The sequence below is a fragment of the Poecile atricapillus genome, chromosome 1 (assembly GCF_030490865.1).
Source record: "Poecile atricapillus isolate bPoeAtr1 chromosome 1, bPoeAtr1.hap1, whole genome shotgun sequence".
NCBI classification, from domain to species: domain Eukaryota; kingdom Metazoa; phylum Chordata; class Aves; order Passeriformes; family Paridae; genus Poecile; species Poecile atricapillus.
This window is the reverse complement of record NC_081249.1, coordinates 111,200,539-111,448,949: the sequence shown is the minus strand read 5'-3', so window position 1 is coordinate 111,448,949 and position 248,411 is coordinate 111,200,539. Positions and strand designations below refer to the sequence as shown.

The following is a 248,411-nucleotide window of genomic DNA, read 5'->3' as shown; positions in this document are numbered from 1 at the left end:
GTCCTTAGAGGAAGGGACACTGACCCAAAGCTCAAAAAACCCCCACCCAGCTTTTCCTCTTACCCGCTCTGAGAACAGCAGAGCTGACAACTTATCAGTGCCTTTGGTTCCCTACGAGGCCACCGGGAATTCTCCCTCCCCAGTGGAGTCGAGCTCCTTTAGAAACCCAGCTCTCGCTCCCCGCACGCAGCCGGTGCCGGCTGGCGCTCACACGCACTCGCACACACACCCACCCACGCACACCCTGCCCTCTTCCCCCGCTCCAGCAGCCTCAGGGGAAACGGGAAGGGAGCCTTGGAGCCCACACGGAGCTGGCTGCAACACCCTCCCAGGGCAAGAACCACTCGCTCTTCTGCTACTCCCACCGCAACACCGAGACATCGGCCAGGAGAACGACCTGGTCCCTCGCCAACAACGCCTCAAAGCTCCTCTCCCACAACCGTCTCACAGTATTTCAACCCTTTCAGGCAGACTAGCCAGGTGTTAGGAGTAGGTTAGCTTTCACCTCTCTCAGTTTGGTTTTTTCTTTCATAGTTTTTGGTCTAGACAGGATTAGCATTGCTATTAGAAAAGGAAGTGTTTAAAAAGTTTTCCACCTATTATCAAGCACTACAAGCCCTACATTCAGTAACAAGACAAGGGGGATAAAAGGAACCTGTTTCACTTTTGCTCTCCCAGATAGATTAAGATGCGACAACCATTCTTGTCCCTCCCTGGAGTTAAACACAGCGGACCCAGTTCAGCTCTGGAGCAACTCAACTCAACTGAAACGGATTTACAGCCCCGAGGTCGATCCTAGCCCAGTACAGCCATCTCTCCCCCGAGCCTCCCCGATATTTGTTGCCTCATCTTCAGATCCCAGCGAGGGGCAAGGAAAGGCCAAGAGGGAGGGAAGTGTGCGCACACTCGAAAGGACCCTGAACAGCAACCCCATCAGTAACCTGCATGCCACCACGTGCTGTGCTGCAGATTAGACCACAGATAAACCAACCAAACAACAATCCCAAACCCAGGAGCGACAAAATGTTTCCTTTGGCAAGACAGATACAAGGAAAAAAATTTATGAGCAAACATTTTCCTTCTAACACAGTCAAACCCCCTTTCTCTGCCCCCAACATCCACCCACCCCCACCCGACCCTATAAAGTTGTAGCCTATAAACAGGATCTCAAATACATACAGCATAATCATGTTTATCAATCATAATAAACCATCAGTTCAACTAAACTCTACAGCTAGAATTATCTCCACTATTTATAAAGTTTGCTTTTCTCTTCTGATTTTTTCAGTTTAAAACCAGTTCTGCGACAATGCTAAGCTATGCTGAGGTATTTTATGAAGGTGCCAGAAGCCAGCTGCTACCCACAAGTATTGTTCTCAGAGCTGTATGGTGCTACCTTTCGCTGAGGGAAGACGGGGAAGGAGCAAAGAGGGAAAGAGGCAGAGGGACGGAGACAGGGAGGGAGAAAGGGGGCCCAGATTATTCCAGTTATGGACGGTTCTTAGCAGGGCATCACTGATGGACCCAAAAGCAGCCCCAAGTCAAAGCTCAGAAGCTGCTTCATGTTTAGGAATTTGGTCAGAAAATAAGTACCTGATACGTTCTACATGCTGACCTTATTTGTCTACTTGAGTAAAAGATGTTTTTTCTCCCACACTTAAACTGTTTGTAACTTCAGTGCAATCTCCCTAACGCCTTCCTAACAGCATCCCAAGGGGGGTGAAAATTCAGAGCATGTCCCCACTCGGAGCGTCCTGGGAGAAGTGGCAGACAGATCAAATGCAGATAGATAAGTTGAAAAGATCGAGTCTTTTTTCCATGCATTACTGTGTCCATGTGTGAAGATATGCAAATAGAAGAATTGCTTTTCATCGTTCCAAAAGCACAGCAACTACTTGCACTGATACAGAGGGAACAGGTACCACTCACGTTGTGGAGACAAAGATATGAACATCTTAAGAAACTGTGAATTGTGAGCCAACAACTTTTTGACAAAATCTCCCCTGTCAAATATCTTCAAAGAATTTTAGGGGACTCCGCTCTGGAAAGAAGAGAGAAACTCACAAGCAGCTACAAGAGATTTAATGAGTGAGAAGGGCAGAACTTGTGCAAGGTAAGTATCTTGAATTCTCTATTGCTACAGTACTTTGGGAGGGAGAGGGCAGGTGTACTGGTTGCAAAAATAGAAAGGGATTTGAGTTGGCTGTGTGAGAGCTGACAACCATAAATACACTGGGGAGGGCAGCAGGCCAGCTTATTCCTTTGGTAATACTCCACCCTAGGCAACATCCAGCAGGGTCAGACAGGCCCTGCTGGGGTACAAGGTATGGAGAAACAGCATTTAACTATTTCAGGCAGAACAGGAATAGGGAATAGTGACTCTTCATAAAGTTAATGTGGCAATAAAAACATCTATATTTTAAACTTCCAGTTTAAAACCAAGTATCATTGAAAGTTTGGACCACGCATTACTTTATCTGTCCTAAAACACTCTAATGACCATGAGAAGCTACCTGTCTCTTTAAGATCCTTTTGTATCTTTATATATTTCTTTATCTAAGAAAATATGAATTGATATTTAAGGTAAATTAGATGTTGCTTTGGTTTAGTATCTGTGGTATGGCTCCAGCTGTATTGGTTGTGCTGCTCCATTTGCAACAACAACAGAAAAAGGGGGAATCCCTGTTTTAAGGAACTTTTGCTTTGCAGGAATGCACACAGAGTTAAGGAATTAACCCTCCCATGTCTTTCACTAACTCAGCTGCAGAAATGTGTCAAAGCACCCCATGTGAGGCTTACAGAGGTGGCATTTGAGCATTAGGTCATAGTTCCAAGAGATGTCTACGTGCACATCCACATCACCTCACAGTGAATGATAAAAATGTACTTCAACTAACACAGTACAGTAACTCAGAAACGAAATAAAGCCTCTGTAGGAAATCTAAGCAGATGTAACTATTGCAAGCAGCCACGCCTGTGCGCACTTTCTTTGGGCTGTTCATGAATCCTTCCACGGTGACTGTGGAGAATGGGTTCTAAGGAGACCAAGTGTGCTAAAGCCAAAGTGTGCTAAAGCAAAATGTGTTTTTCTTAAGATCAGAAAATAATGTCATCACCAAGCTACAAGACCAATTCCTGAAGCCATTGTCTAAATTAATTTTGATCTTCCGGGTATATCTGTGTTTGTGTCCCTGGAAATCTCTTGCTTTTTGAACTGTCCCTGTCTGCAGGGAGAGTTTTTCACTTTCTCTTTTCTTGCCTGGGTATTGTGACATGCTTGCAACTATGAAAAGCAACCCTCTCACCTTTAAATAGAGAGACATGAAACTCTGAAAAAGAGATGCTATTATCCTTTTCCAACACACCACCAAACTTCTTGTAATCATATTTACTGCGTCTGTACACAAATATTATTGTTTCTTTTCAGAAGCATCAATTTCTGCTGCCAGCGTGATGGTGATTTAAGAAAGAAACTTCTGCTAAATTCTGGTACATGATCTCACATTCTTCTCATTCTTTGAAGGAGCACATGTGCTCTTAACTTGGCAGATGTACACCCACTGCCAGCCTGATTTCTGTCTTTTACCTAACACTGGAGGTATCCAGCATCCATGAGGAAAAACACCGATAGGGATGACAAGTAGGCTCCAGGAATAACAGTCCTTCAGTCACAAGGATGTTTCAGGGGACAATGAATCAGAACACACTGGCAATGGATGCCATGGGATATGTGCTGTTTGGGAATTTATGCCAGCTTCTGCCAACAAAACCAAGCTTTCTTGGATATGTGACTACTCTGAGTTTCCAGTTTCTCTCAGAAAAAAACTTGCTAAGAAATTCCCTGGAATCTGGGCCCCAGATAGGGAGATGGGGTAGAGAAGAGGAGGGTAAAGGGGAATAAGGTGCTCACACCAAAGCCATGTGACCAATGCAAAGGTAGTCAGGAAAAAAAGCAGATTTTTATAATAAATAAACCATCCAAGCTGCATTAGTGTTCCAGATATGTACTCAACAAGACCCTCTCCCAACCACAAACCAGCAAGAATGGGACATGAAAACTCATTCAGACAGCTAATGGCACAGTCTCCTGGAACTGTGGAGAGAGGATTTTCCACTGATTTAAGGCCCACCTTTCTTTGTGTTTCCTAGATATCTGCAAGGACCACGCCCCCCACCCCACCACAAAACCATTGGGGAGGAGGGGATCCATCGGAGACAAGCCCGGTGGTCTCCCCCTCTAACAAAAAAAGCTTCCTGATAAATTGTACTTTTGCACAGGCGTGAAAGTAAGCAGGGACTTTCAGAGTCAGGAACAAACGCTACAGCTGCGGTTTTCCCCATCCTCTTACTTCACTCAAAACAAGTCCAAGGACTTGCATTCCTTTGGTAGAAACTATAGACTGTGCTTGGCCTCCAGACCAGCACACTGGGTACCAGCATCTTCTCTCCTACTTCTCCCTACCTCCCTGAAGCTCACCCAGCTGTACCTGTTGCTGCTCTGAAGCTTTTACTGTGGGCCATTTTTACAGAATTATTCATAGCCCTAAAAGTCTCCTGCACAGCCTGAAGACGTAGAGACACATCAAAAATACTGAGATTCATCCATACGGGGGGGATAAAGATGGGACCTCTTGGATTAACAATCCTCTGACATTGCCATTCTATTTACACATCAAATAAAAGAAAACAAATTAAAATCAAGTTAAGAGTCTGCCCCAAGGATAACACAAATTACCAATCAAAAAAAAAAAAAAGATTAAAAACAAGCAGCAACTTTTATATAAAATTAATAAAAACAAAAGACAAATGAAAAAGAAATTGTCAGTAGCATCTATCGCCTCTCTGCATCTGAACTGCACTTACACAAACTAGTCCATTAGTACAGCAGCTTGCTAGAAATTGACTTTGGTTCAAGCTTAGTTTTAAAAAAATAAAACATAAAAAAATCAAAAACACATAAGAAACGGTGGACGGACATTTGTTAGTTTCCCTGCTTGCAGTTCACTAGTTTTGAAGTTTTAGGGGTAATTGGTTTAAATATCAGTAAAACAGGAAGGTGGAGAGTTAGAGATGAACAGAGCAAAACCATGGTGGTGGGGGGAGAGATAAGGGGTTCTGCCACTTGAGTGCAAACACAAATCCCACATGCTCAGGCACAAACCAAAGCATGTGTAGAGTTTAAAGTTGCTGCCTTCCGGATCTTGGATGAGAAGCTCCAGGATCCCCCTGAATCATCAACAAAATGAACAAAGCTGCATGAGCTCATTATTTTAGGACACTCTGGTGACAAAAGAAAAGGGGGTGGGTGGGAAAGGGACTCTTCTAATACCCTCACTAGCTAAAAGTAATTTAGTTTTATAGACATGGCAGAAACCTTTAAATCCATCAGGAATGGAAAGTTCAACGTGAACTGCATTGCAGTGATCCAGTCTTCTCTCTTTAAAAATCTTTTTTTTTTTTTTGGTTCAGATACTAGATTGTATATTTAAGAATATACAGATCTAACTTCTGTACAGTTCATTACTTCTTCCTCATCCACAAAAATATCCTTTGCTCCACGGATCAGAATCAACCTTAAAAAGTGAGTTCCAGTGGCAGGCCAGCCCCGGGCACTGGCCAGAGGCGCCGACTGCCGTCCTCACCCCGAGAGCAGCCCCGCAGCTCAGAGACCACACCACATCAGCCCAGGGTGTGCAAAGCCCCAGAGTGCCTCTGTTGTGTTGGCATTAACAATGGCACCTTCTGTTCCCATACTCCTGGCTTCTGTCTTTTGCAGCCAGAAGTGCTTTTTTTTTTACTAGGAAGTTCTTCTAAATAGTGTTGGAAGCATCAGAAAAGGAATATTGCTATGAACGGGGAGAATGTGACCTTCTGAAATCTGGTACCAACTCACCTAGAGGGGATTTAGGACTGTAAATGCTGCTTTACATGCTGCCAATTAGCCCGGGTCACCATGGTTTTTAAATATTTCTGTGTGCTCTTGCACAGCAGAACGAAATCACTGGAACAGAAGAGCCATCAGTATTGTCACACAATCCACACATGGGAGGTCACATCCCGCTCTCTGAAGTAAAAGGAACCAAGCAGACGAAGCTACGAGCAGAATTTGGCTGTTCTGTCTAAATATTTGAGAGAAGGAGAATGGCAGTTTGGAGCTAATTCTTACCTCTGCTTAAAAAGCAGAGACCAGCCTGGAAGTTTGCACACAGTGATCTCTTCTGCTGCACTCAGCTTCCTGCACAAATGATGGACATAAATTCTTCTGACCCTTACAAGTAGGCATTAGACAAATTCAAGGATGAGGAAACTGTTCAGAACATTTCCAGAAGATTAGGACAGAAAGTCTATTTGTGCTCCATTCTTCCTCTCCACCCCCCCGCCCTCCCCCCATGGTGTGGGAGCTCGCTGAAAATAATCCAGGAGCAAAAGACAAACGCGTCCAAACTATATATATAAAAATAATAATAATAATAATCATAATAATAATAATAGAGATACACCAGTAATACAGGCCTGCCTAAATTGTACCAGTTAAGAAAGGAACCCCCAACATGATTGATACGATTATAAACACCTTGTATGACATAATGGCCTGTACAACAGACCTATAAAATGATAATTAAAAAAGAAAGATATTTAGACCAATAAAACCAAGAAATCCCCTTCCTATGTTTGAACTGATAACCCACCTTAACTTGTCATTGTGACTGCTGGAAATGATAAGTAGTCCTTTCACTTTTTTTGTGTTTTTGTGGTTTTTAGTTTTTTTGTGGTTTTTTTTTTTTTTTTTTTTTTTACATTTTTGGTTAGAAAGTTCTCCGATCCATGAAGCGATCCTGAAAAGACAGTGTTTATTATAAAATTAGGCAAATGTCTGTCCCAGCTTTAAATCCTTCCTGTTTTGCTTTCGGTTTTTTTTTCTCCTTTTTTTTTTTGTGTTTTTTTGGTTTTTTGTTTTTTTAAATATTTTTCCTTCTCTTTCTCTCTCTCTCTCTCTCTCTTTCTTGTCCCCAGCAACACGGTGAGAGGATGCCCATGGCATTTTCAGTTCATCAACCGGGCTGGCAGCCGATCCCAGCGCACAGTGACCCAGGCTGCTGGAGCACAGCCCAGCCCGGCTCACTGTGCCTTGGAGGCAGTAGTGGTGGTGGACGAGGCCCCGCTGGCAGAGGCCACGGTGAGGAGAGAGTTCTGGATGGACTCGGCTGAGGTGGAGGTGGCGTGAAGGCTGGCGACTGGTCCAGAGGCCCCTGCGGAGGCTGCAGCTGCAGAGACCAAGCTAACTGGGTTGCTGGTGAGCAGAGAAAGGTTCTGAGGGTTCAGGAACAGAGGGGCAGTGACGATGTTAGGGGTACCTCCAGCATTGGCAAACACCAAGTTTCCAGTTGCATCCAGTGATGTTATTGGAAGAGAGCCACCAGATGCAAGAGCTAAAAAAAGGGAAAGTTGAGCAGGGAGGAGATAACATTAGCAGCAAGCAACAATGCAAAATGTGTCTAAAAGCAAGGGGTCTCTGCATTTGCCTCTCTCTGATACGTGTGCTCTCTAAATCACTGAGGGCAGTTGTCTCATCATAGGCTGTTTTGGTATTTTTTTTTTTTTCAAAATTACCATCAGACAAGATCTTGCAGATACTAAAAAGCGTCTTTCATTTGCTGCTAAACTAATTCCACTGTGCCTTTCTTCAGCTCTTTTAGCACAATACTGCTCTATGTTTCCTGCCACAGAGAGCCTGCACATCCAGGCAACTTGCACTGGGAAGGGTTGAGATGAGGGTTCATGTGAAATGACAGCTATCACAAGATGGAGAAGGTCATGTAACCTTGAGCGTAACATTTTAAATGTTGACATATAACCAACCACTGTTACAACTTACTCTCACGGGTCTACAGCGTTCAGTGTTCAGTCTGCCTTAGATTATGATCTCCTAAATTTATCTGTGACACTTTATGAAATGGTTCTTTCTTGCAACCTAGAAACAAGATTTGTTCAGCTAGTTTAAAGGATATTTGAACACACAGGTTACCTAGCTCTTTAGACACTTGTACCACCCAGTTTTTACAGGTGGCAAACTATGAACTCAGAACAACTCTTGCTTGAAGCCAGTGGTAACTTCTGGCTTTGTGCTATTTCCAAAACAAATAAATATTTACTCTTCTGAATGTGGAATTATGTATTACAATTTCTATGTAAGGATTTTAGGAGGTAGGATGTTTGCTGTAGGTTCTTCTCAAATACATGTGAAGACAAGAATTCAAGATCAAGACTTGCTCAGAACTGCCCTCCCAAGAGACCTCAGAATGGTGCAAGTCTGCTCAAGTAGACTATAAAAAAGCTATAAAAAGCAAATCTCTAACATGCTAGAGATACAGGCCAATGAGGCAAGGACAATAAATTCCAGATTATATTCAGTATCTTAAATGCCTCCTTTAAATCACTATAAGATCATACACAGTTCTGACTCCCTATCTGAAGTTGTACCTGCTCTTATCTCTTTGATCCACAAAACATATTTGCACATTTAATTTTTGTAAAACCTTTACTCCTACACAATTTATGCCCAGTGCAGAGGAGTCAGTGTTCTCTGGTAGACAAAATCAGAGGGCATAAACCGAAGCTGTGTGACAGAGATGCATTAGAAGGAACACTACTGACCTTGAATAGTTGCCAGTGTACTGTTGCTCATCAGGGCCGGGCTGAGAGCACCACCTAATGTCCCTGGATTGAGACTAAGTAAGGCACCTCTGCAGCAAACAAGGTCATGGAAGAAGTGGAAAAGAGAAAGAGTGTTACTTTTAAGAAAAGGTTGTCACTGTTCAAAAGTACACCAACATATTTTTTAAAAAGGGGGAAGAGGGGAGGGCGGGCAACGAAGGAGGAAAGACCAAAGATTAAGGGCTATTTTTCGATTATTTTGCTTTTAACTCCATGAGGGGTTCATAACATGCCTGAAGTACAAGCACTGTAAATACATGACTTGCACTGATCATTGGTGTAAAATGTTCTTGTAAAGTATTTTGGGAAAACTGTTAATTGTTAGAGAACTATCATCCTCTCCCAAATGCCGATAAGAAATATGCAAATCAAGAGGAATTAAAGAAACATCTGTCCGGGCAACATTTCTAAAGCTACAACTTCAGCAATACATCATCTTGCATCTTTAAGAACTTGCTCATGATGGAGAAATGAATACAGAGGAGTGAAGTGTGTCTAGACTACCTCTCCATTTTACAATTAATAGGACAGTTTCTATGATTCAGTGGTAAATTGCAGGCCTTAAGTCAAGCTCTGCAGTGGAGTGAATGATTTATCAAACAACATCATTGTAACACAGCTTTTTCACCTTTAAAATGAACACAGCATTTGTGTATTGTGATGGGAATGGTCAATTGCCATCTATGAGTAAACCCTCAGAATCTGAGATAAATGACAGTGATGCATAAAAGCAATTTATCCCAAGAATTCTCCTTCACTCTTCTGTCACCTCACCTAAAAGGGAGTGCAAAATTGATCCTTACCCAGCTGCAAACTGTGAGGATGCCATCAAGCCTGGGTTTAGTCCTGCTGCAGCAGCCATGGCAGCAAGACTTGCATTTGCAGGCAACTGTGCAGCTCCTTGTAACGCGGCCGCTGCCGCCGTTTGCAACCCTGATGCCGTTACCATCACCTGGCTGGTCCCGAGAGGGGAGGACAAGGGAGTGGAGGTTGTCTGTGTTGTGCTGGTCTCACTGGCACTGGATGCCTCTGAAGTGGAGGCTGAGGCAGAAGGGGAAGGACTCAGGGAGGGTGATGTCACTGCTGAAGAAGCTGGAGGTGCTGTTGAAATCACTGTTGCCGTGTTGTTGGAGGTGGTTTCTGTTGTGCCTGGAAGATTGGTTCTGGTCAGATCAAGACAAAACACAGACACCAGAAACCCCTGCCCACCCAATCTCAACTGCATGTCCAGCTGAAAGGGGCACAACACACACATTTCTGTAGTACCAAGAAGCCCCAAGAGTTCAAATGAAAAAATGAAATTACACTTCCCAATGGGAGGCTGAGGAGCTCTAGAAGCCAGCAATGAAAAACAGTGTATCTTGTTTCAGCACCACCTGTGATTTTATTCCTGGAAAAGCCAACTCAGTGGTGACAAAAACTGAAACTTCCTAGTGCAGCAACAAGGAACAATGACAATAATGTCCTAGGATAACCAGTGACCAGCAGTGAATGACTCTTTTAAGAATTCAAAAGGGAAAACCGGTAGGGGTTGATGTGGTGGCAGCCCTTACCTGTGACTGACAGACTGGTGACAGCAGGACTGGCCAGAGGGAGCACGGGGTTGACAGTCAGGGTTGTAGCTGCACTGCTAGTCACAAGGCTTGGCGTGGTTGCCACCTGGAGGTCAAAAACGAATAAAACTGCTCAGCTGCTCAAAGACAGAGTCAAACGCTACACCTGGGTTTCTTTCTTTCCACCCTCAGCTGAGGAAGTTATCAGGGAGAACACTGCATATAAACTAATCTTTTTTGTAACTTGGTTACTTTATCATCCAATGAAACAACCATAGCAACATCTCTAATTACCAGCAATATCTTTATTCCTAATAATTCGGTATTTGAAAGGAGATACACGTCTCAAGACTGCAAGCTAGCCCTCTCTCTGCCACCCCACAAAGACAGCATCTTGTTTTAATAGAGACACTCTTACAGAAAGAGTTACAAAATATATTATCTCTACTTTTTTCTTTTTTGTTTAAACATCTTTTCAGCTCCAAATCTCTTTCTCTGATAAAATTATGTAAATGCCCCAGCATTAACAAAGATATTTAGGGTAATGTGTTTATATGGAGCAGCAGAGTAACATTTCACTTTTATTCAACCAGACTATAAGCTTTACTTTGGTAAGTTTCCTTGTGCCAGAGGAAGTACCTCTGAATTTTAAAACATACAAATGGAGTTTTCAATTGTAGATGGCTTATTACAAGAAAGCTAAAATAAACTGAACACATTACAGATAAACACCAAAGATTTAAGGCTGGAGAAACTAGCTTATGAGGAAAAATGAAATATAAGGAAAGGACTTTTTATGGACAAGAAATGGTGTCCAACAGTAATATCTGAAGGCTGTTATACATCAATGAGAGAAATGAATCCTTTAGAATTGCCCAAGAGAACATAGCCAAGGATATAGGCTAAAAATTCCTCCTTTCCACTCTCTTACCTTAAGTCTATTATCAGAGAAATATCTCTCATGCTACACATCCTCTTAGAGGGAGTCAAATGCTTCACGCATTTTAAACAAGACTGGGGCAACTGGGACAGATCTGAAAGCTTTCTGCCCATCTCAAATAGTGTATGAAATTAAGAGGAGCTGGATACACAGTACACCTCCCACTAATGCAGCCCAGCCACCACATCTGTCATCTGCCCAGCAAGCAGTTAAGGCCAAGGTCACAATCCCTATTCCAGGGCAGAGAATGACCTGGAATTAATACAGCTCACCCCCGTGGTTACAGTGAGTGACTCCAGCCAATGCAAAAGGAGGCTGCCCCCAAAAGGAGCTTTCCCCTCCAATCCTGCTGCAGAGCCCTCACCCTCGTGCAGCCAGGCTGCAAGTCACAATGGTTATCTAACCATACTGAAAATTCATCATTGTTCCTCACATGGCTAATTTGCAGTCCAACTACTAAACTAAGCCCAAGCATCCTATGTGGCCACAATCTCCAGAGCTGACACAAGGAATCAACAAAGCACACGGGCAGTGAAGGCTGGGGGCAGCAGGGCTGGAACATCCATTTGAGTAGTAGCAGCACAGTTTTAAGAGAAGCTTAGAATGAGTGAAAACACTAGTGAAACTTCACTGATGAAAGGGAGACTGTGGTTAACACCTCAATTTCTTACATACAATGGTAGATTATAGCAACAGGAAAATTTCTGTAGGAAAGCTCCTTTAAGTTGCAGTCTGAGGGAACTTGCACAGTTACTAAAACACACTATCATAAATTTCACTATATTCTGCTTTGGTAGCAAGGCATGCAACCTTGCTTTGCAACTGGGCAAAAAAAACCTCCCACCAAAACAACAACAGTCATAAAAAGACTAAGTACACTTAACACGGCCCTTCCCCTGAAACAAAAGGTTGCATGCACACACCCTGAGACAAGGATGAGGGGAGAGAATAACACGTCACCAAAATTAATGGTTTAATGAAGTACTGGAAGATATTAGCTACTACGGTGATGAGGGTGGAATAAATACTACAAAAGGACAGCTACAGGCTACATAAATTCCACCACATTCCTATTAGCATAGCTACTATGAAATCTAATAGCTACTGTTTCTATTTATGAAAACAGACCTCCATGGACATTGGTAGCAAAGGTGCTGAAGGAACCTTGATGCATGTGTTTTGTTACTCTTATTTTCATGAAGTTTGTGTTTACCTGAGGTAAATACAAGTGTGGGAAATTAATTACAAGAGTATTAGCTAAACTGTTCTTTTGTTCCATGTCTTTCTTTTATATAAATCATTTCTGACTAGAAGTAACAACAATGGTATCACTGGATTTGTGTGACCTAAGTCTCCAAATGATACAGAATCAAAGGATGGGTAAGACTGGAAGGGACCACAGTGGGTCCTTTGGTCCAACTTCCCTGCAGGATCAGTCCTAGAGCACATGGCACAGAATTGAGTCCAAATGGTTCTTGAGTATCTCCAGTAAGGGAGACTCCACAGCCTCCCTGGGCAACCTGTTCCAGTGCATGATACATTTTACTGCTGCTCATTTACTGACCAGAGATGCTAATATAAGAAGGATGGGGAGAGCTATTAAGGACTTTGCAAAAATTACTATTATTTTATATAAAAAAAAATGGGATAAAAGAAGAAAAGTCCAGATATAAACTGGAGTTATTATCTGAAGTAAGGTCAAAGCAACAATCCCAAGTGCAAATTTCGTAGTCAGAATATTTCTTCATGAACTGGCTAAATAAAACACCCTCAATGAAGGCCTGACTAGTGCCTGATTTGTAAGCATTATCTCTCTTAGACAGTATCCAGGTGGAACACTCAGAATGCCAGTAAAATATAAATATGTGAGAACAAGTCTGCTGTACAAAGAAGGTGCAGCACGTGTAGCTTCCACAGTGAGCACAGCAGAACTACCTCTGCCAGTGATCTTTGTTAACACAGTTCCTGACTCTTACCAGTGAGGTTGGACAAGGGAAAATTGCTTTGATGGGCGAGCTGCTGGTTCCACCACTGCTGGGTGGGTTGATCCTTTTCTCCTTCTGGCGCCGGTTACAGAACCAAACGCGGATCACCTCCTTCTCCATGTTTAGCTGGTCAGCTATCATGGCGATCTCATCCGAGGTAGGCTTTTGGTTCTGACAAAAAAAAAAGGTATCTGAAAAGCTCTGAAATGACCTCCTGAAGTTTTGCATCATAGCCTCTTCTCCAGTAGGCAGAAATCTGAATTGGTGACTTAGATCCAGAATCTGGTCAGTGGTACAGTAGAGACAAACCACAGTAGATGTTTGTGCCCTCCAGCTAAAAACCTCAAATTATGTGTGCTTAGACTATTTCCCCATTTATCTATCCTCATGAAGGGCAGTGTTTAAACCTATGTTTGAGTATACTGGAATGCAGAATCACAAAGTCAGTGAACTGCAAGAACCAGTGAGTTTTTCTGAGGGGGTTTGTGTTTGTTTTTACAGCGAAGCAGATGTTGATGGATGTTTCTTGGCATGGCTTTTGTGTTCCCACTGTTCCCACTTTCCTAAATAGCACAGTGATGGCTTTACTCTGACACATAGAATTGTTAAGTGAAGCTCCTCCATTTGTTCATAGGCTGAGCACAGCACCAGGACCACTGACCTCCAGGAAACTCTTCTCTAAGGCCACACGTATGTTGGTCTCTATGCTGGTGCGTTTCTTCCTCCTACGGTTCAAGCCTTCGATCCCTTGCCCTGGAGAATTCAGGGCACTTGGGCTGGAGAGAGTTGAATCAGATGAGAGGTTTTCTGAAAAAGAAGGAAGTAATACAAATCAGGAGATTTCATCTGAATGCAATGCTGTCTAATGCAAGTGTTCTTCATCTGTGCAAAGTACGTTAAGACCTGCTCTGTATCTATGCCAAATACATAGAGGTTCATGCAGATCACATGCATTAATCACTATACTTACAAATGACATCATACACCTGAAACCACAAAGCTACAAGTAAGCCCAGAGGATGCCTTCTGCTCCTGTATGCTACCACAGTATCCCTTCTATAATACCTATACAGAGCTTGTCTCCCATATCTCGTTCTACTCCCCACTCACTGCGAGCCCCAGTTTAAAGGAAAAAGGAGTACTTGATATCCATGAGCCATAGCTGAAAGTCACATGCAGCTGTGAAAAAATCTGAGCAGCCTGACATTTCTTTTACCCACTCTACAAAACACTCAAGGAAGAGAAGTTCATAAATGGCTTCACAGTGTTCAGTCTCTTCTCTCAGGACATCTTAGCAGATACTCAGTGCTACCAACCACTCTACACAGCGAGCAGCTCCCCCTCAACTTCACCAGGGCTCTTAACCCCTAATCCTGTCTTTCTGGCCTCACAGAGGAGAAAAGAGAGAACGTTTAACCCCACTGTGCAGCAGGAAGAGCAATCTAACCAAAAGACAAGCTCCAGCAGGGAATTTAAACAAAGTGATTAACGGTGGCTGGAGTTTGTGGGTGATAAGCAGGTGTCAAAGTTCACAATGCTCACCATTATTCTGATAGATAATATAGATAGATAATGGGCAAGTATTTTCTAGATTTTTTTTTAATAGTAATGGCACCTGTAAACATATGGAAACCCTTCCTCAGCCTGAAAACTCCACTGAGAACCAGGTGATTTCCACGGCAATAAATTCTGGAATCACTGGTATGCTTCTCCCGCCTGCTTTTAACTAAAAGTAAAACAGTAGCCTCTAAAGTTGCCTGAATCTTCCAAAGATTTTCATGAAACTGAGTCAGAGACAATGGTTTCCCACTTGCAGGATGTGAAGAACCCTGACACTGCTCATAGTCCTTAACTTTACAGACACAAGCATTTCTTCAGGCTAGCAGGAAAAAATCCCCTATGACACTCCTTGCAGCACTGGATCCATCCAATGTTGCTGAAAGGCTTGGGGACCGCTGTCCTGTGGACTTAAGCACTCAGTGTGGAGGTATTTATGTTTTCTATCACAGACCTACAACACCTAATGATAACCCCTGCCAGCACGACAGAATGACACTTCTTTTTCTCAACAAAGGACAAATTTTCAACACCGCATGAAATTACTTTCAAAATTTCAGAGACTGCTGTAGGCGCCAGCATAAAGCTCTCTCCATTTTGGTAAAAATAGGAAGGCACACACCATCCCTGCCATCTGTTTAACAAATCCATCAGTTTTATACTATGTACAGTTGCACACTTGGAAGAAAAAACTGGCTGACAGCACTCTCAAAACACTTCCTATCCTAACACCTAGCACCACCACACAAGCTCCTTTTGCTGGTGGGAGATAAAAAAAAGAGAACACTACCAGCACTGGCATAGTGAATAACTTGTAACCCAGGAAAAAAATTCATATGGGAGGGAAAAAGCAAAACCTAACCCACGATAAACTTCCTACAGGGAAAAAGTTTATTTATCTGAACCCTTGGAGAGAGATAAAAGGAATGCACACAGGGGTATGGAAGGAGATGGATGCAATAAGCTCTGCCTACTGAAACAACAAATCATGCAACCCTCTACTACACATCTGAAAAAGAAAGCTAGAAGAGGATTAGAAGTTATATGCATTAACATACACGAAGGAAGAAAACCATGACACATATTGTACCTCATCCCATGCAATTGTTCAGCTATCTAGAGAACACATTTCTGAAAGTTCATACTGCAACTATTTTGGATGCATACAGGCACATGGAAAGGAGCTATAGACCCTTATTTCTACACCCTCATTTGTCCCATGGGCAGCTACAAAGGCTGATAGCTTCATAAAACCATAAGGGCACAAACGAAGCAGCTTTTCAGAATGCTACTGATTTTGGTGGGCTGGTGAAGAAATACACAGACTCATTCACCTGCATCATTGAGCCACTTTTCCAGAAGTGGCTTTAACTTGCACATGTTCTTAAAGCTGAGGTTCAAGGCTTCAAAGCGAGAGATGGTAGTTTGGCTGAAGTCATTTCCATAGAGTTTGCCCATAGCGAGCCCAACATCACCCTGGACAAAGAAAGAGAAAAAAGGGATTCACTGACATAGGCACTTCCAAAGCAAGGAATCCTGTCACATTCTGGTGTTCTCTTAGAGACTCCACTGCTGTGTGGGATTTCAGTTTCACAGAGGCTTTCTTAGCACTACCAAGATTCATGCTAAAGCAATAATCATAAAGAAATGTCAAACCTCAGTCAGTTTAACCATGTAACTCTTTCCAGGAAATCCCTGATGCTTTGTCTTCTTAGCATTATCACTGAGCGGCACATTCCACTGAATATTAACTTGTAATTTTTTCTTAGTTCTTTAAAATAAGTAAAGGCCAAGCTCTCTTTATGAGCAGATTTAAGTTTTTCTGCATATTTCACACCAAAGAAGGAAAGTTCAAATAAGCAGAAATGCAATGAAGTCACATTCTCAAATTTGCAGAAAATACTCTAGAAAAGATGTCTGAGAAAATACATCATATTTAAATAGATGCAGAAATATCCTTATCTGAACTGTTAGTTCTTTTGAGGTTCAAATCAAATTTCTCCCCAATAGATACAAATTTCAGAGCAGACAAGAACTTGAACCATTTCAAATAATGATTAACTGCAGTCTTGACTATCATTACCCATCTGCCACAAACCTATCCAGGAGATTTACAGGCAGATGATCATCTCCTTACATCTGTTATTACTTTTTAAACTCACTTTCAGCTAGCTATTCTGCTAGCAGACATTCTGCTTATTCTAATATTTATGTATATATTATATAGCTATGTAGTATACACTTGGAAAGTGGTGTTTAAAAAAAAAAAAAATCAATCCATTCTTAACTGTGACCATTAGAAACACCATAATATGTACATGCTTTGTCTTAAAGCTGGAAGGTCCTACCCTTTGAAAAAAATAAAAAACCACTTATATTTCAAGTATAACTATTTGGTCTAAAGTAGCTTTATTTAGATTTTTAAGCACAAAACAAAGCATGAGAAGTCTGGAAGAAGAGGCTGAAAAGCTGGAGCACAGTTAGTGGAGTTTAATTGCAAATGGGTTAGTTGGTTTGGGCATAAAGCTCATTTTTCTCTGAGGTCAGCTCCACAACCACAGCTGGGTATGAGTACACTGACAGCATGCAGAGTGGCCACACACAAGCCAGGAAGAAAACAACCTTCAGGAAGCTTAGTAAATTGTGCAGGGTGAGCAAAGAAAACAATTTCTTTCCTAGAAGAGGACCAGAACAATTGGTTTGTGTGCCCTTCAATCAGAGGAAACACGTGGGAACTCACATTTATGCCTCTACTCATATGCCAGGATTCTGTGCATTTTAAAACTCATAAATCATTCCAAGAGGAGTAACGTGGATGCTCTTCTGGGTTTATGAAGAAGAAAACCTGGCTATGTAAACCATTTTAGAGATAAGTTGATTTATGTCTTGGCAGGAAAGAGTTATGAAATTTGCTCCAGTCCCCCAACTAAATTTAATTCTGGATTTATGTTGTTCTTACAAACATTTGCCATCTGATTTAAAATGAATAGTTAACCATTTCTTTGTCAATGCCAAAAGGTGGCAGCATTTCAGCTGCAGGCAAAGGGATTTACATACTGGGATAAGAATTTTATATATTGGGATGAGAATTTTATATATTGGAATGGCCCACGCATAAGATGGAACAGAGTATAAAGGCACTGTATACACATCTGATCTACTCTGTAGGTTGACTGAAGCTCTGGTAATGAACTGAAACTGATTATAAGGTACATCATTGTTGTGTGTACTGGTCTGTTAAGAAGCTCAGATGGTCTAGCAGAGGCAATACTTTTCACAGAATAAAAATAACACTGTCTAAAATGTTCACTCACGTCTCTTGAATCTGTACTGAGCAATTAGTCCCAGGCCTGCAATGATGCTAAGGTGCAGTTTGCTCATTGTGTCCCTGTATGTCAAACATGGAGGTATTTTTAAGGAAAATAAACAAAAGGATTTAAATGCATCACCCACATTTCAGGGTGGGAGAAGAGGCAGAACTGCTGAAATTCAAAACCTGTTTTATTGTTCACACGACAGAATGCAGTAAGTGATTAGTTTGCAATGCAAACTAAATCTCACAATTATTTTTGAAAGGCAGGGGTGGCATGAGTCTGAAAAAGCTTACAGTACTGCTGGAAATAAATTTCTTTTATCCTCTGAAAGGCACTCTATTTATCCAACTATAGGAAACCAAAGTAATCAGGGTCTCTAATTATCATCCAATTATGCAATTAGGTTGAAGTTATTAGAACAGCCTAATTACACACATACAAACTCAGAGTAGGATAGGAATGACCAGATGTAATTTTATCACATTCTCAAGATTCCTCTTTTTTAATCTGAAAAGCAAATACTGAAATGTAAGCCTGAGCAGTTGTGTTCATTTTTCCTCACCATGAAAATTCATAACAGGGTCAATAAAGAAAGGTTAACACGTAACTTAAAAAGTCTAGTTGAGCCTTTATAATCATCTCACAGCAGGGCAGATTAAACATAATAATGAGAGATCTACACGAACCTCCTCTGTCAAGCTATAGGGAACCTATTGTATTTTACCCTATTCTGTGCTGCTCTATTCGAGCTTTTGTGTGTGTCCATCACTTGTATTTCTGTGCCTCCCTCTAGTGGAAAGAAGGGAGGGAAGGAGGCACAAATGCCAGCAAAATGCACTTCATTTGACTAAGAACATTCTGTTCTTGACTTATAATTAAGATGCTGCCAGGAACTTTCATTATGAACTTTGATTTTTCAATTTAGGACTTTGCCAGAAAAATAAATCTGACTTCAGCAGATACTTTCAGCTAGAGTAGATTTACGTATTCTGCTCCATCACATATGTTGGACTGACTGCTCTGAGCTCAGACTTTGAAATACTTTGATTTTTGCATGCTCTTTCTTCTAGTAAAAACATGCTTATGCTTAACCACAGACTCCTGCCAAAACTAATTGTTTACCTGGTGAGATATTTTAATTTTGCAGACGAAAAAAATAATTTTGATATTAATAAGAAAGGACTCTTGGAACCAAGTTCCTTTCAACAGGATAATGGAACATATAAATGCACTTTGTACTTTTAATTGTGGTCTTCATTCAACCACCCTCACTACGTTCAAGATTACTTTTCTTCTGCTCTACAGGTATTTCTGAGCTTTTAAACAAACCAAAACAAACCACAACTCCAGTTCACCCTTGTAAGGAGAAAACTTCAAAGGTGACAGTCCTTTCAGGTTTTGTTTAGGAACCTTAGCAAAAGCATTAAATACAGAAATCATTGATGTTTAATAGGAAAATACGCTTGAGAGATAAAAACCTTTTGACATCCAAAGCAACTGCACAGATGTGATACACTTTTTAAACACACGGAGCAGTTAATTGTACTGTATGATTTTTGGAACTTTGTACTTCTGAAGGCAGCTTTAAAGTGCTTTGTCCCATTCATGTCACATCCCATAGAATGAATAGTGCACATGCAATGACATCTGGAGCTGGTAAATGCACGTTTTCCCCTGCTGGGAAAATGGCTATGCTTTAAAACCAACAGGGAAGTAAAAGTAAGATGGATGTATGGCTTTTTCTGTTATTTCTTAGAAATCCCCCACATAAAGGCCAGAGCATAACCCTATTTAAGCAGGTTCTCCTAGAAAATGATGGAATTGTAGTCTCCCCCCAGACTTGAAAGATGAGACCTCAGGTTCCACACTGGCAGGCACTAAGGTACGCAGTCTCACCTGAGTGAATCCAAGTTTGATCCGTCTTTGTTTGAAAGTCTTGGCAAACTGCTCAAGCTCCTCAAGGTCACTGGGCTCCTCCAAGCTGGGAGTGTCGATTCGCTTTGGTGTTGACTGGCTCTGTGGAAGTGGCTGAATGGGGGTCGCTGCTATTGTGCGTGTTGGGGTTGCTGGCTATTGAGACAGCAAGGAAAAGATGAAAATCAGACTTAGGAAGATAATCAACAGAAATTAAATTCCTAAAAGGTATGTGATGGTTTTGTGAGAGAGGTCAGTAAACTGGACATTTCCTACAATCTGGAAGTTCCTCCAATTTATTAACATTCCTCTCCAGAACAAGCAAATGTAATCCAGAAAACTACAATAGTATGACTGGCTTATAAAGGTTCTGTCATAACCAGTTAAAGAGAAGTAAGAGATGTTCAATGGTAACCAACAATTTTCACTTGCTGCAGAAGCTGCTCAAAGAAAGGCTGAACACACTCTACTTGATATACTTCTATCACTTACAGACTACTTGGCATTCATCCCTTTTAAAAAAATTAAAACTGAATTGGTCTTGTGAGGTGGCAGATTTTCATCAACCCAAAAGATTCAAATCTCCTATTTAATCCTGGAAGAGTGACCACATACAGATGCAGAAAACATGACAAGTTTCCTCCAATGCCATCTCTTGTGACGGACTCAACTCTTCAGGAAGAAAAAACTAGATTTACCTCTAACCCTTCTGTTGATAGTTGTAACAATAAAATTAATGTACTGGTGATACAAGAAATTAAGCAAAGGCAATCTGCAGAAAATGATTCCTTTTTAGGTCTCACTTTTTTCCTATATGAAGGGTAACTTTCTAGGAAGTCCATGGAAGGTTCACTATTCCTGAACACTGGCATACTAAGGCATTTTGCGATGCAACTACAACAAATATCTGAAAAAAATTAGCAACTTGGAAAATGTTAACAGTATTGCACAATTCAGGCTTCATGTGCAATAAGAACACTGGAAACATGTTTTGAATGCATAGCTCTACCTCCTTGCATGCCATGATCAGCTGAGATGCAGAGACAAATCATTTACTCCAGTTAAATTCTAGTCAGCTTAGCTATGGTTCTTCCTTAAAGGAGATTTCATGCCCCTGTGTCCTACACCCAGTTCTGAAACTCTGGACTCCTTCAGGGCAAATATGAACAGCCTCAAGTCCAGGCAGCACCAGAGTATTATGCAAAGTCTATGCAAAGGTTCAGAAAAGGCTCTTCTAAAAGAAATGGCCTACATATAGCTCAGTCTTTACATAACTCCTTATGTTGCTTTCCTCCTGGGTTAGTGCAGTGTTTTGCAGTGCACAGCAGATGGTAGAGGGAGGTCAAGATCTATAATTCCATTACTTGATAAATAATATAATCATATATGATCTTTCTAGGACTGCAGATACATGTGTCACACTTACAGGTTTTTAATATTTTTTAATTTACATTAATCATAGTGGGTAATTACTGCAATATGTCTTCACTTACTTCACTCACTTTACCTAATTTATTCTTTCTTAGTAGTTTTAATTTTTTATTTTTTATTTTTTAATCCAAGAATAGTGGAAAAGTGGAGAATCATGCTGCTACCTAAGGTATGAACTAGAGGTGAGACAAATTCCATTTTCCACATGGTGCATGAAAAATACTAGAGGTGGTATAATAGAAAATGTAGTTTTCTAAGACTGATAGACTCAGGCACCTTATTGCAGACTAGAAAATTCTTATATGTAACCGAGGTGGCAGGAAGATACTGTGTGATATTACATGGTATTTGAGAAACAGCATGCAGCCATGAAACTAAACTGCACAGAGGTAAAACCCAGAGCCAAGCACAACTAAATTTACAGGCAGATGCAACCTTAAAATTGCTTTTCTTATAGTCTGAAAACTTAATCACAGAGTTATAATATTTTAATACACATCTATCAGAATATTCGAATATTTCATTTCTAACAATCTCTTCAGCTTTACAGATGGTAACTGGTAAGACTGGCAATGACTTAGCAGTGATTGCAAAGTAACTACACTAAAATAAAAATAGATTACCACTGCAATCCTCAGAAAGAGACTTGTCAGTAATCCCCTTTCGGAGCTTTTGAAGGAGCTCACACCTTGCTCCTTTGAATTTCCAAGAGAACCTTGCAGGAAATCAAACGATGCTCTAGTGCCATTAACTCAAGATATCAATCATGAAAATTTCCAGCTAAAAACCCACTTTAGAACGTTAAAGCCTGGAAAGAGACACATTGGGGTGGGAGCTACAAACCTGAACTATCTAGAAAGACAAATTCCCTATTATAGCTACAACATCTATTCAGGTAACTAATACAAAAGGTCCATTCACTTGCCATGGTTTAAATCCCCTCAAAGCAAGTCATGAAGTGTAGGAAAAAGCCTGACCTGCGAGGCAAGGGTGATGCTTGGCTGAGACTGCAGGAGGTTGGCTTGGCTTTGCTGAGGTAGTTGCGTTAAGAGATTCTGCGCTTGCAGGAGACCTGGAGAGAGAAAAGTGTGTGTTTGGTTTATCATTCAAAAACACTAAAACATGAATAGAGGGAAAACAAGGCTCTTGCCAAATGATGGACAGTTAGAAAAAAAAAAATTGAGATGTGAGCTTTTGTTTCATCCTTGCACAGAAATCTTCAGACCGGATTTTTCAGCCCCTTGCATTTCCCTAAAGTGTAAGTGGTGACAGAAGAGTAAGAGGGAGAAGTGTGTGTAAGTCTCCTCTCCAGAAAGAGTTGGTAATGATCTAGGTCATCCCAGTTCTGTGTGCAGGAACCATTTACTGCCCCTTTCAGCATGCAGAGTTTGGATACACCTCTTCTGGTAACCAAGAGCTGACCAAGAATTGCAGAACCCTGTAAAAATACTGAGCACTAATGAGATCAAATTCAACAACTGAATACTTATCAAACCCACAAATTTGGCTTCTTGATCACCCTCCTTCCTCTCCAAACCACCCTATGCCAGCTGCCTAACAAGAAGGAAGCTTTCTGGCAGACTTAAAGACCACAGCACAAGACAGAATAAGCCTAAATAACACCCTCCTGGGTCAAATAAAGTAGCAGTCTTTTGGAAAAGTAATTGGAATTAAAGTTTAGGTAAGATACTGAACACTGCTCAATTTTAACAAATAGAATAAACACTACACTGAATATAGAAAAACTCTGCTACTATGAAAAGGTGACAACATCAAAGAACAGTTGCAACTGATAGAACCAATATGTATAATATGCTGTCAATCTACAAATATATTCCCTTACAGTCCACTATTTGTACAGTTTATTAAATCTCTGAGGAACTTGAGATACATGCCTGCATCTAAATATTTTAACTAGAAGCTAACAATTCTTTTTTTTTTTTTCATTTCTAATGCAAAAATGCATCTATTTTTAAGGGACAGAATCTTGACAAAAATATACCTACAAATAGTCAAATGCCTTGATTTTACTGTGAAAAACGTTTAACTGTTATTTTTTAGGTACCTCCTGGCTACATCAATTTCCACTACAACAATTTAAGAACCTGACTAATTAAACTTACACTTCAATATACCTAGTCCCTAAAACCAGGGGGGAACAACAAATGGATGGACTGCTATGCCACCATCAACTGTGTACCACTTAAATTCAACATCATCAGCTGCCTGATCTACTACCCCTTAGCAGAATTAAGGCAGGGGAAACAGAATTTAGGACTTGATAAATACTGAGTGCGGAAATGGATGTTTCATGCGAGGTTAAGGCCATAAAAGATATGGAAAGAAGGATTACCATGGTTAAAAAGGAGAAAACATTCCTCAGTAAGGGATACACAAGCACAGAAGAACTATCATCTGACAGTGATACTTGATTTTTGTTTAACAAAGAGCTGAATATGTATTTCAAACAGAATGTGTTTCTATCAAGATGCTCAGGACCTACAGAATACAGCCAGCTGCTTATGTAACATAATAGCACAGCACAGACAACGATGTAAATTTGCTTTGCACCACATAATCAACACGTTCCAGCTGTGTTTTTGAAAAGCCAGTGATGGAACAGAGCTGCTCCAGGAACTTCCAAGACAGCCACCTACTAGAGCTACACATTGCTTTTTACAATGCAAGTATTTGTTCACTCAATAGAGGATTTTAGCTGCCGAAATCTAAGTACTAATTAGTGAACAGTCACCTCTAAGTGCAGAGTTTTTGACCTTAATTCAGTAATAGTGAATTTTAAACTGACAGCTGGAAAGAGAAAGGGACAAACCCATCATACCATCACTACAGAGTGGCTGACCAACAATGAAACAAAAACCAGGCAGCTGACAGTGATGACATTTGAGTTCTAGTCTATTGGTAACACCATCGATTACAAGTTACTGACTTGTCTTATGACTGCAATCAGAGTAATTAGGACTGGCCTTTTGTGACTTTTTGTCCCCAGAGACATCCCAGAGGATGTTTTTCTGGCATTAACAATTTTGCTGAAGAGCACAAGATGACTACACTCTTCCTAATTTTATTCTCACTCACATGGTCTGAAGAAATTATCATGGAATTATCAGTATAAAATAATCTGCAGATGCTTAATCTACTCTGTTTTCACATAATTTTATCCTGTGTAAGAAGTGCTAACCAAGGTGTCACAGGCAGAAATTGGAGACAGAACAAGTCAGTTCAACCTGCAGCTGACTGAAGCAATGATCAGGGGATGGGGAAAGCAGCTAGACTGTTTTGGCAACGTGTCTCTCCCCCTAATCACAGCTTTTTCAGGCAGTTGCCATGAACACACTTTGGGCACTCCTTGGCTCTCACAGGTGAGCAGCTGCTGTTGTGTTCTTTTAAGACATGACTTGAACCAGTCTAAGCTTCTCCTTCATTCCTTTTCTGACAAGAAATCACTGAGGTCCAATATAACTTCAGTGACTTAACTTGCAGAGCACATAGCACTGCCTTTTCTAAGTAAACCCACATCTGTTAGGCACCCACTGAGATCCTGGCATTTCAAACACTGCTGTTTCCTTAGGTACTGCTGTAGTAGTGCTGGCACCACTACTGCTTAACATCTTTATTACCAAGAAAGCTGATGGGACAAAATATATTTTCAGCAGGCCTGTGGACAATACCAAAGACGGGGAAGTGGTCAACAGGCCAGAAGCCAGGGTCTAGACTAGCTGGACAAATTAAACCTCATGAAGATTGATGCAGGAAAATACAATGTTCTGTGTGGGGGCTGGAATAACCCTGTGCAACAATACAGGGTAGGAACTGCTGGCTGGAATGCAGTTCCACAGGAAAAAGTCCTGGGGGTCTTGGAAGACAGTCTGATGAACATGAACTGGCAGTGTGCCCTTTCAAGACAGCCAACCACATCCTGGGTTGTACTCACAGGAGTGTAGCCAGCAGGTCAAGGGTTGTGCTTCTCCCCCTTCATTTGGCACCTGTGACACCACAGCTGGAGTCCTGCTGCCAGCCTTGGGTTTCCCACTGCAAGGCACATGGCCATCCTGGATTTTGTACATCCAAGGTTCACCAGGGTGGCTAACAGGCTGGAACAGGTAAGTGAGCTGGTTTTTTCAGCCTAATGAGAAGACTAAGGTGATATCCTACTGCTTTCTTCTAAGACAGAAAAGGACTCTGCTCAAGGGTACACTGTAATGAGATGCAATGGATGTCAGAACATGGAAAACTCCAGCTAGACATAGAAAAAAATTTATTTTTTTTACATGACAGCAGTCATGGGGCAGGTACTTGAAAATGTTGCAGAAACTCCATTCTTGGACACGTTCAATTCAACTGGCTGAGGCGCTGAATAGCTGCTGTAATTGGACCTGCTTTGAACAATTTTACCTGGTCTCAAGAGGTCCCTTCCAACCCACATGATTTTTCTGAACCTGTAAAAGCTGCTATTGTACTTGTATACTTTACAGATGTTGTATTCCCAACCCCCTGCCCCGGTTTTAAGAGCTCGGTGGTATTATTGCATTAAATATGGCACACAAATCACCTATGTGGCACTCAAAAAGAATGACTGCAAGGAGGCAGATAAGGATCTATGCAGAAGTTTAGATAGTTTAGAGGTTTTTAATATTTTTTTTTAATAGATATAATAAACATATCTATCATCATTCAGGATTTTTCCTGTAATGTCTAAGAGTAGCATGAATAATGCTCCAAGCCAAAAAACTCTTCCTGCAAGCCAAGAGTCCCCTAGGACTGATCTGGGGTTCAGTTCTATCTAAAATTAAACAAAAGATAAAACAAACATTCAAGCACAGACTTTTTTAGCATAATTTTTAAAAAGTTGGCCCAGAAGCATAATACATAATTCATCCCAAACTGATCTCCCAAAAGACTGAATTTTTTCATGTAAGAACTTGACTGCTTTATCTCTGCCAAAGCTGCTCACTGGAAGTTAGCATGCAAGACAAAGCCAACAACTGCCACATGAGTGAGGTCTCAAAGTCTGCATAACATGTATGAAAGAAGAAAATAGGACTGGATTTGGCCCAGCCAACTTTACAATAATAAAAAAAAAAATCATAAAGGCAGTCTTTAATTATAAATAACAATAGCTTGAGATAGGTAGACACAGTTTCAATGTTTATAGCTAATAAGTAGCTTGTCTTCCACATTCGCCTTTCTGGATATTTTCTTTGGAAGTACTATTTCTAAATCTCACTGTGATACAGTCTTTGCTTAGATCTTAACAACTCCTGTTTGCAAGATTTATTTATATTAAATGCAGCATGATTTCCCCCTCCATTCAGATTTTTACTGATACGATTTGTATTAGCAATATCCCACGAGTAAAAAGGTGAACAGTCACCTGATGAGGGTAATATTTTTAAGAAGCAGCTCTAATTGTTGTAAGGGATGTTAAATTGATTATTTTAGAGACAGCTCTATTAGATACAAGAACAGATACAAGAGGTATAAAGACATTACAAGGAGCTACATTCCTGCTAGTGACTTCAACAATAATATGAACAACGGTTGTGCTGAATAAGAAAACATTCCAAATTTCTATTTCTATTCAATCTCCTGCATATCTACTGAAGCTTGAAACAATTCTTTCAGTTATGATGCTATCAATTACCAGCCATGAAAAATGGGAACTTTAAAATTTGTTTCATATAAGCCCCTAAATAGCCAGAAATCGTGTGGAAAAGAAAGGTGACTACATTAGATATATGGCAGTGGATTTATGGGGAAAATTTCCTATCTGATGCTGGGAGCTATAATGTGTGTGTTGAAGAAAGATAGTAGAATAATATCCTGATTATTGATTAATATTTTAGGTATTGAATTTCCTATATTTTTTCCAGAAGTTGGATCTCAGCTCACAATGTTCAACCCCTTAAAGAATCTAAATAGAATTACTGATAACTGCATTTCTCTGTACTCCTTCACCTCTTCAAGCAAAACATTTTTCTTGAAATGTAAAAATTGTAAATAAAAAAATTTAAATAAAAATTTTAAATAAATGTAAACAAAATGCTTACATCTTCTACAATCTTGTTTAGGTACACTATTCTTCGCTTATTTCCCTCAAAACTCTTTTCGTTTAAAAACAGTGTTTCTCATTTACATGACTACATGGCATACACAAAATATGTAGCATAGTCTGCAAAGCAAGAAATTTCTTCCAGAATACATAATCTATACACAAATCTGAATTTTTATGTTCATTATTAAATGTGTACATATAAAAAGCTCTGTACAGTACCAATGAAGCATCAAAGAAAAATATGAATGCCATTGGTTTTGAAGAAAACTCTATGCCAGTTTCTTCAGAATATTTACTATTTTATGAAGCTGACTAATGGAGCAATAGGACAAGAACACCATGGAAAAGTCAGCTGCAACAGCAAATAACAAAATAAAAATACACACTTTCTCAATCTTTCTCATAAATAATAATGTGCTGTTTGAGATCTTCTAACAATAACCATGAAATACTGCAAAAAAAACATATCAAAAAGTGATATAAGGGGTATTATGACATACATGTTGCTTTATCATTGAGTGCTCATGAAGAAAATGAGATCTATTCAAGCATTTCAGTTTGAAAGGTTGTCACACACTAATGGCCTATGGTCAGAATTCAGCATATATATCTTCCTACATTTTTGAGCTATTCAGTTGTCCAGGCTGCACATTACAGTAAAACATGATGTCTCTACCTACACTGCGTCACTGATGACAGCAATATGCAGGTCTCAAATTGTAGTGAAGAAATAATTTTGCAGAGATGGCCTCTGGAAAAGGTACTACGAAAATCTCATCTAGTACTTATTCTACTTCAGATTTTAAACAAACAAGAAAGCCTTGCTTCCCCTTCTATAATGCAAACTCATTTTGGAGGATGAATACAATTTGCTTCTCTTGGTTTTCCCTCTTGTAAAGCATCTTCAGGGGTATTTTAGAAAACCAGCAGAATTTAGCTGAAAAATGTAGGCAGACATCAATACCAATGAGTTTTTTCAAAACAATGCTTTTGTGCTTGTTGTTTTCTTAAAATAATTTATTAAAAAATAAAACAAGCACCTATTTGGAAGAATTCCTGAACTAAATTTTAGTGGTTTGGTTTCTTCTAGTACAATATTTTAAGTTTACAAGTTCTGCTTAATTTTAAGAAAGCAGTACATCACTAAATGCTGCCATGAATAGCCTTTCAGCCATTTTCTACCAGTGCTAGTATAAAATCTCTCCTAAATCAAGTCCTATTAAAAGGAAGGTAATTTTGACTAACCCTTTATTCAAATGTGAGAGCATTCAGACAGTAAGAGCCCTTCAGTGTAATGGAAAGCCAGTTCTATCCAAGTCATAGTATGTAAGAAGGAATGATGCATGAAAAAATTGAAAGGAACAGAAGAAAATGAGGTGCAAAGAGCTGCTTTATAGGACAGCCAGGCTCTGCAGGACTCTTCAAGCATAACAGGATTTGCCTTCTGAGCAAGAATCTTTGGATTACCAGACCTGAACAACTGAGTAGAGTTCATGTAGAAGAGAAAAGGGGGAAAAAAGGCCACTGGAGTATATCAGCATAAGAAGCCATGGCTAAATGCAGTTTTCCGTGGGCATCAACAAATGGGGTGCAATCAGCACCGTGATGCATTGCAGCCTGAACACATCAGTCCTCAGAACAAAGCTGCTGTACAGCTTCACTGCTCTGACACAGCACCACCTACCACTGCCTTGTCTGTCTTTGGCATATAAGTCGTACCCAGTGCATTGCCAAAATATTATTATAAGAGCTGTTACACAAATCCAGCATTCTAGTTCTTTTCCCAAGGTATTAAGAATTATTTCAGTTTATGACAAAATTCATTGTACCCTCTTTAGGCTTAAGTACTTCTCCAGACTCCCAAAAGGACTTTTGATTTTGCAATCTATTTCCAGTTTGTCCTGCTTTTGACTGAGATAGAGTTAAATCTTCTTCTTAATAGCTGGTACGGTGTTGTGATTTGAATTTTGGATGAGAACAGTGTTGATAACACACTGATGTTTTAGTTATTGCCAAGCAGTATTTAGAGTCAAGGAGTTTTCAGCTTCTCACACATCCAACCAACAAGCAGGCTGGGAGGCACAAGAAGCTGGGGTGGGACAGAGCCATGACAGCTGACCCAAACTGGCCAAAGGGATATTCCACACCACGTAGTCTCATGCTCAGGATATAAACCTAGAAGGGAAAAGCTGGCTGGGAGCCATCTGCCTGGGAGAAGGCTGGGCACTGCTATGAACCACCTGAGTTTCACTTTCTCCCCTAAAAAAAGCTATGTATGGTTGGCTTTTGTGGCAAGGAGCACTTACCCTGCTGCCCCTGCGGCGTTTGTGAGATGATGAACTGTGCTGGCTGCAAGTTGGTTGTTGGATGCACCAACACAAACTGTTGCAGGTTGAGATTCTGCTGCTGAAGCTGCTGCAAGTGCTGCAAATCCTTAAGGAAACGGGAAGGGGGGAAAAAAAAAACAACAAAGAAGACAAAAAATGAAAAAAAATTTTAAAAAATGAAAAAAAAAAGAGGAAACAAAAAAAAAAAGAAAGGAAAAGAAAAAGAAAAAAGAAAAGAAAGAGCTGTGTGTTAGACATTTAAGTCAGCAATGATTCCCAATATAAGATTTCCTATCAGCCAGCTACACTCTAACATTTAGAGATAAAAATGGATGTCAAACACAGCAGAAGTCTTGCTACTGAATATCCTTTAGAATGGCAATTTGAATTTCATTCTCATTCATAAAGCCAAACTTACTTACTAAATAACCCGGCAAAGCATATCCAAACTATTCTGCTTTAAAATCAAAACAAAACAAACAAACAAATCAATCTCCCTTACCCCAAATTCAGGAGTTTTTAAATACATTAGACTTATCAGCACAAAGATCTCTCAAACTTATTTTTGAGGATGGAACTCTGCTACAGATCAAGCATATTAGCTGGGAGCTTTTTTTTTTTGTAACAACAGTCCCAATTACCATTTGAATCAAGAACAGGAAAGCAAAATAGTCCTTGTTTGTACTCTGGTTGTTCAGTTCAAATTTCAGAAAGTAGCTAACTCAATTAGTATATATATTTGATTTGTTCTGAAATAAATTACAATAAGCTTAATAGATATGACTATAATGAAAGATTAAAAGGAATAATCCAAAACACTGCATTATTGTAAAACCCTACTTTTATGTATTTAAACCATTTAGGACTATTAATATTCCATAATTAAATGACAGGTCTCAATGTAAAATGTTAATCTCTGAGAAACTCAGTTTTCAAGAAAAAATGCTTCAAGTTGACATTTAGCTTGAGAGTGAAAACATAGAGAACTGCTTTAAAATACTGTTCCCCCTAACTAGCCTATTTCTTTTCATCTCCAAAAGAGGACAATAACAAGAGCAACTGAAATTTAAAAAACACACTGTGAAGTCAGCCAACACAACAGTGGTAATCCATGAAAACTATCTAAACACACTTATCGGATTTTTCCATCTTTCCAGGAAGAATCTGTTTCAAGATACTCACCAAACAGGTGGGAAAAAGCCTGAATGAAAGAAATACTTCCCACACTTACAACCTGTCATTACACAAACCAAACCAAGCAGACAAGAAGATTCCCCCAAAGCTCTGTTTGCAGAGTGTTCAGGTGCAGTGGTGCCAGAAACAGTGCCCGCTGTGGCTGCTAGGAGCTGCTCATCTTCACACAGCCCCAAACACACCCGAGTTCAAGTGAACCAGAGTAACAAAGAGCTGCTTCTTAAGATGCTCCTTGCACTGATGCAGGTTACTCAGCACTCCCACAATGTGCTCAGCCAGAGGATGGGACAGGCCATTAACTGCCAGCAGTGGATTTGGAGATGAGAAGTCGAAACAGACTGACAAGGAGAACTTCTTTCTTACACAATGCTGATATCTGTGACCTTATACTGTTTTAAATCCGTTAAAATTGTAACCTGGGAGTTGCAGCAATCTCCTTCTGGAGATGAGGGGTGAGGAATGTCAGAAAGGAAGACGAGGCAGGGGAAAAAATAGGGAGTCCACTGATTTATGAGACCACAGACAGGCATTATAAGAAAACCACTACTTAACCTGCATTACACAGACACTGGCCATCAATCACTTGGGCTACTTAGCCCTGTTAAGTCAAAAGCATGCAGTGTAATAATATGGTAGACAGACACCAGATGGATTGACCAAGCAATGCTCTTTAAGAAACCGAAACTTTCATTTTATAAAAGAATGGTGAAATTTTAAAAAGTGCCCATGAGCAAAAGAGTCAATAGTATTGTTTGCTTTCAGAAAATTGCAGAAATAATGCAATCATTCCTATGAAAACAAGGCAAATTTCCTTCTTGAGAAAGAGAAATAACTGCTCCAGTTCTATCATGGAAATCGTGTTTCTTATGACTTCATATCCTAATATCACATTGGTCAGAACAGCTACCAAAACCTCTTACTCAACATGACATGGATCTCCACTCATTTATTCACTGATTTTCAATGCTCAGCTGGTTACCACTGCAGATTGTGCAGACCCTCCAGCTCAGAGGGGGCTCATGCTGGAATGGATGGGAGGACTGGATGCAGTTGAAAACAGAAATGGAAAGAGATGGGCAAGCTGACTCAGGCTGTGAACATTGGGAAAAGGAAATGGAAATAAAGAGAGGCTTCAGGATGAAAATAGAGGTAGATAAGAGAAAAAAAACAGAAACACAAAAAGAACAGTTGGGAAGCCACTGTAGAAGAAAAAAGTATCCATGGAAAAACAGATAGGTTAAGGACCTCTCCCAATCAAAAGCAAACAAATGAAATCACCCCAAATGACCAAGTAGATCTCAGATAATTTGAAGCACCCCCACAGGAGATGGACTTACATGCAAGAAAGAATACAAAGGAATGGTGGCAGAGTATCTGTAATATCAAAGGAAGAGAGCTTTTTGTTTAAGACTATAGTATTCATAACACTGGCTACCCAGCTAAGACATGACAGCTCTTATCATCAGGCTCTTACACTTTAATATGAGAAAACTGTTTTTAAATTGAGGCCTCAGGGATAACTGATATAAGCAATCTTATTCTGTGCATCTGCCTTGGTAAATGGTATGTTGGCTAAGTCTTGTTTAAATACAGAAATATAATTCTGCAACACAAAATGAAAATGACACCTCCAAGGCTAATCACTCCTAAATAGACCTACCAGCCCCTCAAATGCATTTGAAATCCAACTTTATTTCCACCTTGGGAAAGTTTTATTATTTAGTTAATTATACCATTACAATAAATCTCCCAATAGCAACCACATGAACAAAGCTGACACTGTTTTCTTATACTGATCTTTTTTCCCTCAGTGTTAAAAAATCTGTATGCTAGCACAAGCACATAGAAAGAGATGGAAAGACTTTCAGGGAGACATGCATGTCTTCTGGTGCTGCCTAGCAATTTAGAAAGATCAAAACAATCCAAATCCTATCCCAGCAAAATAATCTGTCAAGTGCTATGTCTTGCTGTGAGGAAGATTTTTTTTGTTTAAAAAAAAAAAAAATTAAATAAATTTCTAAATTCAATGCCATTATTTCCAATTACAGCTTCAGCACAAACTTAAGCATCTGTGTCACTCTGAGATTTACATCATGTAAATGATGAGAGCATAGATCCTGAAAACAAGGAAGTTTATGAAGAACCCCAAAAGTTGATACACAATTATTTAGTGTCAATTCAGGAGCAGCACAAGCTCCTCACCAGGCTGCTGCAGCAGATACCTTATGTGAACTGCAGTGCATATTAAAGAAGTCATGCTTTTGCAATTAGTTAATTAAAATAAATATGGTAATCCCCCTGCTGCAGAGACCTGTCAGTTAATCAATTATTCAAAAATCATCAATTAAAACAAACATTCAGCTATTTGTATAATCAGCTATATGTTTACAATAGCAACACAAACAAAGCTGAGCACTGCTTACAAATCCTTGCCAAGAGGGATCAAAAAGCATGGTGCTATCTACCTATGAACCTAGATGGTAGATGTTTTCCATAAGTACCTCAAGCTATATCCAACACCTGCACAATTTATGCCCTGCATTTTCATCATAAGGAGCAGTTAACAAGATTCAACCAAGCTCCTTTATGAATCAAAATAACCTATCCTAAAAGACATTAGCTGCAAAGTCAAATATTTAAGTAATTTGAAACGTTAGAAAGTACAACTTTAATTTTTTTTGCATGTGGCCACTACATGATCACATGCTATTTTTCAGAGAGCCTTTAGCTCACTCATGTGCACAAATTAGACAATGCTGCCTTCAGAAACTCTTATTTGACAGCACATGCCTGATCTTTTCAACTCCTCTCAAACACTTCTCTGAAGATTTCCTAAGTTCTGGAGAAAAAGCCGGTACAAAACTAATAATTGCAAATGCTTTACACATTTTCAGAGCTTTGCACTGAGGTGGGAGAGCAGGATTAGAAACATCTCACACACACATCACATTGGTATCCACTGCTTTGGTGGCCTATTTGACAAACCTAAGGCCAGAAAGTTCAAGGTACAGATTGTGTTATAACCAACAACTTCCTTGACAAGGACATTCCCCATTCTCTTCTTGAAATCTGTTTGTATTATTGCCTACAGGCAGCCTTAACAAAATTAAGGTATGATCTTGAGAGTTACAAGTTTCCTTGAATGCCACATCCTTCAGTCATCGCCACACCACACCAGTGAAGTGGAATCCTTTGCTAAAAAAGGTGTTATTTGGTGATATGACTTCTCACAGTGCAACAAGAGCTTCAGTGGTAGGAATTTCATCAACACAGCAACATCAGCACTGGCCTTTTAAAAACAGGATGGCACCACTCTGGCCTCTCTAAGGACAGTCAGAGAGGTCAGAACTTCTAGACCAACACCACAAAAGTTTGTCACTTCAGCTAATGAAAACCTGATAGCACAGCTAGGCTGCTATTCAACTAGTGTAAGAGCACAGCAAAGGATTGAACATTTATCACTGGACTTCACAGACAATTGCAACATTTCCATTCTTGTCCTTAATCAGACCTCATGTTCACTTTTTCGACGCTTCATCCCGATGGAATGCAAGAGAAAACAGCCTGAACAGAAAGCATCAGACAGTCTTGAAGAAGTTGCTCACTCTATGAAGCAGCAACTTTGAAGATTATATACCCCCACGCACTTTGCACAGCTAGACTAATAAAACTGGTATTATGTACCAAGAACTTTAATCTCTGGAAAGATGGACCTCAGCATGAGCAAGACAATCACCTACTCGTAGAACTCAAGATATCTAAGCTGCACATTTGATTATCCTTGTCCACAAGTCTAAGGATTTTCCACACTACATACACGAAGCACAGTTAGTGCCACTGCAGTCTCCACACTGAATTATGCCAGTCCTGGAAGACACAGGAGATTCCTTACTGCTTCTAGTAAGCAGAACATCCACAGCAAGCAGTTCTTCAGAACTGACAAGTCTTTAGTACCAGACCATGAGACTGGACAGATTCCAGCACCAAACTCATTCTCCAGGTTTTTCTCCAGACACACAGAAGTGTCCATTCTTTGCCAATGAACTCGCAGCACTAAACACCAATCCAAAAAAAGCACACAAATGAGTCAAGTCAAACTGCCATTCCTCAGCTCTACCATTTAGCTTCTAACAAGCACCATTTGGGTCTGAAAGAAACATCCTTTTTGACACACAGGCATCACTTCCCATCCATACAGGTATGCAACTGCACGGAAGTGCAATTTCTGTGGGCATCTTTCCATAATCTATTTTGTCCTTTCTCACGCTAACTACAAGGAGAAAAATTCAGAAAACAAAGCATCTACTCAGATGCTGGTACAAGCTCAGAAGCCCAGTGGAACAGCTGGCACACATTCCTTGCTAAGACTATCAAACTTCAGCCTCATCATCCAAAGATGCAGGAGGAAAGACTAACAATACTCAAGGACTCTACAAACTCACTGAGCGAGGAATGACAAATTTTATTCGAATGGTGCAATCAGTCAAAACACCTCTTTTGTTTTCCACCCTCTCAAGCCTCAAGGCTCACCTGTGCAATCTGTATTGGCTGAGATAGAGGGATCTGCGTCATCGGCGTCGCAGCAGAGGCCGAGATGGTGGCACCAGCAGCGCTGTGCTGCTGACTGGCTGAGTGCTGCACTGCAGCCGCCAGCAACTGGGCCTGCGCCTGTTGGAGCAATAACTGTTGCTGGGCTGGCGTCAACGTGAGCTATAAACAATTAGAAAACACAGCCATTAATAATGGGAAGAGCCACTTCAGCTACAAAGTCATTAGATAGCTCAGTACTAGTTATGTTAACCAGGCAATCCTAGGGCTATTCCACTAACTGGCCAAGGGCTCTGGCCTTAAGGAAGGACAGCTGGCTACTCAACACAGTGTGGGAACCAACCTACCACAGGCCTGACACAAACCAAATTGCACCACCACCAACATTTGCACTTACTGGAACCTGACAGAACCTAACTCTGCTCCTAAGTTTTCCTCACAACTCTACCAGGAGTTTCAGGGAAAAAGCAATTAAGTAGCAAGCAAAAGAAAAGAATCGGTATTGCCAGGTTTTGAAAGGAAATTTACACCCAGCAGAACAGCAAGTGATTAGCCAGATGAATGTGAAGCAGGAATGCTGGCTATGGCTACTGAACAAACTGATAACGCCCCAGCTGCTTCACATTAGCATGAATCCCTGCCATATTCCATCATTTCCATTATGCCCTAAGATATAAGTAAAGAACATGAGCTCCATTTGTTTCTCTCCAAGTCTCCCCATCTGCCTTTTTTTTTTTTTTTTTTTTTAATAGAATGGAGTTGGCAACTTTACATCCCTTCCCTTTCCCAAACACACATTATCTCTGTGGAACAGGTGGCAGCAGTCTCTCCTTTACATGTAAATGAATCCTGATGCCCATATTTACTACAACCCCTATCTGCACAGGCCTGGAGTTTTGAATGTTTCACTACAACAGACAATAACGAATTAAAACAAACCAGTATTTTCTGAGAATATAAAAAATAATAAAATATGCCAGGTTTTAACAACGTATCGAAACAGTCTTGCTTTTAAAACTTTCAATGCTTAACTGAAAACTATATAGGATGTTTATTTACATACTAACATAGGAGAAGATTTAAAAATTGAACCTGAGATTAAGAAGTCACTTCATGTAAGTGTAGGGATGATCTAACCTAACACTTCAAATCATAAATATATTGTTGGAGCAACTGCCCTAAGCTTATTAACACACAAACTCTTATACTGCAAAGCTGATTATGTGGAAGCAAATTCTTTAACCAGCCCATTCACAAAACTTGCTCTTGTTTGAAATGACTGAAAGCCTTTACAACAATTCAGAAACGCAAGAAAGTCTAACAACAAATAACAACAATTATCCCTTATTTACTCCCAAAGCTTTGCAATTAAAAACCCCTCAAAATCAGGAGGTTAAAACAAAAGGTTCAGTAAGCTTAAGGAAAGTACTAATAGAGTTACTTAAAAAGAAATGTTTTTGAGAAGACAAAAAATTAACAATTCCCATAATTTTTGTTTTTCACCCAGCTAGAAGATTCAGTCTTGTTCTCCCATGACTCGTTTTAATCTTGGAAAAAAAAAATAAAAATTACTGTCTCATTTGTAACTGTTGCAAAACAACAGGTTTTAATTTCATTGGAGAGTCAAAAGGGATACTGAGAGCACAGAGGAAGAATTCTTTGCTGCTGTTGTTCGGAAGCAAATCCTTAGTGACAAACCCCAAATATTGCAGTCTGCTTATTTTTCTAAGAGAGTATTTTCTGCTGCCTCTTCCACTCAAGCTCCTGCCTAGGTGAAAGGAAGTTGCAGTGCCCCTGAGTGAGAGCTGCATGGGACTGCAGCATCCCTGGGTAACTCTTACCCCGGTGATCTGTCCTCCGGCCAGCATGAGCTGGGTCTGGGGTATGGCCGCCTGCACTGAAGGCTGCTGGGAAGGCTGGCTTGGCTGCTGAGAGTCCCCAGATTCTTCATTAGATTTAGACTAGTCAAAAAAAAATACAACTCTTTATAGTGTAAAACAGATGTAAATGTATTAACACTGCTATCTCAACACTGCACAATAAAAATCTTTCATCTGCATACAAAAAGCCCTTGGGTTTATTTTAAGAGTGTGTTTAAGCAATGGCTCTGTGTGCCCACCATCTCAGCTATGATTGCTCAAACACGTCTGTAGGTAATGCAGTTTAAACAAAACAAAGAGACTCTCTGGTCGCCTGCAACTCTCTGACATTATTTCCAGGTCTCACTTCATTTTACACCATGCAACTGAAGCTGATGCTACCTTTCACCATGAAGAAAGAGAAGGTTGTTAAAATTATTCATTGCCTAAAATCCTGAACAATGGAATGAGGGAGAGGAGATTGTGTTTCCATTTTCTCTTTCTCCATCCTGTACCCTAAGTCACCAAACTGTTGGCTTATACAGAGCCTTTCTGAAAAATCCTCACAAGTTTCTCTAGCTACAGCAAAATATGTAATATATACGGTGCTTTTAAATACTCAAAGCATTTATTTAATTGAATACTGTTTTATTTTAAAAGATTCAAGCTTATTTTGATTTATTTTTGTGGTTTGATTGTTTGTTTTTTTAAACAGAAGAAATTGTGAAGACATGAGGGAGGAAATGCAAGTGCATGAAGTGGGGGAGAGAGTTTTATGATAATTAAAACTGGTTATGCAGAACACTACAATTCTGCATAGATTTGCATATTTTTCACCACCTGTTTTGGGGACTGCAGAGCGGGCTAATTAACATAAAGGCTCTGATTAATTCTGCCAGTCATTGAGCGATAATTACAGCGCAGGACTGTAAACATTCTGCACTGGAGATACAGCCTGTTTGCCAACATCTCTCTCAGGGATGGAAGTTTACCATGGCAACCAAGGCAATTTTCTGCCTCCTTCCTCTTAGAAAGGAAGGTCACTATACCTCCTCTTCTTTCCAAATTGTTATTATGTATAAGTGGGTCCACATTCTATTGCATTTCATGTAATGCACTACCTACATTCTTTAATAACAAGCAATACTGAAACCAGTTTTCAATAAAACTGCATCCCTTGCCCCTTAATATAGTACAGAGAGGAAGCAGAATGTTAACAGATAAACTGAAGTGTTCAGCATCACAGGAAAGTTTGAAAGCTTTGTTGTCTCACGTACATTATTAAACAACAATTACTCTGACTTTGAAATCACTGTGTGTTATTTACACAAGCAGTCTAAACTAGCCACATTACACAACTAATGCTACATTATATTCCTATATTCAGTTACCAGAAGTAAGGACAAATTGCAAAGTAATACTCACTACGTGTTTAAAGCAAGTTAATAAACAGAAAAACATGAAATATTCCTGGAGTTTTCATGATACCACACCAGACTAAAATTCAGCATTAAGTTATGGTTTTAAACTCCATGGTTTAAACAACTCCAAAGCCTGAATGCTTACAAATCCTGAACCTGATTTACACTTGTAAAAGTGTTATTCCTTCATACCTGTCACTTGCAAAACTAGTCTGACAAAACTGAGTAATGTATCATAGGTTAAGAACTATCTCTACTGATGCTGTTTGGGATGAGAGAAGGATGAGCAGCAGAAGGTAACTGTCTTTACCTGTACATTTAAGGACTGAGCAGCAGCCTGTAAACTTGTTCCAGCGAGCTGGACCTACAACAGTGCAAAAATGGAAATGAAATAATGTAGAATCCACAGAAAACTAATAATGTCAAAAGAACAATCTCCCCACCCGCGTCCCAACAAAAACTCCCCAAGAACAGTGCATGCCCCTCTAACACCTGAATCAGTGGAATGGGGGTTGTACTCCAGGCTGAAACAGATCTGTAAGACTCTTTCACGATGTTTATCTACCGCTGACTGATGGTATCCCTGCCTAAGGATGTAGATATTGCCATGGATGGAGTTGAAACGGAGCATATTGGGGTGGACAGGCCAACTAGTCCTATTCCTGTTGGAAAAATCCAGACCACAAGGCAGGGCATTAAGCTCTACTCATCATCATCCTACCCCCATTTCAGAATGGGTCTTACCCCAACACTGCACTCACCAGCTTTCTGCTATGAGCAAGCACGTGCATAGCACAGAACCCAGAACATAACCACTCTCCCCCAGATTAACCCATTCAAGTATTTGCAGCCTTCAGCCACTGAAAAGAAGATCTCAACACAGAGGACCGGAGACAATTCACAAAGCCTGTATTGATTTGGGTATGCTTAAAACTTGAATTCGATGTTTGCAATTAGCATGGCCAAAGAAGGTCTTGTGGGTGAGCAGCAATGAAAACACAGATGCTTCAGAAAGTGAGATTTTCTGAGTGCTTTTTTATCTCTAATAAGGATTTCCATTTATATTTTTATTTACTGAAACCCATTTGAATCAGTCTCGCCTTGTTTCTACCCGCACGCCTAGTTATAAAGAAGGAATGCTCTGTAATTAATTACCAACACTTTCAAAGGTCAGAGTAACAGCCTGTAGAGAATTCCATCTCTGGCCATGTTTGAAAACCACTGCTCTTTTGAAAACCAGGTGATATGTAAGGACATGATAAAGCAAAGCAAAATGTAGCACTCTTGCCTCTAGATGGAGGACTTCTATATGGTCCCCATATAAAAAGTCCACATATTTTCAAGCACAGGAAAAACTGCAGTACATGAAATTAATAAGTGAGTATTTTGAACAGGCCAACCTTGGAAGAGTCACCTTGGAAATATTTCCTACTGCTTTAGATGAAGGTACAGACATACTAAGCATCATCTATATGTAAGCAAACACACCCAGAAAAGCCCCTCCTAATCAGAAGCAAAATACAGTTTGGACACAGTTGATGTAATCTGTGCTTTTACCATGGATTAACAGCAGAGAATAGCCTAAGTAACACCACCCTGCCATCCAAACGATACACTCAAAATAATACTTTAGAATTATACAAACACCACGCAAAAGACTGCAAATGTATTTTGCTCAGGTACAGCCAGCATATTCCTGAAAATCTCTGTGAATGCAATTTGGACATCCCTTTCACCGCACAGCCAACCTCTCCAAATTAGAAATTAAACTGTACCTGAATGCTGCCTACAGCCCAGTATTTTGCATTAGTCTAGAGCAAAGCACTGTGTTAAGGTTGAATAATAATACCCCACTAAAAGCAGCCTCACTAGCAGAGGACAGTTCGACAATAGATTCCCACACACCTGCAGGTGAATAAAAGAATACCCGAGATTTTCCTTTGAACCAGTTTCAAGAAACGAATCACACTTTATCAAACATGAAGTTATAAAGATCCTGACAACTGTTTAAATAAATACATTTCCAAAGCAGGATAAAGCACTGCGCAAAACCCAATTACTGTCCTGGGTCAATCTATATAACAAAACGAAGACTAAAACAAACACACAGGATTCTGCAGAACAGCTGTATCTGTCTCCATGTTAAACACACACTGGCAAGCCATAAAAACTAGTCAGCTTCTCTCCACATAAAGGCAGCTTACAACAGCCTATTGGTTCAGCAAATTCAAACAGTGGCACTCCCTAGGCCCTATATAAACCAATCTGCTAGGAAAATTGCAATTATGTGACAAGACGTGTGGAATGTTCCATACAATAAAACTGCAGTTCAGAGCTCTTAAAAGAGGGCATAAAAGCGTCAGTACTTCAATTATACCACAATAACTGTGCAACCTCAGACCTCAAACATTCAAGGTCATCCAATTAGGTACAGTATTTTAAAGTTTAACTTGGTGCAGAGGAAGGGAAAGAAATTAGGACATTTGTTTTCATACATCAAGTGTGAACAGATAAAAAAACTACAAAAAAATGCCCCTTATACTTCTCTTCACCTAGGGATGCCCCATTTTGCTTCAGCCTGCATCTGAAGTTCAGCTTTGATTCCCTAAACACAGCGGCAGCAGAACAGAGGGATAGTATTAGAAGTCTGAATATCATCTGACAAACAGGTCACTGAAATAACTTTTTTGTAAAAAAAGAAAACCTCACAAGCTATATATGCTTAGTAAGTACAATCAACTTTCCTTCTAGTTAATCTGTAAGAGTGAAGTATTTTTAAGTAGATAGTGACAGTTTTGGAACCTTGGCAGCCATTGTGCCAACGCAATCCTTTCTTAAAAGATTTAAATTTTGTCTTGCTTTTCAACATGGTATCTCTATTAAGGTTATAACAACAACAACACAAACAAAAAAAAACACCCTACTCAAAATCACACCACAATATTTAGGCATTCTCAAGTCCCCAAAAATGTGATCTGTAGTTCTCCCAAAGAGGTCTCAACTTATCTTGACACGTTCTGCAGCCTAATGCAATAAGGTGAGTGCCACAATTAGGACTTTTTCCCATCCACGCTCTTTAACCAGGTGGTGTACCCATATTTATGTTGTAATAAATGACTCCCCATCATTCACAGAAAGAGAGAACATGGAACACACCAGGGCAGCTGCATTCACAGCTGCCTGAGTCTCCTGTTTGAAATGTCTCTTCTCTTACCTGATGAAGGTGCCCAAGGAAGGCCTGGGCCTGGGCTGTAGAGATTGCTCCTCCGACAGGCACAGGCTGCTTTTGAAAGTCCAGGCCATTTGTTTGCGTGCCTGGAGAAAGAGATATTGAAAACTATTAATTACTACTTTTAGTAAGTGGAATAAGAATTAACACTCCAACTTTCCTGCTATTCTCTCAACATTAGGGACATGGTTTAATGGGGTTTAACTTGGCAGTACTAACAGTTGGGCTTGATCATCTTAAAGGTCTTCTCCAACCTAAATAATTCCATGACCTGTGTTTCTTTGTATACTATTATCCCATCTCTCTCTACACAGTTTGAGAACCAAATGGGTGCTTGCTGCTATGGTTAAACTGTGTTTCCACTCTCCATGCACTCTCTTTCCAGTAACTGAAGACTAACTTCAAGTTCAGAAAGTGCCAACAGCAAGGTTCATATAAAAGCCACCTTTCCTTAAAGATAGGTAAAATAACATTTGATGAAAACTTGATGAAGTCCCATATATACACAGCAGTTATGGGCCACAGTTTTCCAGAAATGACTCCTCTACATTTCTGTTAAAAGTTTGTTCAGAGGTCTCTTTAGATAAGATAACTGCCTGGGCTTGCTTCTGCTTTCACTTACTCTCATATAACTAAAACCTAGTTATTTTCCTACATTTTTGCAGTCCTTTCCTAAACTGCTCAGAAAACATGAAAACCCTCCCATTATCCCAAAATAATCTGGGCGTGAGAAGAAAAAGGAAAAGAAAAAAAACAATTTTTTTTTCTTTCCTTTTTTTTTGGGTTTCAGTGGCTAATAACAAGAAGGGAGACTCCAAGTGTGTTGGGCTGCAGGGAATTTCTAGAACAGATGATGCAATCTTTAAAATTGCGTGACTGAAATGAAGCAAAACCAAGCTGTAGACTAGCATGTTTACTCATCATGACAATCAGATTTTGTTCAGTGCCTATGGGCAGGTGTGCATAGTAACTCCTACTTCAAAATTCCTTCCATCACCTACATTCGTTGTCACAAAAACCTAGGCTATCTACTGAGCAAAAGAGTCACAGATGTTGAACAACAACAGGTGGTTGCTATTCCTTGGAAACATCTGCAGAAGCAAGCAGGCATAAAATGTGACTAGTAAAATAGACTGTCCAATATCTTACACTGCTATTTTGACCTACAAACAGCTTACACAGGTAACATTTCCAAAGTCTGAGCCATTGCTCAATTAAATACAGACATAATATCAAGCTTTCTACCATCCATGTAAAGTATACCTAAGGTGGCCCTTTGATGCATCTTTGGTGGGGGTTCTGTGTGGGAAGATTTCGTTGACTCCCAAGGTTTCAATTCTATGCTTTGGGCCAAGGTTTACAAACTTAAGAGATGTACATGCAACCAAAGATCCACAGATGCATTAAAAATATTCAAATTTTAAACTGCATCAGATTTTTTTGCTTAATTTGACTAAAATTCCAATTAAAAATGAATGTAGGAACTCTCACTGGTCTGAATTGCTCTTGAAGGAATGCAATTCGGTTGCCTTTCTCCAAAGAATGGTATGTAAGATAGACTGTTGGAAAGAACCAGAAGAATCTCATCTATCTTCATTCTTTCCAGTAAACTTCAGAATTCTCTCCATGCAGAAATACAAAAGGAATGAAAAAGTGGTTGGGTAAATATATAAAAGTAATTCCTGACAAATAGCTACTGTAAGTCAAAGGAAACAATCTCCCACCTCCTCATTTAAGCAAAGGTTTTGAATGAGTTTTCAATGGTCAGGGAGTGAAAAAAATACAGATAAGAAAACCTACTGGAGGGCAAATACTCCTCATTCCAATAGGAAACTTGTGGGGGATTAAAAAAAAATTATCTATTTCTGAGACAACCAGCTGCAGGCCTCACCTTAGGTAAATAGGTGAAGCTGTTCTAGTTAACTGTCTTCCAAAAAGAGCCTCAAAAAATCATACCATATTAAAAGAGCACTACTGTGCAGGTGTGCAGAAGAAATGCTCCACTTAGCACTTCTGCTGATTCTTAATATGGAAATCTGAAACAAGCCTCTTTGGTGATAGTTTAGAAGAAAGCAAGCTCCAAGACTGATGTTAAAAATCTTCACGGCTCCCAGTAAACTTAGGCACTGTGAGAAAACATTTTCTTTAAATACAGTCTTGAAAGACATCAACTCCCTCTCCCCAGGCCTCACAAAACCAAAACACAGGGCGAAAAAATCCACATCACCCCTGTTTACTCTCTGTTCTACTACCTGCATCTTAAACTTTGATGTTTGGAAACACAATGTCTCTCCCACTCTGGATGCAGCCTTAACTTTGGAAGGAATGCTACCCTGGCTGCTTGCATTTATCACAGGATGCCTATGACTTTTGAAGAAGAGCAAGAAAAATGAAGTGAGTCCAGCATATGAGAGGCCTTGCTTTTAAGGTGCTCAGAAGGATGACTCCCAAGGAATCCAAGAAATCTGATAAGGTGTTGGAAAATGGAGCTGTCAGAAGCAGAAGGTTGGCCCATTGTAAGGACACAAAAGGACTAGGATGCCAGTCCTGCTCAAGGTAAAAGTTAAATACAAAACCAATGATTGATTGATGATTAACAGACTTGGAAGATACAATCACGTGTATCCTGATTTTAACAGTCCAGGGTATTAATGTGTTTTCCATCTTCATCCCAACTTTCCTAACTGCTAGAGCTTGCCAGTACCCAAAACAGCCCAAAAAGAGTGGGAACTCTCCACGTCCCATCTCTCCTTTCTTCTTGGTTCCATCTCCATCCTCCCTGTCCTGCCCTTGCTGGTGGTTCACCAGTAGTTTGTTCTGGTTTGGGTGCTCCACCCCCAGCAAGTCACAGGATGAAATTTCACCGTTACAGCCGAGGTTCAATGTAACCCAAGCGTGTTTAAATTTTGGCATAAATTCAGCCATGTGCTCAGCTACTGCACGGAGTTGGTCTGGATGAAAAATAATACAGTGCTACTCTAAGGAAAGGAACAGAACAGTAGGTTCTGAACATGGATTATTTTATGGCATTTTGGAATTGCACCTGCAGTGGGTAGAGGCATGACAAAGCAGAGCAGGCAAGGTAATATTGCACCTGCAGTCAGGAAAACTTACTCTCAAAATTCCAAATTACAATCATCAGACTTCAGCCCAAGTTTGCAAAGTGCATTAGAAAAGGAGTGAGGAACTCCAGATCAGGGGAGATGTGGAATAAGGTACAGTAAAGAACTCGGGAAGGGAAGGCAGTCAAGGAGAAGGAAGATTTCAAAGCCAGCTAGGGTGGGTACCTGCACTGTGCTCTGGGAGACATCTCACAGTACCACCACCGTATTTTCCCAGATCACTGCCTCTCTCCCCTGCTGCTGAAAGACAGAGAGATACCCCTGATACTCAGAAATTGTTGTTTCCCTATCCACACTTCCTAATAACAAGTTCAGCACTGATAATTGCCCAATTTTAGCAGTTGAAGAATAGCTCATGGTCTCTCTCCTACAGACCTTCTTCTTATGGAAACTGGAAAATCAATCTTTGGAAATGAAGTAATGCAAACAAGTATCCTTAGAATCCTTCCAAATACTACACTTAGAATTCTAACTATTATTTTGCTGCTATGTCAACAAATGCCATAATAGTACAGTTTCCATAGTCATTATAACCTTGGTTTTCACAGCTCTGCATTCACACAGCTCTTACAAGAGAAGATGCATGAAACAAACAAAAAGGTTGAGATGTTTTTGAAAATTTTACGCTGCCTATAAAAAGGAGATGAAACAGGCTATCCATTTACTGTAAGATATTTTTCTTACTTCACCTTTCTCCAGCAGATACTATGTAAACTGTCTGCACACAACTGAAGCCTAGAAAAGATTTCTCTAATTCTCCCATACTGGTGACCAGCTGGTTAATACATGTTCTTAAGAAAACAGCCATCCAACAGCCCCTGTACTCATATCTTTTGGATGTTGTTTTTTAATTGGTCTAAAATACGGGTTGGCTTTTCAGATGCTTAAATGGGAAGTCCAGTTAGCACAAAAAATTTAAAGTCAAAACTATTTCAGGCACTGTATTGTGACCAATATATTTAGGGGACTTTACGATGTTTCCTAAATAGTCAGAGTCAAAATAAAAAAATCCAAGTTTGTTAACATCCATGAAACTTAGCTGATAGCTCTGAGAACTACTGATGTCATCTTTAACCAGTGATAACTATTGTTTTTTTCCTGAGAACACCACCTCTGCCAAATGTAAATTCATGCTCCACTCTGTAATTTCTCTTAACATTTTCAAGTCGCATTATCTCACTACAGTTTAAAACAGGAATGACCCAAACAAGCATCCACTGAAGTTTAAACGATAGACTATTAGTGTTTACACAGCAGACTCAAGTGATTTACAAATGTCACTGAAAAGCAGACAGTTAGAGAAAGTTACAAAAATAAGAACTCTGAGTGTTTATAAAAATCATCATCACGCATTATCTGGGGAGCACAGGCACTGACAGAAAATCAATGGCACTTCCAGTTCCTCAGCATCCGAGCTGAAAGCTGACTTCTTTTCACTCAAGTATGCACTGAGCCCAGAACCATAATCTAAGTACCCCGATCACAAGCTTAAAATTACATTCTGTGAGTATTCCTTTCAGAGCCTAACATCTGCCAAGTTGACTAATACAACTGATGCTTGAGCTCCCAAAGAACATCACAAATGCCATCAATCACTATCTCCAGTGGTTTGGGAGCACTACATTTTAAAACAAAGCAATGACTGCAAAACAGAGAGTCCTCAAAAATTCTAGATTACTTTAGCTCATGTAATTTAAAAATCAGGATAAAAAACAGGAAGGAAAGATGGGAAACATTTAAACTAAAGAAGAAATACTCCGAAAGTTTTAAGCACCAGTCAAACTTCTGTAATAACAAGCTTTTATGTTAGAGTACTAAAAAAAAAAGCAGTAATAATTGTATCCCCTTTAAACATGAAAGAACCTACATGCAGCTTTATAATCCATCCATTTTATGTCATGACCCCCACCTTCACAATGATGGTATATTCGCCTAAGAGAGCTGAGCTCTGCTGAAATCCTCCTCCTTACCAGCTCAGCTGAGGTGAAACTGCTAAAGTTGCACTGAGAGAAGTGTGTTGGGAATGTGCTCTGGAGAAAACACATGCAGAGAACTGTGGTCACACAGGAGAGGAAATCTGAATTTTCTCAGAACTTTGCATACATTCTCCAGCTACAAGGAGTCCAGAGGGATATCTAAAGCCATTGTTCCCTTGATGCTGTTTATGATCATGAAATATTTACAGCCCATATGTTTTTGAAATAATGTTTTGTATAATCTTACACCATTAAATACATAATGAAACACTTCTGTGCATAAAAATAATTGATACCTCTCCCATTAAAAATACAATGACAATTTTAAAACCTGAGGTGTCAGCAGCACACATTAATAAAAGGCAGAATTAATAAGCAGGCAGAATTCCTTTTGACTGAACCCATATATTGGCAGAAAAAATCCAGTCTCTCAGATAAAGAAAATTAAATAGTGTTAATTTCATCACAACTCCAGAGTATAAAATAAAACTCTTATTATCGAATCATGAAGAAGAAAACTTGATTTCCTCATACAAGGTAACCAGGCTTCTCTCGAAGCAACAAGTTCCCTCTCATCAGAATTTTCTCTTCCCAAATGCTATTCTGAGCTGAGAAAAGATTCTGAGCTAGGTTAAACTACTCAATTTCCATTCAGAACTGTCATATCTCTTGCTTTCAGAATGAGCATTATATTACCTCCAGAAAGGAATTAAAGCATGAGATAACATGATTAAGTTATAGTGGCTCAACAAGCTTCTTCAATGGCTTAGAATTTGGTCACATCTTAAGAGTGTGCCAAAAGGCAAACTGGCCCTGACACAAAATCTGCTCTTCCCCACCAAATTTCAGGGTTCCGTTCTAACACACTAAGAAATTACAGAAAAGCTGGCTAACATTTTTTTTAAATTTTGATTTTGATATATTATGCTTTCCATTTGACTTTTTCTTGAGCACTGTTGTGACAGCTTGAATGAAATCTAAAACGGAAACAAGATCAGGCAGTGGCCCACATCTGCCAGGGAAAATTTCAACCCAAAAATAAACTATGAAGTTAGAAGTGCCAAAGGTATGCTCTGCCAGGAAAAAATGAGACTATTTATGGAGAGCTAGTACCACCAGAGCTTCAGTAGTATCAGAAACATTACAGATAAGAAAAGTGGGGAAGGGAAATCTTATATAAAAAAGTACAGATGGTGCTCCAATAAAGTAGGTATGAATAATGCCCTGTATGCAGCAGGGTTAATGACAGAAGTATTCCCAGGTCTCTAAAATCAAAGGGTGTAGGTTTTGATTCGTTTGGTTTTGTGGGTTTTTAAAATCCCGCTAAATGGGTAAATAAATTTTGCTTTTAATATCCATTCAATTCCACCAGAAAATATCTGTGCACCAATTGATCATTTCTTACCTGTGCTCCCGTCCCCACTCTCCATTGATGGTTTACTGGTTTCTGACGGATTGTTCATTCTTGAGTCTGCAATAAACCAGAAAGAAAAATAAAACAAAACAGCAAAAAAATCCCCAAATCTATTCATACCTTTTTGTTCAAGGGAAGTACAGAACAGCAGAAATTTGCTATGTACTTTACCCTAATTCAGATTATAACACACAAAAAAAGAACAACCAAAACCAGAACACAATACTGAATCTTCCAGATAAATATTATTTCAAAATTTTCTATGACATTATTCCCATATGTGATAACGTGGTATTAAGGGAATAAAAGACAGCATGCTGGAGGGCAATGATAGGTAGGAACTTAATTTTCAATACAATGAGAGTCATAGAAGAAAAAAAAGGAGGGGGGAAGAAGGAACAATGATTACACTAAGATTCAAAAACATTAAGTCTGGCCATCATGGCCTACATTATTCTTGTGTTTGTTCCCCCTGCCCCACCCCAACAAAAGGAAGGAAATTCAGTCATTAAAATTAAATGGATGCCATTTTCCTAATACTGCATTTCTATTTTACTGGAATGTCACTGATATTAAGTTATTTTATATTTCCTATATATTCATGCAAAACTATACAAATATAAAATAATTCCTCTTTTTTCTCCCTCTGGATGAATTGAAAAGTCTGTTCCTGGTTTCAAAGCCTGTCAGCTGAATACAGTGCAATGCAGAGGGCCTCTCCAGATGGCAGACAGAGAATATAGTTTCCTTATATAGGAATCTATACAGATGTTCTGTGTACAGCATCAGCTTTCCAGCTTATTACCTCCTCATTCCTTGCCACCGACCCCAGTGTGCCACATTATCACAAACCAAAATTACAAAAAGAATCTCAAGACAGAACAGCTCATAAAATGAAGTGTAAGCAAATCCTTGAGCACACTCTTCCATTCCCATAATGAGCTAAAAGCAAGTTCAATGAGCCTAAAATGAACCCTTTACTCCAGGATATTCTCTTCCTAGGTGCTTAAAAGGTTACCTCTGTCATGTACTTTTCATCAAAGCAGTGATTTCCAAAACACCAATAGGCTGAAGAAGAATACAGGAGCAGCATTAACTGTGCTGCATCTTTCCCCCAGACAATTCCAAGACTGCCCAGACACCTCAGTGCTTGGCAGACCATGAAAGGTGGAAATGAGAAGATGGACTATTGCCATGTACCATCACCTCCTACCACAGGAATGCAGGAAAGTGCACAGGAAAGACTGGGACCTGTTGGAGTGAGTTCAGAGGCCACCAAGATGATCAGAGGGCTGCAGTGCCTCAGCCATGGGGAAAGGCTGGGAGAGTTGGGGTTGTAGAGCCTGGAGAAGGCTCCATGAAGGCTTTACAGCAGCCTCCCAGCACCTAAAGAAGCCTGCAAGAGAGCTGGAGAGGAAATTTTTAAGAAGGGCATATAGTGACATGGGAGAATGGCTTTAAACAGAAAAGAGGGCAAGTTTGGACTTAGATATTAAGACTTAGATATTTGGACTTTGGATATTAGAAGGAAATTCTTACTGTGAGGGTGGTGAGACGTTGGAACAGGTTGCCCAGTGATGTCGTGGATGCCCTAGCCTGGAAGTTTTTAAGGCCAGTTTGGACGGGGTTCTGAGCAACCTGTTCTAGAGCAACGTGTCCCTGCCCACGGCAGGGGGGTTGCAGGGTTGAAACTGGATAATCTTTAAGGTCCCTTCCAAACCAAATCATTTTGTCATTCTGTGATCAATATTTTTTAAATTAATATAATTTTCCACACAAACAACTGTGGCAGTTGAACCCAATAGAGCCTTGAAAATCCAGAGGACTCTAACAACCACAAAACTTCCCCTGACAAGTTAACACAACCTCTCCAGAGCCTCAACTCTTCTCAGAAAGTTCCTATGCCTATTCTTAAATCTTTCAAATGTTCAGCCACGTGTAAAAGAGATCTGGACTATCAATGTTACCCTTGGTATAAAGGCAGACATGTTAAACTGCTTTCTGAAAGGGGGAGGGAATGAAGAGAAACTTTGCAGCTGAGTGCTGTTGGCCCACACTTCAGCAAGTTTCGCCCTCTTTTTCACAACCTCTGCTTAGCACATTCAAGCTACAAATTCAGCCTTGAAAAACAGATCTCTGCTAAGGTTGTAGGTACAGAACCTATTGCTTCTAGGCTCCTTATTTTGTCATTTTCCACATTTGGATAGCATGAATCACACTCTAGAAACAGAACATGGGTTCCAAGGACTATACAGAAATGTCTGATCTTGACTTGGCCCTCTCTGCGGAGAGGTCTGTGTTTCTATCTAGACATTGCATGTATCTTAAATTGAGTTTATTGTTGTGGCAACAGCACACTTGTTTAGAGTGCATTTGATAAGCAGCATTAGTTCATTCCTTTACACACAGATGGCTACTGAAATTTCACTTTAGAGAACAGCAAATGGGAGTCCTTTGCTTTGGACACAAACATGAAAAGTCCTCATCCAACAGGAAAATGAGCAAAGCATGCTTACAAATCAAATGCATTTGGTTGTGGAAACCAGGCTAACTCATGGGGCTAGTGGACACAGGATGCAATTCTGAAGCCCAGAGCAGAAGAATAGCTTGAATTCAAGATACAACTGACTGCAAAAGGGAAGAGCACAGGTTGAGAAGGCTGTCTCTCAGAAACATGGAATCCATTTGATGAACCACTTCAGGAAATTCATACCACAAAAACAACAGAGGGCCTCCTGTTGGTAGTTTGTTGCAGGAATTGAAGTATTAGAGCCAAGGGGTAGGATACTAATGATAGAATAAGCAAAGCAAACTCAGAGGGGGGTCACAGCTGTCCTGTGCACAGAACTCGAGCAGGGTAGTCACTGCTCCATCCCATGAGGAAGTTCACACAAGAAGCCTCCCTACGTGATGAGCAACTTTTCTCAGCCACACAAAGTTATAACTGTACAGACATCTTTCCAAAAAGGAAGCCAGGATGTATTTTTCTGTTGGGCTATGCTGCAAAATAAATCCTTCTATAACAGGTTTTTAATACTAGACATACACGAAGTTTACTTAACTACCAAAAGCTTGTCTAAATGAAGAATATTTTATTGTAAAGATTCATCCTTAACAAAGACCTCAAACATTGCTATTGAAAAAAGGAGTAAGTTGGAAGAAGAAACATCCTCCTGGTAGTGCTCAGGTTCAAGCGAAGGATAGCATCCATTATTTCACCAGCTGACTATTTCTTGTTCAATCTCTGGGCCTTCTGCATGTAAAGCATCAAGAACAATGCCGCTATTTCCATTGCAAATGGTATGACATCCATTTGAAGCACAAAACTGCTACCAGCAAAACAGGCTCATATCCGCGGGATACCCAACCTACCGATTCATTCTATGTCAAATAAAAAGGCTGCTTGGTTTATATGTGCTCGTACAGTTTCTGCTTCAAACTTAAAAGAATAAACAAATGAAGTGGGCTGAAAAACCCCAAACCTTAATGCCTTCACCTTTTTTTCTTCCTTTAGATCTTCCTTGAGTTTTAAATAAAGGCCCTGGGCTACAACTTCTGCCAACATTATCTAAAAACAAACTCCCCAGAAGGAAGGATCGAAAGCAGCAGGTGCATGATTGAAATCAAACTCTCAGGAGTGAATACATTCCACGCTGCTACTCTGCTAGCAGGGCTGAGGTGTCGCCAGGCAGTGCTGTGCCAGCCTTTCACACACCCTCAGGAACATTTCCAAAGGCATTCAGGAGAAAGAAGCAGTGGACACCAGACCAACCTGAAGCGTTACAAGGATTGTACACAGCTGGCAAAGCAAAGAAAATCTTAACATGGTATATATACCATTAACTGTTTCCTTTCACCCAATAAAGTGGAACTGCCTAATACTTCATTTGCACCAGCAAAAATGATTTATTTGTGTGCATGGAATAAACAAAGTTTAACGAGAGTGAAAACATGACAAGAATTATTTAGAAATTAATTTTCAAAACCCACATCATATTTAGAAACAAACATACTCAAACATCTGCTTTAAAATTTACCATCCAAAAATATATTCTTTTTCTTAGAGATGTAAGTTCTTACATCAACATACATGACAGAAAAAAAACAATAATTAAAAAAAACCCAAGAAAATTATATATATATATGCATTGAGCTACGGGGGAAAAGCCTTGAAAATAAATAAACGCTATTGTAAAATTGAGATGATCCATTACTATAAATAACTTTAAAAGACACGAAGAAGGAATTATGGCATGTCTGTTCTGCAGTCCTGATGGAATCTCAGCGCAGGAAATATATTATCCCAGTAACCTTAAGCACAGCTTGCAACGGTATCAATGGCAACCACTGTGCACTCCCCCTTATTTTCTATTACACACGAAGAACCTTGCTATATTAAAAATACACAGACATAACATACATTCTGTTGTGGAATGGTTCAATACAGCTACTAAATTCCTTCAACACTTAGCCTCCCTCTCATTCATTTTAATGCTTTAAAATTCATAACACACAGATATGCAAGTCAAGTCCAGTGTTTGTTAGAAGGCAAATACTTCTCAGACTGAAATCCTAAAAGCAAAAGGTCTGTATTAATATCACCCAAGTCTGTGCAGAGGAAACAAATTCTCCTGGAGCGAGGGAAAAGAGGAAAACAAACAAACAAACAAACCAAAGCATGTATTTCCCTGGTACAGATCGAGCTATCCATCTAGCAGGCAGCTACTTGCTGCCGATTCACTGGTGAGCTTCAGCCCCACAAATACCTTCTGCATATGTGATTAAGCCACTATGCATAGTCAATCTCCCAGCCTCAGTGTCCGTAAGAAAGAGCTGAGCTGGTACCCACCTAGAACGTAGTCGCTGCAGTCCAGCATTGCTGTGGTATCCTCTACAGGCTCAGATAGTCCAAGGAACGGGAGAATGGCAATTTCTATCAAATCTACACTACTGCTCTGACTGAACGTGAAAGGGAGTGGGGAGGTGGGGGGAGAAATACAACTTCAGTTACACCATAGCAATCTTCAACTGAACAGGGAAACTTCAGTTGCTGTGTGGAGTTTTAGTCTCTCCTACTAGCTGTGTCTGACATTGTCAAGGCGACTGAAGCGTGAAAAGTTCCCCTTTTTGTAATAAAATAGAAACAAAGATTGCAGCTGGCAGTTTCCATAATGAAGCTTAATCAGTATGCGCCTGATTAGGGCCTTATGCAAATCTCCTCTCGTTAGCACAGCAGCCAGCACTTTGAAGTCCATGAACAATTCATTTGCAGAGTACACTGAAAGCGCTCCCTGCATAATTTAAATCACGGTATAAATATTTATCAGCTCATTTGCATATTAATTGGCAGTGCATGAAGGGAAAAATTATCTCCCGAGTGCCAGCATAATAATTAGGGAACAAAATGAATTTTCTTCCAATAGCTTGGCTTCTCAGCCCTAACTCAAGCACAGTACCACAGGGGATCAGGGAGGGGAAGAGACAGAGTTCTGTTCAAATGCCACTGAAATGACACGTACAAATTAGAAACAACTCTACAGACTTAAGCACCTTTAATCTTATTCCTGCTGGCAACAATAACATCAGTAATAAAGGGGATTTGGAAAAAGCTTTCCACACAATCCAAATAATCCCACGAAAACAATTAGCAAGGTAGAAGCTGAACACAAAGCTGTCAAACCGGTGCCTGCACATCTGCGTGGAGTTTTCCACATCCCAACACGCACTGTCTCAGGAAGGTCCCGGGCAGGGAAGAGTGTCCTACCAGGGCAAGGAAGTGGCACGATTCCCCTTAAACGGCTAAAGAGCTTGGTGATTCATTATCGGGTAATCCCTTTGCCACGGCCAACTTAACAGCAGTGGATATGTCAAGTATTGTGTAACATTTGACACCCATTAATCTATCCCGAGTGAAATCAAAATAGATTTAGTCTTTTGCTTTCCAATGACTTCCAAGAAAAAAAACAAAAATCTATTACTAATCCCTTCAAACACGTACACAATATGGCTAAAGAAAGCTTATTGTAGAGCTATGGTTTTTGAAAGGGGCACGTCACACCCACATTGCATCTTTGAACCACTCACATAACCAGAACACGCTTGCTGCTATGACCACAAAGTATGCTGGAGCACTGGAGAACTGAGAAGATGCTTTGATCTATGGAGAAATCAATCTTCTTATCCAGAAGTGGTCCAGAGAAGTAAGTGGACTAACTAGGAGGCTCTATTAAACTACTTCAAATTGTTTGTTTGCCACTCAAACAACTCGTGTCCTAAACAAGAACATTTATATAAAAATTCAAGCATGATGTGGACATCACAAAATTTATTACTCCATATTCTGATCAGGAAAAGGTAATATGATGATGCAAATGATTACAGGGTTGAGCCACCCACTTCCAGGTGCTAATGTGAATTTAAAGAATGAGGTTTTTTTCTCTTTTTTTTTTTGCTTTAAAAATACCCTAGCTGTACTTTTCTTCTCCTCATTTCTGAAGTGAATTCAAGCACCACCTCTCCAAACAAGAGGGAGTGAGAGAAAAGGGACTTCTCAATCATCCAGTACTGACTGGAATTTATTTCCACGCTTGACCTCTTCTTCTGTTCAGGTTCATATCTCTACTTAACACAAGATGTTCCCAGCTATATATTTAACATGAGTGATCTACACTTGAAAAAGATTGCAAGAAGAGAGGGAGAAGGTGATCCCTACTACAGGGAAACAACTGCATGTGCTGAATAAGTTTTGCTAATACCTTGTAAAACTTGGTTTTCTACTCATTCACATGTCCCACCGAGACCTCCGAGGCACACCTTCATGGTTCACAGACCTTCAGTAAACTTCACTCCTGCACACATGCTTTTGGAGTACCCTGGGAGATAACCTGTTTGCTTTATCGGAAGAGCCTGGACACCAATGGTGTAACACACCAAGCACTTTGCAAAGGGAGTGGCTGAGCCGAGGCAGCAGCAGAGCAGGCCAGCAGTGCTCTCCTCAAAGCAGAGTGTGTTGGGCTGGTGGAAGGCAGGTGCAGCCCCGAGAGCGCAGGAAGTGACCGTTGGAATCGGGCACGCGTGCGGCCATGGCTGATCTGCCGCACAAACAGCAACCCCCACACAAATCTTCACTGGAGCTCCAACATCCACTACCAGCCTAATTGAAATAAAAAATTACATGTTGCCCTGTCAAACTAACATCTGGCCAAAAAAAGAGAAGACAAACAAAAACCTACCCCAAACCAACTGGTCAACCAAAACCAAACACCACAAAAAACCCAAACCAAATGGGTCTTTCTGTGACTACATCATTCTTTAACTACTATTTCATTCTTTAACAATTTTATTATCTTACCTTTTCTCTAAGCTCATAGAATCATAGAACAGTTTGGGTTGGAAGGGGTCTCAATGATCACGCAGCTCCAACTCCCTGCCTTGGGCAGGGACACCTTTCCTTAGACCAGGTTGCTCAAAGCCCCATCCAGCCTGGCCATGAACACTTCCAGGGATGGGGCATCCACTTTTTGTTTTGCTCTGGGTTTTTTGGTATTTGTTTGTTTAAATTTATCATTGACAGCCTTTTAATCTCTGCTGTAGTAGAGAAAGAAAATGTCTGGGCAGGAATGGTGCCTACCACCGCTCCAAAAACCAGTGGTGGAATACATTAGTTTAATGTTCTCTTTAGGTTCTGCCACAATACTGCCCATTCTTTTCTTTAAAAGTTACTTAACACCCTGAACCAAGGACATACTTCTGGTACTCATGTTTAAGTAAAACAGTGCTCTGGGCTTTGCTCACATTTTCATTTTTTCCTCCAAAGGCACCTCTCAAAAGAGAAAATGCCGCACCTTGTGATAAGTAAAAACCTCTCCACATCCCATGAAACTTCAGATATCTCAAAAAATATGTCTCTCCTCTTTAGCCAATTCTACAGTTTTTTACATTTATGATTTCCCCCCATAATCCTATTCAAACTCTTCCTTAAAACCAAAGGAACTAACACAGAGCCAGGTATGACACAGGCGGATTTTCTTCAGCAAAACACTTTGGAACCTGCAGATAACATTTCAGGAGACTCTTTCTACCCCATTCACTTCTTTTTGTCACTTTCTATGTATTTTCCACACCATACCACTTCAAATGAATGTCTTCCTTTTGCAGTCTGTCCCACAAATATGTCACTTTCTTTATTCAATTCTAATGACAATGCCTGATTCCTTAACAACTCTGTTTTGGAAAGGTAACATTTTTACCTGTAGACTCTGCACCTCTTGATTTCTTTTATATGTTTCCATATATTATTAAAATGTCATTTACTGCATGCCCTCGATGACAGGTAAGAAATTTCTGCCCCACCCAGCTCAGTGACAAGCATGACCTCTGCAAACTTCAGGGCTGCACTTTCTGATGAGATTACCCAATCTGCAAACTCATTATTTCCCTTTGAAACAGTGTACTTAGATTGAAGTGCAAAGGAATACATACAAATGGAATACAAAACACAAGGAAAGGAAATACAGTATTAACTGCAACATTAGCATTCTGCCTTCATTAGTGTAACAATGCCCAGGACATTTTACCTTGAAGGTACCACATTTTAACTCAAGACATTCCCAAGTCTCCATCCCACAAGCCAAACAAAACGTAACAAAAATTTCAACAAATGGAATTCCAATGTGCTATTAAAAACAATTGTACAAAATCACATTCTTCAACAAAATAAACTGTTACCAAAGTTGGCACAATCCTCTCAGAGTAATTACAGACAGACAGCAGCCTGTTCATAGCTAGGGTTGCAAGCTAACTCTAATTTTAGCCACCACCTTTGACTGTGGCTAACAGAACTGATTTTATCTGAAAATTGGTAAGTTTGCTCTGAAAGCCAAAAAGAGCAGTTGTATGGAAAAGTCAAATAAAATTGGCCTGGTTTAGAATTACCAGTCATTAGGCAATTGCTATGAATTGGAATTTTAGTCTACATCTAATTTTACTTTTCACAAACTCAAATCAGAACTATCCTTTAAAACTTTCAACCACACAAAATGCCGTTCAAAATTCCTTTGTGTACATTTTTAAAGAAATTAAGCATGTGGAGAGCTAAACAGGAATGTTAATTTATCTTAGCGCAGGACAGTGGATACTTGTAGGCACCTGATATATTAATACAAAAGGGTTTGTTTGTGGGTTTGGTTTTTTATGCCTCAGCTTATTTTTGTCCACAGAAAGTAGCAACTACAATGGATTAAGTCTTTTTTTTTTTTTTTTTTTATAGAAAGAAAACAGTGTCCATGACAAATTTACAATACCACTACACAAGGAGGGAAGAAAAAAGGGGGCAGTGGTAAGATGAGAGAAAGTAAAATAAATACTTACTCAAAAACACAGAATTATAACTTCCACAAGCAAACAGCCTTATTTGAAACTCACAGCTAATTCTGTCATTCAGGTGAATCATCTGTACACTTTTGCCCTACCCTTACTGTCTACAAGCCATGGCATGTAAGGAAGCATCCAAATTATATTTACAGAAAAGATTTTTTTTCATCCTGTTGAATGTTTTCATTTCAGTAGCAAAGGATACAAATTCAGTGCATTCAATCCTTGTCTAAGTAAATGTTGTTGTCATTACATTTACTTAGAAATGATGGAATATTTTGAAGAGCAGCAAGCATTAGGTCTTTACATCTCCTGAATTAAGCTCTCATGTTCCACTCATTATGTTTTCACGGTTTTGATGACTATTTCATAATGGCTTGAGACTTTCTCTTTTGTGTTGTTTTGAGTGTTTTTTGTTTATTTATATGCATCATAAGCACTGACTCCAGGAACTTAATTCAAAAACCAACCTGAAGTGTCACACCTTTGAAAACCAATTTGTGTTGTTTAACTACCATGTTCCACTTGCCACAGAGCTATTGCACATTAGCACGTTTTACTGTCTTCAGGGCATTCATTTCCTTCCAATTTAACTTGATGTTAGCATAGAAAATGAACGAATCATGCTGATTCCACCACACTTCAGGTATGGTTTAATACCATTACATATTCATTGTTCTAGTAAACTTGTATATGAAAAGTAATATACAAACTTTAGCAGGATTTTTTTTTAAAACACGCAAGAATTTCTTAAAATGTGACTATTGTATGGGAAACACCTGTTTTGAATTTTTGTCACTTCTGTGGGTCTCATTCTCCTTTAAAATTATTGTTTTGTCCAATCTAAAATACTTCACATTGACACATACTGAACACCTTGGGTAGATGTATATTGCCTATCAGTTAACACCTCTTGTATTTTACTACTTTTACAGGATTTGCATGCCTCACCTTGCTTTTCAAAAAAGAGCTGCAGGACAAAACTAAGTCTGAAAAGAAGACTGATGTGAAGTTACATGAACAAAACACAAGGGAGGGCTGGAGAACAAGATCAGTAAAATTTCAACATTTATCAGAATTAGGAAAAAAGAGAATTTAAGAATGCAGGTCTATGATATAGTAGTACTGAGGGAAAAAAAAAAGGCCATGTTACTTTCCCCTCTCTCCACCTGCTCCAAACAAACAAACAAAACCCAGAACAACCTCATGAAAAGCTTGCAAGTTTTTATGGATGCTGCATCTTGAGGTAGCTGAAGAACCTGGAGCACCATGAAGGACCAGCCCTGTGAGGAATGGGGTGACCTGAAATTTCCCCTGGCAGGGAACACCAGCCAATCCTCATGTACCTCCTGGACCTAAAGTGGGGTTATTTGTTCCCACAAATGACATTTATGGGAATGTGTCTTCCCCACATGCTACTGAAATTGTTCACTCATTTGAATGGGGAAGGTAAATGCAATTCATACTACCAAAACACCAAGCAATGAAGGTGGCATAAATACGGGTAGTTTCAAATTAATACTGCAATACACACTAAAAACATCAAATATTTCAGAAAAATAAATACTATCTAAAATGCAAATCACAACACAATTGACTTGCCTTGACATATGAAGAGCACTTATGCCAAGCTCAAATACTGAACAGAAATATTTGGTTTAGGAGCTGTATGAACTATTACATTCTGGAAGCATCACTGTTTGTGCATTCCAAAAGCATTAATTTTGCCACCCTGTGCCCAGTCACATAACAGGGACAGGCCCTCAAAGCTTAAAAACGTTATTTTCAAACTCACCTGTAAATCAAAACACAATGCCTTATGCCAACACGTTGTTTTCCCTGTTCTCCACTTTGCCAAAGTAGCAATTACTAGTCCAGTTTGATAAACAGGGGCTTTACAAAGAAGAGACGAATTCAGTGTATGACTTAACCATACAGCACTGCTCAAATCCCAGAGTCCCTACACCCCTTGTCATTAACTACACTACAGGTCACTCTAAAAAAACATAAATCAAAGTCATGGGTTTAAGCTTACAATGAGTCCTGCTGGAGCCAACTTGATTCATCAATATCAGCAGCCCTGATCGTATTTAGCTCTAGTTAGTTAATTAGAGTGTTTGACAAACAAATTAATAGCAAAAAGCACATGTGAAATCTCTGCAGTTCAACCTATGAACTGAAGTTGCATGGCTGTTGTGCCCACGCTTTGCAGGAACTGCTTTTGCTCTCTCTTCCTTAATAACTATCTCAAATCCAAGGAAGGATATTGCTTTAATGCCCTCAGCACACTGATCCAGACACTATTAACACCTGTAGGAACCACAAGACATGTCATGAGAATGCTTCTTTCTGAAGCTTAAATTATTTGATCTCAAAAGAGGAAAAGGCCAAATTCCAGACAAGCTGCTTTGTATGTTACAAATTGAACAAAAAATTGCCAGATGCAAGATCTGAAGAAAGAAACAGAGTTATTCACACTGCAGACACTGATTCCATCCATCAGTATAGGTATCCAAGTACCTATCATTTTGGCTGCTCAGAGCTAACATAAGACTGTATTTGCTATCAGCCAGGAAAAAAAAAAAATGCAGTTCTTGGGCACCTGGGTCTTTAATTTATAATAATTTAAGGACAACAGAAAGTGAAAACCACAGCATAACTACACATATGAAGTATGAGCAACGTGAGCTTTTCCAGGAAATGTTCACAAGCCCAGTTTTGTCCATTTTAGCACCTATGCCGTGCTAAAGCAGAAAAAGCATTGATCAGCTTTTCCAGGAAATAACCACAAGAAGGGGTTTACTAGAAGCAGTGTTGAGGGACAGGCAGCATGACTGACACCTGTGGCTGTGTTTGCAGAGGATTTGCTGGGAAGACATGTACTTTCTTTGCACGCCCATGGACACACCACTGAAGACGGGAATGTCTTGTTTATTTCTCTGGTAAATCAGAGAGGAGGTAAACTTTTCTGCACTGCCTCACTTTTTATAACTTATTTTGATTAGAACTGTTAGCTTGACAGGTGCAGAATGCTCTCCAAAAAAACAACCTCATGATCTACTTAGAATAAAAGAAGGCAATTCAAAAAATAAGATCAAAAGGCCTAACTAAAATTTTTGAAAAGTGATGACCAGAATACTTCAATTCTTAGTTGCCCATTCCTCAATAAAACATAAGCCTCATATATGCATATTTCTTTTTTTTTTTTTTCCACAGAGAAATCAAAAATTAAAACCAGGACATTTAATTTGGGGCCCTGTCAGTACCACAAGTATAAGCCATGAATGCTGAGGCAGCAAAAAGCAGCATTGCTGCCCTGCTGCATCTCACACAACTACACAAGAGAATTGGTCTGTCTTAAAACTACTCCAGGTACAAGGAGAAATACTAACCCAAATCTGGTTTTTAATGCAAGAGGAGAAATGTTCACCCTGGTGAAACACAAAGGCAGCAAGGACACAGAAACAAACAAATGGGAAAGATGGTTTCAGCAGGAATATTGACTTAAAACTTTTTGTCTACAGCTTCAGGGCACTCCTGTGCTACACATCCATCTTATGAATTCTGTCAAGCAAATTTTGCGGCAAACAGAAGAAATTAAAATCTCACAACAACTTTTTATTTCCTCTTTGGGACACTGAATCTCAGGCCTAATGCTGACAACTTGTATCAATTAAGTACACTTAGTTATGCACACACCCTTCCAATGCCACTCTGGAGAATACTCTGATTGCTGGTCTCACACGGGCCATTGCCATGCTCAGAAATGGAAATGTGAATCCTGCACCATAAAACTTAACTATAGAATCACTTATTTTCATCACATGCATTGAAGAAGGCATTAGAATTGCAAGGTTTTGAAAGTAAAAAACAAGGAGTTGTTGACTGACAGAAGCAGCAGCAGAGTAACAGCTACAATTGTGCCAGTAAGCAGTCTAGCACAGACCCTGTTTAGAGCACCAAACCCCAAATTCAAGGAACTGTTCACATAAGAATTTAAAAATAACTACTAATAACCCTAAGATGTCATAGTAGACCAATCTACAGAAATTAAAGAAGTCTACCTCATAAATGTCTGAGACCTCTATATAAAAGCACTGTAGGCTGATCCAGAGCATCAAGCCAGGCTGAAAACTGGAATTCTCAAGGGACACCACAGTTCTGGTGACATTAACAACAGATCAGAACTGAAGCTGTTTACAAGCAACCACACATGAACCCTCAGAGTTCTTCATATTGATATATAAACATACAGTTTTTATTTATACATATTTTGTGCCTTATATAGCACATACATACTGTATTATATACAGTATATATAACATGTTTATATTAATTTTTTTAATAAGGTAGTGGATCTCAGATTACTCAAAGTTTCTAAGCCTACTGTTCTGAAAGTAGTTTACATGTTCTGTTTTCCTGCAGAAAGGTGCCACAACAGTGCCAACCTAGTGGAAGAAGCAGCATAAAGAGCAAGTCAGTATACAGTGCTGTTTCCATCACTTTTGTCCAGTCTTTGTCAAAAGGCAAGCTGCTGTAGTGAGAAAGAACAAGCAAGAAAAAGAGTTAAGTCCTTTAGTGGCTGGATACCATCATCCCCAAAAATCCAGCCAGAAACAGCTCAAGAGCTACCAACTGACCACCACTGCTGACTTGAATGAAAATCATTCCCCAGCCTTCTTAGGAAGTCAGTCACCACTGAAAGAAGAGCAATTCAGTATTCAGGAAAAAAACCCCCAAGCTAAGCTCTCCAGCAACACTCAATATTGCACTGACATTTTAATACTGCACTGAGGTGATCTAACATGCCATTTTAAAAGAAGGACCTGTATTCCACATTGCTTTCACAATCCCTCACCATCACAGAGAGATTACTCATTAAAAATGCAGAGAAAGTTAGCAAATTCTATGGGATTTAACTAAGTCAGAGGGAATAAAAAAAAAAAATCCTCTGTGACATTCCATTTCCATCAAGCCTCATAACACTGGTGAAATGCATGTAAAAAGGCTACAAAATTCAGAACCCCACATGAGCCTGCAAGAAGCATGAATACAAGCATCTTTTCCATCCAATCTGACAGTCTCAAAATGACAAGCCCTTTTTTGCCTGCCTACCAGCGAGTCTACACTCCTCTTTTCTTCTTTTGAATTTTCCCCAACTTAAATTGAATGCAAATAAGCCAGGTGTGGTCCCTAGAGCAGTAATCTGCAGATAGTCCCCACCGAGTTCCCATAGCAACTTGCACAGCTGGCCACGAGAAAGAGGCTGTATCTGCTTCATATTGGCTACAGAGTTTAAACACTCAGCAAGTGAAACACCAATTACCGCATCTTGTAAAGGAAACATCTACTAAAAAGCACATGCATTTTTCCTTGATTAACACAGGAAAATAAACCTCTGGATATGCTCCTAGTCCAGCAATTGCTCAGCATGTAAAGTGAATATCTGTTATTTATAAGAGATGATGCCTGCAAAGGAAATGGCTTCTCTTTTCTGCTGCAAGGAACTGAAGTTTAAGAATCACTACAGCATTTGGAAAATGCCTGTCATTCTGTGCCTTACCATCAAGAAAAAACAGCTGGAAGAGAAAAGTCAGAAACTCAAATCCTTCTGGACAAGTTATAAGACTTCCACAAGACAATACCTCTCTGACAAGTGCTTTGTAATATTTCAAATATTCGCTCTACTCTTTCTGGATCAGCTTTCTAAGTCTCAGTGTAAAAGTCTAAAGTTACTCTGACTGACAAACAGCTGTTCATTCCATGCAAAACCTGCCCTTTGCCCCTTACCTACAAACACGGATCCCTCCCCTCCTTCTCTTAATTCCACACCTTTCTGCATCCTGCATGCAGAGCTCACTGCTTTTGCCTGCAGCTCTTCACGCCAGTCATCTCACAGTGTCCATTCCATACCAGCTGGCTAAACAACCCTGGAGAAGGCACTGGGGCTGATTTTGGAACCTGGGGAGGACTGACTGGCCACAGATATGTACTGGATGGTCAGCCCATCAGAAAAGCCATACAGATAAGGACCAGGCTTTCTCTGCTTTTCCTCTGGCACAGCTACAAGCAAGAAATCCCTCCTCTCCTCAGACTGCAGTTTCAGGTAAGAACAGCCCCTACAGGCTAAGGGGAAAAGATGGGCCCAAGTATCCCTGCTAGTATCCTATGGCTCTTGGGAACCACGGAGCACAAATGGTATCTAAGACACTGCCCACCCTCTCCCACCACCGATTATAAATCAAAGAGGTTTTGGGGCAGAGGGTGTTGCTAAACATGAAGTAACCTTAACAGATTTTTCTCTGTCATGAATCTGCACTAACATCCCATTGAAGTTCTGCAAACTTTGAGGAACCAGCCTACAGCAAGGAGTCCTACAGTCTAAGCACACAATTAAGAACATTCTTTTCTATTTTGCTTTGAATCTATCTTCTTCTGTAGCACTAATGTCCCCTACTTCTTGCACAAGAAGAATCCATTAACTGTAAGTTTCTATTCCCCCTCCACAACATTTCATTGACTTCTGCCATATCCCCCCCAGCTCTATCTTCTAGGATGATCATCTCACATCTACATAGTTGTCCATTAAAAGTGTGAATAGGTTCAGTAAAATAATTCCTAATGTCGCTTTTCTACATATTTTTTATTAATGTCTGAGGAGAAGAACTGCACAGTCTAATGCCTAAGAGAAAGAAGCACTAACGGATTGTGACCCAATGCTATTTTTTCTTATATTGCTTTGCACTCTGATCTTTTCTTGGTAAGTCCTAGCATTTGATTGGCTTTTTGACTACTTGTTGAGCATGAAAATACAGCAGTTATTTCCATGAAAAAATGTAACACGAAAGATCTCATAACCTGAAGCATTAGGAATCCCTATATTAACAGCACATAAACTCAGGATCTTATCTCTTTTTCACCAGGAACTTAATATCATTAAAACATCAGAATCTGTTTGATTTGGTTAAAATTGGACAACTGTTTTTGAGGGACAGTGGAAACGAAAAGACAGAAAGACATAACACAAGATTATCTTTCCTTTGGAAACCTGGTTAAGTAAAAATAACAACATGATGCTGATCAGCCCCCAAAAGAGCAGGAGGTTGATAAGAAACAGACTCAGTATCAGTCACTCCTGTTTGTGCTGACTTTACAAAATGTCTGTCCTTGTACCTGGCATAACCATCTCTCAGTGATCCCTATTCTTCAAGGAGGGCATGACAAGCTTACCCAGGAAACATTCAGCCTGTAACTTTACAAGAGGCCACCATTATGCCAGTTGTCTCTTATGAGAATGTACATCTGTCTAGTAGAGGGGAGATATAAACAAACAGGAGCAGTTCAATGTGCATACTGGACATTGGCTATAAATTTTATCCCTCCATAACATATATAAGACACTGTACACGTGTGAGCTCTTCCCATTATCCCACCTGTGGGAACTAGCCTTAATCCATCACTAACTTGAAAGCTGCTCATTTGCTTAAGTACTTTTGGTTTTCTTCTCTTTCTGCCTTCCAGATTTCTTTTCTTTTTTCTAATCAGCAGCACTTCAAAGAAACAGCTGAGCTGGTGGCATTAAAATGACCAGGGAAACACACAAAGCTTTAGCAGAGCACAACCACTGAGCAAGAGAAACATGTCATTAATGTTAAAAATGATGACTGTAAGCCCACTCAATTGGGGGGGGGGGGGGGGGGAACCACAATTCATTAGAAGAAAATAAAAAATAGTATTCCTCTGTACACCTGGCATAATTTGCACTTTAAGAAGCACACCATATTAACATTGACTGTCCACTGCATATTAATAAAAGCCAAAGACCTAAAAATTGAAGGCACTCAATCTGTATTGCAAGCCAGTAAAAAAGTTTGCACATTTTACAGGAAGAAACAAAAGGGGCATACAACTGGCAAAATCTGGAACCAGAGAGGCTCAAAAATGAAGAGATTTTACAGTGGAAGTGAACATGCAATTTTGAAAGAATTAGCAGTAATACCAGCTAATACTGGTATAACAAATAAATATTTAATGTCAGGTGTTAAGGAGGAGACACTCTAAATGCAAATTTACTCATGCACACACACACACATGCTCTCTGTTCTCTCTCATATGTATCCCTTACACCAACAAAGAGGCAAGTTTTGTACATCTCAAAAATATAGAAGATTTAAATATATATTGATTCTGTCCTCTACAGCTGTTACTCTGCTGTGGTTCCTTTCACGATATTTGTTGCATGCCGAGGACAAACTTGCACAGAAATTGCTCATGTGCAATTCAAATGTCATTTGACCAACTCTAACCCTACACAGGGCACTTGCTTATGAACAGCTTAAATAGGGAATGGAGGGGAAGGGAGAAGGTAACAGGGAAGAGTGAAGGTTTTGCCTTATGATGAGACCTGGAGACAAACACAACATTTTTGTAATAAAAAGAGGCCACTGAGCACCTCCTGTGTGACTTCAGCCTCAACTTCCAGGTGATGGATTAGATTAAGAACAGTCTCATTAATACACTGTACTAGACAGAGCTGTAAACCATTTTCTTAGCTTCAGCCGTTAACTGGCAGTTCATTTTTTATAAGGCATGCCCTAAGACTAAAATCACCAGCATCAGTTTCCAGCAACTGGATCTTACTGTGGACCTTGGGCTGGTTAAAGAGGCTCCCTTAACCATAAGACCCCTTGTACTCACTGAGCAAGTCACTATTCACTAGGTCAAACTTGGTGTAATCAAAGATTCTGAATTTTAAATTCAGTTTGACAGGCTTTTCACATTCTGAATCCATCACATCTCTGGCTTTGTTAGCAGCTCTACTGATGTTACAAATTTCCTAGCAGCACCATAAGGTTAGACTCAACCATTTTTGTAACTCAAGTATTGTGTTATCATAGGTATTGCCTCACTCCAAAAGGCATTTCCTGACTGTAATTCACCACAATTCAACTCATTTTTAGAGTGTACGTGTTCCAGAGCACAAGCTCCTCTATCAGAAGTGAAACCTACATCTCTTTTTTGCTAGGTGTTTAGCAGATACTCTATTTAGCTGAATTAAAATACATGGGTAAGTCCCCAGAAAAAAAATTGGTGACTTAGACCCCATTGCAGTAATGGACCTGATAGCAGCAACTCCACCAATATTTGCATCCAATGAAAACTTCACCACTGAAGTTTCTATACTCCTTCCTGATCACTGGCAGATACGGAAAGCACTTGCTGAAGAAAAAGACACAGCCAGTAGATTTTGACTTTCCATTAACAACTGTATTGAGATTTTTCAGTTATCCTGTCCTTAATCCTTTTAGTATGTGTTACTATTGATTTTGTATCACTTTAATTTGGTAATCAATGAAGTAAGCCATTCTAAATCACATACATTATAAAAGAGTGCATTTTATCAATACAATTACAAAACAGAGCTTTAATCTTAACAAGAACTGAAAAGGCTTACAGCAAATTCATCTGAAAATACTTTCTCTCCTACCCCAGAAAATTATATGAATTGACATTAGATTATTTTTATTGACCAAAAATTGTCTATCAGCAAATAAAATTATCTAGTTACTCAAGTGAGTGCAACTGACCTCTAGCTTTTAAAATAAAACTGCCCCATTTTTTGACATTATTGACTCACTCATTTTTCCACCCCCTCCCTGCAGCTTCCTTGGTCACTTAAGATTTACTGACATCAACAAATAGATAACATCAACAAATTAGAGAGGTTTCTTTCCAGTCAGTATAAATTACTAAATGCGAGCTGCCTTGTCTCGTGGATTTTAGAAATCTACCTCATGCAGTCTCTCAAGCACTCCTCCTCTTCCCCACTCCCGTTTATTTTGAGAATTTCTCCCCATTTTTAGGGAACACTTAAGGCCACTCAAAAGCAGGCAAGCAGGTGGTGATCAGTGTTAAGAACAGAGGTCCTCATCCCTCTGCACATTTCAGAAAGTGCCCAGGGACTACAACTTCATAGGCTGGTCAGTCAACCTAACAAAGGTCTTTCACTGAAGAGGGGAGTGGAAATTCCGTAATTTCCTCTATTTTGGGGGCTTGGTGTGGCTTTTTGGCACTACTTTTTCAGGCCAGAGAGGTGTCTAACTAGTGCAAAAGTTGATAAACAGGGAGCAGGGGGAGAGGTGCTGCTGTGGTGGCTCACTTTGGCTCATGAATTCCTATTTGCAGAGACATTCATCCTACATCATGCAATCATAGCAAGTGTTGTACGCGAATTTTGAAATAAAGGCATTCAATAGTATTACTTGAGCTTTATCAGCTTGATAAACACCTTCAGGAAAACTAGATCAGGGCATTCCAAACCATTCCTTGTGTACTTGTATTTCATCAGCTTGAGAAAGGTAATTCCACATGACTACATCAGACAGTGCTTCCCAAGCCATGCCACTGCCTCTCCTCCTTATTTGTTAACCAGGACATGACCACTGTGGAGAGAAAAAAACACAGACTGCTATTTCAGAAGGAGAGTACAGACAGCAAACTGACAAAGCTGGAGCTGGAATCCTTCTAAGCCAGCAGAAAGACATTGAAGACCAGACCTCTGGATTCCTCTTTGCCTTATCAGAAGGAGGGAAGCCATGTAAGGTATTTATTATGTTTATTCTTCAATAAACTTTTTTTTTAGAATCTTAAAATCTATAGCATCCTTCTAAATAGCAGAGTATGGACAGCTACTTGTCTGTCAAGCAGTTTTTGCTGATGGATAGTAGTTACCAAGTAGCAGAGGTACAATTTTAAATAAGTCATGTGAGTCCATTCTTTCATCTTCCTCATTTTTGTATTAAAATATCAGCCATGAATACTTGTGCATTCACCATGAGCTGTTCTCTCAGAGATTATTTGGCTGCAAGAGCTAACAGGTAGACTGCAACATCAGGAAGTCTCTTCAGACAGCATTCCTCACAATTTCTCTTTCACATTTTACTTCACTATGCAAGTTCAAAATCCTACAGTATTACTTCGGTTGAAAACTAATCTACCCTATGTGTGCAAGGAATCATCAGTTTGCCTATTAAATTAACAATCAAATTAATGAATAATTTACTATGGGTTTTGTCCTGCTAATTACAGAAACATATGTATCATACTATAAAGACCCTTTTTATTGTTGCTGAGATCACCTTATTTGATTTTAATACCAATTTTTACTACTAAGTTGTTTTTTTTTATTATCACACTTGAAATCAGACATATATTCAGTTCTTAATCATGTGCCCACTATTTTAGCTGAATTTTTAAACCTCCCCAGCACCAATTTGATGTTCCACATGCTCCTCACTTACAAATTTCACCACACACCCCTACTGCAAATAATCACCCCTGCTATTTCTTTGTCAGGTTTCTGGTTACACTATGATGGTGGCAGACCCTGGCCTTTCTCCAGAGGCTCTCTCTTCTGGAAAGAGATCTTGTGCACAACTAAATTTAAACTTTGCTTCCCTAAGCAGTCTTTCCAGATATACATTTCTACTTGAATCAACAGACAGCATCTGTTTAAATGGTCATAAGAATTGTTGCAAAGAGATGAACTGCTGAACCTAAAACTTGCCTGACTATGATTAATATGAAGTACAAGAAACCTCACAGCGGACACCCATGGAATAGCCCACTTACCAGAGAAGTTTCTTCCTAATCCCCTTTGGTTAGCACTTTATTTGTTCCCTGTTGTATAATGGTTTTTCAATTCTTTACAAAGGCTTTACAAAGCTTTCATTTAACCTAGCATAATGTACTGTAAATGAATAATCCCTTTTCTTTCCTGATCCTGTTAATCTTTTGGCCTCAGTTACATCTCACAGCAGTGAGATGCAAATGTTAATTATGCAAGAAGTATAAGATCTGTATTTTGATTTCCATCTGTCCAATACAAGTCCAGAACAAGACACAGATAACTGAGTGCTTTCCTATCACCATGGGAACATGATTGCCAGGAACATACCAAGAACGTCTCATATTGACTCCCAGAAGCCACAGTCAAGTACCTTCTATCTATCAGAGCCCCCTTTATCTCCTTTGTTGATTCATATTTTTAACAAAACACTGATTATTCTCACTGTAACTCAATCTTCCTCAGGGCTGCAGAAACTTTGTCTTACAGAACATCTCCCTCTTGCTTGCATCATGTATATCAATTATCTCATCTACAAAACATATGTAGGTGTAGAAGTAGTTGAAACATTTTATTATTTTGATAGTGAAAACAACCAAAGTTGACAAAGTTGTAGGGTAATAAACCCCTTTTTTCCCCCTGGCCATCCCTCCCATGGGGTCGCACCAACATTCAACTCACCCCATGGCTGGCATGACTAGCCCACAGAACTGAAATGAGCAAATTAACCCTTCAGAAAAACAATTCTGGCAGCTCAGCTCCCAACCTGGACACCTGCAAAATCAGACAAGCCCAGCAGAGCAAATGCCACCGAGGGTAAGACCAAGCAGAATCAATCTAGTTTGGTTTGAATTGTTTAAACCACAGCCTCACAATACTTTCAGATTTTATAACAAAGCAAATCCTATGACTGTCCAGCACTGAAAAACAAAAGCTTCATTTTCTTTCTATCCCCCAATCACAGCAAGTTGGCTCTACCTCTTTCCTCACACTGCCTTCCATGGTGCTCACCTAACCAGAGGGGGAGACAATTTTACTTGGCAGTCCAGAAGAAAACTAACTTCATAAAAATCTACAAGAAAATTATTTCCCTTTCAAAATAAATAAGCTAAGTGTGGTAGCCAAAGACTGAAAACAGATACAAGGGCAGAGTCTCAGAATCATGAAGGAGTGGGAAAGAAAGCAGAACTGCCCTGTCCTTCCAGTGACAGGAAACTTAAAAAGGTTTGTCACAGCTTCGGCATGAGGGTGCAGAGCCACGGTACAGCAACATGGTGGCTTAGGGCTGTTGAAAGGAAGCCACGCTCCACACTTGGATTTCCCACCATTTTTGACTACACTGTGCTGGCTTTGTCACTACACCCTTCCAGAAGAGTATATAACTTGTTAGAACAGCAGAAGACTTTCCAAAGGAAGAAGAGCAAAGACAAGATAATCAAGCTGAAGGTAAGGAGCAAGAAAAGTCCCATTTCAGCTTCAGAGAGCTGTTAAATTGGCTTAGCCAAGCTTGGAACCAAAACTTAAGTACAGATACTTCTGTTTCAGAGAGAGATGTACTGTTATACTGTAAAGTGCCTAAAAAATGAGTTGTAATCAGGTATACATACAGAGGAGTCACTCAAGTCACCATCACTGCTGCTCTTCTCCAGTACATTAGTTATTGTAACATATTCGCTTTCCCCTTAAATTAAGCAATCAACTGTGACCACCCAAAAGTCTTACGCTGCAAAATACACTTGCACCTTTATGTTCTCAGCTTCCTTCAAACACAAAGCAATGTGCAAAATGCAATGCATCAGGCAATGCCAAGAGAAACCTACTGAAGCTGCAGCCACAGAACTGGGACATGTTTTTGTCAACACTGACTCAAGACATCCAATGCAATTCTCATCTCTTAGAATTACTAGTTAGATTTTGAACAACAAGTTGAAAGTTAAGTATGTTAAAAATTAGTTGATAGATTGCTCTGACTGAAAAATAACAAGGCTGAGTTCTTTCAACTCTCTTACCAGCAACAGAGAATGGAAAGATACCCATAATCCCTTCACTTTTTCCAGGTGCTTCTAATACTTGCCGTGGTAATGAAGAACAAGACCCACCATACCATAAACATATTTATTTTGGATTGAATTAGTATCTGATATGTGTAATACTCCAATAGAGGAAGTTCACACAAAAAAAGCTGGCATAGGACTGCTCAATTTCAGTTTTCCTTAATATCTCAATTTATTTAGACACTACCTCCTTTATCAGAAGAGAAACTTTTGAAAAAACATGGTTAATTGATACTGTTTTCATATTTCAGCTAAAAGTTAGACAAAACTTTTTTTTCCCTTGAAGCAACACAAGATATAAATGTTATTAGAACACAACTAGTGGCAATGTAATTCACTGGGCAGTGAAGCTACTAAAGGTTCTTTCCTGAATTGTTTGCATCTTGCAATTGTTATATTCTGGAGATTTTTTTTAACCAGATTATGATTCAAGCAAGAATTTTCCCCCTTAGGTACTTCAGAGACTCAACCTACAAAAAGCTGTTCTGCACAGTCATTTCCAGAAAAACTAAAAGACTGTATTACCTCAGAACAAGAATTCATGTGGCAGAATATCCACCTTTTTTGGCAAGCACTTCTCTCTGGCAACCCAGTTCTGTGTCTGCACTGTTCCAGCCCTACTCTACTCCCTCAGTTTCACCAGTATGATCATTTCTACAGTGTTCCACAAACAGAGTCAAAGAATTGATAGAGATTAAAACTGTACAGTTCACCGTACAAAAGACTTGTTTACCTTAAAGGCATTATATATATATATATATATATATATATATATATGCACATAGCATAGATTAAAGATGGGTTTCTCTGATTTACTGAACTTCTGCAATAAGCATGTTTATAAATGTCTCTTCTCTGCATTAATTTTCCAACAGTTGACGCATCTCATGTTGCTACTGAATTCTTTCCTTTCAAGTGATTGGCAGCAGTTTCTTCTACCTGCCCATTTACTGGGGAATCCCTAAGAAACCAATCTCCTTGAGACTTCCATGCCCCTGAAAAATGTCACCAACTGGACAGTGGATGCAAAATAAAGACAAGAAATGGGATTAACAGCCAGCATAACCTAATAATCTCAATGTTCTTTGAAAAAAAGGATTAAACATCTCCTGCCCAAAAACTCCTGCCACCCTTTGAGGTTTAATAAAGCTCAGAGACTTTTTCTATAAAAAAATAATTTAAAGCTTGTAAACAGGTTAACAAACAACAAAAATACATTACTAAAGAAAGAAAAATATGACCTTTTGTCAGTACATCATCTTCTTCCCTGCCACCTAGAAGGTATGTAAAGGTGTATTAAATCTCCTCTTAAATACCTCTTTCTGTTCTATTCTGTAGCACGCTGTGTGTTTATTTCCTAGCCTCTCACCCCTAACTTGAGGGACAGGCTATTCTCTTAAATCCACCTTATTAGCTTCACAAATGCACGGTACACCAAGGTCAAGGTATAAGGCAAAAAATCCTAAGGCTCAAAGCAGGTACAAAGAGTGGAAATGCTTGAAATAAGGACTGAAACAGTACATGCTCTAGGAGGGCATGCCTCAAAGAGCTAGATTCACACAAAGGGGAAAAGAAAATGTTGCGCTCCAATTTAATCAAAATCCACTGGACACAACAGCTGACTCTGCAGCCCTGGTGACCTGAAGAGTAATTTTATTAGTTATACGGAAATATCCATTTTCAAGTTCCAACTGCTGCTCGTCTCTACTTCTCCACCTTGCCCATGAAGAGGAGAAAATTCACACAAGCAGCATTTTTACAGGTTCCTCCTCAAGGAACACTCTGAAACAGAATAAGAGAGCTCCCTCCCTTTATTTGAAACTACACTCTTTTAAAATAGCACATACTGAAAAGCGAAAGATTTGTTTTAACTTTAAAGCAGCACTGGCAGTAGGAACTTCTATGCACATAAGATAAGCTCAAAACATCTGAAAAAACAATACTGGAAACTTCAGCACACATATTTTCTTAAAATCCAGATTTTGGTACAGTTTACATAAATTTATAGTAGGCGTACAAGTAGGCAAAGCTGTCCCAGTAATGCCTTAAGTATCTGCTGAACAACAGTTCATTGTGTTCCATTTTCACCATAAAAAAATACAATTGTTATCTCTGAGAGCAGACATTACACTGTATATTTTACGCACTGATAAACGTTAAAAAACGTTTTTGTTATTTTAATAGTATTTTGCAATTTCCATACTTTTAACTTGTGCCTTTAGTCATGGCTTCCCTAGGAAGAAAAACAAGGACATGAACATGCTTTCTTGTTTAACACCTAAACAGGTTCTGCTACCTGCAAGTCCTATTAACTTTACTCAGCCACTGACCAGTGAAGCTGCTGAGCAGCAAAGGCACCTCACAGGTAACTGTAGGAAAAGCAATAAAAGCAGTGTATAATACACATTTGTTTTGTAGTTGGAAAACTGTTTGCCATTACACGAGTTTGATTCTTGTGTTACAAAGAACTTCAGTTTTACAGCTATGAATGGCATAAATCACTATGCCAGCCAAAAATTGATTTCTTATAAATTAAACATGGGGAAAAAAAAAGTGAACATTTAAAGCCCTCCCCTTCTTAATGAAAATATTGCAACAGAAAACAGTTTAATAACTCATACAGCAAAAACACAGCCCCATTCGCTCCATGAAACAAAAGAGAACTGGGTACCCCAGCCTTCACTAGATTAATTATTTCTCTACACTTGCCTTGTGCAAACTCCAGCTTGCTTTGAACCCAAGACCTTTATGGCTCAAGTCCCAGGAGATGCTGAGAAGGTGTTCTCAGTGGAGCAAACTTTTCCAGAGAAATCACATTCTGATTTGAGAGAATTCATTTCTTTTGGCCTTTGGGGGAACACTGCAGGTCCCATGTATTTGTTCAAGTCTTTACCTAGCAAGAGCAGAATCCCTTCTAGGCTTTTGTCAGGTTCATGCTGATCTTGCAACATCTGGCTGTGTACAGCCACACTGTTCACATATTTTTAATTATCTACAAGTAATTTTAACCCAATCTTTTAAAGAACACTGTTTTCCAGATCTTTAAAACAGGCATTTAAGAGAAACCTTTGAGTAATACTGTGTCACTAACACACATTATATTAAAATACAGTAAGTTGAACAACAAAGAAACAGTTGATTAGTATTAAACAAGCATTTACAACTAGAAAGTTACAGTAAGATAAAGCTTAGGAGATGGGAGTGAAATGCTGTGTAGGCATATGAACCACTTACAATATTAAGAATAAAATCACAGGATAGGAGAGGCATTCTAAGTGGCACAAATCCAACTTTTATACATATGAAATAAGAACTATTATTTTACAGGATTTAAAAAAAAATAAGTAAAACCAACACAAAAAAAGGCTCCAGAGGATGACAAAGAAATTAATTTAAGAGCAGCTCCTCTATTCTGAACAGCCACAAACATTTCCAGCACCTACACCGTAACTGCTAACATAATTAATTCAATGCAGCAGTCAGAAACAGTGGCGCTGAGACAGCCACAGTTCAGCAGCCCACACTTGGCTGTAAGGAAATTTTTCCTGAAGACAGATGCCACCCGGAGGAACCAAACCAGAAAAACAACCGGCTGCCTGACCAGAGGCAAGGCAAGGAGAGATTACAACTGCGAGTCTCCCTCCTCCCGAGACTCCCAGCCTGTGTCCGCAGAACAAACCCGCACAGCCAACAGCAGCAGCAGTTTTCCCGAGGAAGACAAAGCAAAGCCACGCTCTGGCTATGAGGCAAGCAAAAGGAAAAGCTGACTGGGCTCAGAAAGGGCTTCTGTGCTTGTCCTAATGCCAAGCACAGCCACGGACACTTTTCAGCCCTGAGGATCACACTCAGCGTACACTCCTAAAACAGACTCAACAGCTGATAAGCAGCCACACACATGACAGTTTCATTTCCTTTCTACTTTCTTAAACTCCATGTTAATTTGCATCAGGACATGTAGATCTATCTGGAACGGTAATTAGTTCTGTTAATTAAGCTCTCCAAGTGTGGATATGGAAGACATCCACGAGACTTTAATGTAAAACTGAGTATTGCAGGGCTGCTCTCCTCCAGTGTGGGTACTCTGCCCAGAAACAGAATCTGGGATCAAAGTGCTTAATCCCAGATGGTGAATTTCATACAACAGCTCCAAAGTGAAAAAGCCATTTACACAACTCTCTAGACCTTACCAAGAATACTGACAGCTGCTTCTCACAATATTACAATATATGCTCATATAAATTTGTAGGTAGCTCAGAAAGAAATCAGGGGGGTGGTCCCTAAATCTAAACCATGGAGAACGGGTAAGTGTAGATACCTCACATCTCTCTAAGTGACATCTCAGGGCTACATTTTATGAAGTCCTCCATATTTAAATTCTTCACCTGAGAACAGATCTTCCCAAACTTGAACGCTACACACATACCCAAAAATCAATGCAACAGACTCCTTATCCAAAAATGATATGCAAAATAAAAAGGCTAAGTCTCCAGCAGCACAAGTTACAGTGTGTCAGTAACCTGTGCTGTGTGCTTGCAGCTGTACAAAATAATTCAGAATAATTTAGATTAGCTTCACCCTTAATAAGAGCAAATTATAGTCAAAAAGGTGTTGACTTTACTATACATGGACAGTTCCTGTATGTCCTTCAGAGCAAGTGGTTACTGTAAGGTCACTTGTTTTATGTAAATTCCTGTCTCCTCTTTTCTAATGGCCAGTCAGGGTAGACAGCACCATCATGGCAAAACTATCATCATTTCCTAAAGCACTACAGCCTGAAAAATTCACCCACCAGAGAAGACTCTTTACTGACTGTGATTGAATGGATTTTGCTACTCAAATTTCTCATTTATTTAACATTTTGTTTAGCCCCTAGAGAAGAAAACATCAAGTGTCAGTATGCAAAATCTCCTCTTGCAGAAGAATGGTAACAAACGAATGAAAGTTCTACTCCGTGTTCAAAATTCAACATGCAACACATTGGGTTTTTGCACAAGTTTCCATTTTATGTTTCTGCCTGAAAAAAATGCTAAATACAAGACTCAAACAAGGTAAACATAAAAAAAATAATCTCTGTATTATAACCTAAAGCAAGCTAGTGAAAAAGAGCACATTCCAGTGGCAGAGAACTCAGAATGCAAGCTACAACCCGAAGTACAAGGAGTCTTGCTTACTGTTGTCTGCAAATGAAAGAATGAAAGAGCAGAAAATTTTATTTACCTCAAGAGATTTTACATTTTGTGTGATGAAGATGAGAGTAGTTACACAGCTTCAAGGCTCTGCTAAGAATCTGATGAGAAATATTAGCCCTTTGGGAAGAAACAGATGATGTACTGAACCCCTTATCCTGAAGCAACACTGTGAATATGACTATTCAATGACTACAATAACCAACCTCACATTTCAGAGCTCTGCTAAGCCTTTACTCAATGTCTAGGAGTTCAAAATTAAGACAAACCTGAGTAAATTTCAGCAGCATCAGTGCCAGAGAAATAAAACCATTCTGAAGACATCATCATTTCTTTAAAATGTTCAAGTTATTTCAAGAGTAGCAATCTAAGTGCTTTTCATTGTGCAGTGTTTCCAAGGCACTAGGTACTATTCTTACAAATCTGCAGTTCCTATGTAAGGAATGAACAGTTTTGAATAATTAAAACTAAGCCTCTTGCTAAAACATTCTTTCACTACTTATTTCAACAAGTCTTCAGTGGAAGCCACCAAATCTTTATATCTACTATGTCACTGGTATTTATAGAGAAATTGTCAAGTAAAATTCAAAATTCAGGCTGTGAGTCTGTTTTGTGCAGACATACAATTGAAAATTTCCAGTGTTCTCTTCCAGGTGTATATTACATATTCTTCAAGAAAAAGTGTAAGGAAGAATAATCTGATGGAATTTTAAAAAAGTTACCTACAACACATGCCCAAGAAAATCCTTTTACTGTTGCTGAAAGGAATACTCAGAAGCTGACGCTCACTTTTTACTGTGCTGGTCAAGTTGATTTATATTTTAGTTCCTATTTATCCTCATAGAAATTTCAAGTTGTATTAAAATCATGTTACTTAATTGCATGACATTGTTCTCCTCTCCCAGAAAACCAGCGGGCAGACTAAGGGACACAGCCTTGAGCTGCAGCAGGGAGAGTTTAGGCCGGACATAAGGAAGAAGCTCCTCACCAAAAGAGGGACTGGGCATTGGAATGGGCTGCCCAGGGAGGTGTTGGAATCACCATCCCTGGAGGTGTTTAAGAAAAGACTAGATGTGACACTCAGTGCCATGGGGGTGTTAGGCCATAGGTGGGACTCAATGATCTCAAAGGTTTTGCCAACCTCATTAATCCTGTGATTCTGTGTGACACAGCCCCACCTCCCTCAGAAAGTCTTCCTCTTACTCTGCCCAACCTGGAGCCTTTGAATCCAGTGCTTCCCAGGCTTGTCCCAGTTCCCCAGAAAAGCATTCCAGTGTTCTTGGTCGGTAGGTAATGCAAACCAAGCGATGCTGTGGCTGAACTGTGGATGTGGCAGCTGCGCCTCCTCTCCCTCAGTTCAACTTCCAGCCGCAGCCGCCACCATCCTGGCACAGCCTGGTCCTGCACTTGCTGCTCAGCACCAGGGTGAGCATCTGCTCTGACCTGTGAACGGAACCATGCCCGCAGGCACAGGGGAAGGGAAGGTCTGGCACAGATTTGTGAGGCCGGGGAAGATGAGTGCAGGTACAGCTCCATGGAGCAAGGGGACATAGGTTAAACGACAACAGGAGAGGCTACATGACAAATGGGGCATGGCAAGAGGGAGGGGGAAGGTAGAACAAAGGTTCATCTTCCATACTCAGGCAGCTGTAGCCACTACCATTAATCACAGCATCCACATCCACCACAAGCAGAGGCACCACTGCTACCCACGGGGCATTCTACAGGAACACCTGAAGGTGCAGATGCCACTTTAGACGACCCATCCTTGCATGAAATATGAATCAAAATATGCCAATTACACACTGAAAGTTCAGTAAGTGCCAGCATCGCCTCCCTCCCCCGTCCCCCCCACAGCAGGAAGCTAAGTAGGCCAATTACAAGGGGATGGGGAAGCAAATTTAATTCCTTTGCAGAGATGTGTGTGTAAAACCTTGCACATACAGAGAGAGGAAATATTCAACTGATTACAATCAATAATTTATTTTAAAATTTATTATGCAATATGAGGAACATGGAGGGGGAAAAAAGCAGCGTAAAAAAAAAATCAAACTTGCCATGAAAAGTCAGATTTCAGGGTGGATTTTCCTTGCCTTGTAATCTACAGAAGAGACTGATAAGAGTCATTGTTATTTCTTTGAGTAGCCTTGTTGACACTTTCTCTGAAATTACTATATTCATAACACTAGATGCTCATAAAAGCATATACTCCAGGAGGTGAAGTGGTAGCAGTAAGAAGCAGTGCCAAAAATAAAAACAGTTACATGTTCTGTTAATCATTACATATTAAATTGTGTTACACAATCTAATGAAACTACTTCATGTCACTGAAAATGCAGAACCAGAAAATGAAAACAAGTACAAATATCAAAACAAATAGATATCTCTGAAAACAATTTATTTGGGAAGAACATAATTTCAAATTCCAAGAAATACTCAAATACTTCATGATTTCCAGAAAACTTCACCATGGATTATGCTATCTCACATCAATTATTTTCACCTTTCAGGATTCTGCCATACAAATTAACTCACCAAAAGATGCCTTATGAAGCTATTAGCAAATTTTGTCATTCAAGTATTAAAAAGTTCCGTTAAAACTTCAGATTTAAGATAGCGTTTTACACTGGTTCCAGTTTTTTATATGCATGCATACATTTCAGTGCTATTTTTAAACTTCTCTTCAGTAGGAAGGGCCTGACTGATTTATTTTTAAAAGGCATACACTGCACAGTCCGCATTTTGAAATCCACCTCAGTCTTAACTGATACTTTTCACCAGAGCTCTGAAACAGAGAGCTGTCCAAATGAAAGAAAAATAAATAATCAAGAAGGTTTAAGAGAAGGTTCCTATCACTTTAAAGTCTTGTGGCTTGCATTTTCTCATATTTCTGACTTAGCCCTATTTCCTTGTTTGTTTTTGAAACAAACAGGAAGAAATTATGGACTTCCCTGGGAAATATAAGCGTAGCTGGGGCAAAGAGGCAACATGTTGAAAAGAAAACATCTGTATTTCCTTCCCATTCTCTTCCACCTGAAATAAATTCTTTGGCTGCAGTTTGTCTTCTTTTCTGGAAGCATTTACACAGTATCTAATGCCATCCACCACCATGACTACCCCTGGGGCTTTTATGAGGGTGGGAACAATCAGTATAAGAATTACTAGGGACATCAAAGAGACAAAACATTTATTGAAGGGGGAAGAGGAAGAGAGAGTGTGAGGTAACGAGGGTCCTACTGTATTTACCTTATGTGCCAAGCATGTGGACAGCAATAAAAACCATGTAGGGAGCAATTTTGGTCAGAGAAAGAACATGGCAGCCTAATGGGAGGCCTTTGTTCTTCAAAAGGGTCTCCTTTTCCCCTTTTGTGCTTCACTTAATTCATGGCATCTGAGCTGCTCTTGAACTTGACAGACAGAGAGAAGGAGGGGGGAGAGATGGAGAAAGGGGGAGACAGAGACACAAAGAAAGAAAAAAGAAAAAAGGACTTCAAAGAGTTTTCCTTTGAAAATTCAGTTGTGATGTATGCATTGCTGAAGGTTTTAGATTCAAAAAAAAGGGCAAAAAACATTTCATATAATTTCATCGTGGGGATAAATTGTCCAACGCTCTTATTAAGAAGGCTAGAAGAAAGGAACGGAACAAAAATTTTAAAAAATAAATCTATCCGTGCTAAGGAATATAAATAAAATAGAATTACTCCCCTGGGTGCTTTTTATTTATTTTCATGTTAAATCTTATTCTCAGCGGACCCCAATACATTTATCAAAATCTTATCAAAAACATCTGGTTTCCAGCAGTCACCTGAAAGGCACGCGTTGTGCACGGAGCCCATCAGCATTGCCGGCACAGCGATTCCTGCCGGGGCCAGCGCCATCTGCGGGGCTGCGCCCGAGCCGTGCCCGCAGCGATCCCGCACCGCCGGGAACCCGCACGCTCCCCTTCCTCACCGGAGCCAGCCCTGCGCCTTTGCTTAGCACAAGACAAAACATCCGCGTGTATCTGCGGCTCCCAAGTTGGGTCCCTGCTCTCGGAATCGCTCCCACAGCTCGCCCACAGCAGTTGATATGAGCTGCCTGTAATATATTCGGCTTTTCGCCCCCTTTAAATATCCATGCCATAGGCAATATTTATATGAAATAATTCATAACTGCAGACTGTGCTTCTCTCAAGCATTTTTTTGTCCTCTAGACCACTTCGTCCCCTTGGTACTGTGCATCAACTACTTACACGTAATTTATATATTCCTTTGTGGGTTTTTAGCTATGATGTATATGCTGAAAATGTTTGCCAATAGTATTTGTAATAAAGTATGAGATTGGAAAATGTACAGATTTGTGTCAATACCACGATAAATTATTAATAGTGAATAGTTTTAACTTAATTCAAGAATAGATTTTTAATGCATAATGATCTTAAGTTGTCCCTTATCAACAATTAAGCCATCTCCATCTTGATTTACATCTTCCTACAACCATAAGCGTCTACCTAGAGCACGCTATTTCCAGAACATTAAAGGAACATAGAGAGGAACCACAGAAAGGAACATTAAATCAATAATCTAACTTTGCTACTCAATAATGCTCTCTTGACTATTCTGAGGACAGATCTTTCCTTCATTTGAACAAAAACAGTATCCAAAATCAAAAGTTTTACGTTAATTCTGCAACTTAATTTCTTTTTCTTTTCCAAATAAGGATATAAAGTACACCCTGTTTTAAGGATATGAATCTTAATTAGCCTGCACAAGGTTAATTTTATTTAAAAATCCAATGCACAATTAGACTATGAAAATTCTACCAAAAAATGCAAGGTCATAAACTGACAGACAAATACATCTCCAGCAGATTGCCACTGACACAGCAGATTTCAGTTGTTGTATTTTTTAGGGAGGTTTCTGTCTCACGTTGGCAACATATTTATATTCTATTACACCACCTGTAAGGTAACCTGGGAAACACCGTGAAAAAAAAATGGTAAAAACCTTTCTTTTCCATGGGCTTGTTTACCATGATTAAAAACTCTGTTTCTGAAGTATATGGGTTTTGTTCAGGTTTTTTAGTAATAATAAACTGGGGGAATTCCACTAGAGAGAATTACAGAACCTGCAACTATTATGTCAGTTTTACAAACCAGACTGAACGTATTTCACATTACAGATACTGAGTAGAAGAAAAATAAAGATGGAAGCAAAGAACTTACAGAGCAATTTAAGTAACTGAAAAAAAAACCTCCATCTGTTTTGTGTACCAGGAGTGTCTTTGAGTATTAATTAAATTTATAAAATACTTTGAATACTGCCAGTGTTACAGCCATATGAAGCAGCCAGCAGTGGAATATTTCTGAGGTACTAATTGTAGAAATGTAAAATACTTGAGACAACCACTAACATAACTTTGCATAAAATAGTTGAATCCAAAGATTCTACTGTCTTCTCCTGGAACACCTACCTGAACAGAAATGCAGACACAAGTCCCTGGTGGTACTGGACAGCGCCTAATCTCCTAGAGCTGGCAAAGCAAATACATGAATGACTAGAGAGGTTTACTGCTGCTAAGGAGAATTCTCATTTAGGTTTAAAAAATACCCAGAGAAATCTGTTAAAATTACTTTTATTTTGCCAAAACCCAGAGTTTTGACCACCTCAAAATCTCATTCTGAGAATGCTGGCTGGAATGCTAGATTTACATACATTATATTTGACCACAGCTTATCTTTGGGACATTTTTAAAGACATTTATTGATGTTAACTCTTCCATGCCAGTAACATGAGTCCATCTCGCTGTCTTCTCTGAGCATTCCTAAGATCTCTGTCCTGCCCCAGCTCAGTTTCATGGAACTTACAGAAAAAGTACATCTGCGTTTTAGAAAAATTGCTCAAAATCAACCAAAATTAGAAAGTCAATCAGGGAACTAGAAACACACCACTACTAATTTTCTAAACTAGAAAATTAATTTTTTCCTGTAAAGAGATTCAATTTGTACAAAACCTTTCCTCTGGCTTAAGCCTAATAGTTCCAACAGCTGACTTCTGACAATTCTCAACCAAAAGAAAGATGGAAAAACTAGTTTTAGGCAGCAGATGATTTCAAGTACATGGAACAAAAATATCAAATACTTGGCAAGCAACAATACCATCACGATGGTATTGACTGACATAAGAGTCACCACTCCTTCAGTGTCCTGAATAATTTTATCACGTGCACACAGGAGAACAAGGTGTTAAGCACAGCTTCTTAAGAGAAGACTTCTAAAGTACAGTTATTCCTCAATATTTGGGGTACCAAGCAGAGTACAGTCATATTGAAGCACTTGAACCAGTCATCAAGAAACAGTTCAGAAAGCAACCCAAATAAGATAAACTGCATTAGTCCAGCATACAGATCACAAAAGAGAAAGTCATTCATCCTCACACTGACTGGAGGCAGCAGCTGTATTATTTTAAAGTTAAAAAGAAATCTCATCTGTTTATTTTGTTATTGCAGCTCCCAGGCATAGGCTCGCTTAGCTTTCAGACAGGGAATATGTATATTGCATAAATAGCTTTCATACAGTCCTCCTTCTCCTGTGATGCACTCAGTAATCACCTGTCTACTTAGAGGCTTTCTATTTTAGAAGTCACTATGTAAGACTATATATTCTATCCCAGACTACTTACTTCCCTTAATTGTGCATGTCCACTGGGAATACTTCAGGGAATCTCTCCATAAATGTTGCCATGCTACCAAAAACAAGTAATTGCTCTCACTTTTTTATTTTACTTTAAGACACATCCGATTTCAGGGCTGTACTAGACCCACAGCAAAAAGCAAAAATAAACTTAGTAATAGTCATAACAATAATCATCATCATCCCTCCACATTCTCATCCCATTTTTACTTTTCTGGCACTCTTCCCTAATCAAAGCACAGTCCCACTTCCTACAGGTGTCTGTAGAAAAAGCACGACTACAAAATCAAACCAGAATTGAAAGCAATCAGGCAAAAGCATTTCTTTGTGGTAGAGACTTTACTTGTATCAGATTGCTTCTTTAAAGAGAACCTCACTCAGGCCAGAAACAGCACCATTCTAAACTGAAGTACAAATGGGTTATTACACAGAGTTCCTGACTTTCCACCCTCCCTTGGTCTCTGCACACTTGACCCCAGCACTGCACTTGCCTCCAAGTGGCAGCAGGAATTTGCCTAGCAGAAGCCTGGTGGTGGGCGTGTGGCAATACAAATAACAGGAATGCTGGAAGGGTATGGAGACATGAGATCCCTTCTGCCCAGCAGCAACCCACTCTCCTGTCAGTATTACAAAGAAAAAGAAAAAGCAAAACACACCACACAGAGCTGGCCATCACACCGGTGAACTGATGAACACCAGTTCCCCAAAACAGGTAAGCCAGGGTGTGAGTTGGCTGTATCAAAGTGAAGGGATAAGATTATCCAAAAGAGCAAATGCTACCACTGCTTCCCTCTGTCAGACAGCTGCTATGTGGCACCACCAGAATTGGTTCCCCCACCTGATACAGCGATAAATCAACCCTGAAATGAGGGACAGATTTTCACTTAATTAACAAATTAAACAGCTAGATCTTTATTATTCAGTTACAAAATAAAACATTCAGGGCAGAAAGGTATAAAAACTATCACTCAAAGAGGCAAGAGGATCTGCTTTGTCAAGGGCCAGATATCAGATAAACTAACATGAAACTGCACTAGAGGTAACTTTTATTCAGGATTTAAAGCCAATGTGACTACAGAAATATCAAGAGGAAAAAAAGGCAACATTGTCATCAAATTCCAAAATACAAACCCCTCAATTTGGTTGGTACAAGACCCTTTCACATGACAAATTCTGACCCTGACACTGTGAATTAGCAAGTCCTGAATGATCATGAGGTTCTGCAGCAATATTAAACCAGTTTAGTTATTTTAGTTCAAACGTCAACACAAAGGCAATATGGTCAAATATGTGCCCAAAAGCTATTCCCACTGTTGCAAGAATGTTTCTTAAAGAAGGAAACACTGTCCAGCAGCTCAGCTTTTCTTTTATGAAGACTCTTACCCTGGGACAGACTTGCTTCTGACACCAAGGAGGTGGAAAAACAAAAAGGAATTGCTGCATGATTTTTCCCTAAGCCAACACTGCCACACATCCTCAGATTAGTAAGAGCTGTAAGCCTGCCCTTTTATTTGGCCTCTACATCCTTCTCTCAACAGCAGCTGTGGCTGCTGGCAAAAGAGAAGCTATTGTTTGAATGATGAAGTGGACACACTACTGCTTACACATATATAGAAATGGATAGAGCTCAATCCCCAAATAAGTAAGGTTTGGTCCATACAAAGTACAACTTGTGAAGTAGTCTCATGCTCTGACAAGGAGTTTGTGCAAGTGATAAATAACAAAAAGAATAGACATTTGCAGTTCCTCTGGGGCTGCTAGATAGATTTTAAAGACTTAAGTAGCAAAAAAAAAAAAAAAAAAAAAAAAAAAATCAAGAGAAAAGAAGGTAAAAGTATGCACACAGGATGATAAACATAGCTGGAACTAGTGGATAAACAGATAACGAGAATATAGTGGAGGTTTTGGCAAGTTTTGTAACAAGAAACAACAGCATAAGCCCAAAGAAGAAGCTCAAAGAAAGGTCACCTTTAATATTGAAGAGCTCAGTGAGTACAAGCACCAGAGATCCTTTACATGCACCAGATGACCCTCTAGGACCATAAAAGGACTTCCCATGGAGGCAGATGCATGGAAATCAGTGCTAGGAGAAAATTATGTCTTATTTATTAGCTAGGAGGTATGTTGTGATGAGTGTTTGATCAGGGTGGAATAAACACCCTGTTGTAAAACCTCACTGTACACATCTGATTAAAAGAGACATCCTCTGAGTGTGTCCATAATAAAGAATGCCTGCTTTCTAATACTTCAGATTGTGTTAGAAAGTTTATTTCCTGGCCAATTTTGGTATCACAAGCTTCCCAAATCTGGTAGGGTGGAAAAACAAGTAACCACATCCTTACCACAAACAGCCAAATGAAGCTTATAAAAGCAGTAGTTCTGAGACCTACGGCTTCAGTGTAATTCAAAGGCTTCAGTTAAGTTAAATGGTGCTCTAAAAACTCTGTGTTGGTTTACTATGTCTTGGTAACACCACAGTCTGTTTTGCACCAGAAGAACGTTATCTTCCTCGTATCTTGACTAAAATTGCTCTGTCAGAAGAGTTCTACCTTTTGCATTGGTACAAGACGACTTCCATGGCAACTAAAAAACACACATCATGCTTCTTTTAGAGAAGCTGGGAGATTCATAAAGGAAACCAGAGTACAGGAAACAACTTCCCTCATCAAAAGGCTTTGTGCACCACACACTCAAGAGTTTTAAGCAAAGATTGGGTCATTTCCTCTCAATTTATTCAACCTTCTTTTACTATACTAAAATACCAACAGCAAACATTTGACATCACTTTCATTTTAACAGCAACTAGTTAAGATATCACAGGTACAAGGTTACTGCTTCACCACAGCAGCAGCTCATACCGCGCCACTTAAGAAGAGCATTCCTTAGCTCCTTCCTACAATTACTCACCTTCTTCAGTGCAGTGTTGGTGACTCCTCACTCAGCTGTCCCTGTCTATTAGTAACTGATTTGGGTTAATAATGAAAGCTGCTTTTAGAAGCGCATTCACTACTAATTCAATCAGAAAAGCTGCCACAATAGCTTTTCTATCTGTATGGCTTTTCCTTTTCAGAATCTAATGTAACAGAGCCAAAGCTTCCTTGGAAACCATGCTTTTCTGTTCTCACAAATTCTTATTTTTGAGAATTCAAATAATTTTTTTAAGTATAAGTAAGCTCTAAAAAATCTAAGAGAGCTATCTCAAAGCTAACCAAATAACACAATGCAGATATTTGACAGCAATCAGAAGACTAAAACCTGAACAGACACTGCAAAACAAGCCAACTGCTGCAAAGGGTTGTAGCTTGAATAACACTCTGTGAAAACTACATAAAGCAGACAGGATTTCAAGGAAAAAGACCCCGAATCTGAAAATTGTAATCATGCCACTTGCCATTTCTTGGGCAGGAAAAGTAAAAGAACATGCCTTTGTCTGTGGCTCCCTACCTGGTCTGAAATATCTTTTATCAGTGGGGCAACATTAAGGATTAATTACTCCAGCAATGCTTAAATGAAAGTGGGAAGAAGGGAATGTATATTTTACCCAATGGTCACAAAATACATCCCAAATGTTAAAACCTCAAACACCCAGCAAGGCAGGTTACTTATGATATTGGTTTGTGGGTGGTTTTTTGTTTGATTTCTATTTGTTTGACATTTTGTTTGTTTGTTTGTTTTTTAACTTGAAGAAACAAATGTAAATCAAAAACACTGCAACTTGAGAAACTGAGGAACATGTAAACATGGAAACTTGCTTAAGATATCATTTGGAGGCAGTATAAACCAATGAAAATCTCTCAAGTCCTATCCTCAGTTGTCTGAATTTACTCACAGTAGCATATTGAAAAAGCAGCATCCTGATATTTGGCTTGGCAATCAACCCTTATTTTAAGGATTTCATTTCATTTTATGTTTTGCTTTGCGGTAGAACCTAGTACCTCAAAGTTCCCCTGTCAAGATACAAGTTCATTGCCAAAACAATATTGCAAACCATTTCCTTTACTAGATATTCTGTATCTGATTTCTTCACGCCTCAGTTAACAACATGGTAGTTGTTATTTCCTAGGTAGTCCTACTTCCTATCTCACAACATTCAAAACCTTAAATAGGAACTACATTATGGATATGAAGTACCTTGAGCTGAATATGTTCAAAGTAAATGCACACGACCTTAATGTAGGGAAGAAACAGCAACACCTCAGGGCAGCACTGTGTTCAAGGGAAACAGGGAAGATGTGCTAATACTTATGAAACAACACCTCAAGGAATTGAAGCTAAGACAAAAGAATCCCTAACCAACAATAAAATTAAAATTTGGTGGTGGTGCCAAGAGTTGCAATGATCCTGCAATGGGCAGCGCCTCTTACTGCTGGCTCCAACATCAAAGCTCAGAGACCTGGAAGACTCTGACTTGAAAAGCAGAAAGACAATGCTGAGACCTTTGGTTTATTATGTCCCTTTGAAAGGCTGAACTTTTCAACAAATTTCCACAAGCACACCAAATTCCTTGTTTGAAGAAGATAACATCCAACCTATTTTCCTGGCTAGAACTGCTGTACAGTGCAACAAAGGAATTTCTAAATATCCCTATTCATCCCTCCACCAGCTCTTATTCTTTCATCCTTACAGATCTTCAAGTTTTACCAGAATCCTGATGAATGGACATGCTGTGCCCCAAGATCTACATGCTAAAATGAGTTTTTAACTATGACTGAATTATAATAGCATGAATTATATGACTGAATTATAATAGCATTCCTAGACCCTCTGTTACTGTCACGATGTCATTAAATTAATTAGAGCTACTACAGCTGGAAATACTTTCTCCTTTTACATGAAGAGCAAGTGTGTACTCCACATTTCTGCAGGATTAGACATATTCATAGCATGGTGCTGAAGGAAGCCATGGCTAACCCTAAATTTTATAGTGACAAGATCCTTATTCTAAAATGAAACAAAGTAATTGAAACTATTGCTACTTCACAAAAGGACCAGTCTTCACTCCATCATATAATTTCCCCTCAGTTGTTGTTAAATAGTACAGTTAGTAAGATATTTGTTGTATAAGAGCAAGCAGTCTTTCCATGAAACAGCTAAAGCTCCAGCAAATGAGAGAGGGGTTCAGAGAGAGTCCTCATTTCTTCTCTGCATGTGAGGAACATGGATTATGGTAGCCTTGGGACAGAATAGCAGGCTGGCTTCTCAGGAAGAAAGCTCGCATGTGTCATATAATTCCTGAGTATTTGTCCATTCACTTTTACCTTGAATTAAAGCCCAGCCTACTGATAAGACTCTTCTAACAAGCAGAGCACATTCCTGCAGCATTAACTTCTCATTCAGGAATGCCTTCAAATTGCTACTCAATTGAAAAGTGATCCAACTGCTATCCTCTGAAAACCCAGGGAAGGCATTTCCAAGTAACAGCTTTAAATATCAGAACACATCATTTTGCAGCAAAGGCCTATGAAAATCTGTTTCTACTACAAATGCAAGTTCTGGCATTCAACTGCAGCTTTGCACTGTGCTGCCAGTTTACAGACACAACTTGTAATGCATTTACAGACTCTCTAGTCCTACAGGGACTTTCTAAAAGGCAAAAAAACTTCCTTGCTAGAACACTATAAATATAAAATAGGCTTTTATTACTGTAAACTTGGACTATCTTTCGAAATCTAACAGTCATAGGAGTTCGTATGCCAAACATTTGTTTCTGCTCAGTGGAAGCATCAATGCTACAAAGCAACCTGAATAACACTTTTTCTCCCACACTTGAGTCTTTAACAGTACCAAATACCTCATCTGACCAATCTGTGTCTACAGAACTCATGCATCTGTCTAGAAATCGTACCAAATTATTATGCAGCTTCCTGTCCCAATTCCCACTTCAAAATACTTCTTACTCAGTTATAGGTAAAAACACTCATCAGTGCTGCTGCTCAAAGTCATCAAAACCACTGGAACTTCTTTAGGAAGAAGAAAGTTAAATGAAAGACATCGTGTGCCTCAACCACTCAACAGCATAAAAATCAGAGCTGCCTAGCAGAAGTGTTATATCCCAGCGTTGTCCAAGTAGACCCCAATAAAGCCTAGGAAGTCATTCCAAACAGGATACAAGTACCCTGTATCAAGGTAAAAAAAGCTCTTATGACCACTGAGCAAGGTCAGAAGCCAGTCACTTCAGGTAGCACAATATTGCATGTGTGATCTGGCAAGCCTGGAGGTGAAGGACTTCCTCATTTCTGTCTTGTGGGTTTGGGGACGGGGAAAGGAAGAAAAAAAATTATTTACTCTCCTTATAGAAATACCTTCACACACATACACACACAAAAAAAAAAAGGAGTCCAGCCCAAAATATTCAAAATATTATTTAAATATGGTTAATCTCGCCTCCATTGCCAAGAGAAAACAGAAACTGGAGCCTAGAAATACATGTCTCACTCAAGTTCTTAATTCACAAGATGGGGTGGAGTGCCCTTGTGCAGAAACTACTCTGTCCTAAGCACCCTGAAACCTTGGAATGGCTTTATTTTTGCTTTCAATTTACTTGGGCTTCAGAAAAAACCCAAAACAACCCTGAAATAAAAGAAAGAATTTCTCTAAAAAGATCATTAAAATTAATTGACCAAAAGTAAGGTGAAACATGATGAAAAAAAAAAGCACAGAACTGAACAGAATCAGAGATTGTGTCTACTGAACTAAGTCTGCGTCACAGAGGACAAACCTCAGAGGAAAGACATCAGAAGAGGAATTACATTTCTAGGATAAAGATGAGGGGTGAACATGAGAGAAAAATGAGAGGAAAACTGTGTAAGGTTGCACTTATACAAGCCAAAAAAAAAAAAATCCACCTCTATTCTTTCCCTTCTGAAAGGCCATAAAGAATAATACTCCAGCTGTTAATTTTAAGATAGCTTTGCTTTCTTTTTTCTTTTTGGGCTTGAAAAGTGATTTCAAACCAGTTCTTACTGTTTCCTCCCCTCATTAGAAAATTCTGATCACACAGCTAAAAGCACTGACACCTGGATGAACTGAACTGTTTGCCAGTGTTACAGAAGGAAAAAAAGAGGAGGAGAATTCATCAATTGCACTACTGAATATGAGTTCATTTATACAGAAAAAATGCGCATCTTATTGAATGAAAGAAATATGAAAGTAAAACGCCTCTGCAGTGGCACATCACACCAGTATTTAAACAGCTGAGTGTTCAGGATAGCTTTTATAAATCTAAAAGGGAAATAAATCCAATGCAGTTTTCAAGCAAAGGTTCTGGAACAGGAAATATCAAACATCCACGTTCTTCCTAAGAAGTCTGTTTGTCTTTTCCCCATCATAGACACTGCCCAAATTAAAATACAAACCCACAAACAGAGCACAATCAGTTGAGTTGTATAGTCTCTAGATTTTAATTTAATTCTGGGTCAAAGAGCAGAACTATTATCATGTATGTGTGTTTAGTAAAACATGATGATAATTTTCTTTATCTTGGAAGGGATATGTGCCACATATAATGCCCTACATGCTCTCAAAACTGAAATCATCCCTAGAAATCCTACCTGGAACCTTGTGATCCCCTCAGAGCCCAAAGAATACTGCCCTCTTTGCTTTAAGAGCTGTGGACAACTGCTTTTATAAAAATAACATCTCAATGAAACTCTTCAGTCTGACTAAGATACCAACCTTATTCATCATCAACTTTGTTTATTATCCTCATCCTATAATTAATTGTGCTTACAATTAATGACAGTGCACACAATCCCTATATGAAAGATAGTGTTTATTGTAAACATCTGTATTTTTTTTTCTGCTGAATCAATGCTATCTGAGAAGCAGAAGCCAATGCAAACACACAAATCTGGGGAGCCAGATGAAATGCCAATCTCTGCCTAAAATCTTGAGGTTCCATGACTTGAACACTGCTCTTACTCCAACTGCTCTTTTTTAATTACAGGTGCTAATAGATAACTGAATGACAAAATAAAAAGTTCACTGATCCTAAGACTTCTTCACAGTTTGTGACTTTTCTCTCATTTACTGCAATACTTGGCATTTACAGCCAGGCAAGTATCTCTATTTGCTACACCACAGATGCAGACATGAAGCTCACCCACATGATGCATTATTTATAAAGAATATGCAGAGTATTCTTTTCCTACAGAGCTGTTCTCTTCTTCTTGTATCCTTCTCCAAACCATTTCCAAAGGCTTATTCCTCTGCCTTTGTGTTTCTTCTCCCTTTCCCCCAAATCTTTCCTCCATGGCTGCACTACAGCAAAAGCAAGAATGTGTGTATTTGGTAAGCAAGGAGAGAATATTAAGCGAGACATCAAAAAGAAAAGTGTCTAAACAGTATCATCTTTCCTGAGTCCCCAGTAATCAAAATTATCTAAAAGAACCTAAACGAGAAACCAGACCAGAACCAGCAGCTAGGCTAATCTTTGAAAGTTCATGAATACTTATTATGATGGGTGATTTGGATACACAAGGAGCACTGCTTCAAGGCTATTTGGAAATAAAGACCAACTTCATCATCTGAATCATCAGCTACACTGACTGCAGAGGGAGCTTCAGTAGGCAAGACCCAGTAGGTTCAAATGAGATATTCACACATTCATGGAGCTCTCTAAAAAAAAAAAGATACACAATTAACTTGCCTTTTTTTTTTTTCTTATGTATACAGTCAACTTTGTCAAACTTTTTCTTGTTAACCATGCATATATTTTACATTTAAAATGTAATTTGTCTGTTAAAAGTTATTTCCCAAAATCTACATTTGTTTTAAGGAGAAAGTCAGGGCTTAAACGTGTTTATCCTGACACCATTTATATTTGAGTTGATGTCTGTAATTTAATGATTACCATCGAGACATAATTCAATTTGTTATGGATTCCTCTAACACCAGTACAGCAAGCAAGAAGAAACAATAGTTGAGGTCACCATGAAGAAACCAAATGTAGCACAGATACTGGCAGTTAATAGAGCACTGAAAAGTTTTGTGCTTAAGTACAACCAGGGTATCACATCTGATGATTAAACTCAAAGAATGTCAGAGAACGCTCTGGCAGTAATACATGAAACGAGGAAGCGTCAGTCAATTTTTCTGCTTTCACAACAAGAGGAAAAAAAAAAAGGCATTTTTATTGTCAGAGCACTTCCAGCAAGTTGATTTTAAAAAGGAGATTTCATGCCAAAGTCGGCTGTTTAATCAGATAAAGAAGGCTTTCCTATTTCCTATTGTATAGATCAAGTTGGCTACAGGAGCCACACAGAGCTTTGAGTAGCACATTTTTCCGTGAGGGCTGTATCGTTTGATCATAGCAAAGCACGGGGACTGCTGGGTAATCTGAATCAGAGCTGCAGCAAAAGGGAACCAGGCAGCCTGCTGAGGCCAAGATAACCATGTCACCCCCATCCCACTGCACTCCCAGTCAGACCTGGCTGTGGGGGAAAAGCACCCATCTCCATTTACAAATTTTTCATGGAGGTTTTCACATGGCTCCCAATTAACGCAAATTTTTAATTCAAAGCTCACCTCTAGTGATTTTAACAAATGCATGCTAAGACCAGCCCTGTTGTATTGATAAGATTCTCCCAAATGCTTTCAAAACAGTAAATTTCAAACCTGCTTTGAATGTGCCGTGTAGAATTTTCTATATAAGTCTTTGCAAGAGATGTAGCAATTTATGAACTCAATAAAACACTGTTCTCTAAAGAGGACCGAGTTTTTGTTGAAGACAGGACATATCTACCTCTGATGCTGCTCAGAGCCTTACCCAGGAGACTGCAAGCAGCAAAGGATTGCTGGATTAGGTCACCTGATACCCAGAAAGATGACAGATGAAGCCATGTACAGGTGAATAGGTCACAAGGGACCCCTGAGCAGGACAAAGTTTAGAAGCTCAGCTTTTCCCCAGATACTACCCTTGAAACACCTCTCTGGCACTTCCAGCCTCCTAACTTACCTACAGTATCAAGCAGCCCTTCAAGTCTCCACCTTCTTCTGTTGACTCATCTTTCACATTCCAATTCTGAACCAAATTTGGTTCTGAACTGCAAAGAAGGCATTGCAAGAGGATCTATCCAAGCATTTTAACGCTTTTCACTGAAATCCTCTTGAAACCACTCACCTGGAAGAAAAGTCTTCAAAGCCGCAACCAAAAAAGTGCCAAACTAAAAACATTAGAGACTGATTAAACACAGTCTCAAGCCACTATCTGTCCCTGTATCCTGAAATGCAAGACAAATACTTCCCCATGTTTTCACAAATATTGCCATTTTTCCATGCACTATCAGTACTGGTAATAACTTAAAAGGTCGGTTTCAGCATCCCTGTATAAACAGAACTTGTAAAACCCTGTTATGTGAAATTGGAGCCAATGCTCTACATTGGGTTTATGTTGTATGTTTAGGTAGAAGCAGAGCACTAACTGAGGCAAATTCCAATTTGCTTATTTATTTTCAAAGTCCCAGTGGGCAAGAATATAACTGGTTCTCATAGAAGCATTTGGAGTGGAATAAAAGAGAGCGCTGAAGTTTACATTGTTATTTTTAATAATTCTAAAAGAAAATGGGGGGGTGGGTGTTTCCTTGTTGTCATTCCCCATCACATCATCATCCCAGTCTCTTGAATGTTGAGTTTGAGAAAATGCAGCAGGCTCCTTTCTGTTCTATCTGGTACAGACAGGCCATGTGCCCATTCATTCACAAAACTGAACAAGGGATTCACTCAGTAAACCTTGGATTTGCTTTTTCCATTTCAAGTTTCCTTTCATTTTCACATACCATCGCACTGTAAATCTGATCACTTTTCTCAAGTATTCCAAATAACTATTACACTTCCCTTGCCCTTACACTTCCCTTCAGAGAAATTGCCATTATCAACAGTCCAGAGCTTTAAATTCCATATATACTCAGTCTGGTATTAACTGCCATACTACTATTTCTAAATGCAACATTCATTCATGCAAATGCTGCCAATATCTAAATGATCTCATCTCCATCTCATGACTAAAAAGTTTGTTTTGAGTTAGCAATTTTTTCACACACAGTTATATCAGTTTGCCGTTAAGAAAGCTGCTCTTCCTTCCAACAGTTCAATCCTAGAATCCTAGACTAACCCAGCTTAAAAGAAACCTCAAGAAATCAGCTGGTCCAACCTTTTGTGGGAGGGAAAGCCTAGGCAAGATTCTTTAGTTTCATGTCCAATCACATCTTGAAAACGTACATGTTTAGAAAAGAAATCAACAGAAAGAAACACATGGAAAAAAAACAACAAACCAATACCTAAATGACAAAAGGTTAGACTAAGGAATCTAAAGACCAAAAACTTCAACAAATCAAATCATGGCACATTCTTTAAGTAAATAAACCCCCTCCATGTGCACAGACATTATAACAAGATAATAATTTTGAAAAAGCATTTAGAGAATTTAACACAAGTTACCCTATCAGCAGCACATTTATGCTGATTAAATAAAAGCTACTAAGCACAGCTGCTAGCAAGAAAAACCAGCAAATCTTCAAGTACAAGACCTCTGCATTCAGGTGATGGGAACAACAGTACCTGTGACACTACATTGCAGTTTGTTCTGTCAGTAGCTCGTTAACACAAACATCTCAATCACATACTCTTAACTGCAGTTGCAGCATGTCACAACTCAACTCCGGTGATATGTTTATCACAAATGACAGGCTACGCAGGGTACTGTTTCTCTTCTGCAGGAAAACAACTGCAACTTTGTTTTTCCCATTATGTTTTTCATCTTCCTTATGCGCTGTCTGTGACACTGTCCCAGTGGAAGTGTCCTTCCTTTTGGGTGCTTTTCAAATCTCCATCTTTCTTCAGAGGAAGTAAAATGTGAAGAGGCCTTTTAATTCTAACCTTGCCTAAACAGCTTTATGCTCAATATAATTAATGCAAATCAGCACTACAGTAACAAGCCATGGGAAGAAATCAGCACACCCTACATTTTCTCCTGTTACTAGAAAGGTTTTCCAGGACACTTACGACATAGTTAAGCCTCATCTATATGAAGAAACTATCTTTGTCAAACTAAGCCAAAGGTGAAGATCCTTTTACATACCAAGGGTGAAAAAAATCCCATACAAAAAAATACCTGGCATACCACTTTAACACACACTGCATTATTCACTAATAATGTAAAGTCAGATGGCCCAGAAGTCTCAGGCAACCTTTGAGTTAAGCCAGTAAGCCAGCTCTAAACAGACACACAGTTATGTCAACAAAAGAAATGCAGGCTAGTCAAACTCAGTGTTTTTACTGGCATTTTGACTGGGACTAAATTTGGAAATAGTATAATTTTCAGAAATAGGAAAAAATGCTAAATACTTCTCTTTGGCTATCAGAAAGCGTATGAACTGAACAGTTAGCTCTGCTACCTGTGAAATGGAGGTACACAACCTGGTGATAAATGCAAGCGCTCAGAAGCACTGAAAGCAGCTGACCATTTCCAAAGGCTGATGGGCAGGAACTTTCCAGCAACAATCTGCTGGTCAACAAACCCATGAAAAGAGCCTAAGAAAACATTTCACCTGTTTCTATAGAATACAGGAATAAGAAAGGCAAGCCGGGATTGAACAAGTAGTCCTGGTAGAAGAGACATAACTGGACACTGCTACTCTCACGCTTTCAGTTTTAAAAATACTTTTCTCTCAGACAAAAACCACCACATTTGAGTGATTAAAAAATGTATTCTCCTCTTCCTGCCTATCAGCAAACTTTTTGGGCTGAATCACATTATAAACAAGTCACACTATGACATGTAGGTGCTTTTTGGTTTGCTAGAAAGATCTGAAGAAAACTGAGAATAGAGATAAAATACACTGCAGTGAAGTCACTGTACTGAATTCATGACATCATAATTGTTGCCATGGCAACTAGCTAGTATCAAGCACAGAATACTGCCTTCACTGCAGAATCAAGGAGCACCCGTGCTGCCACAAAATAAATGTTCTTATTTGAAAAAAAACCCAGTCAACAACACAGGAAAGAAGATATTACTGCAAGTGGACTGCTTTTTCCATACCTCTTGTTTTGTTCACCTGGTGTGAGACTTTTTTTAACAAGGTGGCACATGTAAAGAAGTCTGATATACATGATAGAAAGAGTTTAATTGAAAAAAAACTATGGTTTTCTTCCAGCATTCCTCATTTTTTCCAGGACAGTAGCTCCTCTTGTGTTTTTCTCTCCTCTGCATATGACTGCAGACATACACAACAACATTCAATTTAGATATGAAACACAGGGAAAAAGAATCAAAAATCCTCCAGTAAACAACATTTTCCATTTCTTATTTCAACAAGCCAGAGATAGTCAAACTGGAACTGTCACACAGCAGCAGAACTAACTGATAAAGAACATATTCCACATTTGGAGCCATGGTTCCTTTTGTTTAAGGAGTGCACCAGCAGCAGCGCCTTCGAATCCCAGTCGCTGTTTTTTACACACTGACTAAATACAGAGCTTCAAATCTGCAGGGCTCCCACAACAGTCTCCTTGTAAATAAAAACCTCAACAACCCTTTTCCTCTGAACAGTCCTATTTCACATGAGGCGATCTGCTATTTCCAGCTCCTCCCGATTCACAAATATAAAAGCTTAAAAAAATACAAAGAAGCAGTTGCCAATTTATCAGGTCACAATTATGTTTGTGAGTAGCACTTACATATAAAATGCACAAGTGCCCCATCTGATGTTGCAAGCTGAAATATCTGTGGGAATAAATCAGTATTAAAAAGGCACATGAAGGAAAGCACATCTGAAAATTAACTTCTTCAAATTAACTTGCTGAATACAAAAGTCAAGAGCTGCAGGTCAGTAATAGCAGATAGTGTTTCACAGTTCAACCTTATGGTTGATTAACCCCAAAGAAATTGTTTCAAAACAAATTTTAACAAACAGACCACGCTATATAGTAAAGTATACTTATTTGCTACCTCAATGGTTCTTAAAGAGCAATCTATAAATTATTGCTGGACCAAAGAACACTTACACATAACTACATGTAATTAGTCAGTGTGCCTGAACAGTTTCAGTACAAGATGATGGGGTTTTCTCAGCTTCTAAGAAAACAAAACTGCCCTAGTTAGCAATTAACTGCACATTTCCACATTGGCTTGGTGCCATTCTAGGACACTTTCTCTACTGGTATCAAGCACACTGATGACACCAAAACAAAAGGCCAGAAGTACTGCAGTAACCTGCTCTCTCCAGCCTCTTTATGAAGACTGTCTCAACAAGTAAGCAATGGAAAAGAATACAAACAATAAAATCAGGAGTTCCAGATACTGAGGATTAGTAGACAGTTGTATCCCATACGCCTCTGTCCTCAGCATTCTCTTAATTTTACTTCACACAACCAAGAATGACGACTACTATTTGAATGATGACACCATAAAAATCCCAAGTTTAACGCATGTTCCATAATATGAAGTATACTTGGGAAATTACTACAGTTGACAACACATTTTAGGAAAATCATAGAGTGTGCCAATGTACTCCCTCCCACAGAAATGCAAGGAAGTGAACAGTCTTTCATAAGTTTTTAACAGACCTAGGAACAGATGATGCCTTTGGTGAATACAACTGTGATTCCAACCATAAATCCTAATACACCAAATACAGTTAAAACAACTGCCACAAATGTAGAAAACTAAGGAAGTTGATAAAACCTCTAGCAAGGTACATTAGATATGAAGAATCCTCTTCTCTGCAACTGAGTATAAATTTAAGTGTCCACATGATACAATTCACAAACCTATCTGTGATATAAACACAGGACAGATAGCAATGACATTCCCTTCCTCATTAGTACACACTGCATTTCCAGCTCTCACACAATATGAAATCACTGCTTAATAAGTATTAAAAAAACCCACCATGTCTGCAGCTGATTTTGCTGTTTGAAAGATTGACAGATTAATTGATCCCTTAAGCAACTAATGTGTCTTCTCTGAGTGCACACAGAAAATTATGGATTATCTCAAGACTTTACAAAGCTTTTTACATGACTTTAAAATGAACCTGTTAAATTAGGTCTTCCCCAACAGTCCTTCTGTTAAGTCTAACTTTTATGTTAATTCTAGACTGGGGAATGCAAAGATGTAGGTGCTGTCCCACCTCTGCACATGATATTTTTTCTTGTATTATTCATGTATCACTATTGTAACAGAAGCAACAATTAAAAATGTTCTGCTAGGATCTGTAGAGATGCCCAAACCACTTGCAAACCTAACTAGAGACACCACAACACAAAGAAACACCACCTGTCCCTCCTCTCTCCCCCGGCAAATCAAGTTGAGAAAGGCTAGGGGATTTAAGATGCCAAACAACCATTATAACTCCTTTGTTCAAACTTCCATATAGCAAATTCTTTCCACTGTTGGGAGTCCATCATCCACAATTAAAGGAAACTTGAGTGTAAAAGCACTTAAATACAATGCTATATCCACTGAATTTAACTGTTAGTTTAGAAATAGTTATATTTACTCAGGATACCATTAGAATGTGTTAGAACATGCGCCTGGATCCATTTTCAATTTTAACTGTGCTGAGAATGATATCAATGAAATAGTTTTTTTCTGAAACAGGCATGGCTAAAGCATGATCCCAGCAAGTTTTGAGGCACTGGCCTTTATTCACACCTTAGTATATTCAAAACCATTCCCTTATGCATCACTGAACTGAACCATGTAAGATGCTCCCATATTGCAACTGGGTTCCAAACCAAACTGAATCACAAAATGATAAAACACAGCATTTTAATTTCTCAGAACTTAGAAGAGATATTCTTTAAAATGTCACTATCTCCCAGTGTAATGAGTAAAGGAATAGCCTGGAAATAAAAATAACTCAAAATCTACAGACTTCTACCCTGTCTGTAGGATAATTCTCATACTCAAGACTCTCAACTTGTCTTAAGGAGTTGAGAATCTGCTCAATTGTGGATCTCTTATATGAAGTAGTAACAGAGGCACTGAATTTTTAACACCCACCCTCTTATATGCACAGACTTTGAGAGCAAAAGAAGCTGCCAGTTCTCCAACTCCCTGGTAGGGAATCAAAAATTATTAGGAAAGCCCTTGGAGCGATCTCACCCTTGTTCCCCTGAGCTGGAAATGCGCAGAGCAGACAAGGAACATCATCTTGCTTAAACTCTTTTATGGGTGCCCCTGAACACTTTAGGAAAGGAGTCAGGTAAAAAACTTAGGATACACTGGGAAATAAATGGGAAGGTATTTTCTTTTTATTTGGAAGAGAACTAACATCACCATCCTGGCTCTGACCAGAGATCTATCTACCTGACTCTCCTCCAACAACAGGGAACTATGAAAGAGTATAAAAACAGGACAAGCACAGGGATAGTTCCTTTGATTACATTCCCAAATACCAAGTTGCAGCCCAGCACATGACTGAGACAGAGGTAAAGAACAACATGCTTAGCCCTTCTTTGTACCTCCTTGCACAAACTGAAAAAAGAAGAAGAGTGAATAGATACACAAAAAATTTCTGCAACTTTAGGAGGAGACTTGCTTTTTTGCAAAATCGAGTAAAACCAATCAGGAAAACCAAACTGGAAAACAATCAGGTTTCTAGGTCACACTCTTCCACCCGATGTTTTCTCACATGAGAACTTCTACTAGAAGCCTGTCTTACAATCATGTCTTACTTGGCCATGTTTGTTTAGGGCAGTGGTTGCCCAGGGTTCATGGGCAGCAGTGCAGCCTGACACCTGACGTCTTCTCTTCCTTACCTTGGCACACCCATCCCAACCAAAGCAAAGCCATCCTGGCAGGAGAACAGGAGCTGAATTAAGGTTAGTGACGAAGAGATTCAAGCTGGGATGTGTGACACATTGTAACTGACTGGAAGTCAGAAGCTACTAAACGTCAGACTAAATATGCAGTTCTCCATTGTTCCAAAAGATACTCCTAAACTCCCAAGTTTAGCTAACTTTGCTGCCATAAGCTATTTAAAATATCTGCAATGGGACTGAAATGGAACAGCAGGTAAAGATGGTCTTATTATAAAGTCCATTTAAGGGAAATGACTTGTAAGTTGCATGCTTCACTTGGGATACTGGAAACACAACAATTTAAATTGTGTAGTTCAGATCAACATAAATTCATTAAAACCAGGAAAGTATCATTGCCAAGTCAATAATACCGGACAAGGGACACGCATTTCCAACACCGCTAACAGATCTCTCCATTCCAAAAAAACAAATGTTACAACTGTAAAGCTACTGTTGCCTCTGCTCTTCTACCTCCAGTCTCCTCATACAATCCCAACACATTTCTGCAAGAAGCCAGGACAAAGTTTTACAGAGTCTCTATCAAAAGGGACAGCAGTCCACACAGCCATGGCCAAATACTTACCACGCTTATGTTTCCTCTTCATTTGGGTAGCAGCCCACCCTTCAATTGGATTAAGTGTAACATGAACTGTACCCTCAGGTGTGATGACAAACCAACTCCAAGGATCCCTTATAGCTTTCCATCTGAATAATCTGGGTTACTTTAGGCAATTCAGATCACAGCCCTTAATAACTCAGCTGATTTTAACTGAAATGGATTAAAGAGTACCAAATGGAAATACCTACTAACAGGTGCAGAGGAACAGGAAACACCAACAATCAGAAACAGTAAGGTCTTCTATTACTACAGTCGGAGCTATAAGAAGCTGCCCCCAGCCCAAGCTTTCTGTTACTTTTTCCAAAAGCCTATGTGCATGCAGGTGTGTGAACATGCACCGGGGCGGGAAATGTTCCCAGAGGAGCTGTTAGGGAGGGGAGGCAGCATTTACTGGCATATCCATCTCTCTGCAGCCTTAGAAAAATTCAAGTATCTATTTAAACTTACATTTGAAAATTCAAATAAAAGCAATAACCTACGAAAGATCAGCAGGTAAGAAACAAAATTATGAACACTTAGAAATGAACCTTTGCCAACAAAATTCCTGAAAGAAACTTCAATCTCATTTCCCATTCAGTATACTGTATTAACTAATAATGTAGAAACGAGTGATTCAAACATGTGAATCATTTCTACCTGTATTCACTGTACACTCCTCTCCCTCTGCTGCAGCCAAGTAGTATAAAGCCACAACTTCACACTGGTATGGTCAGGCACAAATTACTAAGTCACATGGTATTTTTCAAATAAAACTGAATCATCGAAAGGACAAAGAGAACAAACAGCGAAGGAGCTCGCTGCAAAAAAGATGGTGACTTCCTAGCAGCCCTCAAAGAAAAGGAGGAGGAAAACGAAGCAAGCTACACCTCCAGCTTGATTCAACAGGTTTTTCTACACTTATTTTTAAGTCTTCAACTGTATTTACTATTTTAGTAACTCACATGTTCATATCTTCCTTTTCCAAAGCTTCATGCCCTGTCATACAGTGTCAAACATGCTATATATGCTACTTCATCTCTATACAGCCAAATCAGATTTCTGGGAAGAAAAAAAATAAAAGGAATGATGAGCAAAAGGTTTCTTGTCACAATATTACAATTTATAGAAAAGATAAATCTGCCTCAGAGTGATCATATTAAATGGCTGAAGCACTTATGCTTGGGTTTGGTGGGGTTTTCTTTAAGGTTGCTTTACAAGGATGTCAGTCCAAAATTTAGCAGAAGTAATGGTGTCTGTAATTTCCCAAGTACTTTTGTCAATATGTCCTTTAAAGCCACAGTCCTTTCTAGAGACACGTCTCACTATAAGCAGCACTAAAATAATGGGAACCACTTAACAGTCTCATCCACTATTTTTATTGGAGTTTCTGCCCTTGCTACCATTAATGCAATCATACCTATGACAGCACAAACCACACCAAATTTTCAGCATCTATTGGTTTCCAAGCTACTATTCTACTTAGGTGCAGCTTCATTTCTGGCTTCTACGATCTATGTACAGCCTACTGCTAAAAGAGAAGGTCCAGCATAGTGCCCACAGCTGTACATTCCCACTGCTTCCCTTTGGCCAGTACAATTTTAAATCAAGTTCAGCTCATCACCTCAATCAACTGTGGTTTCGCAGTGGTTTATATCAATCTAAAAGCAAAGCTATATAACTAAGCAAACCAGAATATTTCTGCTTTTGCAAAGAGGAAGCTTCATTTCCCTTCCTTCTTTCCCTTTTCTCCACTTTCACTCAATGGCTCTTCCCCCTTGCTTGCATTTGAAAGTCTTCATGGAGCCAATTTCATAAAACAAAGACGTAAAACGATCTGGAGCTAGTTTTCCACCATGTTAGCAAGTTAACCTAGAGCATCCTGGAATCCAGTTAAGTACTAGGACAGGTGCCAAGTAAGTGGCAGGATCACATGGCTGAGAGCTTGAGTCCCCATTGATGCCAACAGGAAAGCCATCAGAGAGAATGAAATTATGAGAAGACTTGGGTCAACACATGTGCTTCTTGTTCCCTTCCTTGATTGGTACTGCTATTTGTCTAATCTCATTGTAAGCCAGTTCAAAGAGCTAAACCAACAAAAAAACTATTCATTATTTTTGGCAAGGCTTGTTTTCTGCCAATTTAATTCCCTGAACTAGCTCAGCAAAGGAATCCAGCAAGCATCTGCACCAGCACAGGGAAGGAGGCAGGAACACACAGGGAGATGAGGACAGGCTGGGGCTGATTTAAGCTGTCACTGAACCGCATACCCTGGAGCAGATCTGCATCACACCATAGTTAGAACTGACAGTAATCTGTGCCTGTACAACGGGAGGCCTTCATCGCTGACGGGAGTGTGCCAACACTGAAACATCCTCGGCAAAGTTCAACCTGGGCACCAGCCTGGATGATTGCATGTAAAAGCAGAAGAATCACAGCTATGTTACCCTCAGAGACACCTGAAAACATTAGCTAATTTTTCCCCCAGCAACATCCCTGTGAAAATGTGCTCTATAATTCCCATTACACAGATTTAGCCCAGAACAGCAAAGCAAGCAAAATTGGTGACAAACTCAGGATTGGAACCCGGCAAATCCTCTACACCAAACCAACACTTCATCACTCAACTGTGCTATTAACCCTAAACTAATTCAATTAGTCAGTAGCAGTCTACAAAAAATTCCTTTTGCAAAGACTTCCTAATGCACTATATAAAGCTCACATACATAATACAGCTAACAAATGTGGATATTTCCTAGATAGTTGTGAAATAAGAAACTAGGGAAAGGAATAATACTGAGATATTAAGTAATTATTTCCTTTTCTACTGAGAAAAATAAGTGCACATGAAGCAGCACGAGGCCCTATTCACACAATTCAAGAAATTTAATGCAAAGAGTTACAGAAAGGAAAATACATCTATGGATTCTTTTTTCCTCAGATTAGCATTGTAAAACCCTTTCATATGAAATGCCAGCAATTATTTAACACACCCTAACCAGAAACTAGTATCTTCCCTTAAATTTATCTCCTACACTTGGCCCAACAATTCCCACACTTAACTTGCTCTGTATAACAATGAAGCACATTTGGAAAAGGGGGGGATTTGTTAACACAGAAGCAAATCTCTGCAGTAGTGAACAGCCATCACTGTAAGTCTATTCAGCAACACCAGATAGTCTTTCATTCACATTCCAGCTTAAGCACAGCCAAGCACATCACATTTGGGACGCTCAAGTCATACTTAATTTTGTTCAACACCTTCTTTTGACAACAGCTTTGTCACCAAGACTCAAAATATGTATGTCAAAAAAGACAGTCATTTGCCAGGACTGTCACTGATTCTCTCATGATAAAAATAATAAAGCTGTAAGTGCAAGGAGCAGAGGCTGCCTAATTGTCAGCTGTATAAAACAGAAGTATCAAGATTATTGTCCTGAGGGCAACAAGAGTTTAAGAGGAATAGAAAATGATGCTGCAACCTGTTTTGAAATCTTGAACTCCACAGGAGTCAAAATTTAAAGAGAGCAAATGGAAACTTAGTGCATGCCTCAAAAACCTACTGCTAATTTGCCAGAGAACCAGGAGAGTAAATAAATCTGCCTAAGAGGGACTTGCATCCTATTTAACAGAAAGAAACTGGATGACAGATCAACCCAACCAAAACATCCTGGACAGCATGGACAAAACATTTACTCCAGAACTCTTTGCATCCTCACACATCTGGATATAAAGAAAACAGAAAAAGTGTGCTACTCTAAATGTGGAATTTACCGCTTGAAATCTGACAACTATTATTTCAGTGACAATGGTATTCCAAACCTCATTTTTCTGGGCTATAAATTATTATGATGAAGCCAAAGTAGGAACAGCACTTCTTCACACACAAGGGACTCCCAACACAGAGTGCGCTGGTGCTTCCTTGGGCTTAACAGACAGACCAAGGTGAAGGCAACCTCACCGATCCCGTCAAACGAGGCACCTCCAGACATCGCCACTGTCGCTCGCCAAGACAAGCATTCACAAGGTATCCACATCCGGCATCAGGGAGCCAGTATTAACATTTACTGCTTGAATAACGGCTGCAGGCTAATCTTGGAGAAATTGATAGTGACAGCAAACCTGAGATTTTTTTTTTCCCTATTTAAATAACAGGGTGAGAAGCTTAGATTTCCCCCCCTTCCTTCTGGGAAGCAAGAGGGAAGCTCTAGCTTCTCCAGTTTTAAAACCATCCTGACACACACCTCCCCAGTTCTGCTCCACATGCAGCAGCATGGCTACTGGCACAGCTTGCCCTGTTTTCCAACCAGCTGTCAGACTGCTAAGTTTGGGTTAGTGTTGAAAAAGAGAAGGAAAAAAAAAAAAGAAAAGATAAAAATGCAGCATCACCTTAATAACTGAATAGATGTAATCAGGCAGTGGAACTATTTCACAGGAGGACACTTCCTTCTGTCTCTAATAAATTAAAAGCTGAAAAGACAGCTAAAATAGAGTATATTCTCCTGATATATCTCCTGATAAAAATACTGTAACAATTGCACAAGCCTCTATTCTCACCACAGCCAGGTAGACAATAGAGAAGAAAAAGTTTCTTTTACTCTCTGACCCAACAGACACAGAGATGGTCCAAGGAGCAGCCTAAAAGCTGACAACTGCCTGTGACAAACTAACACAGAACTCTGAGATTCAGACAAACACTCAAGACTGAGCAGTAATACCCACACAGCAGTCTGGGAACCTTCTGACAAGTGAAGGTGATGCCAAGGTTTGGGAAAAGGTGCATTACGCTAACACGTTGCCTACAGGCTTCACTGGTGAAGATGTATTTCTACCCCCAGCACATTCCAGTAAAATTTTAAGCTGCAACACAGGAACACAGATACACGTTTGAGAGAACTACACTTGTATTTTGGCATGTAAATACCTGAATTCAGCATTATAAATCCCAGCTCAGCCATAACACTGCACAAGGCCACTGTCCGGTATTCCATTCTATAAAAATTACTAAATCGCCAGTGACAAAGAAATTTTGTTTGCAAGATGCAATGTACATTTTTATCATGCTGGATAAAATATCTACAGTCTCAGCAGTGGTTAAATTGCTGCTATAAAGGAAATTGTCCTCAGATAAATGGTTTCCCTATGAGAAGGTTTCAGTGCTACACCTCACCCCAGGTCAATAAATCAAATTAACTGCACCTTGTCCTCTGGCCAATGACATCATCGGCTTGACCACATCTTGTGAAGCGAGTGCAAAAACATATGCTATTTAAGGCATGAAATCATATTACTGCTTTTTGTCCAGCCAGCCTTGTGCTGTTGGTCTGTGAAACAGTCAGTCACCTGAACAGTCTCATTACAGCTTCTACAGCTTTTTTTTTTCCCCCTTCTTGTATTCAAGGCCTGTCTTTGCCGAGGGTGAAGAAAAAAGGATAAATAATCTGAGTCGTTATTTTTTAAATCAAAATGCTTTTCATTAGCTGCAGTGCAGTATTTTGTGACAAATTAAATTTAGAACCAAACTACAAAATACGCCATCTGCACTTGCACGTGAACGCTCTTCCTAGTAGTGTTTCAAAGATGTTTACATGCTAATCTGGCACTGCTACTCTGAAGTATCCTGCTGTTAGGTCCTTTTTCTCCACAGGGTGAAAACAATGGTCACTAATGAAAACCTACACAGTTTTATTTGAAACCCATCCCTGCATAAATATTTTCTATTTTAAATTATTGCCTCCCCTCAATCAAGTAGCCCATTTGTTTTATTTCTAAGTAGACTAATATCTGGTTTAAAACTGAATTACTCCAGACAGTTTAAGAGGATTAATTTCAATTTTCACTTGGCGTTCTTATGACACAATCACAGAAAACTTATCTTCCTTTCTAGACCCTGTACTGCCTAGTGGTATCTTCTGTCTTGAAAGCCAAATCTAAATGAAAGAGAAAAAAAAAAACCTCAACCCAGAACAGTCAAAGATACAAGCAGTGACAAAAGCATCTGACACACTGCACTGTTAAACCTCATCCACATTAAGCAAAAAGAAGGTGAATAAGATTATCTTCAATGTATTCAATTCTGTTTGTGTTCAGAGGGAGGAGGAAAGCTGTTTAGATTTTGAGTGTGTCTTCTATAGCTCTCTCAGTGCCAGGAAACGTAAATTAGAAGCAACTCTCCTTTAAGGAAAAGAATCAAGGACAAAGGGACCAAAAATGCCCAAGCCTCTGAAAAGCAGATATGAAAGGAACAGCTTTACAGTCTTGAGTTGCTATAAATTAAAAATAAGCTCCTTATTTAAAAGACATGAGTGTTTGAGAATCTATGAGCAGATCTGATGCTGCTCAAGCCCCAGGAGGGTTTTGTTTTTGCTGGCAGGGGTGGAGTGGAGATGGGGGGGTCATTTTGGTTATTAGTAAATAAATCAAGCAGCAGAGTGAGGCCTAGGCGCTTGCCAGAGGAGCCGGGGCCTGGCTCTCCCCCTCCTCTCCTCACATAGCCTGGGTTTGATCTCGGGGCCCTGTGGGTTTGCCAAGAAAATTTAAAAAAAAAAAGCGAGAGAGCGAGAAAGAAGAATCATATTGAACCACAAAAGCACATGGGGCGAATGTAAAATATAAACACGGCGTTGGGCTCTGAGTGGCTGTTATTAAAGGTCTGAATTACTAAACATGAGAGGCGGGGAAAGCCGGGCGGCCATTTCAATAATATAAACCTCCCCGAATTAGACATTATTCAAATGAGAAGGAGAGAGAGGGAAGAGAGGGAAGAGCGCGGGGGAGAGGGACGGGATCGGCACGGCCGTGCCCTGGGGCAAAGGGGGAGCGGGGCAAACACCGCCGGGGCAGATCCGGCCCTCGGGGGCTGCGGACCCGGCCCTCGGGGGTGGGGGGCAAGCCCGGCCCTCGGGGGGGTCCCTCTCCCGCCGGAGAAAGGCGCGGGGGGGCTCTGCCCGTGCACCCCGCCGTCACCCCCCACCGCACCCGCCCCTTGCGAGGGGAGGGGGGGAGCTTTAAATGAAAAAGCCAAACCACGCTCGCCTCCTGCCCCCCTCCCCGCACCCACCCACCCCACGCTACAAGGCCCAGGCTCTGGGGAAATAAACCCCTGGCTGGGGGGGGTGCTGCGGAGAAGAGGGGGGGGGCAACGAGGGGAGCCATAAAGAAACCGAGTCTATCTGCCTCCACGGGCCCCAGCCCGGGGCCAGCACCCCCGGCCCCCTCCGCCCCGCCGCCGGGGGGACCCTGCCCCACTCGGGCGACCCGCCGGGATCGCTCCTTCAGCATCCCTCCCTTCCCCCCCCTGCCATGAATATGTAAAGCGGGTTTATTGTGGGAGTGCGGGCCGGGTGGCGGCCAAGCCACCCCCGAACGCTTTTGGGTGCGGGGCTGCCTCCCCCCTCCCTCCCGGCGTGTGTGTCCCCCCTCCCTCCCGCCCCGACCCCTCCGCCTCGCCGCGCCGCCGCCGCCCATCGCCCCCATGGCCGGTGCCCCGGCGTGCGGGCTCCGTGTGCGGGAGGGACGGTGTGCGTGTGTGTGTGTGTGTCTCCCCAGCGCGGGGAGGCTGCTCTGCTTCTCCTTCTCCTTCCCCCCCCCCGCTCCCTCCTGTGCCGTTAATTATAATAATCCTGAGTACTAATAAATTATGCTAAGCGGGGCCGGGCGGGCGGGCGAGGGGGGGGGTGCGCCCCGCGCGCGCGAGTATGAATATGAATATGTAAAACGCAGTAATGATTACCTGCCGCCGCCGCCACCGCCGCCGCCGAACTCTCATCTTGACTCGCTGCTCCTCCGTCCGCCATTTTGAATATTTTAACCAAAAATCGGCCGCGCGATAAACCCTCCCCCCTCCCCTTCCCCTCCCTCTCTCCTCCCTCCCTGCCCGCGCCGCCGCCGCCGCTCCGCGCATGCGCCCGGGGCTCTGCGCTCCCCCCCCCACCCTCCTTCCTTCTCCTCGGCCGCTTTCCCGGCGAGGGCGCGGAGCGGCGCCGCGCATGCGCCGCGCGGCCGGACCGGCTCGCTCCCCCGCCCCCCCCCGCCGACGGGCGATGGGGGGAGGCGCGTGCGCACTGAGGCGCCCCCGCGAGCCCCCTCAGGGCACGGGGCGGTACGACCCCCCCCCCCCCCCAAAAGGTCCTCCCCATAGTCCTCGGGTTTGTTTTTTGTGGTTTTTTGTGATTGTAAAATCTAGGTAATTTTCAGAGGACAAATTGAATGTTTTGAGGGTTAAGTCGGAGGTAATCTATAGGGGAGAGAATGGACGTGTTGGAGTAAAAACAAGGTTATCAGTAGTAGGCAGGAAGGAAGGGTTTTGGGGGTAAAACTTGAGGGGAGGGAATGAACATTTTGAGATAAAATTAAGGTAACCGGAGTGGACGGGAAGAGGAAATTGTGGGGGTAAAATCTGAGTTAATCAGTAGGGGAGAGGAGTGACATATTGAGGTAAAACCAAAGCTGTCTGTCAGTAGTGGATAGGAAGAGAAATTGTGGGGCTAAAACTTAAGATAATCTCTAGGGGAGAGAATGGACGTATTGAGGAAAAAACGAGGTAATCACTAGTGAGGGGGGAAAACTTCAGGTCATTTGTAAGGAAAAAGCATTTTGCAGGAAAAATCTGACTGAATCTTTAGGACCAGAATGAACAATTTGGGGATAAGGTAAATGTAGCCATTGGATTTTCATGCTGGTACAATCTAGGTAGTTATCAGGGACAAAATTCATATTCTGGGGGTGACATCTGAGGTCATCTGTAGGGGAGAGAATGAAGATTTTGAGGTAAACAGGTAATCAGTAGTGGACTCATTTTTTGAGGGGTTGAGCTTGAAATAATCTGTGGGGGACCGGTGCCTTTCAGGAGCCTCCCTGTGAAGAGCCAAGGCGCTGTCTCTGTGAGTGGTGGTGTGGAAATACCCATCTGGACTTCCCCTGCACCCAGGTACTGCCCAAGCCCTGGGCAAGACTAAGCCCCTGTGAATAAAGAGGAATTGCATCCAGGGAAAATGGAATCGCAGGACCTGTGGTTCCCATGGAGGAAGGTGCCTGAGCGAGGGTCTGCTTCTCCTCCAGAAAAGAGCGATTTCATGGAAGCAATTCTCCTCTGTTCAAAAAAAAACCCACCCCAACATTCCCTCGTTCTGGGCAACCCAATGCTCCTGGGGTGCTTTTCTAAAATACTTTATCCTCTTACACTTCCCGCGTCAAATTGTCCTGGAAGGGGAGTCAGGTTTCATGCCTCCCTCGTTAAAGGGGAGTAAATATGAGACCAGAGGGACCAACAAATAAAATTAGCTTTAGATTCAAAGCTTTCAAATTAGGACAAGCAATCAGCCAGAGTGGCAAAACTTTGTTAATTCTTGACAGATTTGGCAGACTAAAAATAAAACTTATTCACATTCTTAATATTGCATAAATACACACTATCCCTGAGCTTTGTAACGTACTTCCAGAAAAAGAAGAAAGGGAGCCCGGTATAGAATGGCATTCATTAAGTCTTAACGTTTTCCAAGAGTCATTAACTCAGATGGGTCAGAGTCCAAGCCGGATTTTCTTCTGAGGTGCAAAACATTGTGGAGTAAGAGGAACTGTCAGGGATCTGTTCTTGCATGCTGTTGCTGAAGAAATTAGGAGTTGTATCAGAGACATTCACTAGATTTTTTCATTGGTAGGAAAGAGCCAAAAAGGAAAAGCTGGACAAGGGAGACAGCAGGGTGTATCTCCAAGGGATGAATCTGAAAGGTAATTTTGTCATTTTTATTTAAAAGTAAGGTCCACTGGTAATGGGATTTTTTTTTCTTGCCATCTTATAAAATAACCTCTTGTTATTGCAGAAAACACTAGCAGAAATGGACTGCACTGTGAAAGAGCAAAAACCTTCCCCTAACACCAGTTCTACTCATGCACATTCATTTGCTGACACCCTAAACCAGCAATTAAGCACTTTGTCTCCCGAAGATCTGTGTTGCACTCACAGGAGCGAACATGTAAACAAAGGCATATTGTCGTGCTCCTCTTCAGTTCAGCCATGATCCTCGTGGGCCAGTTAATCCAGTTTTATGGCCAGGTTATATACCAGCACTGCAGCACGCAGGGGCTGCACCAGGACAGATAAAGGTGTAGAGAAAGGGCTGCCTAGATTAAGACTCTGCGCAGCTCTAATCCTGCCTACGCTGAATATTCTCTCCCGTATCTCCCTATCTCACCCAAAGACTCTTCTCAGTCCAGCATGCCACTTCTCAGTAACCTCTTCCCTGATCCCAGCAGCTTCTTGCTGGGGAGAATTTGCTCCCATTACCACACCTGATTTAGCCTTTGCTCTCGCTCAGCTTCTGCACACTTAGCTGGAACCCACAGCTGCTGCAGAAAAGATGTCTGAAAACTAGTAGTTGCTAGTGGTTTGGGTTTTTGCTTTGTTTTTTGGGGTGTGGGTTTTTTGTTTGTTTTTTTTTTTTTTTGTGGTGTGGTTGGTTTTTTTTTTGTGTGTGTTTTTTTTTGTGATTTATTTTTTTTTTTTGGTCATTTTCTGGTTTTCATAATCTGCTCTGTGTTTTCTAATTGACCACCTATAAAGAGAACTTAATTCAGTCAAGCCACATAGGTGCTCTCCTTCTCCCTGTAAAGATTAGTCTGGATCTATGTCTGCATCCTCTCCTCTAGTTTTCTTTGAATGCATCTCTATCTGATGCCTTCCCCAAGGTGTCATACATCCCTGTGGCTATATATCCAGGAAAGCTGGCCAAATCATTAGTGATGAATAATTTATCAGATAAATTTTACCTCTCTTTCAATTGTGAGTGCCACATAGTGCCTGACTGGTGTCTTACTCATGAGCAACTTGCTGGAAATACTTGAAATTTGAGATAATTGGGCACAAAGATAACACAAAGCTTAGTCCTACGAGGAGCTGAGTACTCTGGATTCATTTCACAAAAAGACATAAGTAAGAAAGTTGGTTGTTCAGCTGCAGTCAGTGAGACTGGGCTCACGCTGGTGGTGAAGTATGTGCTGAAACAGAGCCCAGGGCAGCAAGCAGCGAGCAGGACCCTGTGATTCTGTTCTCTGGCTGGACTTGTCAGCCACACAGACTCGCCTCTCACAGGGATTTTGCTTTAAAAAGATTTTCTGGCGGTGAAAAACAATACAGTGTTCAAAATCAACACCACATGTAAAGGGAAGAAATGGTATCTGAGGATCTTATAAAGCTCTGCAGCGTATCTGAGTCCATTGTTTTGATGGTGAACCAGATACCTCTTAATTCCTAGCCCTCCTTGGCCTGATTGACTTGTGCCCATAACCCCAAATTTTCTCTGGTTGCTATGTGACCTTCTGAATTTTCTATCTCCTGCTAGAATTAATTCAGTAGTGTTTCACAGAAATTTTTTTTTTTTTTTTCAGGTAGGGAGGCAGAGGACAAAAGAAACATGAGGTGGGAAGGCAGGGAGCAAAAGAAACAGAAATCACAGTATTTAAGCAAAAAGCACAGTGGGAAGGAAATTATCCTTTTCACAAAACAGCTCTAGTGTATAGGGAAATTAAGAGCAAACTTATCTGCTCTGCTCCAATTCCACCGTGCCACTCAGATGTGAATCCCAGATGCTGCTTTTCTCACACGATGTCCCCCTTCTCTCTATGCTGTTTTCTTCACATGAGATTTCTCTCCTACAGGAGGGCTTGTTACTAAAATTACGTTTGCTTCTGCTTTCCCTTTGGTCATCCAGATTATTAGAGGCTTCTGCCTCAAAACAGTCTTTCTTTGCCCCTTATGTTTTCATACATACATCCTCAAAAACCCCTGTATTCCTTTCACTTGGGGACTGCACAGATTGTCTCACACTTAATTAAACTTATCTGTGTGTTTCTGTCTGTTTCCTATTTCTCATCCTCATACACTACCTGACAGAGCAACGGGCAGTCTTCTTGCTACAGCGTTATTTTTTGAACATGCTATCAATAGCAAAAGACACTGTGTCTCAAAAAGCTTGCAATTTAGAGAGCTGGCAGGGAAAGAGCGAGGGAAAAATAGGATTAGTACCTTTTTGGTTGAGGAGGAGAAGTGAAGAAAAGCAACATAAAGACTGTGCGTAGTCCCTCCAGTGTCACAGCCGACATTAGTGGGACACAGACTTGCACCTAGGTGCTCTGACGCTGTGCAGTTCAGTACTTTAACCACAAAGCTGTTTTTCCTTTCTCTCCTGCGTTGTTCCACGCCCTCCTCCTGTTCCCAAGCATGGAAAAGGATCCACCCTTATCCCCAAGGCTTGGGACCCACCAGTACTGTCTCTTTCCATTATTATACTTTTCCCCCTCTTCAGATCTCCTTCCTACGCACCTTGTGAGTGCTGAGCACGAACAGCAGAAGAGAAATGGAGACTGTCCACTGCATATATTGGCTGTTTTTTTCCCCTTGCGCACTCCTCTGGCTGCCTTTGACCAGATTGCTTTCCGCCTTCGGTTCTGACCCTATTCTGTTGTCTCTGGATTGGAGACAAGATGACCCTGAATCTCCTGTTTGTGAGAGCTGTCGCCACTCCTCTGAATCTTAACGATAATAAAATTATACCAGGAAATTTGTACCATCTCATAAAACTCTGCCCCTCCCAAGTGCAGCTAACTGATTTTTTGGAGATAAGAAGTGGTGCATGGGCAAAAAGAAGCATGTTTTTCATTTAATATTTTTTTAAAAACCCTGTAAATCAGAACCTTCACACATCTTCAAGAAAGGGAGAGGTAATTACTAAAAGAACACTTATCTTTTCAGGTGGGGTTTTCAATCTATTTCTCACTCCTTGGTGCTTTGCCTGCACTTACTTTAGCTCAGGTTTTTTTTGTATGCATTTCAAAAGTTGTCATCAATGCAGCTTCTGAACCTTCTGATTTTAACCAGTTACATCTTACAAATCACCAGCTTTGAGGATTTAGGAAACTATTGCTGTGCTTTTTTAGCAATGGTAAACCAAAGCAGAGAAATTAAGAAACTCGTCTTTGGTTGCACGTGTAGCTGGGCAGCACAAGAAGACGAGCCCCCAGTTCTCTCTATTGTGCCTTGATTGAAGGACCCTGTTCAGCAGTTACTGTTCCTCTCCCAGAGACCTACAAGGCTGGCTGCAGCCTTACCTGTTTCTCTGCTCTGAGAGGGATGACAATGGGGTCCTACAACTTGATTCAGATATCTAAAGAGTGGGATTTGCAATTGCCTGATTTCAAGTTGCCACTCAAAACTGTCACAGATCTGCTTCCAGTGGTTTTCTCTTCCTCCCCTTACTACAGCAAAACCCTTAAAAATACCTGTTTTTGTTAGGATGATTATTATCTGAGAGTTGGGAAAAGCTCAGATACTAAAGCAAGAGTGCCAGCAGTGTGACAAACTTGGGTAGAAGGGCAAATTCTGGTTTGTACCCATATGAAAACCAGGGCTGAACTCCTTTTTTTGGCCAGTTGTACAGCATGCTTTCTGCTGTAGACCTTGGGAATGCTTTGGTGCTGCTTACATGAGGAACCAAATTGTTTTTGACCTCAGTGAAGAGGGGGCCAAGAGGGACACATCTGATGCCTTTTAGCAACCGCAAGGTTTTCTGTAGAATAGACATAGGCTATGAAACAAACACACAGCTGGAGTTAGGGTGCTTTTGAAAACATTGTCTTTATTCTTTACCTCCCTTTCTTCCAGGACAGCTCTTTGCTTATTCCCTCTTCAGAAAGGGACTTTTCTGTCACACAGCCTAGCCTGGCTGGAGATTAGGGATTCTCTCTGCCCCTTCATCCTTGAATATTTCCTTTTAATTTCACAGTTTAAATTCCAATTGTGTAATTACATTCTGCCTACCCCAAATTCCTCTGTAATTTCAATTGGACACGGTGTCCTTCACTCTCTAGGCAGAACTCTTGCAGTGCTGTGGGGCACTGTTAATAGGCTGCCACGCTCCACTCTAGTCCCATTTCATGTAAATGGGGAAAGAGAATGGACCTGGATCCCTTTGAACTAAAACTGCTGCTCCATACAGGCGAGACAGGGGTTGCTACAGAGTGACAAGGCAGTCTTGCCCCATGGCAATACACCGGGCAGTTTTTACAATGCCTCAGTCTGAACAGATTTTTGGAGTAAAAGTCTAAATCTGTCTGGAAGTGTTTCTCCCCCACAACACCATACCCTTTGATCACAAATAAAGCTGTACAGGGACACCCAAAACACTACTTCACTGAATTTATGTGGCCTAAGAGTACCTGCTCGCACCGTTTAACATGGCAGAAGTGCCACAGTGATTTAATTTAGGTCCAGGGAGTTGTGTAGCAATGAGAGGGCATACAGCACAGATGCCTAGTTCAGTAAAATGCTTTACAAGAACTGGCAAGTCCCATGCATTTTATGACCCAACCCTAATACTGCTTGCAGATTTTGCTGTGTCAGCATTTCCCCTCAATCCTTATGCTGGTGGTGATCACCTGAGTCCCACATCCTAGCTTGTTTTATCACAACACTCCCTTTTTGTGTGTTGGTATCTGCTTTACATCAGTGTGAAATCATTTCTACTTCTTTCTTCTTCTGCCGCCTCCTTCTTGTTTTCAAGTTCCTTCTTCACTGTGGCACAGGCGCTTACTTAGTCAGTGTGCCTGCGTGCAGCCCTTCAGTTATCAGAGACATTCATCTTTTGGATTACCACCACCTTCTGCTGTAGTCTTCTGTGGAAAGTCAGGGAAGAGAAGGGAGGGAGCATGTGCGGGTGGGAGAATGCTCCTCCTTTGCCTTGTCTCCTAGAACTTCATCTCTCTGTACAAATTCTCTGGCAAGCTCAGGGAAAGGAGTTGTTTGCCAGGTTTAGAGTGATGTTCTACACAGGTCAGCAAAAGGAATTACTTTACTTTAGAAACTGGAATTATTTGATGTTTGATCATCTTCGGCCACGAGCAATATTCTTTTCATCATGTGTACGCCATTGTCAGAGGAACATGGGGCTGACTCCGTAACTGGTGACACGGTCCTTTAACAAAGTTCATTTCCTTTCACTGCAAGACTACTCTAGGTAGTCCTCCTACTACAGAATGATAAATCTTAACTTGAAATAAACATCCAGCTCCTTGCTGGCAGTGCTGTATCTACATGGAACCTCAGTTACTTTGAATTTTGATGGGACTTCTTCTTTATATATTCCAGACGTTTGGTCCTGCTCCCAAGGGATGTCTTTATGCCTGCTCCCGTGTTGGCAGACCTGAGGCTGCTGTTTGCATCTCTAGCAGCAGACAGATCAGGTGAGATCAAGGAGACCATATTTCCATGTTTCCTTGCTTAGCTTACACTGTTAAAAGTGAGTTGTTGTTAGGAGGAAACAGAGCATGTAATAACTTGAGTTGGGTTTTATTTGGCTTTGAGTCATAAATCTTAAAGGAAAGGAAAGAGCCATCATGTTCATCCCCAAGTTTGTCATACAATCAGCAAGGGGCAAGGCAGTAGTGTGGGCAAGAAAATGAAACATGTGAAGGTACAAGTGCCAGCGGGGGGAAGTCACTGTTGCTTATTGTCAGTTTTGGTGTGACACAGAAAGTTCAGCTAATCCTCTTAGTTACAGAGACACACGGGTGGGGGGAGATTGTTATCTCAAGCAATTTGCTGGCTCTACTCCTTTTTTCCTTCGAGTTTCTTTTCGCCTAATTGAGCAGCATTTCTTCCTGGGACTCGTTTGCAATAATCCTGGGGCCTCATCTGGGAAAACACTGAAAAATATAGAAAGGAGAAGCAGCCCAAGCAAGGCAGCTTGTATCACTGTGGGTTTCTCTCCTCAGAAAGGTATCAGGTTTGGCTCCAAGTGCTGAGGATTAAAAATAAGATAAAGATTCCAAGTGAAAGAGAATAGTCTGGTAATCAAGGCAAGTGATCTCTCTGAAAGTTGTATCTCATTCATGTGCTAGAAGGACAGGTAACCACCATTCAGAAAATGAGGACCTTGGTGGTCTGAGGATGGAGCAGGAGCTGAGAATTCCGCTGGAGTACATCAGAAATGTGTTTATTCCATTTTCATTGCCAGAGGGGTGTATCTGCAGTAAATCTAATCAAGAGTCAAAAGGTGAACGAGAACAATAACTGGGGAGTTTGTTTTTATTTATCCAGGAGATAAGGATTCAACAACAGGAATAGAATGAGAAAAAGATGCCTCTTTCTGAGCAGACAATTATTCCACCCACGCTCACTCATCATCAAGATTTTAATATTCTATTACTAAGGCTATTTAACAGTTTCTCAGCCTCAAGGCCACTAATGTTTGTGCAGATACTCTGCCAGTTGCCACAGGTGTCTTTTTACAAGAGACCTGAGTAATTAACGTGGGATAGTCCTGAAGATGGCAGTAGCCAAGAGCTATTCTTCAGTAGACTCCACACCTTCTTCCTGATGCTGGAGCAGAGTTGGTATTACCAACATTTGAATACATCTGAAAACCTGATTTCCATATGCAGACAGAGCCTTAGTCCTTGAAGGCACAGATTGTTTCTAGGGAAGTAAAGGCTCTGGTTCCCAAGCCCCAGTGATTCCCCCTGGAGAAGTTACAGATACCACTGTTCAGCTGGCTGCATTACTAAGGTGCTGGAGATAGTTATCCCAAAGAAGAGGTGGCTGAATGAGTGGTATGGCCAGTACAAACTGTTCAGCTCACAGCCTGATACATTTACTAATGTAAATCTGATTTCAGCTGATACCAATTTACTGTGATATCCTGGCCTGAGAACTGCAGACATGAGTGATTTAATTCAAGATCATATCAATGTATTTTGCTGTGGTGGCTAAAGAATTTATTACGTCTAGCTGTGGAGAGGGGTTACGTTTTCGGCTGGGATGGCTAAATCAAGCAGGGACTGCCAGAGCCATCAGATGAGAGAGAAAGGACCAGAGTGGACATCAATCACAAACCAGCTGTAAAACAAGTACTATAGTGTTTTTAAGAGAAAAGATGTTCTGCTGATGTCCTGCTAGCACAGGACAAGGAAGTGAGGAGCTTGGTATGTATGTTGTATCTAGACATTCTCTTTGTCTTAAGTTCTTCAGTCTTTCTCTAGTGTTGCTAATCTGGGCCTTTGGAACACCTCTGAACTCACAGGTCCAGAGGCCATGCCTGGACCTGGCCTGTGACACAAACATGGTGCCTGTTGCTGGTTTCCAAAGGAATCCCCAAGGCTGGATCAAACAAGAATCACAGTGTGTTTCAGCAGGTTTTTGAGTCAGGTATTCAGAGAATAAGGGCCCCAGCATGTGCCTTGAGGTCGCTTTGGTGTGTTTCTATGCACACCATAGACAATAACTGCATTTCCTTATTTCACGCCCATGTTGTGAAAATAAATGCATTAAGAAGTGTAATTGCCAGAAGGTTCAGAGGTGAGAGCATCTGTGGTGGATTTACTTCCTTTGTTTCTTAAAACACATCGGTAGAATTTGATCTAAACTAACATTTGCTTTTTCAAACTGCATTAATTTCTGGTTAGATTGTGTGTGGGAGCAGGAGCAGGAAGAAAGGAACTTGTACCTGTGCTATGCACAAAGCCCTTGGACCACAAGAAATGCATAGATTGCTCCATGATGAGTTATCTGGGAGTCTGGGAGTTTCAAAAAACACAAGGAGTAAGGACAGGGCAGGAATTGCTGGATTCGTGGATCTGTCTCTTCCTTCTGCAGGTCTTCACAGCTAGCTAGTTACATGCAGGACTATACCATGCTCTTTAACCCTCTCAGAGAGCTTTTCAGCTTGTAATGCTGAAAATACGTGGAAAAGTCACATTTTTTAGCCACAGATAATGCTTTCTGAATCCACCTCTGTAGTATTAGACTGCAGCTCTGAGAGTGAGATAGCATTCACAGTTGCAGAGACTGTGCAGAAATTAGACATTTATAAAATGCATACATAACGAATTTTAAAAATACGTTTAATAAATATTTGTGTATTTATATGTCAGATAGTGTTAGATTAATAAGAAAATGAATGTCCAAAACCACTGAAAAAAAAGACAGAATTGCAGCGGAATATCATGAATGAAAAAACATTTACCACTCTGAATAGGACCATCATATTTCCCAACAGCAGAACCCCATCCTCCCCTAATTCCCCCCTCCCTTTCCCCTCCCTCCTCAAACACATACGCATACACTATGGGAGGAATGACAGCTGTTCTTCATGGAATGACAGCCCAGGGATATTGCATCCTCCCTTAAAAAAAAAACAGGCAAGGTACAGAATAAGGTCAGTGAAGGGAGACAAAGGGGTCTCCCAGAGATGGCAAAGGGTAATTTATTGACAGATGAGATAGACGTTACTACAGAAAAATATTAAATGGATTCTTTTCCCCTGTCTTTAGAAGGGAAGAAACGTGGGAAGGGTTAGGAAGGACAGATGCCAGAAATAGAGACAAATTTCCCAGGAGAGGAAGAAGAAATCCTGAAGGAAATTAGGATCACAACACAGAAAAAAAAAAAAAAAAAAAGTATTAAAAAAAAAAAAATCAGAGCTTCTAAAAAGCTACAAAATTCTGTCCTAGAATTCTGTATGGAAACAACAAAAAAAGGCAGCGGAGAAGGAACCCCACCAGTGTTGGCAGCCTCGCTTCAAAGGCATTCAGTGAGAGAAGGAAGTGCTGGTAAAACACAGCACCTGATTAAAAGGCAGTGTTTGAAAAGGGCTGTCGGGAAATTACAGAGCTGTGCACGCTCCCGACGTCAGCAGCGAGGAAGACTCTGGGAGCACGAATCAAAGGAAGGCTGAGGGAGCATGTGAAGCATGGAGATTTTATTAGGGGTAGGAGTGAGAAAGGGTTCACATAATGGGAGCAGCCAAGCTCTGCAGATGGGAGGAAAGGAAAAGCCAGGTCTTCTGGTGCAATAAACTGGCATAGTGCTGTCAACTTTGACAGTATGTCAGTTCTCACTGCAAGGAAGGAATCCAAGTGAGAGGCTTAAATAGTGGATGTTATGAATATAGTTTCTCTGGCCTAGAGAACTTTCCCCCAGATAATTGCACAGAAGAGGGCAGAAAAAGCCAGTGTACCAGTGTACTCTGGTTTGGTTTCTGTAACTCCATGTTCTCTCCAGCCAAGGACATGTTCCTAGAGCTTGTAACTTCAGAAGGGTTCATGATTTTCACCTCTAAGGGCCAGACTGACAACAGAGGAATCACCAAAGAAAATTTCCACAAAGATAAAAGCAGCAGAACAAAAGAAATTTGGAGGAGAACAGATTTAATTCACATTTACAAGCAGGAATAGGTTTAAGCCAAACAGTATTTTATTCTTCTTCGTGCAATGAACATGATATTCACAGCGTGTAACTCAGTCCCTATGGTAGAATATGGCAATAGGATGACTTTTAGTGTGTCCACTGTAATGTGCCTCATGCAGTATCTTTCTGATTGTGTCACTGCCTGCATAAATCTTGTCCAGACCTTTCCCTCAGAGCAGGTTCTTCTGCCCATTCACTCATCTCACCTAAACCCCTCCCATTCCAGCGAGCACACACAATGGGCTCTTACCATGTTCAAGTCCAGCAGAAGCACAGGGTATTGCATCGCCCTGTGTTGTCAGCTGCCTGCTCTCCAAACTGACAGAATTAATGCTAAACATAGGTTTTAAATTATCTAGATGGGGAGCATTCATCCCATCTCTGTAACTGCCCATGCTCAGGCTGAAGGGAATAATAGCCAGGCTACATTGGATTTGAAGCTTTGATACTCCAGAGGCATTTGCAATCTTTTGAGCCTTGAGAGCCTTTGAGCCTAGGACAAAGCAAAAATAAAAGCTGTCGTTTTGCTGAGTTTCACTGTTAAAGCTAAGGAAGTGTTAAATGCTAAAGCAGGCTAGTACTTCCAGCCAGTGATTTAGCCCAGCTTTCTGCTGGCTAGGAGGGTGCTGCATGCTCAAGTGCAATCTGCCACACAGAGCCAGGAACAATCCGATTGTTTCTGAATCACTTCTCAAACAGAAAAACACAGGTAAAACTGCCAGTTTTGCCAGGAATGTATGTCCCATCCATGTGATGGCCTATAATTATATTTGAAACCACCTGTACCATAAGTGTGACCCAGATCCGAAAGATGATTGAAGCGCTGTAAAATTCAGTGCAGCATATTTTAGGGACAGTCTGCAATTACACTGGATTATGATGGATAAACATGAACCTGCCATGAGAAATTTCTCCCCGGCCTGTGCTCACAGACCTGAGGTTACCTTCGGTTCTAACGGCAACCTTATCCACAGACAAGACATAGCCCATAAGCAACAGGTGACAAAAGGCCTTTTTCAACTCAGTAGCTCAGTGTTCAGGCCGTCTCAGAAGACAGCATTTTAACTCACTAAGAGAACCTGAATCTGGGTCCAAGGAAGTGTCAGGCTCTTTCCCTGTGCTGTTGATTATTCTGTTGAAGAGTCCCAAATCAAATATTTCCTTTTGAAATGGTTATTTAAGTATTTGGGCCAAAAAGGCACAGTGCTGCTGCTTTGCAAGGTAGCAGCCAGGAGCCATAACTTGGGAGGGGAAAAGCCTGCACTGATGAATACTCTTTCACATCACACACTCTCCTGAAACATATGTCTGCCCCTCACAGGCAAAAGCCTTAATCACCAGTTTAGAAAGTTGTGCTTGTGCACTCCGGAGCCAGTGCATGTTTAATTGTGCCACAGAGAGGTGAGTGATTGCTCATGGAGAATGTTTGTTAGCAAGGTGAATTTAGCTCTATCTTTTGAAATTTCCTGCAGACTGCTACTGCTGCAGTATCCATGTACAACACTGGGCTCAGTTTCTGGGTCTCAAACACACTGACAGATGCAGTCTCTTTCTCCCAGCCTGTGTCTGTTTCATTCATTTAACTTGCAAGTCTTTTAGGGTGAGAACATCTAGAATTGTGCTGCATGCTGTACATGCTGCAGTGGGGTCCTGGTGCTAGTTAAGACCTCTGGATGTTAATGTAGTGACAGTAAATAATCTGTATCCTTAGCTATCTATCAGCCCAAAAGGATGCTGAGAAACAATAGGTCATAAAGACAAAATATTTTTAAAGTATTTAGTATGGGCATGGATGTAAGATGAAAAAGATTCTCACCCACAAAGGGCAGGAAAAGCACAGCATCTTCCTGCAAGCTTTTGGAACGATTCTCTGGCAGAGCCCTTCTGTAGCGTTGTGACAGGCAGGGGTAGCCATGCTGCTTGTAAAGAAGGGTTGTGGTCTTAAATGTAAGCTATACTGCCAGTTTAAAATGCCAGTTCTGTGTGTGGCATGCAAAGTGCAACAGTTCTTGGGGACAAGTTAAAAAATGAGCTGAAGGCAAATTCTTGTTCCTATTTCCCCATGAATAAAGTGGACATTATGCTCCACATTAGCTTCAGCACGCAATACTGAAATTCTCTGGCATCTTCAGATGGAATATGCCTATTTTTCAAATTCAACATTTGTACTTTTTCCTTAACTGGATAATTTTTTTTAAACATGGGATTATCTTATCAGAAAGATTTCTGATGGTCTCTGCCTTTTTTCTTAGTGCTTTTGCAATGACAGGCTATGCTTTCTTTTTGCAAAATACAGACTATTTCACTGAAAATTTCGAGGTCAAAAATCATTTCTACTTAGCAGTAGCATTAAAACCCTTGAATTGGGCCACATTCTGCTGCCAATGCAGTTTTGAGCACACTCGGAAAATATTTTGAACAGCAGGGAAGAATAGCGATTACCACCTCACAGTCTCTTAAAGGTGTGAATATTGTGGGTTATTTTCCCTTTGACTGTTTATGGCCTATTTACAGTATAATCACACCAAATCAAGGTTATAACATGCCTTTATTTTTTTCTTTTAGTGAAAATAGAATCCAGCATTTTTATTTTTTTTTATTTACTCTAGCTCCCCCTATAAGCTAAGGCATTTTTAGGCACTAAGCAAGAATGATCTCTTCTCCAAGGCATTCGTAACTGAAGGAGAAACAAGGAGAAAGGTGGCTAGGAAAAATATTAGGCAAGTTATTTACACTTTCTATACACTTGCAACAGCTATGCTGTTGTAAACATGGCCAAAAAATGGAATAAAGGGTACTTAATTGTAGACAGAAGACAGATTTGCCAGTTTTGCCCAGAAATAAGGGATTATTTTACAGTGTGTAAGCATTGTCAGACCAAGCTGTGGATACATGTATAAGGTCAGTTCAGTGAAATAATATTCTTATCACCCTTTACATACCAGACACTGGCCCTGTGTAAGTGGATTAGAAGAGAATAGTCGTAGCATCATAGAATGTTTTGAGTTTGAAGTGACCATAAAGATCATCCAGTTCCAACCCCCCTGCAATGAGCAGGGACACCTTCCACTAGACCAGGTTGCTCAGAGCCCCATCCAACCAGACCCTGAATGCTTCCAGGGATGGAACTTCCCTAGGCAACCTGTGCCAGGGCCTCACCACCCTCACAGTAAGGAATTTCTTCCCAATATTTAATATAAATCTACCCCACTATTTAATATAAATCTACACTTTTTCAGTTTTAAATGGTCACCCCACTTCCTATCACTACGTTTCCTGATAAACAGTAACAACAACCGCTTTTGTTTGTTTTTGTTTGTCTGCTTAAGACCCCGGGCTTTCTGTGACTCAGGCTCCTGATTTGGCCAACCCAGCTCATGCTAAGGCCTCATGTGTGCTGGGAGCAACAGCATTGGATTGAAGCAGAGCCACGTAGGCAGGACAGGTAGCCAGGAAGAACTAAAGGGCCTTTATGCAGTCATGGTGAAAACAGTGATTTTAACTGAATTGGAAGGAATAGCACCTCTTGCTCCAGGAGCTTGACAACCCCGCCCAGCAGAACTGCATCCCTGGGAGGTGATTTGGGAGCCTGCACACTTCTGAAATGTGTCTAATGGAAGCTGAGTGGATGTGGGAATCTTTAGCGTTGGCCATTAAGACAAGCTTAAGAGGTATTGCTCTCCAAGAGGTCCTTCAGTGTAGGCTGGCAGATTTACCACTGTACATCCCAGAGGGTAAAATCCAAGGGAGACCCTCAGCTAGAGAAAATGTAAAAGAGCCAGCCTATCTCCATGTGAAAGACAAAAGGGGAAATTGAGAAACATGGTCAGTTACTACTGAGTGTAAAAGATGAGGGAAAATGTGTTTAGAGAAGAAGCTGTCTCTGAGATGCCAACTTTCCTTTTGTGGCAATGGACAAGTTTTCCTCTTTTACTTCTCATAACCCTCTGGGATCTGTGTTTGGAGACAGGGTGACACCATATGTTCAAAGGTGTTAAAAATGACAATATAATATTGGCTTTCGCATTTATGTATTAGCTTTTACATGTTGTTATTGATCATAAATATTTAGATATGGTACAATTTGTAACTCCTTTTGGCTGCTTATTAGTGTAATACAATCTATTAGTTTTTGCACCGTGTAGAAATAGTGGTGTGATGAATGTATTCTATCATAGGCCTTAGTAAAACACAAAATGTTAAAATGCTCCTATGTAACTAAGGGAATAGTGTAGGGCAATTATGCTTGTTTCCCCCACATCTGCTGACCGACCTCTCCAAGTGATAAGATAACAGTGACACAAACCAGAGCATGGAGAAGAATTATAGAAGAACTTGTTAACTTCTTATCAGGGAGTGTGAAACAACAGGATGGAAACACAAGAAGAAATAAAATATATGGACTTAACCCACAGGATGTCATGCAGATAAGTCAGAGTGTAAAATCAAGCAAAAGAGTTCCTGAAACATCAAAAAGCTCACAAGAATGTTTGAATAATGTATGAAACACATGAATATGCATGCACCTCAGTAATGTAACAGTATACAGATAACACTGTCTTAATCTGCTGGTGTGTCCTTTGGCCAACAGCTAAAACACCCCAGTGCTAGACATTGTCCCTTTTTATCCCCTCATTAAACTTTTAAAAATTCTGAAGAGTAAGCTCTGTTTTACACAAAGGGATAGAGCATGCAAGTACTGTGAGCTCAGGGATACATACAAACGTACCAGCACTAAACCTAGACAGGATATTTAGGAAACTAAGGTGGGTGCTACTCACACTGCTGAGGATCCCAGTCCTAAGATGATGGTTCCAAGTTAATGATCCATCCCTACCTTACAACATTCCTCACTGACACAGAAATCCAGACATCCATGGCACGTCAGTATACTTAAAAAGGGCAGCCTCTGCTTTGCAAGCAGTCAAATTTCTATTGCAGGCCAAAATGGGAAACCCAGCAACCACCCTCTGGTCAGGGCAAAGCTGATTCTGTCTAAGGGACAGACAATCCACCTGATCTTACTTTTGGGTGCCCTTAATATACTGGGCATAGATGTATCGAAGGGCCAGTGTGGGGAAAATGGGAAATAGGGATATCACCCCTTCTGCCCCCAAGCTTATCTCCTACAGATACATCTCTGACTGCTAATCTGTTGCAAACAGCTGCTCCTTTACCCCATAGTAAGGCAGTTAATATTCCACAATACACATTACCTTCTGGTGCTATTTGTCCTGTTACTGAATTGATAAAGGAGCTGGAAGAACAGGGAATTATTGTCACGTCTCATTTCCCCTACAATTCTCCTTTATGACCAGTAAAAAAAATCTAATGGCAAGTGGCAACTAACAGGAGATTACAGAGCCTTGAACACTGCCACTGAGCTGCTCGCTGCAGCTGTTCCCTGTATGAATGACACAGTCATTTTTCTTAATGAACAATCTCCTGTGCTCAGCCAACAACAGCAGGATGCTTTGAACACCTCAGCCTGGTATCCAGGAGATCGGGTGTGATTTCAACACCCATCACTTGGAAAACTCCAGACGCCTCTGCCACACTTTTGAGGGAAAGGAATATGGGAAACAGTGGATACTGTGGGAGTGAAATTAATAATTTCTGAGACTTGGATATGATAGAAAACCTATCTCTTCTTTCCCTTTCCCTAGGAATTGTTGAACTTCTAGACAAATAAGTTAAAGCTGTCATTCAACGTGCATACAACTGGAAAGTGTCCATCTAGAAAGTACATTTAAGCATTCCCTGGAACTTCATTAATGCTTTTTGTGGTATAGTGCTATCACCTGTGATAATGTTGACAATGTCTAAAAAGTCAAGAGCCTTCATGTGCTGGACAATTCTAATCCTCACCTTCTAATCCTCATCATATAAATGTTGATGTCCTGTGTGATGGCCAAACAAATCCACAGAATCTGGGCTTTGCTGGACTCAAGATTAGGAGCAGCCATCTCTGTACAATAGGGATAAGGACCTAGGCAGGAATATCTGACTTTGGATTCCTAAATAGTTTTTGGGTAGTAGAAAAATAGTTTGATTTTCATCCATGTTCAGTGTTTAAGAGCCTCAAATTATGCCAATAGCTGATTAGTGAACTTCAGTGGAAGAAAAAGCTCCCTTAGACTATAATGGAATTGTTTTCTTAGGATTACTGTCATACTTCTACAGCTTAAAAAAATATATATATAGATATATTTATGGGGAAGTATTGATGAACAGTAGTTTCAACCAAGAGTTGACTTTCCTAGTGTGCTCCAGGCTGAAATCTCTGAAAAGCAAAAATGCTCACTTGCAAGCTATCTCCACAGCCCAGATCAGCAGGCAGCAATTAGTTTCCCAGGCACTCACTCTTCTTTCCATCTTCCTGATGGATATTTCATCTGAGTTTATGCTCTCCTCCCTCGCCTTCTCTTCAGCCTCTCTGCCTCTCTTTCCAATAAGGCTATGATCTGTCACAGACTCTCAATGGACAAGACCTATACATCCCATCACTGTCATAGGCAGTTACATGAGACAGGCCAGGATGAAAAGCAGTTTGGAAGGGAGAGAAGCCGTCATGCTTCAGGGCATAGAGTTGAACTCTAACCAAGGAGGAGAGATGAAGGAGGGCTTTGGGCCAGAAGGGGAGAAATTTTTACTCAGGGCAGGTTATTCCATAATTACCCACTTAAACTTTCTTTATACCTTCTGAGGTGAATCTGGTTCTGGCCAACATCAGAGACATAAGGGGTGGATCACTGGTCTGATCCAGGAGGGGAATGAGTTTCTTCATTCTTTCTGCCAGTGTGCTGAGTTTATAATGTTTTCTGAAACCACAATGAAATCCCTTTCCAAGCATGACCCTTGCTCTGCCAGTGATAGCCAAAACTCCTTCCCCTAGCCCTGTCCTTCACACTTCCACAAGCAATACAGAGAGAAGCCAGTACAAAGCCAGGTCAAGATGATAAGAACAAAGCCTTGAAGGCTGCTTTTAGATACCAGCTTTACTTCGACAGAGGAGGAAATTTTCAAAGAGGTGAACTCTTTCTGTCTCTCTCTCAGGCAGGAGTCTCCTGGGAGAAGAAGAAAACAGCTTTCATTTTAGCGAGTCATGATATTTATGGCCCTTTTATGGGTTTTGTTTGAAAATATAAAAGTAGATGGACTTAAATCTGTTTCAAAAGAAAGGAGATAGGAAGGGGAGAGACAGAGCATATGAAGGGCACGTGGGTCTGAATCATCTGCCCACATTCAAAAGGGAATCAAACACCTTCTTTGTTTTAATATGGACCTTTTCTGTCAGTCATGAGGTTAATATCTGACCTTGTCTGGCACAGACCCTTTTATCCTTAATGACATACAAATTTTTTATGTACACTACCACCAAAAACACTCACCTTGGGATGAAACATGACAACTATTAAATTATGCAACTGCAGCACCATGCAACAGTTCAGGTGCGATTGCTTCCAGGAAGCAGACTTTCAGATCACATCTCCTGCAGAACTGAAAGCTTTATACTATATTCCTGAGGGGCAACTGTCAGCTTCTGCTTGCTCACATACCAGTCTCATGTGGGCTTTTATCCATCCTATTTGTGGTGTCTGTTCAGCAACTGAGGTTGCACCCTTTTGAGGGCCTCCTGTTTTTCATAAGTGGAATCTCCTCTGACCCTTTGCCTCTAGGCAATACTTTTGATCCAATTCACAGACTGAGGAGCACATGCCTCGAAATTATTGAGGGAGGGAAGTTTAAGTTGAAGAACTGTGGTTTTCTTTTAGTTTTGAATGTAGTTAGGCCTGTGGTCATTTTATGCACTTTGGGAATGAACCTCCATAGGTTATGGCAGCTACTGGGATATTTCTATGAGCAAAATGTACAAAGCTCCCCATTAATTGGCAGTTTCATAAAGGGTATTGCAGTTTCATAAAGCTCTCCTCTCAAACAAGGAGAAAGAAATGTTCTGCCCAACTAATGGATGACTTCTGACTGGATCTGAGTTCAGCATGGAGTCATTGCAAAGATCAAATTGCTGGGATGGTCCATGAAGACAGAGCAGTCATACTATGGTTACTGCCAGCTGGAGTTTACTGCATCTTTCTTTAATATGGTGCCCTGCAATAATCAAATGGAGAGATCACAAATAGGCAAATCTTTAAAATTAGGCAAGAGGTACCCTGAAGCTGTAAAAAGTTGTACAGCTGTAAAAAGTTGCAGAAAGTTCTTGCCACCATTGTTATTTTCTTATATCGCTCATAAATCCGAAAATACTCTTAAGACGCTAAGCTGCAGGTTGAGATGTTGGCAGTTGGGTGATGCTATAAAAATGACAGTTTCTTTAAATGTTTCTGTCTTCTAATTAGTATCAATCACCTAAGTCTTGTTTCACTTTTATGCCCACACGCATGCCCTCCTGACTGGAGTCATCCTTCCTGTCATGGTTACTTGTGCAGAGTCCTTGGTAAGTTTGAATCAGGTTTCAAGATTTATAGATCTGGCCTTGTCCATTCTGTGGTGTGTTCTTTGATTTAATTTAATGACCATAAAGCATTCAGGCATGTTGGCATGAAGGGTATACTGGAAAGAAATAAGTGATTGATTGATTGATTGATTGATTGATTGATTTTGTAGAGACATTGTTCTTTTCATAGTTAACAATGAAGCTAGTTTTCTATTACACACATTTGTGTCTTCCTGGGTACACGTCTTAAGTTAATCAGTCTACCTGCAGATATGAATCAGATGTGGAAGCAGCTATGCTCTTGTGTAAGAATTAAAATTATCTGCTTTAAAGATACATGCAAATAAAAATGAAATGCAATCCAGAGGGGAAGGTTCAAAGCACAAGCAGGATGTCCCTTCTCCTGCTCTCTAAGACAGTTTTCACATCACCACACTTGGATAGTCCTGGGAAGAACTGAATTCATATTGTTGCCTGCTTTTATAAGTCACAAATAATGTTTTCTCTTTATATCTGTGTGTGTTTTTGTGTGTGTGTGCACCCTGTGGCAGAGGAACAGCAGTCACAGGAAAACACCAATGAATGGTTTTAAGAGGAGGTTAGAGAGAAACAACATGAAATCAGCTCCTGAATATGTTGAAATGTATCAAAGAACAGAAGGCAGCCTAAGCCAAAAAAAAAAACCCAGCAAACCAGAAAACAACAAAACCAACCACAATGACAGGGTGTTCATTCAAGTAGATTATGCTGGTATTGGCAATACACCACCTAAATACATGCACTTTGAACCTTTCTCAATTTATTACATGAAGTACAGGGTGACAAATATTATTGGCATTTAAATTATTACTTCTGGGCAAATAAGTTAGAACCTTGCTGAAATGACTGGGGCAATTCACACACCATTTAGACCTATGCTCTCACCTCTCTAGAGAACAGTTTATTTGTTACACATTCTTCCCATTCTGGAAGTTTTCTTCACAATTAGAACAGCCAGAGATTTGACCCACTTTCATTTTTCTACATGACAAGTGAAATTCCAGAGAATAGGTAGGTAGCTCTCAAAGAGATTTTGCTGGATTACGTGAGTATGCTGCGTCTGTTTCCAAGCCCTAGACTATATTAATCACATGCTTTCAGTACCTTTGTTGCATTGTCTATAAATTTAGGCAGGTCATGGATATTGTGTTTTCACATTATAATGTCTGTATTGAATGTATTCCAGCTACACCCTTTAAGGAAAGGCAGGCAATGCAACATAACCTCCCCAAATAAAACTTTTTGTCTCATAATTCACCTAGTCTCCACCACAGCTAATGCGTAAGCATTTCTCAAGGAGCTGTAAAGGAAGGAAATGGTGCTAAACTCCTTTTAAAATTATCCAGTCTAAGCTAGTGCTGCATGCAGTAAATCACATTGTCCTGAAATTCCTAGATGGGGGAAATGGGCCATGGCCCCACAGCTATCAGTATTACAATGCAAAACTCAGCTCTTACAGTAGGAAAAACATGTATTTCTGGTACATTTCCATTTCCTTCAAACTTGTACCACATTGAATTCCCAATCCAGCACCAATGTCATTTTATCCATCAGTGTCCCACTAATGTCTCTCACTCTTTCCATTTCTCCCAGTCCCCTTCAGATTTCTCACAGACCTGTAACTTCTTCAAATCTCCTTTCTTCCCACAGATGTTGCCTCCTAACCTTTTCCCAGACTTTGATACATCTAAACATATTAATATTTTGCATTACCTTCTTTGGCTTACATTAGTATCTTCCTGTCTCTGACCACTGTAGGTCCCTTTCTTAATTTCCCTATTGTCTTCAGATCTCTTTTGAACATGTATCTCTCTGACTTTCATCACTTTCTTATTTCTTACTTCAAGCAGACCAACATCAAATGGGTTTCTCTCTCATCTATCCCTCCTTAACTTCTTTGCTTCCCACATCTTATGTGCTTCTACCTCATTCAAAGGACATTAAGGAAACAGAGTAGTAGAAATGGGAGGACAACTGTGGAAAAATCCAGGACTTAATGCAACAGACAGGCTGAGAATTAAGATGGCAGATGAAATTCAAGGCTCATAAAGGCAAAACATTACAAATAAGAAAACTTAAAATATAAAATTATGATCTCAGAGCTGACCACTGCCACTCAACAAGATTTGCTGTATATAATAAATAGTTCTAAGAAAACATCACTCTGGTGCTCAGCAACATCCAAAAAAATATGCAGACTGTTAGAAGTCAATAGGGAAGGAACAGAAAAGAGGGGAAAAAAGGTCAGTATGATAAACCCCTGCCACATCTGCACCCTGGATACTGTGTGAGGATTTGGTCCCTCATCTCAAACATGAAAAAGCAGAGCTAGAAAGGGTTCAGAGAAGAATGGCCAGGATAATGAAGAGCCCCTAGATGAGGAATAAGTAACTCAGGCGGAAAACCAGAACTAAAGATGGGACAGAATGACAGAAGCGGGGGTAAAATCTCATGGGACATGTAGATACTAAACAGACATTCTTCATTGGCATTGAAGGCTAGTGGGCAGAAGGTTCAGAACAGGCAGAAAGAAGATGGCTTAGCATTTTGTGTACAGTAACTTGTGGGACTTCTTGCTACAAGAGATCACAGAGGCGAGCGGATATGAGGCTATAGTGGTTATAACTCAAAAATTACTAGGCACTTCCACAGAAGGAAAATCTATTAAGGGCTATTAAATACAAAAATATCAGACCTGGCTTAGGAAGTCCTTGAGTTGCAAATGATTAGAAGCTGGAAGATCATGCTGGGGAAATAACACTTTTATCACTGTATATATTCTTCCCTAGGTATTCGCTGCTGTTCTCTATCAGAGACAGGATATTGAGCCAGATGGACCTTTGGTCTGACCCCATACAGCCTTTCTTATGTTCTTGTGTTTATATTCTTAACTGACCGTATGGATGCTCCTTGCACTTTCACCTTCCACTATACAATGCCAAAAACCCCCTCCTGCATACAGCAGCAAACTGAGAGGGAGAAAAAATAACAGTCCCAGCACATCTTTGCTGAAAAATCCTTCTTAGATAAATTTGGGTACTTATTTACTCTTTTAATCTACTGTCAGACTGGTGTCATTGCTGAAAAAACATTCACTCTGCAGCTCTGGTCACCTGAAACAATCTGTGCAGACCTCTCCCCTTTCAGCAATTCCTTATCTCCTTCTAAATTCTCATCTTAAAACCTGACTTTCTAGCCTGCCTTCAACCCCTCCATTTCTGTCTCTCCTGGTTATTGGTCTTATGACTGAATGCTTTAATATTTTCACCATGCAAGGTCTTTATGTCACTGTTTCATGTAATTTATACCTGTGAGCTGGAGCCTTTCCCATCTTGCTTTCAAGCACTGGCCATATACTGCATGGAGTCCAAAATGATCCCCACCCCCTTATTGCTTTGGGGGTTTGGCTTTATTAACAAGGATATAAGCAACAAGAAAATAAAGTTCAGCTATTTCTAAGGCTTCTCCCTCATGGCTGCTCAGCCAGCATCTTAGATGGCCTTTCCACAGCAAACCATTTTTATCTCTCTTTTACACAAGTGAACTAATAAGCCACCTACCTCAATGAGTCAGCAGAACCCACTTAACCCTTTCTCACAAGGGTCAAAACTCGCTATCAGGATGGTCTGGCTCAGACTTGTTACAGAACCATATTCTGCCCCTCGGTCTTGAATAATTTATTTGTGCAGCAGACCTAGATTAGTGTTTAAATCAAAATGCTGCCCAAACAAAGGCTGTGCTGTACAGTGCAAAATGAAACCAATTACTACATCATCTACTGCTCGTCTTTTACAGCGCGAGATGCCCCCTACAGTACTGCAGAGGACAGGCTTGTCTGCTGGGAACATCCAGGCACGGAGAAGGAGAGGGATTTTTCAGAGGGAATCAGCCTTTTATAAAAAAGTAAATTCAGTGCCAGAAGGTATTGCACACTTCCACTTTGATCCATCAAAACTTAAGACCTTTTCTAGGATGAAATTAAAGCAAGCTCCAAATATGTCTATGCAGAGCTGTTTTCTGCGGAGCAACCTTACCAGGGATGAAGGAAAGAGGAAAATGCCTATCCTAACACACACTGCAGAAATTCGATATAAATTCTCAGAATGTGGCTCAAAGCCTGGAATTTCTCTACTTTAAAAAATAACAACTCACAGAAATATGCAGAAACTAGGGATGCATTGTATTATATATTATTTTATAATATAAAAGCATTATAAACCTTAGAGCATCTCTGCATGCCTGAAACATTAACACGAACATGTTCCTTATGTATTTCAGAAACGTAATCTGAGTTTACTAAAAAACCCAAAACCCCAAAACAACCCACACAAGTAATTTTTCTACCTTTGTTACTGGTTAATCACCTGATTGTGAGACTCCATTCACCTGACAATAAGTAGCTATCATTTACCCCAGTCCTGGCTGTCAGAAAGAATCATCTTTATCTTCAGAGAAGCAGGGATAATGTCTGATCAGTGAGTTATAGTTGAGAGAAATGATTCTAAGTTTAGGAAAATTGCCAGCTGCATTTTGTTATCAGTAACCATTATTTAGATAGCATTGCTGATGTGTGTAGCACCATACAGACAGGGACAAAGAGCAGGCCCTTGCCCTGTGGAGCTTGCTGACTGTATTACACAATTAAAATAGGGAAAGGTACTAGCATAATGGTAATGGTGAGCTCTAAGCATCACAGTGGGAGGGAGAAGAGATTACAAGAAAAAGACAAACTTCCTGTGGGAGAGCGCTACTGCATCATCCCTCCATTGTCATTTTAGATTCAGCTCTGCCAGAGGGCTTTGTTGGTTCAAAATACAGTCTGTACAGAAGAGGGAACTGATAATTCCAGAGTCAAAGTCGGTAAAAACCGGCCTATGTGCTTATAAGAGAGAGGTGGAGGATGTTGATGGGTGAGGGTTGGGTGCTGTGGTGTGGAAAGACACACAAGTGATGCTGTGGCAAGGTGGTGGGTTGTGTCACACAAGCTCACAAGGCTCTGCAAGGCATGAAAGGACCCGAGACTCTTAACATGGAGTTACCATGGAGGCTGGGCTTCTTCCTCTGTAGCTCAGGATACAAAGAACACTTTAACTGTAAGGTGCCATTTGAACCTACCACTGCTTCCTAAAAACAAGCTTCCAGGTGCCACCTTCACAGACACGCAATTTCTCCTTAGGTGCATGATGCTTTACACTCATGGTCTAATCAAGCAATTTTATTATGAGGTCATTTTGTGCATTACTCTTTTCTTTCAAGGTGATCATGTTGAAAATTAATCTGACTATAACACAAAAGCACCAACTTAGCTGAGCTGCATACATAAACCAAAGTGAAGTCAATACTCAGAAACCCAGCCTGCACTAACACTAATCCTAGCTATCTCTTTAACTACATCAATAAATTTTTTTTGGATGGCTGTTAATATTACTGCATTTTTCCTTTGTTGACCTGAAGTTATTAGCAGGAACCAACCATACTGGAGCAGAGATGACTCCACCTAATAGAAAACAATGAATACATTCATTACTGCATTGAACTTGTAAACAGGAGGCATCTTCTTTTTTCTAGTATTCCACTCCTGCTGCTTAGTAAAGTAAAACAGAACATATATTCCCCTGAACTGTCTTATTTCTCTAGACATTTGTAAGGCTGGTGCAGAAAACGGAGCCTACCTGGTAATATCTTCTCAGTCATATAAAGTAAAACTGATTAAGAGAAAAGCATTCTTTAAGTTCCTGGAAAAGGCTTTTGGCTTCTTCCATTTATGATCAAAAAGATCCTAGAAAAAACATGTCCAGTCTTTAACGACACTAGGAAATTGAAATAACCAAAGTGGGATGTGATTGGTCTTTTGACTTGAGGTGTCACCGTTACCCGCTTTTGCTGCTGAAACATTGTCTGGCTCCTAATGGCTTCTAACATTGTGTTTCTACCTACATTGATCATTTAATACCAGCATCTTCTTTCTGACAAGCCACAAACACTTGCAGAACTTGACCTCTTCCCTTCATCGCTTTTGATTAAGAAGAGAACTATCTGCAGGAAATGCCCTACAAACCACAAAGGATTATCAAAAATATAATGATGAGTGAGTGATTCAGGGACTCTGTGGCTCTGCTTGTGTTCCTGTAGTCTGATCTTGGTCACTCTTCCCTTCTCCGCTGGAGCTTTGCTGTAGTTTCTTCTAGTCGGCTTCTCCAAGCAGCAATAATGGCATCATCATCCATTTCTTCCTCTTCTTTACGCATGCTTCGCCTGTACTGAGAGACCTGCCTAGATGCAAACCTTTCTTCACTTTGCTCCACTTTTGCCTCCTTCTTTCCATCCTCTTCAGACTTTGAAAAGCTCTGGGTGAACTTTCTCTTTGCTCCACATTCTGACACATCTGACCTGGCCTCCTCTTCACATGCTTCCACATGATGAGCTCTAACTCGGCTCTGTGTAGATGGTTCTGGGGCTTCAGAGTCAAAGGGTGGTTCAGGTGACCGGCTGAAAACATGCAGCTCTGGGCTGTTTCCTCTGGAACTTGTCTCACTGACCCTGGACCTTGTGAACTTGTACATCTTTTTGTCCTCTTTTGCAGAAGCAGAGGAAAATCTTGACATGGTTCTCAGTGAATCTCCCGTTGACTCGTAGGAAGAACAGCTATCTAGCTCTTTTCTTTGGGATCTGCAGAATCTGTAACTGGATGTCTCAGAATCTATCTGTCTAACTTTGGATGATCTGCTATATTTCTCTCTAGCTTTCTCAGTCTGATCATAATATGACGGTGGTTCTCTTTCTGCTCTCAGGCCATTGAGCCACTTGGTAATATCAGTATCTATCTCTGACTTCGGTGCACCTGAGGTTGCAGGTTGACTGGACAGATCTGCATCAGTTCTGTCAAAGTCTGCTTGCAAGGGACGCCTGCAGCTGTTTGTTGTACTCTCTCTGTCATCTTCTGTTTCATTTTCCTCTGCTTTGGTCACCTTTTTTTTAAATAAAGTGCTGCGTTTATTGTCGCTGATCACCTTTTCAATTTGATAGTCTGACATTTTTTCTCTCATTTCCATTTGCATCTCCTTCTCCTTCCTCCTGAGTTTCTTTAGGTCAACATCATCAGCAAAGAGGCTGTACAGTGGCTTGCTTGTCTGGGTTGTCTTCATGTTTGAAGTAGTCCCTTCTGTCCTTGCACTCACAGAGGTGTTGCAAGACAGCACAGACTGAGACTCAGCCCTGCGCAGGTCCTGCTGGTGGAGCTGAGAGGCAGCGAGGGATGAGCCACTCTGAGCACTGAGAAGAGAAACCTTGTCATCATCTGCACGCCTGCCAAGGTCTCCTGACAGGGAGGCCATGGCGGACGATGGACGGGACAGCATCAGGATCTCATTTTGCTTTTGGGCAATGGTTTCACTGACTACGTTAGCGATCCAGTTTTGAATGCTTGCCATGGATATTGTGTCACCTGGGCCAACTGGGAGATTGGGAAGGGGTATATTTGGCATCTGCGGCTGCATTGCTCCCGTAGAACTCCTGGCCTGTGACAAAGATGAATGATTTGTCTGCATGCTCAGGGCAGAAGCTGCATCGTCAGCACCGCTTGCAGAAGGCGCTGAAGACCAGAAAGCTGACAGGGGAATACTCCCACTCATTGTACTCTCTGTCTCCCAGCTGCACATGGACTGGCTTTCTTCTAAAATTTTCTTTGAACGTTCAAGGAGCTCTACACGCCTCTGCTTCTTTTTAGCTGAAGCAGAATCCTCAGTTTTGGCAAATTCCACAAATTCCTCCTTGCTGCTTTCACTGCCCACCTTCTTCTGCCGCTTCATTTTCCAAGCCTGGTAAGCAGTCAGATCAATATCTGACAAACTCTTCCCTTCTGTTTCCTCCTGACCTGCCTGGCTGCCATCTTCTGCTGGAGATGGTGCAGACGATGGTTCTAAATCCTTCTTGTGAAAGCCAAACTGGATCCTCTTGACCTTCCACCTTTCTAGAGGAGTCAACTTGTCCTTGTTCTTTTGGCAGAAATTGTAGAAGGAGCTACAGGAGGAGTCTGAAAACACACTCTCTTCATCCACATCCCTCTCCTTTCTTCCTGTGTCTGGGGATTGTCTCTCTCCACAAGTTTTATTCCTAGAATGATACCTCTGAGCAGCTTCTTTCTCAATCTCCAGAAGTCTCTCATTCCACATGTCCCAAGTGCTCTCAGAAGACATAGAGCCTGTGCGGCTCCTCCTCATCCTGCTAAAGCTACTGGCTTCCAGTTGTTTTTTTAAGGTTCGGATCTCAAAACTGCTCACACTCTCAACATCACTGAACTTGCCTGATGGGTAAGGTCTTCCTTCCATGCTGCATTCACCATCCTCCTCCCTGGCTGCACCTGCCATCTGGTATTTCTCATTCCTGCGCTGCCAGTCATGGATCCTCTGTTCCACATCCTCATCAGATTGTTCCTCTTCCTGATCCAGATGCTTTGAAGATGTTCCTTGATGGTGAACTCGTGCTTCCTTTGCAGATAGGCCTTGTTTCCTCCTCCATTCCTCATACAATTGTTCCTCTTCCTCCTCAGTGATCAGGGTGGAATGTTTGGAAACCCAGCTAGTTTTTTCCACTGATGAAGAGCTCATAAAACTACCCAGAATGCTGCTGGTGTCCTCTTCTTCTACTGTGATGGAGTGGGCTTTGGCTCCCTTGATGCTCCCTGAGTCCCCAGCTCCAGACAGCCGTGAAGAAGTGCCTGGGTAGGCAAGAGGACTTTGGCGCGGAGTGACGTCCTCATCTCCAGAACGCTCCAGCTCTCGCTCCTCCAACAGCTGCTCATTGAGCTCCCGCAGCTGCTTCAGGAAGCCGTCATTGGGGTAGATGGCACGTTTCTTCCTCAGGGTCATCAGAGCCTCCAGAACGGTCATGTGGTGGTAGATCATCAGGTAGGCAGCCACCAGCACAGCTGAGCGGCTGATCCCCATCTCACTGCTGACAAGGATTCTGCCTACAGACGGTGAATAAGAAAGGAATCAGCTATTTCCAGCAACAGACAGGATGTTCTGGTATGTAGCACAAAAGCATTCTCTGAATAGTGTTAAAAACTACACAGATTATATGTTTCAGTGACTGAAACCAATATTAAATATTTGCTAGCTTTACCTTAATAAAAATCTGGATATATACGAATAAAAAACACATTAGTTTCAAAAACTGTGGGCAGGCACATTTCCAAACAATCTAAACAGTATTTGTATTTTTGCCTACACACTTCACTTGCTCAAATAGTCAAAAAGCTTATAAGAGGTATTAGAAAGGCAAGTGAGACATTCTTGACTTGCTGGATGACATAGGGCCAGACATTTAAGCTTTCCATGCTTTTTTCTCAATATGTAAAAAGTGAGATATTAGCATTAGCCTTCAGGAAGGTATTGGGAGGATAAGCAGGTAAGTTACTTTTCTCTAAGGGACATTACAGGACTTAAACAACAATTTTATATTAATTTAATTGTATTTTTGCCAGACTCTCAATCAGTTTTGCAAGGTACCCCCAAACAATTACACTGAACACTTGCTGGAGGCCAAAGTCCTATTATATCTTACAAGAGCAGAACCAAGCAACTATCAGAAAAGAGCTAATTTTGACTTGGAAAAACTGATCCAGCTGCTTCAAACTACTGGGACCCACTGTCCTGCACCAGTAACTGTATGAGCAAGAATCAAAACTGAGGATCTGCTTTATTTTATAGCATTTACTATCTCTTGCAGAAAACCTAGCTTTGGCACAGACAAATTGTTTGGGATTTAAGTTACTTGTGTGGCAAATTATAGCTAAAGAAAAGCTTGTAAATAGGAAGAGAGTGTAAATGGTAGCTTGCAAACAACTGAAATTACTGTTTCTAAATGTATGATAAACTCCAGTTTAATCAATCTGTTTGCACTGAAACTTAATGAAGCCAATTTAAGCACCACCTTTCTGACTGCCGCTATGTTACCACAAGAGGTTTAACTAATGAACCTCTTCCTACAATCCTGAAATCTCTTTTACACCTTTCTTAGCTTAAAAAGTCTTGGTTGCCTTCCAAGTGTTTTACTAGCCAGCAAAGCCAATCTAACATCTCACCAAGAGGGGGAGATCTCCCTCCTTTCATTTCTTCCAAGGCTCCTCTGCCTTGGTGCATCCTCCTAGTGTTGTTGAGCTATTAAAACTGGCTCAATGTTCCTTGTATATGAACAAAACTTCACGCTTTTCTTACTGTCACTCCTTCTAGGAGGTAATCTGTTGCTTCTTTACAGAAATTAGATTAATTGACAATTTATATGAAGAATATCAGTGATAGCACAGATCCTGGTGTTTCTTTCAATACTGAACTGAAATTCAATACTGAATTTCTAACTGTCCACTGAATTTGCAACAAAATGGTCAGTGTGCACAGAATAACAGTTGCCATGGAATTGAAGTCCAGGAAATCTGACAGCAGCTTGGATGTAGACACCCAGAGGTTCAACTCAGCCATTTGGATTGTTCTAGTAAATCAGCCTGGTTTTTTGCATCATGGTGAAACTGAAATGTGCAGGGTACAGGAATATATCTATATCTCTCTATATATAGTATTATAGGGTATCAATATTTTTAAAAAATTTATTAGTGCAGGGATTCTACTCTTTGCTATAGTCAGGTTCTTTCAAAGCAGCTGCAGGAGCTGACTTGCAGCCACTTTGAACCTGAAACCATGGGGCCATGAGCTGCCTCCCCTTACCAGTTTGCTCCCTCCTGTTTCCAGTGAGACCGGGCAGAAACGGGCAGGAGGTGTTCACTGTAGCTGCATGCAGAGGGCAAAGGCCCTGCCTTCTACCCCATTACAAATGTGGCATATCAGCTGTTTATCAGAGTAAGGTTTCTCCCTGTTAATTCCCAAGAACAACCTGGAACCACTTCAATCTTCTCCTCTTACCTCTGTAAGTCAGCAGGGCTTCATCAAGGAACTCTGCAGCTGGGCGGAAGTGTTTGGAGATATCCATATCTGGAAAATCATCCACTTCAATGCCCATGTACTGGATATTGAGACCATTGTAGAAGCTTGGTCCTGTGTAGACACCTGTTCCATGAGCTGCATTCAGGACATGGGTGATGCCCAGTCTTTTCAAACGGCTTTTGTTCACTGCAACACTTCTGCAGAAAAGGAAAAAAACATATTAGATATCAGTGCTCCTATTTTAGGTTGGAAAAAAGCTGTATGCTACAAGGTCTACATAACTCCCAGTCCGTGTTCATTCAGCATGAGGCACCACTCAGACCTTAATGTCCTTTGAGAGTTCTACAGGTATTTCTTTCCAATACTCACTGGGAAAAGAAAATAAGTCTGCATTCATCTGCAGAGCCATGTGCTCTGTTTCCACTCCAGCTTGATTTGAAACTCATACTCTGCCATCCTAGGTTCAGGCCATGTACTTACTTATCAATTTTTATCACTGCATAATTGATGCTTCACTCTATATGTCCTTCTAATTCTGTCTGGTCACTTACACAGGTATCTCAGACAGCTGAACAGGAGACCTAATCATGTTTACTTGACATTTGCTTTGGCATTACCTTTTAAACTCCCCTTTCCATAACAAAGATTTTAGTTCTAATTTTAGGGCCAAATTCCAATCAGAATGGTGGAATTTGGGCTTATTTATCTTTTCCTCTCTTAAAGTGTTGAGGCATCTAAGCTGATTCTATTCCAGAAGTATTTACTTTCCAGTGCATAGAGATTTCTGTGAGCACAGTCTGAAAAACACTTTAGGGCTCTCTAGGGATGGAAGGTATTAGATGCATGTAATACATGTTATGCCTTCAATGGTTCCATTTGACCCTTTACTGGGAATCTTGTGCAGCTTGATGACAAAAGCCGACACTCACTTTTCTGCTATGAAGACATTAGGCCAGACTTCATCCACAGCGTCCCTGGGGGTCTCCAGCCTGTCCTTCACAAGTGCCCTCTGCAAGTCCATCACACACGGTGTGTTAAACAAGCTGGTGTCATCAATCTTTTCCTTAACTCGGTTGTACAGGTCTTCCACCATCAGCTGCTGCGCAGACTCCAACATCCTGGGACACACCGAGTCTACCCTGATGTCCTTTGTCTTCAGCTCTGGAATAAACTGACATTGTAATTAAAAGTACACAAAAACAGTGCAAATGTATGAGCTATCATTACTTGTGCCTGGGACAAGCCTTGTGGCTTTTTCCCTAGAAACATCACCCTGTTCTGTCTGCAATGTGCAGGGCAGGTACCTGCTCACCTAGGAAGTGCCTCAGGGTAATTAGCAATGAGAAGAGCACATTGCACTGTCCTCTTGGTCCCACTCTGGCCCAAGGCCTGGGAGTTAAGGGCACCCTTACTCCAGGCCCAGAAGAACGCAGCTGCTGCCTACGCCTTCCTGAAGGGGGGAAGTGGAGAGGAAGCTGCTGAGCTCTTCTCCCTGGTATCCAGTGATCAGACATGTGGGAATGCTTCAAAGCTGAGCTGGAGAGATTCAGACTGGATATTGAGAAGCACTTTTTCTCTGATAGGGTGGTCAAACACTGGAACAGGCTTCCTAGGGAGGTGGTTAATGCCCCATCCCTGACAGTGTTTAAGAGGTGTTGGATAGTGCCTTAATAATATGATTTAACTTTTGGTCAGCTCTGATAGTTGGACTTAGATGATCATGTATGTCCTTTAAACTGATTCTGTTATGTTCTATTCCATTCTACTCTAATTTAGTTTGTTGTAGCAAGCAGCCAGCACTCAAACTTTTACCCCTGCAGTACACAATTCTGCCACAGATTCATTGGACAACTTCAAAGGAAGTCACCAAACCTTTCTATAAGTTGTTATTTCTTTCTCTGCTTCAGATGGAGTTTTCACACAAGGGCTTTTTTATCATTTAGGATCTGTAGATAAGAAAAGCAAAACAACTGCAACTTGCATGCAACTTGTAACTTACATAGTTCTCTTACCTTCACTGATGATTTGTTTGGCAGCCACAGCAGATGACAGATGGATTGGCTCCATGAAGATGCTCTCTGTATCAGTGTCTGATATCACTGAACACCTGCCAACCAACCACACTGCCCGTTAGGCAAATGCCCTCCACTGGGGTCCCATCCCCAGGACTTTAGCCCTCTTCACCCATTCCAGAGGGGAACAGCAGGGAACTGGAGCAGGGAGGATTCTGTGATTGTAGAAGGGAAGTCACAGCTCTTCTCCCACATCTCATTCCCACCCCAATCTCTAGCATGGCACTAGAGGCTTCAAAGATGCCTTGGCATCCAGTGTTTGCAGGATGTAGACAGGTCCCATGAGGAGAAGCTGCAGTGGGCTGGGAGTGCAATCAAATTGCCTGGTGGAGGAGGTTATGGGTAGTTTATGGACAGAGAAGATCAGTGTCTGGTTTGGGACCAGGAGGGGGATGGATCACAAGAAATAGTCTCACAATTAACTCTCACTCAGACAGACATAAACATGGTCCTAACTAGAATTTATTAAATAATTCAAAACAGATTGCACTAGAAAACTGTTGGGTTTCTTTCTGCCAGTTAATTGCCAGCAAGCATTCTTTGAGTTACCACAAGCTGCTGTGCAAGCATTAAGAGTGAAGCCTGTGAATCTCTCCCTCAGTATTTTGTACCTTGGGCACTTCAGAGCATGAACCTGTGGTCAGTCTCTCCATTCACTCAGTGTTGTGTAAATGTGGGTCAGAAACCACTATGACACTATGACACCTTTGAAGTGAGTTATTTGACATAGTGTAATAAGTTTTTGTTAAGCAAAAAAGGCCACAACCTTAAAAACAAGTGTATTTCCCTCTGGGTCCACCTATACAGTCCAAGAAAATTCAGTCTCTTAGACCATCTCTACAAAATATTTTAGAGCATTTTCCTTGACCTACACCTTATACACTTCCTTCCAAATAGATGGTACAAATCACTAGGACAAGTTTGCTGCCATCACAGAAGCTCTCTGGCAGTGCAAGGCTTGCAGACTTGCAATACACTGTTTGTTTTTGTTTAATTCAAGCAGGAGAGGGAGGGTGATTAATATGCAGTCAGGGTGCAGCAGTGTCTGGAGAGCTGAACTGCTTTCAGGCTCCAGAATCAAAACAGAGGGCACAGCTATCGGAAACCACTTAACAGGCTCATCCAGGTCATTTAGTTGAGTTCCAGCACTTGTCAACCGTGACTGAAAGTAATCCTTTTCTAGTTCTTCAAAGGAGTTTACGAGATGAGCAAGGGGAGTCTCACTCTCATTTACAGGAGCTGACACAAATTTGCAGCTATGCCCTGCCTTCGATTCCTTTTGCTGTAAAGGTTGCCTCCAAGCTCAGTAAAAAGGTAACAACAGTTGGTAATAATCTGCCACCACAGCCTCAACATGTTTTACTTGTAGCTGCCCTGAGCATCTGTGAAACACAGAACTGCCCAAACCTGGGTATTTCAAGGACCCTCTTCTGGCTGGGAAGGATCTTGCCATTTTCATCACTGTGTTTTGCCACTGACAGCAAGAAAAAAATGGAGGAAAGGAAGGGAGGGGAAGGGGAAGGGGAAGGGGAAGGGGAAGGGGAAGGGGAAGGGGAAGGGGAAGGGGAAGGGGAAGGGGAAGGGACAGATGTTTCTGTTCATTTTGAGTGACTGATGAGCAGTAGAAGAGACATCAATACATAATTTTACAATACATAATTTTACAATACATAATTTTATTTTATGTGAGCTCAGTGATCATCCTAAACAATTTTGAAATACACGTGGTTAAATGAAATAAGTACTCAGTTTTTCTGCAGTGTCCCACAGCTACCAGGAAACATTTCGTAACCTCCTACTTTTTGAGGGACACTGGGGAAGGTTCTCTTCAAACTCTATCCCTACTCCTTGCCTTCAGCTCAAGCATCTCAAAGGGTACAGAAAGCCCTGCAGAGCATTTTGCTTTAGGAAAAGAGAGCAAAGGGGTGTATTTTTCCTTGTATTAGGAGAAAACACATCTAATCATGCTTGTTTTGCTTGAGGTAACTCAATTTCTGCTTGTGCTGTGGCAGCCTCATGTTCAGTGCCTGAAGCCTGTAGCTAAAGTTGGTTCTGAATCAAACCCAAATCCCAAGACCCTTGGTTTTTCTGAGGCTGGCAAAGCCTAATATCAACATTCAATAAAGCCACAAGTCCTTACAATGGACATAAAGATGAAGCCAAATTTGCAAAGAGTTGAAATTGGATCAGAAGTTTCAGCAAAGGGGTATGAGAAGGTGATACAGGGAAGAGGGACAACAGCAGCCCATAGTAATCCTTCCTGCAGTTTATCCCTGCTGTGCACTCTCCCAGCAGGGAGGATTAATTAGTGCAGGAGTCCTGTCTGTGCAGGCTCTGTCAGAGCTGGCACACTGACCCCACCTCAGGGAGAGCAGGGAATCCCCGGGCTCAGCTTGGCCCAAGTGTGGAGCAGAGGAAGGGAAAGCAGGGAAGGGCAGCACCTCCCACGTGCTGCCAGGAGGCCGTGGCAGTGCCTGTGGACTCACCGGCTGGGTGAGGGGCTGCGCAGGTAATGGGCCTGCACGGCCTTCACGTCCGCGCCCTCCTTCTCCTCCTCCTCCTCCTCGGGCACCGCCGGCTCGCTGTCCGCATCTCTGCCGCTGGCCATGGCGGCTGCTGGGGGTCCGCTGCAAGGAGCAGGGCAGGAGGGAGAGGCATTGCACAGGGCTGCACCGGAGGCCATTCCCTGGCTCTGGGGCACAAGTGGCAGGGGCTACAGCAGAAGGGCCTCCCACACTTTGCTCCTGTGGGGAGCCCTTCCCACAAGGGCTGCTCTGGCTCCTCCAGCAGGGCACCTGCCATTCCCTGGGCCTCATGCAGCTCCTGGCTGCTGCCCAGCGAGCGCCAATGCTCTTTTGCCTGTGAGTAAGGGTGCTGGAAGGAAGGGGTGGCAGGGCAGAAACTCTATACTCCCCTGACCGTGCATGGTGGCTGAAAGGAGCCATACACAGCCAGAGCCAGGCTGGAAGGAGGCTCAGGGGCAAGAAACATGAGACCTCATGTCCCCAAAATGAAATGTTCCTAAAGCTTAAGGCCAAAGGAGCTTGAAGGCTTGGGACTTTGTCCTTGTAATCCTTTGTGTGGAGGTTGCTGTTCTCACCCTGGGTGTGGGAAAGTGAGGGCACCGTAGCTCAGCTAGGAACATGGAAACACAGCAGCCAACACCTCTGGCCCAGGCAGAGGGACTCTTGCCTCAGTGCCACAAGAGCCAGCAGCAGCTCCCAAGGGCCCGGCAGCCGGGCTCAGGCCGGAGGATCGCGGCCGCATGGTCACTCACGGGGCAGTGAGCAGGGAGAAGGGTGAGCAAGGAAAGGGAACTTACCCCCTGTGCCCGATGGCTCCACTGGGGGTCCCTGCTGGAGGCACGGCAAAGGAGTCCACTGAAGACAGCAAGGAACAGTACTGGGGGGAAAGAAATCAGCTGCCCCCCTCTCACTCTCTCTACAGCTTCTTCATCGAGGGGCAGGACAACTGTTGGCACTAAACCTTTATCAGCTTTCTAAATATAGCTGTCCTGACACTGGCTGCTGGATTGCACGGGGAAGGAATTCAGTGCCTCACAGACAGCAGCTGGTCAAGCACTTAACTCCTTCCCTGCTGTGGGCTGGATCCTCATTTCTCAGTTGCAGGAAAGAGTCCAGAGCCAGTGAGGCTGGACCTCTGCCTGCAGAGAGCTTCCAAGCAAGGGAGATCCCACCAGGCACAAACTGAAATTGCAGGTATGTTCCCTGATATCCTTGGGAAATGCAGTGCAGGATGAACCACTCCAACCTAATGGAAAGTAGGCTACCTGTCACCTACCTGGACTTCTATATTGACTTTGGCATGGTCCTACACAACATTCTTACCTCTAATTTGGAGAGAGATGGATTTGATTGATGGACTATTTGATGGATAAAGAGGTGGGTGGATGGGATCCAATTAAAGTCAATGGTTCAGCATCCAAATGGGGATTGTCAACAAGTAGTGTCCCTCAGGATCCTGTACTGGGACCAGTACTGCTCAGTATCTTTAATAATGACACAGTGAGACTGAGTCCCACTCAGGAATTCTGCAGAGGACACCGGGCTGAGTGGTGTCCTGGATTCAGTAGGGGCAGGGATGCCATACAGAGGAGGAATAGGACCATGTGAACCTCATGTAATTTAACAGGGCCAAGTGCAAGATTCTACATCTGGGTTGGGGCAGTCCTCAATACCAGTACAGGCTGGGGATGAATGGATCCAGAGCAGCCAGGAGGAGAGGGACTTGGGAGTACTGGTGGATGAACAATTGGATGTGACCCAGCTGCACCTGCAGCCCATAAAGCCAACCAAATGCCAGGCTGCATCAGAAGTGTGACCAGCAGGTCAGTGGAGGGGATTGTCCCCCTTTACTCTTCTCCTGAAACCCCACCTGGAGTACAACATTCAGCTCTGGAGCCCCCAGCACAAAACACTTCTCTTGGAGAAAGCCCACAGGAGGGCCAAAAGTTGATCAGAAGGCTGGAACACTCTGATAGAGAAAGGCTGAGAGAGTCATGTCTGTTCATCCTGGAGAAAGTTCTAGGGAGATCTTATTGCAGCCTTTCTGTACTTAAAGGGAATTTTATAAGAAAGAAGGAGAGAGACATTTTACCAGGGCCTATAATGATGGAACAAAGGGCAATGAATTTTAACTAAAAAGGTAGATTTAGATTAAATAAAAGGAAGAAATTTGCTATGAGGATGGTGAGGCACTGGAACAGATTGCCCAGAGAAGCTGTGGAAGCCCCACCACTCAAATGTCCATGGCCAGGTTGGGCAGGATTTTGAGAAACCTGGTCTGGTGAAAAATGTTCCTGCTTGTGGCAAGGAGGTTCAACTGGATGATCTTTAAAGGTCCCTTCAGACTCAACTGATTCTGTGGTTCTGTGGTTGTAAGATCTGCTGGTTTTTGTTCTTGGAAGAGCTAGGACTGAGCCACACTGTCTTCTCCAATGTCTTTTTAAAAAGGAAGCCTCTAGTTCCCATCTCTTGACCCCCCAGGAAAGCTCATGGGCCAGGCTGGCCCAGGACAGAGCCAGATGAAAGTCTGAGTGCTGTTTATCTCTACTGGGGGGCTCCAGTTGTGAGTCATACAAAAACATCCGACTGGTGATTCCCTTTGTAAACAAACAAGCAAACTAGAAAGGAAGTGGAAAAGAAAACTCACCTACCTCATACCACAGATACCTTTGTTGCTGTATCACGCTGGGCAGGGCCTGCACACCTCCTTCCTTCTTGCCTGACTGCTGCATCCCCACATGGGGATGGGAGCTGTGTCTGTGGGGATGCCACATGATGGCAAGGAAGAGCTGTGACACAGCCACTCAAGTCTTGGTGTGCTCACAGCCCAGACTTGTGTTAATGCAGGTACAGGGGTGAGCGAGCAGGGAAAAGAGAAGGTGGTATATTGAATCTTGGGTGTCACAGCAAGGAGAGGAAGGGATGGCTGATTACAGGCTTGAGGAGATCCTAACAGTTTCATGCACAAAAAGAGGATGAATTGTGTCGATCCTGCAGACACCTCCTCTGGGGAATGCAATTTCTAGCTGCTTCTGCAATGCAATGACCATGTGATCTTGTTAATTACTGCTAATTGTGGCAAGAAGTGATCTAAAGATATTTGCTTATAGACTGCCTTATATTGGAGAAGAGCTTTCAAAGGACCTAAAAGTTGTGGTAGCACATACACATTTTATTGGCATCCAATAAAAACAGATGCTTTTAAGTCACTGAGCTGCTTCTGAAAATCCTATTTGTGAATCTTTAGGATATGAGTGCAGCCAAGGATGGTGGAGGCCCTGCCATCCCCACTGCAAGCCTTCAGATGTACAGATGGTGAGAGGACTCTGTAGCTCACAGACTTGTGGAGAACACTCAGAGCAGGCAGCCTAGCAGCTCCTTCTCACTGCTGGCCACAGTTTTGGATTTTGGGATCAAGGTGACAACACAGAGCAGAGGTGACAGAAATCTTTGCTAATGACTGTTCTCATGTGCAAACATAGCAAAAAGAGCTGTAAGTGGTTGGGCACCTGTCACTGGTGGTTAATGTATTCATTCATAGATGAACCTGACACAAACAGGTGCTGCCCTCTTAGGAGGGAAAGGTGAGATCTTGATGTTCCTCCTTCTCTTTACTGGCAGGAGTTACAAAGATTTATAGTGTGAGCACACTGCTACCTATGCATACTCCTCACTGGCTTTCAGAGGCAGGCCTTATCAGAGCGTGTATTTTTGGCAACACAATGAAGTCACCCTGGTTTCATACTAAAACTTTTCATGTCAGTGGCAGCTTTATTTAAATAACATAGTAATATCCCCTAAAAATCCTATACATCAGCAAAAAAGATTCCCCAGAGCTGCAGCCATCAGCAAAAATAAAACTTCAAGGGTTTGCACTGCCCACAGGTGAGGGATGAAGAAGCTGATATGCAAAGCTTTGGCACCATTGCTGGTACCTGTGGCAGCTCTTTTAGCTGTGGCATCAATGCTTGTGAGCTTTGGCAGCTCATGCTAGACAAGGAAAGAAAATCAACCCAGAAACAGATATATAACCTCTTAAAATTGCCCACATTAAAGCAGCCTGCTCCTGAGACCCCCAATGAAAGCTGTCAGGGAAAAGTGACAGAATAAAAGTGCCTAACTACCTTTTCCAATCTAGGCTTAAATAACTAACAAAAGCTATAAAGAGCATCTAAACAAACATCTTAATATCAGATTTATGTAAGTATCAGGTGCTGAAGCATACGCTCTCCATGATAGCTAGGAAACTACTTTTAGCCAAGTCTCCAAAACAACAGAACATAATCCATCTCAGTGCCAATTTATTTACTTGTGATGCAGAGTTGTGATGCATCAGAGAGGCAGGGTAAAAATCTCGCACCAGTGAATCACTTCCACACCAACATGAGACGAGGCAGTCTCTGTGAATATTCACTCTACCACATTTCCCTGTCTGCCTGGCTGCACAAAAGGTGAGATCCATCACGTTGTGGAACCATAGATTCTTGGAATGGAAGACAAGTATTAATGCCTAAGAGGTACCATTTAGATTTCTCTCTTATCCCAACTGATTGGGATTACTGATTTTTATGAGACTGAAAGAATTTCCCATATTTAAGATTGCCATCTGTCCATCCAGTTCAACTGAAATCAGTCAAGTGGGTTTTGAAGTTACTGGGAAGAAGAGAGGAAAGAGAGGTTGTATAAACGATCCTGTGAAGAGGATAACAGTAAGCTGACCAAGCTGGTTATAATCTCTGCACTTCACTAACTTCCTTTGGTTATGTGAAGCTGTTACGTGAAGAACTGAGAATTAACACTGGAAGTGAGGGCAGATGGTGTACAGTGATAGCATTTCTGTCACTACCTCTGTTCATCAGACTCAAAATATTAAATGGGAACAAAATCGAAAGTGGAAGCTGGAGTAAAGATCCTGCATGTCTCTTTCTGGAGGATGTGGGATCAAGTGACAAAGATCTTTAAGTCTTTAAGGGAGGTAAACATTTAAGAAACTCATCTTTGTGAGGAACCTTATCCTTGTGGACTCCAAAGACAAGAAAGGAGACTACTGACCTTGCTCCAGCTTTGTTTACGTATTAAGTAATTTCCAGTTAACATTTTGAGGTTAGTTAACAAGCTGCTTTTGGAAAATATCTCCCCTTCTCTTTGCAGGGCCCTTGCCATCTCCTGCAGCCTGCCAAAGATGAGACATAGCAGGATGAATTTTTCTACTGGCTGTCCTCATTTGGAAGATTCCTGAAGAATACAGTTTCTGTACTTTTATGTGCTTTATTTTGCTTTGTGCTAACAGTCTGAAGAGAACTGAAGTTGTGCATCAAGCACAGAAATACAGATAGATGATCCTTTCTATCAGAGGGATTGGATTTCCAGTCACTCCTAAGTTTCATTGTCTTGGAGGTATTTTGAACAACTGCCATGTAGAACAACAGGCAAATCTTCAGCGTGGCTTTTGGCAGATTTACCACACAAGTGTGATGTCAGCACAAGAGCAAGATACAGATCTGCTTTACTGCACTAAACACAGGTATCCAGTGTAGGCTACTTCTGAGGAAGCCTCCTTCAAAATCCACAACAAAGTACCCTTGGTACCTGTGGCTGTTGTGCAAGCCACACACTGGGCAGTGGAACAGCGGGCATAAAAGAGTAAGAACCTGGCTGAGATGCCTCTTACTTATATTTAGATAACCCATTAGTCACCCAATTCCCATCAACTATTCGTATCAGTGCTTAACAGAATTAGGCCATTCATGTCCTTAAAGCCTGGATGTGGGCTGCTGCCTGCATTGTGGAACACTATAATACATTTTAAACTCTATTCCTTAATAAATATTTGAGGAAAAAAAGAGGTTTGGTCTGCCCTAATTGCCTGTCATCACATGCACGACTTCAGCTGCCCTGCACACCACTCCCAGGCCCACCACACCCTTCCCTTGCTTCATGTACCTGCGCGTTGGGAGAAACTGGGAAAAGCCACTGAACTGTGGGAGAAAGTTCACAACTGGGGAAGGAGTTTACAGAGAGCAGCAAGTGATGTCAAAGCCTACTGGTGATGTGGCTTGTCGTTCTGGCTGGGAAGGGAGGGGCAGGCTGAGGCACAAGCACTTTAAAGGAGACTGAGGAAGTGAACCTGTGATGCCACTGCAAAGCAGCCCTTCAGGGAAAGCCAATTACCTACCCAGCCTCCTGGAGATCACAAGGAAGAGCACCTTGAGGTGAAACAAAGGAGAGATGAGGGGGCCGGCAATGAAAGGACTGGGACTGTTCATTTTCAGTGCAAGTGAGTACTAATTTGATTATGTCCTCAAGGGTTGGGTGGAAGGAAACAGCACTACAAAGTACAAGGACTCCAGCACACTTTGTATGTCTCTTTTTTGTTTAGTGAAGGTTCCTCTGTGTTTATGGCCAGACAAGTGTATGTACCATCTCTGTGCTGAATGTCCAGACACACAGGCATCTCCCAAAACTGTTAGAAATGGGAAAAGATGCTGTTTTTCACAAAGTATTTTCCATAAACAACTTTATTAGCTTCTGTTAGTACAATATTTATCTCTGAAAAAGGAACTTTCTCCTTTGGAAGTCTCAGTTCCACTACTTTTTATCCAGTCTCATATTCTTATATCAATGTTCCTACACCTTATTCCAGGCCTCAGACCAAGCAATGCACATGGGAATTGCTTGGGGATTTTTAATTAAAAATCCTGAAAACTTCACTTCAACAAGACCCACAAAAAGGAAATTCACAAAGTTTGAAGTAATCAGAAAAAGTGGATGGGCTCCACATGCAACAAATGTGACGGGTCACGGTTCAATGATCATTATGTAACTTGTACAATGCCATTGGTATTCACTCTCCTTTTTCATTATTTTCACCTTTCACGCTATGCAAATTAAGTATGGGGAACTTTTCAGAGAGAAGAAAGTATGTAAAATGAAGCTTTTTTTTTTTTTTTTTGCTTGATCAGAATATCAGTTTATTTCAGCAAACAAAATATTCCTGTAATAATTGCCCTTCAGTTCAGTTAACAACTACTGAGTAAGGAAAGTAGAAATGTCACTTTGATTGTCTTCTTCTTTTGTACAAGTACAAATCTCTAAGTTAAGCAGAGGGAGATAAAACCTTCCTCAATTTCTTAAAATGTTATAAACATACAAAGTGATAACACACAAAAAAGTAATTCTACGGCTTAAATCTAGGCGATAGTGTCCCTCTGTCTCTCTAGTAGCATGTCGGCTATTTGTCCTCTTGCCTTTTTTGGAGTTCTTTCAGAACTTGCTTCCCTTCAGCCATATTTTGAATAGATTCTGTTTTCCCTCAAAAAAACCCCCAGTCTCTGAAGAATAAATCACAACTTTTAAATATGCTGACTATGAAGTGAAATGCACTGAGAAGTGGGAAGGAGGAAATCAGCCTAAGTCAGTGACATCCCAGAATGAAACTGTTGCTTCCACGAGAGAGGGAAGCTCTTTCTGGGATGCAGAAAGAGATGTGGGTGACAAATGAAGAGCCCCAGAAGCAATGGCATGTGAGGGTGATAGCAGTAGATTAATAAGTGTGTTACAGGCTGTGTCTCACAGGCAGTGTTGGGCTCAGCTGCTCCCCAACTCTGCACCAAACATGTCTGGAAGAAAAGAAAGATCTTATTTATTGTAGGATTTGACTCATCCAATTGGAAGAAGGAAAGGAAGTCTTAGGGTTAGGCGGTTTCTTCTCTGCCTCAGGGCTGTGTTTGTGACCTGTCAGTGAGCCCCAGCTCAGTGGAACCAGTTTCTGAGTGACAAAAAGATCAGGAAATGGGTTTTGCTCCATCTCCTAATACAGATAGTGTTGCTTTTCACCTAAATGCAGGAAAGTATCTCTATCCAGTCACAACAAGTGAGGAGAAAGCTTTCACACGTTTCTCTCATACAGAGGGCATATGAAAGTAGCAGTCAGAAAGTGCCTCGGGGCTATGCAAACATGGGCCTTGCCCTGGGTACTCCAGAGCAGGTAAAGATCTGGGAGTGGCTGCAATAAAAGCATGCTGTAAATACTTTGCCCTGGTTTCCTTCTCATAACTGTCAGCAGTTGTAAATGAAATAATCCCCAAGAGAACAGAAGTCACCCCTGCCATGTCACAGAGGAAGAGGTGAACACACCTTGCTAATGAACTGCGGGAGCCCACAGAACAACTCGGTCGTGGGGCAGGGCATGCAGAAAGATGGGAATTTAGGCTAAAAGCAGATCCCTGTGCCAGCTGTCCCATGGCACCCTGTGTAATTAATTGCCTGAATTGTCACCCCAGGTTCCTAGTGCAGTGACAACACAACCTTTTGTGTCCCAACAGTGTTATTTTCTAAGGGACACTTGTTCACTGCTAGTCAAGGATCTGGCAGTGCTCAGCTTACCCATGGCATTCATTTACTGACCTAGTGCATGGGGCTGTGTGTTTTTCCTGTCTAAAAAAGTGAGTATTCACAACCAGTTTGTAACTCAAGGTGGAATCTAGAAATCTTTTTCCCTCTCCCTTATACATTGCACTTCCTTATAGATCTAACCTGGCAGAATGAGGATCCAAGGTTTGCTCAGTGGCAACTTTTCAGATGAATCCCCTCCAGGGAACAGTGACTCAGCTTTCAGAAGCAAACCTTCACCACTACATGCAGCATGCCCCTCATGGAAGAAGCCCTCCTCTTGTTCCCTCCTTACTGCACCAGGTTCCTCTTTGCCATGGGACCACCTCTGAGCAGCACTTCTTTCCTTGCCATTTACAGTTTTCCCAAATGATTTCCACAAATGATGGTGCCATAAAAGAAAAAACAAACAAACAAAAAAGCAACAAAAAACCCCAAAACAAAAACCTCAAACCAACAAACCCAAACACAGAACCCACACAAAGTGTTAGGAGAAACAGGTGTTTTTAACCATGAATTCCTGCAGGCATGGAGGTCACCAGGCATGTCCAGCTCAATTCTGAGATGAACAAAGACCTGCCCACCAGGCAATGCTCACACACGATGAAATAAGAGCAAGTCAAAGGGAATTCAGTGTAAAAGAAACACCTGCCCTGTGCCCTTCCCCAGGGCAGAGGGGTTTCTGTTTTAGTCAGCTCTCAGCTATTCCTGTGCTCCAGAGAAAGGAGCTGGAGTTCTTGGAGAAAGGTGACTACTACCTTACTCGTTTTAAAAAAAAAACACTAAGAGCTATTCTTTCCTTGTTTCTTTCAATCACTCTTTGCTTCTCTAGGTTTTTCTGTTTTCAGGGATGAAAAACATGAACAGGTTTTGATTCCTTAGCACAAAATGTCACTTTTCTATGGATTTGGATCGAGGCAAGTTATTTGACAGTCTTCCTGATCCTTGAAATTTGACAATATCAGTTTGTTAGTTTAGCCTGAATCCTTGAGACTGCTGATGCACTTGTAGTATCTGTTTATCTGTCTCCCTCTGTACATTCTGAACTGTCAAAGGGTGTCAGTCACGCTGAAGGAGGGCTCAGGAAAAAAAATAAGAGTCTTTCTAAACTCCATGGCAATATATGAGTAGGTGAAGAAGAGGGAAGCAAGGGACAGAGAACAGAGTTTAGCTCTAAGCCATCCTGTGCAGCAGCTGCCCAAGGCCAATCAGCCCCAGCCCACATCACCTCAGTGGGGAATGTCCTGGATGACAGGGAAAGAGGGGTTACTGTGGCATGTAAGGAAGCCAAAGAGACTGCCATGGGATCCAGATGTTGTTATTTTTGCTGAGTGTGGTACTTATTCTCTTTCCAGTTCTGGTGTCTGCTCACGCCCTCACTGTGGAAGCACCGGCGAAGCAAATCCAAGTGGCAAGAGGAGGCAATGCTACCCTGCGCTGTAATTTTAAAACAAATGTTGTTATTGACAGAGGAGACATGGTTTTCTGGAGGAAAATCTATACTGAGGTAAAGTGAGCTGCATAAAGAAACAGATGAGAAGGCATCCAAGAAGGGACAGGAGGTGGAAGCTGTGGGTGGGAGTGGATGTTGGAAAAAAAAAGATTTCTTCCAGACTTTTTTTAATCCCAGAGGCATGCAAACAGAAATGCTAAGTCTAGATGTAATTTATCTCAAATCTATTGCACAACACTAGGCAAGCCCCCACCCCTCTTCCTCCTCTCTCCTGGTCTCACAACTGTTTACTGAGGATACATCACTGTATGTCCTAGGGTTTGCATCTATTAGAACATGCGAAACACTCAGATAATTTCTTAAAAGATATGCATATATATAAATATATATGTCTAATACACATATAGTATCTTTGATACTACATAAAAAGTTTTAAGTTGATAACAGTACATGGAGAGATCCTTGAGGTCATTCATTTGAAGTATTTGAACGTTAAGAAACTTTTTAAAGTTCTTGACTTATTGGGAATTAGTGAGAGGGGAAGCAGCCTTTGGAGATCTCCTTTCAGGAACTGCCAAAGGTTTCTTCTCTGGAGATCCTTGCTGGGAGAGTTTGTGTAACCACAGGGCAATTTGACTGACATGGGCCTCAGACAAGTCTCATGCTGTCCTCTCCTCATGATGAGGAAAAGTGAATAAGCCCCAGCAAAAGAAATCAGTTGTCTCTGATTTCAGATAAGGTGTGAGAAGGGGATTCCAGACAGAAACAGAGATCAGAGATCCTTTTGAATTTCTATGTTTTTCTTGGCATTTTCTCAAACTGGTGCAGTTTAAGGTCCTCTTTCCCAAGCTGCTCTTTCACAGTGGGCTGATTCATCGAGTTGGGTGGCAGACTCACACAGGAGAAACCGAGACTGATCCTGTCCCCTCTGTCTCCGCCAGTCTGATATTATTTCACGGTATTTCGATGGGTTTGTGCGCTACGCGGAGGGCTACGACCATCGCATCCAGTTCATTGGCGATGTTGACAATGGGGACATCAGCATCACCCTGAGTGCTGTGACCATGGAGGACAACGGGACCTACGTCTGCGCCGTCCGCCTCCGGAATGATGAGTCCCCAAAGTCCGTACGCCTGGATCTCGAAGTCCTCGGTGAGGTGACTCAGGCAGTGCCACACCCCTGTTAGACACACCTGCCCTTCCTCTAATGTCCACATTAGTTTAAACAACAGATTTTCTAAAAGCCAAAAAAAAAAAAAGTTGTCATCCCTAATTCACCTTTGGTCTTTTCCTACTCCTGTGGAAGGACGCTGAGATGCGTAGAGCAGGCAACTCCCTCAGACACCCGGCTGTAGATCAGCCTTTGGAGTTGCACAGCTCGTTTTCCTAACAATCCAGGCAGCATTACAGGGCTTTCCTCATCCCCCGCTGTGGCCTGTCGTACAGTTATCAAAGGACAGGTCACCTCACACTGTTAGACATATCCCAAAAAGCATATTGCAATTCATTCCTTGGCTTTCCATTTCCAAAAAGGGAGAAACAAATTAGATCCAAATTCACTTTAAGCTCCTTTAAGGACGTGACAGATGCAAGACCAGCCTCTGCCTGCAAGAATAAAAACCACAGATGCAGATGGGCTGAAACATGAAACTGCTTCTGATTAATACGGTTCCTTTTTTCTTCCCTCAGTCGCACCATCCAAGCCTGAGTGCAAGATTCTGGGGACACCAGAATATGGGCAGACAATCAACCTAACTTGTGTTTCTCACGAGGGCTCCCCAACGCCCACATACAGCTGGAAAAGCTTCGATGTGCAAAATCAGCCCCGTGCGCTACTACACAACAAAGGTATGGGAAAGCCAAAGACACAAAAGCATTGATGTCTCTGCAGTCGAGAGCTGGAAAGATTTCAAAATGCAAATACAAAAACACTCTTCAGGCTTATTCTAGGATGTTCTCTGAACAGGATTTTGAAAAGTTGTCCTTTTGATACAACACGTGCTCATCAGTAACATAGCAGAGGGAAAAGGACTCTTACCTGAAGTAAGAATGGTCAGACTTTAGCTTCAGCTCTCCCCTGGTGTGAAAGCTCTGGGAGCAGGCAGAAATAATTATTTCTCAATTGCTGGGGGTAAGGCATAACATGAGGAACAACATTGAGGTTTCTAACTGTCTTTGCTTGACAAAGAGCAGATCTCTTTCTAAACAGAAGGAAACAAAAGTTGGCTCCAGAAGCTTTCTTCCAGAGAGGACCCCTCACCTAGAGGAAGGGGGCATGAGAAAGTTACAGCACTCCTGCTTGGAGCACGAAGTAGGCTTTTGCTTCTTTAGGACTGACACACAGTCCCTAATATTTTATTTGCTTTCATTTTAAGTCAGAATACGGAAGGAAAAAGGAGCTGAATTTCCACAACAGAACTTTGATAGAACTATTTATACAGAAATGAGGGTTTAATACTCTTTTAAGTGTATCAGTGACAAAGGACTCAGATTTATTTCATTAAACAATTTTGTTTTTTCCTGGCCTGTCCAGCTTCGGGGAAACTAAGTTTCTGTACCTACCCTTCCTGGTTTAAGGGAAGTAAACTAAAGATTATGAGACTCCACAGGATATTCCACATTCAGGAGCCGGTTTTTGCATAAAATATGTAAAGGACAAAGTATCACCAGGGCCAGGAACTTCATTCATTTCACTGGCCACTAAGTGGTGCCAGCGCATCACGCACAGCCCTGAGCACAGCGGGAATTGTTACAGCAGCAGCTTCTGCTCTCACCCTGCTCTTCTGTCACACCGGGACAGGAGTCTCTGCTGGCCCATCCCCACCTCATTTCTGCTTTCAATGCCAAGCAATGTGCCGACTGTCCCCTGGTGCCCCAGGCTGGCTGCGTGCCCTACTGTCACTACACGCAATTGCCTTCGGTGCTAAGCAAGTCCCACTGCTGCAAAGTGTGCAGAACCCAGTCAGGAAACACTCCAGAGCTGACAGTACCTGACCCACATTTTTTCCCATTTCACTCACTCAATTATTTTGATTTATTAGGAGGATTTAAATTCCACTTCTAGACTGAGACTTTGAGAGCTATAAACATCACACACACACCTCCCCCCCCCCCCCCCAAAAAAAAAAAGGGTGGGGAGACAACACCAGGAGTATGTAGAGACTAAAAGAAAATAAAAATTAAAAATCAAGCAAGCATATGGTCTGTAATTTCTCAATTTGCATGCTCTTCTACTAGCTGGCACTAGGTGCCAGCAAATCCTAAACATAAAAATGAGATCGCAGGAAAAACAGGAGTGTCATTACAAAGTCTTCAGTATTTTGCTACCAGAGCAGGAAGCTGGACTTTTGTCACAAGCAAAAAGCATGGACTACACATACCCATATCAGCTGGAGCTGTAACAACCAGACTGCCTGAGCAGACAGAGCTAAGCTTCAGCCTGTGATTCTGAGCCATGTGAGGCTGGACAGAAAACATCAGCATCACTGCAATTGTGCCACTGCAGTTCTTCTCCTTCATTTATTTACACAGCCTGTGTGGCCTCTCCCAGACTAGAAAACTTTTCCCCTCACTGCTAAATAATTCATATCTGGAATCCTAAGAGCTGCAGGATTGAGGAGCTTTCTCTTGTTTAACAAGCTAATTCATCAAGATGGCCATTTCTCAGAGCCAGGTCCTGCTTTGCACATCTGACATTTCTCAAAATCCAATACCAAAAAAAAGGAAGCTTTCTCTAAGCACAGACACTTCTCTCCCCTCCACCTACAATCTTCTTTCTAAAAGGAATGTTCAAATATCACATGTTCCCTGTAATCAAAACAGCACACTTCTGTTTATCCTCCCACAAATCACTCTAAAAGGTAGGGATGAGCATGGCAGCTCCTGAGCAAGACAGAGCAATCCATCAACTTTAATAACCTCTCATCACTCCAACCACCCTGGGTTGGAACTGGAGGGCTGCTGTTGCCACTTCCTTCCCTGCTTTAATTCTTTTCTTTTTTGGCCTGATTTGTGTTTCACAACAGGGCAACAAATAACCCTGAAGAACGTCTCAGCAGACACCTCTGGCTTTTACATCTGCACTTCAACAAATACTGTGGGAACGGAATTTTGCAACATGACAGTCAGCATCGTGCCACGTAAGAGATGGGGCTGCCTTGGGGAAGAGAAGTAATGGAGAGGAGAGCTTAGCTCAGAGTCAAAACACTGAAGGAGGGGAATGTTATCATCTGGTTTCTGCACTGGTTTACATGCTGGTAGAGCCCTCACCAACTCATTGGGTTAGTTCAAAAATGACAAAAAAGCACTGTAGATTCAGACAGTGCTGAATTTGCGATGTCTGAAACTAAACTTTATATAGAAAGAAAAGAGCAGTTGTTCAGATGCAGGAGCTCCTCCCTGGCAGTAGCTCACACTCCTGTACTACCCAGTACAGAACTATTTCCAGTTGCTGTAGTCAAACAAATGTGGTTTCCACTCAGTCTGGAGCTGGTGGGGGGTTTGAGGTGCAGTGATTGTGCTGATCCCATTTGCCATCATTCCCCCTGCTAACTCCTCCCTTCCCATGCAGCATCCATGAACATAGCCCTGTATGCTGGCATCATTGGGGGAGTTGTTGCTGCCATTGTGGTGATTGGGATCATTGTCTATTGCTGCTGCTGCCGGAAAGAGAAGAACACTGACTATGAGATGACGTGAGTACCTCTCCCTACAGCAGTGAATGGAACAGGTGAAGGGTTCTCCTTTTCCCTCCAGCATCAGCAGATGGAGTGGAAGGCCGGGGAGGAAAGAAATCTGGGAAAGCATGCACTGCTTTCTCCTTTCAGTGTCCACCCCAGTGGCTCCCATCTCTCCTCATGGAGTCCCAGACACCTTTGTGTCTCTGGCTAGAACCAAATTATTCAAACCTTGGATGTGAATTAGCACACATGCTATGAGAAAAACCTCTTGCATCACCAGCAAGACTGAATTTCTGGACCTCAGTTGGGAACAGTTCTAGATCAGCTTAAAGCAGTTTAAAAGCATCCTAAAGCAAAATCTCTTCAGTGAGGTTTCTGGTTTGATTAACATCTGATGTTAACCATCATGTTAACCATGATGATGTTAACCATCTGATTTGATGGTTTTGATTAACATCTCTACTCCTGAACAATGTTTTAGGGTGCAAGAAGACAGAAATGAACCCTCCAGGCAGATGCCACCACCAAGGAATGAGAGCCTAAGGGAGGATGTGGAGAATGCATGAATGAAGAAGCCACTGCCATCTCCAGGATTGCTGAGGCACAACATCACTGCAAGAAAAGAAATCAATCCCTCTTTCTTACTTCAAGAAGTTGAATAATGAAATGAAAGCCAAAGGCTCTGCCTTCAAGTTCTGGGAGAACATTCTTGCTTCCCTGGAAAGAAGTGCTTGATGTAGAGTGAGCACTAACACACAATCTCACAGCAGAAAATGCATGTGGAGCACTGCTGCATCCAGTCATCCAAAAATAACCAGTCTTCCAGACTTCCAACTTTCTGAAAAAAGAAACCAGTCAGGTCTATTTGGAGAACAGAGGAACGGAGCTGCTGATGTATCCCCAGATGTACAAAAGGTTTCAAGGTCACCAGCTGCATTTCATCAAGGAAGGTTGGTCTTAGTTAACTGAGTCATGCAAATGTCACAGCTTTCACCATTGTCCAACACAGAAACTGTTTTTATGGAGGTTGAAGCAAGATGATTTTTAAAGACATTTTATTAAATGTGTTGTTTGTATATATTATACATGCACATATAAATAAAGATATGGAAAAAATCACTGATGACTGATGACCAATGAATCTCCTGTTTGGGATAACAATGCATAAGAATGTCACAGATAAGGTAAGAATTTAGATGGGCAGCTGATAAGAACTAGAAACACTCTACTAGATGATTTACTGTCAGACTCCTGAATTTCTGAGTTCTAGCTCCCAGAGCTCCTAATTTTCATTACATTACCCTTTCTTTCTGATTGTTGCATGGGCAAGTCAGAAATAGTCCATTGCTCCTGCTGCTTCTGAAAAAAATGACAATGTGAGAGCATGTACATGGCTGTTGCAGCCTGCAACCTCAGGATCTTGTCCAGGGAAGCAGCAGGGTTCTGGGGACCAGCATGAAACACCAACGAGACGGGCTCCCGTTCATGAAACCATTTATTCAGCATGAGAACAAACTCAGGTCCAGAACAGAGAGCCCCGAACAGAGGCACAGCAGGGGTTTTTGAGGGACAGAACCCCCGAGGGTTTACACCTTTGAGGGTGGAGTTCAGGATCAGGGACCATTAGAAACACAGCAAGGGAGAACCCCCCAGGGACTCAAACCCAATCAGAACTCCTGGGCCGCCCTTCACAAGGGGTTTGGGGTGGGACAATGTAACTCTTTGTCTCCCTGAGGCCGCTGCAACATCTGCTCCTTTTTTTTTTTTTTTTTTTTTTTTTTTTTTTTCAAATTTTAATTAGGAGCTTAAAATGTTTCCAAACATACACCTTAAAATCTCACCTCTTCCACAGAGCACCCACTTTGCTTTGTGGGACACCAATAGCTCAATAACAAAACACATTAAGCAAACAGAAAAAATTGAAAACAAACACTTAAATCTCGGACTACGCCGGGCAAATTAAACGGTGATGGTACTTAATGCAAACATAATTTTTTTTTTTTTTTTTTTTTTTCAGTCTCTTCCACTTTAGGATTCTCTGTTAGGAAGGGTGCAGCTCTTAGATCTCCTCTTACGAGGGGCAGAATTCTTCGATCTCCAGCTTCGGCTCCGGCTCCCATGTGGGCGTCGCCTCTTTAGATGATCTCGGTGTAACACTGGCTTTCGGAGCTCGGTTACAGTTTCGATTTCCCCAGAGGAGGTGTTGCCCACCATGGAACAGGCACAGCCCCCAGGGGTGGAGCACCGAACAAAGGGATGGGGCCAAGCAGGAGTTACTGGGAGGTTCGGGAAGGGAAGGTTTGGGACCGGAAAAGAAGGAGCAAGGCGGGAAACCAGGGATCCCAGACCGCGTGGCCGGCGCCATCTTGGGATGGGGGGGGGAGGCCGGGACGGACTTTCCCGGACAGGGAACGGGGAATATGGAGAGACAGGGGGTGAAGGAGGACACGGAACGGCGGGCAGACGGCAGCAACCCCGAGCCATCTTAGCTTTTTTCACCCTTTGTCCTGCCCTTAGGAACAGAGGAAAGGGGAAGGTACAGGAAGGTATACACCAAAAAAGGAACTCCACAGAAGACAAAAACAGTCCACCGGAAGATCCATACCGTCCATAATCGTCCATAATGTTGATATAATCGTCCATAATGTTGATATCGTCTATAATACGTCTCGTTGGGTGATGTTAGGTGCTTGTCCCAGCGTCTGGTCTCGGCTCCCCCACCTCCGTAATCCCTTTTCTTCCCCCATGCCCGAGGCACTCTCAACCCAGTCTCCCTGCCAGGTACTCTCGAGTCCTCCTTTCCAAGGCGGGGGTCTCGCTGGCTCTCAAGCCATCAGCCGGGGACTTACGAGGTGTCCATGGAGCCGCTCCTGCTGTTCTCCTGGATGCCCGCATTCTCCACCATTTGTTGCAGCCTGCAACCTCAGGATCTTGTCCAGGGAAGCAGCAGGGTTCTGGGGACCAGCATGAAACACCAACGAGACGGGCTCCCGTTCATGAAACCATTTATTCAGCATGAGAACAAACTCAGGTCCAGAACAGAGAGCCCCGAACAGAGGCACAGCAGGGGTTTTTGAGGGACAGAACCCCCGAGGGTTTACACCTTTGAGGGTGGAGTTCAGGATCAGGGACCATTAGAAACACAGCAAGGGAGAACCCCCCAGGGACTCAAACCCAATCAGAACTCCTGGGCCGCCCTTCACAAGGGGTTTGGGGTGGGACAATGTAACTCTTTGTCTCCCTGAGGCCGCTGCAACACATGGCAAGTACATCCTTAATTTAAAAAAAAGGGGGGAGGGAAGGGAGAAGGAAAAATAACTTTTTATTCAAAACTGTAAAAATTTAATCAGAAGCATGTGGAGGGAACTCCTACCACTGGTATCTTTGGAAGAGAATGGACTGTCCATCCCCAAGGACTATCAAAGGGTATTAAAACTAATTAACAGCTTTTTGGGATTTGTTGCCTTTTTTTTTTTTTAAGATACATTTGCAATAAAATTTTTATCCTTTCAAAACTCCTTATTGCATCTTCAACTTTGGAAGTTTCAGAAACTTACAGCAATGCCTCCCACATACCCTTTACCCCCAAACAGTTAGTGTAATAAAAATCTAAAATTTCACTTCAAAGAAGAACCAGCCATCCTCCTACACATGACCAGCATTTTCTAGATTTTAAACTATGAAAATCACCCTACCAGAACTGTAATTCTGGCTTGCTTTCTGTCTGCCTTTGTTTTACATAATACCTAAAGTACAATTACTCATCTGTAATAATAACAACTGCAAAGACCAATGACAGGAGTTCTTCACAAAGAACACACAAATCCAAATCTCTCTGGCAATGGACAACCTGAAATGCAAGACATTCTGACGACCTTTTCTCATGATGCATGACAAAACATTGCAAAAATGGATGCCTAAAAAAGAACATTGCACAGAGAAACTGAAGGCAGATAAAAAATGAAGTGCACAGCTCAGAAGCAGAGCTGGTCTGTATTCCAGTCTCATTGTAACACGCAAGTACAGTGTGAATTATCTAATTACCATTGTAACACATTTCTACTGTGAAACAAAAGCTACTTATTTTATAAATGCTACAGACATTAGTCAGCACAACCTGTTTCCTCCACCAAAACCCTCTGGCTGAAGAGGGCTTCTGTTGAGGGATAACAGTCTGGATTCTTGAAGATCTTAACTGCAAAGTCCAGCAAAAGGACTTGAAAATTATCAATTATTATTCTTCAAGTAACACTTGCACAGTGGTCATTTCAGGCATGAAGGAAAATACAGATTAGCAGTAAGCAAGTGCACAAAGTTGTCTAAAGAAAAATACACAAAAATACAGAGCCACAAAATACAGAGTAGTTTACATGATCCCTCAAACCCCCAAATGAATTTAATTCTCTGTAAGCAGATTCCATAAGAACCAGCAGTGGAAAAACAAGAGAGTCCAACTTGACAACATTTGAAACACTTAAAGTTCTGCAATGATAAACTTAGTTCTGCACTGAGAAATAAACTAAGTGATAGCACATGGAGATATACGGCTGAGACAATTCAGTGCTGCTTATCATTTTTTACCTTTTAAAAAATACCTTGGAAGTAGTGCACTTATCAGAATGCTTTATGTGTTTTTTCCTCAACCAATTTGTTCTACTCCATCAGCCAGAAATACACAAATACACATATTCAAGCTCATTCCTTATTCCAGGGTTTTCCTGTGACTGAATTAATTTCCTGACTGTTTTGTATGTCTTTTGAAGCAGGAATAACTATAAGAGTTACCTGTAGTATAGCCACAACCTTATGCAAAACTAAACCAGCAATAATGATTTTGGAGGGAAGATAAATTAAGCTAGTGAAATTTAACTAATTCCAAAGAGTTAATGTATGTATACCAAACTTCAATTACCACTTCCCTCAAAAGGCAGGAAGGAGGGAGAAAATGTATGACCAGTTAGAACAGTAAATTCCTACTTTATCCTTTACATAGCAAACAGTAAACTACTGTTTGGTTATGTTCAACTTTCTTTATTCACAGATTTATCACAAAAAACAAACAGGCTGGTCAGGCATGATTTAGCATTGGCAGATCCATGCTGACTCTTTCCAGTCCCCCATTTCTCCTTCATGTACCCAAAAACACATTCCAAGAGGACCTGCTCCATGATTTTTCCAAGGGGTGCAGTGGAACTGTGCAGCCCTAGATCACCCTTTTGACAGATGGGTGCAGTATTTGCTTTCTATTGCTGTGGACTTCCTGTGCTCTCTGTGACCTTCCAAAGGTGAGGGAACAGCCTCAAAAAGGTGTCAGTCAGCTTCCTCAGCATCCTGGGATGCAGCACATCTGGCTCCAGGGACTGCATGGGTCTGGAACTCTCCCACTGCTGCTGTTCTCCTCCCTGAACCCTTCCTGGGTACAGACTTGCTTTCCAAACAACATCCTGACAGCCCTGGCCACTATTTATGGATTCTTCCTTTGTAGCTTAGACTTGCTTCTTCCTCCCTTACACTGCACCAGGACTAGGATGCAGCCACAAGATCCCTGTCAAGACAAGAGAGTCTTCCCAATAAATCTCCCTGTATGCCTGGATTGCTCCAGTGTTCGGGAGACACTGTCCTTAATGAACTGCCAACCTTAATGTTCCTTTACCCCACGGAGCTGGCCCCAGGGATTCCAGCCCTCCCCATTTCCCACACACAACATCCAAGGTCTGCTCTCATTGCCTTCCCCACTCTTCTCAGGATCTTGGGAAATATTTCCAGTACTACAGACACACAAAATCTGGTGCTGCCACAGCCCACTTCAAGATTCAGTACAGCGCAGAATTCACAACTTGTCAGAAAGATAAGAGTTAATTATCTCACCATCCCTGTTGCTAGAGCAACTGCACTCCTTTTCTGTTTATTTGCATCAACTGTTCCAGGAAAGACACCGAGGCAATGTTCTGGCTGATGAAGTTCACAGCGCAATGATCAAACCTCCAAGATTAATTCTGGATGTGTTGGAGCTATTACTAAATTTATTACAGCCCAACATAAGGGAATTTGTAACTTCTACTGCACTTCACCTGTTCACTAGGCATTGAAGGGAATTATTTAAAAATAGCAGTTAGAGAAGTTTATGGGAGCCTCTAAGACAGAACCACAGAAGAGTGAGGGAACAGAGATAATACTGGGTTAGATTAATAGAAGTGTTTGCCAACTTCTTCATTTTACTAAATCATTGCAATAAAATTTATTGGCCGCCACTCTAGGGTGACAGTGAGTGATCAGAATTCTGCAGAAATCATCAAGAGGGCAGAAACTAGATAACAAACTTGTTTTTCTCCTTCTCCACCACAGTACATTTAGTCTGCCAAAAGGAATGATGTTGTTAAAACCTTTGCAGTCAGCTGCAGCTACTTCTATCTTTCAACCAGAAAACAAACCCAGTTTCACACATATATACTTGAGTCACTTCACTTTTGGGTAAAGTTTGAAATCTTTGCTAGCAAAAAGGTTTAGCATTTCTAATTTCAACTAGCAGGTCCAAAAGCACAGCCCCTCTATGATAACTATGTAGGTTTTTAAAAAACTTACCAGAAAAAGAAAAATACAACTGTTTTACAAGAAGATTGAGACAGGGTTTCCTAGAACAGTGGTTTTCATTCACCCAAAACAAGTACTTATTCAGAAGAATCTGACCCTCAGCACACCACCACTTGACTGTGACAGCTCAAGACCCAGAATCCCTGAAATGGCAGCGAGTTTCCTAGTGAGGAACGACTCAGCATGGACCTCCCTCTAGGCAGCTGGCACAGGACACACCCCGTGGAATGAGTATCGGCTGTGGCTGTTTGATCCAGGATCACAGCACTGCCTCCTCCAGCCCGACACCTGACAGATCCTCCACACAGAAAATCCCCACCACATTCCTGCCTTGTTTCTATCTTCTAGGCTTTGGATGAGTGACACATTGCTAAGGATGCAATAAAGATTAGACACAGCAAACACTCTCTGGTAATGCAACAGTCATAATGCAGATCCCAGAACTGGCACAGGCATCAAGAGTCAAGGGATAGCGTGGCTTCCCTTCCCACACTCGCTGTCCAGCTGCTTTTCTCACACTTGGGAGGTGAGGAGGGAGAGCTCTCTCCATGTGAGAGGGCAGCTGGAATGCAGAGCTCCACCTGAGAACAGACAATGAGCCAGTCAAAGCCCTTGGGTTGGACACAGAAGACAGGCCACCATGGGTGACATTCCAGGGGATGTCTGCTGCAGGTAGCCCTGCCAGAGGGAAGCTGTCAGCGCCTTCTTCAGACTCCTGTGAGGAGCCAGACACTCCTGACACAAGTGACCAAGGAGCCGAGGTGGTCCCTGCTGGATCTCATCCTTAAAATGTATCTGGTCAGGGATGTGAAGGGCAGAGGGAAAATTTAGCTTCTGTAACCAGGAGATAGTGGAGTCTAGGATCCAAAGAGGGAGGAGAACAGCAAAAAGCAGCATCACAGTCCCGAGCTGTGATGCTTCTCCCTCAGGAGCAGTCCTTGGCCTTGGTCAGAGATCTGCTTAGAAGATTCCTGTGGCACACAGTGCTGGAAGTCAAGGCAAGCCTGGTAATTTTTCAAGTATCACCTCCTCCAAGACAAACAGCAAAACAAGCAGAGGTTGACCAAAGAGCTCCTGCCAGAACTCACCCTGAAAAGGAAACTCACAGGAGACAGCAGCAGGGACAAGTGACTGGGGAGAAACACAGAGGTGCTGTGTGTGCACAGGTATGGGGAAAGCCAAAGCACACCCAAAGCTGCATCTGGTGAAACACATGGAAGGCAAAAATAAGGATTGCTGTGGGTGCATCCGAGTGGGAATGGGCAGCTGGTCATGAAGGACAAGGCTAAGGCCACCTTCACCTTGGGCTTTAATGGTAAGATCAGCCTTCCAAAGCAAAATTCAAATTGAAGACAGCAAAACCAAGTTTTGCTGTATCTACAGTATGCATGTGGGTATCTGAGAGAACGCTGGAACTTCTGCCACATCCCTGGTTCCTGCAGTTTAGTGGAAGAAGTTAACTGTTACTTATGCCAGCAATGCATAACTAACAGTTAAATTAAAAGCAGCAGCAAGTGCTGCTTATTCTGTGTTAAGATACTTTATTTTTTCAGTATGTTACATAATCTAAATAGAATGTAAAAGAATATGATTACAAATCAATGTACTGATGTAGACTAGATCAGCAAAGCTGTCACTACAGTGTTTTCATGACCCTCAGACAACTGTTCTGGACAAAACCTTTGGAGTAGCAATGCACAATTCAACCACTTGTCTCCTACTATTGTAACAAGAGCAAAAACACTTAATAACTTTGCAATGTGTGTGTTAAACCAGGATGACTTTCACCCATTTCTGTCAGGGGAGTGAGTCAGCTGCTCTAAGAGGGGGGCAGAAAGTCAGGTCTGATAGAATCTAGCATATGTCTCCTCGACAAACACAGCTCTTTAGCCAGTTCAACAGATGTGCTACCAAACACCCACATGCAGTGTTGGCACCATTACATTTTATCCTGTGGAAGGTACATGTTTATAGAGCTCCCAGGCTGCACCACTCAAACTGTTCTAGAGCCATTCTGCCCTCTCTTGGTTTTGTGTCTCCTTGAGAATTTTGTCCTGATTTTGGCACAGTTTGCACCTTGCCAGTACTGCTCCTTGCACTTAGGAAGTGGCCTAAGGTTGCAATCCTTCGTCTTTACTTTCCTTTACTTAAAGGAGAGAAGCATTACTTCATTGTGCTTGTGTTTCAGAATTTATTTTTCCAGAAATCAACCAGAGTCACAAATTGCAGAACAGCCAGGGAAGCAGAGCTCCAAAATAAAAGAATTTTCTATCATCCTTCAACACCTGCTAGGGTTCCCCCCTCAATAAATGCAGAATAACAGTACAAAATGAGCATCAGTAAAAGGCACAGATCTTAGGATTTTTACTATTAAAAAACCCCTCTAGAGTTGTTGGTTATTACAGTTAAGACAGTTACTGCCCCAGTAAACAGCCCACTGCCTACAGCATGTAATTAGATCTTTTACATCTTACCTGCTATTTTAATTTACAGGTGATAAGGTACAGATATGTCATGGAACCCTAATGGCATTTTCCCACTTCTGCTCACATTCTTTATCTCAGTCTTCCTATGTAATACAATTAAGGTTAGTAAAAAATGTTCTTAGGTTTGTGTACTTAACACTGAACAAGTATTTTAACAATTTTTAATTAATTCTCTCCTACAGAAGAACTGAATCAAACTTTTATTGCAACAGTGAACTCTGAAAATACTTCAAAAACAATAGTTCTATATATTATGAAATATCAATGCAGCAATGGCTCAGTTAAGGAATCTGGACAACTCTATACAAATACAGAAAAGCCTTTAGCACTACTTGATAGATACTCTCAATCTGGTACAACATTCCCGTGTGTTTCATTAGCAAATTTCAGCCTTGGAGCTTTACTGTCTTTTATTTGGTGAAAATCAGCAGGTAGGACAGCAGCCTCCAAGAAAGGAAATACCAAGTCAATTGAGGAAATTCAGTGATAAAGGTGAACAGTTAGGAAAGAACAGAAATGATTCAGTGATCCTAAAACACTGGAAGAAAGGGCTGAACTGGCCTTACAGCAACTGCAACAGGTTTCCAACTAAACCAGCATTTGGCCTTTTCTGACACACTGATCAACATGCACAATAAACCTCTCATTTTGGCTGCATTTTGGGCTTTGCTTGCATTGGTTTTGTTGGGTCTTTTCTTTATTCAAGGGGATGAAGCACCTCATCTTGAGTTTCACTACCTACAAGGAATGGAATCTTCACACAGTTGCTATGGAAATAGTATTTCAAAACTGGACATCTGTTGGTACAAAATCTGGGAACAACTTAACAAAATAAGCTCTTATTTCTCAGAATCACTTGCTTAGGAGACACATGGACTAAGCACAAGGCTCAGACAGACAACTTTTTGGGGATTAGTCCAAGCACTACCTCCATAAAAAGCAACATCTAACTTTCCTAGAAAATGTCCCACTTTTTTATGTGTCCCCAAATAATGATGGCTGATATCTACCCAGCCTGACTAAATTCTTGTGAAATATATCAGTTTGAATTTGATACTCTTTCAAAAAAAACCAAAACAACAACAACAAAAACAAAACCAAACAAAACCAAAAAACCATCCCCATAACACCTACGCTTCTCTTCAGCCTCTAAGTTTGAGAGACATGCATTTCTTAAAAAGAAAACTGATGCAAATAAAAAAATCCAAACCTATACTGTACTTGTTCCTGATGTATATAATACAGCCTGTGCCTCTAAGAACGTTAACAGAAAGATAAATTTGCCACAGTATTTCTTTCAAGGCATTTTATACAAAATCCGCTTTTTTTGCCTTGAAAGACCACTCAAATTTTTCATGGCTAAAACTGATATATTACAGCAAACTTTTGGGACGACTGACTTTTAATTAATTCCCCTATGGCAGCCCTTCACACCTTCAATGCTTTCCCCCCTGCATCAGTTTTTGAAGCAAGACTGTTACTGAAATTCCATCTTCCACATGCAGTAGACAGGAGGGTTTTTAAAAAAGAAATAAAGCAAAAAGGTTGAATTGTTTCTAGTCACACTGGTCCCTAAAGAATTCTTCTAATTCAATTATATTGATTAATCAATCTTGAATTTGCACTCTATTCATTAAGAAATACAACTAGTACAGCATGCAGTTTTAAAGATGTGACTGTCAGGTCCCTTCAAAATAAGTCTTCCTGTAGATAACTAACAAGATTTTTTTTATCTTCTTTAAATCCACTCAATAGTTTTACCATTCTAACAAGAACTTCAACTGTCAAGGTTTGCACAGAAGATGAAAAACTGCAGTCTGGAGAAACTACTAGTTATCTTAGGGAAACAACATTATAATTTACAGCTGTCCTGGATGTGTAAGAGATTTTCAATTACTGAAAGACTTGGATAGAGCAGGTGCAGTTCTCAGCAATCGAATAACTCCTCTTCCTTGTACAACATTTGCTTCACAAGGGGAGGTCTTCACACCACATGGAGAGTCACCTATTAAATTAAACACAGTTTGCACATCAAATCAGCCTTTAAAGCTTGCATAAATCAATGGAATTGTCCTTCATATGCTGTGGAGCTGAACCTTTTCAACACCTCTCATACAAAAAGTCAGGCAGGTCATGTCCTCCATAAACACCAAGACTGTAAGATCAAAATTTCCAGGTGGAACAGAGTTTAATTCTGCATTAATCTTATACGCAGAATTCTTACAGTTATTTATTTCACAAATAAACTGATTCTGTTCCTCTGAAGTTTAGCTACAAAACACTCAGATGAACTGAGCTCAAAGGCCTTTGAGCAAAGAAATCCTTTTTGCAAAAAGAGAAGTGTTTTAACTGAGTTGTGACAAGAACACTTGCAACAAGGACCAGCTCAGTCTGTAGATATGATGACTTAAGAACATATTTTCAACATGGCCCCGCTTCAAAGCACCTTGGCATGGGAATGGCTTCATGCAACAGAAAGGCATAAATCAGAGAGCAACATTTCTATGAAAAACTCAATTTTAAAAGACATTTTTGACTCTAAGATTGTCTATTAAGAAAAAGCCAGCTCTTCATGCTTGAGTCTTCAGAAATTCAGTGAAATCCACACACAAGAATAAGCACAGCTCACACAGAGCTGTGCACTACTTACAAGCAACATCTAAACCCAGAAGTTTCAAAAAGCAACAACTGGATTAAGTTTAACATCTTTTTAAGCAGAAAGAGATCTTTAAAGTTTCAAACTCACAATTAGAGGGGACAAACTCTTGATCCTGTCTTGGAGGACCCAAAGTTTTGTCACATCCAGAACTCTCACTTTTGGTTTTCTGTATGAAAAAATAAATATTCAAAATGAGATACATGAAATAGACATCACGATCCATCAAACCTATGAATCATGGTCAAAACCCGTCAAGCTCATCAGTCTGCCCAACATATGTCACAAAAGACAGCATCCAAAAACAAAACAGCTCACCTGAAACTGGCAACTGGAAATAAATCAGGGTATCAACTGAAAGAATCTGACCTGGATATGTCCAGCATTCAGCTTCACAATCCTGGTATTTGTGCTTTGATCATAATCAGAGCCTTGCAGAGGGAGGTGAGCTGCTGTTAGTGGGACTCCGTACACACTAGCAAAGGATTTACTGATGCAGTAACTTGACCAAGAAAAAAAGGAAAACAAGAAAAGTTTGGCTAAGAGGGCTGGAATGTTGATGTGTGGAAGCACAGCATTTTATGTTCTTCAACTGGCAAACAAAAGCAGCCAAAGCCTGATAGGCACAGAACAAACAGATACCAGAGGGCAGAAGGACCTTATGGCAGCATCTCTGCATCCTTCCAAGACCACCAGTCTGTTGTACAGCTACACATAAAATAAAAACAAACTGCTCCCCCACATAATCAAACGCAGCACTTGGAAGTGTGAAAAGCAATTTCTTTTTTGGGGCATAGCAGTCCATGATGAGTTTTTGCCAACGAAAAGACTACTTATTATTGTCTCTCTAGTGCTACTACTGCTGTCAACAGAGTCAAAAATGGCATTTCCTTGTTTCCCAACTATTTACTTTTCCTTTCTCCCCACCAAAAAGATAGCAGAACCTTATGTATCTACACTGTATGTCAGGGAGTACAGAAGTTTCCAAAGCACAGCTATGCCAGAGCCTACTGAGAATACCTCTGAAGTCAAACAGTGAATTCTAATGTGATTAACACTTCTCGCTATTGCAATGCTAGCAAAATAAAAGCCATCACACTGGAGACAACTCCTCAGCAACACTCACCCCATTTTCTTACAGGATGCCAGAGCACAGCAGATGATATCCTTCTCCTCATGCCACTTGCACCTACATGAAATGAAGTTCAGGCTTATTTCAGAAGCACCTACATTTGTTAATCAACAAGAGAAATTGGTCTGTCCAGATGAACAGGAACAAATATTAAAAATGTTATTTTTTTGTTGCAGCGACCATGCAGTACCATTAAAATTTCACAGAGTTCAATAGCTTTGCCCTAAGTAGTTGATGCAGAGTTTAAAGGTTGGCTTATCAGGCAACCTGCTTCATGCTGAGGTGGGGGGCAGGGAGAATAGAGAACCCTAAGAGACAAATGGAATTTAAACCATTTGAACCATTTCAAGCTTCCCATTAATGTGAAATAGTACCTCATAACATAAACATCCTCACTTTCCTCTCCAAACGTGTCTTAAAGTAACATTTTTCCATTCTCCTTAAGGTCTCCCTCTAGGGTGAAGACATTCATGGAAACAGAAAACTGCCTGACTATAAAAAGACAAAGTGACAATGATGAACCCAATGGATCTTAAAATCCATATTCCAAGCAGACTTCCAAGAATAACTTACATGGTTTTTCTAAAATCTACTGAAATTTACGATCGAATTATTGGTTCTTTTCTTAAATTAGTAGCAGAGGAAGCACTAGAGTCTATTTCTAAATAAACTGCATCATCACCCAATAAGCTCCTGCAACACTGCAAGCAAGTATCACTTTTTGTACCAACACAGAAGAGTCTGAAAACAGGCACACTTACACAGAGAACCACCCAACACACCTGGTATTACAGGAGAAATCCCAGAGGCAGACATCCAGTTTTCTATACACCCATATCTTGGATGGCTCCTTTTGGTATTTCCTCTGGTACAGTTTCACTATCAGGTCTTCCACAGGAAAAAGCTCCCAGTGGCTCTCAATACCTATAGTTCAGTGAAAATCCAGGCCAGGAGAACAGGAGTCACTGATTATCCTGCTCAGCTCATTTCTCAGTCAGTCCCTGTTCACTGCCCAGCCTCTTATCATAGCATCAAAACTCAAAGATATTCCACCAGCGGTTTTAATAAAACCTGGCTTCCTAGAAAGTGGCAGGAGAAAGGAAGAGGAAGGAGCATGCAAAGCAGTTCTAGCTATCAGCACCAGCTTCTAGGAAAACTTTGAGACATGCTTTTGAGACAAATACAGCAGTCCATGACTACACAGCCCTTATTTCTGGGGATAGGAGGGAAAAAGGATGGACAAAAATGATCCATTTCCTACCTGTTATGCTGACCATTCGACCAAGACACCAGTTAATTCTGAATCTGTCATTAGACTGGAGGAAAAAAGATTTCTGTCATCTCAAAGGAGTACAGTATAAAATTCTGACACTTCCGTGACTTCTGTCTAGGTCTGAAAAAGTCACCTCCAAACCCATATTGCTTGTGGCACTGAATGCAATCTCCCTGACAACTATCTTGAAGAGGAACCAAATTTCATGCATATTTCTTCAGAGCCCTGTATTTATGGATGGAGCCCAAGATCCTGTCCCTCTCTGCTTTTTAAGGATTAAGATTAGGCTTGAATTGAATTGAAACATAATATACCTGTTATGAAACTTAAACAGCTCTGAATCCTAACATTATGTTCTGCTCCCAGGAAAATGAAACTTGAGCAAAAATTTAAGACACGTGTTATTCTCATGGGGAAAAGAGTCATGAAAACGTAAAAATATCCTTTCAAAAAAGCAGGATTTATGACTATTATTGAGCACATCCAATTTAAGTCAAATCTTAGGAGCCCTTAACCAAAGTCATAACAATGTCAGAGAACAATAGACCCTGTTCATCAGTAGATTAGAGCCAGAAGCGCAGGCTGAAAATAAGAAGGCAGGAAATTAGGTCTCTGCTTTATAAAAAGGTTGACTTCTAGAGGCCATTTCTTCCTGCACAGAACTGGGACACTCTGGAAAAAATGTCTTCCCCACTTATATGCACACTGATTAGGTTTTAGAGTGAAGTCATTCAACAGGAGTGAAAGCAGAAGCTGAGATTTGGAGCTTTGACCTTGACCATACCCTGCAGAAGAAGCGAGGCTGAGCACCTGTGGCTGGCTGGGCAAACTCAAGAAGTTCCCGTAGGACAACTGCGTAACACGAACGAGGAAGGTGAAATCCAGATATGGGGATCTTATGGGTTTCATCACCTAATGGAGGGGGGAAGGGGGACAGGATAAAAAAACAAACCAACAAAAACCACAAAGTTGTGAGAAGTCCAGTTTCCTTAAGAGATACAGTTCCCTCCTCCTTTTTATCTTTCTGTATACATATGTGTATGCACACAAACACACACACACTCTTCCTCTCCACAGACAGGGTCTGTGTTAAGCTACCAAAACTTCTGTCAGCAGCTCTGGCTGTGAGCAAACACTCACACTCCTGCCCCTTTTAAAAGGCCATTATCCAAGTATCAGATGTAGGAAAACAGGCCAAGTTTGTTCCCTCTGTACACAAGGAGAGGAAATGTCCTAAAAGAAACAAACTGGAGTCTATAAACATTACTGAGAACCACAGAGGAAACAGGCAAGCCAAGCCAGACACAACAATGGTCTAAGTATTTTAATTTTGTTAATATATGCCAAGCTGCAAAACATAACTTTTAAATATAAAGCAATATCTTTGAGTTACCCTGTTGTTAATTAGCACTTCATGCCAAAGATACACACAAGGACTATTGAGACTTACACAACATATGGACAGAGGTCAGATAAGCTGAGTCTAAAACTGCACACCTTTGCACACCATTCTTTATCTCCATTAATACTCACCAGCAGCCTGGCAGTGGTAGCGAAAACCACGTGGTGGTACTTCTGCAAAAAGAGAGGAGAAAGCACAATCATCCAACGCCAACAGATCCGTAACTCTCAATTACACACCACAGCTCCATATGCAGAAAGGAACAGCATCTTCCCTTGTAGCCTTGTAAAAGTGCCACAACTACCTTTGGGAAAGTTATTTTCAGTTATATGCATTTTTAAAAAATGTGCATTGTAGAGGGTGTTTAGGTCCAATTGAGAGAAATATTCATTATCATGAAATATAAAGCACAAACATGTGCAGGTCCTCCTGGATTTAGCCTACCCTCTTTGGAGTTACATGAAGTTCTGACACTAATCCTCTTCAGAAACAAGCTCAGCAATGCTCTGATATTTTAAGAAATTATCCAAAATGAGCATTTATAATGAAAGAAATAAACTTGTCTTAATACCAGAAGTCTAACCTGGGCAGCAGTGACTCCAGAAAGCCTCTCTCTCACCCAAGTACCTCTCTGACTTTCTTGGAACTCACCTGGATCTATGAAGTGGTGGAAATCAGCCACAATGCCATCTTGTAGGGAATATCTGACACACCCAATCTCACAAGGAAGGAAGCGCTGCTCGCAGTGGGGTGGCAGCTTCCCATAGCTGTAAATGTCCAGGAAGTAGAAGATATCTGCAAGCATATCTGAAAGAAAAAGAACAAAGCCATCTTCAGACAAATCACCAGAGGTTACAGAAGCCATGCTGGTTTCACCTCATCCAGACAAAGCTTCGGTGAAGTTTCTCCTGTCACTGGGTGAAGAAGGGTAACAATCAAGCAAAACACACAGCTCTTCCTCTGTATCCAGGATGACAAGATAACACCACTTACGCAGAATTCAGGCACACTGGTACTGCTGCTACACCTTCCAGAGATCCCACTGTGTGTAGAGATGGGCAAAAAACCCAACAAATACAGGCAACTAAAAAAAAAAAAGCCAACCTCCAAACCTACAAGATGTTAAGAGGCATACAATCCAACAGGAACAATTATTCTCTTTAAGGATAGATCTCGTTGCCCTTTCAGAAAATAAGGTTAGGGAAAAACCAAATCAGTAGCTGCAAAACAGCCTCACAAGCTAAATTTGGCAGCTCACACCACTTAAATGAGTTGGTAGTAATCTTGCAGGGCAAGAAGATGAGAAGTCTGCTAATTAAAAGGATTGCTTCATCTCCACTAAATGAGCTCCCAAAGCAGCAAGAATACCCAACACAAATGTTAAGGAATAGATTTATCATTTACTAATTAAAAAGTATCCAACTATGATAAATATCTTTCAATACACCTTAATCCTTTCTCTTCACGACTGTCACAATGCCCTCAGTGAAATTTAACATAGCTGTCCAATCCTTACTCTAACCTCATCAAAAAAAATCCTACTTGCTCTACTAGAGATGTGTAACTGTCTTTACACATAAGTAATTTTGTATGCCAGACTTTAGGACATTTAACACCAGTTACCCTAAGCCAGAATGGCCATGTTCCCTCATGTGGGTCTTAAACTATTTGAGCTGAGGGGTCATAGGAAAGACACCTCTCCTACTGTATGAAAAAATGGATATAGCTCCAGGGAACCATACAAAACTTTAACTGAGAAATATTAAAAGCAGGATCATGAAATGTATCTCAATTATCCTTTATCATTATGCCTCTCATTCAGCTGAAAGATCAGTTGTGTCAACTCAAGCCAGCATGATCAGCCCAATCAAATCTGCATCACAATGACAGCAGAGCATGACCCCTGGCACAGAGGGCACTAATAAGCATTTCACTTTTTATGGAGCTACTGTTTCCTGCTCCCCCATAACCATGACAACATGAAAACAGTTCAGGAGTCTGAGCTACAAAGCTGGACCTGAGACTTAACCACACAGCAGATACAGCTTATATGAACTGGCTTCTTGACTCACTTTATAAGCACTACCTTCTATCATTTTTCAGAGTAACATAATATTCATTGGGTAGAAGATTATAAATGTATTCATTACCCAGCTCTAATTAGAACCACCATTTGAAGACAGGTACAGGTTAGAAAGGTTTAGTTTTCAAGAGTTCTTTCAATAAGGAAGTAAGGATGTTATAAAAGCACTGACAGAGTGCATATTCCCTCTTATTATCCCACACTGAGGCCAAGACCCTTGTTTTATTTAATACCTCTATCATACAAATTTTTAACTTTAATATCTAACAATTCTTAACCTTTTGAAATCAGTACAAGTACTCTTTTACCCTGAACTTGGATTAGGCCTTGTCAAATCATAAATGTACGACTTGAAAATATACTTTTTCCTTAAAAACCTTGAAATAACAGTTATGAAATTGTTGGTGGCTATATTCCCATTGAGCTAAAAAACAGGATAGAATTCTTAGAGGCTGGAGGAGGAGCGGTATTTTCCCTGATGTCCTCTAGCTCTCACAACAGTAGCCCAGTAATGTAAAACATAGATGGCTTTTAGCAAAATATAATCAGTCTTTTACAGGTATCACTAAGAATGTCCTCAAAGGGAAAGCTCTCATTTACCAGGATCAACTGCTTTAAAATCACCATACCCTGATCATTCTTCCAAGACAGAGCACAGGCAGCTGGCAATGGAGTAACACTGGGCATCTTTGTGGTCATAGCAACAGGAACTGGATCAGGCACCTTACAAGTCTGGAAAAGACGAGAAAGTTAAGAAAAACAAACAACAACAACAGTCTTCTCGCCCCAAATAAAGTCCTTCAGCCCCTTATATCAGAGGAAGATGCAATATCCACTAATAACTGTGGCTAGGTGGAAAGGTTTTATATATATTAAGTGCCTGTCTACTTGCAGGCCAGGATTTCTCTTCAGCACCTTTGTCAACCCATTAAACTTTACAGCACTACAGCTAAATTTATAAAATGTAATAGAAAAAAAAGTATTTTCTTAGGTTCAACCACTTGTCACAGGCAAGGAACTCTTCAAACTGGAATTTAAAACTTTACTCCGTAAGTTTTATGAAAAAAAGCACTTGGCACATTTGTTAGTTGTCTTTTACTAGGAAACAGGTTCATTAAAAGCTGATACAGCCTTAAGGAAGTCACTGGATTGCTCTGAAAATCCATTCATGAACAATAAGCTTCTAATAGGATGGGAAAAGAAACCTGGCAGCCTTACAGAACCTGATCATTCAAACCCAAACTGGGAGTAACATCCACATCCAGGTGAACTGATTGCAGGCAACCATCTTAGCCAAAGTTAACTGGTTATCAGTTTGAAGTATTTAAAACAAAATAAGGAATTATTCCCACCTGAGTAAGCTTTGGCCAAAAAAACCCATTCCAAAAGAGGAACATGACCTTTCACTACACAAACTGACCATGGTTGTCTGTGTACAGGGCTGGGATTAATAAAATGAGAGCACATAATCTCATATATCCATATTTGCCTATTTCCACTGACACAGTAAGGATGGTAATCTTTATTCTGGTAAAGCAACTATTCCTCTCCCTGACTACAATCTTCTAAAATGCTACAACTTGTGGGAGGAAACACAGAAGTCTCCATTTGTGACTTACCTGTTGTTTCACTTAGCTCTCTCTGACATATAAAAATGGAGTTTCATTAATTACACATGCTCAGCCTGCTAAACGACTCAATGATGACCACATTTTAAACAGCTTTTTCCCAGACAGGCAGACCCCCCAAAACAGGAAACACTGCCTAACACCTCCCTTCTAGTCTAGACTGGCTAATTTACTTAACCCATTTTTACTAGTTACTCCAAGCTATGCCCATCCTGTTATTCCCTCCACCACCACGTAAGTGAATTAAAGTCCTGGAATTTATCTTCACCATTAATTCACAGTTTGCAGTCATTATCTAGTAAGAGAGCATCAAGAAGTAAATGCAGTATTCTCCACTTACTCCATCAGTAAATGTGACTTTCTTTCCTTAGACACACAACTTTTTACATACCAACAAAGATTTCAATAATGTAAGTTCACACCTTACACAATTCAAACTCTTTAGTAACTCTGCTTCAGTGAAGTGCTGGGACAGGAAAAGAGACAGAAACAAACAAACGGGACAAACACCTTTTCAAGGCAGTACACAGCAGAAATTATCTGTTTAGCAGCATTTCCAACCACAACCATACACATTTTACCTCCTAATTCTATACTGCTCTCCAATAGTAACAGTGTTACTACTCTCTCTCATATCCAACCAACCCAAAACTAACGGTAGGGTGTAATTATTCAGCTTGGGTATAGGCCACAACATTATACTGACATTTCATTCACCACACAGCTCCTCCAGAACACTGATCAGCTGTCTCTAAGATGTGCTTTCAGGCCATCAGTCAAGAACTGCCTAAACCAATAACACCCACAAAACAAAAGCAACATGAACCTATGACAAGAAATAACACAAATTTACAGCATAAATAAATTAAAAAAAAAATTAAGTCAGGCAGAGCAAAATACAGTTAAACATAAAAGGGTGTTAGGGAGCTACATTTTACTTGATAGAGGAGCCCAAAGAAACAAGATGTGATGGTTTAAAGAGGCATCAAGTATTTTAACCTTCAATTCAAACCAGAACAATTATGCACATAACCCACATAATGGTAAGTACTGCTAGTGCAGCTGTAACCTCCAGAGGCTGGAGGATGTGGAGAGCAGGTGGAACTTCCACACCATCCCGTGGAACTGACCACAAAGAGCCCAACACCGTTTACTCCTCCTCCTTACTGAGGGCGTCCCATTCTCTCAGCATTTACCTCCTTTACTGTCTTCTGAGAGCATTTCTTGCTATTCAGCTTATGAGCCGTCTCTGCAAACATTGTCTTCTCTTCTTCTGTCAGGGACTTAAAAGAAAATCAGCTGTTATAAAAAGGTTTCTACCACTTCCTTTTAGTAGTCCCGCAAACCAACAAACTCCACGTGTAAGAAATCACTCTTGCACTTCCAAAGGACATTATCGATGGCTGCCAAGAATGACTTAAACACTCCCAAGTGTTTTTTTCCTAAGAAAACTGTAAGCCTTGATTGCAAACATGCAGTAAGGCGAAGTTTTTTTTTTTGCCCTCCGAGCGAGGGGAAACCACAGGCAAGAGACCTCCGGGAACTCCTCCTACCAGCCAGGGATGGCAACACCCACCCTCGGCACAGGAACCAGAGCTGCCCCCGCGCTGAGGGGAGGCCAGCACTGCCACCTGAGGCCACACAGGGCAGCCATCGGAGATGGCGCCGAGCCGCCCGCCAGCCCACCCTCCAGGAGAGGCCCCGCCGACCTTCGCTTCCCCTACCTGGGAGCAACAGGGGACGGCGTCCGCCACCTGCTCCAGGGGCAACCCATACCGCTCCAGCTCGGGCAGCTGGTCGTGCTCGAAGGACGAAAAGGGGCTGCGGGAGCGGCGAGAGCGTCGGGAGCGGGCAGGCCGAGCCATGGCCTCGGCGAAGAGCGCTAAACCACGCGGCAGCGGCGCGGCCCCTCATGAGGGGCGGGCGGGGCGGCGCCCGCGCGGTCCGGCGGCAAGGGCGGGGCGGCCACGACGGGGCGGCCACGACAGCGCCTCCATGGCAGCGCCTTCAGGATGGGGCATTCATGGCGGCGCCTCCATGACAGCGCCTCCATGACAGCGCCTTCAGGACGGGGCCTTCATGGCAGCGCCGCCATGACAGCGCCTTCCCGCCCCGGCGCGGGTGTCACTGCCTGTTTCGGCTGCGCTCCCGTGTTTGGGCTTTGAGTGCTCCTTATCGGCCATAAAGGCGACTTGTCAGTGGGACAGATAGCGGCCAACAAGCTCCAAGGATCACAGAACTATAGAATAAGGGTTAAGGGGTTGGAATGGACCTGAAAGATCCTGAAGGATGATGTAGTTCTGCCTTCCACCACAGCAGGTTGCTCAGAGCTCCGTCCAGACTGGCCTTGAATGCTTTATGTGGATGGGCAACTTCCCTGGGCAACCTGTTCCTGTGCCTCACTGTCCTCACGGTAGGGAATTTCTTTCTAATAACCAACCTAGGTTTCATTTCTTTCATAAAACAAGATACTGTATGTCAGTAGAGCCAGGTAAGTGGTTAGCACCTCTTAGTCAAGGATATCCTGTGGCAAACAAGCTCTATGGATGAAGTAAATCAAGGTGTTCGTGGGTATATTGCCAACTTAGCAAAAGGCTTAAGGCCCATGCATTCTGTAGAACCCTAAAATCATCAGGGTTGGAAGAGACCTTTAAGATGATCCAGTCCAACCATCAACCCAGCACTATCAGTGTAACCTCTAAATCACAAAACCATGTAATCCAGTGTCAGATCAAGATGCCTGTATCTGGATATAGGTGAACTACCTTCATTATAGTACTAAAAATCATGCCTACTGGTCAAAAAGATGCCTGTGTAGATGAAGATTCTTCCCCTGAGCGTGCATAGGAGTCAAGTGAGACTACGTAATTGTTTGGTAATTATTACCAATTATACTTGGGTGTTTACTAACACAACATTTTTTTGTGTAAGTAATGGCATGGAAAGCCCAGTGGGCTGTGCTTGATTGGTAAAATAAAACCAAGCACCCAGGCTTGTGCCACTCCAAAATAAGGAAATAATGTCTCTCCCAAGTGTGTAATTATTGGCTTGTTGCACACCACGTAGGTGAGTCTGAATTTTGTGGACAGAAACCTTACAGCACGTCCTGATGAGAGTGTGGCACAGCTGGTTTTCTTAAATTATTGTTTTTTTAACGTTCTTTTGGTGCTGAAGGTTAAGAAATACACTATGGGAGCAGAAACTTGCACCAGGTTCAGGAAGGAGAAGGAAGAAAAAGCGGAGACCAACTTCAGGTGAGAACCCTGGTTTAGTTTTGAGATACATGGCAGGAAAGTGGAGGAGTTGAGTGGGCATGTGTGCACTTGGAAGGGCAAACTTGTTTGTTAAAAACTATTTGGGAGCTCATGTTAAACAAAACTGAGCTGTCTGCTGTTCAGACTTTCTTTTTGTGGTTTTGGGTTGCTTTTTGTGGTTGTTGGGGTTTTTTCCTTCCATCTATCTCATTGATATAACTGACACTTCTTCACTGAAAGTTCATAGGGAGCCACAGTTCAGATGAAGTAAAAGCTGGAAATAATACAGTCTGCATCATTTTGATAAGTGGCACAGAGTTGCTTCCTGCCTTAAGCTTTCTATTGATCTCTCTCAAAAATCAAATGATCTTCACTGGCCATAGTAAAAATAAATAAATAAATAAATAAATAAATAAATAAAGAGAAGCTAGCAGGGCAATAATCACAGCAGGTCAATAACCACAATTTGCTTTAAAACAAAGTTTAATCAGTTTGCAGAAATCTGGTTGCCTGGAACAGAGAACCTATGTTTAGCATGAGACAGGGTTACTGAAGTGGCAGTATTGGCATAGGCCCTGATTAAGTTTTGGCCAGGCCATGTGATGTCCCCCATATTCCTCACTGGTCCCCTGTTTTTTGGGGACTCTCCTTCAGCATCATTCTCATGCAGCCATCTTCAGTGGAGTTATCCAGACAGTCTCCATGAAAATAAATAGTGCAGCACTGACTTGGAAGATTCTTTGCAATTCTCCATCCCAGAATCCTCTTGAATTTACTGTAAACTTGGACATGAGGATAAAAACAGCGAAGAAACATATCCATGCATTTCCAAGTCACTGGAAAAATCTGCCTCTTTTCCTCAATCCAGCCACTTTTTTTCATCTTTGGGTAAGTCTGTTCAGCTCCAAAGAAGTCTTTGTAGGTGCTGTTTAGGCTTGAATCTTTGACTTAGCTGATTATGTTTGTCAGTGCTGGAACTGCCATCAGGTGAGGTCAGACCAGGTTTCTCTTGCATCTCCCTGGTGGCTGGTTCCTGTGAGGGTTAAAACATGCTGGCTCATTCTGGGGGCAGTTCTGTCTTGCTGAAATCTTGTGAAACAGTTTGGTTTGTGTTCCACTTCGGAAATTGGCTGTTTAGCATACAGGAAGAGTCAATCACATTGTTAAAAATGTAGAAAATCGTGATGTAACCTCAGTGAGAACAGGTAAGCATTTTTAAAGTCACTGTTACTGCTGTGGAAAATAATTTATATTCCAGTCTAGTTCCAGATACTGAGTCTCTGAGGAAAGACTGCAAGAAATTACTTGTATCTTGTAAATATAAACATCTGCACAGAGCCTAGTTCTTTCAGGCAGAAAAGCAAGTGTTTACTGTTACATTACTGTAAGAGTTGTTGCTAGGAGTGCATCTGTGCACTTGTATTTTATTTTTCTTCATATTCTTTTCTCTCGTGTGCAGCTTTGGGACCCACCCTTCAGCAGCCCATCCTTTTAAAGAAATTCAGATAATGTGTGCATCAACTGTTTGAAAAACACAAGGCTCCAGTGATAGCTCTCCAAGGGCTAGAGGTGTGGTTGAAAAATAAAATTCATAAGCAGTAGAGAGAGAGAAGATTTCCCTGTGTGGGATGGGGGTCAGATTATAAAAACAGGGAACAGATCATATTCAGAGCATCATACCATCAGTATTCTTCCCCAGGGCCCTGAGGAGAGCCCAGTGCCTCTGAAGAAACTCATGTTTTAAATCTTCATTTATCTGCTGTTTAACTTAGCAGGAAAAGGACTTTTCTGGACCATTTACACTGATTTGAAAATAGCATTTGTACCACTGGAGCCCTTCCAGCAGATAACAAGTGTTGTGCCAGTATTTATATATTACTGGTTTTTTTTTTCTTTTTTTTTTTTTTTTTTTTTTCTTTTAAGCACTTAATTTAGGTTAATTGATACACCAACACTTTAAGTCCTCTGTACCTGGCTTTGGAAATGCAGCTCCAGAATTGACAAAATCAGTATAAATGGTCCAGAGAACTCCTCTGCCAGCCAGTGCTTTTCCACCAATGCATGGAGTTTGCCAGTATCTCAAAATAGGGCCTATGTACCCTGGGACTGTACAGACAGAAAAACTATCTGGAACTTTTCTGCCAGTAATGTATTTTCATTCATTCAGGATTCAAGGTCATAAGCTTTCCTTGCAGTTTTGTTGGTTTTTTTTTGTCAGGAAGAATGAGCGAAGTTATTCTAAAAAGCACAGCAATGGCTACATCTGCTGTTCACCACTTACCTGCTGGTCTGGGGCTACAGCACTCCCCCACAAAGGGAAATATTTGATGTTTACGTTGGAGGAATCAGGCCAGGCCAGATCCATCAGCCCAGGAGAGGCGAGGCTGATGCAACTCCACACTCCCAGCTCCAGCTGAAGGGAGGTCAAGTATGTATTCCCAGCCTAACCCAGCTCCTCCTGTGGTTTTCCCATTAGAGACAAGCCATCCCCTCCCTGGCTCTCAGGGCACACCACCTTCCCACAAAGAAGTCCAGCTGGACTTTGTAACTAACGCTGTCACACTCGTTCCCTCCTGGCACGGCTGATATGAGGGCTTCTGGCTGCAGGTCTGCTCTAGGGGACAGGAATGCTGGTCACTGTCTCGGGGCTCTCCAGCTGCTGGCATGGAGCCACCCCAGTGCCTGCAGTCCAGGCCCAGCTCCTGGCCCCAGCAACACGTGGGGGCCCTTTCTACCTGCAGTCCCACTCCAGGTGCTGGCATTTAAGTCGGCTTACTCCTCCCTGTCCGGTCACTGTCACCCAGGCACATGGATTCTCCCACCCATGGCATGACTAGAGGCTGGCACCAGACCCCCATACACATGAGTATGCCCAAAACAGAGAATTGTTCACTCAGAAAAAGGGTTATAAAGGAATTTAATAGGAAGAAAGGAATGCAGTATGCATGATGGATAAGCACATCACCCAGCAAACCTGGCCAGCATGAAACTGGCTCTTTCTATCCCCTTATCTATCTTACTTGTTCCTTCCCAAATCACCTAGATCTCTCCCTTTCTTTGCCTTTGATTCTTTCCCTAAGCATGGGATGCAACCCTGAAAAGCTCTTCCCTCGCATCCCCTAATGAGCCCCAAATCTGTAGGATGCAATCCCCCTCAGTCCTAAAGTTGCTGTGGTGTTGGCTTGATAGGCTCCAGTCTGCACCCTAGGGCCGAGGCTTTCCTGGGACAGACCTGGAAAGAGCCTGGAATGGTTTTCCTTTGTTCTGAGCTCCTATCTTAGGGTTCTCATCTGCCATTGTGTCCCTGTTTCTGTTTGGACTTGTGAAAATGGGCCATTGATGAGCTTTTGTGATGGGTGTGGGAGGAGCCAGGGCAGGGTGTTAATTGGGTACCAACCACTGAAGTGCCATTGTCACTCTGCACTCCTTTATGTGCTTTGGAGACAAGCTTTCCTCACATAATCTCACGGCTGGTTTCTTTCTCAGCCCGGTTATGGGGATTTTAAAACCTACAGATTCTCTGGAGAGTGATACAAAGTGGAAGCCAGTAATTATTATTGTTTCACACGTAATGCATAAACATCTCAGGGATGAGAGCCTGCAGGCTTCCCTCTCCCAGGTGAATGATTTAACCAGTCAGCTACAGCTGCCAGCTTCTCTTTTGACCTTTTGACTTAGTGAATCTTGGGTTTCTTTTTGAACAGTGCCACGACTGTGAGAGGAGTGCAGGGTGCCTTACACCTAACCTATGTGATTAAGAATGTAACTTCAAACATGTAGGAGTCAGGAGGCCTTTTTATAAAAGCTCACACTGCCTTGTTTGCATGCCTGTGTTTGCAGGGTTTTGCTGAGTGTTGCACCTATTGTGAATGTCCTGGACCAGGCCTCATGGGTGGTATCAGCACCTTTCTTAAGGTTTCTCAGGGAACTCAAATGAGAGCTGATAATGCTTCTGTCTTCTCTGGTAGTGTTTGTGTTGGGGGTTGCAGTGCAGCAGGTCATGTTGTTGTGGGATGCACGGGACTTACTTGGCAAGTGCTGTAACCCTGCTGGCCAGCACATCCCAGGACCACCAAACCTGCTACATGGCAACCAGCTGCCCAGGTGTGCTACAGCTGCATCTGCTCTGTGCCATCAGCTTCAAACACCTTTAATGCCTCCAGTGAAACCACCACATTGTTCTAAGTATCCTGGAAAAGTCTGGGAAATCCTTAACGTCAGATCAGACCAAGTTTTCAGGCAGAAAACAAGGACCTGGCTGTGACACCCCAAATGTATGAAAGTCTTGCCTTGGGTGTTTGTTAGACATCTCTGTTCTCAGGACTATCTGGGTATGCAGAGAAGGAAAACTCTAAGCCTTCAGGCAACTTTGACATGTGTGCTTTCAGTCTCATCCTGCTGCTGAATGAGGTTTTTTTGTAGATTTGAGTCCTAAATGTTAGGTACCAAAAATTTTCCAAAGTCCTGTTTTGGATCTGGCCCTAAGTAGGATGACCTGAGTAATTACAGATCTGTTAGACTAACAGGGATCCCAGGCAAAAGAATAAAACCAATGATACAGGATTTGCTTCAATAATGAATTAAAGAAAAGTAACGTAATTAATGCCAATCAACATGGGTTTGCAGCAAATACATTCTGTCATATTGGTTTGTAATTGCATCAAAAAGATATTAAGTGTGGTTACTAAAGGTAATGCATTCAGACACGAGAAGCATGTGACTCAACCACACAACACTGAATCAAGGATACAGATTTATGATGCAAAGACCATCCAGTCCCTGGTTAAAGCATTACTTTAAGGTGTCTCAAAATTTTAAATGAGAAATTGTAATCACACTTTTTATTTAGATCTTTCTTAGGTTGTTTCTTGGCTGCATACTACTAAATACTTGTTAGCTTTCAACAAAACACATAATCATCAGAGTTACTTGTGAAAAATACAAAGATTGAAGGGATACTTAATAAGGTAGATGATAGAGCAGGATATCAACCAAAGAGGAGCTCTCTATGTGATGCTGCATCAAGAGGACTAACAGCATCATCCCTGGAAGGATAAATAAATATCAAGCAGGGATGATGATGCTTTCATGCTTTTTAGCATCTGGGCCCAGGATGCTCTCTCCAGTTCTGGTGTTAGCTCAAGACAACTTAACAAACTAACAGTCTGTTGAACTTCCAGAGAGGATGTTATGGGTGCTCTGATCACAGCCTGCCATTACCTGTCCAGAAATGCCTTAAGAGTACCTTGCCCTCTGGCTTGGCAGTACTAGAAAGTGAAGTTAGATTAAATTAGGGTCAGGGTGAGATCCTTTCTCACCCAAAGTAATCTCTGATTTGTTTTTGTGACATACAGGCTGTAGTTCAAACTAATCAATGTAGTGTGGCAAAGTGATGTGGCCGATTTCATTGGGAAAGCTGGATTGGACAATCACAAAAGTCCAGGTTATGAACTCCAAGTCCCTGAAGGGATTTGTGCTGCCCCCAGTTCCTCTACAGCCAAAACCTTAGAGGACTTAACAACTTGTTACCGCCTAGGTTATCTGTAGATATGCAAGCAGAGCTTGTCCTATTGTGTATTTTTGCCTATAGTGACACACAGAAGATGGTTAGCTGGGATGATTCACTTGGGATCCTCTACCTATATGAAACCTTCACAAAACATTATTGCTGACGTGCCATTAGTGCTTTAAATGAAAATTTCAGGTTCAGTCTGTGAGTGTAGCAAAGGCATACTATGATTTTTGGTGTCTGACCAGGAGTCAGGAGCAACATAGGAAATGTATACAGAGGAGTAAATACTAGATGAGGATGCTGTTCTCTTGGGTTCTTCCTAATACTGAATTTTTATCACAGACCTGAAGATCGATTATAGTGAAAAAGCCAAATTTCTCCATTAAATATTCTAAACATTTCTTGGTACAAACATCATGATTAAAAAACAATAGCAGTTTATATATACATATCACTCATTCCTGATGTTAGTGGGATGTAAAACTGTATTATTGTGCTATCAAATGTAGCCAGGCAGCTCTGGAAAAAACAACATACACAGGGAGTGCATTTATTTCAGCAGTGTCTTGCTGTGAAGCTGTCAAGGATGAATAGGAGATTCCAGTGTAACACAGCAATCGAGGTAAAGTTTTACTTAGTAGCTATCTGAAGAGACTCACTTAAACGCTATGAACTGACAGTGTGTCACCCAGTAAGTTCTGCGGCGTGCTCATCTCAGTACTAAATCAAGAGAGCGGTGTCTAATGGCTGAGTCTAGCATGGCATCCCAGAAAAGCTGTTGAAATCACTGTTTCTATGGAAATTTCTACAAGGGAAATCCAGGGGGCTGAACGGCGTGGAAATCTTCATGCAGCAGAGTGGGTTTTCGGGGATCTTGCTGACATGGGTCATTCTGACTGAGGTGCTGGTGTAAATCCTTCCACGTGGTGATAACTTAAAAAGCTGACTGCGTACCAGCAGAGGAAACGACCACAAAAGATTGGTACTGGAAGATGAGACGAGGGAAGGAGGAAGGAATGAAGTACTTGGCAAGGAAAGAAAAGAGCCAGCAGCTGTTAGAGCATGAGTAAAAATTAGTTTGTTTGTTCCCCCATTGTTCAGCTGAATTTGTTCATGATCCCATCGCTTAGAGAGCTCCTTCAGGCGGAGTCGCGGTATCAGCAGTGAAATCAAACCGTGTGGTATTTCTCCGATTCTGCCTGGGACTAAATACGCAGGGCAAACACCGGTAATTTGCTCATCCGGTGTCAAGGTTGTCGAGTGACTGAGGGAGATGAAGGTTTAAATCCAGCAGTGTGTTGTTTTTCAAAGGGCAGAGAATCCCTGCTGGGCTGTGGCTTGAAGCCATCTGGCTAATTGCACAGGAATTTCCCCACCGTTTGAAGGTGAAGCGGGGCTAGCTGCAGTCATGCAGCTTTCTTGGGCTAAAAGGAAAGACAACATCCCAACATTAACTATTAAGCCAGCTCAGATGTTGCAATCAAAGGATCAAAGGTCTACAGAGATCTGGAACATCTATTCACGGCTCGGGCATCCATCTTAGGTGGATATATACAAATGACAGCTCACGTTAAATGAGAAAGGACCCTACAATAAGTTTATGAGAATTTCAAAGCAGATATAAATCCAACGTTACATGCAAAACAATGGCGCTTCCTTCTATTGAAAATCTTTCCTTCCTTTGTCGTGAGTCAAAGGTTTAGCAAAAGTGATGCATGCCAAATTTATTTGCAAAAGCTGGAGTAGATGAAAAAAAAACAACACTAAGAAAAAACCCCAGTAGTAGCTAACAATAGTGACGCATAAGGGATTGTACTGCTCCCAGTGTTAAACAGATGAGATAATATCAACATCACCATTGTCTCAGGAAACTCTGGATCAGAATCCTGGTCAGCTAAGTTACAAAAAGGCAAGGAACCAGGATTTCATTTGAAATTTTGAGGGTTATCAGGAAAAATGGTTAGGGGAAGGAGGGAAAAATAGCTTTGTGTTTACGATTTAGGGGTCTTAGTTCAACCCATACAAACTTTCATGGATTGTGTCCTATAGATGGGTAACAGTGGTGAGGCAGGCCCTGTGCTGATGCAAAGTATTACAGTTACATCTGAATTTTCTGGAACCACACATTGCTGGAGGCTGAATTTGTGGCCCTAGTGAGAGTTTCTGCTTTGTCTTCCACCTGTCAGTATGCAAGAAGTCAGTGGGGTGTCAGATCATTGTGCTGAAGGAGAATAGCACTACTGCACATATTTACATTATTTAGTGTAGCAGGGACTTCTTAATAGTAACTTTTAGCTAGTACTGCAAAACAGTTAAATTCATTATGTATCAAGTCAGAGGAACATCAGGACTCTGACTGGGGTGGGTGTGTATTTTTTTTTAAAGCAATGCTGAATAAAAATAAACTTCCATGTGAAAAAATATTTTTAAACAACACGGAATAGCTCCAAATAAAACACTTAAAAACAGATCAGCTACCTAGGGATTGTCTCTTTGCTTAATTCCATTTTAACTCTACTAACAGATGGACTACACCTGTCTGAAAACAACCAAAGATGTTTCAACACATCTTTTATCACAGCGAACATGCTGGTTTGGTTTTTCCTTCAGAAATTATTGATCTTTTTTCATTCACACTTTTTAAGAAAAGCTTCTCTTGCCTGTAGAGCAGTTCAGTCTGAAAGGCGAAATGATGAGGAATCTACAAGCAACTGGAAAACACCTGCTAGAATGTAGACAGCTTGTACAGATTTCCTGCAGGCAGGCATCCCTGTGCACCCTGCCTTAAGCAGCAGGACACACCAAGCGGTTTGATTTAGAAAAATCAGAATAGTTTATGGTTTTTTGGCAGATTCCAGATGAGAAGAAGTTGGAGACTACTCCCAACTCTCATGTGGATCACTGACGCCTGCAGCATCCCAGCTTTAGTTACAAACACCAGCCAAACCCCGTAAGAAAAGTGCCTGAGGATGAACAACACTCAAAGGGAAGCTGTGCTGGATGCTGTGAACGGCGAGTGCCATTTTGCAAGGTGCTTCTCTCCGGCGCTGAGCCACAAAAGAAAACATTATGCTATTTTAGCCAGCTGTTTAGGCCCATGAATAATTCCATCGACTCATTAAGTTTTCACAGAAACTTTAAAAGTTTTAACTGCAGTTAATGTGCATCCAGTGGGTTTGCTGCGGCCAGGACCATTTAATTTCTAAGCAACATCCATATTCTAAAATGTCATTTAAGGCTGTATGTGAGCCCTTTCTCACAAAAAAAACCCACAACAAACCAAAAACAAACAAAAAAAATCCCATTCCCTTCCAGTATCATGTTGGCACGAAAACTTAACACCCGCAACTCGGCTGCCCATTGTTAACAGCCAGAACACCTCCTCACCTAAAATTATACTCCTTTATCTAAAATTACAATAATTACTTGTGCCCATGCTGGAAAGTGGGAACTCCAGGGAAATTTAGAACAGGAGCCGTCTACGCTCATTTCCCAAGGTATACATTTGGCTAATTTGGGGAGGCCAGATGATCGGCGGGGACATTTTTAAGCGCTTACTAGAGAAGTTGTAAGAGCCCCGCTAAGAAGCGGGGGTGCCGGGGGCTGGAGGAGTAGCACAGGAACGTGCCGGAGTGCCCGTAGGCTGAGGAGCGGCATCAGGCAACCGAAACGCGCCTTTGCCGGAGGGAGAGAGGGCGGGAAGCGAAGCAGTTTCGGGAAGCCGCGTCCCCCTCCCCTCCCCGCCGCCGCCGCCCCCCGCCCGAGCCCGGACAGCGGCGGGGGCGGCCTCGGGGAGCCGGCCCGGGGGAGGAGCGGAGCGGAGCCACTCGGCGCGGCCGCTCCGCCAGCCCGGCCGGCTCTGCGGGGAGGCGGCTGCCCGAGCGGGGCCGCCCCCGCGCCGCTCCCGCCGCCCCGCGCCGCCTGGACCACTGGGAAGATGGATGGGCACGTCCTGGGATGGATCGTCCTCCTGTGGCTCGCAGGTAGGGCCGCGGGCGGGGTGCCCCGGTGGCCCCGACGTCCGCACGCCGTGCCCAGCCCGCCGGGCTCCACGGCTCTCCTGAAGGCGAAAATGGGGGGGGGGGGGATTTGGGGGAGATGCCGCGGAGGGAGCCGGCGTGGGGCCGGGAGCTGCTCGGAGGCGTCCCGCGGTGCAGTTTGCGGAGAGTTGCGGAGAGGGCTGCGGACGGGGGGCAGGCGCAGCTCCGAGGGGCCCCCGGGCTCCTCTCCGCGTGGTCCCGCCGGCGCTTGGGCCCCCGCTCCCCGCGGGCAGAGAGCGCTCGTATCGGGGAAGGGGCAGCCGGCCCGGGGGTGCCGGAGTGTCCTTGGCCGCGGTGCGGGAGGGATGGCGACAAAACCCCGGCTCCCCCCGCCCGCCCGTGCCGGGAACAATTGCAGGAACTTCTCCTTTACCCGGTGTCCTGACCGCACATGCCGTCTCAACAGAGGTGTGAGAGGAGGGGGCTGCCCTGCCCCTGCCCCGGCTTGCAGGGGTCAGAATCCTGGGGGGCCTTGCCCGTGACGGTGCAGTTGCGGCCAGGCCTTTGTGGGCGCAGGACGGGATCGCCCCCAGCCCAGCTCGCCGCCCAGCGCCCGCCTCGCCGGGCCCCGAAAAGGTCCGGCAAGTCCCCCCCTAGGGCAGGGGGAGGGGAGCCGGAGAGACGAGCAGAGAGTGCTCAGTGATGGGGAGAGGGCAGGGGGGACGAGCTGAAAAGGGGCTGGGTCTGAGAGCTGGGCAGCGAGGGAAGGGATTACAGCAGGGTGAGAGCGGCGGGGCAGCCGGGAACCGGGGAGCCGAGGAGAAAGAGAAAGCCGTGTCGGGTCAGGGGCAAGATCTGCCTGCCGTGAGCCGGTGCAGCAACCACGCACAGGCAGGAGCAGCAGGCTATATAGGAAAAGCTGCAGTAGGATGACTTAGCCAGGCAGGCTGATTGCAAGCTGAAAGAAGAAACAGACACACTTGGGTTAAGTGGCATATATTTCCCACTGTCACCTATGTATCCCACAAAAAAGACCTCAGCCTCTTCCTTCTTCCTATTCAGATTTAGGATTCGCAAGCAGTAAATTCGGCTTTTAGTCATAACACCTCTCTCCCACCACCCACCCACCCCTTTCCTTGCATTTTCACTCTGAGTCATCTCCAACACCGGTGCCTGCCTACTGCTCCCTTCCAGGGTTTCACGGCCTCATCTGGGGCTTCAGCAGCTTCCAGCTCACCCTCCCTTCTCTCTCTTCCTCCCTCCCTGCCATTTGGCTGCTTCCAAATGTATCCCACCTCAGTGAGTTGGTCTGGAGTGCCAGCGCACCCACAGCTTCGCCTCCTTCCCTACTAGCCATAGTAGTGTACCGATAAATAGCATCCAAGGACCGGCAGAGGAGTACAGGGTGTAGCTAAACATGACATTACATTCCTCCCTCTTTTTAAAGAGCTTCTTTATCTGGACACGTCAGGCTAATCAGGAGTTTTTTATCAAGCTAAAAGACCGGGCTGTTGACACTTTCCTCCTTCCACTGAGGGCAGTTCACGATTCCTGGCAGCGAGGCTTGTTTGGAGCATGCAGGGTCAATGCAGAGAGAGAGAGAGAGGTACCGCTGCAGTGTGAAGACCTTCCAGTTTCCTCCAGCCCTGTGGTTTTGAGACAGGACTGCGTGCTGCTGGTGCTGTGGAGAGCTGGCAGGCACAGGCTTCCGGCAGGCAACAGGTTATCCATAGCTGTGTGCTGAGAGATGGAGGCGCTCTGTGCTCGCCTGCTCCCCTCCAGCCTCCAGCCGCTGCTGCCCAGCCTAAGATCAGGTGCTGATGTCCTTTTTCACAGCCGAGAAAAAGCAAATAAACAAAGGTGTGTGAGTGTGTGTGTGTGTGTGTGTGTGTGTGTACAGAAAAGGAAGAGGGGGCTAGCAAACATGGATTCAAGATTTTCCTCTCCCCAGTGGCTGTGCAGAGGAATGAAAGGTCTGCGTCAAGGTAAGGAGCCCTAGTCCAGCCAGAGTGGTACACTCCACTCTGGGGAAGGGAAGTGGGGGTTGGGAGGTGGAGGGGCCAGAGGACAGAGTGCAAGATGGGGAAGAAGCAGGGAGACAAAAGGGAGCACGAAAAGAAGGCTCTCGTTCCTTTCCCTCCCCTCCTCCCTCCTCGGGGTGGGCTGAGAAATTTCTAATCAGCACTTTCAGTCCCGTTCCTCCCAGCAGTAATTCCTCTCTGTCCTTTGTTTGTCTTTAATTTTTGGCTCTTGCATTTATCTTTGGTTTGCGCATTGTGAGTTCTCACAGCAATTGCAAAAAATCCTGTGTGAGGTACAATGGATTTAGTTTGGCTTCTCCCCCTCCTGTCGTGCTCTCCCACGTGCCTAAAGTGAGTGTTTTAATAACAACAGCAAATGGATGAAGAGCAGGTCATTCTTTATTCCTTCCCGTGAGGTCACACGGGTTAAGATATGTGTGGGACTGTGCTCTCGTTCTATAAAAAGAAGATACAATTTGCCAAGTATCCTTAGTCCCTGTGTAAAGCCTGTTCTTGTAAATTACCAATTGCAGCTTGATTATGGAATGAACCCTCCCCTCGTGTTTACCATGTTCTTATTAATGTTGTCATTTCTAATGCATTTAAAACAAGAGCATAGTGCTGCACTGGAGGCTGAACTCCAGTTTTATGTACAGAACAAGCAGATCAAATTTTTTCTGCCACACAACTTGGGCTAAGCTTGGAAAAATTACAGTTAGAAGACTGTCCACATTATAATGGGATCTCTTCTTCCTGATAAGTACTTTTCCACCAGTAATTTAGCACTCAGTCCCTGTATTCTATTGCTGTACCTGTTCTTTCCCTGCCATAGTTGAGGAGGGCAGAGGGGGCATGCTGGAGCACAGCCGTTTCTGGCCAGCTGATCACACTTCTTGGGAAGGCAGAGAAATGGTTGGACTATTTTACTTGTCTTGATTTAAAGTGTTCATCTGAGTTCCCTTGCCTGGCTTCACAGAGCATAAGTGTAGCATTACTGGGAAGAAATCTCATGTTTTTCTTACTTTGTGTTCCTGTGAGGTCACCTTGAGTGAGACTGGCAGCAGTGGAAATCCCAGTGCCATCCCAAGGACGGTATTGTGGCTTGGTATTACAAGGCTCAGAGAGAATCTTCACATTTCTTTTGCTTTGCTCTCAGGCTTCTGATGAGTGGTGTTTCTGGGAATGATTTCTGGGATGCTGAACCAAGTCCAGGTCAGGAGGCATCTTACAACTGTAACAGTTCTCGGACAGCGGTAGGACAGGGTGGGTTTGATCTGGTGGTCAGGGCTGAGATAATTCACCTGAGAGCATCCAGAGTGACTTTTGTGAATGTGTGTAAGGGGCTATGGTGAGGGAGTGTAAGGAGCACAGGGAAGCTGGTGAAGAGAATGAAGTGAGGAGCAGGGGGTGCCTGGGGAGAGCACCACAGAGAATGGGGAAGAGCAAGGAATAGTCAAATGTCTACTGCAGTCATTTTGCACAGCCTGGGCTGTCCTACATGGTTCTGTGAGGTTCTGTGCTGTGAGTGCTGGCTGTGCAAGGCCAGGCTTTTCTCCAGCTGCTTTGGGTTTTCCCCTTTCCAGGTTAAGTAGCTGGAGAGCTGAAATTCTTGGTTTTGCTATGGAGCTGTGAAAAACGGAGTCATGCTTTCACCTCAGCTGCAGCTGACTTGTTCAGGCATTGGTTTCTTGCTTCCAAAAAAAGTTGACAATTAGTGGTCATGTTGCTAAGAACATAAGTCTGATAGGAACCAGACCAAGACATCCAATTAATTTGCCATAAAGCACCTGACACATTCTGATGGTGATGGCTTTTGCTGATAAATTGCATGGGTTTGATTTAGCTCAACATGAGTAGGCAAGAACATCAAGTAGGCAAGAGCTCTCCATTAATTTTACACTCCATTCTGTTTACACTTCTCTTTATAATTTCTGACTTTCTGGTCTCAAAGCCCAGGTCTTGCCCTTCCTCATTCAAGCTTGATCTACATGTGAAAGTGTGAATGGTGTGCCAGTCTCCAGCAGTGGGGGAGAGAACACTTTGAAATGATGCATAGTATCCAAGGTGCCAAAAACAACGACACTTTTGCCCAACAGTTATTTGGGAAGTGGTATAACCTACCCTAAGGACACTGTCTCTTACCAGTGAACAAATGCTTTTCTGCCAAAGCTCTGAGGTAAAGTCTAGGAGTGGCTTTCCCGAGGTGCCTGGTTCAGGACCCAATGATTTCCATTCCCCTGTCTGCACAACCAGCACTCCTATCAATAAAGGTACATGAAAATGAGGGATGCAATTTTTGTACATTCATAGAATCAGCGGTACTCCCTCAGGCAAGCAGTAGCATGAGCCAAATAACTGCAAAGAAAGAGATGAGATGTATGTACAGATAGGGAGACCCATGTGACCTGAAGAATAATGTGTGCTGCCTTCTCTTGGACTCAAGTCTTGTGTTCCAGAAAGGATGCAGCCTGAGATATTCCACTGAACTACAGTATTTGGTCATTACTTCCAGGGTTTGGTGCTTCAGGTCAATTTTATTCTAACTACGTGATATTTAAGGTCCCCTCCAACCCAAGCCATTCTGTGATTCTGTTCCTAGAGGCTAAATGTGTAGTGAAGCTAAATCTTCCTGGGGTTCATTTCACCTCAAGGAGGTATAGAGGCTTCTCTGGAGGTCAATGGCAAAGCAAAAGCCTCAGTTATCACCTCTCAATTGCCTTCTCTCTTGCTCAGGGAAGGCGCTTAGGAAGATCAGGCTCTTACAAATATCCCCTCTGTAATCGCTTCCTGGAATTTTCTTTAATCACCAGTGAAATGTATTAGTGATAGCTTGTGTGTAGTGTTGATTGCATAGTTTGAATGCATAATCTGAGGATAGTTTCAGGAAAGGAATCAGAGCAAGGAGACAAATGCACATGCCAATTGAAACAGACAAACCCCATACAATTATATTTCGGAAGTGTGATTATTTTAAGTTCTTTCTCCGGGAGTGTGTGTATATATATATTTGTACAGACACACAAAACCATGGATTCTTTTTATCTTCTAAGAGCAAGGATAACTGTGTTTAGAAGATGCAATTGATTAATATTTTCAGACCTTTTTCTTTGGGTTTAGGAGAGCAAGAAGGGAGGAAAGTAAGATAGTCATGCAGTCATGAGACTTCCAGGAGCTAGATTTCTTTCTTGTGGAACTTGAAACATTGTGAAATTCACAATGAACAGGTTCCTTCTCTAGAGTGCAGGAATTGCATTTCCATGATGACTTTGAAGTAAGGGCTAATTTTGCTCTGTCTGCATTAGTCAAAACATAGCACAACACAATTCAGTTTCTTTTTAGTCCTACTTGTACTATACTAGACAAAGAGCTACCATGGTGCTGTCACTAAGCTTCTCATAATTTTTCACATATTTCAGTCTTTGTTTCTCTGCTGTATTAACAGCTCAGAGTTTCTGTCCTGTGATACTTCTGAGGCTTTTATTGTGCTTCATTTTGAAGCCAGCAGTTTCTTCTTGAAGGTGAGGAAGTCCTATAATTCCCATGCCTGGACATCCCTGCTCGGTGTAAAGCCACCATCTTGTCTTCAGGCAGTCAAACATCCTGGTGGCCTTTTTGGTGGACACTGTTACAGCAGTGACATACTACATGAATCAATTCCAGTAATCCTTTTTTGGCAGAGGAAATAACAGGTGTATAATTTCCCAGTTCAGCCATATATAATTATATATAATTTGACTTAAATAGATCGAAAGTTTCCTCTGCTCCAGTCTCTCAATCTGAGGCACTGTGTTGCTCTTAAATGCTATTCCTGGAAGGAATCTGAAAATAATACTTAAGAAGTTAATAAAGAGCTTGGGATAGGATATAGAAGATGCCAGATAATTTTCTGCACATCTCCAAAATGCTTTGCGGTAGAAAAAGAATTCCTGTGTTTTCCCAAAAGCTGCTTTTCTTTTCTTGATATAGACATTCACATGGGGGTAGGGTGGGGAAAGTTAGTCAGATGAGAATTTGCTAAAGCTCAGCTAATCATTTATTAAAGCAGTCCCTGGCTTGCCAAACTCATTAATCTCATTAGCAGGGAAGGAGGGCTATGGTGCATGGTTAGCTGAGAGCACTGTGTTTACTAAGCAGCGTACTTGGTTCACAAGGGAAAGATTTAAATATTCAGTGTGTCACTGTTTTATCCCTGAAGCTGAGGTAACGTGATGAGTCACTTGATCAACTCATGCCACATGCTGGCTTTGGCCTCAGGCTGGGAGGGGTCAGGCATGGAGCTGCCAGACACAGGTCTGACATGGACCCATTGGTTTTCCCAGATGTTGATCACGTTTCTTGCATTCAGGTGCAGCTCAGAAAGTGTGAATCTCTAGAGAGGAAAAGATCAGACCACTTGGTTCGCCTTGAGAAGCAAGTGGTGGTGTTCCCTTAGTGCCACATGGCCCCTATGCTTGGTCCCTGGGTAAAGGAAGCCTGGCAGAAATGTCCCAGATGCCACTTCCTGAATAATCTCTTTGCCTGTGTCTTGGGAAAGTGCAGGAGCTGCCTCACTCCCCTGCCTGTCCTGTGGGAGACCTCAGCTGTGCTTGGTGGTACTCTGGAGAACAGCCACACTTCAGCATTTGGATTTGGGTCCAGGCACTTCTGGCAAAACTGATAACCTCCTGTGCAACTCCCACATGGCACAAGTGCAATGTGCAGGATGTCCTGCACTCATTATATGCATAATATAGCATTTCTGTGCAAATGCCAGAGCATCTTTGTGCTCCTCAAGCCTCCACACAGTAGTCCCCAAGGTCAAATCCTGCCTAGATTCATAAATCTCTTAGTATCAGTGACCACCTTGCCTCTCTGAAATAAGCTTGCCCCTATGTTCTGTCCGTACTGTGTTTTCTTCTCCAATTGGGATTTATACACTTCTTTGTGCTTTACAGTTTAGACAGTGATAACTTGTTGAATTTAACATTCACTGTTTTTCCAGCCTCTTTCCTTTGGTTCTGAATCCTGATCACGCAATCTCTGCTCACTTTTGCTTTTCAGGTCTGCAGCTGTCTCCAGCTTGACCTTGTCTCTTCATGGCTGCTGTTGTTACACAGTTGATGCATTTATTTCTCTCTGTCTGCTTCAAGCTCTAGCACTTTAGTCTATGCCTTTTTTTCCCCCCATTCTAAAGATATCTCCTGTCATTTCACTTTCTTTTGCCAATTTCCATCTCTTTTCATCTCTGCTTTCTGGAGTGAGTGGGTTATTTTTGCTGACTCCATTTCCTCTCTTCTCTACATTTCTGAATCTCCTGCAACCTGACTGCAGCTCTTCGGACTTATTTTGACCTGGGCTGAGACACCTTCTCCAGCTTCTTCCAGCTGAATGCAAGCCTCCTGATTGTCATCCTGCCTATCTTTCTGCTTCTTATATTTGCTCTGCTATTTCATCCTTACTCTTTTTTTTCTTCTTTCTTGCATTTTCCCTTCTCTTCAACTGCTTCTTGATATCAGGAAGCCTTTCTTTGTCCTCAGTCTTTTCATTCCTCACTAAACTTCCCCGAGTCCACCAGTCCCTTCTCCAGATGTTGTGTTGTGTAGACTTTCCTTTCTGCTTTGTTGTCTTTGGTGCTTCCTTGTATTTCCTCTTTCTCCCTTTTTTTCCACCTGCTCTGGGCGAGGTGTGTGGTAACATTGACATGTTCTGTACTGAACCTGACTCCCTTTTTCCAGGGTTGTGTGAGTGCTCTCAAACATTGCTGCCTCCAGCACAAGGAGGGAAGCGATGAAGGGCATGCAGAGGAGTTTTGGCCATATCCCTGCAGGTGGCTGGAATGCCTCCCTCTCCCGAGGGCTGACATTGCTCACTGACTCTCCCTCAGCTACACAAGGATGTATGTCGTGGTTTTGAACCAGTAATTAACAAAAAGGGGGAAAAAAGGATTATTTATTTCTTGCTGTGAGATATGGATTAAAACAAGAGCAAACCAGGCATAATACTTAAAAGGAATAAAGTTTATTGACAAACTACAAGAATAAGAACACCAGAATAAACTTTTAGAAAAACCTTTTCATTTTTCACTGCTCACCATTCTTTTGTTCACATGACAACAGAGACAAAAACTTTAGAATTTTGATGGTTTAAACAGTCCCAATTCTTTCTATAGTCTTTTCCTCAGTTTCTGTAGAGAAACAGAAGTTCCTTTCTGTTAATTTATGGAGTTTCTCACAAGAAAGCTATTTTGTTATAGTTTTCTGTTTCCTTGATATCAGCTGCCCAGAGCTGCTGTTATCAAAGCTCACTCTTCCCATTCCACATCACTCTGAAATGTGTTATGGGTCATGATGTTTAGGGATAGTATTTTTAAGGATAAGTTAGTCAAAGGCAAAAAGTATTCTTCATCTGTTTCTGTGAGCTTCACTAGAAAACAGTTTTCTCATTGCCTCTCAAGGCTTCAAATCTCCCAGCACTTCACTATACCACAATTACTCTACTTTTTACTCAAATTTACACTTTGAACACTCTATTCCTCCCCATACACTATCATGAATTAAAAGAGTTCTTTTCAGGACTTTATTGTCCATCCCCATAGTTTTAACAGAAAGATATTTCAGCTTAATTAAAGCATCTTCTTAATTCTCTACCTTTCTTGAAGTTTCTTTTCTTTCTTGCCCCTAGTAGTTTATAAAGTCTCTTTTCATGTTGATCACTCTCCTTTTCTCTCTCTGGATAAAAAGATTAATCCGCAAGTCTCATCTGGATAAGAAAGAGTTAAAGTCTTGCCCAAGCTTTTGTAGATGGTTCGGTGATTTCTGCTGAACAGGAGCTGGAGCTGTCTGCGATGAAAAGTTCCTCATGGCTGCTCTGGAGAGCATGGTCACTGTCTCTGCTTGCAGCAGGCTTAGAGCTCTTCTCCTTCTTTGCTCTACAGTTTTCTGGTAAATTCCATCACGGCAAAACCTGCAGCCAAGCCAGGAACCGGCCTGGCCCAGCTTGGCTCGGAGCAAGCTCCCGCAGGCCCCATCTCCCGGCCGGGAGAACGGCAGGCCCAGCCCGGCCCCCGCCCGGCCACACGTGGCCGGGGCGAGAGGCTGAAGCTCTGCTACCTTTCACAGCCAGAAAACAAAGAGAACCACAGACTTCTGGTTGTACACTTTAAGGTGGGGTTCACAAGTTGATTCTACTTTTTAATGGCTAAAACTGCTGTCAATTCTCAGCAATGACCGATAATTGGTCAGGAGAGAAGACTCCCGGCAGCCCCCAGCAACTTTAACCTTCTTAAAGGTAAAGTAACCCCATGACAATGTAGCAGAATCCCCTGCATCTTCTCTGGGGCCTCAATGCATCAGGTCCAGGCTGCAGCTCTCCTGTCAGCTGCTAGATAAACATTACATGTTGAGATCCCTCTCCTCCCTGCGAATGTGAAAAACTTGAGGGTTTGGGCCCTTTTTCTCCACACCTCCCACATGGAGCGATTTCTCTCAGTGCTACTTGCCAGCCCTGGGAAGAGCTCTGTGATTTGGATTCACTCCTTTGTGCATCTCTGGAGTTTGGCACAAAGCAGACAGCACTAACTGGGCACCAGTGCAGAATGTGCTGGTCCAGGCACTGTGTGTTGCCTGACTTGTAAAGAGGAGGTGTGATGCCACTGAAATGGGGAGGGAGGTGACTTATTCTGAACTCAGGATGTGGCCCCTTGACTGACCTGCTGTAAAAGTGGAGCATGGCCATCCCTAAAATACCTCTTTCTTGTATTTGAACCTGCCGCAGAAGCTGTGAATCATCACACCATTGTGTTAGGGCTTCTACAGCATAAGGATGCTACGTTTGAGCCTTCAGCCCCTTCATGCTGTGTTTTTCTTTGTGACTGTAAGCTATGAAAAAGCAAACTTATTTCTGCTGCCAACATCCGTGCTTACATACACTGAGTGTTGTGCCCTAGCACCTGAAACAGATGGACAATTTTATGTATGTGGGGAGAATGATGCTGTGATAAAATGCAGTAGCTCCCTCTTCAAGCAGTGCCAAGGTGTATGATACTCATGTTTTTTGTCTTCTAGCTGAGGTGGAAGGGTTGCAGGTCACTGTGCCTGAGAAGAAGAAGGTGGCCATGTTATTTCAGCCTGCTCTGCTTCGTTGCCATTTCTCTACTTCTTCCACCCAACCAGCTGTGGTACAGTGGAGGTACAAATCCTACTGCCAGGACCGGATGGGAGAAGCTCTGGGTATGGTGACTTCTGGTTTGCAAACAATGAGCAAGAGGAACCTGGACTGGGATCCCTACCTGGACTGTGTGGACAGCAGGAGGACAGTGCGTGTCGTGGCCTCCAAACAGGGATCTGCCATCACCATAGGAGACTTCTATAAGGAAAGAGACGTCAGCATTGTCCATGGTAACTCTCCTACCCCAGTGGTGCATGGTGGGGGCTGGAATGGACCTGGAGCAATTTGGGATACTGGAGTCTGGCAGTAATTGTTCAGTCGGCTCCCTCAGAAAAGGCTGTAGGAAGGGAGCTGTTGTCTGTCAGACATTTAGGATTCAGCCAACCAATCCTGGACCCAAAGGTAATTTCCTTTGGCACTTCCCTTCAATTGACTCCATGTAGGTCTTCAATTCAGATACAGAATCCTTTTTCCCCTTCCATGAAGTGGAAGCTTTTTATTCCTGACTTCTGCATATTGCTGTGCATGTAGATTTTCTTAAGCAAAGGGGTAGCAGCAAGAGAGATACAAATTCAGTCTCTGCAGGATAGGATTTTCTTGCTTGCAAATGCCACCGGTGTTTTCCTAGTTCTGAAATACCAAGATTATCCTAGATCTCATGTTTGCTCAGCCGCAGACTTCACCAGCTTACCCTGTCATGAACCTAAATCCACACAGCCTTTGGCAGAGTGAAAGGAAGAGATTTCCATGGGGCAAAGTCAGATGGGGTGGAGATGGAGAACGACAGATAAAAATAAACATTTTTATCTGGAAGGCTGTGTGAGAGACTTTGTCCCTCGAAACTACAGGGTGTCCAGCTGACCGGGGTGACCACCTTGCCAGAAGTGGAGACTCCTTGGTGAGGAGAGCATGTGATCAGCCTCACAAGAGGGAGTGTTTTCCTTTGTCTCTGTGTAACCTCTTCACAAATGACAGAGGTGCTGTAGAGGAGACACTGGCTAAGCCCTTCTTTCATGACGTGCACAGCATTGGTAGCCCAGCCTTAAGTGACTGGAAGGACAGAGAGAGACATCAGTGACCTCTTCTGCTCTTGGCACTTGCAGAGTGAGGTGCCTCTGCAGCATTATCTGTCTTCCCACCTACAGCTACAAGTCCTGAGCCTGTTTGTTTTTCCTGAATACTGTGAGATTCTGGATAAGGTTAACTCCTTAGTAAGGAAAGGAAATGGGTTTGGGACACAGAGATGGATGCAGTGCGTTCAACACTCCATCCTTCCTGTAAGTGTTGGGGGGAAAGCCTAACTTTTCTTTTTTGCCTTCCAGATGCAGACCTGCAGATCGGGAAGTTGATGTGGGGAGACAGTGGCCTCTATTACTGCCTTATTATCACACCAGATGATGTGGAGGGCAAGAATGAAGAATCAGTGGAGCTGCTTGTGCTTGGTGAGGCCTCTTGCTGGGCTGCTTTTTCGGCAGATACCTGATGCATCTTTCCTCCTGCTCTGTTGATGTCTCTCCATCCCCTCCATCCCCGTGCACTGTATTACTATGGGTGTAAGAGCTATGTAAAACAGTCCCTGCAGCACTGTCACCATTGCCTTGCACCTTGTGCAGTCATTCACACCTAGGCAAAGTGGGTGGAAAATGCTACCAAACCAGAATAGTAATGTTTACACCCACACTGCTCACACGTTACACAGGCGTAAATGACTGCAGAAAGTTCGGGGCTATGGAAAGGCAGAACCCTTGTTTTTAAGGGATAAAACAAAAAACTTGCAGCAAAATGAACACTTGAGACAGAGTCTTTTAACAGCAGACACCCAGAAGACATCAGATCCTGTGATTTTTGTAGTCCTCATCCCACTCTTCTGACCTGAGAGCATGTCAAGAAGCACTGTGTTGAATGTGTCGGTTTGGGAGATTTTTTTTTGTGCCTAATAACACTTGTCCAGTTAGAGGTGCAGTTTCACAGTCATCCTAACCAGGTCTGAGCTGGTGCTTCCACTAACAGGACCTACCCACTCTGTGGTGTGTGTGCTTGGCTCTCTTTCTCTTAAGCTCCCTTGAGCAGTGTGCTGAGCAGGATCAGTCTCTTCCCTGTTTGCAGGGTTTGCTTTCAGTGGTGGCTTCCATGATACAGCTCACTGTAAAGGTCAGAAAAGCAGCCATTCCAGCTAGAGGAGAAAAGCAGAGTGGAATGGGCCTTTCAGGAACTTTTGTTGACATGCCTGGAGACAGCTGTAGTACTTCAACCCTAGATGCCCCAGGACGGCAGGCTGAGTTTTCCCTAACTTACCTTAAGACCTCACCATGGCTCTTGTGTGTACAGATCTGTGCATCCTGTGATGGAAATATTAAAAACCTTGGGTTGATAGTGTGTAGGTGATCTGTGGAGGTGGACAATGGAAGAGATCTGTCAAGCGTTCCCTTCATCTCCTGCCAAAGGCCAGAGTTTAATTGGTATTTATATTTGGAGCTGGAGTTATCATCACCAAGTAAACCAGACTGAATGGGTGAGTGGCTGTCACAGTGCCATTGTCTCTCCTTTCCCCTTTAATGTCAGTCAAACAATGGACAGTTGGAGTGGAAAGTCAGAAAGTGGGAGGTCAGTCTGGTCACTCCAGAGAACAGTGTCACACGTCTGTGTAAATCCACAGTGTGACTGTGTATCATCTGCCACTTAGTAACAGGCCCAGGACCCACATGTGTGAATTCAGGTGAGGTTATCTCTGCCAGCTGACAGTGGTAGCTGTTAAAATCCTGTCCTGAGGTCCTGTGTCTGTGTAGTGATGAGCTGGTGAATTTTTGTCCCTTCTTCACCTTCCTGTCTAGGATTTGGTGTCTTCCTCTTGTGTATCTACAACTCTGCTCAGACACCAGTGATGAAATAGTGCCATGGTAACAGGAAGAATTGGGTTTTCAGTGTGTACGGAAGACTGTGGGGAGAAAACACAGAAATCCCCTCCTCTGGAGCTGGCTTGATGTCTCTGCTCCCATTTCATTGTGGTTATGTTGGGGGGCATGTGTAGCTTAGGCTGCATCACCCTTGACCACATCTGCTTTTCTGTTTGGCCTCTGTGTCTGACCTTGCACTTTTTGCAGCTCTCTGCCAAGTTTGGCAGCAGCATGAAAGCAGACTTGTCGTGGGCTTACTTCTGCCTCATGCTGTTAGGCAGCTTCTGTATATTGCTTTTCCTGGGTAGAGGCAGCATTTCAGCTTTTGGTGCAATTCCAGGGTTACCTACCTCTTTTCCTCCTTCCCTCTCTTCCCCTTCCCACCTTAATCTTTTCCTTCTGCCTTTGCTGTTACTTTTTCTTTGTTTTCCTTTATTTCTCCCTATTGATGGCTAAAGGATGAAGCAGCCAGTGATGAAAACACCATTTCTTAATATTCTGCATATTCTGGGATGTTTTTTGTTCCATCCCACTGCTTGGAGGGAGACACTGAATACAGATGTAGGTTGTAGCAATTTTACAGTCCTAGGGACATGTGGTAAAAGGGTTTTGTTTGCTGTTCTGCTGCTTTTTGGGTGGAACCCAGATTCCCCGTTAGGGAGGCTGGAGCAGCAGAGGGATAGTGTGTGTGAGATGCTACGATTCCCAGAGCACATTGCTGTTTGCTCCCTGCTGACAGTGGTCTCTCAGATAAAATTTACATTGCTTATTTTGGGGTTGCTGCGTGATTTCCAGCATAAATTAGAATTTTGAATAGAGCAGAGGTTCTACCCACTCATGTTAACCTTGGGGTGACAGAAAAATCAAAATGGAAAAGGAAATAGGAAAATATCCCTTCTAGTGGTTTAATATTAATGTCAGGATGAAAGGGCAGTTTAATATCACGTTGAAATCGCAAAAGGACTGAGAGGCAAAAATGGTAGATATCATATTAATAGCATCAATAAATTCATGGAAGTCTGTTTAGCTAAAAGTGGAGGGTCCTGCTTTTATACAGTGAATCATACCATGAAAAATTGATCAAAAGACACTTTATCATGACTTAGAGCAAAATCCAAAACCTGGGCAAATTACAGTATTTCTTCTTCTTTCTTAGGAAAGTGATCACAGAGACCTGTAGTCACCTCTTAAGTAGCCAGGGAGCCTGTGCCACGATGGGGTTGCATGTTGGGTTTTGTTACCTGGCTGTGTCATGTTGACACACAGAGCTGCTGCTCAGCTCTGGGTAACAGCAGAGAATCCCATGTGCTGTCCTCACGTCACGCTTGTTTCAGAAAAGCACACAAGCATTTATTTATATCCATTTCTGCTCAGCAAAGCTGATAGGATTTGTAAAGCATACCTGATGTTAAGCATGTGCTTATTATGTGCTTTGCTGAAAAGACCATTCTGTATCTTCTGCTTAGTCAGGGACCCTCTCTAAGGGAATCAGTGCAGGTGAGGGAAGAGGGGTAGCAGCCTCTGCCTCTGGAACACAGGAGACTGACTGGTAGACTGACTTACTCCTGTAGAGTAAGGAGAGAATTGAAATTTCAAAAATACTATTACATATTTGTTATATTTTAAAAAATATTCTTTAGTCCTTATTACTTTCTACATCTGTCTGAAAGGAGGTTGTAGCAAGGTGGGGGCTCATCCTCAAGGTGTGCTGGGGATGGGCTCAAGTTGGACATCAAAAGGAATTTCTTCCCAGAAGTGTTGGTTAAACATGGGAATGGGCTGCCCAGGGAGGTGTTGAAACACTGTAGTGTTTAAAGAAGACTGGATGTGGCACTCAGTTCCATGGTCTGGTGGTGTTTGGTCACAGGTTACTCAATGATCTCAGAGATCTTTTCCAACCTAAACGATTCTGTGATCTATGTGCATTTTGATGGCATTTGGAATCTCCAAACAGGATGTGTAGTGTGCTGGAAACTGTATGAACTCTGCTTCTGCTGCAGACTAGCCCAGAGCTTAGCAATTCTCCAGAAGGAATCAAATTATATTCCCTGCACTCGTGTGTTTTATTAGAAAAGGAGAGCCTTTGCTGACATTACAGCTGGGCTAATGAATCCATTTGCAACTTTATACATTTTATTTTTTAAACTTTTTAATGTGATTGAATCTAAAAGGCTGAATCCTAAATTGAAGCAAGTCTACGTTTCTGTTGTAGTAGCTGGCAGCTAATGTCCTGCTTCTTGAAACACAGACAGTGCTATTAATCATACTGTTATTTGTAGCCCCTGTGTATTGCTTTTTCATATGAGAATGTCAATGGGCTTCAGTAAAGTAATTTATTGCAGCCTTTCTGAAGGGAACTGCACGTGTACCAGTGCAGGGATGCAGTGTGCCTGGAGTAACCTTCAAACCAGAAGTACAGTGCGGTGTCAGTGTCATCCTAGCTTCGTGTCACCAGCTCACATCAGGAGCCAGTCCAGCTTCATTGCATGGCATTGCACAGCACCCAGTGAGCCTTCCCAAGGGCCAGATTTTACTAACCAGGTGCAGAGACCTATGGAAGCTGCTACACTGCTCCCTTCCCAAGCTGGAACAGCTACAGAGTAGTGCCTGTATATACACCTGCCTGTGCACCCTTGAACACATAGGTCTGTGCAAGCTTGGTGATGTTTGCAATCTGAGATTTTACATAGCTTAGATGTGCTTCACAAAACAGTGGCTCCATTTGCCAGGACCTGTCAAGTGTCTGGAGAAGGCCAGAAAGTACTCCACTAATCCCAGTTGTTGGTTTGACGCTTTGGTTAGTGATCTATGTGTTTTGCTAGACAGCTATTGCCTGCTTTCCTTTTCCATCCAATTCAGCAGCTAATATTACAGAAACCATGTATCAGTGAAATATTATTTTATAGTTAATCACAGAATCATAGAATCATTAAGGTTGGAGAAGAGACCTCCAAGATCACTGAGTTCAACCTTTGATTGAAGACCACCATCTCAACTAAACCATAACACTAAGTGCCACGTCCAGTTGTTTCTTGAACGCTTCCAGGGATGATGGCTCCACTACCTCCTTGGGCAGCCCATTCCAGTGCTTAACCACCCTCTCAGTGACAAAATTCTTCCTGATGTCCAACCTGAAACTTCCCTGGCTCAGCTTGAGGCCATTTCCTCTCTTTATGTTGCTTCTTCCCCGGGAGAGGAGGTTGACCCATCTTTCCACAGCCCCCTTTCAGGCAGTTGTAGGGAGTGGTAAGGTCCCCCCTGAGCCTCCTTTTCTGCAGGTTAAATACCCTCAGCCACTCCTCATCAGACTTGTGCTGCAGATCCTTCCTCAGCTTCATTCCCTTCTCTGGACTCACTCCAGCACCTCAATGCTTTTCTCAGAGTGGGGGCCCCAAACATAAACACAGGACTTGAGGGGTCTCAGCAGTGCTGAGTACAGGAGGACAATCACTGCCCTAGTCCTGCTGGCCACACTATTCCTGATCTAAACCAGGATGCCATTGACCTCCTTGCCCACGTGGCCACACTCTGGCTGATGTTCAGCCACTTTTGACCAGTATCCCCAGATCCTTTCTCATCGTGCAGCTTTCCAGCCACTGTTCCCCAGCCTGTAGCACTGCTAAGCTTCTCCAGGAAAATGCTCTGGGAGACACTCTTGAAGGCTTTATTAAGTCCAGGAAGGTACATCCATGGTCTTTCTCTCATCCTCTGGGTGGGCCACCTAGTCATAAAAGGAGATCAGCTTGGTCAAGGAGGACTTGCCTTTCCTAAACCCATGCTGGATCCTTCTGATCCTCTGGTCCTGCATGTGCTGTGTGGTCGCACTCTAGATCATCTATTCCATAACCTTCCTGAGCACCAAGGTCAGTCTGACAGGCCTGAAATTCCCCAAATAAGTCTTTTAGAAGCTGAAGCATCTCCCATTATTATGCTTTAAATAACAACAATTAGCACTTGAGGTTTGTGTTAATTTCTACAGACAGCTGGCAACTAACACTGGTAAACAGACGTCTTCTGCAGTTTATATTACCAGTCAGTAGCCATGTAGACTAAACCCAAAATTTAAAAAGTCTCACGCCCATAGTAAAAGTAGTAAAGGATATAAAGTAGAGCAAGTAGATACATATACACACAGCATATTGTACAGTAATTAATATACTAATAGAGACATGTGTTGACTTTCAGTGAGGATAAATCTCCACTGGGACACGTGTGTATGGTGTGCAATGCTAATAAGGCAGTTCTTACTCAGCAAAGTGACTCAATAGCTGGTATAAATATAGCCAGGTTTGGAGTCTCTTTTATGCCAGGAGAGACTGTATAATAAAATTTGACATGATTTCGGAGATTGAAAAGTTCTTGGCAAAATTTTCCCTTACATGATGTTGGTTTTAGGATTTTGCTCTCGTTTGCTGAAAAGCTGCCAGTAGCATCTGAGCCAGTGCTCGGTCACAGGAGTTGGCAGAGTTGTGCTGGTGGCCTTGTGCTGGGGATGTGCTGGCCCACATCTCAGCTGGGAAAATGTCTGTGAGCAGCCCCACGGAGGAGGGCTGGCTGGCCTTGAGCTGTGACCAAAGGTGGGTAGTGCCAGCAGGGGAAGGAAGTGGTTGGCACAGGAGCCTTCCTCTTCAAAATCCCGGGAAAGTGTTGATGCACTGCCCCAGACCACTGTGCCTTTGTAACCTGCTTCCAGTCCCCCATGTCCTATCCCAGCCTACTCCTGGTTATTTATTTCACACTGATTAGAAGTGCTACTTGTTGCCAAGGCTTTTTACCCCTGTTTTCCTCCTTATTTGCCAGCCACAGCCACACGCTGCTCACAAAGGAGACTTGGTGTGATTAAAAGGCCATGGTTACTAAGGCAGCCATGGCAACAGCCTCCTTGGAGGTCTTTGTTGCCTGCTAAAACTTTGATCTCCAAAAGGGACTGCTGCTGTTTCTCTGTCCAATTGAAGAGAAGGATGGGAAGAAAGGATAAAGTTTACTCCAAGCAGAGGGAGCACAGAGGAACTCATTGCAGAGCCATGCTCCCCCAATAAATCTCACAGCAGCTGCCTTGGAAAAGTATCTGATTTACAAGGGCTGTACTTCCTTTCCTGTGCTTTCCAGGCTCTCCTCAGGACAGTGTCCCTTGCCAGGGGCCTCTTGCTGTGGCATGGCTTGGCAAAGTTTTCCACCACTGAGAAGGAAATAATTCCCTCTGTACTTGCTGTGTCCTGTGATCCCACTGCAGCAGGTTGGGCTGCAGAAGCAGCCTTCAAACAGGCAAACAGTTCAGCAGTTACTAGCATAGTTACCCAATATTTATCACATTTATGCTGTTGCCAGTATTCACCATGTTCCCATATTTACCCAGTTGCCACGTTTCTGACTGCACCTGCGCCTACTTTATTCATGCCATCATTTCTTTTCAGCTGCACCACTTACCCTAATTATTTTTGTGTCTCTTCTCTGCAGACTCTCTGCTAATTGTGTGCTTGACTCCAGGTCTCCCCTGCTCCGCTGCTATTTGCTCACTGCTCTGTCGCCTGCCTGCCTCCTGTGTATTAACTCCTGTCCTCGCTCGCCTCTGCTGTGTGTCTGCACCTCTTGGAGCTGCTCTGCATCCCCTCAGCTTTTCCTCTCCCATTCCTCCTCCTGTGCTCTGCCTGTGCAGTTGTGGGGCTTGCGAGCTCCGTTGCATTTCAAGGCTGGCTGGGGCCTGGGGCGTGTGAGGTGCCTGCTGAGAGGCCACTATGGGCAGGTAAAACCCTTCAGCATGGTAGGAATAGAGATGGCACATGTCCCAGATCCTTGCAGAATGAGGACAAGCTCCTAGCTCTGACCTAGTCACCTGGGATAACCCTGGAAAACAGGGCCATTGTCTATTCCCTCTATCCCTTCGGTGGTGGGAGCTTGCACAGAGGATACAAAGCTCTTGTGGGTGGGGACACAGATCTGTGACTCAGCAGTGGTGCCCAGGCATGGCTTGGAGCGCCTGCAGCCCTTCCTCAGGAGGGCAGAGCTGCTGTGCAGAGGTGGTGTGGCCAGACGGTCTCTTGGCAGGATGTTTTACTGAATTGTTTCTTCCCCACCAATTGCTATCTAGCCCCAGCATCCACTTTAAAATTTCCTTGAAAAAAAAAACAAAAAAATGAGAGAGAAGGAGGTGAGCTTAGAGCCCAGGGAAGGAGCATCCAAGGCAAGGAGAGATGGGTGGGTGCTGGCCATGGGTGCTCTGACTGCCTCCTGCCTGCTGTTACAGCCATGGATCCAAAAGGACACCCTGCCCTGTGTTTGGGGCACTGTGTGACCCACCAGGGTGCTGCCCTGGGATCTTCTCTGTGGCCACCAGCTGTCTCTGGGCTGTGCCCACGTGTGGGCCAGGCTTGCAGAGGGCAGGAGGGGAGAGCCAGTGGCAGCCCTGCCCTGCCCTGAGCCACCCTGTCCCTGTGCCCAGGGGTTTTACTCCACTTGTTGCTGGCAGCAGCAGCAGCAGAGGGAGGAAAGTTGCCTTCAATGAGGGACAGTGGTGGGAGCCTCCCGTTGCTGGGGCAACCGCAGGCAGCCTCAGCCTGTTGGCTTCCCTGAAGGAATGGTTTGGGGAAAGGTTATCAGGGGATTAATTCAGCCCGGGGCGGGGACTGAGCTGTGGAAAGCTGCAGCAGTCCAGGGGTGGGCATTGTGCTGTCAGCTGAGCTGGGCCAGGTAGGCAGAGTTCAGGCTGAGCTGTGGTGGGGTTTGTTGTTGCCTTGGGTCCTCCCAGGCTTTGTGCATCCCTGCTGGGGGCTCTAGGGCCCCCAGGGCTGTGTGAGTCCCGTTGGCAGGGCAGGGATGCAAATTCCCCAGGCAGACACTCTGACAAGCCAAGTGAGGCTGCACAAGCAGGGAAGTACTGGCTGTTTGTGGGTAGCACAGAGGAGCTGCTTTGGTCCTCTTTGTTTTCACCAAGTTCTCAGGCACTGTTATATTGAGGGATGTTTTTTCCTGTTGGACATGTGATTCCTCTTGGAGATCAGAAAGTACCCACCACTAACAGGGCTCGAGCCTCTCCAGGTAGGTTTAAAATAAAGAGGCACCCATTTGTCAATGACCATTTGAGAAGGAGTTTCTGCTGTTTAAAGGTGTCATTTCCTTGCATTTTTAACCACGAATAAAAGCCCTAAGTTAACTATGTACCTCCAGCAATTTGTCCAGTGGCATCTGCTCTCAAACAGGCTGCATGTGAGCTTGTGCAGAGGTAATAACACACGGGAGGTGAGCTACATGCTCATGTCTGCCCATATTCTGCATGCATGTGGTTCACGTGGGTGCTGTTCACATATGCACACAGAGGCCTGCAAAAGAATTGTGTATTGTTTTATCAGAATAAGGAATATACTTAATGTGCACGTGGAATATAACATGCTAGTTGTGAGAGGCTTGGATACTTGATCCTTCCAGGAATTGGACTGCAAAGAATGTCATGAAACTCTTTGTAAATGTAGATAAAAATGTTGCAGCAGACTGGTGGCAGGAGTCCTCCCTCAAAGTGGTAAATGGGGAGCAGTTATGTGAAGCATCGCCCTGCTATCCTTTGCTAAGGATTCGGCACCACTTCATCAGGATGGGCGTTCCTGTGAGTACCAGTCAGCTTTGATGAGTTGCAACTGGCTGCAAAGCACTGCCTGAAGTCATGGTATTCTCATTATGGCTCCAGCAGGCTTCCTTGTGGATTTTTGATCTCTACAGAGTCTCTGCTGAAGCACTGAGAGAAAACGGATGGTGGGAATTTGATTGTAATAACCTGCAAGGACAGACTAGAGGCCGAGGAACTTGGGATCCAGTTCATCACTGTGTCTGAGTGCTGCGTAGTGCAGGACCTGGAGGGCATGTGGGGAGGTTAAAGGTAGCTTTCTACCACTTCTGCATTGGCTTACCCTTAGCTGCTCCCGTTGTTATGCCCACAATGTGTGTCTCTATTCAGATTGCAGCTCTCCTACCATATGCATGTCTTTAAAAATCCCAGCATGATCCTGGGGCTCTATGGGAGAGTTCACAGCACAGCTGCGCTTAGGGCTGTTCTGCCAATGCACAGGTGTGTGTAAATTACAGCTGAGCACTGTGCTCAGGGTGTTTGCTGTGTACTGGAAATATCCCAGACATTCTGTGCCAAAACAAACTGACACCGAGCTGCCTCTGGGCTTGGAGTTTGTTTGTATTTGGTTGTGAATTATAAATTTGAAGTTGACTTTGCCTTTTTTTTTTGGTTTGTTTCCTTTTTCCTTTGCAAAGTGATACCACAAATTTCTACACAAATCTTTCCCTCGTTGGTTTGCTTCCACTGGGAGTTGGCCTTTGTCACACAGTCTTACCAAGATGCTCGTGCATCTCCAAATAGTTAGCACACATGCGCAACATTCCTTCAAGGCTCCTTTCCTGGAGCTGTCAGTGCACTCACTGAGCCCCACGTGGACAGCAGCATCCATGGGTTTTGGAAGCATGTGGCTGATTTGTCAATAGCCTTGGGTAAAAGATGTTTCATATCTGTAGAGACTACATCAGTACTTTTTAAAATAAACTGTGTCCTTCTGTTTAAGGGCTGTTGTGCATTTCCAGGAGCTTTTGCATGTGTAGAGCATAACTCCAGGAAGATGTTACCATGTAACCATGCTAAAGGGACTCCTTTTTCTTGTCATTTTGTGTCTAGATTGGAGATGCTCTGTTCCAGATTCTTTCCCCCCAGCTCTGCTAATAAAGATAAAATGCAAGGACACAGAAATGGCAGAAGTGCAGAGGCAGACACCAGGCATCGAGCAGGATGACATATGTGGTTGATAGAAATTCACATAACGCAGAGTGCAAGTGGGCTGATGAGGAAGGGAACTGGAGGCTAAGGCAGGGGCTGGGGAGTGTGTTTTTCTTGCAGTAACCTCTCTCCTTCTTCTCCTCCTTCTGTCTTTTCTAGGCAGGACAGGGCTGCTTGCTGATCTCTTGCCCAGTTTTGCTGTGGAGATTATGCCAGGTATTCAGTCATTTCACCCTTAATCATTTATTCCTCTGTCATCTTGTCTGTTTATCCTTCTGCAGCATCTTTATGTGGTGTATGTTTCACTTGTGTGTGTGTTTTATCTGGGGATTTAAAGAGAAGAGTCTGTCACTTACTGGGGAAGCGCTGGGTTCAGATCTGAGAGAGCTGATGCCGGGCCATGCTGGGAGCCAGCATGCAGAGATGGTTGATGCCATGCCAGGATCAGTGTGAGAGCAGAAATGCCAGAGCTGTTCTGGGGAGGTTTTCCATCAAGCTCTCTGCTCTCCCCCTGCTAGCACAGAGGAATCTGTTCTGCAGCCTGTGAGACCCCACAGCCCTCTGTGGGGTCAGCTGCTCCTGTGCAGTCACTCAGCTCCCCAGACCCGGCCTGTGCCACTGCTCCACCATCCCCACAGATGGTGGCACAGGAGGTGCTGGGAACAGAGCAGTGGCTAGCAACCCATCAGTGGCACAGCCCCTCTTGTGCTGCATGGCCAGGCCGTGATCTCGGCAGCACCAGGTGGCTGGCCCCGACGCGAGAGCTCCGTGACAAATCCCTTGCTAGCCAAAACTAGTGAGAGCCACCAGTTCTGGCACTCCTTGCAGAGGAGACAGAGGCTGTGCAACAGATTGTTCTTGAAAGGGAAAAGCTGTGAGAATATTTAGCCCTCAAGTCATCTGATTATCCCCCGGTGGTGCCCGAGGAGCATTTATTTCACACTTTTGTGCAAAAATGCAATTCCACATAAATGTGTGAAGCTATTTTCGAGCCTGTCCCAGAGATGCAAACGGAGAGAAGGCAGACACTCACCCACCTCCAATGTAACCCAAAGCTCCCTAGAATTCCTGCATGGCAGGAGAGAGATTGGTCTTTTCAGCATAGATAACAGTTGATTCTCTATTGCCTAACACTTTTCCCTCCATTATTTAGAATTTTATTGAATGGGTATAAAATTATGGTGTGTTGGCCAGATATCTTTCTGGTACCCTCACTGCATGGGTAGACAACAAGAAAGTGTAAGATGCAGCAGCAAACCACGTTTCAGCAGTTGCTGTTTGATGTTACCTGAGTAAAAAAAAAGCAGATACTTCTGCAAGCACAAACCAGTAGTTTCCGGACAGCAAGGACACTGAGCTTGTCAGCTTGGTAGTCATTTGAATCTCAGCATTACACAGGGGGAGCTGGTTGAATCCCAGTTTTGTGCATAAAGGAAGAGCCAGCAGCCTCTTTTTGCTGTTTTCTTGACCTCATCAGAAAAGGAAATGGTCTAACTTCCTGTGCAGTAAAATCCTGACTCACAGGTCCCTGTGGCTGGGACACTGATTTCAAACATCCACTTTATATGCTGAGTGAGTATCCTGCAATGTGCAATGTACACACTAACCTGACCCCCTTTTGTACTCCTAGAATGTGTTCAGGGAGACCACAGATAGACTTCTAATGGACTTGCTGTCTGTTTTTTCCTCCATTGGGCTTTTATCCTTTATGGAGTGGTTGTGAACTGTTCACTAATAGCTCTGGACATCTGACATCTGAGTTTCACTGGATAGCTGTGGCTGGCCACTTGTATCAAGCAGTACTGTTTCACCTCCTCTTCTGTGTCTATGATGGTTGTAGAAAACAAGATGAGAACACAACAAAGAAAAAGCCACTGACCTGTTGCTTAGATTGGCATAGATTAGGAAATACAGGACTGGAAAGGACAGTCTGGCTCCCTATCTTGCATTCCATCCCCAGCACCATGTAATTTCACCCATTCTGTAAACTTGGCAAGATTAGGAGTGGCCTAAGGTTTGGCCTTTCTCTTTCCCATTGGATCACTTTCTTTGATGGGCTTCTTTTAGCTTCTCTCGACATCACTGATCATCTATTTCTGTCCATTTATGTAAGATCTTTTAACTATAATACCTGCTTTTCCTCCTGCATTTATCCTCCTACTATATTTACAGGCAGGAGCTACATCTTCCCTCAGCCTTCTGTTTAATAGAGTAACTCAGCAGGCTTCAGCTCCCCTGCTGCCAAGCAGGCTCCAGAGTCTCTTCATCCCTCAAATCCCTGCTTTCCATCGACCTAAATTCATCTTTTCTGCTGCAAAGATGGCCAGAGCTGTATAACATCAGTAACTTCAGATGAAGTCAAGTGGAGAGGAGGCCTTGTGTGATGGCATTGATATTTCCTTAATACTATTGGAAATTCTTCCCTTATTACATTATTACATTCCCTGATTACAAATATTTAGGGTTACATTTGCCATTTTTGGTGGCTGTATTGCTTGAGTAATCCTATGTGTACTGGATCATTTCTCTTGTTTTTCAGTTCTTTTCAACCAGTGAAGTCCTGTTCAGAAAAAAAATTGTTCTTGATCTTTGAACTTGTGATACTGGTGTGACAGGTATGCAACAGCGTTGCTGCATACTTTGAAATTCAGGATAATACTGCATTTCACATCTCCTATTGTAGACCCAGGTAGACCCTTTGTACATGTCCCAACCTTTATTGACAATGCATCCCTACTGCTTACTGTCATGATATTTTAACACATTCTTATTTTCTGTGTCAAAGTAATTTATGAAAATATTAAGCAAAACAGCTGCTAGAAGCAGAACTTGAGGGACTGTGTCAGTAATCTCTCAGCTCGTGCTTTCCTATTCATGAATGCTTCCCTTCTGCCCTTTCCTTACTTGTTAGCTCATTTTTTCTCAGCATATAGTAAGTTCAACCCAAAAAAAATATTCCATAGGGACCAAAATTAAATGCAAATATAAATGAAATTCATCTGTGTCAGCCAAAAAAGAAACAAAGAATTAAAAAAAATTAAAATATTTCACTTCACACTTCTGAAGTGTTTTGATTTGTAGATGCCAGATCTTTGACTGACATTTTTCAAAGGAAATTTTAAATTCTAGATTTAAAATGGCATTTTTAAAAAGGGGAATTATTTGTAGAAGAGTTAAGGAAGACTCCAACAAAGTAAAGAATCATACTTTTGTTCAAACAGAACGCTGCCGATGGATCAAAACTGACACTTCTTATTTTTGCGCTGTATTAAGAACTAGGAAAAAATTCTATTTTGAATGGTCCAAGTGAAACATTTTTCCTTGACTTTTTAGCTTAGCAACACAGGGTGCACTGTTTTTCCTGTGTGATTCTTCATGCACATTGCAATCCTCATATTGATACTTCTTCATCTCAAATAATTCTCTACCAGGAGACTCTTTAGTGGACCGTGGACTTCTGTTTGGAAATAGTGGTATGCTGCTTTTTTGTTCTCTGAAGTGGGGATAAACCCTTTCCCACTGCAAAGCAGCCCCACTTTATTTGCTTTTTGTGATTTTTCCAAGGGTGTTGAATAACCACCTGGGTACATCTGGAGCAGATAAGATTTGAGATAGGTTGGTGCATTTCTCTGACATAAAACCAGCTCCAGGCCTCCTGTATGTTCAGGGTTTTGTGATTTCTTGGTCCAGATGTGTTCACTGATCATTCCCTTAGTCTGGAATTCCTATGGGGCAGTAGGTGCTGCTCTGGCACAGGCTGAGCCCTGCTCCCAACAGATTTTCCAGCAGCAAAGTTTGAGAAACCTTTTCTCCCTCTCCTTCCCCTCTAAGCCCCACCCTGGTTTTTGTGGGCCAGCTTTTTCGTGCTTTCATTTGTAGGGTGTTTTTCAGCTGCTCCCTTTTGGGACACATCATCTGAGGCTTCGGTGGGGGAGAAAAAAGGTGGTTGTTAGTTTTGCTGGCTGGCTGTGGCGCCTGAATAGGATGTTCGTTCAAAACATTCAAAAGGATAATTGCTTGCGTAGGCCTCGCTGTGAAGGGGCAGGCCTGGCTCGTTTACTGGGCTATTTATAGCCTGCTTTTCACCATCGTTTGTCCCATTAAAACCGGAATGTTGGTAGGGAACAAACACACAAGCAGGGCATGAACATGGCCAAGAAGAATGAGTCTTTGATGAGGGCCAAATGCTAATGGAGCGCGTCCCGCGGCATTGGCGCCGGTCTGCTGTGGGACGAAGGGTTTCTGGCCAGGGAACCGGGGCTCCTGTCTCTGCTGCTCGCCTCTCAGCCAGCCAGAGATGCTGCCAGAAGGGACCACATTTCTGTAGCTCATTTCTCATGTCACGTGCCATTTCTGCTTTGACACAAGAGGAGGAGTAGTCCTAGTCCTAGACCCACAGGGAGTCGGTCCACTTCTGTTATTCACCTGTGTGTTTTGTCCCCATGCTCTCCGCTGGGAGGATGTTGCTGACGTTCTCTTCCACAGCAATGTGCAGTCCTGTAACTTTCTCCCTTTCTCCCCTTGTTTTCCAGAGTGGGTCTTTGTGGGCCTGGTGATCCTGGGAGCGTTCCTGTTCTTCCTCCTGGTGGGGATCTGCTGGTGCCAGTGCTGCCCGCACAGCTGCTGCTGTTACGTCCGCTGCCCCTGCTGTCCTGAGTCCTGCTGCTGTCCTCGGGCGCGTGAGTGACCCTGTCCAAGCCTGGTGCACATCTTCTGCCCTGCTACTTCTGCTCCCTGGCAGAACAGGGGGAGAATCTGCTAATATTGCTTCTTTTGCCCTGAGCACTTTGCTTGGCTAAAGGACTGGTTCTTAGGGAGTGAAGCATCTGACCTATTACTCAATGGTTGAATGCTCAAAGTTAATTACAAATGTAATTCCCCAAGCCCTCCCTGCCTTGGCAGCTGTGTCTGCTTTTCCAAAGTGTCATGCTCCCATTCCAAAGTTGTTGTTGTGTCAGTGAATGTTGAGGGTCATAGCTAAGAGCATCCTGGGAGGTTTCTTCCTGGCAATGCAAATCAGATGTCCTCTACAACAGAGAGGGCAAAATCCTTGCAACCCAGCAAGGTTCCTGGTCAGGCTCAGTCAGATCTGTCAAGTTCCATGAGCCTCATCCTGCTGCTTGAGTCATCAGTTATTTTTAAAGCTGAACTGCCACTAAATCATGTTGGCTGTCGTACCCTGAGTGTCTTTCTGGGCATTTTGCAGTGCCATTATTATTATATGCAGTACATATTTTAAACTCCCCTCAGTACCCTTTGAGGCTTAGAGAAATTCAGGTTGGTCCTTGTTAATTCACTTGTCTGGTTGTCTCCTGTGGGATCACCACCAATGTTGGTGCAGGTTTCATCCACATGTCCAGTGGATCTGTGGGGTGCTGGTGTGTGGTGCTGACTCTTGTTTTTTTTTCTTTTTCAGTGTATGTAGCAGGCAAAGCAGCAAAAGCTGGGTACCCCCCTGCAGTCTCTGCCATGCCAGGTCCATACTACATCCCCAGTGTTCCTGTAGCTGGTGTCCCATCTCCTGCTGTGCTGATGGATAAGTCACACCCTCCTCCCTTAGCCCCAAGTGAGGCCAGCGGAGGGAGCCAAAATGGTAATTTGCAGTGCCAGGCACAACTTTCAGTCCTCTTACTGGGAGTGGGGCTGGGAAGGGCAGGAATGATTGTCACTGATTGAGTGGTGTAAGGAGAGGAAACACAAGGAAATTTTAATCCTTTCTCTGACAATGACATTTGCATTAGGGCCACATGGTCTAACTTTTCTAGGGTCATCAACACAGAGTCAGTTTGTGGGTGCCTAATTAGGTCAGGAGGGTATGGGAGGCCACGTCCCTGTCCAGGACCCCTGTCATTACTGCTGCAGACATTTGGCTTGCAGAGGACAAAAGGACAAAGATGATTTCAGGAGAGTAGAGGCAGAAGCCATTTTCCCCTTAGAGCTGATGCCTTGCAAGCTGCTTTCTCTTTGTAAACTGTCCTTCCAACCCTCTGCAGGGCACTGCTTGGCCTCTGGCAGCAGTTTTTGCTGCAGCATGTTTTACTGACCCCATGGCATTTTGGGCAAAGTAACCTGTTCCCTTGATATTTCTGCCCAAGATCTTTTGGGGCTGGACCCTGTCCTCTACTTTACAGAAGTCAGTGGGCCACTTTTATTGTTCAGCCTTTGCATTTGTGAAACGTGGGTGATGAAAGGCTTCGTGACTAGAAAGGAGTTGTGGATCTGTGTCAGACCTAGAGTGTCAGTGTGATGCCTCTTGTCTCAGGGAGGGTCACTTCTGCTGCTGCAAAGGAAGCTGCCATCAAGGAGAAAAGAGGGCAGCAATTTAGCCACATGCATTCCAGAATCAGAGTGGCTGTCTAAATTCAAACATCCTGCAGCAGAAATAACTCTCACCAATGTAGAGTCATCACTGACCCAGCTACAGCCTGATTTCAAAGCACCACACTAAGTATCAATTGTTAAATTAACTCACGACAGCGTGTTGATAAAACACATCTGAAAAGACAAGATTAAATAGCATAATTAATTAAGCTTCTGGAACAACCCTACAGATGCTTCTGCTGCCCCAGTCAGTATATTAACCTTTCTGAAATTAACCTTTCTGGAATTACAAAACATATTTTCTTTCAACAATCACACCTTTTTTTTGGCCACTGAAATCAAAACAGAGCTCTGGAATGGAGCATTTTGAAACAGGAAATAAATCAATCACTGATCCAATGCAGAACATATCCAATTCAAAAACCTTTGTCAGAAAATGATGAATGACACCCCAGTGCTTCAATTTTTTTCTCCTGTGAAAAATGTCACTGCACATAGAGTGTGGTGCTGATTGTGGGAGCTCCAGGGATTTTTTAAGAGTCAGATCACAGCTCCCAGTCTTGTCTCTACTAGCAGAGCACAAGTTCAGAATAAAAAACAGTATACATTTGGTAGCCTAATGGAATGGCTCTTAGGGTGCCATGATCCTTATACAGAAGGATGCATTTAATATATAATGCATCCAAATAAAGTGTCTGGACTCAATCCCTCACTTCAGGACTTGACAGGAAATAGTATATATGGCAAATAAAAGCATTATTACAGAGCTTTAACCTTTGTTGCAAGACAACAGAGATTCTTAAGCTTTTTTAAAAATATGGTAATCTTTTTTGCAATAATATGGACAAACCCTTAGTCTGGATCATGGACCTGTTGTTCAAGGTGCTTGAGCTGTGGAACTAGGGGAGAGTTACAGCCTGTACTCTGTTCTTTTACACATAAGGTCCTCCACAATGCTATAATATCCCCTAATGACAGGCTGTAGAAGAGAAAACATTGTGTGGCTTTTCCAAGCTACTTATTTGCTTGTTGGCCAGGCAGCAAGCGAAACAAAACAGGTGATGGTTGAGTTTATAATGAAAGCCTTTCTGAGAAGGAGAATAAAAAGCCTTTGTGTCCTCCACACAGCTGGTGCAGGTCTGATCTGAAACTATGTATCTTTGGGATTTCAACCTTTCTGTCAAGTCCATTTAAAAAAAATGGGATCAAAAGTGCTGGAGGATTCTGTAATTCTGGCTAAAAATTACATCCTTTGCCCTACATAGATTCTGTGCTTATAAATGACCCCTGTGAGGGGATTGAGTGAGCAAACTTGGGCCTGAGGATATTTAGAAAATTTGTCTGGGGTTATATAAAAGCCATGTGGCAAAGCTCAGAATGAGCCTAGGAACTCTATCCTAAACTTAGGATATGGAATATATAATAGGAATGGAGAAAAAAAAAACCAAAACATTTAGCTCTCTTCTTTAGAAGAGTGTTGACAACACATAAGTTAGGATTTATGCTTGATTTTAAATGCAGTGGTTACCTAGAGGCTCTTGCATTGATCCTTTAAACTCTGCACACAGGGAAGCTTTTGGTCCTGGATCTTTAACATGAGAAGGGTATAAGGATGAGACATCATTTACTTCCTAAACATACTTGTCTGAAAAAAAATAGTAGTGGTGTCCTTTCTGGGCAGGAAGACAGCTTACAGTTTTGGCTGAGTTGGTTCCACCCACAGAAGAATAAAAATAGTGTCTAGTTAAATACAAACTAAACATTAGAAATTTATGAACTGTTGAAAAGAAGAAAATATGGGAAGAATGTTCCATTCCCTTTGATTTCAGCAAGTGGTTCTGGACATGTGGTCAACATCTCTGCATCTTTTTTTCTTTATAATTAAAATGGTCTTAAAATTATTCAGACCTGATTAAAGGATTATGGCAACTTACAGATGAAGAGTGTGAGGAAGAAGCAATAATATCTATATTTCTCAGCTAAAGGAATAATGAAGAGATTTAATAAGTTGAATATTTAGTATCATTATGAGAAATATTTAATAAACAGACACAAAACTGCTTCCTCTGTAGTGGAAAATACTTTTTATGAGCTGTTCGCAGTCATCTTTGCAGATTTAAATCCAAAATTGATTTCTAGGTGCTTGCAGAATTAACCAAGAAATTCACTTGCCTTTTGATAGAGAGTTGCAATAGCAAGTTTAGTATGAAGCTAGCATGAAGCTTAGCTAATTCTCTATCGGTTCCAGGAGCTATAGAGGCTGCCCAAATAGATATTTGGCACAGCCTCAATGTGAGCAGTGGCTCTGGGGAGAGTCTGGAAGCTGCCTGTTCAAGTTTCCCAAAGGTTATGAGTAGGTCAGAGTGGTTTGCTGGCCTGTGTATAAATGAGGTGGCAGCTTAGCTGAGCTCCAGTCCACACAGTAGAAGAAGGAATAGTGAGAGGCCTCTTTCCTGGCACGGTACCAGACACAAGTGAGGTACCAGCCACGATGGGGGGGTGGAGAACTGCCCTTGCTGCTCATGCAGTGCAGCCAGGGCTGTCACTTTGGAGGCCAGTCAGTCCAGCCTCCTTTGAGGAGACCTGCTGTGCTTCCTGTTTGGGAGGCAGAGGCAGGATTCCTTGTGTTTTGTAAACCACTGTCTGCATTTCCAGCCACTGTGCACTCACTCACAGGGATAATAAAGCACACACTGCTGTCAGCTGTGCTGTCTGGAGGCACGTTAAAAGAAGGACCCTGATAGACCCCCTACTATATTTTTACATCCTATGCCGTTCCCAACTGCAGACACACAAGGCAATATCTCAATCACTTACCTTACACGTGCTCAGTCCAAACCCACAGTGGAACGCTGAAGCAATCTGTGGGGTTATGGGAGGAATCAACCACTCTACCCATTTCTATGGCACAGCCATTCCTGAGGAAGAGCATGGTTATTTCCTAGTGCACAGACACACTCTCAGCAGTTTAGGGCAGGAGGTGCCTAAGAATACCTCTGCCAAGTCCTTGCTCAGCCCACACAGCACATACTATGCGACGTACTACCAAACCCATATGTTAATAGCTCGATGTGTTGCGGTGGTGAGGGATAAAACAGAAGGAACAGGTTGGCTCAGAACCACTGTCCAAGTGTTTAAATTGCTCCCCAGCAGGAGCATTCATGCAACACTGCAGTATTCCCGCAAGGGAGCATGTTAACCCCATTCAAGGCAGGCAGGTTCCATTTTGTAGGGCTAAGTGGATTGTCCTTATGATGGTTCTCTAATAAGGCTGAATTTTTGAGGTTTGTAGTCCTCTCTTGTGCCTAGACCTGAATTTCTATCAATCCTGTAATAGTTCCAGGCTGAGACCTTTCTTAAATAATCTGCTATAAAAACTTTACTTTCTTCAAAGAAAGAGTGGAAAGGTGGAGTTCTCTGCTTGCTGACCGTAGACCTGCCTTAAGGTAGGCAGGCTGTTTGTAGCTATTGTTAGTAGGTAAAGTGTGTATGGTGCTAACCTGCCAGAGTTAAATCTGCTTTGGCTCCAGGTGTATAGGGCCTTCTTTTTTACATAGGCCCATGGACAAGTCAAAAAGCTGTCCAGACTTACCAGAAGTCAAGCATTTCACACCTTTTCTGTAAAGTAAAGCTTGTAAAGAATTCCAGAGTAGACCTGATTGGCCTCATCCCTGGAGTCAGTATAAATCTCAAAGCAGTGTGATGTGCTTTGTGGGACTTCGTGTTTCCTTCTGTATTCTCTGGAGCTTTAGCCACACACTCTTCAACCTGTGTGAGGAGAATACATGGGGGTGGGAGGGTGGAGTGGTCTTGCACAGTGACAGCTCCCAAATGCTCAGGCGCTTGCTTCTCCTGCAGATTGAGAGCTTAGAGGAGCCCTGATCTTCTGGGACTGCTTCTCCCATACCATGAGGAATCCTTTCAGTAATGTTGAGGAAGGAGAAATGAGTTCTTTTCGCTCTGCCATCATCTGTGGGAGTTGGAATCACTGCAGCAGTTAGGGTGTTGCTTTTGTTTTAGCTGGGCAAAAGCAGGCCAACTCCAGAGCGAGCCTGTCTCACACAAGGGAGGGTGAGGTGCTGTGAAGATGGCCCACCATGCTCAGTGTCCATCACTGGATGGTTGTACAAACTGGGCATTTCCAAACCTCTTTTGCTCTTCCTGCAAACTTTTAAAATGATGCAAGTTCTTACAACTTCACATCCCACACTGTAGACGAATTTCTTGTGGAGCAGCGGCTGACTCAGTGTGTTTTGACGCAGCCTACCTGCTGAGACGTGAGCTCAACTACAGAAGCAGTGTTGTGGGAAAGGCTCCTTGTTCTTACATGGGTTTTCCTCTAATGTTTTCTTTTTTTCTCCCTAGCAGTGCGCAAAGGGTACAGGATCCAGGCTGACAAGGACAGGGACTCCATGAAGGTGCTGTACTATGTGGAGAAAGAGTTGGCTCAATTTGACCCGGCTAGAAGGATGCGAGAACGATGTGAGAAACAAGCATGGTTTGATTTATTTTTCTTTTTTCCCCACTGACCTAAGAAGGACTGGGAAATTCATAGTTTAAAGTTCACTTGGTGTGCCTCAGGGTCAGCCCCTAGGATATGATATCCAGGATAAGCCAATTGGGACAGATAAAGTCTGGATTTTAAGTATCTACAGGTATGTTCCAATTTTAAAGGTCTGGTGCTTGCCTAATCATTCTTGGAGCAAAGTGAGGGATACTGAAAAGCTCATGAAAATTGCCTACTCATATAATAAAACTTTGGGATCATCAGTATCTGAAAAGCCAAGTCCCTACTCATACTTTCTACAGCCTGTGGTATGATAATATCTGGGATATTTTTTTCCACAATTTCTTAAGAGTGTGGTGTCTGTAAACTCCCAGCATGGCAAAAAAGGAGAGGGATTATTTTACTGAAAGTGTGTTTTGTGGGCTGCAGTGACCACAGCATGGCTTGAAGGAAGCAGGAAGTTTGGAGTGTCTGTTGCCCTGCAGAAGGAGCAGGGTGGTGAATAGGGACCTGCTGCAAACTCAGAACTGTGTGGAACCCCTCACTGTCACAGCCACTTGTAAGCTTTATTTCCTTAAATAAAGGCTGAGGCTGCACTTAATGTGTGTGAGAATGCAAACCCAAGTGAGGATCTTTCCACATTAGGAGGCAGAGGTGCAGAATGGGACAAGGTGTGTGGGAGGGCTTGCAGTGCTGCTGTTTGTCCTGTGGCAGGCTGGGGGCTCAGCTCCTGTGGGCAGCACACAGAGCTAACCCATGTTAGGCACTGCTAGAGGCTCACTTAAAACAGACATCTGGGATCCTGAAAATCATTGGAGGGAAGGGTTTTAAGGAATGACACTACATCAAAGCTCTCTACAGATTAGGCATAACGAACAAATTATATATACTTCTAAAACAGTCATTGCTGAGCACACTGTCTTCTCCACCCACAAGATTTACTATAAAAAGACCTCTGCAGATTGGTATGTCAGGCCTACAGATGTCAGTATGCTTGATGGAGTAGAGACTGACAGTGATTCAGACAGCCTTTTACTTTTTTTCTTAATCTTTTTTTGAGGAAGTTGCTTTTGTTTTAGGTTGGGCAAGTCAGGCCAAACCCAGAGCCAGCCTGTCTCACACCAGGAAGAGGGGAGGTGGCACAACTTCTGTGTTGTAGTGGTGTCCCACCAACCTTGGTGACCACCTCTCAAGGGCAGGGAGCTCACACATATTACTGGGGGGAAGCTCTTCCTGAAGGCTGTTATCTGGAGCACAGGCATCTCATGCCATTTGTGATACCCGCAGAATCCCTGCCTGGCTGCCATCAGGCGCTGCCCATCTCATTTCTCTCCTGCATCCTCCCCTGCAGATAACAACACGGTCTCTGAGCTGAGCTCGCTGCACGAGGAGGACCTGAACTTCCGCCAGCCCTACCGGCAGGCGCGGAGGAAACCTCTGCCCCCCGCGGGGGACATGGATGGTGATGCCGAGTACTGGGCAGGAGTCGTGGGCGGGGGCAGCACCTCCAGATCACAGGCTGTGTCTGAGTACAGGGATGAGCGCGACAGCTACTGGCACAGGTGAGGGGCACCACGTCGGGGGGCAGCTCTATCTGCCAAAGTGGTGAAGAAAGCAGAAGGGACAGATGGAATGGTAGCTCTCCCCTATTTCCTGCTGCCCTTGCTCTGCTTAGCAGGAGAGAGGGGCTAGAGAGAAATAGGAAATCTGGACGTGTCATTAGATGAGGTCAGAATGAAGCTGATTGCCACAAGCCTGCTGAAGCTTACCCAGCTGGTAAAGCCAGGTACAAGCCCCAGTCCCAGTGGGATGTAAAAGTGAGATCAATAGGGAACCAAGCCAAGCTGCCCACAGTGGGAAAGTGCAAATATCTCTCTTGAGCTTTGTATCTTATGCCTCAAGCACTTCCCAGTGCTGGTGGGCTTTATTATATAGGAGTCACACCCTCCTGCTTTGTTGCAGGAGGTCTGTGCTCCATGCCTAAAGGACTTGCACTCTGGTGCCTAGAAGAGAGATAACACAACCTTCCCTCAAGCAGCCCAGTATCCCAAAAGCAATGGCAGGGATTTCCTTCCTTCAGTTCTGGGCTATTGTACCAGCTGTCTTTAAACCTTCTTCAAAACTGCCCTGCTGTGAGCTTCTGTAGCTGGGTTCTTGGGTTTTTCCAGCAGGATATACACCTAGAAGCTCTCGGATGAAGGAGAAGCAGGTCCAGCCCTGCATACTGGAGGACAGGGCAGGTGCACCCTGGGGATAACCTCAAGTAACATTAGACATGAAGGACCTGAGCTACTGCACTAAGCTGCCTTTACAGTCAGCAGAGAGAACCCGGGGTTTCAAGGATGTGATAGATCTCTTCCTATGGAAAATGATGAAAACAGCTCAGATGATTCGTGCCCCCAGGAGGGCCTGCTTCCCTCCACTGTCTGTGCAGGCAGCCAAGGGGATGAGCACAGCTGGACCCTGCCCTCTAACTCTACCTCCTCCCTCTTCCAGCCAGCAGAGATCCAAGTCGGAGATGCTGTCCCGTAAGAGTTTCTCCGTGGGAGTGCCGGCCGTGTCCATGGACGAGCTGGCGGCCTTTGCCGAGTCCTACAGCCAGCGGCCGCGGCGGGCGGACAGCCAGGAGATGCGGCGCTTCGAGCGCTCCGAGTCGCACGGCGGGCGCGGCGGGGGGCTGCCCCACCAGGACAGCTCCATGGAGGAATACTACACCAAGCGCTGCAGGGGCAACCGGGAGCCGCTGACGGACTCGGATCGGGGCTGGTCCTACAGCCCGCCCCGGAGACGGGCCCACGAGGAGAAGCACTTCCCCAGGCTGGTGAGCCGGACGCCCGGAGGGAGCCAGAAATACGATCACTCCTACCTCAGCAGCGTCCTGGAGAGGAAATCCCGGAGCTACGACGAGAGTGGTGACCATTGTGCAACCCCCTCGAAGCTGAGCTCGCAGCCCAGCCAGAGAGGAGGGAGCACATACTATGCCTGGTCACCGCCCTCCACCTACAAAGCCGAGAAGTCGCAGCCGCAGCAGTCGTCGTCCCCCGAGCAGGACGAGGAGGAGGAGGAGGACAGCCTGCCTCCCTACAGCGAGAGGGAGCTGAGCCGAGGCCCTTCCTACAGGGCCAGGGAACAGGCCTACCTCAATGCCTCTGACAAGAAGAGGAAAAAGGACCCCAAGAAAACAGTGAGGCCATGTCTGGTGGTCCTGGTCCAAATAGGCTGAGCGGAGAGCCACCAGGCAGGGGTTACTAACCAGAGTTGATGGGCAATGGGGTTTTTCAGGACAGTAACACCTGCAGTCTGGGTGTCACTTCCTGTGGGAAGGGGGAAGGAACTGTGGGGGTAGGAAGCCAGAAAGGGTAATAGCTCCTACATGGAGTCCAGGATGGAGGGGAAAGCCAGATGTGCCTGGGACTGGGGAGGTAAGCAATGTCTTTGGCATCTGGTAATCCAAGGTGGTGGGAGTTTATCTGGAGTTGAGGAGGATTGTGGTAGGGAAGTTACCGAGGCCTTACAGAAATTACAGGGCTTTGCTTTGGCCTTGATCCTTGTTAAGGAAGGGTTGAGAGGCTCTTGTTCTTCTGGACTGGGACAGGGCTGGCAGCAGGGGATGATATAAGAGACATCTTCCTGAAAGGAGAGACTCCCATGGGCTTCCATGTGGGCCATTCATGCCAAAGGCATTCCTCACCCAGGATACCAGCAAGTGCAAAACATCCCTTCACAGTCCAAGCTAGTGATGAGTTCATGGTTGCTGGGGGAGGGGATCTTCCCCATCTAACCCATCTGGGGAAGTCTGCACCTTGAGGGAGACCTTATCATTAGAGTAGCTTCGCTGTGGGAGAGAGGACTGGGATCACGAGTGGACAAAGCTGTTGCTGTTTAGTTGTGTCTCTGTCAAAGCTTTGTCTGTCCCTTTGTTCCAGTGAGAGCTTTCCTGTTAAATGTTGACATTTAATCTTCTCTCTTTCCTCTCAGAATGATTTCCCAACAAGGATGTCCCTTGTGGTTTGAAGTTGTGGACCTGTCATGTTGATGGGCTGGATATCATGAGGTGACTGCAGTGGAGAAGATGCAGAACAACAAGCAAAACATGCCTCTGTGAACCTTTGCAGCCATCAGCCATGGACTGTTTCAATTTTTTGCTTCATCCAGGGGAGCTGAGGCTTTTGTAAGAGACTGACTCCCATGGACAGCACTCGATCTCGGAGGCTCTGGGAGTCTGCCCAGAAAATGAGGCTAGGGGTCTCTTTGGCACCCTGTTTTCCAGTGCCCTCCATTCTGCACTGGACAGTAGCCACATCCCTACTGCCCCTGCAGCCCTCCCTGCAGCCCTGAACTACAAGTGAGGCTGCCTTTGTGCCTCTTGCTCTGTCCCACGTGCAGAGGGAGGCGTGTGTGCCTCTTGCTCTCTCTGTCTCAGTTCTCTGTTTGGATCAAAATTGTCTCCATACTTAAAGCCTTTTCTGTATCATTCCCGTGCTGGGAGGAGGCCTTGTTCTTACAACTGCAGACTGCCTTCAGCTGATCAGGCCCTAAATCACGAAAGAAAATCCACATTCTTTCAGACACTGTAAGAAAATGACTGATGAGATGTTACCTTGATAAGGGCTGAATGGGGAAAGGGACAATTATGAGCTGATTTGTTCAATATATTTAGTTCTATTTGTTGTGTGATGAGAGTTGCAGGTGAGATGGATGTATTGTTTTGAAAGTGGGTCAAAGTAGCTTTTATTGTAATGAGAGCATGATTTGTTTCCCCCCTGCCCCCAACTGTGTTTTGTTTTGATGCTGTTGCATTTCCCTGCAGCTCAACTGTGACTCTGTAGAGCTTCAAGCTGGAGTACCTACTCCACTGTTTTAAAAGCAGTGCTCTAGCTTTCCTAGTGCTCTGCTTTCAGCACCACCAGACACCTCTGCCACTCTAGTGAGTGGCCTTTTTGTTTCAAGGAAACAAGAAGGGGACAGTCTCAGTGAGAGTGCAGCTGCAGACCTTCATCCTGTGCCACTGGTATCACACCTTTCTGGGAATAGTTTCCCAGAAGAAACTACTACTGAAGAGAGCAGTAACAGCAGTGGGAAAGGACAAGCACTGTGGACAGATACAAGCTTTGAAAGTCACCCTTTTCACTTAAAACCATTCCTTTCACTTTGGTTGGGATGTGGTTTTAGTGGCTGTTGTCTCAGGCATAGCTTTATTTAAAAGTGAGTGCTTCACACCATTTGGAAGCCTAATATTCTGGTTTTCATAGGGTATTATGCAGTCATGTATTTAGCTGCTAAAATCATCACGTGAGGAAAGATGATGGGAACATTTTAAGCTCCAGTATCTTGATTCCTATTATACCTAGAAACAACTTAGTGCCCTGTTGTTACGGCCATTATCACCCTCTGAAATGACATCTTTGTTGTTCCTCTGGGAATTTGGGAAGCTGTCTGGCCTCACATGCTCATACTGGCAGTACTGTTTGGGACACAAGGTATATTAACATCACTGCAGTTCTCCATAAGAATGATTGACTGATTTCTCTATTACTCCTTTGCAAGATAGTTCACCCACCAAGAATGGTCAGGGGAGAGGAAAAATAATCTCCATGGATTTGATGACAGTTTTCATGTGAGAAGGTGAATTGATGAAAGGATGATGTTCTTCTCACATACTCCTCTACTGATGACTGTAGTTTTGGAAATCCCAGTCCTGGGTCTTCCTGGCCAGAGAGGGATTGGCCAGCAGGAACATACAATTGTGGAATTGCAGAATTGTTTGTGCAGGAGGTAGCCTTTAAAGATTTCAACATTCAAAGTTTCAACTCTCTGCCATGGGAAGGGACATCTTCCACATATGAGGTTGCTCAAAGCCCCATCCAACTGGACCTTGAGCACTTTCAGGGATGGGACATCTGCAGCTTCTCTGGGCAATATGTTGCAGTGTCTCACCACCCTCACAGTAAAGAATTTCTTCCTTGTATCTAATCTAAAATTACCCTATTTTACTTGAAAATCAATGTCCTGGTAAAAAGTCCATCTCCAGCTTTCTTGTAGGTCCCTTTAGTCACTGGAAGCTCCACAGAGCCTTCTTTTCTCCACAGCCCCAACTCTCTCAGCCTGTATTTATAGAAGAGGTGTTCCAGCCCCTCTGACCATTTTTGTCTCCCTCCTGGACCTGCTCTAACAGGTCCATGTCTTTATGTGGCTGGCCCCAGAGTTGAACACAGTACTCTGTGTGGGGTCTCAGGAGAATGGAGGAGAGAGAAATTCCACTCCTTGGCCTGCTGGTCACCCACGTGACGCATCCCAGGATATGGTTGGCTTTCTGGGCTGTGAGAGCACGTGGCTGGCTCCTGTCCAGTCTTCATCCACCACTATAAAATCATAGAATTGTAGAATGGTTTGGAAGAGACCTTAAAGATCATCTCGTTCCCCAAGTCCTTCTCAGGGCTTCCAGTCCATTCTTCCCCCAGTGTGCATCAATACCAGGGGTTGCCCTGACTCGGGTGTAGCACCCCACACTTGGCTGTGTTGACCTTCATGAGGTTCTCATGGGCCCACTCGTTGAGCCTGTCCCAGGGTGATTCTGGATGGCTTCCCTTGCCTCCAGTGACTCCATGGCATCATCCAGCTTGGTGTCACCCACAGACTGCTGAGAGGGCGCTCAGTCCCACAGTCATGCCGTTAATGAAGGTCTAACAGCATCAGCCTTGCTGCAGGTCCTTGAGGGACACCGCTTGTTACTGGTGTCCTTTTGGACACTGAGCCACTGAGTGATGCTCTGCATGTGGCCATCCAGCCAATTCCTTGTCCATCAGATAGTCATCCACCAAACCCATCCCTCTCCAGTTTAGAAACTAAATGTTGTGTGGGACTGTCAAAGGCCAGAAGTCAAGGTGCATGACATCAGATGGATTTTCCTTATCCAGCATTGCAGTCACTGTCATAGAAGGTCTCAAAGTAAGCAGGTGTGATTTGTCCTCGGTGAAAGCATGCCAGCTGTCTTTAATCACTTCTCTCCCATCCATATGCCTTGAGGTGGGTTCCAGGAGGATCTTTCAGGGCACAGAGGTGAGGCTGATTGCTCAAGAGTTCCCAGGGCCCTGTTCTTTTATCCCTTTAAAATGGGTCTGGTGTGTCCCTTTTACCAGTCTCTGGGGACCTGACTGCCTGAATGCCATGACTTTTCAAAGAGTGAGAGCAACTTAGCAACTGCATTTACCATCTACCTGTATTATGGCTGGAGAGACTAACATTTAAGTTTTTTTGTTTTTTTTTTTTTTACCATTAATTGTTTGTTCTTAGGAAAATCACAGCACAGTTTGCAAGAGGTGGGCAGGTGGCTGCCATCTGAGGTCTCTGAGGCCTTGAGAAGTCTACAGAGCTACACTATGTGCTGTTTTAAATCAAACATTTCATTCCTGACATATGAGGATTCTAGCAAGTTGATGTTTTGTTAGTCTGAAAACCTTGGCAACCCCTGTGCCATGAATTTCAAGGGATCTTAGCCTGCTATCATTTCCATCAGACCCAGGAAACAGTTGACATAGAAATTTGAAAGTGCATCTGACTATGCCAGAAAGGGCCCAAACCAGTGGTTTTACAGTCTCTGAATACCTCTGTCTTTTAAATCATACTGAAAGCCTGAGCATTACAATCTTCTCATTTCAGTTATGTTCTGTCCCTTATCTCAGTCACTGTAGTTTATTTGATCAAGCCCTCAGGAATGAGTCGTGTGTATTAAAAATACAAGTCTTCATTTATTTGAGTCAGTTTTGTTTGTTCAGTGCTGGTACTTTAGGGCATCTGTACACTGTGTGTAAGGAGTTGCCATTTGTGTATCTAGCTTATAAATAAGTAGTTGCAAGCTAATTCTTTTAAGAAAACTGTTTTAATTGTACAAACAACTGTTTGTGAGAATTTGGAAACATCTCTTGAATCCAGGTACTTGGAAAAGTATTGAAGATTTTATGACTAGTGATTCTGTGAATTTTACCAGATGATAAGTTTCAGCTGCAGGAAAAAAAAGGTCTTAATTCCCTGAAGTCAGATATGAGCAGCAGCGACCTTTCTCTAAAATTTTGTATTTCATATCTCTCTGTACAAATCTGCGGGAATTTTCAGTTACTGATCATGTCTGTCCTCAGGCCACCTTTATTTTTCCCATTAGAAGTGAGTCTGCAGCAGCAACAAATGGACCAAATCAAGAAGTGAGGGGTGACTAGAATATCTTCACAGCTACACAACCCTGATGACCTGTGACTCCTGCAGCAGGGGAGCAGGGGCCCAGAGACTGACAGGCAGCTCGAGAGGAGCCTCATGTTTCAGGAGAGGAGTAGTGGTTTGTGTCTGTGCCATCTTTCAGAGCACCTGCAGAATGCTGGCACTGGGAAATAAATGAGCCTGGTTATTATGTGGTCTCAAATTATAAGTGTTCCAGTGATGAATTTTTATTGCTGGCATAAAATTAAAATCCTTTTCTTACTGGATATGGATGTCTGGGTCATGTCAAGGATGTGGAGAGTTTTGTGGTTTTAAAATCACAGCATCACAACAGTGACTTGCTAAGAAAACAGATGATGAGAGAACCATGTAAAAATTTAAGATAGCCCCTAGAGCAAAAGCAGGATCAAGCTTTAGCAGTAGATTAGACTGTGCTGTCAAAAAAAGTGATCTGGGCTACTGAAAAAAAAAAAGGTTTTGACATAATGGAATGGGAAAATAAATGCCAGTGGTAATTACTTCTCTTCAATCCCATTATTCCTTTAAAGTACATTGTAAAAGTTCCAATGGGTGGCTTCAGTGTGAACATCCTCAGAACACTCCATTTCCACTGAAACGGAAAATTAACAAAATTAGCACTTTGAATACTTCAAGTTTTTGAGAAACTCTCCACATTTATAAGCTGAAACAGGCAGCCAGAATTACTCAGGTCTTTTTGCTGCCATATGGACTGGAGCTGTAACATCCCCACTTTTGTTACTGGAGTTGGGTCAGGGGTGGCCATCAGCAGTGCACCCCAGAGCTGCACCTCTGAGAAACAAAGGACAGCTGCTGGGAGAGATCCCTGAGAAGGAGCAGTCACAAAGTATTTCAGAAGTCAAACCTTGCTACAAACTGTTCCAGGTACATAAATGCAGCACCACGGTGTTTATCATGCCTGGGATATTCTAAAAATAATTTTAATGATGTGGAGATTGTTGAGAAGCTGCATGGAGCTGTCTTTTTCTCCAAGCACAAGATGTGTGTGAAGATCCATTCTTGGTTGCCAAGTACAGGGTTTGGAACATGTGGAAATAAAAGCTAAAAGGTTTTAGCCCATTTTTTACTGGAGCAAAGTAAAATCTAGGAGCAAAGACACCTTTGGCATCTGTCAGGTGCTTCAGATTTGCCCCTAAAATTCCAGAAACCTCTGTGGTGTAGCATCTCCATCAGACTCTACTGGCTGTACATGCTTTCTACAACAGCTGTGATGTTGAAACCACCCTCACAGTCACCTAGGGCTTCTAAAGTCCTTCTCATTTCCTGGAAGATCAGAAAAGGAATTATTGTATAATGTGAAGAAACAGCCATCATTTTGACGTGATCTCAAAAATGCCAGCTGGATTTACCAGCATTAGAAACAGCAAAAATCTAAAGAATAAAGTTAGCTAATACTAAAGGAAGGAACCTGCCATGATTCCCATATGAATTCTCTTGTGACCTTTATAATTCTTTCTGACATTCACCCCTGCCTGCACAGGGGCCTTTGCCAGGGGAGACCATCACCCCCTCTCCCTTTTGCTTGTCAATTTTTGTCATGCTTGTAATGCCTCTCTGACCCCTCTGCTTTCCTTTGGCTATTTCCAGTCAGCCTTCAGTGTGGTGCCTAGGGGTTCCAACCAGTTTGGATGTAGAATGAGTGGCATTTTGTAAAAAGGCACTTTTACCCCCTATAAAAACAAAAATTACAGAATGCCCACGACAAAACCCCAGGCTCTCCAGATATTCTATCAAACCCAAGCAAGGGTGCTGTTGGAAACATTTTTAAAAATTAAAGCTGAACATAATTTCAAAAGGGGTCAATGTTGTTTTCAACCCCAGGGCAGCTGCAGTCAGAGCTGTGGAGTGCAAACAGCAGGAGCAAATGCATTCAGGTTTCATTGTCCTTGGTGAGAGCAGTGGCAGAGAGAGCAGCAGAGTTCCAAGGTGCTGTTACTTACATGTGGGTTAGAAGTGTGAACTAGAAGTCGACAGGTTTGGCTTTAAAAGCAAAATTCAGTCCAGGGAAACTTGAGCCCTGGCCCAGGGGTACAATCCTCTTGCTGTTTACAGATGGGCTGGGCTTTTTTCCTGCCTCTGTTGCTGCCTGCCACAGCCATTTCCCAGCCATTACACAGTGAGTGAGTGGCTTTCTTTGCTGCTGTTCTTTTACTTAGATTGTCCTCCCCTGTAATGAACTTTTTCAATATGAGGGGGAGAAGGACGTAACAGTACTCTATAATGAAAATGTAACACTTTTATAGCTTTTTGGGAGACATCCACATCCCCAATTACCAAGCATTAGACATTTTCCATGCGTACAGTATTGAAGTCGTTGCCTTTGAGTTGTCACCATGGAGAATAAAAGCAGGAAAAGCTCCCACCAATCTGCCTTTTTATTATCCTGCAGGCAAATAATTTGCCCAATTTTTGCTAAGATATGAGCAGTTTACATGAGTAGTTTTCAAGCAGTTTTTTTGATTAATGGGCAATAAACCAAATATTTTCCAGCGGAGCAGCAGACCCTTCATAAATCTCATACCATTCACAGGATAGCGTACAAAAAACATTCTGCCCAGCATTTTCATACCAAAAAAAATCCATGCAGGAAAATCCACAATCCTTCAGAGAAAGGATAAACTCTTCCCTGCTCTTGCTCTTTTCTCAAAAGCAAATGTAAAACCTTTTTTATTTATTTTTTTTTTTAATTCAGAAAACTTTTATCTTTTTAGAACAGATATGTTATTTCCTTTTGGCCTCTTTGTCCTCAGGTCTGCAGTACTCTGGACTGATGATTTTTGTGTCACAAACATGCAACTTCAGATCCTGTCTCGGCAGGGTTGTAAATAATGGATTAAGACTCACACCGTTTGTAGGTGTGACCTGAACACCATTTACATGTTTAGATCCTGTCTGATAGGTGTTATCAGCAGTCAGGTGCAGGAGAAGCAGCTCCCAGCTCTGCTCTGTATTTCCCTGTGCAAGGCACAGCATCCCTTGGCTCTGAAAATTGTCACTCATCCTCTATTTTACCACCTGTAAAAGTGCTCAGTGTTTCTTTGGCCTTCGTTATCACTCCTCCATCCATCCCTTAATGCTCGCCCTCTTTAGAAGTCTCCAAGCCAACATGGAGCAGGAAAGGTCCCCATCCATACCTTAAGGACTAATGAGGGTGAGGAAGACCTGACAGCAGAAACACTGAGAGGTTGCCCAGCTCAGAGCTCTGCAGGGAGTAATTTCTGGGTGGGAAAGTGTTTGTGCCAGTCAAGGCAGAGGTGCCTTGCAGTAATTCCTGGTTACAACTTGCACTCTTCCATGCCCAGTCACACTTATCCATGAGCACCTGGCTGTAGGTACAGGTTTGTGATTCAGGGCCATTTCTGAATTAGAGAAAGGAGTCTGAAAAAACTGTCTCAAATGGACCAGTTATTACAGCAGGTGTAGTGTTTTCATTTAGTGCTTGCTGTGTGACAGGAATCCTTTCTGCTTACATGTCAAGTTGGTTTCCATCAGCCTCTCCAGAGCAGGTGGGAGTGATTTTCATGTCCCAGTTATCAGATCTTCTTTTTGAGCAACAAATCACCCAGTGCACTTGTCTCTGAATAGGTACTCCAGGGTAGTGAGAGGCAGAGCTCCAACTGGTTGCATTTTGCACTCAAGAGCTTGCTAAATAATTTAGTCTTTCAAAGTCCTCTGCTTCCTGGCAAGACCAGAATGTGTGTTTCTACAGGTCTCAGGCCTGCTCACCTTGGAATTACAAGTTTTGGCAAGGACTTTTAACATCCAGTAGGGTGGAGATCAGGGAAAGCAGTTGCACAAAAAGCTAAAAGCTTTACCTTGTGTAAAGTGTGTAAAAGATGTGTAAAGCTTGTAAAAAGTGTAAAGATACACTGCCCACTGCCATGCTCTTCCTAAGGACCAGTATGTCTATTTGTCATTACTAAATTTATGTGCAATGACGGGAAAGACACCCGTGGTCCCTGTAAATGGGGCTCTGACAGGAGGATGTAGGGGGAAATAGGGGTTAAAGCAGGTCAGCCAGGTGAGAATGCCCAGAGGCCTCTGGCACCTGGGACTGTGCCCTGTTGGGAAGGACATGGCCCAGCAGGATTTACTGCTGCTGGCTCTGGGCTGCCTGCAGGGAACAGCCCTGCTGCTGACAGCATCCCTGACAAGGGGTTTGCAACCCCTCTCTCATCTTCACATCACTGATTCTGCAGGGAGGGTGAGGTCACTAAAATGAAGGCTACCTTAGCTATCCTGGATTTCTCTTTCAGGCTTTTGGCAATCTTAGACTTTGAAGAGTAGACCTATGCAGTTAAAGTTTGAGCAATACCTGTCTAAAATGCAGGTCCTACAAATCTTCACACATTAACTTGGCCACAATTACTGAGTGCATACAGACAAGGTGTGTGGACCCGGTACCTGGAACACATTTTTTTTAAATTTGGAGTCCCAGCTTCTTGAGCTGAAGCTTTCAGCACAGTCAGGTGCTCAGGATTTCTGAGAAAGTAAAACTGCTCAAATTGGTTAAAGCACAGTGCACACAACACCCCAGTGCAGCCAGTTTACAGAGCCAGCAATGTGCAACTCTGGCAGCCAGAACCAGCTGATGCAACTTGGATCTGCATCTTTGTGGAGCTGAGCTGCCAAGGCTTGGAGAGCACTGGGTCCCATGCACTGAAAGGCCTTCACCTCATGGACAGATTGGCAGAACTTGTGTGGGTAGCAGCCTCAGAGCCTAAGGTATGTTTTAATTAGTGTTGGGGGAGGGAAGCGATGAAATGTGTTTGAGGTTTGTATTTTTGGGTTTTTTCTTTTTTTTCTCTCTTTAAATAGAAATATATATTTATATATATATATACATAATTTTTTGTCTTTGCTTCTCAGAAGAGAGATCTGAGGCTGCCTTCTGTTCAGGCCAGTATGGTGCCTGGATGAAAAATTTCACTCCCCAGTTTCAGTAAAATGCAACCTAGGCTGGTTCTTGTGAATAGCTGTAAAAGGAAAGTTGCTGTAGCAGAGCTCTGTAATCAAGATGTCTCCACGGACAGCCTGTCATCATGATGAGAGACACTTTTTAATTAAGAGAAGATGCTGCATTGTAGATGAAACAATTCTTAAGTGTTCCAACTTCCCTCATATCAATGAACCTGGAGTTACAGAGCTCCCAACAACAAGGGGCTTTAGAGGATTTTATAGAAGTTCAACACTTAAGCATGTGCAGCATGCAGAGAACACATTTCAAAATGTGTTTGAAGAGCAGAAGCTTAGTTTTTTGTACTGCTTGAAAGATCTTTGAAAGGCAGAGTGTGGATAGCATCCCAAGTGTTTCTGGGAAGATCTGAGATCCACACATTTCTGTGAAAAGCTCAACCTTACTTGCAAGAAAATCAATTAAAAAGCTGCCCTTGCAGCTAAGCTTAACTGATTTGCTGTTTGAGCATCTCAATTACACTTGATTTCATGATTGAACTTGTTCAGATTAATGGGAAAACAAAACCATGGTCAGAATATTGGACAAACTGTTTAGGTGAGTGAGGGAGAACACTGGTGTTTGTGAAGCAGCCAGCAGGGAGAGTCTGGAAAACAGCTGCCTGCAGATTAACACTAAATTACAAGCAAAGTGAAGGCTAACACACTGGTGTGCTTCAGCACATCAAGTGGCAACACAAAAATGCTGCATGAGCATGGATCATCTTACTCAGCTGATGAAGACTCTTATGTTGTCTACACCCATGTGTTATACAGCCCCAGGGAGTGAACTTGGATGCTGCCCCTGCCCATCTGCTCCCCATAAAGTATCAGTGTACTATATTCCATATATATAGTATTTTCTAGAGTAAAACTGCTTGCCACAGCCCACATTCAGTCACTCTCACTGGCAGATGAACAAGGCTGTCCATGGGGACACTTGCAGCAAGAGCTACAAGCCTAGAAGACCAGGGCACAAGGTGCACCAAAACCAACATGTGGTCCAGGCCACAGCTAGTTGAGGTGGCAACCTGGCATTTTTAGAGCATGACAGCCAGCTCTCTGAGAAGTGATGCAGCCAGGCAAGTCCTCACAGCAGTTTTGTTTGCCATTTCTAGAAAGAGGCTGATCCCAAAATGGCCCGCTGCCCATTCTTCCAGTACCTCAATGAATGACTAAGAGAGGATATGAAAAGTGTGGGACAGAAAATGTCCTCAGATGTTCATAGTTCTCCCACTCTGCCTGGCTCCCAGCTAAGGGAACCTGAATTAACCATGCATTGAAGCTGAATTGGATGCTGTGGGCTCTGAACTACGGGGTTTGTAGCAACTGAACAGAGAGAGAGCAAAGTGTCCTGGCTTGTCATGGCAGGAGTGGAGAGTGAGGGCACAGGGGCTGATCATCAGCAGTGTCTGTGTGAGGACTCACTGGGTAATAATGCCCATCAGCAGGTTCTCCTCTTGCCTGGTTTGAAAAATGAATAGAAACACTATTAGAAGAGTTCACCTGGGCTAATAATGCTCAGCTTCTGTGCCCCTGGCACCTTTCACTCTGTAGATGTCACCACCCTGGCCTTGCTTTGTCCAGTCCACAAAAGTACACAATTGGCTCCAATTCTGTCGTGGTTTTGAACCAGTAATTAACAAAAAGGGGAAAAAAAGAATTATTTATCTCTTGCTGTGAGATATGGATTAAAATGAGAGCAAACCAGGCATAAAACTTAAAAGGAGTAAAGAAAGTTTATTGACAAACTATAAGAACACCAGAATAAACTTTTAGAAAAAACCTTTTCATTTCTCACTGCTTACCATTCTTTTGTTCACATGACAACAGAGATAAAAACTTTATAATTTTGATGGTTTAAATAATCTCAATTCTCTTTACAGTCTTTCCATCAGTTTCTGTAAAGAAACAGAAGTTTCTTTCTGTTAATTTATGGAGTTTGTCACAAGAAAACTATTTTTGTTATAGTTTCTTGTTTTTCTGATATCAGCTGCTCAGAGCTACTGTTATCAAAGCCCACCCCTCCCATTCCACATCACTCTGAAATGTGTTATGGGCCATGAGTTTGAGGATAGCATTTTTAAGGATAAGTTAGTCAAAGGCAAAAAAGTATTTTTCATCTGCTTCTGTGAGCTTCACTAGAAAACAGTTTTCTCATTGCCTCTCAAGGCTTCAAATCTCCCAGCACTTCACTATACCACAATTACTTCACTTTTTACTCAAATTTACACTTTGAACACCTTATTCCTCCCCATACTCTATTATGAATTAAAGGAGTTTTTTTCAGGACTTCATTGTCCATCTCCATAGTTTTAACAGAAAGATATTTCAGCTTAATTAAAGCATCTTCTTAATTCTCTACCTTTCTTGGAGTCTCTTTTCTTTCTTGCCACTAGTAGTTTATAAAGTCTCTTTTCATGTTGATCACTCTCCTTTTCTCTCTCTGGATGAAAAGATTAATCCGCAAGTCTCATCTGGATAAGAAAGAGTTAAAATCTTGCCCAAGCTTTTGTAGATAGCTCGGTGATCTCTGCTGAACAGGAGCTGGAGCTGTCTGTGATGGAAAGTTCCTCATAGCTGTTTTTAGAGAGCGTGGTCTCCGTCTCTGCTTGCTGCAGGCTCAGAGTTCTTTTCTTTCTTCACTCGGCAGTTTTAGTGAATGTAGTTACAGCAAACCCTCCAGCTGAACCAGAGATCGGGCCGAGCCCGGCCCAGCCCGACCTGGCCCGGGGCAAGCCTCATTTCCCGGCTGAGAGACGAGAGACGCGGCGGGCCCGGCCCGGCCCCCGCCCAGCCGCATGGCCTGGGCAGGGAACTGAAAACCAGCCGGAGCTCCGCCACCCTTCACAGTCAGGAAAACAAAGAACCACCACAAACTTCTGGGTGTACACTTTAAGGTGAGGTTCACAAGTTGATTCTACTTTTCAATGGCTAAAACTGCTGTCAATTCTCAGCAATGACCGATAATTGGTCAAGAGAAAAGACTCCCAAGAGCCCCCAGCAACTTTAACTTCCTTAAAGGTAAACTAACCTCATGACAAATTCCAACTCTAAGGCAAGAGACATTTTTTCAGCCACTTTATGGGGGCTCAGTTACCGTTCAGAATAAATAAATGTTTTGGTAAAAGCATGTGCAGCAAGGACACCACCAAAATGTAGTTTATGTCTTCTGGTGGCAATGGACTTTTTGATGGGGCTGGGAATGAAGAAACAACAAAGGCAATGTGTCAGGCTTTTTCAGGTCTAGTCTTTCTTAGAAACAAAAAAAAAAAGAAAGAGGAAGCAACAAACCTCTTAAATTATGTAATTTTTTGGGAACTAAGAGCAGTATTGGCCACATTATTTCTTTCCTTTTTTTGGCCTGTCTTTTTTCTCTGACTCCAAGCCTCTCAGTGGTACATACCCTGCTCCTCGTGAGCTTGTGGTATTGACTGGACTAATCCAGTTTGGAATGAACTCTCCAAAGTCTGTAATTTAAAAAGCATGGATCATCTCATGGATCTTAAAACACAGCCATGTGAACACTTACTCAGCACAACTGTATTAATTCAGGCTCCCGGGGAGAAGGTGGGAGTAGAAACCAAATTACTTAAACCAGATCTGCTGCCAATGGAGCAAGGAGTTGTGCCCTTTGTGGCAGCAGCTGGTGGCTAAGGGAGGCATGGATGTATCCACATTACTCAGACAGTAATTCCAGTCATATTCTGGTCACAGCTTGCTTGTTTCCTAGGGATCCTGTGCTCTTCATGCTGAGCATTCTCTTTGCCCTAAGTGATCTCCTCTATTTGGGAGCTCACCTGGTGTGAAAGCTCATTGTTCGCACCAGGCTTGTGTGTGGTGCTGAAAATAAAAATTCTGCAGCACAACAGATTTGATGGCTTCGTTTTCTTGCCTGAAGCACACTGTGATTTCTTCCCCTGTTTGTCTTCGTGGGTGGAACAGGCATTTCAGTATATACTGCCATGCTCATTACAGGGAGTTCTTCCATGCTGGAGATATTAACATCTTTGTTATTACTGCCAGTTCCCTCCTCCTCCTCCGTACCAAACGGTCGCCTGAGCTAGAATTCCTATTAAGGACAGACTTCCAGTAGTAGTATTCTCCTCCTCAAAGAGGAGAAGATCTCTTCAGAGGTCAGATCCTTCTGCTTTCTCAGAATCCCCCATCCTTCATGTTCCTTAGAAAGTAATTATTAAAACTGTCAAAACCACTCACAAAAACATCACAGAAATTCTCGGAACCAATCGAGAAATCATAATTACCTCTTTGTAATCATTAGCAACTCAAAATCGTGGTGTTTGAATTCAAAAGCTTTATGCAAGAAAAAATGTTTAGCATTTAATATAAAATCTGTTTGACACAGCTTATTTTTCAAATGCCGTCATTTTTCTGTTCATCATTTTCCTGTTCATTTTCAGTTCATCAGACAATTAAAAGACCACGAAAAAGTAATTCTAAATACTTTTTAAAGCCTTATAAAAACATTCATAAAGTGCCACCTAAACAAGATTCTGAGAGAAACACCTATTAAGATGTTAATTTAGTTAACAGCTACTGAGGACTAAGCTGTCAAGACAGCAGCATGATTTGTGGAATTGTCAATTTAACAATGATACAACCCCACGAACACACTGTTCCATAGATAGCATCAGCTGGGCCCACAATATGCACACAGAGGCACCCAGCACAGTGTTGCAGGGGGTTTCAAATAAATAGATGCAAACACCATCTAAAACCAAGGCTGCTGGCATGTGGGAGACATGAATTCCTGGTAAGCAATCATCCCAGGCTGTGGCCTTACCGTGAGGGAAAACACAGGCAGCTTGTACAGGAAACAGGTACAATTTTTAGCTGGTTTTACTGGGATAAAAATAACAGAAATAACAGAAAATTATTCTCTATTCTCTAGAAATTATTTCTATTCTCTAGAAATAACAGGAAAAGACACTAATTCTTGGAACATCTCTAGGTCCTCTCTGTCCTTGAATGTACCATACAGTGTAAGTACCCTTCTGTTCTTCATCCCCAAAAGAGGCTCACAACAACCACTGCACCACAGTGAATGTGCTCTAGTTCATTTAATTCATTCAGCAATGGCCTCACTCCCTGCTCGAGTGTTTGGCCAGTGCTCACTAACAGATTTGGATAAATCCAACAAAAAAAAGTAAAAAGAAAAGTAAAAAGGGAAAAAAAAAGGGATGGGCTCTGAGGGCTTTCTCCACCAAAATTCATGTCCTGTACAAGATGTCCAGGGAGCAGCTTTATGTCTTCTCAGCACCAGCCAGTTTTCTATGACCCATGGAGCTTTCTCCTCTCCACCAGCTCCTCTGCATGGTGCTTCTGGTGCCACACCAGAAATGAAAATGGAAATGAAAATGGAAATGAAAGCTCTCCCCACAGCGGGACCAGCGGTAGGGCTGCTCCCTGATGTGGATGTGGGTGTGCTTGATGAGGTTGGAGCTGCCTCTGAAGCCACAGCCGCACTCGTTGGGCCTCTCGCCGGTGTGGGCTCGCACATGGCTCACGAGGCCGGAGCTCTGCCCGAAGCGCTTCCCACTCTGCCCGCAGGGCAGGACCGCGTAGGGCCGGACCGGTGTGGGCCTGCTGGTGCTTCAGGAGGCGGCAGTGCTGGCTGAAGCTCTTCCTGCAGGCCACACACCTGTAGGGCCGCTCGCCCGTGTACCCACGACGGTGCTTGACACAGGTGGAGGTGTCGCTGAAGAACTTCCCGTACTCGCTGCACGTGTACGGCTTGAGCCCCGTGTGGATGCGCCGGTGCTGGGCGAGGTTGAAGCTCTGGCTGAAGGCCTTGCCACACTCCCGCACAGGAAGGGGAGCTCCCTGGTGTGCACGCACTGCTGCTGGACCAGGTGGATGCTCTGGCTCTGGCTGAAGGCCTTGCCGCACTCTGAGCAGATGGTGGGATGCTCCGCGCCAGGGGCTCGCCGCAAAGCTGCCGCCCTTCTCACCCATCTTTTCACTGGGCTGATGTCAGAACAGGGCAGCTTAACCTCCTCTTCCTCCTCACAGCCACCTTGCTGAGCCTCTGAGCAACCCCGCTGACTTCCACGGCTGTCCCCAAAGTGTTCCTCTGCTCCTCTGGAGCCCACTGCCAACACGACCTGCAGATATGTGCTTTCAAGGTGATCTGGAAGGGACCCCAGCACACCACCTGGAAAAGAAAGTATGGCTGTGATTCCCACTGGGAATTGGCACAGCAAACAGGCAAGCTGTTACCTTAGGGAGCCTTGTTTGCACCACATAGAGGAAGCAGTAAAGGGAAGACTGGGAGCAAATGGAAACCCAGCTGGAGAGGCTCTACAGCCTCATCATACGACCCAGAGCAGACATGGCATCAACAGCAGAGCCAAGGGCAATGCTACAGGTGTCTCCTTATCCCCAAAAAACCTACACACATTCCAAATATTCCCTCCTCCTACACACCGTTACCTGCAAGCTGACAAAGACAAGCAGGCTGCCTTCCCCGAGGGGGAAAGAACAAGTTTCAATGTGACCTGCATAAAAGAGAGTGGCTCAAATAGCACTGAGGCAGCCCAAAGAGCATTTTGCTTGCTCTGTGTTTATAAACTCACATAACATTTTCCTCACCCATGCGTGTCTCCTCCAAGGCTTTGAATTCTTGTTCTTCTCCTTGGTCCATCTGTGCAGTTACATCAGGTTCAGCAATCAGGAACCCTCCTAGCAGGAACAAACAAAAGCAATCTTAGTTGAATATTCAGCAGGAGCTTGTTGTCCTAATTATCCTAAGTTTATTGTCTTAAAATCTACTGCGCCTCCTGAATGTTGGGAACAAACAGAGTGGTTACTTAAAGGAATGGGATCAACCGAGCAACAAACATTTTTTGGACATCTTGTGTACTACTGAGGCATCTGGTGTCAGGTATTTTTCTTAAAGGAGACTCAAGTTTGCCCCTTTTCAGGACATGCACCAGGCGTGCTGGGCTCAGAATTGGTTGACAGCAATCATAGATACAGGTGTCAGAAAAGAGCAAAACCCAGCCACACTTATACTTCTTCAATAATGACAGCCAGAAGTCTAATTTCTCTCCTAAAAGTATTTTAAATAGAAGATTACTTTTTAGACACCAGAACCTGATTTTTGTATTCGCTATCTCACCTCTTCTTTCTCCTCCAAGACTCTCAGGCTAAGGCAGAAAAACCCAACAAAAAAAACATTTTGATGTCTTGTCTACTCCAGCTGGATTCTGTCACTTCCCAGCCTGGCATCCCTGCTGAGCTCCAACAACCACCATGAATGCAACTGTTGGGCAGGCTGCCCTTACAAATACCATCAACACCCAAGACAAGAATTTTTCTGTCAGTATTTACTATTTTGAGGCCAAAACCAGCCAAACAGTAAGCAACAGCAGTTAGCACCAAGAGGGCTGGCATAGGCAGTTGCTGCAGAAAAAAAAGCAGAAGAATAGGGAAAATATAATGGTAAGAAAGATCCCACTTTATTTTAAAAGGTAAGAATCAAAGATAGCGGGAAAGGGATACTGGAGGAATACATCTAGGAGCAAGGAGCAATGTGTACCACAGCTAAAGCTGAGATCACTCATGGGAATATTTTTAAAGCTTTTATGATGTTACTTTCTACCACCCTGCTTTTATAATCTTTAGAGTTACTTGTTTTCATCACTTGAGATGCTGCACAACCACTCAAGCTCCAGATGGAACTGACTTACTGGACAGATGGGCAAAACACTGCAAACTTATGGGTGCCCAGACCACTTCATCCACCACCAGCTATTTAATGATGGGAATAAGGGATTGGATAGTGTCAGAATCAAGGAGACAGCTCAGGTGAATAGAACAATTTTGGACCTCAGACACCATGGATTCCAAAACCACCAGTCTTGAAATCTTTTATTCTCCATGGCAAAGCTGGACAGAAGGAAAGTGAGTAAGCAAAAGAGAAAGGCTGCAATTGTGAGCTACAGAATCATGAAGGAAAGCATAAACAGATGAGCAAAATGGAAGCTTTAGCAAAAATAACAAAAAAAAAGCACCTTAATCTGAGTCCCTGCTTCAAGTGTTTGCTGAATGCTGAAGTGGACCACCTGTGCAGATGGACTGTTTCCAGCAGCTCCAAGCTGATATATAAAGGGAGGCTGCTTTCTGCAGCCCTGCAGCTCTCAGGGTTTTGCCTCTCCCCAGCATTTCTGCTGCAACAGTTTGGCAGCTCAGCCAGCCCAAGCTATTTACATGCTGCAAGGTGCTCCAGATGGGCAGCCCCCGCTCCAGAGCTGCAGTCAGAACCATGTCCACACACAGATATTTCCCAACTCACCACAAACACATGGGTTTTGCTCTGAGAGCTGTCAACAAACAGGAACTTTGGAGGAACAAATCCATCAGCATTTCAGAGGTGGTACCAGCATCTGACAACTGCCTGACAACCACTGCCCTGAGGAGCATCTCAGCAGGCAGACAGGGTGGGAGCTCCCTTCTGACCCTGCAAAAATTCCTAGTTCAGCTTGCCACTGACACACTGCTGCTATGCTCAGATTTGCTATGGCAGGAATCAGGTAACTTCCATGCAACAGGGTGGTCAGGAGGAAGAAAGAGCTTCATCCTTTCCCAGGACCACAGTCTCTGTGCAAGAAGGGCACAAACTGCATCAAGAGAGGGGAAATTCCTGCAGGGATTTCATCTGTTACTAGCAGAAGCATAGCCTTGAGTGTATTGAGTTATTGCTTGAATGTGAAAACCAAACCTGGGAGATCATCTGTGTACATGAGGTTCCTGCAGGCAATGTCCACAGCTTTACTAAAACAAAGTAGAAGGAAAAATAGAAAGATTCTTTGTTTTAGCTTTACTAAAACAAAGAATCCAGACCTCCATCGAGGGCTTTGCAAACACATCCTATTGTTCCCAGAGCCTTGGCTTTATTGTTGTCATAGCCTATTTTTGCATCTGGGTCCTACAATGGATGCTCTTTACCTTGGCTACTCAATTTCTGCTCTGACCACTCAGCCCTGTGTTCCTGCCGTGGCTGTAGCAAGGTGTGGAGCGTATGGGACTCATCCAAGTGCAGAATTCCACACTTTCAGCTTCCCATGCTCCTGATGTGCCACCAGCACCTGAGAGCTCGTGCTGGGCCAGTTTAAATCTTCCTCTCCCCAGCTATTTTTTTGGGGACAGATAATGACTGTGGTAAAATCAAAAGGTGATGATATTTTTATTTATTTTTTTTTTAAATCGCAGAAAGCAGTTAATGATACAGCTGCACCCCTTGGTGCGGTGGGAGCCCCCTTCCCTGAGCTGTCACCCTTGATTATGCCCTCGGTCACACACCAGGCCTGGGGGGACAGGACAGAACGGGAAAAAGTCTCTGCCAGGGGCAGGAGGGCCTGCAGCAGGGGACGAGGCTTTCCCAGCGGGCAGGGTTGCGGAGCGGCTGCGATCAGAAGCACTGGGGATAAGCGGGGCAGGCCGGGTGTTTGCTGTGCGGCGGCTGGGAACGGGGGGAGGGATGCCGCCTTCTCGCCAAGGGATGCGCGCAGGGATGGCAGCGGCAGAAGGGACGAGCTGCTCCTCCCCTGTCCTCGCTCAGGCCGGCTCCTTTCTCCCCAGGGCCTGCCGTGGGAGGGGGTTCAGAGCCCGGCTCCCCCGGTGCCCCAGCCCAGCCCACCTGCAGGGCTGCTCCCCCCGGCGCTCCCGGATCCCTCTCCGCAGCCAAAGGGCCCTTCCTGGGCGGGAGCTGGGCAGTCCCGGGGGGCTTCTCCTCTGCACCGGGATACCACCACCCATCCCCGGGATAAACCCCCCGCATTCCCGGGATAACCCCGGCCCCACCGCCCAGATTCAGCGTGAGAAATATTGTTGATGACACATGGGTGCTTTGGTTTCTGCTAAGCCGTGTTTATCCTAAGTCAAGGACTTTTTTTTTTTTTTTTTTTTTTTTTTTTGTGTGTGTGTGTGGGCGGGGGTGTTTGTGGTGTTCTGCCACTGAGGGGTTGCACGAAAGAAAACTGGGAGGGAGCATAACCGGGATGAGTGACTGGAATTGGCTGAAGGGATATTCCACACCACAGAACTCCTGCCCAGTGTATAAAGTGGGGGATTTACTTGGAAGTGGGACCAGTCTCGGTTCAGGAAGAGGGTAGTGAACAATTGCATTGTGCTCGCTCTTTTTTGTTTTCCTTTCCTATTTCCTTTTATATTGTGATTATTATTTACCATTATTATGACATTTCACTTCGTTTTCGATCATTAAACTGTTCTTATCTCAACCTAAAAGTTTTCCTTTTGATTCTCCTCTCCACTCCACGGGGCTGAAGAGGACAGAGGGGGGTTGAGGGAGAGGCTGTGAGGTGCTTCACTTCCAGGTGGGCTTAAACCACAGAACAAGCAGGAGCGGTGACATCTCACTGCCAGGCTTAACTTCAGGGCAGAAAGGAAAGCAGCTGATGTGGGGGGTATAGTACTTAATCAGGGCTAGAAAACAGGACACAGGAGTTCCTTGTGAGGACATCATGCTGTGCAAGGTGAGAGAAGAGATTGGAAGTCACTGTTCTGGAATAATTTCCTTATGTGGAGCTTCCCCAGTGGAATGAAATGTACACACGTTTTTACATTGTGGAGCCTGCTTTTCTTAATTTCTCCAGATAACACATACCTGGAGGGAAGAAGGAATCTGGCTCTGTGTGTTTTCATGAAGTGTGGTGAAAAATGTCAGCGCTTGGGTGCTCGCTGGAGTGCTTCCCACACGGACACTGCAGTTCTCCCTACACAGGAGGTGACATAGGGAAGGGTTTGCTTAGGCACGGTGACACTTGGGTTACACACTGCCACCTTACCGAGTAGTGAGAACAGGTTTGCAGACAGAGGAAGCCACCCTGTGGCCACAGGCATGAGACAGCAGATGGATTTCCCAAGGCCGTAAAAAAAACAAGTTGTCTTTCACCTTGGCTCCTGTATCCCAGCTGATGAATACACTGCATTTATGTGTGATGGTTTTGATCCCAGGTTATAATACAGAAAATTACCCAGCCTTTCTAGGAGCTAAATCACCAAGTACCTGGTTTGTGCTTAGCAGTGGTACAAAACAGGATGGCCATGAGTTGAGGACCCACAGGATGACAAAGAGAGAAGTGTTTTTTCAGGAATCTGAAAATCTTTCCTGCTAACAAAGAGAAAAATGCTCTAAAAGCCTCCAGAGTCCCTTTTCACTTCAAGCTATTGTTAGCAGGGCACAAACCATGTGAATTAGTCAGCAACGTTACTCACTGTGTACCCTGAAGTGTATAGGAATTGCAATAAGAGGCAAATGAACAGGGTTCAGTGTTGTCCTGCTGAGGCTTTGTTTGCAAAGGTTAAAATACAAATTTGCATTAAAGACCTTTTCTGTTGGAGAAGTGATGACTGATAGAGGCTCATTAGACTCGATGGCTGCGTACAGATGGAGAAACAGTCGTCAACAAAAGAAGATGGGAATACTGAAATAGGATGAAAGGGAAAACATAACCCCATCAATTTAGAAAACACTACAACTGACAGGCACACTGCTGTATCCTCTTCATGCTTGTGCCATACAGCACGTTTGCTCAGGAGTGTGGAGGGGTGGAGATCGCTGTGCTGACAGTCAAAGTATGAATGTATGCAAAAGGACAAAAGGGGAAACTGACTTGAACTGCTGGATCACCATCACTGGAGGTTTTTGAAGCGTGGCCAGACAAAGCCCTGCCTGACCTGATCTGGTGCTGGTGGTAGTCTTGCTTTGAGCAGAAGGTTGGATTCCAGAGGTTTCTTCCTATCAGCATTCTGTATATTATTTCAACAGTTTCTCAACTATTAGATATTTTGAAATGCTGGAACTCTTTTATACCACACTGTCTCCACCCTGCAGACAGTTCAA

General features: G+C 42.5%; 5 protein-coding genes and 1 long non-coding RNA gene across 17 annotated transcripts; 3 read left to right on the top strand and 3 right to left on the bottom strand.

Moving 5' to 3' along the window:
* Nucleotides 1–5,389: 5,389 nt before the first annotated feature.
* On the bottom strand, nucleotides 5,390–108,697 carry POU2F1 (POU class 2 homeobox 1). 7 transcript variants are annotated; one of them, XM_058841540.1, is made up of 16 exons: nucleotides 108,614–108,697; nucleotides 48,564–48,629; nucleotides 42,046–42,146; nucleotides 39,142–39,195; nucleotides 37,393–37,512; nucleotides 35,534–35,713; nucleotides 29,789–29,915; nucleotides 22,387–22,481; nucleotides 19,961–20,134; nucleotides 16,085–16,226; nucleotides 13,855–14,000; nucleotides 13,185–13,364; nucleotides 10,269–10,374; nucleotides 9,519–9,864; nucleotides 8,656–8,744; nucleotides 5,390–7,430 (listed from the first exon to the last, which is right to left on the bottom strand). In XM_058841540.1, exons 1-16 carry the CDS (start codon nucleotides 108,675–108,677, stop codon nucleotides 7,120–7,122), a joined length of 2,301 nt encoding a protein of 766 aa, XP_058697523.1. In that variant the 5' UTR covers nucleotides 108,678–108,697; the 3' UTR covers nucleotides 5,390–7,119. The 7 variants fall into 7 exon arrangements, with proteins under 7 accessions (XP_058697523.1, XP_058697532.1, XP_058697541.1 ...); XM_058841549.1 differs by having other exon boundaries at nucleotides 29,789–29,906; XM_058841558.1 differs by lacking the exon at nucleotides 37,393–37,512.
* A 1,648-nt stretch (nucleotides 108,698–110,345) lies between these two features.
* On the top strand, nucleotides 110,346–125,921 carry LOC131574941 (uncharacterized). The gene is made up of 3 exons (XR_009276627.1): nucleotides 110,346–110,610; nucleotides 116,021–116,115; nucleotides 125,785–125,921. It is a non-coding gene; the product is annotated as an uncharacterized LOC131574941 (long non-coding RNA).
* A 3,572-nt stretch (nucleotides 125,922–129,493) lies between these two features.
* On the bottom strand, nucleotides 129,494–145,105 carry STYXL2 (serine/threonine/tyrosine interacting like 2). The gene is made up of 6 exons (XM_058829873.1): nucleotides 144,944–145,105; nucleotides 144,108–144,248; nucleotides 141,562–141,656; nucleotides 140,479–140,710; nucleotides 139,529–139,746; nucleotides 129,494–137,580 (listed from the first exon to the last, which is right to left on the bottom strand). Exons 2-6 carry the CDS (start codon nucleotides 144,227–144,229, stop codon nucleotides 134,756–134,758), a joined length of 3,492 nt encoding a protein of 1,163 aa, XP_058685856.1. The 5' UTR covers nucleotides 144,230–144,248; nucleotides 144,944–145,105; the 3' UTR covers nucleotides 129,494–134,755.
* A 5,226-nt stretch (nucleotides 145,106–150,331) lies between these two features.
* GPA33 (glycoprotein A33) lies at nucleotides 150,332–159,298 on the top strand. The gene is made up of 7 exons (XM_058829059.1): nucleotides 150,332–150,423; nucleotides 153,893–154,044; nucleotides 154,932–155,142; nucleotides 155,680–155,838; nucleotides 158,016–158,129; nucleotides 158,561–158,684; nucleotides 159,151–159,298. Exons 1-7 carry the CDS (start codon nucleotides 150,375–150,377, stop codon nucleotides 159,233–159,235), a joined length of 894 nt encoding a protein of 297 aa, XP_058685042.1. The 5' UTR covers nucleotides 150,332–150,374; the 3' UTR covers nucleotides 159,236–159,298.
* An 8,153-nt stretch (nucleotides 159,299–167,451) lies between these two features.
* Nucleotides 167,452–179,785, bottom strand: MAEL (maelstrom spermatogenic transposon silencer). The gene is made up of 12 exons (XM_058842758.1): nucleotides 179,636–179,785; nucleotides 179,117–179,203; nucleotides 176,922–177,024; nucleotides 174,861–175,016; nucleotides 174,341–174,382; nucleotides 173,592–173,719; nucleotides 172,796–172,850; nucleotides 172,317–172,458; nucleotides 171,529–171,591; nucleotides 170,772–170,904; nucleotides 170,493–170,571; nucleotides 167,452–169,751 (listed from the first exon to the last, which is right to left on the bottom strand). Exons 1-12 carry the CDS (start codon nucleotides 179,783–179,785, stop codon nucleotides 169,636–169,638), a joined length of 1,254 nt encoding a protein of 417 aa, XP_058698741.1. The 3' UTR covers nucleotides 167,452–169,635.
* A 10,708-nt stretch (nucleotides 179,786–190,493) lies between these two features.
* Nucleotides 190,494–231,798, top strand: ILDR2 (immunoglobulin like domain containing receptor 2). 6 transcript variants are annotated; one of them, XM_058846032.1, is made up of 10 exons: nucleotides 190,494–190,669; nucleotides 200,730–201,062; nucleotides 202,155–202,274; nucleotides 212,653–212,709; nucleotides 217,026–217,172; nucleotides 217,910–218,086; nucleotides 223,183–223,296; nucleotides 224,673–224,883; nucleotides 225,818–226,505; nucleotides 227,300–231,798. In XM_058846032.1, the coding sequence occupies exons 1-10, from the start codon at nucleotides 190,624–190,626 to the stop codon at nucleotides 227,333–227,335; spliced, it is 1,929 nt and encodes a 642-aa protein (XP_058702015.1). In that variant the 5' UTR covers nucleotides 190,494–190,623; the 3' UTR covers nucleotides 227,336–231,798. The 6 variants fall into 6 exon arrangements, with proteins under 6 accessions (XP_058702015.1, XP_058702005.1, XP_058701994.1 ...); XM_058846022.1 differs by having other exon boundaries at nucleotides 225,818–226,559; XM_058846011.1 differs by having other exon boundaries at nucleotides 223,180–223,296.
* The last annotated feature ends 16,613 nt before the right edge of the window (nucleotides 231,799–248,411 follow it).

Bases quoted from the DNA above. Each gene is read 5' to 3' on its own strand.
- POU2F1 (XM_058841540.1), bottom strand. From the start codon at position 108,677: ATGGCGGACGGAGGAGCAGCGAGTCAAGATGAGAGTTCGGCGGCGGCG. The intron at 22,482-29,788 runs GTAAGTGCTCCT...TTCTCTCTCCAG, and splicing joins AACGCCGCAGGGGCAGCAGG to GTCTCCTGCAAGCGCAGAAT. The intron at 7,431-8,655 runs GTCAGTAGTGTT...CCCTTTTTTTAG, and splicing joins TACACTGGCAACTATTCAAG to CTCTTGCATCTGGTGGCTCT.
- STYXL2 (XM_058829873.1), bottom strand. From the start codon at position 144,229: ATGGCCAGCGGCAGAGATGCGGACAGCGAGCCGGCGGTGCCCGAGGAG. The intron at 141,657-144,107 runs GTGAGTCCACAG...GTTGGTTGGCAG, and splicing joins CGCAGCCCCTCACCCAGCCG to GTGTTCAGTGATATCAGACA. The intron at 140,711-141,561 runs GTAAGAGAACTA...AGTTTATTCCAG, and splicing joins CAAACAAATCATCAGTGAAG to AGCTGAAGACAAAGGACATC.
- GPA33 (XM_058829059.1), top strand. From the start codon at position 150,375: ATGAGGGGGCCGGCAATGAAAGGACTGGGACTGTTCATTTTCAGTGCA. The intron at 155,143-155,679 runs GTGAGGTGACTC...TTCTTCCCTCAG, and splicing joins CCTGGATCTCGAAGTCCTCG to TCGCACCATCCAAGCCTGAG. The intron at 158,130-158,560 runs GTAAGAGATGGG...CTTCCCATGCAG, and splicing joins GACAGTCAGCATCGTGCCAC to CATCCATGAACATAGCCCTG.
- MAEL (XM_058842758.1), bottom strand. From the start codon at position 179,785: ATGGCTCGGCCTGCCCGCTCCCGACGCTCTCGCCGCTCCCGCAGCCCC. The intron at 172,459-172,795 runs GTAGGAAATGGA...ACTGAACTATAG, and splicing joins TCGAATGGTCAGCATAACAG to GTATTGAGAGCCACTGGGAG. The intron at 171,592-172,316 runs GTGTGTTGGGTG...CATTTCATGTAG, and splicing joins GATTTCTCCTGTAATACCAG to GTGCAAGTGGCATGAGGAGA.
- ILDR2 (XM_058846001.1), top strand. From the start codon at position 190,624: ATGGATGGGCACGTCCTGGGATGGATCGTCCTCCTGTGGCTCGCAG. The intron at 201,063-202,154 runs GTAACTCTCCTA...TTTGCCTTCCAG, and splicing joins AGACGTCAGCATTGTCCATG to ATGCAGACCTGCAGATCGGG. The intron at 223,297-224,672 runs GTGAGAAACAAG...CCTCCCCTGCAG, and splicing joins TAGAAGGATGCGAGAACGAT to ATAACAACACGGTCTCTGAG.